General features: G+C 48.3%; 23 protein-coding genes, 2 long non-coding RNA genes and 1 other non-coding gene across 89 annotated transcripts; 14 read left to right on the plus strand and 12 right to left on the minus strand.

Annotated features, from left to right (window-relative positions):
• The first annotated feature begins 1720 nt into the window (after window positions 1–1720).
• On the plus strand, window positions 1721–20704 carry LOC107320773 (uncharacterized). Of its 15 annotated transcripts, none has more exons than XM_085513970.1 (21): window positions 6440–6469; window positions 6787–6853; window positions 6969–7076; window positions 7879–8008; window positions 8171–8264; window positions 9118–9268; window positions 9624–9786; window positions 10302–10427; window positions 10532–10594; window positions 11887–12009; window positions 12342–12497; window positions 13111–13164; window positions 13417–13634; window positions 14484–14560; window positions 15274–15384; window positions 15976–16059; window positions 16912–17019; window positions 17234–17355; window positions 18403–18525; window positions 19382–19424; window positions 19630–20704. In XM_085513970.1, exons 3-21 carry the CDS (start codon window positions 6974–6976, stop codon window positions 19705–19707), a joined length of 2127 nt encoding a protein of 708 aa, XP_085370096.1. In that variant the 5' UTR covers window positions 6440–6469; window positions 6787–6853; window positions 6969–6973; the 3' UTR covers window positions 19708–20704. The 15 variants fall into 15 exon arrangements, with proteins under 15 accessions (XP_085370093.1, XP_085370096.1, XP_085370097.1 ...); XM_085513971.1 differs by having other exon boundaries at window positions 6455–6547; XM_085513975.1 differs by having other exon boundaries at window positions 6455–6547; window positions 6787–6842.
• Window positions 20705–24200: 3496 nt separating this feature from the next.
• Window positions 24201–25989, plus strand: GNG13 (G protein subunit gamma 13). Of its 2 annotated transcripts, XM_015876710.3 has the most exons (4): window positions 24201–24306; window positions 25018–25114; window positions 25217–25335; window positions 25492–25989. In XM_015876710.3, exons 3-4 carry the CDS (start codon window positions 25238–25240, stop codon window positions 25595–25597), a joined length of 204 nt encoding a protein of 67 aa, XP_015732196.1. In that variant the 5' UTR covers window positions 24201–24306; window positions 25018–25114; window positions 25217–25237; the 3' UTR covers window positions 25598–25989. The 2 variants fall into 2 exon arrangements, with proteins under 2 accessions (XP_015732196.1, XP_015732195.1); XM_015876709.3 differs by lacking the exon at window positions 25018–25114.
• On the minus strand, window positions 25982–35485 carry CHTF18 (chromosome transmission fidelity factor 18). 4 transcript variants are annotated; one of them, XM_085513980.1, is made up of 22 exons: window positions 35356–35485; window positions 35018–35185; window positions 34784–34925; window positions 34486–34675; window positions 34318–34401; window positions 34171–34223; window positions 33876–34002; window positions 33494–33706; window positions 32837–32934; window positions 32643–32766; window positions 32081–32214; window positions 31757–31850; window positions 31583–31681; window positions 31003–31133; window positions 30615–30777; window positions 30270–30494; window positions 30030–30179; window positions 29757–29887; window positions 28352–28496; window positions 27200–27307; window positions 26460–26517; window positions 25982–26286 (listed from the first exon to the last, which is right to left on the minus strand). In XM_085513980.1, exons 1-22 carry the CDS (start codon window positions 35435–35437, stop codon window positions 26150–26152), a joined length of 2856 nt encoding a protein of 951 aa, XP_085370106.1. In that variant the 5' UTR covers window positions 35438–35485; the 3' UTR covers window positions 25982–26149. The 4 variants fall into 4 exon arrangements, with proteins under 4 accessions (XP_085370106.1, XP_015732166.2, XP_085370105.1 ...); XM_015876680.3 differs by having other exon boundaries at window positions 27200–27310; XM_085513979.1 differs by having other exon boundaries at window positions 34486–34678.
• Window positions 35486–35544: 59 nt separating this feature from the next.
• On the plus strand, window positions 35545–38953 carry RPUSD1 (RNA pseudouridine synthase domain containing 1). Of its 5 annotated transcripts, none has more exons than XM_085513992.1 (6): window positions 35545–35689; window positions 35847–35957; window positions 36039–36241; window positions 36770–36872; window positions 36942–37043; window positions 37250–38953. In XM_085513992.1, exons 1-6 carry the CDS (start codon window positions 35560–35562, stop codon window positions 37648–37650), a joined length of 1050 nt encoding a protein of 349 aa, XP_085370118.1. In that variant the 5' UTR covers window positions 35545–35559; the 3' UTR covers window positions 37651–38953. The 5 variants fall into 5 exon arrangements, with proteins under 5 accessions (XP_085370118.1, XP_085370120.1, XP_032303621.2 ...); XM_085513994.1 differs by having other exon boundaries at window positions 35605–35689; window positions 35847–36038; window positions 36118–36241; XM_032447730.2 differs by having other exon boundaries at window positions 35605–36038; window positions 36118–36241.
• A 1470-nt stretch (window positions 38954–40423) lies between these two features.
• LOC107320636 (mesothelin-like protein) lies at window positions 40424–46281 on the plus strand. Of its 3 annotated transcripts, XM_015876683.3 has the most exons (13): window positions 40424–40509; window positions 40797–40913; window positions 41212–41243; window positions 41546–41595; window positions 41990–42139; window positions 42208–42298; window positions 42393–42749; window positions 42848–43003; window positions 43185–43318; window positions 43535–43665; window positions 43816–43910; window positions 44195–45104; window positions 45588–46281. In XM_015876683.3, exons 2-13 carry the CDS (start codon window positions 40889–40891, stop codon window positions 45668–45670), a joined length of 2214 nt encoding a protein of 737 aa, XP_015732169.2. In that variant the 5' UTR covers window positions 40424–40509; window positions 40797–40888; the 3' UTR covers window positions 45671–46281. The 3 variants fall into 3 exon arrangements, with proteins under 3 accessions (XP_015732169.2, XP_015732168.2, XP_085370110.1); XM_015876682.3 differs by lacking the exon at window positions 40424–40509 and having other exon boundaries at window positions 40725–40913; XM_085513984.1 differs by lacking the exons at window positions 40424–40509; window positions 40797–40913; window positions 41212–41243 and adding an exon at window positions 41306–41329.
• Window positions 46282–46543: 262 nt separating this feature from the next.
• Window positions 46544–59524, minus strand: LOC107320553 (mesothelin-like). 3 transcript variants are annotated; one of them, XM_085513982.1, is made up of 23 exons: window positions 59425–59524; window positions 59024–59103; window positions 56628–56668; window positions 56057–56078; window positions 55932–55959; window positions 55200–55371; window positions 54683–54898; window positions 54405–54575; window positions 53836–53982; window positions 53644–53693; window positions 52734–52854; window positions 52355–52440; window positions 51935–52064; window positions 51614–51804; window positions 50841–50931; window positions 50537–50648; window positions 50105–50292; window positions 49210–49356; window positions 48853–48986; window positions 48625–48752; window positions 48189–48283; window positions 47840–48029; window positions 46544–47196 (listed from the first exon to the last, which is right to left on the minus strand). In XM_085513982.1, the coding sequence occupies exons 2-23, from the start codon at window positions 59058–59060 to the stop codon at window positions 47102–47104; spliced, it is 2592 nt and encodes an 863-aa protein (XP_085370108.1). In that variant the 5' UTR covers window positions 59061–59103; window positions 59425–59524; the 3' UTR covers window positions 46544–47101. The 3 variants fall into 3 exon arrangements, with proteins under 3 accessions (XP_085370108.1, XP_085370109.1, XP_085370107.1); XM_085513983.1 differs by lacking the exon at window positions 59425–59524 and having other exon boundaries at window positions 50105–50289; window positions 59024–59210; XM_085513981.1 differs by lacking the exon at window positions 59425–59524 and having other exon boundaries at window positions 59024–59197.
• A 798-nt stretch (window positions 59525–60322) lies between these two features.
• Window positions 60323–62939, minus strand: LOC146758692 (uncharacterized). Its single transcript, XR_014933832.1, has 3 exons — window positions 62826–62939; window positions 61997–62158; window positions 60323–61052 (listed from the first exon to the last, which is right to left on the minus strand). It is a non-coding gene; the product is annotated as an uncharacterized LOC146758692 (long non-coding RNA).
• Window positions 62940–65375: 2436 nt separating this feature from the next.
• On the plus strand, window positions 65376–77212 carry CIAO3 (cytosolic iron-sulfur assembly component 3). Of its 6 annotated transcripts, none has more exons than XM_085513985.1 (12): window positions 65810–65893; window positions 66500–66595; window positions 66885–67028; window positions 67129–67261; window positions 67570–67704; window positions 68081–68199; window positions 69245–69374; window positions 69594–69666; window positions 72357–72494; window positions 73515–73672; window positions 74717–75114; window positions 76166–77212. In XM_085513985.1, the coding sequence occupies exons 1-11, from the start codon at window positions 65828–65830 to the stop codon at window positions 74953–74955; spliced, it is 1431 nt and encodes a 476-aa protein (XP_085370111.1). In that variant the 5' UTR covers window positions 65810–65827; the 3' UTR covers window positions 74956–75114; window positions 76166–77212. The 6 variants fall into 6 exon arrangements, with proteins under 6 accessions (XP_085370114.1, XP_085370113.1, XP_085370111.1 ...); XM_015876685.2 differs by having other exon boundaries at window positions 74717–75777; window positions 76166–76502; XM_085513986.1 differs by lacking the exon at window positions 65810–65893 and adding an exon at window positions 66213–66350 and having other exon boundaries at window positions 74717–75777; window positions 76166–76502.
• Window positions 76457–79899, minus strand: LOC107320642 (hydroxyacylglutathione hydrolase-like protein). Of its 2 annotated transcripts, none has more exons than XM_015876707.3 (8): window positions 79662–79899; window positions 79227–79291; window positions 79027–79144; window positions 78830–78938; window positions 78634–78737; window positions 78402–78503; window positions 78245–78321; window positions 76457–77972 (listed from the first exon to the last, which is right to left on the minus strand). In XM_015876707.3, the coding sequence occupies exons 1-8, from the start codon at window positions 79764–79766 to the stop codon at window positions 77807–77809; spliced, it is 846 nt and encodes a 281-aa protein (XP_015732193.2). In that variant the 5' UTR covers window positions 79767–79899; the 3' UTR covers window positions 76457–77806. The 2 variants fall into 2 exon arrangements, with proteins under 2 accessions (XP_015732193.2, XP_015732192.2); XM_015876706.3 differs by having other exon boundaries at window positions 78245–78324; window positions 79662–79897.
• A 151-nt stretch (window positions 79900–80050) lies between these two features.
• On the minus strand, window positions 80051–88681 carry LOC107320639 (hydroxyacylglutathione hydrolase, mitochondrial). Of its 24 annotated transcripts, none has more exons than XM_085513999.1 (11): window positions 88543–88662; window positions 88205–88246; window positions 86718–86748; window positions 85403–85584; window positions 84863–84927; window positions 83840–83957; window positions 82760–82868; window positions 82471–82574; window positions 82137–82238; window positions 81584–81663; window positions 80051–81105 (listed from the first exon to the last, which is right to left on the minus strand). In XM_085513999.1, exons 4-11 carry the CDS (start codon window positions 85505–85507, stop codon window positions 81006–81008), a joined length of 783 nt encoding a protein of 260 aa, XP_085370125.1. In that variant the 5' UTR covers window positions 85508–85584; window positions 86718–86748; window positions 88205–88246; window positions 88543–88662; the 3' UTR covers window positions 80051–81005. The 24 variants fall into 24 exon arrangements, 23 of the variants coding, with proteins under 23 accessions (XP_085370125.1, XP_085370130.1, XP_015732186.1 ...); XM_085514004.1 differs by having other exon boundaries at window positions 88209–88246; window positions 88543–88648; XM_015876700.3 differs by having other exon boundaries at window positions 86718–86730; window positions 88543–88648.
• A 153-nt stretch (window positions 88682–88834) lies between these two features.
• On the plus strand, window positions 88835–90067 carry FAHD1 (FAH domain containing oxaloacetate decarboxylase 1). The gene has a single exon (XM_015876708.2). It carries the CDS (start codon window positions 88968–88970, stop codon window positions 89637–89639), a length of 672 nt encoding a protein of 223 aa, XP_015732194.2. The 5' UTR covers window positions 88835–88967; the 3' UTR covers window positions 89640–90067.
• On the minus strand, window positions 90022–101331 carry MEIOB (meiosis specific with OB-fold). Of its 3 annotated transcripts, XM_015876688.3 has the most exons (14): window positions 101219–101331; window positions 99967–100042; window positions 96698–96755; window positions 95487–95618; window positions 94653–94725; window positions 94162–94357; window positions 93777–93877; window positions 92635–92687; window positions 92438–92533; window positions 92219–92320; window positions 91695–91848; window positions 91347–91530; window positions 91005–91091; window positions 90022–90672 (listed from the first exon to the last, which is right to left on the minus strand). In XM_015876688.3, the coding sequence occupies exons 2-14, from the start codon at window positions 100033–100035 to the stop codon at window positions 90550–90552; spliced, it is 1428 nt and encodes a 475-aa protein (XP_015732174.2). In that variant the 5' UTR covers window positions 100036–100042; window positions 101219–101331; the 3' UTR covers window positions 90022–90549. The 3 variants fall into 3 exon arrangements, with proteins under 3 accessions (XP_015732174.2, XP_085370116.1, XP_085370117.1); XM_085513991.1 differs by lacking the exons at window positions 96698–96755; window positions 99967–100042; window positions 101219–101331 and adding an exon at window positions 97600–97768 and having other exon boundaries at window positions 90218–90672; XM_085513990.1 differs by lacking the exons at window positions 93777–93877; window positions 94162–94357; window positions 94653–94725; ... (2 more) ...; window positions 99967–100042; window positions 101219–101331 and adding an exon at window positions 92955–93076.
• Window positions 101332–115930: 14599 nt separating this feature from the next.
• Window positions 115931–135935, minus strand: HS3ST6 (heparan sulfate-glucosamine 3-sulfotransferase 6). Of its 3 annotated transcripts, none has more exons than XM_015877026.3 (2): window positions 135453–135935; window positions 115931–116729 (listed from the first exon to the last, which is right to left on the minus strand). In XM_015877026.3, exons 1-2 carry the CDS (start codon window positions 135818–135820, stop codon window positions 116111–116113), a joined length of 987 nt encoding a protein of 328 aa, XP_015732512.2. In that variant the 5' UTR covers window positions 135821–135935; the 3' UTR covers window positions 115931–116110. The 3 variants fall into 3 exon arrangements, with proteins under 3 accessions (XP_015732512.2, XP_085370138.1, XP_085370139.1); XM_085514012.1 differs by lacking the exon at window positions 135453–135935 and adding an exon at window positions 135277–135374; XM_085514013.1 differs by lacking the exon at window positions 135453–135935 and adding an exon at window positions 134408–134873.
• A 14567-nt stretch (window positions 135936–150502) lies between these two features.
• On the minus strand, window positions 150503–152815 carry MSRB1 (methionine sulfoxide reductase B1). The gene is made up of 4 exons (XM_015876939.2): window positions 152724–152815; window positions 152338–152480; window positions 152105–152219; window positions 150503–151585 (listed from the first exon to the last, which is right to left on the minus strand). Exons 1-4 carry the CDS (start codon window positions 152776–152778, stop codon window positions 151554–151556), a joined length of 345 nt encoding a protein of 114 aa, XP_015732425.2. The 5' UTR covers window positions 152779–152815; the 3' UTR covers window positions 150503–151553.
• Window positions 152816–153466: 651 nt separating this feature from the next.
• Window positions 153467–160630, plus strand: LOC107320748 (testis-expressed protein 2-like). Of its 2 annotated transcripts, XM_032447534.2 has the most exons (13): window positions 153467–153605; window positions 155297–155412; window positions 156032–156888; window positions 156963–157163; window positions 157235–157538; window positions 157807–158024; window positions 158213–158359; window positions 158472–158571; window positions 158725–158857; window positions 158966–159103; window positions 159230–159442; window positions 159776–159896; window positions 159998–160630. In XM_032447534.2, exons 3-13 carry the CDS (start codon window positions 156043–156045, stop codon window positions 160121–160123), a joined length of 2547 nt encoding a protein of 848 aa, XP_032303425.2. In that variant the 5' UTR covers window positions 153467–153605; window positions 155297–155412; window positions 156032–156042; the 3' UTR covers window positions 160124–160630. The 2 variants fall into 2 exon arrangements, with proteins under 2 accessions (XP_032303425.2, XP_085370140.1); XM_085514014.1 differs by lacking the exons at window positions 159230–159442; window positions 159776–159896; window positions 159998–160630 and having other exon boundaries at window positions 158995–159116.
• Window positions 160631–161076: 446 nt separating this feature from the next.
• On the minus strand, window positions 161077–167953 carry RPL3L (ribosomal protein L3 like). The gene is made up of 10 exons (XM_015876935.3): window positions 167717–167953; window positions 166933–167125; window positions 166154–166322; window positions 165166–165301; window positions 164313–164499; window positions 163625–163785; window positions 163275–163376; window positions 162890–162985; window positions 162280–162399; window positions 161077–161191 (listed from the first exon to the last, which is right to left on the minus strand). The coding sequence occupies exons 1-10, from the start codon at window positions 167717–167719 to the stop codon at window positions 161138–161140; spliced, it is 1221 nt and encodes a 406-aa protein (XP_015732421.2). The 5' UTR covers window positions 167720–167953; the 3' UTR covers window positions 161077–161137.
• Window positions 167954–168044: 91 nt separating this feature from the next.
• Window positions 168045–170073, plus strand: NDUFB10 (NADH:ubiquinone oxidoreductase subunit B10). The gene is made up of 4 exons (XM_015876938.2): window positions 168045–168256; window positions 168434–168572; window positions 169397–169536; window positions 169868–170073. The coding sequence occupies exons 1-4, from the start codon at window positions 168109–168111 to the stop codon at window positions 169966–169968; spliced, it is 528 nt and encodes a 175-aa protein (XP_015732424.2). The 5' UTR covers window positions 168045–168108; the 3' UTR covers window positions 169969–170073.
• A 436-nt stretch (window positions 170074–170509) lies between these two features.
• Window positions 170510–172468, minus strand: RPS2 (ribosomal protein S2). Its single transcript, XM_015876937.3, has 7 exons — window positions 172310–172468; window positions 172099–172188; window positions 171797–171904; window positions 171370–171543; window positions 171133–171292; window positions 170729–170820; window positions 170510–170634 (listed from the first exon to the last, which is right to left on the minus strand). The coding sequence occupies exons 1-7, from the start codon at window positions 172463–172465 to the stop codon at window positions 170554–170556; spliced, it is 861 nt and encodes a 286-aa protein (XP_015732423.1). The 5' UTR covers window positions 172466–172468; the 3' UTR covers window positions 170510–170553.
• A 411-nt stretch (window positions 172469–172879) lies between these two features.
• On the plus strand, window positions 172880–173649 carry LOC146758693 (uncharacterized). Its single transcript, XR_014933834.1, has 2 exons — window positions 172880–172928; window positions 173472–173649. It is a non-coding gene; the product is annotated as an uncharacterized LOC146758693 (long non-coding RNA).
• Window positions 173250–173378, plus strand: LOC116654096 (small nucleolar RNA ACA64). The gene has a single exon (XR_004309005.2). It is a non-coding gene; the product is annotated as a small nucleolar RNA ACA64 (small nucleolar RNA).
• A 258-nt stretch (window positions 173650–173907) lies between the features above and the next one.
• TBL3 (transducin beta like 3) lies at window positions 173908–182867 on the plus strand. Of its 2 annotated transcripts, none has more exons than XM_085514015.1 (22): window positions 173908–173969; window positions 174066–174117; window positions 174202–174297; window positions 174535–174582; window positions 175114–175255; window positions 175637–175721; window positions 175867–176053; window positions 176232–176307; window positions 176555–176651; window positions 176953–177158; window positions 177500–177641; window positions 177731–177789; window positions 178070–178173; window positions 178816–178966; window positions 179106–179336; window positions 179528–179598; window positions 180236–180392; window positions 180784–180842; window positions 181334–181437; window positions 181734–181805; window positions 181943–182101; window positions 182630–182867. In XM_085514015.1, coding segments are annotated over exons 6-22 (1989 nt in total). In that variant the 5' UTR covers window positions 173908–173969; window positions 174066–174117; window positions 174202–174297; window positions 174535–174582; window positions 175114–175255; window positions 175637–175720; the 3' UTR covers window positions 182743–182867. The 2 variants fall into 2 exon arrangements, with proteins under 2 accessions (XP_085370141.1, XP_015732401.2); XM_015876915.3 differs by having other exon boundaries at window positions 175883–176053.
• Window positions 182868–183146: 279 nt separating this feature from the next.
• On the minus strand, window positions 183147–187783 carry NOXO1 (NADPH oxidase organizer 1). The gene is made up of 8 exons (XM_015876916.3): window positions 187248–187783; window positions 186763–186843; window positions 186595–186670; window positions 186024–186204; window positions 185616–185812; window positions 185076–185189; window positions 184798–184915; window positions 183147–184669 (listed from the first exon to the last, which is right to left on the minus strand). The coding sequence occupies exons 1-8, from the start codon at window positions 187305–187307 to the stop codon at window positions 184039–184041; spliced, it is 1458 nt and encodes a 485-aa protein (XP_015732402.2). The 5' UTR covers window positions 187308–187783; the 3' UTR covers window positions 183147–184038.
• Window positions 187784–194734: 6951 nt separating this feature from the next.
• On the plus strand, window positions 194735–198792 carry GFER (growth factor, augmenter of liver regeneration). The gene is made up of 3 exons (XM_015876917.3): window positions 194735–194957; window positions 195117–195322; window positions 196197–198792. The coding sequence occupies exons 1-3, from the start codon at window positions 194754–194756 to the stop codon at window positions 196357–196359; spliced, it is 573 nt and encodes a 190-aa protein (XP_015732403.2). The 5' UTR covers window positions 194735–194753; the 3' UTR covers window positions 196360–198792.
• A 6640-nt stretch (window positions 198793–205432) lies between these two features.
• On the plus strand, window positions 205433–226225 carry SYNGR3 (synaptogyrin 3). Its single transcript, XM_015876843.2, has 4 exons — window positions 205433–205595; window positions 214350–214590; window positions 220070–220212; window positions 221740–226225. The coding sequence occupies exons 1-4, from the start codon at window positions 205497–205499 to the stop codon at window positions 221947–221949; spliced, it is 693 nt and encodes a 230-aa protein (XP_015732329.2). The 5' UTR covers window positions 205433–205496; the 3' UTR covers window positions 221950–226225.
• An 11-nt stretch (window positions 226226–226236) lies between these two features.
• Window positions 226237–239560, minus strand: ZNF598 (zinc finger protein 598, E3 ubiquitin ligase). Of its 3 annotated transcripts, none has more exons than XM_015876842.3 (12): window positions 239313–239560; window positions 236924–237036; window positions 235948–236077; window positions 234152–234363; window positions 233640–233857; window positions 233107–233224; window positions 231880–232061; window positions 230880–230949; window positions 229505–230265; window positions 229039–229174; window positions 228652–228796; window positions 226237–228450 (listed from the first exon to the last, which is right to left on the minus strand). In XM_015876842.3, exons 1-12 carry the CDS (start codon window positions 239499–239501, stop codon window positions 228103–228105), a joined length of 2622 nt encoding a protein of 873 aa, XP_015732328.2. In that variant the 5' UTR covers window positions 239502–239560; the 3' UTR covers window positions 226237–228102. The 3 variants fall into 3 exon arrangements, 2 of the variants coding, with proteins under 2 accessions (XP_015732328.2, XP_015732327.2); XM_015876841.3 differs by having other exon boundaries at window positions 230880–230952; XR_014933833.1 differs by lacking the exon at window positions 230880–230949.
• A 10187-nt stretch (window positions 239561–249747) lies between these two features.
• Window positions 249748–251573, plus strand: NPW (neuropeptide W). The gene is made up of 2 exons (XM_015876493.3): window positions 249748–250162; window positions 251167–251573. Exons 1-2 carry the CDS (start codon window positions 249782–249784, stop codon window positions 251200–251202), a joined length of 417 nt encoding a protein of 138 aa, XP_015731979.3. The 5' UTR covers window positions 249748–249781; the 3' UTR covers window positions 251203–251573.
• The last annotated feature ends 4277 nt before the right edge of the window (window positions 251574–255850 follow it).

Here is a 255850-nt window from a genome sequence, read left to right on the forward strand (position 1 = left end):
AAGAGTGGGGTGTGAAGCGGACAGCTCAGGGTTGGACGCTGAGTCCTCCCAGAGGCTCATCCCAGGGCTCTGCTCATGGGGTGCCAGGGCTGCTGGTGTGGGTTTCCCATTTACCACCTGCGCTGAGGCCCTCCAGGTTTGTATCCTGTCCTGCAACTCATTGTTTGTTATTTAAGATGTTCACTGTCCGGGAATCAGGAGTATCATGAGGAGCCCGCGGGGAAGGCAGACCATATGTAATCGTTACCAATCCTCTGCGCTTTACTTTTAATCAAAGCAGATCACGAGGCTGTTTCCAATACTTTTTAATGGGCCAAAAGGAGCTTCGATTATAAAGACAGTAACGGTGAATTATTTTAGGGCCTGGATGTACATCATGAATCAGTTTAATACCAAAGTCACTGCCAATTACTCAACGGGTTCAAAATGAGATTCCATCACAAAATGTTAAATCACAGGATAAATCTGTCCTAGGAAGGGCTTTAGTAATCAAAAGACTCTCAAAGCAGAAAAACCTTTTCTAAAAGCAGGGGGGGAAAAAAAGGGAAAAAAAAAAAAAAAAGGTTACATCTTAAGCCAGACATTATATAGTAATGCCAGATGTTAAACAGTTGACTTAAGTTATTGGCAGCTATCAAATGCAAGATACTAATACTACTGGTTGCAGAGCTATCCCACCAAGTTTGTAATCTGCGGAATGGGCTTAAATATTCCTTTAATTTTCTGCCTATGGATAACAGGCAATTTGGATTAGCTTCCGCAGAATAATAACCTCCTAATTCTAAGCAGATGAGTCTAAGCCTTCTGCAACATCAAAAAACCAAGGCCGTGCTTAATATGTAACCTTTAATGGTATACGTTTTTAAACTGTATGAGTCTCCTGGACCTGTGTAATTAAGCACAAGAAATGCTTAAAACCACTCTGCTTATGTCGCAGATGGGAGAAGGCACTCCCTGTTCCAGCAGATGGGAGATTGTCCCCTGCTCCCAAATGCAGAACCAAGCAAAAAGAACTGTCCATAGTTTGGAACTCAGGGGACAACACACATCTTCTGTACCTGAAATGAAAGCACGCTGCCATGGATCCCTGTGGCCAGGACAGCTTCCTGCCCATCCCACACCACGTCACCCATTGTGTTGCTGTTTGCTATCAGGGCATGGGGCCAATTCACCCATACAGCACTCATCCCAGCAGGGGTCCTGCAGCCCTCACTATGGCATCCCCTAGTGTCTGTGGCTGAAAGACTGCAAAACAGCCACCTCCAGTGGGGACAACCTTGTGTCTGTGCAGCTTGGGCTTGTGTCTTTATCCCACGTCCTGTTCTCACACAGTGCCAGGCTATGGGATGCATCAGAAATAAATGGGGCTGTTGCAGCTGGACCTCTGCTCCAGCTGTTTGCTCATTAATGTGTATTGCACAAGCTGCAAAATACCCAGTATGGCTGCCAGCCTACATATCATCTGAGCTTTTGTTTTGTTAACATTTATTAATAATAAACAATCTTATTAATTTATTTGCATATTTTATTTATTATGCATATTTGATTTATTTTTTTCCCTTTCCTTGATTAAAAGCTGCAAGGTTTTCCTTGATTAAAAGCTGTACTGGGCACGTTCCTGCTGCTACACCCCGGGAAGGTCCTTTCTTGGGGCTGGAAGATGGATGGGATGGTGGTAAGGAAAGGGTCAAAACATCCTCCTGGCTGCGAGGAAGGAGGAATGTTGGCAGAGGAAGCCTTGCCACAGGAATAAGAGGTTGTCCTGGCTGTTCGGATTACTCCACATGGGGTGAGTAAAACTGTCGGTCAGGCTGAAGCGTCTGATACACAAAGGGGAATAAAAACTCATTAAAGGTCTAAAAGGAAACCCTATTAAAATACCAAAAGTAAAATGGAGGACACTCGATCACCCCAGTGTTAGAGAAGTGTCGGAGTCTGAATGAACCTGACTTTTGTTTTTTTCCCTGAGAGCAGAGGAAATGTGTTTTGTCGAAAGCCAGGTGGGATGAGGGGCAGGTAGAGTGTCAAAGAGCACTGATAATATTTCAGGGTCTCGCTAGGAGCCTGAAATGCGAAAGGGATTTACTCGGCTTTCTGCAGGGAGGAGAGTGCTAGCAGATTTTTGAAGGCATTCCAAGGCGGTTCATATTCATCTGTTTCTTAAATCGCGAGCCGCTGACTGCCGCCATCCCGCAGCAGGGAGCATCTCCTCTGCTGTCTCCCACCCCAGTGTGGGCTGGCTCACGGCCGTCAGAGTCAGCGTGGGAGCATCCTTGCCATGCTCCTGTCCCGGTGTCCCCTTGAAAAGCCAACAGACTGCATTTACAGGGCCCAACCCTGAGAGCAGTCTCTCTTACAGCATCTTGTTTCTCCTTTATTTGGCCTTATGGAAAGAAAAGAAATTAGGAGGGGAAAGAGCTAAAAGAAACATTTTCTTGTGGCACAAGAGTTGCAACCAGGTGATTTTTAAGGTCCCTTCTGACCTAAGCCATTCTTATGAGTCTTTGATTCTGTAAGCATTACAAAGCCTCATCATCCTGTGAGTGCTGGATGCAAGGGTGCTCAGTTTCCAATGGACTCATGCATCGTGGTTGATGGATTTGTAAACCAAGTTTTACTAGGGCTGTCCCAGTCTGTAGGCACCAAAGCAGCCCGATGAACACCTCACCCATAGCAAATCCTCAGCAGACACCCCCAAATCCATTCCTCAGCTTCAGCTTGTTTCTCCTGCTTTGAGTCTCTGGTGGCTCATAGCATGAATGCTACTGAGGATGGGGAAACTTTGTCCCATCTCTTCCTGAAGCTGAAGTTTTTGGAGAGTGGTGAGGTGCTGGAACAGGCTGCCCAGAGAGGCTATGGATGCCCCATCCCTGGAGGTGTTCAAGGCCAGGTTGGATGGGGCCATGGGGTGACTGGTCTGATATTAAATGTGGAGGTTGGTGGCCCTGTATGTGGCAGGAGCTTGATGATCCTTGAGGTCCCTTCCAACCTGGGCCATTCTGTGATTCTGTGATTATGGCTGTTCAGGAAAGACATACACACACATGTCTCTTATCACCACACTTTCAGGAACTTGTTGCTTTTGGGACTTCTACCTCCTGTCCACTTGGTAGAAATTGGCATCAGAGTTCAGTAATGGCTGCACTCTTACATCAGCTGTCACCACGTATATCTCATCTCCTCACAAAACCAAGGTCCAAGGAAGAGCTTTTTCTGATTCCAACAGAGGCATAGAGCTATTATGCATTTTTTTCCTCACTCTGCTACCGTTCCTTTCCTCATTCACAGAAAGACCCTGCCTTTTGGATAACAAGGACAGTTTCCTCCCATCTCAATGGCTTCTGGGCCCCTCATTCACTCACACACACATTATAACCATGTAAACCTTGTTTCTGTATGAAACTTGAGCAGAGCTGCTTGCACACAGTGGACAACACTTCATCAGCTCATTGCGGTGCACTAGGAAGCACTTCAAAGACTAAAGTCACCATGGAAAGCTTGCCTGTTACAGAGGCAACAGCTCTGCAGAGACGCCAAAGGTAGCTAGAAATAAGCACAAGTCTTTTCCCAGCAGCTCAGTTAGGAGAATCTCTTTTACAGTTCCAGCACTGAGCAACCCTTTTTGGGCCAAACAAGTACAGGCTGGAGTCAGAGTGCCTGGATGGCTCTGCAGCACCTTGCTTGGGCTCAGCAGACTGGTGGATTAGCACCTGTCCACGTGGAATTGTAGATTTAAATCCTCTAAGCCTTTTCCAGTCAATTGATCTATCCCAAGCCTTTCATCGGACACAAATGGGCCTTTGACTTTCAACAAAATGAAGCAGTGATAAATATATATGGGACATGAATATATATATATACATACATATGTATATATATATATACATTATTTTTTTAATGGACATTTTAATGGTCTGTTTGCTCTACAGCTCTGCTGTTGCGGTCAGAGAGAAACTGCACCTCTGCTTCGGGAGCTGGTTGTAGAAACCCACTCCTCTGGACCCCACAGTTCATACAACAGAGCTGGAGTCTTCTGCATCTTTAGTTAATGCCCCAACTTGCTCCAGACTGCTCTTTGTTCACTTTACCACTGCAGAACTGCCATGGTTTTATGATTTTTGTTATTGGTATTGCACACTGTTGACAATGACATCACACATTCATTTTTAGTGTTTCACCTCCCAGCCTGCAGTTAATTACTGTCTTATTTTGAGGCTACCAGATTTCCCCAAATAAACCCTCATCTTCTTTACTCCCATTCCTGGCACCTGACAAACATAAGCCCCAGCAAACAGCAGAATAAGATTCCTAACGCTGACCCACAGGATGAAGACTATGAAGAAGGAGCTTGTGGTGTCAGACCTTTAGCTTTGCTGGGTCTGGGCATGAAACCTGGCATGGTAGAGTAGACTGAGCTCAGGCCATATGAAATATAACCACCATACTTTACATCCACACCACTAAAAATAAGCCGCCGATGTCGACTCTTCATCTGGAAGGAGGGGAAAGCCCAGCTTTGCTGTGTTTTGGCTGAAATGCAGCACCAACTCCTGACCATATTTGGCCATCAGCTCATCTCACAAGACTCGTGCATGAGAGTAGAGCTTTTCAATAAATGATTCTGGCCAAATGCCAGTTCTGCCTTTATTATTTCTCCCTGCTATCTCAATACTTCATTTCATCACCTAAATTGCTGTGTTGAGTTATTCTAGGCTGTTAAAACGCTGTCACGCTGCAGAGGCAACGGTGTGAAGGAAACGATGCCTCCACAGAAGGTGCTCCATGCAGCTGAAATCAGGCCACCTATTTAGGTGTCAAGTTTAAATCTTTCACTATAAGCACAGAAACATGAAACATTTTGCCCAAGTGTGTTGAAAGCTACCAAGACATTAAAGATTATTCATGGAATAAACATCCATTTGAAGGAAGGGATTTGTTTTCACGCATGAATATTTCAGGCAACACGTAGCAAAACACACATAGCATCATATTCCAAGTGATCAAGAAGGTGATCATATTCCAAGAGTTGTTTCAGTAATTCTTATTATTACCAATACCAGAAATGTATTTAAATCACATTTTAAACTCTTAGTGGCAGTTTCTGCCTGAACTAAAATAATTCCTAGGTTTTCTTCAAACTGGGAACTAATTACTAGCAATGAAAGATGCCTACTCCCTGAGTGTTAGCTTTCAAATACCAGCTCTTGTTTTACCTTCACCTTACTGATAAGTTTGAACCAAAATTACTGTATTACACTTGTCCTGAAAACCAGAAAAGTGTCCTTATTTTACTCATAATTCCCCTGCCTGCTTCTTCCCACAGAAGAGGCGACTGTTTTGCCAGCAGCTTATTAATATATTACAGCTTTACATCTTCAGCTTGCCATGTTTCAGAATTTCCATTTTTGGGGTATTTTCAGTCCAGATGGATGAGCGTGTCTGAGCCTCACTGTGGAGCTCTGGTACCATCTAGTGTTACTAAGAAATCCTGAACCATCTGCTGGATGTGGCTGATCTCCTGATGGGTTTGTGGTAGGAAAAGCCTGTTGTGATCGGTCTGGTGATTAGGGACAACAAAATGTAGTAAAACCCTCTTCTCTATGAACAGCTGCCATCTGGGTGATGGCCACAGCGGCCAGGCCTGGCTGTAATGAAAGCATTTAGGGTCACATTGCTGTGATTGAATGCAGATCATCACCTGTGATGTCTCGGAACTGCTGGCCATTTTTACTCAGAGTTGCAGTTATAACTTCCAGATGTACTGCTTATCTATGCTGCAATAAGGAAGTATTACTTCTCAGAAAGGGTAGTTAGGCATTGGAATGCACTGCCAAGGGAGGTGGTGGAGTCACCGACCATGGGAGTATTCAAGAAATGTCTGGATGTTGTGTTGATAAATATGATTTATCCAGGAATTATTGGTAATGGTTGGACTAGATGATCTTCTAGGTCTTTTCCAACCTTGATAATTCTGTGATTCTGTAATAAGAGCAATATCCTTCAATGTTGCCCATTTTGCCTAATTAAGGAGCTTGCTCTTATAGTTCTGCTTACAACTTCTAAATGGATTCCTTATATATATGATAAAACATCCTTCCTGACCACAAGGCTTCTATAAGATTAAACACCCTCGAAATAGCAGAGTGAGTCCAAAACAGTCACCAAGCAGTGGAAATGAGGTGGAAAAGAGGCATCCCCAGAAACCCTGTGTCCAAATAGGGCACATAGTGAGCATGGTAGGATGGGCTGAACATGAGGATCTCACACATCTTTTCATCCTCAGTCATGAGGAGGCTTAAGGCTTAGTAGGCTTAGAACCCCCTCCCGCCCTGCCATCATGGCGGCCTCCATATAACACCATCAAAGATGGCGGCTCCCCGTTTCCCTTTCAGCCACAGTCAGGGAGGAAGTAACGCAGGTAGCGTCATCTCCACAACCAGTTCCGGGTGGAGCCACTTAGGAAGTGATTGTTCGTTCAAAGAGTGGCGGGCTGGGGCGGCGGGTAGGAACGGTCCGTGTGGGGAAGGGGAACCCGGCGATCCTGGGGGTCTTTGGGGGCTTTATTTTATAGTTTCATAGTTTCGTGCGGGTTGGAAGGGACCTTAGAGATCATCGAGTCCAGCCCCCGGGATTCGAGCCTCTGTGTCTTTGGGGGGGGGGCGAAGCGGGTTGAGGGGGTTCTGTGAGGGGAAATAACCGCAGTTCAATACGGTGGGTCCGCCATTGGAATGCCAGGGCTCACTTTTTTCTTTCTCTTTTTTTTTGGTTTTTTTTTTTTTTTTTTAGGGTTCCTTCAGATCTGAGTGGAAAATACGATGTCGTTTGAGCTTCTGATTCAAGTGGTGTGTTGAAGGTTGCTATCTTTAGTGTAATGTACCCAGAGTTGGGGTTTGGAGGAGCCCTTTTCTACCTTTCCTGCTTTTTGGGGGCTGTTTTCTGCTAAATTGGGCTTTTCCTTTGGGGCTCAGTGACTATGGAGCCCTCTAAAGGAGAGAGAGAGCGAGATGTGATCCTGATCAGCGACGACGAAGATGAAGGCACACATGGGAATTCAGTCCTTATAGTAGATCCATTAGGTGAGTTCTGTGCTCTACTCAGCTGTGAGTTTCTGCCAATAAACTTCAGTAAGAAACTGAAGTAAAATATCAGATGTGACACCTTTGCAGCACAGGTTTCAAAAATAGATAAAAGCCAAAGGAGCTGCTGTTGCCTCATAACATCTATTATCTATCTGGAGAAGGGGAGGCTCAGGGGAGACTTTATTGCTCTCTATAACTTCCTGAAGGGAGGTTGTAGTGAGCTGGGGGTTGGCCTCTTTTCTCGTGTAATCGGTGATAGAACTAGAGGGAATGGTTTTAAGCTGCGCCAGGGGAGATTCAGGATACATTAGGAAGTATTACTTCTCGGAAAGGGTAGTCAGGCATTGAATGCACTGCCCAGGGAGGTGGTGGAGTCACCGACCATGGGAGTGTTCAAGAAACGTTTGGATGTTGTGTTGATGAATATGATTTATCCGGGAAGTATTGGGAATGGTTGGACTAGATGATCTTCTAAGCCTTTTCCAACCTTGATAATTCTGTGATTCTGTGATTCTATTTGCCATCACTGATTGTTTTAAAGTGTACTATTGTATAGCTTTAAAATAGCAGTGGTTTCTCTGAGCCATTTTCAGTGGTGAGCAGATCCTTTTTTATTTTTACCCCTCTTTTCATTGCTTAAGAATCTTGTGTTCCAAGCCAGTGTACCTTCCTTATTTGCACCAGATGAAATTATAAGAGAGCTCGTGCCTTAAAAGTGTTCTAAAGAATAAGCTGGTTGATTTTGTAATAAGATTGTAGACTTCTCATACTGAATCATACTTTTTTCTCTTTTCTACAGCAAAGACAGCCCTGGAAGAGAAGAAATGTGAAGAGGTTGTGGATGAGGAGTGTGAACTGGTGGTTACCTTCTGTAAACAAGCAAATGTGATGCCCCATGCAAGATATGACTGTACAATAAACTCATTTGAGTACGTTCAATGATGTGGAGGCTAGTATGGAGGTTTCCTTTCCCACATATAATCAGCCTTGTTATGTAGTGTTGTTAAAACGCTATCAGCTGAAAGTGTAAGTAGAGTTGGATGAGTGCACGGACTGCTTTGTAAATAATGTTCTGTTTTTCAATTCTGTAGACGAATGGAATGTGAAACTTGCTCACCCACTGGAAAAAATGCTGACTTTTGTAATCAGTGCTACTGCTACATTTGTGATAAGCTGGCTTCTGAGGTAAGGAAGGGCTGTAGTCAAGAAATGCTCCAATGTGAGTAAACTGAATCCTTTAACAGTCTATAGAAGAAATCACTCGTATGCACACTGTAAATTATATGTAGAGTTTGGTTATTTGAATAGTTCCTACTCTAAATGTTGCTATCCATCAGCTTCACAGTGTTAAATATGGTCACCATCCAGGTTTATTCCTAGTAGTCAAGTGATTTGTAGGAATGGATGTTCACTTGATATAAACACGTGTTCATCCCATTTTCCTGGGGCTTCGTGGAGTGTAACTTCCAAATCAGGCTGCTTCTCACTGCACCAGACAAATATCAGATTGTTTTCCTGACTCAATGTAGGGGATGGGTGAGGTGTGGGGGGTGATGTGTTAGAGTGGTGGGTTTTGGTTTTTGCTTTGAGGAGGAAGGGAAGATTGTTTCATTGTTTCATTGGAGGGTTGTTTTTTGGTTGTTTTTTTTAATTGTTGGTTTTTAGAATTCAGAAAACTTTGAACTGGGAGCAAAGTTGGGGTGAATGCTCAGAAACACTGCTTTGATACTTCATAGTAAATTCTATGAGGAAAGTGTCAACCTAACTGTCCCCATAAGATATTCAGGAATTAGAGTAAATTACTGGGGAGGGGAGGAGGAAGTGTCTTTTATTGTTGTTCTTTGTAATTTATGGTAGAAAGGCACTGCCACATTGTCCTCTTGCATCAACAGTCAAAATACAAAGCTAGGCAAAGCCACAGAAGTAAAGTATAAAATGAATTCTAGTCCTTCCCTTGTAAAGTGGAACTAACTTTTGATTCATTTAACTTAGGGGATAATAAAATGCTTTTCTCTGTCTTTTACTTATTGTGAAACAGTGCCAGAATTGGACAACTTCTTCCCTCTGTCACTGCAATGCTCATAACAAAAGCAAATTCTGGAAAGACCAACGTGATTTTGCCTTGGCCGGTGTTCTTGTAATGTTCAATTTGGAGCTCACAGATATTGATGCAGACCTTCGGCACGGTGGTAAGCACAGTGCTCTCATCCTGTCCTAGCAGACCTTTGGCTCACTGTGGCTACTCAGTCTGTGGCTCTACATGTAATCTACAAGGTCAGCTTGTCCGGACCACGACTGTTCTTGTAAAGATGTGGTGAATTATTTAGGTAGCAGCTCACTTCTGCTGTCCTCTCTCTGGGCCATACTTAGACCAGTAGGATCTGCAGTTCCAGATTTGTGTCCTGCTTTCTTCCCCTTGGAAGAAGCAATGAAGTATGCCCAGCTGTTAAGACTGGGTGCAAGTGATTTGTCAAATGTTTTACACAGGGTATTAATGTCTTTATTCTGGTTTTGAAATAATTTTTTACCTGTCTGTCCTCTTAGGAAACCTTCTAATACGTTTTATCCAGGAACTTTCTGTGGAATATAATAAGTATTTAATTGGAGAGAGAGTTTCTCCCACAGAGCATAAATGCTTATGTGTCTCAAAGCTGCCTCCTGGCCAGTGTGATATCTGCAGATCTCAGAACACAAAGATTGTATACAAGTAAGTGATAACAGAATTAGCAGTACATATCAGTCACTGCAAGTTTTCTTTCCTTAAGTAGGAAAAAACCTTAAGGTTTTCTTTTCTTAAGTAGTTTCATGGCACCGGAAATCGTAGCGACGTAACAGAGGGATCTTAATGGATCAGTGAACAATTGAATTGAATTTAACTTGGATGTATTTTAAGAATCCTCTTAAATGCATCTTAAAAGATAACTGTTGTGCTATGCTAAGACAGTTGGTAGTTTTCCAAGTTGTTATAACCAGGAATAGCATGAAACAAACCTCCATGTTTTTACTGCTTTGTTAGAATTAAGTTTGGCTTTTACTTTGATGGTGTGTTCTCTTAAAATACCGAAAGTAATACCTGTACAAATGCAGTGTTCCTGTTTCACAGATTCTTTTCAGGGAGAGGTGAATCAGTTTGCTTTCAAACTAGAATGGTCACAGTTAGCATTCATTTATGAAGTGTGTCACTGAAGATGCTTTATCTCACGGACTGCTTCACTTTCTTAGGTATTCTGGAGTTTTTGCGCTGGTAACAAGATTTTTGAATCAGGCTGAAAGAGAGAGTCCTAAAGCTGCTGCTGTCATGCTTCTGGGAGCAGCTCGAGAGATAACCCTTCATAAAGACCCTGCTTTGTGAGTATCCAGTTCTGTATCTAGCATATAATCTGTATTTGCTTCTCAAAAGGAAATAAAACTTACTGCTTTTCTTCCTCCTGCCTGCCCCCCCTCCCCTGCAGGAACTGGCAGAACCTTGGTCATACTGATTCACTAAAGCTTGCTGTCCCTTGCTTGTTGCAAAGGTAAGACTTGACTTGTTACATTATGGTGAGAGGTGGTTGCTTACGACTGCCCATGAAGCACACTTTAAAAGGCTTCTATTCAAAGGAAAAGAAAAAACAAATGTTTTAGCTCTTCAAATAAACTTGCAGAGCTCTAAAATAAGTGTATTTAGTACATTAGTTCTGTAGCATCAGGGAACAGGATCTTGATGTCCTCTATTAGGCTCTGTTTGAGGAGAGCAGGGAGAATCTGCCTGCGTGTGTAGGCTGTGGGTGGGTAAGGATAGACAAGGTTACAAACAACAGTGTGTACCAGTCAGCTTGGTAAGCAGAGACCTCAGCGAACTATCATATTCTATAGCTGTATGGTACAAATAGATTGTTTAGCAGCTCTGTTGCATATTACTTCCTTTCTGTGAAGGACAAGAGCTACGTCTGCCTTATTTTACAGCCACATAAGCACTCAACCCACCCACAGTGGGGAGGGAACTCAAAGTCAAGATGATGGAGTACTTTGAGTCTAGGAGCATTCTTTTATGCCAGACTAGAAGATGTTATTGGGTAGCTATTTGTGGTTAGTAACCCTAACAATAAATAGCGCCTGTTCAGGGTCAAAACAGTAGCCTTGTAAGTCCTCCACTGGGATGGAGTAGTCAGGGATGTAACATAGTGAAGTTCCCCCCAGAGGATAATGAATGAGGACATCCAGCTCAATTGGCTTAATTCATTTCTCATTTTAGCTTTTCACCTTTAACCTGAAATTCGCTTGCAACAGAAGGTTAATGAATTAAGAATTAACTTTTTTTTTTTAGGAGCACTCAAAAACAATTAATGTTCTCACCTCTGTGACAGGTATAACCTAAATCCTGTATCAGTTTTCATTTTAGATGACTGTTCTCAAATGTATTAATTTTTTACTTTAGAAGAATGATAATGGATTGGGTTTTTTATAGGTTTTTTTTTCCTTCTTCCCCCAGTTTTAAAAGCATTGAGCTCTTTACCTCAGTGTGTTCTCTCCAGTTTTCAGTCAAGACAAAAATGCTTTTACTGGCTTGGGTCAGTCAGCTTCCTTATTGAATTCACAGTGTGTTGCTTCAGTGATTCTCATGCACTTAGAGGGGATCTTCTTTAAAACCAGAGACCGCAGAATACACAGTTTCATTGCCTCTGTTATAATTTTTAACATCAATATCCGTGTTGGCTACAAATATTAAAGCACAAACTTGAAGATATACCCCAACACTCTGAAGCTTAACCAAAGAAATCTACATACAATCTCTGCTTTTCTTTTTACTTTTCTTTTTAAAACACAGGATCACAACGCGGCTTCAGAAGTTGCTGGTGTTGTATGACTTCCCAAAAAGTTTATATGAGAAGTTTATTCAGTTTTTTCAGTCCATCTCACTTCCGTGTCACTGTTTTGCCTTCTCAAATAGGTATGTTCTTTGTTTGCTTATAGAATCTATTTTATGCTGTTGGCTGGTTTGTAAACAGACATAGGGCATGGTTATTTCACTGATGATGCTGAAGGTGTGTTTTATTGGAGGGCTCCAGCATTCTCTACTTTATCTCTCCCATCCTTAGCACAGTGAGAAACTGATGTTATGGCTAAGCTCTTGTTCATATAAATCCTTTTATTTTCTTTCCCTGAAATTGAACTGTAAAGCTCATAGTGTTTTATTAATAAGTCTTTGTGTTGCTTTGATGAAATACATTGTGTCATACCAACAGAGTCCTTAACATTTCTTCATTTTTTTTATGCTTCCAGCTTGAATGTTGTGCCATGGGACCACGTCCTACTGACCACGGTTTTGAAAGGGCAGAACACCACAGGACAGAGAACACAGAAAGGAAAGAAAACGTTTCTGTGGGAATTGCTTCCTGTCATAGAGGCTCGAGTGGAGAAACTGGTAGAAAACATGAAGTACGACTGTTTATGCTATTAAGTGCCATACAGTGCTTTCCTAACATCCGCAAGAGTTTTGCGTTATGGGGAAATGTACAAAAGTTGGATATATTTGAAGCTGTTCGTTTCCATTACTTATTAGCAAGGCCAGTACTTTTTGAAGCTGTTAGAATCAGAACCAAGCCCTCTGAATGCTGCAGGGCCAGAAAAGGGTGTTCGAGTGGGTAATGTTTTGTTTCAATAATCTCAGTAGCTTTTGGAATTGGATGTTAAAAACAAAACCAGTTCATCGAATGTTGACTATTTGGAAGACAGTTTTTAAAATAGAAATGTAAATGATCTTTAGATGTCTGTATTCGAAAGAATAGTCCTCTTAGAGACTTGCCTTTTCTTAGCCTGCTTTTGTTTGTTCCTAGTGCACCGAGATAATCTGTGGATTAATTTAGATATCTGCTGTATTCAGAAGTGGCTTTTGAAGCTTTCAACAGCCTCTTTCTGCCAGTTGCACTATCCTGTTTTACAGTACTTTTATGTGAGAAGTACTACTGTTTTGCTTCATTAACTATAATAATTGGATTGACCTGTTGTATACAGCTTAACACTTCCTTTCTCTTTCACTCTTTCTCTCCAGCTATAAAGAAGTTGTTCGCTACCTGAGAGCTGTGAAATGCAGTGATACCAAAGGGTAAATAGCTTTCGTTTGTTTCATTGCACTCAAATTGTGTTCCAGTGTCTTTTTCTACATCTAATAAAACAGAATGAGAGGCAGTAGGATTCTGAAAGCTGTTTGCCAAGGGAAAGTAATACAGCACTGCAGCTCAGTTCTGCTTTATTAGATGTAATTTACTAGTTGTCATTCTTAATTAGATGTATGCATACATGTTGTAAAGCTTCCATGTGAACAGAAATCAGACACTTATTCATTTCTTCTTTCCAGGCTAAGAGACCTTCGAGATAAAATCCCATTCTATCTGTGTAAAACTGGAGAGTTCCTTGATGCTGCACATTCCCTGTTGTTTCCCATTAATAGCCTTGCGTGCTGCACTGTGTGCCGAATAACTCCTCTTCAGTTTGAGGTCTACCTGAAGATATTCAAAACAGGCAGTGTCCCTCTTGGAAAGGATATTCAAGACCCTGGGCCCTGGGTTACAGTTGGCAAGTGATTTTTTTCTTCTTTTGTGTTTAGGATCTTATTTAATTGCAGCTCTTTAAATTCAGAAGTGTTTGGAGGGACTCTGAATCCAGATATAAATTGTCTGGATTAAAGTATAGTGCAGAACACTAAGCAGCTGGACTGTCTTTATATTTGAGCATAAATGTGGGTAGTACACTTCACAGAGAACGTTACCCTTTGTCAGTTGTGAAGTTGTTTTGATGAAAGCGAATGATTAAAAGAAAATGAAAAGTTTCTTATTATATCATAGCATTATAAATGGCAGTATGTAACTGATGTATTGTATCTTGAAAATTAAAGTTTTCAGATGGAAGGGATCTTATGACCTGTATATAGCAATCATAGAATGGCTTGGGTTGGATGGGACCCCAAGGATCATCAAGTTCCAAATCCCCTGCCATGGGTAGGACCACCACCCTTCTCAATCTGGCTCAGCCAGCGATAACTGTGGTCATCAGTATTGATGTGTTCTACTTGTCCAAGTGTTCTCTGATTTGAAAGATTGGTTTTGGAGATGTTCAGTTATTAGACTTCTTAGAAGTATGGGATACTGTAGTCTGATTTACACAATAGGACTTTGTTATGGGTCACCTGCTGCAACGGCTTAGTCTAAACTGTATTTGTTTTTTTACAGCTTTCCAGAATAGCATTTTACAATTGATGGAGGTTCTGAATAGAAAAACTACCATCAAATATAGTAAAATAGATGTGGATGCTTTTTTTTTCCTCTAGGTTTCTATAGGAATCTCTTTAATAATACTTTAAGTTTTTTCATACTCTATGATTACTCAAGGAATGAAAGACACATCTTAATTTTGTTTTTCTCACAGGGTCTCCAATGAAAGATGGTGTTCTGATTAAGCAGGCATTCAAACTCCTTTACAGCAATCTGTTGCTGTACAGAAATGTGAGTCCGCATTAAAACTGTTCATATGGCCTGTTCAGTGGTTTTGTGCCTTACCTGCTTTGTCCAGTTGCTTATCTAATGAAAGGAATCCTGAGTAGCTCACATCTCTGTGAAACTTTTGTGTACTGGTGGATTTGTTTGGAGGCCTGATGGAAACCAACTTTTTTCTCAGCATTTTTGTGCTCTCACAAAACATGTCAAGTTGTAAGTGATCCATTGGCTCAGATGGACTTTTAAGGATAAAACTGTGACAAATATTGCTTGTATGCAGCTCTTGTAGCTTCAGTGAGTTTAGCAGCGTGCTATAGCAATGATGGAATGATGAGAAAATTTGCCATCTGTATGTTGAATGGCACCTTATTACTGCTCAGCTGTTTGGGAGATATTTCCTATATAAAGTTGTGACACTAAATTATTTCCAATTGTAATGATTACACCAGCAGCAGATGTGTTCACTTTGTTCATATCCTGTAGAATTAAAACGAGAGGAAAAAAGCCTCATCTTTACAGATGGGGTGAAGTGGCTGTTTCTCAGTGTGACAAATGAAACTGGGGAAACCCCAAACAGTAACTTGTAATTTGAGTGGATGTGTCTGGGAGTTCTGTTAAAGGGGGAAGAAGAAGGAGAGTGCATATCAAGGAGACTTATTTTATCATTAAAAGTTGCTTAACATATATTTGACCCTGTAAAACAATGTTCTGTTGTATTTCAGCCCAAATGCTGGGGTTCCTTCGTCATGATTATGGGTAGTAGCTGTTTCCTGGGAAGAAATGGGCACCTTTGTCCTCTGACAGTGAAAGAGCCCCCGATTGCATTCCAACAGGTAACTGGTCATGTGCTCTGAGATGGAAGAATATGTTGTGTTTTTACACATTGCTTCATTCCATGTGGATGTTGGCTTGTTCATTTAAATACTGAGGCAACTTTACATTATCTCATCAAAAATTCTTATGGTATGTGCCAATATAATACTTGACACAGAGTTATTTGTGAGTGGTAAATGCAGCAGTGCATAGATTAACTCTGCTTGCAGCTCAATGCCAGATACCTACTCTCTTGTTTAATACTGAGATGAATCATGTAACAGCAAAATACATAGGAAAGAAATCTAAATGTGTTAAAATAGCTCTAAGAGACGTGATAGCTCTAAGAGCATCTGGATATTATTTCGCAAGAACAGTGAGAAATGTCTGCTAAGCACAGTGGATTAAAATTAAGAGGTTACATGACATTGTTTAGTTAGTGAAAACTGAGATTCAGCTTCTCTGAGTATGATGAACAGTCAACCTCATTTGTAAAAACACTGAAAAATATGTAAAAACACACTTAAATAGTAGATTAAATGTTGGTTTTGATACATGTGGAATATCTGGGCATCCTTTCTCTTCCTCATAACTCATTACTTCTGTTGCAGGGAGTGCTGGCTGCCAGCGATGGTCTCTTCCAGGAACTGAAGGCAAAAATTAATGTTTCCTTCCCACCTGGTATTTTCTCCCAAGTAAGTGTGCACCTGTCAACAAGGGAATTGACCGTTTCTTTATTGCACTTGAAGACACTGCAGTATTGAAAACAACTGGATTATCATAAAGAGCTTCTGAGATAGGGTTTGAAGATTTGAGGGAAGTGGCATAGGACTGTTTGTAACAACTCTCCCTTTTAGATGGTGCTATCTGAACTGACTGCTTTTTATCTTCAGAACTGGCACTATCTGCAACCCATCCAAAAGTTTTAATTCATCACTGGCCAAATTTATGCATCTCATAAATTGGGACACTTAGTAATCAGTGATTCTGTATTAACTTCTCAGAGTAATCTTGTATTTGCTTCAAATAGGAGGCTGTCCTTTGAGACTGACAGTGTGTTTGTCTCAAAACTCAGAATAGCCTGGAATTTCTTGACTTGTTGTGAATGATGGTTTCAGGCGTAGTGGAGCATGTTTAAAGGTGTCTTGAAACAAACAGCTTGTTAAATATAATCACCCATCTAAGGAGAAATTTTATTCTTTTTCCTGATTCTTTTGCAGGCACTACTTTTAGCTTTACTTTCCAGTAGGTGACTTTTGGGCCAGGCATTTTGTCCCATTAATTCTTCTTCTGTCTGGTGAGAGACTTTGTGTTTCTAGGTGGACTTTAAGACATTAAGATGAAATGCTGTATAAGCAGAAGTATCTGTTCTACTCGCCCTTCCTTCAGTCTTCATAAGATTGTTCTGAATGTAGTGTCTGTCATCCAGCAGATGTGATTGGGGTGGTAGGAACTTCCTGCTGATTGGACTGGAGGCAATATGCAAGTAGTGGGAAAGGGGATTTGTATATTTAAATTTCTTATTTTTTTTATATCTCTTCCTGCAGTTGCCCCAGGAGGCTTGTCTTATTCTTGCAGTGCAAGCAGTACAACAGATGGTTATCTGTGAACTCCCATACTTAACTTCCTTCCTAGAGATATTCCTGGCATTTGGGGTGAGTCCTAGAGATTGACTTCTGTTTGAAGAGATTAAAGTGGATTATATTTAAAATGAATGTCATGCCAACTTGGAGATTTCTGCGTGCATTTAGCCTAGTTTTGTTCCTCTGAAGCTTTATTGGCCTTTAATTTCTTTTGTTATTTTTAGGGTTTTGTTTTGTTTAAGAAATAATTAACATGAATTTGTGGCCTTATTTTGTCTCTTCCTAGAAAAACTTCTGGGCTTTGAGGCTGTTACTGAATCAGCTTTCCTATGATGAGCACATTCTCCGTGGTGTTGTCAGTCTGGTTTTGAGAGATCTGAATCGTCAGAAAGAAACAATGCTGAAACTGTGAGTAAAGACTTCCTGAAATCTGTCTCTGTTTTTGGAAGCATTAACAGCAGGCTCACAGCAGGAACATTTAGCAAAGATACAATCTATAGCTCGTTGAAAATGACCATCCTGGTGCTTTGGATAATAATGTGAAGAAAATGCTGGAAATCAATAAGTAATAGAAAAGAAAAACAGGTGCATCGTTTCTGTACACATTCTAATTACTGTGTGTGATCCTGGTGGTTCTTCTTGAGGTATGGATTGATCTCTACAAGAGGAATTGGTTGTCAAGGTTTGGGCATCTGAGCCTGAGGCTATGGTAGTGGTCTGTAGAGTCATATGATGTGCTGATGGTAACCAGGGAGTAACTGTTCATGGTTTCCTCTTAAACAAGAGTCAGGAGTCTTAAGGGAAATCTAATGTGGCAAACCCAAGCTGGATTAAGGTTGGAGCTGTTAATTTTGTTGACAGGGGATGCTGTGAAAATGAAAGGTATATATAGATTGAAAAGCAGGCACGTTGCTGGAAGATTGTGAAGTACAGCTAGCATAAAAACAGCACTCCAGACCTGAGGAGGCTGAACAGCTCTTGAAGATGAGTGTATCTAGAAAATTTCCTTCAGATCTATGTGAGCTAACACTGTTCCTCAGCAACCATTCCATCAGACAGAGGGCATATAGGGCATCTCCCTTCATATGTCTGGTTTGCAGAAGGCTAAAACAAATACCATAGCTGTCAGAGCCAGGACACTAAACTGGATGGGGCCACTGATCTGACTTTGTTCTGTATTCAAATAACAGTAAGGCCTTAGTACTTCTTATGCAGCAGTTGGCCAGGTACATCTGAAATAACTGGTAATCTGAAGAATATGTGCTCCTGGCATTGCTATGTCTGTCTAATCAGAGGGTTTTAAGTGGAGACCATGAATCTGAATTCCTGTAATTAAATGCCCCTATTTTTAGAGCAGACTGGAGAATGAGAAAGTGGCGTCAGGAGAGAAGCAACATGGATATTGCTGTTTGTATTTGCTGCTGAACTGATGCTTTCTGGTTTTATATTGCTTAGATGGCAGAACCTTGGTCCCCAGTACGTGGGTGAATTTGTTTGCCTGTTCCTGACTTGTAGAAACAGGATACTGCAATCCGTTGGTGTGTTGACTCTGGATATAATTACAGAGAACTTGCACGTGTAAGTGTTAATCTTTATTGTAGCCAGATAGTCAATCATTATATGTTGCAATAATGCCATTAGTTTCTTCCTAATTAACAAGCTTCACTCGCAATTCATTCCTATTTCATGTACTTCCTTATTAACAATAGTTATGATACCAAACGTGATGGGTTGAGTAGATTTGCAATTGCTCTTTGTTTTTAGGTTGCCAGTGATAGTATCACACTGGTTGGATGATCATGGAGGTTATTTTCCAACCTCGGTGATTGTGATACGTCACTTCAGTGACTGCTGGCTGATCCAAAGCACAATCCTTGCTCCCTTCTCTTATAGGCTGTGAAGTATTATACACTGTGTAGTGATAGACACTAATGTATTGACATAATGGCTTTAAAATGCAGTGACTCAGGGATTATATACCAGAAGGCAGTAATTGCCTGCTCTGGCACTTTTAGTTCGCACGTAGCAGATGGCAGCAGAGAATTCACTTCTTAGTAACTGTCTTAAGTAGCAAACATGGACACGTGAGTTAACCTTCCTTGGAAAATGCTTCTCTCTCTCCAACCCTTGTTGTATGTATTGTATGTATTTCCAAAAGTAAAATTCCAGACCTCACTCAGCTCTATATGAGTTGAGTTCTACTGAACAAATTTGCAACTCTAATAAATGCTTTTTTTTTTTTATCTCTAGCAACATTCAAGGACAGGATCTGATTGGATCCTTTAGTTCTGTGATGTGTCTTTGTCTTTATGTATGTCTGATGCTAAATTCATCTGTATTTGGAAGCTGAATGGAGTAGTTGGGGTGGCTGAAACTGGGCGCGGGTTTGTCCCTATAAGAAAATGGACTGAGGACTGTCTGTGTCTATTTTTAGATGTCCGTGGGCAAAGCACCTTTGCAACTTCTTTCGCAACACAGTGAGTATCTCTGTATTCTGGAGCTAAGCAAAAAAGCATGTAGATGACAAATGCATCCATTTTGAGAAATTTATGAATATAAGATGGATTTGACAAGTGACGGTTACTTGATAAATATGTGAAATAATTATTTAGCAGTATTGTTTATTGTACAAATGACAAATCGCTGATGTATTATTGGTCTTTCTTTTCCTCCCCTGCTCAGGGGTTAATGGACCTCTCCCTTGGTGCCACAACTCATCACGAAGTCTCAAAGTTCATGGATCTTCTTGAAAAATTGTGATCTGGCCAAATTTTCAAGCATGTTTTTCAACTTGCCTCGAGCCGACACGTCTCATCCTGGAGCCTCCTGTGTTCTGTTTTGGTTGTCATCTCTTCCCTCACTTGAAAAGTTCACCTAAAAAACTGCCTTGAGGCAAAGTGAGATAATAAAATTTCAGATCTAGGTGGTGAACATCATCTGTATTCCGGTAGGTGTGTTCTGGAAGCTTCCTTTTTACAGGCACATGTATTAAGCTGTCATTTAAAGAGACAGGAGCTTCCATCTTAAGAAATGCTGATCTATAGAGAAATGCTCATCAGAGACAGCAAGAGGAATGAGGGGAGAGAACCAGAAGAAATGGAAAGCATCAAAAGTCTTTTGCTTATGAGTTGCGCAGGTGTTTTCTGAGTGAGAAGCCAGCAGAACTGATAAGAAAGCAGTTAGACAAGCTGCTTAAGTTAGGAAAACTGCCTCTCCAAAGGTGTACAGCGGTGTAAATTAGGATGCTATTTGCACTCGTTTTTATATAGTGTATAATTATAAAAATAAACCACTCGTCACTTAGTGTTACTTGGCCTCAAGCTTTCTTACTTGCTCAAAGAAATCCAAATCAAGACAACAGTATTTTGTTTGTATATTAAATATATATATATATGTTTTTCAAGGCATTCCAATTGTAGGAGTTTTCTTTTAGCATTCTACAATGGGTGACTTGAACTGGTGCTGAAGGCTCTTTTTTAATTGAAGCATTGTTATAATAGTAAGAGCTGATTTGTTTTAGAACTGTGGAGGTAGAGAAGTATTTCTTACCCAGTTGTGCTCTTCCTTGCCCTGCCATGATCCATGTGTGCTGTGCTTTGGCAGGCAGGGTAAGGCCTTGGAACATGTTGACATACTGTATTTTGTTATCCCAATTCAGTTAAGTTATTATTCAGCTTTTCTACAAAGAATGTACATGCATCTAAAATGTCAAAAGGTTTAATTAAAAAGGGTTTAATAAAACTTTGTAGGAATGCAATGATGTCTGTTGTGAGGTTTTACTATTGGGTTGGGTTTTCCATATTGAGCTGTGTGGATTCCTGGGTGCCCAACATGGAACTGGGAGCAATTGAGGGCACTGCACTCTGTTACCATTTGGTTTGGCTTTACCATCACGGGGAAATGCAAGAACTGCTTGTGTTGCAGTAAGTAAATAGCGTGTCTATTCATTATTTATCTGCTGCTGAATTTTAATGAATTATAGCAGCAACGAGCAAAGCCCTTACAGTGAGAATCATACTATAGATAGTGATGCGATCTTTTATGTATGAGAAAATGACTTTCTCAAAGCCAAGTGCTTAGTTTTAGTGATACCTGTCCCTGCCTACTCAGCCTCACGCTTCATCAACCACAGCAGAAAACATCATCCTGGTTGTCCTGAGGCTACACCGAGTGTAACCCCAAAGGTAAATTGAAGGTTGGTCTTTTCTATTACTTTTTATTTCCCTGCTTTGCTCCAAGTATAACAGAGAAGATCAGAACTCATTAAAAATTGAAGGATGGAGTTCCGAGTAGAAAATGTGCATCTCCAACTTTCTAATCCAGATATTGTATTTAGCAAACAGAACTCTGCTGGTTTTTGCAAGGGTTTGCCAAACAGTAAATAGAACATTTGAGAGTGGGTGCATGTATTGACAGTCAAATGGAAGCTGAAAGTGAGATTCCAACAGTGTGCAATGGGAATGCTGTTGTCCAACACAGGAAGGTGAGGTGCATGTGATAAGCAGACTGAGTTAGAGTATGTGCTTCATTATGAGGGTTCTGAGATGCACAGCTAATGAATGAATTGCTTGTGGGGACTTTTTGGGGTTGATATAGATGGGAAAAGGCAACCTGTTGTGTGTCACAAAGCTCTTTCAGCTCTGTTTAAGGTGTGTTGGTGCTGCCCATCCATCCCAGTGTGGCTGAGATTGTCCTGCAGCTGTGTAGATACGAGCTGTGCCTCCATCCTTTCAAGTGCAAAATGAGGACCTGCCCCTCAGCCACGCAGGCACAGGTGGGTTTTTATAGGAAAGCTTCCCAGCATCAATATTGCCCTGTAGGCTGGGACAAAGCTGATACCATTTCTGCCAAGGACACTAATTAACCTGCTAAATGAGTTTGTCCCTTTGGAATGTGTGCTGGAGAACTGAGTTATCTAAAATGCCATTCCACAGAGAGCTTTAATTAGCAGCTGTGCATCCAGGGGTGGGTGAGGGCTGCAGGTTGGTGCTTTTGGGGTCTCTCACCCTACAATGCCGTTCTTCGTGTACTTTACTGTGTGTATCTCATACTATCAGCTGATGCTGCCCATATGTGCCCCCACAGCAGCCATAAGAGCAGGACTCAGCTCACTGCTGGGCCTGGCCCCAAGGAGCAGCTCTCCCAGCTGCCCACCACACCAAAAATACCACGTTTTAATAACCGGGCTGAGCAAAGCACAACCCAGGCTTGTTTCTGGCTGCCAGATTAACAGATGGCTACAATCATTAATATTGCAAAACTTTGGGAGTTCATAATTCTTTAATCTAAAAAGCCAGGCGGGGTAACTAATGCGGCCCTGCAATCTGCTGTGTGTGTCCCCCACAGCTACTGTAGGGGTTTTAATGCACGTGGCACTGCCCAAATTCTACCTAGAAGAGCAGTGGGGCTGCTTTATCCATGGGAGGGTATAAGGAACTTGAGACACCATTGCTTTGGCTCTGAAATTTGCTGTGCTGGGTCCTGGTAGCTCTGCCCGGCCCCAGTGCAGTCAGATGGCAGAAAATCCTCAGAAATCCAATCAGCCCCTCTTCAGTGTCGTTTTATTGCTAAAGCTCAGCCTTTCCCATAATTGTTTGGAGGCAGCGCTGGGAGATTACGATTGATGTCAACAGCCAGATAAGCCGTGGGGCAGCGTTGCGGCATTGCTGGCCTCGTTAATAGGTGGCTGATGTCCTATGGGAGCATGTTCCAAAAAGAAACCGACCCCAATGGGCCTTTGCAGTGAGTTCCTGACACAACCTGTGGTGTCATTGCCTCTCAGTGAGGTGCTGCCAGCTCAGCATCCCCTCCCCAGGCAGCCCCATTGATCCCTGGCTGCATCCCAGCCCCGTGGCTCTTCCCAGGCAGGCAGAGGGCTGCAGGAGCCCATTATGGGCAGGGCAGTGCCATTGATTGGGGTGGAAGGCGCCCGCAGAGATGGGATGGGGGCAGTGTCTGTAATGGGTCGGTGTCTGTATAGACTGAGACACAGGTTTGATAGAGACATATAAATATAGATATCAGCAAAGAGTAAAGTCTTTGTAGTGAGGATTATGCTGTAGCTAATGGTGTAATCTTTGATGGATGAGAAAATGCCTTTCTCTGATGATCAGCTCTTGACTTTGCTATGCCCATCAAGCCTGTGCAAAAGCATCTCTAACATATCATATATCTTCTATATGTTATGCTCTATTGTTTATTGATTATATTTAAAATGTATATTTTACACCTTAGCTATAACATGCATAGAAGTTATATGCATATAATATAAACACGTTGCATTATATCAGGGGTTTATTATATTATATTATGAGTTAGCCTTAATAATCTATTCTTTCAATGCTGCAATAGATTATCTATGTTATTATTGCATATATAAAGCTTTTATTTCACCTTTTCACCAAGGGCACCATGGAGGATTCACTCCCTGAGCTCCAACCCATAAGGGGACGCCTTGATGTGGCAATACCGGGTTTGACTTTTTGGGTTAGAATGGAGCAAACCCAGCATTGCTGGGGATAGGGGTTAGTGCTGTGACGGGGAGCAGCTCAGCTCAGTGCTTGGAGCACCATATGGCAAAGTGTTTGTGGAGCAGTGTAGAGGGCAAATAGCCCAGTGTAGGTACAACACACTGCCCATGTGGGGGGGCTGGGGCAAGGCTTGCCCCCTGTATCCTCACCACATATTTAGTTCCCAGCCACTCAACTTTTGAAGTTGTCTGTCTTCTGTAAGTATCCCATCCACCCTATGAATAGCTGCAGCTCTGCCTTGTTTTTCAACAAGGAAATAGGGGCAGCATATGGGGGAAAGGTGAGGGGTGGAGGGGGGCAGTGGGTGGGAGGGGGATCCTTCTGATGGCACACAGGAAAGCATGGGCAGGGACATGAGCACAGATGCAGGCAGGGATGTAGCAGGGACACAATCAGCTCGAGGCAGGGTTGTGATTGCAGGAAGGGCTGTGGCAGGGATGCAGACATGAGCAGCCCCTCCTGGGCTGTTGTTGTGTCCCACCACTTTTCTCCACGCGTCCCCAAGGGACCCAACCCGCCCCTCAGCCCCATTTCAGCATCACGGCCTCCGCAGCCCCGGTACCGACACGCTGCCTCTCCATCCCCGCGGTGCTCACGTTCCAGCGGAGCCAAATCCCCCGGGAGCTGCGGAGGGGGGAGGACGCTCTCATTATCCGGCTCTTGCCGTGTCGGAGGCAGCTGGACTGGCCGTGCATTAATAGATTACACAGAGGATTTGGGCTCGCTGACAGCAGCGAGGGCAGCGCTAGCAGGAGGCGAGGCCAGCCCGGCTTGCTGAGCCGCGGGGACAGACGCAGCCCCGCGCCCTCTGCTACCTCTTCCAGCCAAGGTAAGTGGAGGGCTGAGCCGTGGGACTGGGATGGATGAAGCAGGGATGGAGATGGAGAGGTGTGGGGAGGCCGGAGAGCAGGGATGCTGCTGGGCACTGGGTTCATCCTCCTCCTCCCGGCTGTGTCGAGTGTTTCTCCCAGGGATGCTCTGCGGAGACACGGAGCTGCTGAGCTGTGCCCTGCGCGGGGCTGAGCTGGGATGGGGGATGGATGAGGGATGAACGGAAGGTCGGCCTTGGTTTGGTCACCGCTGGGGGCTGCCGGAGGGTGGAGAGGGCACAGCTGGGGTCATGGCTGGGAATGGGCAGGAGGAGCTGTCCCCTTGTGCCATGCATCCCTGCAGTGCTGGAGTCACAGCAGTGCTCACAGCTCATGCTGTGCCTCAGAATCCTCATCCCACTCCACCGTGGGCCAGTGTCTCTGGGTGCTGCAGCAGGATGTTCAGTGTTCATACCCCCACCAGCCCTCCCCACATCCATAGGGCCACCATCTCTGGGTGATGCTCAGTGCCTCCAGGAGTGAGGCTGGGACTTGGGAATCCCGCTGCGTCCCCATCTATCAGCCTGGGGGCTGCAAGGCATCCCCACCACACACCTATGGGGTTCCATTGGTGAGGGCTGAACGTGGCCAAAATCCATCCTGGCCCTCATTCAGGGATGTGGCAGGAGGACAAAGTTCCCCCACCTGGACAGCCTGTTTGTTATTTGCAGTCAAATTGCAGGCAAATCCAGCGCAGAGCTCAGGGCAGGGTTTGTGTGAGCCCAAAGGCTCCGTGTGACACCGGGCACTTGTCCCTGTGCCATCAAGGTAAGCACAGCCCTCACCTCCAACCAAGGCACCAAAGGAGCTCTCGTGGCCGTGGGTTTACCATTGGTGAAATAGGGAACATGGGGATGCTCTGTTTTCCAGCCCCTACTAAACCTCAGCGCTATGGATGAATGGGACCTGCCTCAGTGGAAGAAGGAGGTGGAGAGCCTGAAGTACCAGCTGGCCTACAAGAGGGAGATGTCCTCCAAGACGATACCTGAGTGAGTGGGTGCACAGCGGTGTTTGCAGGGGCTGAGATGGGCAGAGCTCTCCCACACACCAGGCTGAGCTCTGCCACTTCAGTGTGAGGCAAAGCCATGGAGGGAAGGGGGTGGGTGGCCAAGGAAGGCTGCATGATTGCTGTGCTCTCTCTGCAGGTTCGTGAAGTGGATAGAGGATGGCATCCCTGAGGACCCCTTCTTGAACCCGGAGCTGATGAAGAACAACCCTTGGGTGGAGAAAGGGAAGTGCAGCATCCTCTGAGGGCAGGTGCTGCGCATTAACTCTGAATGTACACTTTTTTTATTAGCTAGCTTCCTAATATGACTAACTGAAACACCCGACCCTCATCTCGTCTTATTATTGTAGTAGTAGAAATGTTTGGTTGTATAGAGGGCAGCTGGGGGTGAATGCATTGGAGATGGCAGCCGAAAAGGGTCCCGAAGGAAGGCAGGGCTGCCCCTTGTTCTGCTCCTTCTGTACCCATGAGCAAGTGCTGAACTCGTAAAGGGAGACAACTTTTATACAACGTTCTCAGTGCTTTTCACTACTCTTTTTGTATACCGTAGGCTCGACGCTTTTTGCAGCACAACAGGCAGAATATGACAGCGAAGGGTTTATAATTGAAATAAACATGACATATTGCTCTGCTTTTATCAACTTTTTATACTTTATTTTTTTTAACAAAACTAGTACAAAAATATATATACACATCTCAACACTACCAGCACCATCCCTCAGCCCATGTGAGGGCCAGGAAGCCAGCAGTCAGCTTATCCTTCCCTTCTGTCACCCACTGGCTCAGTCTCCTGGCTGCTACAGCAGGTCCCTGATGTAGAGGTTCCTCCTCACTGCATTGGACACCCCCTCATTGAAGCGGAACCACACGTCGCTGCGCCCCACAGCTTTGCCCATTTGGTTCTCGATGGCATCTTGCTCTGAGGGCTGAGCTTCTGCAGGGCAGGGGGACATGTGAACGTGAGTACAAAGGCCTTTCCCATTGCACTCTCATGCTGCTGCACCCACCCCTCACACACAGTTCCTCCTGCTATATGGGGCTCCCCCCACTGTCCCCAGGGGAGGGGTGCTTGGTATAAGGGGCCACCCCATCCCCTCTGCCTCCTACCTGGGGCTGGAGCTGATTGCTGCCGTAGGATCGGCCGCCCAAAGAAGTCAGTCTCAGGCTGTAAAAAGCAGAATAGATGACAGTGAGAGCAGCCTTTCATGGCCTGGGTGCAGAGCATGCATGGAAACAGGCAAAGAGAAATGACCAAGGTAGAGCTCAGCTGCAAGAGCCTCTCCTTGCCCACAGTGAGCCCTCAGTGTTCCTTGATCCATCCAAAATCCCATGGTGGGAGAAAGGCAGGGAGCAGAACCTGCATGCAAATCCTGCAGGAAGGTTTTGGTACAATGCAAACGACATTCAAAAATCAGAAGGTAAAGATAAAATGCAATGGGGCAGTGGCACAGAGCTTGGCTCCAGCAAAGCAATCTGCAACCTTCAAAGGGGTTGAGGGCATTGAAGGCACCCCAACTCCTCCTGGCTCTGCAGACATGGGCTGCACCAGGTGCCCACAGCTCCCTGCAGGACACCAGTGTCCCCAGGCATAGGACAGCTGCAGAGCACTCGTGGTGACAGCCCCCCTGCTGATGGGTAAAGGCCACTCCACCCTCGCTAACACTAAGTTCTCTCCGCAAGAAGTGTCCAACTGTCAGCTATTTTATAGCACTTCTATTAACAGAAACTAGGGAAAAAAAGCCCCACACCAACAGCAATAGAGAGAGCACATCTCCAGTAGGAAACAGCACGAGTTGGTAGGGAAGGAGGTGGGCCAGGATTGACCTGGGGGTGTCACAGCCTCTCACCTTGTCCTGCACCGCTGTCCTCCTCATGATGTGCTCCAGGCGCTGCTGGTGGTTGTGGGGCACTGCTGGTCCTCCAGCTCCTGTCTCCACATCCCCCATCTCTGCTGGCTCCTGCAGGAAGAAGAGCTCTGAACACAACCCCTGGGGTACCCAGGAAAGGGGAAAGCCCTCAGAATTGTGTGCATGTGTGATGGAGGGGGGGGGGGGGGGGATTATTATCCTACTGCACATAAATACCTGCTTGTTCCCACCTGTGAAACATAGGATTTCATGGTTTTGTTACAAATCAATGCTTTTTAGTGTGTGCTACAGACAAAAAGCCCACCATGGGTCTATTACTTGCCATCTATTTGGTTGACAGTACTTCAAGGAGCCAGGAAGGATCTGTTATCAGGCTCAAGGTAGCACCTGGGGCATCATGCATGGGGACCATGCATTGGCACTATGTAAACAAGAAACCCCATGAGAGGGTTCTGTGCCATGGATGTCCCCAGAGAAACTGCAAGAAGGGTCTCCCAGAGACCAATTACCCCCTGACTCCAAGCAGAGCAGGCAGAGCCACGTGGTTTGAGTTGGAAAGAACCTCTAAATACCACCTGGTTACACTCCCTGCACTGAACAGGGACATCCACAGCACCATCAGGTGCTCAGATCCCAGGCAACCCAGGGAAGGTGTGTACAAGCAGAAGTGAAATCTCCACCTTGTCACAGCACCAGTTCAGAAAGGTGAAGGTTTCTGAGCTTTAACTGACAGAATGGTCTTTTTGTCCTGCTTCTGGGTTAGCTGTGCTGCCCTGCAAGCCCCAAGCAGACACAAGGGGGAAGGGAGGAGGAATGAAGGGACTGGGGAGTTAATCCTGGATTTCCATGTGCACAAAGCTTGCAGCTGCACCTCTGCTGCCACCCGCAGGCAGAGGCACTGTGTAAGCCCACATGCCTTCCAGCTGTGATTGCCCCCAGGCTCCTCTAAGGGGGCCTCTGCTGCTTTTGATGGACCTCATCCACTCAGCAGGTCCTATGGCTGGACTCAATGATTCCAGAGGACTTTTCTAACCTTAACAATCCTATCTATGATCCCACTGCCTGCCTACACCCCAGGCCAGGACCTGCAGGTGTGTACCCCCCAGCAGCCCACCCCCTTCCCCTCCCCACCTCGTTGATGTTCCGTGCCTGCAGCACTGCCTCAGTCCTCCGCATCTTCTCCATCTCAATCTCATGGGCAATGAGCTGCTTGGCCTGGTAGGTGAGCTGCTTGCGGGCCGGCAGGTCAGGGAACCTGCACACATCCTCCACATTCCTGCAGCAAGGAGGAGAGAACATCAGTCCCTGGTGAGCAGAGAATCCACACTGAGCACAAACACACAGATCAAGCTCAGCAGGACTTGCTGCCCCATCCCTCTGCAGAGGGGTTTAACACAGCAAGATGTTACTTCCAGCCCTGTCCTCTCCCTGCCCCAGCATGGGGGAGATGCCTGTTTCCCCATCGCTGCCCTCTCCAGGTCAGCACAGTTAACATCAGTGTGCAAAGACACCCAGCAAACAGCACAGGATGAGCTGCGCTGCCCCACAGCTCAATGACAATCCCGAGGAGATTATGTGCTTTCCAGCTCCATTTTAGTGCAGGAACTGCAAATCACACAGTGCTCTGTGCTGAGCAGATTGCCACGGGAAAGCCAAAGTCACAGCACTGCAGCTCAGGCTCCGGCAGCAGCACAACCCTTCCCATGAGCTGCAGTCTCTGCTGAGCAGAGCGGTGCCAGCAGCTGGCTTTGCACTTGTGGAAGCTCAGAGCAAATAGAAGGTGTTGCTGCTAGAACAGCTCTGCTCAACAAGAGACACTAAGAAAGGACTTAAGGATGTCACAAGAACACGGGGCAGACACTGACATATATAGGGTAGGGCTGTGCAGCGTAGGGTGGGCAGCACAGGGAGGCCCCACCCCAGCTGTCCAGTGGAAAAAAAAAACCTAAAGCACTGCTCTGTAATTAGATACAGCTGCTTGATTTAACAGAGGCTAATTTTTGTAATTAACTTTGTAGCAGGAAGACATTAGCATTGCTCCCAGCTCCGGTTGGGTCTGTGTTATGTCACCAAAGACCCAGGAGTGTGTACAGCTCTGTAGGTCCAGCACAGCAGAGTTGAGCAGAGTAATGACGTGCTATGAACACACCAAGTCAGCAAATAAACCCCAAGGCTGCCACTCGTGTTCTCAACCCCCTGCAGCTCCCACCCCATGGACACCCAGCAGCAGGGCCAGCACCCACAGCACATCCAGCACCCTGCACACCCTATCCTTGCTAGGTGAGCACACAAGTGCTCCTGGCCTGGAATACATCTGAGTTCCTTGCTGTCAGCCCCTCCACTGTCCTTTCTCCCAACCTGATTAACAGCAGCACAGCCCTGCCTTGGCACCAGCCTGTCACTGACCCAGGGGACACACCATACCAGAAGCAGCCCTGGGGGCATAGGGCTTTTCCTTTTAAAAAGAAATAAGCCCGAATCCACCATCAAGGTTATTGATGGGCCCTAATACCCTCTCCCAGCCCTTAGGACTCACGGGTCAAGTTTGTAGACATACTGGCCCTCAGGCAGGCGCTCCTGGTGGTAGGTGAGGTTATAGGCCAGCATGGTGCTGATGAGAGCTGCCAGCTGCTGCTTCTCCTTCAGGCTGTAGAGCTGTGTGTTCACCTGTGGGGAGCAAGGCCAAGGGGGAAGAAGGGAGGAGAAGGGTGAGAGCACAACTCATCCTGAGCAGCATCCCAGCATGGCACAGCACAGGGACAAAACCCAGGGTGAGAGCCACTCACTGAGAGCACAGGGGAACACTCACCGGCCGCAGCTTGGGTGCAATGATGTCCAGCAGCAGGCACAGCACCTCCAGAACAAGGGACTGCTGCCCAGCACGGCTGCGGGCACTGGGTGTGATCCCTGACACCATGGACACCACAAGGTTCTGCATGTGGTTCAGCTTGGCCAGGGCCTGCAGTGGGGGATGGAAGAGATGGGATGGCACAGCCACATCGCCAGGAGGAATTAAATACCACCAGCACTGTGTGTTCCCAGTACTCACCTCATGGTGGCTGCTGGGGTAAGAGAGCCGGGGGATTCTGGTGGCTGCAAAGAGCAGGTGGAACGCCACGGGCAGGAAGGGCAGGTAGCGCATCAGCTGGAAGCTCTGCCCATGCAGAACAGCCCTGCTCAGCATGTCAGAGAAGCACAGCCACTCCAGGGCCAGGCACACCGAGTTGAAAGTGGAGTCCCTCAGCTTCATATTCAGGAAATTCTCATAGAGCCCCTGCAAGCAGCCACACAGTGGGATGAGGGATGGATCGATATCCTGCTAAACTCAGCCCCAGCACCTCATATCCCATCCTCAATCAGCAGGGGCAATAACTTGTACACCCAGCTTTCCAACCTGAGCAAGTTTCTCCTGCTCCCCTGAGGAGCTGGCGAGATGCAGGACACGGTGGAAGCGGTGAGAAGAGGCAGTGAGAGCAGTCCTCACCCCGAGGTGTGACACCTCATCCTCATCTGCCATCAGATGGTTGGGGAGTGAGGGATCCATCCCTATGCAGTGCCTGTGGAGAGCAGGAGGGACAGGGTGAGCACAGGCTGCCCATAGCTGTGGCTGTCCCATCCCCAGGGGTGCCCAAGGCCAGGCTGGATGCAGCCCTGGGCAGCCTGAGCTGGTACGGGGCAGTTGGCCATTAAGATTGGAAAAGCCCTTTAAGATGACCAAGTCTGACCACCAACCCACATCCCTCAGTGCCACATATCCACAGTTCTTGAGCACCTCCTCTTACCTCTGAATTCGTGGGAGCTGGAAGATCTCCTGCCAGATGGAGAAGAGTCCCTTGTTCTGGTCCTTCAGGCCAATCTTCATCGTCTGCACCATCCGCACATCCAACTCCTTCTGGCCTCGGCCGTGCAGGAACTGCAACACAAGACACAAAGAATACAACCATAGAACCACTGAGGTTGGGGAAGAGCCCTGAGATCCCCAAGTCCAATAACAACCCAACACACCCACTGACCACATCTCTCTGTGCCACATCTCCCACAGTTCTGGAGTTCCTGCAGGAACAGTGATCCCACCCTCTCCCTGGGCAGCAGAGCCAGTGCCCAATCACTCTTTTAGAAAAGAAATGTTTCCCAGTATCCAATCTGGACCTCCCCCAGCACTAAAGCCATTCCCTCTTCTCCTATTGCTGTTACCTGTGAAAAGAGGCCAACCTCCTCTTGCTACAACCTCCTTTTGGGTTGTCATAGAGAGCCATAAGGTCTCCCCTGACCCCCTCTTCTCCAGATTGAGCCATCCCAGGTCCTTCAGTCACTCCCTATAAGACTTATGCTGCCTCCCCCAGCCCCTGGCACTACACATACCTGCAGGGTGTTGATGCATGAGCGGATGTCATTCTCTGTCTTCTCACACAATGCCAGCAGCGCTCCTGTGTCTGCCTTCATGCCCTGCTGCTGGGCGATCTGTAGGAGAGGGGAACTGAGCACTGCTCCTGACCATGCAGCCATGCAGGAAGCGGTGCTGGGGCTGCTCCATACCTCCCCAAGGCGCTGAGCCAGCCGGGATGGGGCTGTCCTGGGGAAGCTGAGCAGGAATGCCTGCTGCCGCAGCGGTCGGAGCGCAGGGACATACCTGGCACAGGGACAGAGGGAGGTGAGGGGCTGGTACTGCTGCCCAGAGCTGGGGGTGCCCCATCCCTGGAGGTTCCCAAGGCCATAGATGGGCTCTGAGCAGCCTGAGCTGAGGCTGGGGGAGAAGAAGAGCCATTCTATGGCTCTCTATGATGCTTACAGTTCCTCCCAGCCCAATCACCCCATGATTCTACAGCCCCAGAGCCACCCTTAGGGCAGCGTGACACCCACTGGTCATTGCAGATACAGATGATGGGCCGCAGCAGCAGACCACCCTCTCGCCTTCTCCGTCGCCCTCCACTTGCTGCTGCCTCACCCTCAGGCTCCTTGCTGTTGATGATGTTCAGCAGCACAGTGATGGAGGCCTTGGAAGAGATGGAGGGACAGAAGAAGTGAGTGTTTACTGTTTAGAGTAATAATTAAGCAAATGGTGGCCAGATGCAAGCTTGAAAAGTGGGCCCATGTGAACCTAATGAGGTTCTACACAGCCAAGCACAGGTTGCTGCACTTAGGTAAGGGCAGTCCCAGAAAAAGAACTCAGAGTGAGCAGCCCTGCAGGGCAGGACTTGGGAGTTCAGTGGATGAGAAGCCAACCATGAGCCTGTGCCCTGGGCTGCATTAACAGAGGAGGCACAGGCTGCCCAATGCTGTGGGTACCACAGCCCACAGATGGACCCAGGGCAGCCTGAGCTGGTGGGGGGCACTCAGCCCATGGCAGAGGGGCTGGCAGGCTTTGAGATCCCTTCCAACCCAACCCAGTTTTGTGATTCAAAGACATAAGGTGAGGCCTCACAGTGGGAGCGCCATCAATCTCATCGATGATCAGACAGTTGGGTTTCTCCTCAGCACCCAGCACCGACTTCATCTGGGTGGCAGCTTCAATGCGTGTCTTAAAGGTCTCCGGGCTGCGATCATCACTGCGGGACACCAACTCAGCTTAGTGCCACCCCAGTGTGGCCACCCTCACAGGGCTGTGCTGGCACTCACCTGGCATTCATCTCCACCACATTGTACCCCGCGTGCTGTGCAATGACATGTGCCAGTGTTGTCTTCCCAAGGCCGGGTGGGCCACACAGCAGGGCCACCTGCAGGGAGAAGGGATGTGGGGAGGCACAGAGCAACCACAATGCCAGGGGGACAGCTCTGCCTTCAGCCCTGGTTGTGCTTGCAGAGTGGCAAAGACTTCAGCTACAGCAAAACAGAACAAGCCCAAACGCAGCAGCCACAGATACAGACATGAAGGAAAAGCACTGTTTACCTTTGGAAGGCCTCAGGTAGGCAGGGATCTCCAGCAAGAGATGCCCTCACCTCCACTACCAACCCTTAAATGAGGCTTTAGAAGAGGGTGGATCCTGGTTCCACCCCTTCCAGTCACTCAAGTGCACTGCATACACCTGAGCTCCCCTGGGTTGGCCCTGCCTTCCCACCATGTGTTCAATCAGTGCTTCAGGCCATGACTTAGCACACATGGTTAACATATTACTCAAATGAAATAAAAGATTAAACAAAAAACAATAATAAAACGCAGCAGGGTTCTCATCTCTAAATGAGAGATATGGAAGAGAAAGGACAGACACTGCTCCTCTCCAGTGCCGGGGTCTGGGGGATGCTACGTGGATGTGCTCTGCACCCTGTGCTGCTCACCTTGTATTTGGGTCTCTTGTGCTGGTCCAGCTCAGCCTCCAGGATCTCCTCTGTGAGCTGAGCTTTTGTTTTCCACTTGTTCTGCTGCTCCTTGGGCTGCTTGAATGGGGGGTGAGCCACAGCACCAGGATTTGGCTTCTTCACAGGCTTCTCCTTACCAAACACCACCGTGTCCCAGAGCTTCAGCCACTTTAGCAGGCAACGGTTTGTGTACTGAGCAGCAAACAAGAAGAAGAGCCATCACCAATGAACCCCACAAACATCCAGCCAAGGGCTGAGGAAGTTCTTTCTCTTCCATGGCAAAGCAACCCAACCACCCACAGCATTAAGCAAGTTATAAAGCAATACATCCACCCAGACCCCGCTGACCCTGGCAGCTCACATCATCGCTGAGCAGCTCAATATAGCGCCGGGGAGCAAATTTGTCCACCCAGAGGCAATGGAGAGTTGGCTCCTCCTCGCCCATGTCCCCAGGCTGCTCTGTGGCCTCATCACGAGTCTCTGAGACGCTAAAAGGAGTGAACACATGCCATGTGACAGAAGGAGGCAGAGCTGGGAGCTCACCCCATGCCTCCAGGGCTAAGAATGCTGCAGGCAGATATGAATCCCACATCCAGACCCACTGCAGCATCTCACAACTGAGACCGTGGTGAGGACAGGAGCTGCCCAGACCTCACCTGTTTATTATCTCCGCCAACTGCTGTGATGCTTCCATAGCTCTCCTCCGGTGCTGGGGTACAAACAGGGTGAGAGGGGTCAGGGGTGCCCCACCAACCCGTGATGATGGGTGAGTGGGGCCGGGGGCTGTCAGGAAGGTGCGGTACCTCCTCATACACTTGTTCCTTCAGGTAGGAGAAGGGAACCCCCAGCAGATGGAGTGGCCGGTTCCAGCCCACAGAATCACGGAGCTGTGAGGAACAGAGGACACGCTGATGTTCAGCACATGACCTGTGCACCATCAGAGCTCCTGAACTGCATGGAGGTCCCCTTACCTCCATCCCTATCTGGGAGGGATCGTCCTTCACTGCCATGAAGACCCTGGTGCCCTCACTGGATGTCACATTGATGTAGTCCCCCAGGACAGGCGGGCGCTTGAGGACACGCTTTGGGTTCTCGGTGGGCGGTGAGCTCTGCAGAGGTCCCAGACCACTCACCTCCAGCTCTGGGCTGGGAAATGCCAGGCTACTAAAGCAGAGGGAGAGAGAAGGAGCAATCAAACCCCATCCATGGAGATCCCGCAGCATCGGTGGGCAGATATAAAGCTCAGCGACACAAAGAGCCACGGCCAACCTGGCAGCAAGGGGACCACGGGGTGATGCTGAGCCAGGCACAAGAGTGACAGCATCCTGGAGGACATCTGGGCCCAGCTCATCATCCCCACCAAAGTTCAGCTTCTTCACAGCCTCCAGTCGCTGCCGCTTTGGCTTTGGAGCTGCACGAGACACAGAGGTGGAAGAAAGATGAGACACAGCACGGATCAAAGCCCAGAGCAGGCTGGGATGCAGCAGGGAGCTAAAACCTTACTGAGGATCGCAGGGGACTCTGCAGGAGGTGAATGCGGTGGGGACGCGTGCAGGGCACACTCCTGGCTCCTCTTCCTGCCGTTGGGACCCACAGCCGGGCCGGCCTCATCCTGCAGCTGCTTCCTGCTGCGGAACTGGGAGACTGTGGGGCCGGGAGGGGACGGGTAATCTGGAATGGAGTGCGGGGTGGTAGAGAGACATTAGACACTTAGAGACACGGGTGGGCTTCCCCGAGCCGCCTCCTCTCCCAGCCCGCCCCGTGGCTCCCCCCAGCAGCCGTGCATGACTCCAGTCCCGGCTGCCCCCAGCAGCTCCGAGCAGCCCCGTCCCCCCGCGCACCTTCCATCTCTGCCAGCACCTCCAGCTCGTCGGCGAACCGCTCATGGAAATCATCCTCCATCATCTCCCCGGGGCTCCCCATGGGCCGCGCCGCGCACAGGAGCCACCCCAAGAGCCCGAGCTTCCGCCCGCCGCGCCGATCGAAACGGACAAAACTGATTGGCTGCGGGGCGCGGCTCAGCTAGCTGCGTGCTCTCTGATTGGATGCGAAGAGAAGGTCAGCAAGCGGTGGGCGCACTGATTGGCTGCGGGGCGATCCGCGGCTGGCGCCGAGGTGACGCGTTGAGGTCGCTCCGCTCCGCCCGGCGGGGCCGGGATCGGGGCAGCGCCGCAGGTGGGAGCGGAGCGGGGCCGGGGGCTGCGGGATGCGGGATGCGGGGGGATGAGCGGGGCCGCAGGAGCGAGCGATGCGGGGGAGCCATGCGCGGTCAGACCCGACCCGCCCGGCCCCGGGCCCGGCCCCGACCCGAGCCCCGCCGCTGTCCCCGCAGGGCGCTCGCCATGGAGCCGGGCACCATCGACAACCTGTGCATCCTGTACCAGAGCCCCGACTTCATCGTGGTCAACAAACACTGGGACATCCGCATCGACAGCAAGATGTGGTACGAGACGCTGACCCTGCAGAGCCAGCTGAAGCACCGCTTCCCCGAGCTGGCTGACCCCGACACGTATTACGGTTTCAGGTGAGCCCCCAGCCCCGGGCGGGGTCTTGTATCGGTGGTCGAACCGCCGCGATGTTCCCGCACGTCCCTTCTGCTCCAGGTTCTGCCACCAGCTCGATTTCTCCACCAGCGGGGCCCTCTGCGTAGCGCTCAACAAAGCGGCAGCGGGAAGCGCCTACAAGTGCTTCAAGGACCGCCTGGTGACCAAAGCGTACCTGGCCCTGGTGAGCTCAGTGCTACCTCTATAGGCTGAGCGGGTGGAAGGGATGGAGCAGTTTTAGGGTGTATTGGTGGGTGGCAGCTGGAAAGCCAGCCATAACCTGGGCTGCACCCAGCACAGCATGGCCAGCAGGGTGAGTGAGGGATCCTGCCCCTCTGCTGTGTCCAGATGTGGAGCATTCAGTACAGGAGAGACATGGAGCTGTTGGAACACAGCTGAGGAATGGCACAGGGTGCACAGAGAGGTGGCACTTCCCCATCCCTGCAGACACCCACGGTCAGGCTGGATGGGGCTCTGAGCACTGATGGAGCTGTGGGTGTCCCTGCTCAGTGCAGGCAGTGGGACCACACGGCCTTTAGAGGTCCCTTCCAACTCAAACCATTCTATGGTGCTGTGATTCCAGCAGCTCCAGCTTATGGATGCCTCTCTTTGCTAACCTGCGGCTCAGCCTCTCCTTTCTCATCCCTGCACTGAGCAGCAGGTAATGGGCCTGGACTTGCTCCACAATCCAGTTTGTCTCCTGTCCCTATAGGTGAGGGGCCACGTTGACCAGACCCGAATGACGATCCGCTATGCCATCGGAAAGAACACAGTGGAGGGCATGACCCACATGATGTGCATCGAGGGGACAGAGGGTGAGCAGGACACACACCCTCCTTGAACCCAGGGATCTGGGCAGGGCTGACCCCTGGATTTCGTTGCAGGCTGTGAAAACCCCAAGCCGTGCCAGTCGGAGCTGATCGTGCTTGAGCACGGGTCCTACAGTGGAGATCCTGTGACCAAAGTACTGCTGCAGCCGCTGACAGGTGGGGCTCTGGGGGGGCTCACGTGGTGCATGTGTCTGTAGTGCAGGGTGGGAGCTCTGCTTGCAGCCCAGGGGTGGCTGACTGAAGCTGAGCTCATGGACCTGAGTTCTCCAACTGGAGGGACACCAATTATGGGCCACCATGGGGATGCCAAGGGGATGATTTGGTGACACCCTGTAGCCCCAGTTCCTTCTTCCCTCCCCCAGGGCGCACCCATCAGCTGCGGGTTCACTGCAGTGCCATCGGCCACCCCATCGTGGGGGACTTTACGTACAGCCACAAGAAGGACAGCGGTCCATACCGCATGATGCTGCACGCCTACTACCTGCGCATCCCCACCAGCAAGGAGCTCATCGAGGTCTGTGCACCCGACCCCTTCGTCACAGCTATGGATGGCAACTGGGTACCACAGCGCGTTGTGCATCACCTGGACGAGACCATCCAGGAGCTGAAGGACAAGGCAGTGCAGAAGGGGGACGTGGGGCAAAGCCAGCAAGCTGTGCCAGGGCACAAAGGAGAGGAAGCACTGAGCAAAGCCAAGAGCCTGGAGCTGGAGGAGCAGCGTGTGCAGTGTGAGCAGTGGTTGGCTGAGTGGGCCCTGGAGTGAGCACCGGCCATGACCATGCATTCCCAACCCTTTGCTCCATAGTCGTCTGATGGGTTCTGGCAGCCAACCCCCAGAGCCCAGCACCAACTCCACATCCACACTTTCCATAGGTTGTGGTTTCCTTCCCCTCTGGGTCTGGGATTAGGCAGATTTTAGCAGCAATTAGGATTGGTATCTTTTCTTACCATGCCCATCACCCAGCTGGCCACCAGCTGCCCCTTTCCTAATTGTGTGCCACAGCAGCAGTCCGTGTGCCACGCACCAGCTTAGAGTGACCCTGGAGCTTTGCTACCCTGCACTGGCGCAGCGTGGATGGATGCACCCACAGTCCCACAGTGCTCAGTGTGCCCTCTGTGTGCTCCGTGTCCACTGCTCCACCCCACTACAGTCTCCGGTGCAGGAGGTGGGATGTCCCTTGTACCTCCTTGCTTATTGCCCATGAGCTGGGACTACGGCACGGCCTCACCACCCACCTATGTGTTTTTAAAGGTTTGTTGAAGATGAACGAGTTGATACGAAGAGATTTTAAAGCTTTTATTTTTCAGATTTCTATGGAACGAATCTCGTCTTTTAGCAGTTCTGATGGTCCCAGAGATGCATGTATTTTCAGTACCTGCCTTGTATTAAAGCAGCCAGCATCCCCCTGCTTTTTCTAATAGATTCTCCTTTCTACTAGCACTCCCTTTTTTTCCTGGCTGTGGAGGCAGCTCCTGCTGAGATGGATTGGAGGACAGACAGGGGGTGGTGGGGGCTCTGGGGATCAGCAGGGCTGGCTCCTCCCCACCAGAGCCTATCCCCACCTCCAGGTGTGCCCAGGGAGGGCAGTGAGCTGCAGGCACTCCCGAAGCTGTAAATTAACAACAGCTTGCCAAAGAATTCATGTCAGGGACGTGCCCGGAAGGGCCAAAAGTTTACGGGTGACATTTGCTGCATCAGAGCTGGGTTGTGCCCAGCCGTGCAGGAACATCCCCATGCCAGTGGTGGCTGCAGCCACGCTATGGGGACGCTGTGCCATGGGGATGGTCATAGTCAGAGTATGGTGCCCCGCAATCCCGCACTGTGTTGCACTTTGATATGGCAGGAGCCAGCCCTGAAGCTATTGCCCAGTGGGCAGCGCTGCCCACATCACCTCCATGCGACGTTCACTGCGTTTTGTGTAGATCCACTTTGTGCACGTGAAGCATAGGGGGGTCACGTTTGGGTATATGTGTGTTTTGTGGTCTTCTGTAGCCCTGGTAACAACCCTTATTTATTGTGTATTTGTGGGCATTGCCACAGTATAAACCATCTCCTGATGCTCTTCCCCTGTGGTTCTTTCTTCACTGTGCTGCACCAGACCACCCTCAGCTACTTTAGGGCCAATGTGGTGCTATGTATTAGGGCTGGTAGGAATGAGCCCGGACCGGCCCAGCGGGACAGCCCCACACTCCAACCCAGCCAACCCAACCTGTTGTGTCATCATCACAACAATCCTTTTCCAGCTGAAACCCCACAACTGAAACCAGCAGGGTCATCCGCCCCACAGCCATCCCACTCAGTGACCTATGCTGGTAGTGAGGAGGGTTTGTGGGGCAGATGGCACAGTCCAGCCCTTTCCCAAACCTCGGTCACCTCTCACCTGCCCCATGCTGTGTCCCCATAGGGTTCATGGTCCTCTCTTGCGCAATTCTGCCCTGGGGACATTTTCCATCCCCATGACCCCGGTACCACCCCGTTCATATTTCCTTTGGCAACGGCATTGGTTGAGCCCCCAGGTCCCTGAGGTCATGGGGTGGGGGATGGTTGGGGCTTCAGGTGACACCCACTGTGTCCCCTCTGTGCTCACACCTTCAGGGGGTTCAGCCCCTCTCCTTCCTTGACAGCACTGCACCAAAGCTGCACCTCGGTGTCAGCCAGAGGGCAGTGACAGCGCCAGCGGCTGGGACTGTTCCAAAACAAAGCAGCAGAGGTGGAGGGAACAGTTCCTCCAAATTCCTGCAGAGTTCAGAGCTCTCGGATGAGGGACGAGAACAGGCAGGAGCAATGCAGCCCTGCACTGTGGCTGTAGGGACAAGCACCATTTCTTAATGTCATTTTAACACCATTGCTGAGGTTGGAACGGCTGGAAAAACAAAGAACAAAGGATTTGTGTGCATCCTTCAGGCTGTGAGGTTTCAGGGTTACACAGCAGATGCCCAGGAGCATCCCCATCTCACTGCCCACCAACATGAAAGGACCCCCAGAAAACACCAGGGGCCACCTCCAGGTATGGCCCTGAGGCAGTTTTGGGGCTGGGTTGTGAGCTCTGAGTAGGATACCCATGGCTCCCACCCCTCAGTGGCACCCCAAAACAAGGGTAAGGGGCTGGCAGAGCTCCCACATTGCTGTCCCCCAGCTCTCTTCTGCCAGGGCTCAGCATAAGGCACATAGCGTGCATTGGGTTCCCAGCATCGTCACCACCCTCCAGGTTTGCACTGCATCCCCTTGGCCTCACTTCCTTATTTTTAAAGCCTTTTTCTCCCAGTACGTGCTGGATGGCATCATGACAGGTGCTCACAGAACCATAAGTAAGGAAACAGATTGCCCATGAGATGCACTCCCAGGTAACTCAAAGGGCTCTCACTGTACGGGGGGGGGCACTTTGTCTCCACGAGGAGCCCAGGAGCTGCAGAACCAGCAGCTGTCATTCTCTGGTCTCTAAAATGATCCTATACATTGAAAGAGAAAAAAAAAAAATAAAAGAGAAGCTTGACAAAACAGAGTTGAGAAACTGCTTCCGTCACACCCCATCCTGCAGCCCCATCCCCACCCCACATAGATAAGGGCTGCGCCGCTCCTCTCCCTCTGCTCATACCCGGCTGTGGGCAGCTGCAGGTGCAGGTAGGTGACAAAGCTCTGGGTGGAGGGTGGCCAAGACTGGATGGGATGGTGGGATGGGATGGGATTTGCAGTGACCCCAATTGTTCTGTATGGTGCTGATGTGGGTTCCGGAGCAGGGATTTATTTTCTAGGAGGGTTTATAGTTGGAGGGGTTGGGGTGTAGGGGGTTGACCCCTGGTGGGACTGCTCACCGTTCTATTGGTGTTCATCTGAAGGGTTCCAGTGCCGAAAGAATAGAGCTCACATTGTCAATGGGCATGAAGTGAAGCCTGTCCTCTGCTCTGCAGGACTCAGCGCCCTGTGTGGGCAGCACCAGCCTCAGCTCCAGCCCCAGCAGCTCACGGAGGCACTCAGCACCAGGACCCCCGGCACAAGCAGAATGGTGTGGGCAGCCCCTGCCCCACGTGAGTCCCTTTGCCCCCAGCCCCGTTCCCAGCCCACAGCTGGCACTGTGCTGGGAATGGGCACATGCATTTCTCCCAGCTCAGGGGTATCACTGCTCTCCCTCTAAGCTCATCCCTGCAGTGCCCAGGTTGGGCTGCAGAGTAGTTAAGGGCTCTGCTCTCTGCATTCGCCAGCATTTACCAAACTTTATTCATTTGACAAAGAAAACTTCCTCAGGCTTAAAGCTGGAGCTGCTCCAGCACAGCCCCTGTGTGCACACTGCTGACCTTTTCACAATGCCATCTTATTTTCTTGCAGGATTTCCTGTTGCCCTCATGCAAGCAGCATCGGTGAGTCACAGTGCATTGATAAATGGCTCCAAACCAACAGGGCTTTAAGCAGAGCTTGGGGCTGATGTCCACCTGCCCTCCTCCAGGTGCATGTTAGGAACAGTTTCATCTCTAAAAGAGCAGCCAGACACCAGCACTCCTGCCCTGGGAAGTGGTGGGGTCACCATCCCTGGAGGTGCTCAAGAGATGTGGCACTGAGGGATGTGGGTTGGTGGGCATGATGGGATGAGTTGGGGTTGGGCTTAGGATGCAAGAGGTCTTTTCCAACCTGAATGATTCTGTGATTCCATGTTTCCCCCCAGGCCGCTCTCCTCCTCAGTGCCGTCCTCGCTGCCATGGAGCCACATGCTGAGTGAGTGTCGACCCCAGCACAGGGTGCAGAGGTGGTGTTTGCTTTGGGCGTTGTGTTTCTTCCCATGTGCATCATGATCCCTGTGACAGGCACTGGGCAGGGGAAGATTTAGAGCCTAGTGCATCCAGTTCTGGTGCCAGGTTGGGTTTCAGCCTTATCCTCTTTTGTTGTAGCACAAACAAAACAAAAATTCTCTTTTTATGGGGCTGGCACAGATACAACAGGGGATTCCCCTGAGTCAAAATCTGGGCTCCGCTGGCTTTTGTCTTACTCCAAGCCCAAGACATTTCCACTGCAGATGGAGCATTGCCTCTTCCCTAAGGCACACTCTGCCTGCGTTCTGCCATGCTTCCTTTGTCACCAATCTCTTTGTCATCCATCTCCCTTGTCACAGCCTTGGGGTGCTGGTGTGCACCATGGAGCCAGGCACCATCACTGCTTCGCACCCCAGAATCCTGGAGCACCTGAAGCTCTGCCCCATGCTGACGGGTGCCCAGCGGGATGCTGTCAATGCTGTGCTCCTCGGGGGCAGCACAGTGTATGGGTAAGGATCTCAGTTGTGGGCAGGAGGGGAGGTGTTCCTTCCAGGATGCTGAGCTGTGCTATTTGCAGACATCCTTCAGGCTGGGATTTGGAGACTCTGCAACGTTTGGGGCCACTCGCACTGACTTTGAACCAGACCACACTGAGCTTGGTGGATAAGGTGAGCCAACCCTAAATGGCCTATATGTCGGGCCAGCCCACAGACATGGGACCCAGCACCCCGAGGACTCAGCACCCTCTGCCTTCCCTGGCAGGCAGTGCGGGAGGCATTCGCCAGGAGCATCGCAGCCACCTACAGCACCCAGGGATGGGTGCAGAGGGAGCAGACCCTGGCCCTGCTGACAGCCATCGCAGCAGCATCTCACCCCCGGCTGAAGCGGAATGCAGACCATGAGATGCCAGCCTCAAATGCACCCTCCACACCTGCAGGCTGCACACGGGAGCCCATTACCTCCCATGTGCTCTCTGACAGCCTGCTCGCTGATTATGACAGCCCTGAACAGTTCTACCACTGCCTGAGCGACAGTGTTCTACAAACAGACCTGGAGCGTGTGCTGGAGCTGCCACTCACCACGGAGTATCTCTGGGTAATGAAAAAAAGGCTGCAGGAGGTAAGGGGTGAACTACATGGGACATGGAAGCCACCTCTTATTTTAATATAGACAACATGAGCATCCTTGCCTTCCCCATCCCTCTTTGCTGAGTGCAGGTGTACCCCATGGGGATCCCAGAAGACCAGCTCCAGAAGCTGAGGCGGCTGTCCCGCCTCTATAGTCCGCAGGAGATCAGCCAGTGGCAGGTGACCACAGCGGACACACTCTGCGCCCTGCTCAACCCCTCAGATGGCAAATGGAACAGCACCCAGGTACCTGAGGGGCACAGGGACAGATGCTGGAGAGCCCAAGCTGGAGTTACTCCACGCTCATGTCCATGCCCAGCTCCTGTGGGAGCTCACCCACACATCTCCTGGGGCTCAAGGCACAGGGGTTTTGCCAAATACATTTTCCTCCTCTCTAAGCACACAATGCATGTATCATGTTTTCCAGAAGCAGCAGCTGATCACAAGGTTCCTGGAGCTGGGAGGCAACCTAACGGGACCCTCGCTTCAGCTAATTGGTGGGACTTTCCTGTGTAACCTGAATGAGGAGCAGATTGAGAAAATACCTCCAGAAGCAATTGGGTAATACAGTCTATAGAGATGTCCATCCATCCTGCAAGATGCTTGGGGTCATGGGGAGAAAGCAGGGGGTGGCAGGTCCACCTGGCTCTGCAATGGCCATGTCCCACTCTGAGCCACCAGTGCCAGGGGTGGGGGATAAGTCACGCATCCATTTGACCATTGGAAGGGCTTTGGGTGGCACCCTCTGCTCTGACCCTCGAACCTCCCTTCCCTCAGGAGTGCTGGAAAACTGAACATTTCCTCCTGCTCTCAAAGCAAAAAGGATCAATTCTACAGCAAAGCCAAGCAGGCCTTTGCCAGCCAGGCTGGCACCAAGATGTATTACGTCCAGATGCGGCCATACCTGGGTAGGTGCTTCAGCTTTCACTTTCTGTAGAGGTGTCTTCCTTGGCTGGAAGGCTGACCATAGTTAAGACCCATCCAACAGTCACCAAAGCCCCCCTCTCAGTGTTGTAAGCGTTTGCATGAGCTCAGGTTCCCTGGGTGCTTTCTTCAAGGTGGAGCTCCAGCAGAAGACCTGAAGGACTTGGCTGAAATTGGCGTTGACATGGACATTGACACCTTTCTTGCCCTAAATCCCAATGAACTGCAGGTATGTTCCCTGCTGCGCTGTGTGCTGGTGTTATTCCCATGGCAGGGGAGTTGGAACTAGGTGATCTTTGTGGTCTCTTGCAACCCAAGCCATTCTAGCACTCTAAGTTGAGGGTTGAGTTGTGGGTTCAAGGCTTCAAGTGCCATCAGATCACCAAATCTCTACTTCTAACCTTTAAAAAATTTCTTCTGTAAGTTATTACTAGCTCTGCATTCCCTTTAGAAAAGTATTTCCAGGCAGTGCCAGCTCTGGGGCTGATCAAAGCTGTCGTATGTGTATTGCAGAAACTCAGTGTTCTGGATGTCAAAAATTTGCTGGGGACAAACCTCCAACAACTGAAGGAAGCTGAGAATGAGACTGCTGTGATGTGCTGGGTCAAGAAACAATTCCAACAAGAACTGGACCAAATCCTGGGAATCGGCCTGCAAGGGGGGATAGAGGAGCCCCCCACCACTATCCCCACAACCACCCCTCCCCCATTCACTACTGCTACCATCCCTATAACCACCAGCAGCCCCAAGACCCCTACCCCAAATGCTGCAAGCCCAGCCTTCCCACACACCACCCAGCCCAGCTCTGCTGTCACCACCATCACCTCCACCACAGCCTCTAGCTCCATCACCCCATGCTCCACCCACCAGCCCACCACCTCCAAGTCCCCTGCTGCCACCCTCCTCACCACCATCCTCACTGCTGTCAGCCCCAATGCCACCTCTCCCAGCTCTGCTCCATCCCCAGCTGTCACACACAGTGCCACCACCACCAGCACTGATGTTCCCAATCCCACAGGCACCATCCACAGCACTGGGACTCCACTGGTGTCCCCAGCACCAGGAGGTACCACCGGCCCAGCTCCTGCCCCCTGTAACAACACCACCCCGAGCTCCCCCTGTACCCTTGTCCCAAAGCCCACCTCTGTGCCCACTGCCACCACTACCACCACAGCCACAGAAATGAGCCCCCTCTCCCACAAGCCCACCATCCCACTTCCCAACACCACTGCCTCCACCCAAAGTACCAGCTCCTCGACGATCAAGACTACAACAATCATTTGCAAGACTGGCACCCCTCCAGCATCCCTCAGCCCCTCTTCCACCACTTCAAGCACAGAGATCACCAAGAAAGCACCAGTAGATGCACCAGAGACACCAAAACCCCCACCTGGTGGATACATCAATCTGAAGCCTGAGCCTGGTAAGTTTTATGTGTTGGGAACTGGGAAAGGCTTAGGAGCAAACATGGGGTCAAAAGTCTTCACCAATAAGCAGCAGCTGATCTGCCTTTTTCCTGGCCAGATTCAATACTGTTTTTCTCAAGGCAAGGACTTAAGAGTTCCATATTTCAGCTGCACATAGTGCTTTTGAATAGGCATTGCTGAGAAAGCCCTAGAGTCTGAAATCCTATATCCCATCAGAGCTATACCCATACCTTTACTGACTCAGGTTTACTTCTGCACTAGCAGAAACAAGAGCAGTCTCAGTTCTCCTGACTGTGATACAAGGTGATTTTTGTAGGTGCAGATCAGTGCCTGAAGGTGCAGGGTCTGGCCAATGTCACACACACAGACTGCCCCCCATCCCTCCAGGGTATCCAAACCCCAAAGCAACTCTCCTGCCCCAGCTGCACATGTGCTGTTTGTACAGATAACTCAATCCTTTCTCATCTTTCTCCATCCAGGATCAGGATCCAGGGTGTCCTCATGCTTACTCCACATATTGACCATAGCCTTGGGAATATCACTGCTGCAAGGGCTACACTGACACTGCACCTCCAGCACTGCACTGCCTGAATCCTTCCTCCCACATTCATCATCCTGCAAAACGATGCTGGCAAATTCTGGGCTGAAAAGCAGAAACTCAGGGAAGGAGAAGAGTTTGTCCTTTTGATTCCAGCAAGGAAAGCTCATTTTGTTTTGAATCTGGAAAATGAAATGAGGACAGATGATTTGCCATCCCAAAGCAGCCCAGCAGGTACTTCACTAGCTATACACAGCTCTATACAATTCTCAGTTAATACTGGCTGATCCAGCACTACTTCAATGCTGACAGTGGGCACAGTTCTGCCAGCTTTATTTACACTGAGTGTTATTTTGCTTCTAAGCAGTCCTACAGTTAAAAAGCAGTGGGAAAACTCAGGGACTCAAAGTGCTGGCCACTGCAAGAGAGGTGGAACACGGCCCAGAAATGCAGCCTGAAAACTCAGCCAGAAATCCACTAACCTGCATTTAATTTGCTTCACAAACTTAACAGAATTGTCATCAACATTTGTTCAAACTACGCTAAGCCTAGTCAGGAAGACAAATGTAAGGTAGTTTATCTTGATTACTGTTGCAGTTATATATAATAAAATAATCGACTATTTTTTTTCCTAATCAAGCATGTTCTTGGATATGTTTAAGTGCTTTGGAGTTTTTCTGACTAACAGATCCTGACAGATTCCCCTTCCTTTGCCCTGCCTTCCTTCCATCTTCTTCTCACATTGAGGCTTTTTTATGGACAGAAATCCACAACAAACAACAAAAAAATGTTGGAAATCCTATACAAAACTCTTATACTGTTCCCATGAGGAAGCTGAGAACAGCCTCAGCCCTTAGTTTGGAGTAGTCAGTACCAAAGAAAACCAGCAGACACGTCTGAGTTTCTTGGCCATTTAATTTGATCTAGTACCCACAGCCACTGCAGTGCAGACAGCGTGAATGAAGACAACAGCAGTTCCCATTTTGCTTCTGGCATTTTTACTTAGCTCCACAATTTCTTTAGAACCAGCTGGAAAGCTTTACTCCCACTCAGAGGTCCTGGCAGTGCCGAGAGATCAGGTTCTGAGAAATGCAATCAGTAACATGCAGAACAGCAGATTTGCTCACCCCTAAACCCACCACGGTTGCACGGTAAAATATTGAGAGCGGCTGCATTGCAGTAAAAGGGATGCGTGCTACATTGGCTTGGTTTGTACAAAAGGCTAAAAGAGATCCTGCTCTGAATTGTCCGAAAGCTTCAGTTCCAATAGAATAGAAACTAATCTTTTTTTCTATTGATTTGAAAGAGAAAAGTATCCAGCAATGAGCACAGAGCCACACAGCGGCTGCCTGCTCACACTGAGCACCCCTCACCCCATGGTCCAGCTGTCCCCAGCAGGCTCTGAGCAGGTCACACACTGGTCCACCTCATTGTGCTGTATCCAAGGGAAGATTTTCAAGACCAGATCGACATCATCAGGAAACTGAGAAGCAGAGCAGGCAGAAGGTGGAGCATCATGGCCACGGTACCAAGAGGGGCTGAGGATGGTGCTAGAGGAAAAAGAGAGCATTAGTGAAAAGAAACCAACAATTGAGCCATTCCTCTGAGGGGAAAAGATCCTTTTCTGCCCCATCCAGGGAAGATCTCTGGCATTTTGACTAGGGCTCTCTAACCAATACCCAGCCAACCCTAATCAAATCAAGTCAAAGACCAAATCCAACACACAGTAGAGCAGGGTGCTGTGGAAGTGCTCATTCAGTAGAGCTGCTCAGCTAACACGGATCCTTTCAGTGAGAATACAGGACTGTTCCTCATCTTGGACTTAAAAATTGCTGTAAGGCATAAGGTTCCTCTGCAGAATTGGATTTGCTGCCCCTCCATGCTGGTAGGTGAATGGTACAGGTGAGCACTACCCAATGCATTCTAGGGGGCTGGGTGGATAGGAAGTGGCAAACGCCAGTGAAAAAGACCTGCAATAGCCCAGACCAACAGTCTCTCCTCTCTCAGACACATAAGCAGGTAGCAGAACTTTCTAAGGCCTTGGCACAAGCATGGCTGAGAGCTTGGCGTGCTCAGTTCTATTTTACAGGCAACCTAAAGCACCTCACTTCCACAAGGCATTTATTCTCCTTACTGTAACCCAAAACTAAATACTTAAAGCACAACAGTCAGAAGCCCTAACACACTACATACGCTGAAACTTTGGCGGGACGACGTTCATATAGCCTTCTTGTGTTCCTCCTGTGAGTCCAACACCCAGTTTATCCAGTTCTGTTTGCTTTTGTCTTTGGGCCCATTCCTGGATGGGAGACCTGTTCCGCCAATTTGACAGACCAGGTAGATTTATTCCCAGCAAGTCCTTCACCTCAGTAGGTGTCAGGCTCTAGGAGAAATCAAACAAGACTCACAGATGTAAATGCAGGAATGACAATACCACCCCCCAGTCAAGGATCTGTTTTAAAACAACAGACAACATGACCAGAAACAACCACCTCGTGTGACACAAACACAAGGAGGTGATCGATGTCAACACTCAGCTTACCATCAAAGCATCTCTCCTCAAATTCACCAGTGTATCAACATTCATGTTCACATTGTCCTTGCTCAGAGATTTGATATCCACACCAGGAGCACCTCCTGTGACCATAAAGAGGAAGTTTTACTCAATGCATGCAGATCAGCCCTCACACAAATGATATAGTTCCTTTAGCTGCAAGGTTTAATGATGTTGGCCATCAAACCAATCTGCATCAATGGCCAGATGGAGTGGGTAAGAAGGGGTTCCCTGTGGCTGTGAATAAATTCATGGGTTAACAGGGAAAATCTATTTTGTGACATGGGGAATGGCTGTGAGATAAGCACTAAGCATTGGCAGCTGGATTTCTAAGGCACTCAGCAGATCTTACCCACCCCAGAAACCCAGATCTTAAGACAGTATTTGTTCCTCTTTCCCTGTGACATACTGTTATTTTACATACCCAGGTAAGGCTCAATAAGCGTATAGTAGGAACGTAAATAGTGCTGGTCTGAGAAAGCACGTTTTGCTTTAACATACAGGATGTTTTTTGTAAGCTGTGAACAGGCTGAAGGATCCAGGGATGCCAGCCTGCAATAAAAAAAAACAAAACCAAAAAGATGATGATGATGATTTAGGAAGATAAAAGTTCTTATTATTAAAGCTGAGAGCATTGCAATGTTTGACTCACTTCAGGCTGTTGGGGTCTATCATATTCAGCAAAGTCTCATTCAGAACGCACAAGTACTTCTTATTAATTGCATCCAGTGCCGTGGCATTCAAGGGATTTCCCAAGGCAACATATCGACTGATCACAGAAGCAGCCTAGAAACACAATTTGTTTCAAAAGTTAGTTTCATTCATGATTTCATCTTTAAAAGAAAAACAAATGTGATACTTACAAAAATAAAACTGAATTGTTTTAAATCTACTTGTTTGCACCTCAAGGATGGGCCAATTATCTTAAGAAGCCACTAAGCTGGTCCTAAAGCAGCAGCTCTCAAACCAGGAAGCAAATCTGGGCAGGAAAGCAAACTCAAATCCCCACCTGTTCATCTTGGAGGTCAAGCTCTAGCAAGGCAGCCAGCATGTCAGCTGAAGTTATCTTCCATTTGCTAATATCCTCCGCGGTGATTAAAGAAGCAAGGAGGCCCAGTCTGGGGAGCAGACTGTCAGGATATCCATCAGGATATGTCTGTGGAAAGACAGTTGGTATTGCTATGAACACCTGTTATCATGCCTGTGTTCTCTGCAAGATTAATGTGGAAAAGCCTTAAAAGTCTCTGCAAGGAATGAAAACAAAAGCCAGTGAGATTAAATGAGTGTATCTGTCATTTTTCTGCATGAAAGCTGAGGGAAGGAGGCTCCAGTGTGGGAAGAAAACCTACAGCAGTGTGAATTGATTCAGTGAGGATCTGGAGCAGCAGAATGATTGAGCATACACAGTCTGCAGGTCAAGGCAAGTGATTATTCCCCTCCATTTGGCTCCTGCAAGATCTCATCTACAAACAGCGTTGGGTTCCCTGATGAAATACTTTGCCAAAGTCTAACAAACACCAGGAAGTCTAGCAGCAGTCCATGCTGGTTGAAAGGCTGGAGGCACAACATAGGAAGTGAGGTAGAGGAGCTGAAGGAATTGGGTTTTTCAGTCTGACCAAAAGAAGGCTAGAAGAGGATTTTATTACTGTCTTTACCTTCTGGAAGACTAAGGGAGGATGGAGGCACACTCTTCTCAGAGATGCACAGCGAAAGGATAAAGGCCAAGATGCAAAGAAAATTCTGATTGGGTATTAAAATACATTTTCACATTAAAGTGGTTAAACGCCAGAAGAGGAACAGAGAGGTGGTGGAGTTTCAGTCCTTGGAGACACTGAAACTCAACTGAACAAGTCCCTGAGTAATCTCATCAGTAGATAATTTGGCATTCATCAGCCTGACATTACCTCATCCAGCTTCTCCTTCAGCACAGCCAATTGCTCATTACTGAAGGGATAGGTCAGGATATGAGGGAAGTCATTCTTCAGAGAGACGTTCTTCAGGCAAGCACGCAGCTCCTCAGGTGTATAATAAATAGGCATCAGATCATCATTAAGAACTTCCTCCGTTATCCTCAGGTCATCTGGGCAACCTGCTGAAGGAAGGATTAAATACACTAACACTATTGCCTAGAGTTAAATGCTTTTCCTTCAAGCTCTGAGTGCTCCATCTCTGGAGACAGACGAGTATTCAGTCATTGTTCCACCCTCCTCCTGGACATCCCATCACCAAGTGTTTCACAGCTTAATTTAGGCATATTCAAGGAAGCTCACAAGCACTAAGATCAATCCCAATACAAAAGGAATGTTGCCATTATGGACCAGAGAAAGCTCCCATACCAACATCACGCTTCTGCCTAGAAGGCAAGAGTTCTTCAACAATGGTGGCCAGCTGTGCTCTAGAGAGACGTGAATCACGTGCAAAGTTCTTCAGCCAAAGAGTCAGAACGTTCTGCAAAGAAAATAAATACTCCATCAGGGAGATTCTGCAGCATTAGGCAGATCATCAACATATTAGGTTGCAACTCACAGTGAAACTTCAGCACTGAAATACTATGGGCAGAAGACTTCTGCTATAAGCCTGGAGACCTCTCCTTGGTCAGACAAAGGCAGATTTCTGACTGCCTAAACTTGAGTAACCCACCTTAGGGACCTTCTGCCAGATGCTGTGATCCAATGCAGGAATCAACCCAGTGAGCTCATTCAAGGTAGACGCTGACCAGACTTGAGGAGGCCTGCAGACAGAAATTGACAGGGATCAGTTTCCAAAAAGATAGGAAAACAACATAAAAGATGGCAGCATTATGTCTATTATGTCCATGTAGCACAGCACGTTAAGAAAACTTCTCAATGTCTTTCTGTCACAGAAGACTTTATGCCAGTGGATCAGAAGCAACTGTTAGTAACACAAATCAAGGCAGCTATATGGGAAAATGGCATTTAACAATTTTCTAAGTGTGAAATAAACAGTTGCCAATTCAGTGCCTTGGAGCATTTGACACAAGGAAGTAAAACATTTTGCCCTTCTGGACAATGTCTCTTAGGTATAGGCAGGGATTTATCAAGCATCTGAAAGTCAGAGAGGTGGAAGCAGAATGTTTTCTGGAAGCCAGAATCTGATGAGCCCTTTTGTGTTCATCAGAAACATCTCAGAGAAGTTTGGATACTGAAAAACAGACCAGAGAAAAGGCTTCTGTAACTACAGCACGAGAGACAGAAATGACTGTGTATTTTTCAGTAGAATTCCAGCCAAACTTATGAGCTGAAAGACATTCAAATGAAACAACTTGAAATTCAAAAGCAGTGAATTATTCAAGTGTATGATCAGGCTGGTCAGCTGCAGTTCACTCAGGTCTCAACAGGACAAGGGTTTTTTTAGGTCAGAGTTTTCCCCTGAGCATCAGCAAAAATCCATACCCAAATGTAGTGTTGCCGCTGCTGATCACGCTCCTAATAGCCTCTTCTTGGTCAGGCAGGAATGATTCACACTGGCTTAATTCCTTCAACAAAGTCCCAGCAGAACTTCTAATGTATTCTTCACCCAGGTCACAGACCAGACGACCCAGAATCTTTGCATTTTCCTTGTTTACTTGTGTGCCTGGGATTTTCTGAAGTAACACAAGACAGAGAGATTAAGTAGAACTGGATACCACTGCACAAGAGCATTTTTCCTCCTTCTGACAGCTGAATCCCCAATCTCTCCCCAGCCTTGAGCAGAGTTGTCCCCTGCCCACATACCAAGCATGTTAAGGCTTCCAGCAGCAGTTGTTGGCGCTCTGATGACTCTCTTTGCAGAAGATCAAGATTTGCTTTCCCAACATTAGCAAAGTACTGCTTACAGCTTCCTGTTGCTGCATAGTCTGAAGGACTAGGAAGACAAATACTCTGTGAGTTCTGCTGAATGATACCAAACAGACAGTCAGGTTCAAGGCTCAACATATATTCTGTAGCAGCTTCATACTGTTTTACTAATACAAGAGCTAGTTAAATCTGAAAGGTATCAAAAGCTTTCTGCAATCTTTATTTTCCTGTAAGAATGCCTGATCAAATCAGAAATATATATCAACCATTAACTAGTCCTTACTAGCTGGCTTATAAAATAACGTCTCTTCTCATTAAGGACTAAAGCAACAACATGAAAAATGATGGCACGTTTACCTTAAAAATAGCAGCAGGTCTTTAGGATAACTGTCCAAGTCCTTGGGAATCCCACGCAGCGTCACCATCTTCACTAAGCAACTCAGCTGAAAGCACACCAGAGTTCATAGCAGAAAAGGAAAACAGCATAATAATATAGGGGGGAAAATAATGAAGATTTTACTGTGCTCCAAAGAAGGAAAGAAAGAGATAAATCAGACCTGAGAATCCTAACCAAAGGGGTTTTGACTTTGGAAAAATCCAAACCTGTGCACCTGAGACCAGGACCAGTTGCATTTGTTCCAGTCCCTTCAGCTGAAAACCTTTTGTTCTTGCTAAACAATTCTGATTAGTATCTCCACTGCAATACCAAAGGGCATTCTGGAATACAAGAACTGACCTGGTCTGCTCCTAACTTGACATTCTTCCTCTTCATGACTTTGGCCAGCTCCTGAGCTTTCTCTGGTTCCATTTCATTGGCAACTGCACATGTGAAGCCTCGAAGGACTGACTGGGAAAGCCTGAAGGTTTACAAAAAGCAAATCAGAGGGGGCACAGAGGATTTCAGTGATGATCATCAGTGATGATCCCCTGTGTATAACCATAAACCTCCCCACAGCTTAAGGCTCTCCAAACTTCATCCAGACAACATCGTTAGTCTTGACTTTAGTGGGAGATCAAGAAGCCATCACTGCTTACATAAACATAATCTAGAGATTGTGCTGGAAGTAGAACTGCAGGGCCAAATTCTCCACCCCAAGCGATACTGCTGCACTGAAGCACAAGATCAGATGTGCTTTCTGCATATGTCACATATCAAAACTGAAACAGAGCCATACAGATCCTCATCACAGCAGACAGTCTCATGACCTGGGAAAAACTGATGCTGTGAAAGCAGCATGACACATCAGATCTATTGCTCTTCCAGATACGTGTCAAGGCTTTCATCATTTTTCATCTCAGATACAAGAACTGACAAAAAGACATGTCAGTCCCACTAAATGTAATTCTTGGAATAGCACTACATAAGACTGACACGTTGTCTGATTAGAAATGCTTTGCCAAGAAGCAAGGTTCCCAACTGCAGTCTGAGCCAGCAGCATTGTTTTAGAAAGCAAGTCTGGCTCATAGGTGCATCTCACAGCTGACACTGTGGTAGACCTTGGCTCTACACGCTTGTTGTCTGCATGGTATTTTCCTGTCTTTTGTTATAGATTTAAAAAGATGGATCAGTCATATATGACAAAAGAAACAGAGAGAAAACAAGCCAAGCAAACATGGAAAATGGAAGGAGAGCAGACAAACGCTACCTGCTGAAGTCAGGCTCTGTCTTTATCACATCTCTGAAAAACATGGCAGCCTGTAGAGCAAAGGCAGATTGTCAGGAGTTTACTGTGCTCTTCCACAACACTCACATCTATTTGCAGGTAGATTTTCAGAGTGGACTCATAGCTCTGCAGTGTCCAAGAGTGACAGTGAGGGCTGAAACCTACAAATATTACCTGTTCTCGGGTCCACATTTTACTGTTGAGATCCTCAATGTTGAGCTTCTCGTCCTCAAAAATAAGCAATGATTTTGGAATGTAAGTGGCCAGAGCAGCAGGGGTAAGTTTAACCAGGTCAGCCGGATTGCCTACACTGGAGGAAATCTGAAAGAAACCACAACAAAATTAAATGCCTACTTGTAAAAAATCTAATGTTACAAATGATTACCCATTTGACATATACATCAAACACATTCTTATTTCAAACAATGGCAATAATATTTTCTTGGAAGCTTCGTATCAAGTCAGTGGTGACCAGAAAACTGTCTCTTCTGCCCCAGGCCCTAAGAGGCTCATCAGAGCACACTGGTTGGCAGCCAAGGACATCCACACTGGCACAGTGACAGGGATTGGGGATACCTGTCCTGTCTCATGCTCTGGTTAGCAATGACAAACAGCCCAGAGGGAATCTTGTCCTTGTGTGCAGGTATGTGTCAGTGCCTGCCCCCAGGTAACCAGCGTTCTTGGTTGTGAGTCACTGGAGCTTTGCTAATGTATGACATCCATAGAGAGAAAAACTATTTCACCTTTTCCACAAGTATCCTTTTTAGAGGAGAGGGCAGGGCCTCTATTTGCTGAACAAACTCAGGCAACTTAATGGCTTCCAAGATCACTTCTGGAGGCAGGCTTCGAAGCGTGCTGCTCCTGAGGCCAGACACCAAGCTCCCTAGCTTTGCCAGGCTCTGTCCAGAAGAAATCTGAAAGGTAATATGCACAGGCATGAGTATGTGAAAAGCAAAATAGCACTCGCTTGCAACTAGCTCTGCCAGGTCTAAGGTGCATTGGTGGATTTCATCTTTCATACCTGATAGCCAGAGCTGAGCAGTTTGTTGATAATAGCACTGGACTGGTCAGCATTCCAGCCACGAACTTTACCCAGGGTAGGAATGGATGCTCGAAGGTCTTCTCCACTGATCTTATTTTCAATGTCAGATACAGACAGCCCGACAGCAATCCGGCCCAACACTCTCAGCATTGGAGGAGTGAAATGGTCAACATTCCTCACCAAAGAAGATACAACCTGTAAAGATCCCACACATTCAGAAAAAGAAAGTCAGAAGAGTAATGATGTGGGCCTACTGGGTTCTACAGCCTTCGGGTGCCTTAAATGGCTGGATTTTCTCCCTCAAATTTGTGTGATTAAGCCTGTTTGTGGACTTTTTCCAATGAGACTTTGCCTATCAGAAAGCATGAGCCAGACAACACAAAATAAACCACAGCAAGATTCGTTCTAGGGCTGCACAAAAAAGGAGGCATGAGAACTAAACCCTCAGTCATCACAAACTTGAATGAAAACTGAGTCACAGGGCTGGGCAGATTACCTGCAGTTCCTCTGCTGTCAGGGAGGAGGCAGCTCCTTTCCCCTTTATTCTTCCAAGCGTTGTGTTCAAGGTGCAGCTCTTACTGATCTTCTGGTCCAAGCTCAAAGTATCATCCCTGCTCAGGTTACTCACTGTAGAGGGGCTCAGGTAGCAAATAAATCTGTCTGGGAGGCTGCAAGTGGGACACCAGGAGGAGAAGCTGACAATCTGATAGGCAGTGATTCTGATCTTCCCTCTTTTTCCAAAGGATGCTCACAGCTCACACAGCCCAAATAACAAATGCAGAAGGGCAAACAAACAACTCAAATGATGAGAATTATCTGCTGGCACAGGAAGAATGTACTTATAAACTGCTTACCCTTAGGTGGAAATCAAATGAATGCAAGGCTTGAAGCACTGTATGCATTTCAGGCCCCCATCACCAGCTAAGCCAGGCTCAGCACCAACACAAGGATCCCAGGAGCAGTAAATCCTGCCCATGTCAGGCTGGCTGGCTGACACACCAGGGATTTACCCCTTTCTTTGCACAGCACAGAGTCCCATTTTCCCTTCACTATTCAGCAGAGCAAAACCAGGACCCTCCCTGCCCACAGGCATCCCCGGACCTCTGCAGGGAGAGAGGTGCTACCTCTGGTTTCAGAGGCTGCCCACCACCCAAAGCAACGTCCCCAACAGAACAGCAGCACTTCCAAGGGAAACGTCACCAAAATCATTTGCTGATGGTTCACGTACCTTCTCACTGAAGCACACACAGCAGTTTCTGTTTTCCCAAAAAAGAGAGAGAAAAGAAGTGTGACAGGAATACGTATAAAGAGCCACCTTTGAATCTTAGGGAGATTACTGGGTAGGAGACTCACCATTGAGAGCGGGGCTGGAGCACTGAGCAAGGAGAGAGAGAGAAAAGAGAGAACCACATTCTGCAGTTACAATGGTAGTACAGTGTTATTTGTGATCATTTCATACAGAGAAGTATGGACGTACAACAAATTCATACTTGAATCTGGCTTGAAACACCCAAGTACCTACACCAAGGGCTTCTCCCCTGCTATGCTTGGGAACTTCCATCTGCAAAACTGAGATCAGTATTGGCTCTGTACTCCAACCAGCTGGAAAGTCACTCAGGTATTAGAACCAATGGGATGGACTGCTCCCAGGATCTGAGTGTGGTCAGTGGGTGTCACCCTCCTTGTACTGCCTGATGATGTGTGTGCACTGAAGTCCTGCAAAGACCTGGAGAAACCATCCCCACCCACTACACCCATCACTGAGGGACAAGGAAGGACAGTTAGCCCACCTCATAAAGTGCAGACATTGGTTTGTGGCAATTGATTTCCATCACTGCACTGCTACCAGGAGGAATCACACTGACGAGTAACCCAAACATACTTTGCAAGCAAAGACATATTTCAGACTCAGAGTTTGTCTTACCAGGTATGTCCCAGCAGGAGCTGCGCCAGCTCCCAGCCAACCTGAAAGACAATGTGATTTTTAGCAGCATATTCAGGACAGAGGTTCATTCTCACAATCCCCATCTGGCTTAGCAGATCCCAAACATCAGTCATCTCCCTATATCATTCTGTTAGTCGTTCTTGACACAGCATTTCACAGAATCAAATGTCAGACCTTCTCCTCATCCTGACTTTTGACAGCTGTCTGACAAGCAGACTTGAGGTACTACTCCTTTATCTGCTCAGAGCCTTTTTCCTCCCAAAGAAGGAAGGGCAGGGAAAGAGGCAGAAAACACTCTTGGAATGTTCCTTCTCTCCAGGACTTCTTTGTTCAGTATCTCTCATGTGTCATGACAGGATCAAGGTAAGTGATCAGCCCAGTGCTTACACATTCATGATGCTTCCAGCTTTGCTGCTTCTTCCTGCTTCTTACAGCATCGACATGGAAACATCAATTGTAGCCAAGCCTGCATTGTGTTTCACACATCTCCAGCTAAATCCTTGAATGGATTAAAACCATCCTATGCTGCAGAACTGCACACAATGCAGGCCATGCCACTGTATGACAGCCATCACTCCAGCCTCGTCTGAGAGCTTGGCAGGGATTTACTAAATGAAATCAGGCTGTTGCTGTTGGCTCTTGGCAGGTCCGTGCAGGTTCTCCACGGCTCTCTATACTTTATTTCTCAACTTTTGCACTCTTCTTAATGTCAACTTGTTGTTTGTTTTTTTTTCCAGCCGATACCAGGAAGTTGGAAATATGGTGAAATGCAGCTTAGGAAACCAAAACAGCATACACGGACTCAACTCTCCCTGGCACTACTATTGTAAAGAACAAGAAACCTGCCAAGCTCAGCATCTCTAGCACATAGAAAAGAAAGGGGGGTAGGGAGGGGAGGAGATCCCATATGACAGAGCAGATCGAGTAAATGCAACAAATGCTACATGAAATGAGAGGCAGGGAGAAGAAGACAATGATTCAGTGATTTGGGGCACCCGAGGAGATGCTGGCAGGCTGACAAGGTACAACTGAGGTAGTGTTTCTCTCATGGTGTGTCCAGATGTAAAATAGCTTGTAGGGGTGGATGAGAAGAGTCCCTAATTAGTATAACAGCTCTCTGGATTACTGCTGCTACACCTTTTCTAATTATTTAATTAATAGAGAACTGTCACTAACCAACAGGCAAAGAAATGATACCCATAGCTGGCCAAACACAGTGCTAGCCTCTAACCCTACCATATATTAGCTGTACTCTTAGGCAAAGTCCTGAAAGAGTTACCAGGAGCACAACCACAAGTCAAGAGCCATAGGCCATGCCTCCCTGCTTACAGACAAAGCCAAGACTGTTTCTACCCATAATAATCACTTCCTCTTCACCTCGGGTTTGGACCTCGGAAATACACATCCAAGCCCTTTGGTCCCAGTCTCGGTAAGTCCTGGCGTAGGTTTATCTTTAAGCATGGAAATAATCCCATTGAACTGGAAGAGCAGCGTTCAGAGATGTGGAAAAGGAGGAAGGTGGGGGCCTCTCTGATCCTGCAGCAGCTCAACTCACTATCACAACAATCCTCATTCTATGATAAAAAATGCTTCATCTCACCATTGCATTAAGAGACATGAAATCTTTCAGGCAACCTATGCAATTCTGTTGGACAAACTTCACTCCTTGTATAGGATACCAACATAAAATTGGAAAAACAGATTTTCATCAGTTTCCACAACACGCTGATCAGTTTTGAACAGCAACAACTGTGTAATTAATGAAATAAAGAAGAAAAAAAGCAATCTGTTAATTAGTTTTCCTTCCTTAAAACTGATAACCAAACCCACCACAGAGCAAATGAGAGCCTCTTTATGTAGCTGCTCCCCACCTGGCATCTCATTAGCTTGTTTGTAATGTTATAAGCCCATGTTTTATCATCACTGACACTCATTACAAAGGTGATCCCAAATCTGACAAGGAAGAGAGAACGAAGTGCTGACACTTTGGGAAAGTAATGAGTGCTTTGGAATCCCTCTGCACAAAGAATGGGAGGAGGGAGAGTAGGGGAATAAGTAGAGGAATACAAACAGAACCAGCTAAGGCTATCCTTGTAAATAAGTGCCTTCTGTATATTCAAACAGAAGGAGCAATGAGCAGACAGTTCTGCAATGACAGGAGGAAAATTGATTCCACTTCTGCCCTTCCACTCTGTTCATGACAGAAATGAATATATTTTGCCTCAAGGATTCAGTAATAAACTAGTGAACCAAAGGCTGAGGATTGCAAACAACCACCAAAGTAATGCTTGGTGGTATTTCAGCACAATCTTCCCTTTTGAGAGTTACCCCAACCGCAGCTTCCAGGACACCCTTCCCCACGCAGCAATACTCACTGAGCACAAGGAGGAAGCCAAGCTGCAAAGGTGGCATTTCTGCAGAGGTCTTCAGAGTGTCTGTGCCCACCAGGAATCACCTTTTATCAGCCAAAGAAAAAGCAGATATAGAGAACACTTAGTTGCAAAAAAAAAACCCTGAACCTGGATAGGAAAGGTGCTCATTCAAATAACTGCCTTGGCGAGTGAATTTACAGACATCGACAACCTTTATAAAGCCTGTCTGAAACTGGATCCGAAGCACGTGAAACTACTTGAGTGTATGCTCAGCCTAATCAAGCACAGAGAATTCAGTGTTAGTGAAGCTGGATTCACTGCTATCAATGCAGTTGGTGGGCTCTGCTTTGCAGAGGAGGACAGCAGCTTGCAAACCTGCTCGGATGGTTAAATGCGGCACTCACCTCCCAGCCACCTGTCACAGGGTCCTCAGTGTGCAGCTCCCTGATCATAGAGGGCTGCTTTTCACTGAGCAAACCAGGGTGTGTCTCTGGCTTCTGAAAATTACATCTAAAATTACAGGATGGATTTGGAGCACCGGACACACCTTTAAGTCCTTGAAGATGCAAACGTTTAACAGTGCAAATAGAAGTGTGGTTTTTTGTTAGTGCTTGGTATTCACTTGGATACCATTGGAAACACTGATCTCAAAGAGTGGCTGTTTGAAGTGAGCAGGACAAGAGCAGTGAATAAGTGCATTCCCCCCATGTCCCAAACTTGACTTGTTTGCCATTCACGGGACAGAACACAGCTCCAGGACTGTAATCCCTGAGATCACTATCTCCCTATTACCACAAACAGCCTTTCTCTCAGTAAATCTGCACAATTCCTAGAACATAACTTTATGGATTTCCCAGTACAATTAAAACATTGTTTACTTTTTGCAATTAAGACCTTGCATTTAGTTATAAGGGGTCTTTGCGCAGTAACTTCGTGCTGCAGGAGCTGAAGGGTCCTGATGGATCCTTAATGGATTTGACCTGCTCCTTAGGCTGAAAAACACATGGAATGGGTCCTCATTATCTCCCCAGAACTGTGTGTCAGCAGTCATGGGGACCAAATTAGTGTTCTCTCCAACTAACTCTAAGCCCAGAAGCACTTCAAGAACTTGCAAGCACAATCTGCAAGACTAAAAATGAGACCGGCTGCAGATTTTAACGAGAGAGGGATATTAAACTGCCTTCCATCTGGTTCAGACTTCTTTTCTCTGACCCTTGGATCTGAGACTTCAAAGCGATAAGAAACTGTCCAAAATAACTCAGTTTCTTTGCGTGCAACCGAATAATTCTGCATACTCAAATGTGAAAATCTGTCTTGGGTCCCTTTATTGATGTTTTCTCAAAAGAAGGTTCCCCATAAGCCATTTAAGTCCCAGGCTCAGGCTTGTCCCATCACACCCACCTACAACTCATGTGTTTGTGGCAATGCAGAGAAAAGCTGGTGTTGACTCACAGCACCACCACGTACCCAAACCCAGCTCCCTCCCTACTCCCGGTTTTCTTAGCACGCTTAATATGTTTATCAGCTATTTTGAAACTTGTACGAGATTACTGATTCATACTTATTGTTCCTCTGATCTAGAAGTCCAGAGGATGCCAAACATGAAAGCAACTCTTATCAGCTTCCATCTAAGCCATCCATTTCTATGTAAACTCAAAGCACATCATTTTATAAATAATCAAACTCATGGATTCCCAGTTCAAAGGAAAAAGCTGCTTCAGCAGTAAATCCAAATGAAGTCTCCTTGAGACAGATGGAAGATCCTTCAGTCAGGCTTCAAACACCACGGCTTTTGGTGTCTTGTGCCTTTCAGAAGGTCAGCACTGCAAGCAGGCAGCTCACAAAGGAAGGTCAGATAAGCCCATATTGCTGCTGAGCCCTGATCATGCTGCTGGAAGAACTGCAGGTCCAGCAAAGGGTCGATGAAGAAGGCAGCAAAGACCACATGGCACAGCATGGCTCTATATCTGCAGCCAGATCCACTGCTTCTCATGGGGGGTATCTGAAGGTGAAATGGAAGAACAGGATGGATCTGTAAAGCAGAAAAATCAACAGTGAGCCCCAGCCAATGATGAGGAAACTGGGGGGGGTGGAGGTCAGGATTTTCTGCTTGTGTTGGTCAGGTAATCATGCGCAGCTAAAGAGTGTGCCAAGCAACCCCCCCAATGAGGATAGAGTTCACAAACGCAAGAAGGAACTTTCATCTATAAACAAACTGTTATTTTTCTTAGCTCCATTCACAAAGTGGCTGAGCAGAAGCATCAAGTATTTGGCAACATCCTGACTATTACAGCGAATAAGGCTGGAGCTGATCTATGGCTTTGTATCTGCTCAAGTAAGCATAAGTAAGAGCTACAGCTTCCTGAAATAGGCTTCTATCTAGGGGATTTTTGGATGTGATGCCACGTTCAGACTGACCACTTTGTAGCACTGGCCGGGAACAGCAGTTTGGCCTCTTTCAGGTTTTCCTGCGCTTTCTACATGGCAGCCTGACCCAGCCTGGGGACACAGCCCCATCATCATAGGAGCATTAATCATGTGTGGCAGCACAGCTTTGAGATGAGGTTAAGATTTGCAGATGGATGGTCAGACAGGAGAACATCACAGCCTCTTACAAAGCGTCATCACTCTGGAAAAGTAGATTTTATGCCATAATTCAGTAATAACCCTCACGCTAACCAGAAAAGATGTGGAGCAGGTGCTTCATTCCTATTATCTGAATATCCTCAGCAACATGAAGCAATTCAGGCAGCAGCTATGACTAAGCCAGAATGAGATATTTGCAGCCCACACCAGGTGGACAAGTCTTTCAGGAGATGGAGCCTAGCACACCCTCAGATACCACCCCAGAAGCAGAGCTCTCCCTATCATTAACTACAGAGATTCCAGTCACCCCTTGCCCTGTGGTACCAGTGGATACAGAATTGCCTGCAGCCTGCCCTTGCATTGGCATGTGAGGGGGATTTTAGAGCTCACCTGTAAAAACAGTCACTTCTAGTTCAATGCCATTAATGAGGAGACCTCTCTCTGCCTCTCTTCCTTCTTGCATTCCTCCCTCCCTGCAAGCATCCCTCTCCTGAAACTGCAGGTAATCCAATGACTTTGTGTCACCTCCTCTTCTCAAATGCTCAAATTTCCCTGCAATAGCAAGTGGGGAATGAAGCCTGGTTTTGCATCACAATTTCATAGCACTCAACTGAAGGGTCACGGCAGGAGGGCAGTCAATGAAACCTGCAGAGGATGGGTAGAAGTGGGCCAGGTCTAAGATGCCATTTGTGCCATGGGAAAATGAGTCAGTGCATTCACAACCCTCTTCTCTCCCAACCTGACTGAGCCATCATGGGCGGCTCAGGTGTTCTTCAGCAACCCTAAATTGTACAATTGGTTGTCGATGTGTTCCTGCCATATTAAGCCAGGTGTGGCAACAGGCAGTAAATCCCTCCTGATTCCATCTCCACCACGCACACCACACACCCCGCTCAGCCCAGACTCACTGCGCTTCCCTATAGCTTCCATGCAGAACTACAGGGGCTTTGGGCTGTCCCTGAAAAGTCAGATCTTCCATTAGGTGGACAGAGAGCACACTGGGAAAGCAGAGCCAGACCAGTAGATACATGCTCACACCACAGACAAACCATCCATCCCAACATGTGCCCAAGAGCAAGCAAACTGCATGCATCACACATAGATACTAATAGAAAACTAAGGCATAAGCAGCTTCAAGACCACAAAGGCAGTGGTATGATACAGTCATCGCTTGTGCCCAGCTCTTATTTTATCCTCCCTGTATAGATCTCAGGCTTACCAGGACTTGGCACACAAAGGAAGACTCCCCCGCAGCTGAATTAAGCCTCTGTGAAACTTCTCCTCTCCTTATCTCGCTAAAAATGCAAACAAGGAAACACTACTAAATAAATATCCACACTTGAGAACTGTGATTTCATTGGCATCAGACCAATCACTGCACTATGGCTCAGTGTTTCCATTGCAGAACAGTCCTGCCCTCGCTCCGGCTGCTCTTGACTAAAAATGCTGCTGCCTACTTGTAGAAAAGAAAGGTAAGTTAGGTCAGGTAAGGTTATACATATTTCAGGGAAGGTAAACTGGGGCAGGAAAAGTTATATGATCTGTCTCATTGATGAGACACACATCACAGGATGGGATCTGAGTTCGAGGGGAGGTTTGCAAGCTGGGGAGTCTCAGGGCAGCAGAGAGGAGCTCTGAAAGCTGTCCTCCAGCATCCTTATTTTATATCCTTTTTACATGTGGTTTACCATGACGTGCAAGGAGGTTGAATGGTTACAAGCTGAGATATAGACAGGGGGTAAGAAAAGAACATGTCTTTGCAGAAAAACAGAGATATTTCTGATGGTTCCTTAAGATTTCATTTTGAGTTCCCAAAAACATGAGAGATTGTTCCTAGGTTAATCATCACACGGTTTATGCTCTCTGTGGTTTTGCCAAAGGTGGTATCTTCTCTTTTCCTTTGACAACTTCTGATCATAGCTCAGGGCCTTGACATGAGTACCAGGCCATGGGTTGTTGGGCATAGATGAAGCAAATGGAGTGACACAGGCATAGCTACTGCCTTATCCAACCTGGCAGTAGGGGCAGTTCTGGTTATCAACCAGAGGATGTCTGCTGGGCTTAAGCCCGGTCTTGCATGGCCTTCTTCAGCAGCCTGTGCTTGGGCCATACTCCACACTCAAAAGGTGTAGCAGTAAAAGTGGCCACTGGTTCAGAAAGCAAGTGAACAACACCCTCAGACTTACTATCAGTGCAAGCGTAGTTTCAAATTGACAGGGCTGACCCTTATCTCGGGCAGATCTTCAAAAGAATGTATTAGCAGGTCACATCCAGCTCTGTGACTGCAGAACAGTTGTTAAATGTCACCTGGAGAATTTCTTTTTATAAACAAGGCAGGACTTGGTTCCACACGCAAGTTATCTCACTTCTGCTTGCTTAAGCATTCGGTTACAAGTAGGGAACATGTGAAAATAAACATTATTGGCTTTTGAGATGGTACTGTGCCCACACCTACAAATTCCAGAGGGGTCAACAAGAACCCGACACTGAAGGTTTGTTTCTGACAGCTCATGCAAGACCATCAATGCTCACCTCCATGCACTAACAGGTCTTCACAAGACAAGAAAGCCAAAGGTCTCAGGGACCTGCCTACCTTCAGACAGCCCTTTCCTTGGTCACCCCAGGAAAAAAAACCCCAGTCCTGATTTGTCTTCTCCTGCAGTAACTCCACAGTAAACCCTGCTCTGAACACTCAGCACACTATTAAAAGAAGTACCATGGAGACAAATAAAAAGGCAGAGGAGATGATTAAGAGTGGGGACAAAAAGGCCAAAGAGTACCAAGTATCACTAGAAGCTAGAAGTAAAACTCAACCATCACATCACACCTTGCCAAAACTTTACATGAAATTCTACTTGCTATCTACCTCCTTCTCTATAATCATTTCTGAGTAGCACAAAGTCAAAAAACCACATGTACCTAACAGTCAAACCTCCTGAATTATAAGCTTAATAAAGCTGAAAAAGAAGTACCGTGAAGCCTGTATTTCCTCTCTCTTGGTAAGGTTTCTGTTCATGTTGGTAATGTGACTGGCTACACTGGAGCAGAAGTATTGTTTAACAATACCCTAATCCTGTTTAGCTGCCCATCAGGGTACAGAGGTCCTCCTGACACATGAGCAGCCAGGTTTAAGAAGCATGACCAGCTTTAAGTTAACTGACGTTGGAAAAGCAGAGTTCAGCAGCGAGGCTCAGAACTCACACGTGCTCCTGGGAGCCCAGCCCAGCCTTGAAAGACTGCTTAGAAAAAAAACAGGTTGTTACAACATTGGATCTTTGGCCATTAGTTCCGTCTGTACCATGAAACTCACACTGTTCAGAGCATTTGGCATCCAGCTGCTTGTGTCAGCTGCTGTGCCATGTTCTCAGTTCCCAGGTCTTTCGTGTGAACAGGTCCTCCCAAAGCACACACCTCCTACAGCACCAGGAATGAAAGGGTGAGGTGCTGTGGGTATCCAGCAATGCTTTTACTCCATCCTGCCCTGACATGAGTACCGTCAGCGCTTGGACATCTCTATTACGCACTCAAGTGCAGCAAAAAATAGCTATAATTGTCAGGCACTCCTTACTTTTGAGTACAAAGCAGCTTTGTATTTTAGAGCTTCAAGAGAATGGTCTCCTGTATGAGTCAGCTGCCTTCTAAAAAGCATGATGTGATTTCAGTAGCTTCCCCTTACAGTAAGGCCGACACCTTGCGATGTAACCAAGCAGTCTGACCTCCCTCTCTGCTCTGTGTATAGATAGACATGCATGGATGCATACACAGCCACCTACAGATGGTGATGTTACATGCAGACAAAATAGAGGAGAGGAAAATGCCTCAGGAGAGTTAGAGATCCAGGCTCATAAACTACCTCCATTTCTTATGTGACTGACCCTAAACCCCATTAAAGACCCCCAGCTTTTAAAGCACTTCCTCCCCACACCAGCACCTTGCTATTACCAGCAAGGGATGTGTTTAATGCATGGTAATGTCATGCCCCTTGCAGGCAGCGCTTAGTAAAGCAGGCTAGGGAAGCTTTAATCCCTTTGTGTCATGTGTGTGTCTTATGATAAGGATCTATCAAGCAAGGCTATCAATAAACCCAACGGAACGTCATTTTGCCTCTATCCTGAATATCACGACAGGGCGCCATATCACGACAGCAGTGTGGCTTTTACGACAGTGTCGCAGCTCCCGCCCCTCCCGCTGGCTGCCGCGCTTGACGGCGGCGGCGCTGTCATGGCGTCTCCCTTCAGCGGGGTGCTGCAGCTGACCGACCTGGATGATTACATCGGGCCCTCGCAGGTGGGTGTCCAAGGGGGCAAGGACCGCAGGGCCCGGCCTAGGAGAGCCATACCGGAGGGGAGACGAGGGGGTGGGGGGGGGAGGTGAGGAGACAGCACTGTGCGAGTCTAGCTGTGCAGATAGGGCAGTAAAAATGGCATAAAATGCTAAAAAAGCCCTTGGGGCTCCATGGTAGAGCAGCACAGAGATCAGGCAGCAGCTGTGCTGAGCTTGTCAGAGCCTTTCCGACATGACACGGAACCCCATTGGCAATAGCCGCCCGCTGGCTGTAGTGACCACGCCTCCATCCGTTCCAATTTGCAATGAGGGAATGCGAGATCGTCTGTGAGATCTAAGAGGGGATCAAGGCTCTGTGCTTGTCAAGGCTCCTTTTAACACAGCTCTGTTATTCGGAAGGGACACAGTCTCCTCTGGCTTTGGTGTGATGCTGAAAAGGTGCTCGTTCTGTAAGAAAGGGGTAAGGTTCTAAGGACCGTTTTCCCTTGGTGGATGTAGACACAGTCAGCAGATCTGGCATCATTTAAAGCAGAGTAATAGACATTCGCTCTATTGGGTTTGACCATTCGAGTCTTGTCTCTTCACTTCTGTGCTTTATTTCTCTTTTAGGAATGTATCAAACCTGTAAAGGTGGAAAAAAAGCCTGGGAAAGCAGCAGCTAAGATCAGAATTGAAGCCGATGGGAGCTATGTTCAGATCACTCAGGTATGCCTGACCTTTCTTTACTATTGTGTCAATTATCCAGACAATGCTGATGGTTAGTTATGTATTTAAATAAGGTACGGCTATTTAAGGACCAGGATCTGGGAATGCTGATGACAACAGCAAAATATATTACAAAATCCTTTTTTCCTCACCTTTATTCTTCCTTGTCTGCTCTTGATAAGCCAGGAGGGTAAAGAGGACAATATCCTTATTACTAAACATAGTAAAGATGAGAAACTGCCACCAAAGCTGTTGTGACCAAAACTGAGTCTTATCTGTTTCTTCCCAGGATGGAGAAGCACAGAAACTGGAGAAGGCTAAAATTACTCTGAATGACTGTTTAGCTTGTAGTGGCTGCATTACATCAGCAGAGAGTGTTTTAATCACTCAGCAGAGCCATGAGGAGTTCTCCAAAACTCTAGCTTTTAACAAGGTAAGTGATGAGACAGGGGCGGGTCAGCTGCAGAGTTAGTAGATGTGAGTATTAGTACTGTCTGAACAGCTTTCTTTTGTTGCTATTATTATTTTTAAAGGCTGCAGCTCCCAATGAACAGAAGCTGGTGGTGGTTTCTGTTTCACCACAATCCAGGGCTTCACTGGCTGCAAAATGTAAAATGAGCATTCTGGAAACAGCAAAGAAGTTGACTGCATTCTTAAAGAGTCAAGGCAAGTTGCTGCATTGCGTCCTGCCCATCACAGAGGGGACTGCTGGGCTATCCATCAGGCACAGCCTTTATGAGCACCTAAAGGTGATATGAATTAAGAAGTACAAACTTCAGTCACAAAATAAACCTGGAGTAATGGAGGAAAGGAGCTTTAAATTATCCGCATTCCTCCTATGACTTCTGCTCTTGTCCTGCTGTGCTAGAGCAAACAGTTCACTCTCAAATACAGATTGATAGCAGTAAATATGATGCGTAGCTTGCTGCTTGTATCTTCCTTGTGAATTCTAATGTGCATGTTGTACCACTTAGGTGTGCACTATGTATTTGATACAACTTTCTCACGAAACTTCAGCCTGCTGGAGAGCCAAAAGGAGTTTGTAAAACGCTTCCGAAGGCAATCAGAAGACAAAAAGGCTTTGCCAATGTTAGCTTCTGCCTGTCCAGGTACATTACAAAGTTGGTTACAGAAATAAGATGCCATTCTAATAATACACCTATACAAGAACTCAAAAAGCTAGTCAGAAAAGTTCATATTAATTTGCTTAAAGTATTACTCTTCACAAAGAGATCTTGGTGTTAATAGTGGTAATGGTCTGTAGAAATACCTTCTCACCTCTATAAATGGAATTGTTACACCTCTTTGCCTTTTGTGCTGAGGCTGAAAATGGTTATGAATGGGTGGTGAGCCTGGAGTTGTGGGCAGAGTGAAGGGGTGCTTGCTATTTATATGTGTATATATATATATATATATATATATATATATATAGTTATATAGTTATAGTTACTGATTGCAACTATTTGCTAATTATTCTCTCTTCAGGTTGGATCTGCTATGCAGAGAAAACCCATGGCAGTTTCATCATTCCTTACATCAGCACCACTAAGTCTCCACAGCAGATCATGGGCTCCTTGATAAAGGGCTATTTTGCAGAGCAGCAGGTAAGGTGCATCAAACACAAGCTGATACGTTTTCCTGTACTGTGTACATTAAGGATTGAAGATAATTGTTTTTATCTTGCAAATTGCCAGCAAAGGCATTGTCACTTCTGTGATATCTGTTGAGAAACTTGCAGCTGGGACAGCAGCACTAAGTTCACACTTTGTGGCTTGAAATCTCTATATATTATTCAGGAAGTCTAAGGAATCTGATTTGTCATTATTCTTGTGCTTATATCTCACTCGTCCTGTATGGTATTTTCCTGATGATCAAGGCTGGTGAATAAGGTAAAATAACCCAGGACAAAACCTCAGTCAGTGCATACGTGCAGATCATGCCTTGTCTAAAAATTGCTTGCTCTTTTCCAACTTCATGTTCTCTTTTAGTTTTTCTTAGTTCTGTTCCCAGTCCTTAACCTTTGGAATCTTTCCAAGTGTAAAGTTGGTGCTTACAGACTAGTATTATAGCCCAGAGTCGTCCAGCAGCAAACTTAAGCACCATGTCCGGTTGTATGATTTATTGTCCATTAATGAGCTCTGGCTTCACAGTTGCATTAAACAAATGCTGACACGTGCATACTTGTTACAAAAACTGGCAGCTGTTAAGAATATTTGGCACAAGATGTTGAAACAATAGCCTTGAGTCAATGACTTATTTCCTCAGTTTGAACTTATTTTGCTGGATGGCCGTGAGGATTTTGGCCAACTTCTGATCATTTCTTAGTCGCTGATGTAGGGTAGCATGGAAGAAACATGTCATCTCACTGAACACTTAGGATTTCTTCACCCATTGACTTTGGATCATTTGCACTAGGAAAAGCAGGAGAGGGTGGGGGGAAGACCATGGAAGAGCTTATGGTTGTTGTTTCCTACAGTCTAGAATTGGATTCTATGAGAGAAAAATATATTTTTTATCACGTTCAGTAATAAAGGAGAGTATTTCCCAATGCATGGCACTATTAGTTTCATCATTTTCATTTGTAATTGGAAAACACCTCCCACAAGACAGTTTTGAGATTGACCAATGCTACTGCTTGTCTTCTTCCAGCACTTAACACCTAATAAGATATACCACGTAACAGTAATGCCCTGCTATGACAAGAAGCTGGAGGCTTCAAGGCCAGACTTCTTCAACCAGGAGTACCAGACTCGCGATGTGGACTGTGTAATCACCACAGGTAAGCAGAGCCAGAAGCAGCCCAGATCATTTCTGGACTTGTTTCAATGATCCTTTGTCAATGGTGGATGTAGCACACAGATCTTGCTGTATAATTTATCTTCAGTGATGCCAGTCATGTCCTGGTAAAGACTTCATATGCAGGCTTAGATACCGATCTGTGGATTTTATTTTTCTTTATCTCCAAAATAAGCCTTTTGTACCTGTGGTTCTATTTTAGGAGAAGTGCTAAAGTTGTTGGAACAAGAAAGAGTATCTCTCTCAGATGTAGATCCTGCTCCTTTGGATACCATGTAAGAAATCTCATCTGCACCTTCAAGCATGTTCTTTTCCATCCAGTATCCATATCCAGTTCAGCAGAATTCACTTTCTACTACTGTTTTACTGTGCATAAGTCTGCAGGTGTTGGCATTTTGTGGGTATTTTTGTGTCAGTAATTTCAAATCAGTACAGCTGTGCATTAAGTCCTGTACCTACAGAATACAATGAACCTGTAACTACTTGCTAGGTCTTAGTAGTCCAAGGATTAACAAAAAAGCCTGTTGCAGTGCTGTACTCAGTTTGCTTATATCCCTTCGTTATCTGAGCTACTGTAAAGATTCTGATATTGAAACAAAATATTTAGGTCACTCAACTCATCTGAAAAATCTCTGTAAAAGCACAAGAACTTAAACATGTGCAAAACAGATGAGACTTCAATTGCATTAACTGAAAGCTGACATCTGGTTAAGTGATGACTGCAGAGATCTAAGAGACTGCAGAAATACTGAGATCAGATTTTAGCCCTCTGAACTGACATTCAGTAGTGGTTCCACACTGATCACTAAACCAAAGCATTCTCTTAATCCATTTATTATCATACAAAGAGAAAGGCTACATATGTAGCAACCTTTATATAGTATTAACAATGTGGTTCAAGTTGATTCAAGTCTACTGCTCAGAGTTTCTAGGAGGGATTTCAATAGCTCAGGTATGCAGCAGGTAGCACACACATAGGACGTGACTGTGGTCTACTGACAGCTGTATCCCTTTGCAGATGTGACACTGTGGCTTATTTCTAAATAGAGTTTAATTTTAGTTAAGAATTCCTCCAGTATTGTCTTCTAAAATGGTTTATGCTCAAATTCCTTTCACATCTAAAAGTTATCCTCTGCTGCAATAAAAGTCTGCACGGTTGCATCCCAAAAAGTCAACTTCAGCAGCTGCCCACATAAATAAGCATTTTGTTCTACCTGCTTTATTGTTATACCATTAAGCAGAAAAATCAAGGAGATATAAAAACATTCTGAAGCGTTTGGACTCAGTTAGGAAATAACATTATGGAAGTGTCAGTTATAACATAGAACAAAATGTCTAATTACTTGATAACAATCTCTGGCTAACTTCTTAGGAGTACATTGTGAGGGCAGTGCCTCACGCTCCCAGTGATAAAGCTCCTCTGTAACCTTTTGCTAGCTTTAACTTACTCAGTAAATTGACTGCTTATAAACAGCACGTATTCCTCAGAACTTGGAGCACTAACATAAGCAGCCCAATGGCTGTTATTCTGCTTTATCCTCCAGCACGTGGAAAAGCCCATTGAGAGGTTATTACATTTGGCAGCGAGAATGAGATGAAGTGCCAGAAACCCAGGACTTTTGCTGTTATAACCGTTTGCTCCAGGCCAGCACTGATTCTTACTGGCAGCCTCGTTTTAAGAGAGCTGCAGTACGTGAGGCCAGACACACTGAAGCATTTCATTAATGAAGCTCAGTTCCTGTAAACAAGATGAAATTAAAAATAGTTTCTGAATGCCATCACAGGGTAACGTGTTGCCTTCTGCAGTTTTTCTAAAGCTGAGATTTTATCTGCAAGAGGCAGCATCTTCCATTTGACTTGAAACTATTTGGCCTGCATTCAAGTGTTTTCCCTTCTGCAGCTGTTAGTAGGAAAACGCAAGTGTCACTGCCTGATGAGCGCTTAGAAGCTTATCCCTCATCTTATTATTCTCTCATTACAAAAGCTATTGTTGAAGCTTCCATCTGGTGAGCTGTTTTCAAGAAACACCATCTTGACCTCTGAATACTTGGTTGTGTTTTGGCAAATCAGTGAGATGGAATTATTTCTGCAGAACTTGAACGTGTAAGTGCTGTTATTACATGAATGTGGCTGTTCAACACCAACAGCGTGCTGGACTTGGAGCAGGGTCCTGCTGAGGACAGCCCTGCATAGGGCAGCCCCCTGCCATTGTGAGGCTTGTTCATCTGTACACTGTATAACTTACTTAACCACAGCAACAAAAGTTTCATTTCTGTGCTTGGAGTTGCAGGAGTGTTCTCTCCTGTCCTGGCAGCCACGTATAAGTACCTGGTTCAGGAATGAATTCAGCTTTTGTTGGTGCTGTGGAAAAGACTTGAGGACTGCTGAAATCTCTTTTGACTGAGATGGTTTCTCCCTGATTGTGTTTTCCAAGGGAAGCGTAGGCCACACAGATCCATACCATCAATGCTTCATCATTTCCAAGTATAACCTGTTTGTAGATCCACTGAACAGTACACTAACAAAAAAAATGTTGATTTGAGACTTCTCAGGCAATTGGCCTCTAACTCAAATATTTTTGGTGTGTGAAGATTAAGCTGGCAGCAGGGTCAGATCTGGTGAGGATGTTCCCACAGAGCTTGACCCAAAGAACATCAGACAGCATAGGGTTAAACCTGCAGAGCCTGAAACCATAAATAGTCTTTTCCCAGGAGAAAGGGAAAGGGTTGGAGCTCAAAGGGAGCTGGTGCCTGGCTTGTTTTGCTGCTTTTGAATTCCCTGGATGAACAATTCCACTATCAAAAGTCTCACAAGACTCACAACATCATGTTTTTATTAGCAACACTAAAACTATTTTGGCACTGAGCTAATGAAACTTCTGTTTGTTTGAAGGAGCAGTGGGCTTTGTGCTGTCTGTTCCATTGAATCAAACCACTAAAACCACTTCTTTCTTTCCTTTCCCCAGGTTTAGTAGTGCCACAGAGGAGGAACTCACTGGCCACTCAGGAGGTGGCTCTGGTGGCTATTTGGAGCACATATACAAGTATGCAGCCAAGGAGCTCTTTGACATTGAAGTGGATACAATTCAGTACAGACCTTTAAAGTATGAAGTTTAAAGCTTTTACAGCAAGTACTATTTTTTTTTTATTGCAGTTCTTTTTATGCTGCTCTCTTTCTGATGGGTTTCACTTTCTTTGCAAAGTTAAACGTTTTCCTTTGAGGCATGGGAATCAGCTTCTCCCTCCCACAGTTGCTGAGCCATAAATCAGCCTGCACTCCGTGCAGCCTGGCCTTTGGAGGCTCTGAGCCCCTTCACCACCCACACACTTCTATAGCCTGATGGATTTTCCCAGTATCAAGTTGCAGATGATTTTTAGAGCAATCTAGAAGGCAGAGCTCACAGGGATCTCAGCTGTTTCACCTGATCTCAGGCCGATAAAAGAGCTTTGTTACTAATCTCGCTATTACAGAACAGAAAAATCTCACATCAGGACTTGTGAGCATAACTCTGTTATGGTTAAGGCAGAAAGCCACCTAAGTTTGGGTACAGTGGCCAAAGAGCTGCAATTCCTGCTAGCTTCCCAGATCTTAACGTCCCATTTGTAATGAGTTGTATCCTTGGTCAGCATTATTAATAGTTAAAAACAACAGTCCCTCACAGCCTCCATACAAAATACTCAATAAAAGTCAAATTACTTTTATCAAGAACAGGCCTTCCCACTAATATTAGCAGTCTGGAAGTCTTCAGTGGTTGTTTGCTCCCTATTTTCATGATCCACAGCAATGTAAAAGCTTCCTTCGGTGGCCTCGCCGATGTATGAGTTGGCTGAAGCCAGCCCAGGCGGCCTGTCACAATAAAACCTTAGTTCAGGTCCTGTTTGCTTAGGTTTTAAGGATTTATTCGATGGTGTTCCTCAGCAAACTCAGTTCAGTGGGTGCTCAAACAGGAAAAGTCTGACAAGGATTTGTAAGCTGGTTCCTTCATCTCTTTTATTTGGGTGGCAAAGAACTAGGACGGCTTTCCTGAGTAAGAATACACAAAGAACTTTGTTTCAACGCAGGGTTCTTTGATGTTTAATATAGAACTCCATTTGGATAAGACATTTTCTCTCTTCTTCCTCAGAAACAAGGACTTCCAAGAGGTGACACTGGAGAAGGATGGAGTAGTTCTGCTCCACTTTGCTTTGGCATATGGGTTTCGAAACATACAGAACTTAGTGCAGAAGCTGAAGCGAGGGAAGTCGCCCTATCACTACATTGAAGTCATGGCCTGCCCCTCAGGTGAGACTGCATTGAGACTTCCCTGTTACAGCCTAGAGCTCTAGGAATCACGTGAAGTTATAACTACAAATTAAGAAATATTGACAGCTCCTCACATTCTTGATATTGTGGCAAAACCTTCAAACACCCTTTGGATGTGATAGTCACAGCATTAAAGTTCAAAGCAGAGTATGTGTTTTCCTACCTGGAAGCTAGCAATTCTTCAGGATTTCAGTAATTGCAATTAAATCCCACGTTGGAATATTACAGTGCTTGTTAGGATGCCCTCCGACTTCAAGCTCTATGGTACATAAAGACATTCATCCCCTAAAACTGCACAAGTGTTACACTTGCAGAGAATGCTCGTTGCAGCTGGTGGAAGAAGCCTTTCTTCTCTTCCCTAATCTGCTTCTTACAAGATCTCCATATTTGCCCTCCAGGGTCTTTTTCAATCCATAAACAGAGAGCACACTAAGCTCTAATCCAGCCTGAAGTGACACTGAGCTGCCACTCTTTGCTATCTACAAGCAACTGCCGTATTCCAGAGGGCCCATGTAACTTCCAGCCTAGAAGGCTGCACAGCACCAAAGAGCTGAGCACCGCTTAAGGCTTCCACACAGCACGCAGACCAACGTTTATATCACACCTACACCACAATAGCAAATTCAGAACACATCCTAAGGATGTTTATCTTACCTTCAGTTGAGGTTGTAGGGCTGTTCTCACTTAGCTGCCATTCTGGACTCTTTTTTCCTGGAAAGAGAATGAGCCAGCCCTCCCTACTTCTTATCTTCTCTCTCACTGGCACTTCCAGGATGCCCTGGAGCTTTCCATCACAGCTGGGCTGAATTAGCATTGCATCACCCCAGGCCAATGATCTCCTCTCTAGGGCCGTTACCAGCTGGTGTTCAGTTACTGGGGAATAAGCCACAATTACAGTGGTGTTTTCAGTTCTGTAACTGTTCACAGGTGGAAAAGCAGTTGTTAATTTGGTTATTTTTCTATTTTCCCCCTGCTAAGTAATTTGTAAAACTCAATGATGTTTTCCTGCTTTGTTGTCCTTAGGTTGTTTAAATGGAGGTGGCCAGATCAAAGTGGAAGGTGAATCTAGCAAGGACTGGCTCCAGCAAGTTGAGAAGCTGTACGAGTCTCTTAAGACTGAAGTTCCAGAGGAGAACCGGACTGTAACTGCCCTGTATGAGCAGTGGCTGGGTGGCACTGAGTCTGAAAAGACAGGGAAAGCTCTGCATACAGAATACCATGCAGTGGAGAAAGCAAACGCTGGATTTAACATCAAGTGGTGAAGGCTGATGCTGGAAGCAGACTGCAAAGCCCGGATATACTCAGTGCCTTTCAAGTCGATTGTATTTAAGATTCTCGAGAGGCAGCCAAAGTTCTGTGCCGTCATTTCTGTGCCGTCAATGGGGAATTGCAATTTCTCACTCTCAGTCAGAGAGGAGAAGGTAACGTGCATATAGGCAGGCAGTGGTAATTCTTCAAGCTTTATAATGACTGAAGTGATACAAATAAAAACGGAACAGTGATTAAAATTTGTTAAAAGAAGCACTAACGTATCTTAGGACTAAATCTGCACTCCCTTTGCAATCCTATTCCTACCAGAACTGATGGATTTAAGGTACTGAAGGACTTGGTTTGCAGCAGGCAAAATGAGCTGTGTGCTGCATGAGGACATCCCTCAGCCAGGCCTCACAGCACTGAGTTCATGGCTGTCTGTGTTAGGACGTTCTCCTATAGTTACAAATGGTCTCATTAGACCTTGGGCTCTGTGTTTCTGTGTCACTGCCCCTGACTGGATGCCCTTGAAGCACAGCTGCAGCATTTTTGCACTGTCAGAGGGTTGAACCCCAGCACCCTGCAGTCATGAGAGCAGCGTTATCTCCATATGCTGTATGGCCTGCTGAAATGGGACTTGAAATTAGGCTTAAGAAACAAACAGCCATCTGCATCTACCCTGGCCCCAAGTCAGTTACTGATTAATAATATCCTGACAGTCAGGGAAAACCATTCTTACATCCTATCAAGTGAGAATGGAACCTTTGGTGTCTCTGAAGGGTGTCAATGTATAAAAGTTAATGGAAGACTGAAGGATGTAAGCGTTGCTGCAGGTAATTACCAGAACTATCCAAGTGGTTGGCAGAAATATACCTGGTTTAATGCTGTGTGTTGTAATGCCTTGCCAGGTGATGTGTGAATGCAAATGATTCACTATGGAATGATGTCTCACTGTCTGTATTTCTATGTATGGGTATCTCCTGAACTATTTAGGAAAAGAAAAAGTGAATGAGTAACTGGTTTTGTCTACTTAATCTGAATGCCAGGTATCACAGAGTGGCACTGTGTATAGGAGGGGGGTGTGGGGGGAGGTTTGCAGCTGTACCTTAGTTCAGGGTGAAAGGATGGTGGCAGATGTGGAACCTACTTGTGTCTGCTGCAGCTGCAAGCGAATACCAGCTTAAAAATCCCATTCTCACTTGATATTTCTCCTTTTCCCAGTTACTGCTATGTGGGGAAGAACAACTGCAAGAAGTGGATGAAAACTGAGCACAAAGCAGCCACCCACTTTGCTTTGCTCTTTCAGGACATGGAGCTGGTTACTGCACATAGCTCAGACTCAAACCTTGGCCATGCCCTCTTCAGAGAGAACCCTCACTGTTACTGCAGACCTTGTGCTTAGGGCTGTCAAGAAGCAAAGCTGCCAGACCTTAACCTGCCTCATTTAACAGCTTCTCTGGCAGCCCTTCCCTGCGTCCTCCTCCAGTCTTCATTAAAAACAAGCCAACAATGTAAAAGACAATTGTAATGGTTTTAATTAAAGGCTTGACATCCTTCAGGTGTTGCTGATCAATCAGTGAATTCACAGTGTTTGTAAGGCAAAAATCTCCCTCTGCTCCCCCGTCCCTTCCCCACTCATTTTGCAAGCGGTGGTTGCACTGAATGCCCTTTTCCATGCATAGTTCTGTATCAGTGTTATGCTAAACCATAACATTGTCATCTACAGCAAGAGAGAGACGCCAGTGCCAATGCAAACTAAGTCCAATATGCTGAAGTGCTGAGTCCATAAACTTTGTACATCGGTGCAAAAGAAACACACTCTTGTTTCTGCTGAGAACATTCACATCCAGACAGAAGTGCACAGTTAAGAACAGCTGAATGAGCTGCAGGTTAAACAACCAAGGATCCGCATTTTGCCTTCTCCAGTGACCAGGATACTGAACGCACAGAACTGAAGCTGTCAGAGGACTCTGCCCGGAGCTCCCCATGCAGCTCTCACAGCTATTTGTTCTCATCACAGCATCAAGAATAGCTCAGATTTCACCTCTGAGCTGCACACACGAGCAAACAAACTGCTGGGCCAGGATCCCTCCCAGGCATCTCTGTGCTGCTCACAGCAAAGCACCCAGGCAGTGTCCAATGACAGCTGTACCCTTATAGCATCTCTGAAGCATCAGCACTGAGGCAACTGGTGCAGCAGGACGGATTCTTCCCCCTCCTGGAGGGAAGAGTGAATTTTAAACAACGTAACACTATATATATATATATTTAAAATAAAAAAGCAAAAAAAGAAAATCAAGTTTCTAGCAAAGGAAGAAATACCACAAACCAGGTTCGGTGCTATGGATGCTATTCACAGTCGATGCATGAAAGGTTCTGAAGCTGGTTCTATTCCAGCCATCAGCAGCTTTGTATCAGCACAGTCCAAATAGACACCGTACAGTGTATTATCCGGGGCCCATCTCCTCTATTTTCTCCACTGTTTGCATTTCAGCTGCACAAGCTGGGCCTAAGCTCAGCAGCAGCACCCTGTGCATTGCAGCACATTGCACAACTGAGGTAAAGATGAAGGCAGAACGATGGGCTGCACAGCAGCACCCAGCCCACACCACTGCATGGGGTTAATGCAGCCACACAGAGCCAGCAGCACGCCCTGTCTGCCTTCCAAAAAGCAAAAGGCATTGCTGTGTTTTGCAATGCAACACCCCAGCAAAAAGCTCCACGCTTCATACAACAGCTTTCCCGTGTTCTAACTTGAGGAAAAGAAATGGAATGGACGCAGAGAGGTGCAGTTCCTGGTCCCTGCCCTGTCCCAGCTGAGGGCTCAGGGACACCTGAATGGGGCCATCCATGTGCAGGGCTTCACTTCTTCTCCAGGAAAGGGGCAAAAAGGCCCCAGTCGAAGGCCAGCATGGCCTGGGGATGGGGCCGCTCCTTGGGCTTCTTGAAGTTGTCCTTCTCGGTGCGTAGAGCCCGCAGCACTTCCACCGGCTCCTTCCTACCTGTGAACTTCTGCACAGCCTCCTCCCTGCAGGGGTAACGGCAGCACTAAGACCGGGGTGTGATGGAGACAGATGGGGACAGGGCTCAGGGCTCAGCCCCAAGGATTGAGAAACTGAGGTTACCCTCCCTTCCCTCTGGGCTTGGTTTCCCCATTCATTCCAAAGCTACTGGGAGAAGAGGAGTGGATTGGGGGCAAAAGCAGCAGCATGGGGACAGAGCTGCTCCATCCCACCCCACCCAGTTCAGGGCCAACCCATAAGCATGCCCCCCCTGCACCCCTGCACTGATGCTGCTTACGTGACCCTGAGGAAGGGGTTGTAGAGGAACTCCTCCTGCAGCGTGGAGGGCACCGTGGGCAGATCCTCATCATCCCGCTGCTATGAGGAAGCAGATATGTCCAAACCCTGCTACCAACCGGCAGCCCCCCACCACCCCACATGGCACAGCTGCTTACTCTGGCCCAGGCGAGCTTCTTCTTCACTGCTTCATTCTCTGGTTCCACTTTCAGGGCAAACTTCAGGTTCCGGACGGTGCATTCGTGGCCACAAAACACCTTCTGTAAGAGCAGCATGGAGCACTCAGTGTTACGCACATCCCAACCCCACCATGTCCCACGTCTCCATCATTATTGTGGGGCCTCTCTAAGCTGGGGCTGAGCTTGGGGGTGTGGGGAGGGAAGCACTCACCGTCTCCTTTGGCAGATCCCCCAACACCTGGGTGAAGTTGGCGTACATCTGCTCTGCCGTCCCCTCCAGGAACTGCCCGCAGCCCCCCACAAACAGCGTGTCACCTGCAGGGAGAGGGTGAGACACTGTCCCCAAAGCTTGGGGGGGTTTCAAAGGATTCGGCCCACGGGATCGGTGGGTGGCTATCGGGAGATACCTGAGAACAGCGCCGGTGCATCCGGAGACCCATCCTCCCACATGAAGTAGCACATGTGGCCTGAAGTGTGGCACGGGGTGAAGAGGCACCGCACACGGATGGCCCCGAACTGCGGGGATGGAGATGAGCGCTGGGTACAGGATGGGCACAGAACCACCCCTCCCCATCCCACCCCCTGACCCCAGCGCCCCACACACCGTCAGCTCCTCGTTGGGGGCCACTCGGTGCGTTAGGGCCCCAATGCGCTCATCCGCACCGTACACCCGCAGCCCCGGGCACAGCCTGACCAGCTCCTCGTTGCCCCGCGCGTGGTCCCTATAGGGGCAGAGGGGCAATGGGCACCGGGTACCCCCCAACAACGGGGCACTGCCCGCCCCCTCCCGGTGCCGGCGCTTACCAGTGGTGATGCGTGCTGAGGATGGCACGGAGAACCACATCCTCCTTCCGGACGATCTCCAGCAGCTGTAAGGGACAAAAGCGGTGAATGAAGGGAGGAGGTGACAGCGCAGAGCCGGGTCCGTCCCACGGCAGAGGGCAGCGGGGACAGGGAGAGGAAAACATCGGGGCGGCTGGGATGGAGGAAGGAGCTGCACCAGCGCTCGGGGAGGGGCAGGAGGGGACGACGCACGGGGCGGGGACACTGTATGGCCGATGGCACTTTATGGCCGATGGCTCTTTATGGCCGATGGCACTTTATGGTCTATGGCACCTTATGGCCGCCGTTCCCGCAGCTCTGCCCGCCGCCTCCAAGCCGCAAAGCCCCCGGAGAGGAAGGAAACACGCAAACAGAAGCGATAACGCCGGCAGAGCGCGCAGCCCCGACGGTTCTCACCCGTTTGGGGACGGCGGCGTCCACCGCGATCGCGTCCCGGGTGCTCTCCTCGATCACCAGGTACATGTAATTGTCCTCCAGCACCGAGATCACCTTCACCTTCATGCTCCGCAACGGGGGATGACGCTGGGAACGCCGCCCCCACCTGCGGGCAGCGCCACCCGGCGCAGTGCGGGCAGCGGGGCGGAGCCGCGGAGCCTCCTCCTCCTCTTCCCCCCCCCAGTTATTTCGTTCCCTCCCTCCTTCTCACTGTCATTCCCTCTTTACTTTCTTCTGTTCCCTCCTTCCTTCCTTATTTTCTTCATCCCCTGCTATTTCCTCCTCTTCCTTCCATTCCTTCCCTCCACTCCCCGTGCGGTTCCACCTCCAACACCTTTTCCAGACTGCCACACTGTTCCAGCTGTGTTTATTGTCAAACAGCCACCAGTACAGTCACGCTTAGTTGTAGCAGCACAGCATTTCAGTCAGTAACATTTTAGGTACCTTTCTTTTTTCTTTTTTTTTTTTTTCCCTGAAATACATTAAAAATTATTATTTTAAACAAATAAAGAAGTGATGCTCCGCCACACTCTGCTCACGCAGCATCACTTTAGAACAGCAGAGCCGGGTCACAAGGTGGAATGAAGGTGGTAATGAGCTCAGCACAGCACTGGGGGTTAATCACAGCAGCACACACTGCATCTGCTCCCAACGGAACCTCCCAGCACACAAATAAATCCCTTCTTCCTTTCCGTGTATGGCTACAAGTACAGCACAGCTCAGGAGCACACAAGCAGGATTCAGCTAACAGAGCAAAGGGCAGAAGCAACAGTGCAACCTCCACCTGGAATAGTTCCTGCAGCTTTACACCACTGAGAAGCAGTTCAATGCAGCCAGAAGCGGCACTTGGAAGAAGCAGCGGCATGGAAGCAAAGTTGAAACCTTCAGCTGGCAACGCAGCTACTGCGTTTTATTCCTGTTTGAAATGGAGGCTGGTGAACGTGGCTTCAAACAGCCCCACAGTCTGCATCCACATCAGGTGCCCGCAACAAGAACAGGGGTTTGTTCTGGGCCTCAACATCCGACCCATCCCCACTCATCCAACACTTGTAAAATGAGCTGCATGGGACACGTGCAACAGCTTGAGAGCCAGAAATAGAGGGATAAATATTCTTCATCATAATATAAATACGCTGTCAAATATCTCAACAAGGGCAAAGTGCTTTTTGCTTTTTTTTTTTTTTTTCCCTTAATTAAAACAAACTAGAAACCTAAATAGGACTGTCAGAACCAAGACAGGCTCCTATAACATCTGAACAGTCTAAGTTACCATTAAATGACAATAAAGTGACACAGGCAGAGTGCTCAGTCCTTTGGGACACGGAAGTTGTCCTTCTCTTTCCTAATGGCTCCCATGGTGCGGATGGGGTCGGTCTCCCCAGCGTGCTCCTGAACTGTCTTCTCCCTGCCAGGAGGAAACACCGAGGATGGTAAATACAAAACCTGCAAGATAAAGTCTTGGCTATGAAGTCACTGCTACCACATTTTGCCTGCATCAAGGGGATGCGTTTCATTTAAGACCAAGGCTTTGGTGTAAGCTTATCAGCTCCTGCACCTTGAGCGGCATCATACCACACCCATATCATATACCAAGCCCCACGTGATGAAGGAATATCATCACACAGCAAGGGTTGTTCCAGCTCCTGGGTCAGAGATGCTCACCACAACCCCCCTATGTTTCACAGCTCCAAGCCTCTGCCAGGACAGCGAGTGTTTTACCCAACTTACTTTGGAATGCAAGTGTTTTAAGGAGGGTCTTGAGGGCATCAGAATAAGAACATGTGAATCAGGAGAGCAACTCACTTACGGCTCTTTCTCCTCATCTTTCCCTCATCCCCCCTCCAAACACAAGATTCAGAGGGGCCGTTCCCACACATCCATACCTCACACGCATGAAGGGGTTGAACGTAAACTCTTCTGCAATGGTGGAGGGTATGGTTGGCTCCCCACTGTCATATTTGGCCTAGAACAAGGGAAAGAGTTCTGTCTGATGAGGAATGTTTTGGAGAACAAGAAATGTCCTGCGTATGAGCTACAAAGTGCTCCATCTACCTGAACTGCTCCTTAGCCACGCCATCAAACAGGCAAGACCAAGGTACACACAGAGAAACCTGGGTCACAGGTCCTGAATCTTTCCTGGGACAAAGCTGATCCTCTTAGAGCGGGAGAAGATCAGCCACAGCCTGTAATGGTACCAAGGCATTCCCAAGGAGGGTCGCAGCTCCACAAGAAGCAAACTGTGCTCTCTATGCTGCTCACACCACCCTGTTCTCCAGCACATTGTTCCCCTGATTGCACAGCTGTACTGTCACCTCTCATTCTCAACTCCCTCTCTTCAGCCTTTCTTTTCCCTCCACATTGTCCCCTTTTTTGGTACCTCCTCAGAGAGCTTCTAGCAGCACCCAGCAGGTTGAGGGGAAGGATGAACAGACTTACCTTGGCCCAAGCAAGCTTTTCCTGGATGCTGACATTCTTGGGTTCAACGTGTCGAGCAAATTTGAGGTTGTTGATAGTGTATTCATGACCACAGTAAACTCTCTAGGAAGAAAAAGTCCCACATGGTAACTCAGAGTATGAATGGACTGCTGGGTTCCATCAGTGTTATCATACACAGCAGAACAGAACCAACCAGGACACACCAGATGCAGGCAGTCCTTCAGTGCACGAGAGATGCTCTCATCAAACAACAGCATTATTGGGAAGGCAGTTTCACTGAGGCCTGCAGTAGCTTCTGGCTGGTTAACTCACTACTAGCACAAAAGTTTCGTACCGTTTCAGGATCCAAACTGCCCAGAATCTCAATCAGTGCTCTGTACATTTCCTCAGGGGTTCCCTCGAAGAATTTCCCACAGCCAGCCACGAACAGAGTGTCACCTGCAAGTGAGGTGTGATGGCATCAGGGCATGGCACAGCTCCTCACACCCACACTGTGGAAGTAAGGCTAGCTGCACTAATAATAAGGAACGAATGCCCATCCAGAGCCAGGAGCACACAGGCAGAGGGGGAGCTTATTTCTCTGCAACACGGACTGCCAGTGATGTAACCTCCCAACTCCTCACCTGTAAAAACTGCAGGTGGCTCGGAGCTATTTGGCTTAGTCACATAATAACAGATGTGTCCAGAAGTGTGACACGGCGTACAGAGGCATTTCACATTAAGAGATCCCACCTGAGAAGAAGGCAGAAGACTAGAGCTTAGGCTGCTGTCTGGTAGCATTTGTACCATTAGAAAAGAATTGCAGCTATTACAATGGCCTGGCAGTCCTACAGGCAAATTCTCACATAGCTGGCCAGTAAACATCAGCTCTTTTCTTGGGAGAGTCCAGTACAAGAATTTTATGGTAGGGACTTGGAATGGTGCTGTTTCCTCCTAGCAGGTGTTGCTATAAAGAGAACTGCCAGATCCTTTCATTTGCATGCAGAGTGACTCAGTGTCTGGTTGGCAGCAGGAGCAAACGGATCCAGAGCAATGCAAAATCCTAAACAAACTTAATCAAGCGTAAAAAGCTCCAAACAAAAATGAAGCTGAGGGGTAGAAGTGGAAGAAGCTGAGGAAAATGGAGGAATTACACACATTCACGAGGATCTTTCCCTCACAGCCTTAATTTGCAAACCTTCCTATGTTTTCCTGCGCTCCCTTTTTTGTTGCTGACCCCCCCTAGAAAGATGCACCGCTGGACCAGCAGCGCCATTCACGCCAGCCTGCACATGTCACAGCAGTTTATGCAATTTGCCAGCTCATCTACAAACAAACAGCGACACTTCAGCAAGGTTTGCCACTGTAGCTCTGGAAAAGCAATGCAGGCAGCTCGCCCTGCTGGCCCACTTTCTTCTTCAGCTTGTATTTCAGCCTTCATTTAGAGAGGACTGCTTGCAATTCTTCTGTGTTAACCAGGCTGTAGGCAGAACACAAGCTCTGTGCTTTCACGCTGTGGCTCTGACCACCTTAGTTAAGGTAGCTATCCAAGGACAGACAGACACCCAGCATGTTGCAGGCTGTGCAGATGTCTGAGCAATACCAGTGCTACCATCAACCAGCTAGAAGGAGACAGAGGGGTTCATAGGGCTGGAAAAGGGGGAAAGATATAGTTAAGCCACCAATCACCTTCAAAAGACATTAAAAAGGTAAAAAACCTTTACCTTGAGTGACGTAAGGTGAGACACTTTCTGTGTCAATGCTCCAACTCTGCTGTCACCCCCATACACACGCAACCCCGTCTCCAGTTTTACAAGCTTCTCATTTCCTCCAGCATGGTCCCTGGAAGGGCAGAAAAATGGATTTTGGTATGGATGAAGACAAACTGATTGCAACTGCAATGGTAATGTCCTGATGATCATCCATCTCCCAGTATGCAGACACCTAACACTGTACTCAGAGTGCATGCTACAGCACTAGTAGAGACAGTTTCTTTAAGTGCCAGTAAGTGCTGGTGGCTGCAGAGCAGCAAGCTCAGGAAAGATTTAAACATAGGACTTGGTCACCATCTCCCCTCCATTTCACACCTAGTTGGGAAATATCAGATTTAAAGGATCACAGCCAACTATGCATTAACCACAACACTGAGAGAGCAAGCTAATTGGGATGTATGCAGTTCAGTGGCTTCTCTCCATCACTGCTCAGGTTCAACACTGCTAAACTGCTATAGCAAAGTTAATGTGCAAACCTGGTAATGCTCCCACAGTTGTTGACTGTGCTTTAGAGGCATGTCCTAGCAACTCACTGCAAGCGTGCACTCCACACACACACTTATTTCACTGACCGGCTGGAATAATTCATCATTTTAAAGCCTAAAGGCACTGACACAGAGAACTCACAGTCTACAGAATGTACCTGGTCACAGCAAAAGTTGCTCTTAAGGAAGTCTGGCTTGACTCCAAGCTTTCCCATCCTTGCTGTGCACTCAGCTATTTCATGCTGATTTCTCTGCACTTTACTTTCTGTTGTTCTTTGGAACAAGAAAGGATCAGACCATCCTTTCTCAGAGCTATTCAGTGACTGCAGACAAACAGCAGTTGGCAAAGCTTAAGCGTGCCCAGTCAAGCGCATGGACGTGTTATATGGAAGGTCTTGATAAAAGCAACTTCAAAGCGGCCCTCTGTGTCCACTCATGGACCCACGCACACTGCACAGACTCTGGAGATCCCAATACAGCAGATAGTTACCAGTGATGGTGTGTGGTCAGGACACTGGTGAGCTTCACACCGTGCTTTTTGACTGCATCCAAAACCTGCAGACACAGAGCACAGCAAGAACATTACAGCTCACATGGACTAGCTTAAACAACACACCTGGTGCCTGCTCTGTATGCAACTACTACAAGGTTTACGAGCCACACCTCCATGTAAACGTCCTGCTGACTTTGCAGAGAACTCATCCCTCACCCTGCAGCCATTACAGATCAGGACACAAGCTCTCTGATCCAGCTGCGCTGTGACTAAACCCTCAGTGCTATTTCCCCTCTTCTGCACATGAACAAACTAAGGGGAAAAAACAAAATCAGGTCAGTAACTCCTGAAGGCAAAGAGAACGTGTTTGAGCTCAGAAGCTCAGCGCCTGCAAAGCCTTGTTAGCGCATGGGAGAGGCTAATATTTCCTGACTTTCCTCCAAGCCTGAGTCACCCTGTGACTAATTCTCTTGTATATGTGGCAGCGTGGAGGTTTTCTAGCAGTGCACCCACTCCCAGGACAGCGGGCAGTGTTACCTTCTGTGGCTGCACAGGGTCCACTATTGCAGCCTCCTTCGTTTCCTCATCAATGAGGAGGTACATGTAGTTGTCAGTGAGCGCTGGAAGTATCTCCACCTTCATGTTGGTTTGTGTGACCGTCTTCGATTTCCTCTGCTCGTGCTCTGTGCACAGGAAGGCAGCTCGAAGCTGTGCTGGACCTGGAAACCAGAAACAAAATTCAGGTCATGGGAGGATCGTGGTGCTCTGCAGCTTCACAGAGAGGGATGGGACACTGCTTGATGGGGCGTGGACATGCAGGCAAAGTGCTGTACCTTGATCTGAGAGATTTCAAGGGGCAGGAAAACAGAACAGGGAGAGAGAGCTTGGACAAAGGTCAGCCTGGGGCAGTGACTTTGCAAAAGAAGCACAAAATGTCACGTAACAACCAAAAGGAATTTAAAAAGAAAAGAAAAAAGGGAAATACAGACACTGCTAGAACAGAACTATCTGGTTTGTTAACTGGGGAAATCACAGCTTACACTGTGCTGTGGTTAGAAGATGGGCTCCATGCAACAGCCAGACAGATATCAGGTGTGCACTGCAGGGAGCTTCCTTGCAATAGGCTGCCTTGATGCAACAGCAGTGCTTCCCTATTTGCTTTTCGTTAAATGTTTAATCGAATCCAAGGAGCAAATCTGATTCCAGGTGCAAACAACCTGGGCTCCGCATTTGCCCCATAGATACAAAGTTCTTAAAGAAACAATCCAGCCACAGGAAGCTCTGCCATAAAGAAGGGAACAATGGGGACGATGCCTTCAATGGCTGGGGACCACACAGCATTGGGTCTGTGCACATACAGGGAAAGAGGCAGCAGTCTATGACAGAAGTCACTTAACACCCAAGGCACAGCTCTGAAGGTGCCTGCAATGGGCTGGCTCAGCACCTGCCCTGTTTTGCACTGCTGACTCTAAGGTTCCAACACTTGGTGCTCAGCACCAAAGGGAGAGGTCAGCACACTTCTAATCAGCCTGGCCCACTCTCCAAATGCTCCCTGCCCACCTCTGATAAGAGAGACCCAACCAATACAGTGAGCTCAGAGCTCTGCAGGGACACAACCAAGGTGCTGCAAAGCTGACAGCACAGCTCTGAGCCACATGTGCAGCAGATGCATCAAGTCCCCTCTGATCCTGCCCAGAACATCCTTCCCTCCTGCATCCACCAGCTCACTTGTTCTATGGGAAGGTTAAATTAAACACAGCGCTGAAAAGAATCCCTAAGCACAACAACAGCATTAGCCATGCACTGGGGGTTTGACACAGTGGGCATGTAGTGCTGAAGGAAGCATCCATACCTGTCAAATGTTCCTTTGGAGCAGAAGAGTACTTCCAAATAATAATAATAAAAGACAGAAAAACAAACCCTTACTATTGTTTGATATGGAAAGAACCCAAACAATCACTCATCAGCTGCTCCCTAACTGAAAGCACTTTTGGACATGATGCCAGTTTGTGTAGCAGATGCAAACTAGAGAAAGAAAATTAAAACACAAGAAAGCAGAAACTTAACTTTGGATTGAAGGAATTACGCACATACTTCAAATGCCTTCTTCCTATAAACCATTTTCTAACCTTGGCCACAATCCTGAAGTCTCTCATCATGTTTAATTCACAACTCTGGCACAACAAACAGACAAACTACAGCACAGAAGGAAATGGTTTTCTCAAATGCAATTTAAAGAATGAGAAAGCATCTGTGCAGTAGGAAACCTATTCCCAAGTCCCATCTGCAGCTGAGCTGCGCCCTTCAGCCTGATCTAAAGCTCTCATGCACACCCAGCACTGCTCTAACAAGCAGCTCACACCCAGTTCTGCTCATGGCAGCTCCCCAGCAGTGCATAACCCCTGCACCTAACACAGAGCAAGGCAAGACCACATGCCCATCCAAAACGATAAGGTCCACTGGCTTCCAGTTCCAGATCCAGCCAGTTTTGCTCCATGTCCCCAGCAGTGCCCTTTGGATTGCACACCTCTGTTCAGGGCCTGACTCTTGGAGGGGCAGGGATTGCAGATGGGCAGTGTTAATGTTATCACAGCAATGCATGCATGCAGGAGGCTGAAGGCAGCAGGTTGCCTCGTGCATTTTGTCCACAGTACTTTGTTTTTCTCTGTTTTACTACAAAAGAATGGAAAATTCCTGCTCCAAATGAGGCTGTCACACACACTGACTGCACACACATCCCCACGTGTTTATCTCTGCATTGCCCCATAAGTAGAAACACCAAGTTTGCTTTCCATCCACTCCACAAGCAGATGCTTTTGGACACCAAGTGTCCTCTGCAGCACCCAGTGCAATGCATGTAGGGTGTGCACCCACCCTGCAGCCCGGGGACTCAGAGCTGCCTGCTCCTTGTGTCGGCACACTCAGGGACAAGGCAGCACCAGGGCTCCAATGCTGACAACGGCTGCAGTGAATTCTGGCTCATTAAGGCCAGGTTTTATAATTAGTAGCGATGCAAACAGCCACCGTAGGACTTACAGAGACACTGCTAAGCTAAAGGCTGAGCTCTGATTCAAAGATATGCCAGCAGAATTCAGGCCCCAGATGGAAATGTACAGCCTAGAATGTTTTTCCTTTTATTTATTATCATTACCAATTCAATTTCCCATCTAACCCACTTCAAATCCTACGCCTTATCCCCCAGCCCCCAATCCTCCAGCAGCACTCGGGCAGCTCAACAACCCTCCAGGATCCTCCCACATCATTTACCAGCGCAATAAAAAACCAACCCCCCCTAACCCCCCCCCACCAGCACGAGGCTGCAGCTAAACAGACACTGACCTACTTGGGGCTGTGAGTCAGCTTAAAACGCCCGGCGCACCCCTGAGCAGCGAAAGGAGAAGAGAAACCATCAGCAAACTGCGAAGCTTTTTGGCTATGGGGAGCGCCGCCAGCCCTCGGTCACCCCCCACCCCGGTCGCACCAAGTCCCCGCATCCCCTCCGTGTCCCCCCGCAGGAGCAGGTTGGGCGCCGGGCGAGGCGCTCCGCCCGCCCCACGTACCGGCTCGGAGCAGCAAGGCCCCGGCTCCCAGCGCAGCCAGGGCGGTACCGAGGCTCCGCCAGCCCCCGCCGAGCATGGTGCGCTCGGTAGCGGTACGCCCCGCCCGGCCCCGGTTACCTTCGCTCCCCGCCCAGCGGCCGGGCCCGGGGAGGGGGGAGGCGGGCGGTAGGTGGGCGGTAGGCGGATAGACCCGCTCGGCCCCGGCCCGGAGTGCAGCGGGGGGCGGTGCTGAGCTACTGCCCGCCCCTATCGGCACGCCCAGGCCTGGTGTGTATATATATATTTATATATATGTATTCATATTTTTAAATTAATTATTAATATATTTTGTTCTTTGCAGCCAAACGATTCGCTAACCCGGCTCAGAGGGGCTGGGTGAGGAGGCGCACGTCTGACCTGGGGGAGGGAGCGACAGGCAGCAGGAAGGAAGGAAGGAAGGAAGAGAGCGGGGCCGGAGGAGGAGCGCGGAGCTCGGCAGGGTTTGAGTCTCCGGTACAGCAAGGGCGGCCCAAGGGCACCCGGAGAAGGAGAACCGGGGGGTGATGGCTTCCTCCAGGCCTCTGACCCGCTTCTGGGAGTGGGGCAAGAATATCGTCTGCGTGGGGCGCAACTATGCCGAGCACGCCAAGGAGATGGGGAACGCGCTGCCCTCCGAGCCCCTCTTCTTCCTCAAGCCTTCTTCTGCTTACCTGCGGGAAGGCTCGCCCATCCTACGGCCCTACTACTGCACCGACCTGCACCACGAAGTGGAGCTGGGGGTGGTGATCGGGAAGAGAAGCCAGGCTGTGACCAAGGAGGCTGCTATGGAGCATGTGGCCGGCTATGCCCTGTGCCTGGATATGACTGCTAGGGACACGCAGAAAGAGTGCAAAAAGAAAGGTTTGCCATGGACATTGGCCAAGGGCTTCAGCACATCTTGCCCGGTTAGTGAATTTGTGCCCAAGGAGAAAATCCCAGACCCTCACAAGCTGAAGATCTGGCTCAAGGTGAATGGCCAGTTAAGGCAAGAAGGAGAAACCTCCTCTATGATCTTTTCTATCCCCCACCTGATCAGCTACATCAGTGAAATCGTCACCCTGGAAGAAGGAGATTTGATTCTGACGGGATCTCCCAGCGGAGTCGGGTCTGTGCAAGCAGATGATGAGATAGAGGCAGGGATAGGAGACATCCTGTCCATGAGGTTCAAGGTGGCCCAGCAAACGCGCCGGTCCTAACCAGCATCCAGGCTGGGACCTCTGTGTGTGTAGGAAGAGCCTTTTGGGGGAGCATCGAATGAATAAAGAGATGCAGCTCACCCACTGTTCTGTGTGTTAAATTCACATGGCTTAAGCATGTCCTGGTTATCAAAGCCATGTAGCTCATGAAGACCTGTGGCTAAAACAGCCCCATTTCCATGGAGCTTTGGCCTCCAGAGGGGCTGTAAAGCTGAGTTCAGTCCAGGAGTCCAACCCAGCCTGCGGTGGCAGATTAATACTTAAACTGTACCTTGGAACTTTGTATCCAGCTGTGCTGAGAAAATGGAAAACAGTAGGAAATACAGCAGTGGAACTGATATCACCGTGTGCTCTTCTGTTCTGCTCGTGCTTTGAGCTTTGCCAAATGTACTTGACTTAAAATAAACATAAGAAGTGAAGTATTAAAATGGTGATGTACATTGTGGTCTTGGTAAGGCCTGCAGCTGTCTGCGTGGTACTCCTCATTAGTGGGAAGGTCTTTGTTATTTCCATTCCACGCTGCTGCAGTTGCCAACAGCTTTGTGTTTGGACTCACCAACATACACCACAAATGCATCTGTATTTGAAAGTGGGCCTTTATTTACTATAAGCAACACAGAAGTTGCACAGCAGTTAAAAAGCAAAGTTTAAGAGATCTGTCTTGTACTAATTGCTATTTCTGATATTTCCCAAACAGTGAAGAAGGCTTCCACCTCCCTTCTGAAGGGCTGAATTCAGTAGAACTAACTTTTCTTAGGCTGTGGACCTATTACACCTTTCAAAGTATAATCACCTTAAAACATCACCACAGAAGCCCAATTACAACAAGTAGTAATGCATATCCCTTAGCAAAATATGATAATAACAACCTTCTACCTCTAAAATGCAGTGAAGAAGTGGTTTTTTGCTGTTACCAAGCCACGTGGTGCAGCTTTTTCCCCAGCAGGCTCTGACTTGCTTCTATAGGATTCGCTAGTTTGCATGAAAGTATATTTGCTTTCAGCCCAGATCTCCAGTTGGGTGACAGGGTAACCTGCAAAAATGAATGAAGGACTTTGTTTTTACTGCTGTATCAATGACCAGATATTACGCTATGTGTATGTTACTACCAAAGTAAAATGCTTTTCTGAAAGTAGAGTTGACTGAAGAGTAAGAACAGTTTTGCTAAGAAGGGAAAGTGTTAAACCAGGGAATCAGCTCAGAGTTATCCTAAAACAGGCAGTTCTATGAAGAAAAAAGGAATAAAAGTACAAAACCTGATGCTTCTTTTGAAAAATTCAGCAGAATTGACATGGAATTTTTCAGTATTAAACATGCTACCCAATAATGATTTAAAACAGCAGCTGTTTTCCACTAGATACCAACTTTAAAATAAATCTTGCTCCGTTCTAGAAGAAGTTGCCATTTCAGTGCAGTCCTCTTGTCTTCTGTTAGAGTGAGGAACTCGTGGACCTATGAATGACATGACATCACTGATCACTTCAGCACATAGCTGTAATATCTCTGCCATAAAATGGTGATGAAAAGAGGATTTATTCACTCTTATACTCAACATATTTCCTCTTATTAGCAGCCAATGACTTGTAAGTTTTTACCAACATGTATATGAAGAACATACGTACATATGAAGAACTGTTAGAGGTGTTTGTAAGTTTCATTTCATCTGAGCTATGGAGCATAAGAGCAACGTCATTTATTTCTACTTACGGTGCAGCCCAAGGTTTCCTCAGCTACGCAGTCAGAGAGGTAACAAGAATAAAGAGTGCCTGTATGATCTGTCAGATCAACGAGGATGTCAAAGCTCGCAAAGGTTGAATTTGAATCTGAAGAGATGTCACCACAGAAGGTGCACGTGTTTGACGTTTCGTTTATCACAAAACGGCACACTGCGCTGAAACACAGAAAGGTAATTAGAGCAAACATGTAAATCCTCCTTGCTTCAGCTTGTTCTTTAGGCTGAGATTTCCCAACTAAATACAGTCCTATCTTATTTGAGTCAGGGGAAGAAGAAAAAAACACTTTTAAAATACAAACTTAGAAGAAACGGTTTCTTACCATCTGTTGCGAATAACTTTAGATACATTATCATCAATGTCCAGCATGGAAATGTAGCCATAAATAATGCCAAAGACTGGTTCCGTTTTTCCATCACTCTGTAAAGCTTTTTCTTTCAGCTGCTTCACAGTATAAACATCAACTATAGTCTCCACTACAAATTTAAAAGACACGTGAGTCTAAGAAACAAACAGCACAGAAGAGCAGCGGAATGAAAAGGGCTTTAAGAAGAGATGATCTAATGCATCAGAAAAGCAGTGCACGTCTTCCTTTTGGAGAAGGCTCATCATTAAGAGGGGGAACCTGCAGTTTTCCTTACTTAAGGCAGAAAGAACATGTCAGGCCACACACTTGCTTAGTCACTAAATGTGAAGATACATAATTGATAATGTAAGGAGTAGCCTGTTAACAGTTCAGACTTGAAGCATGCAGCCAGGCTATAGCTTACTTTCTACAAAGAGTATGAACTGGAAAAACGACATTATCTAGTTTTCTAAAGTCAAAGGGTTTGGATCCACGCTTACAGTTAATGGGTTCTTTTGATTGTTCCTCCATTTTGTCATGGAAAGCTCCTGACTGTGCATTCTCTCTTATGAAGCTGAAGAGAACATTTGCTTCTGCAGTTTCTTGAAAAACAAAACCCAAAACATTCATTTTTAAGTGATGAATATATGTCATATACAGATAGATAAAAAATAGTATGGTGATTACTAATAGTAAAGCAATAATTCAACAGCTCTTACCTGGATTAGTTGTAATAATGGTCTTTGATATCACAGTTGCAGTCATGCAGTTCCTGAATTTGTCAAAATTTACTCTCACATCTGATGCAAATATTACTGGGCACAAAAGGATTAAAAAATCAGTTACTTTAGAATATTAGAATACAGATTGCATTAGGAACAGGGGGAAAAAAAACATCAAAACCAGAACATTATACCTGTTTCTCGTGGGATCCAACTCTGTGCAAGCTGGATAGATTCATTGTCCCAACTAAACCAAAAGAAGTTAATGTGTCAGTACATTTCTGAAATAGCACTAGTACTTTTAAGTACAAACCTATTAAATTAAACTAAATTGCTCAAAGGGAACGATTCCCTCATTACATGCCCATACAAACAAATGAAATACTGTGTTTATCCTTGTGCATTTAGTTCACACACAGCCAAGATGCTTTCAGTATAGTCCAATGCAGTCTCTACTTAATCCCATGACAAGTAAGATAAAAGGCTATTAGACTGTTCAAAATAAATATCACACCTGGAAAAACACTGCATGTATTTCAAAGTTGTGCATCAAGTAATTTCTAACTAAAGCAAATCAGAGAGAAAGTAGCTGCCTATCATCTGAGCTGTTTCTCCGAGAACAAGTTGTTTGCTGACATCAATAGACCAGATGTTCAGCCAGTTTTCCAACACTGGAATCCTTGTAAATTGTGAATCAGACTAGAGTGAGGTCAGTAGTAGCCCTCAACAATGACTATTTGATGGTTAGGTCCCTTAATAAAATCTCATGCAGTTCCTCTTAAGTTTGGATGGCAAAAATACTGCCAAAGCTCAGCTTTGTTCTGCTTTTAATTAATCCCTACAGAAAGATTTCAGCTCTTTACTTTTCGCCTGGCATTGCTCAGCCACCTCTTCACCGATGGCCTCTGAAATACCTTCACTATCATGTGATATCCTCTCCACTTCCCAGTCCTGTTTGGCTTTAGAAATGAAGGATATTCCTCTTTTTATTTATTTTATTTTTTTTCCCCCTCATTACTTTGTGGTAGAATTGAATGAACTTTGCAAATGTTTTTAAATGCCAGGTCCTGAATTAGAGCAAAATTCTCAATAAAGAAAAATAAAAGTATTTGGAACTAAGCATCATTTGTTAGTTGGCAGTCTGTCAGTAAGTCATAAAATTAGACATGTAAAGTTACTCTATGGAGACTTTTAAAAGTCTCTATTCAATGTGTATTGCTGCCTCATCACTGTTACCACACAAATAACAATGCACGTCAGACAGTATCATAAGCAGTATGCATTTAATTCTTTACCTGCTCTTGCATGAATTTTAGTAAATTAAAACATATTTTACCATATTATTGGGAAAGACATCTCTGTTTCATCATAGAGCTTTACTTCACACCTCTGACCTTTTCTTTTGTCTGTAGTTATAAAATACTTGGGCTCACCAACCTTTAAAAACACAGAGGATTAATCTGTAAGAAGTAATACAGTGTTTAGGAGTATAAAGTGACAACTTAGAGAACCGATGACTTTAATAGTGATAGGAGGGGGGAAATATACACAACTAAATAAAACCTATACACCCATAGGTATAGGTTGTTATAAAATTATACAGATTAACAGAAGTAATTTACTTCAAGATAAAGAGACACCTTTTATTTTATAAAAATCAGCAGTGAAAAACACTGGTCTCTTATGGCATCTTAACTTACTGACATTATAGCTTAACTTACTGACATTACAGCTGCAAGGACATTAAGAATTCTTCCATCAAGGCTCTGTCCATTTGCAGTGATATCACCCAGTGAATAATAATCCTGAGGGTCCTTCACAGGTAGGTGCAACAGAGAAAGTAGTTTGGTGTCCATTTCATAGCATGAAGAAGTTTTGACAACGGAATGATTTTCACTGATCAGTAATTTGTAGCAGCTAGATAATATGCACACATACACAAAAAAACATCAATTAACATTTCATTTAACCAACTCATTAACAATCCAGAACGTTGATTCAAATCAATTTCCTTAAAGCTGGATACATATTTCAACTTTTCAGTAATTTTAAAGTAACTTACATAAAAATAAAAATTCATGTAATTAAAAATATATTTTATTTTGAGATTGTTTGACCACTGCTTCTACCAATAGCACACTGCTGTGATGAGCTGGCAATGAAATGAATTAGTCTTTCTGGAAAGATCCACCAGTCTATACAACACATTTACCTTGGAGTTATAGGGTTGAATTTTTCTTCCTTTTCTCCTTCCTTTGACTGGACTAAAGGATTTTCAATTGTAACTACAATCAAACAGCAGCGAGTTAAGTTAGAACACTGAATATAAATGCATGTAAAGAGAAGGAGCTTTAAAAATGCAGTTGTTTCCCAGGTAGCATATGGAAAAGAACATATATGTGCAACAGCTTCTGTTAAATGCTTTCATTCTGAAAGCATTATCTGGCCATACAGCTCCCATTATAGCCAGAGTCCCACAGGAGTCCTCAAGACATTTAATGGAAACAAAATGACTATAAGTTGCTGTGTGCATAGTCTTCATAGTCACAGCTTTCATCCAAAAGCTGCATCGTGGGAAGCAGTCTTTTTATTAATGATATAAAAGCACAGACTGTAAATAAATAGAAGGTATTCCTTGTGTTTGTTTGTTGCTTTTTAATGAACAATCATATTAATACCTATAAGCAACAAAGGCAAAGAAAAACACTGAACTACTCTGCAGTTTATTTTTCATACTTTATAATAATGTAATGTAAAATTTAGATCCATTTAACTATAGGTGAGACGTGGGTGGCTGCGTTCAGTGGGTTTGTATCTGTTCTTTCTGTTGACATATTTACTGGTTTTAAATTTAAAACGTAGAGATCTTATTCCATTCCTCTTCATACTGAACGTAACTGAACAATTTGTTTCCAATTAAACTTTTTTCCATGTCCTCTGAGGAAAATATAGTAAAACCACAAATACATAACACTGATTTACTGGGGGGGGGGGGACACAAAAACACATTCATACAGAAACATGTTAAGAATAAACTCCTACTCACCACAGTCACCAACCCTAAAGCTTTCTGAAAGCGATCTGATATATTCTTCTCTGCCCCAAGAACTGACATTAATAAAATAAGTTGGTGAATCACGAATAGTGAAACCGAACGTGTATCTTTCAGACCCAATGTCTGCAAAAACAAACGCTACCGTTAGCATTTACTAGCACACCTTGGTTTCAACTAGGCTCGATTCTAGAATATACGTATAAAAACTATTGTTCCAGGGTTTTGCTGGATTCTGTCATAGAGAGCCGCTGCCTGCAATGAGAATACCACTAGAGGTCAGCAGACTTGTCGGCAAATAAGAGAACCTAATGGCTGTGGTTGCAAGCACCATCACAGCTGATTATTTGAAATGAATAAAAGAAATGCTTTCCAGCTCTATGGAAAGTTCATCATCAAGAGGGCATTCATGAGTCTCATAAACACTGCACTCTGTCTTCTCTTGCAGCAAAATAACAAGGTTTGTTGTGGATCATACACATCTGCAAGATGTCATTTTTCAATTACAGCACTGACTGTAGAGCAATCTGCAGGCTGTAGTTTTGTGGAGGCATCAGTATAAACCACCACAGTCTCCAACTACATGGAATTGTTTCTGATGAGGATGACTTCCCTCCAGAAACTCACTGCCAGAGCAGGCTCAGCACAGTGACAGTAAGGGGAAATAACTGAGTACTTTGCACAGAGCTGGAATAGCTGCAGCCAGATACTTCCAAGCAGTCTGTGTTGTCCCCAAGCTGTAGATGCATTGTTTCATTATCCAATTAACAGTGTATTAACAATGCATTATTCCATCTTTTTCTTTGTGAATATACAATAACATTAATTTGGCATTGCTCAGACCATAAATTACTTAAGGAAGCCCTTCAACATTTCTATGAGAGAATGAATAGGAACAAACCACAATGAGCACCAGCATTATGCGTGGTAGCAGTGTGTTCACACTGATACTGACTGTCTTCTTCAGACCCAGAAATACTTCCATGCTGGAATTTTTCAGTATGAATTCTATCTGATACTGTTTAGCCAAATTAATGCTGCTCTCTTTCTTCTTGCTTCCCACCCCCCACAATTTTGGGGGGCATTTCTATTCTATACACTTTAGACAAAGAGGTCTGTTTATCATTTAAATATCTATTTCAGTCGAGCATGCCAAAGTATACCACATAACAAAACGAAGTAAAAAAGGTTTTAAAAGACTCTACTTTTTCTGTCTGGAAAGCCTCTGACATCCGTTTTTCCAATAACCACACCGATTACATTCTGAAAAATAAAAAGATTATAGAATAAGAGTATTGAACACAGATGGATATGATGAATTAGATTTCATGGGCTTGCACTCTACTGATGATAATAATCATATTTCTGACTGGTAATCACTTTAATCTATTTATTCCACAGTACCACATGAACAAAGGACTAAAACATAAACATACAAGGTTACTTTAAAAAACATGATTAAAGATATTAAAAGAACTACATCTGTTTCTGTTTGTAAAGGCAGAGAGTGGACAAAAGTTCACCCAAAAACATTCATCATTTTGTCTGTTTATGCCACTATCTCCTCAGGTGGGCACCAATATTGTTGTTTCCTGCTTTGTGCACAGGCCTCAGATCTCCTTAAACCCGCTATGAAAAGGCTGGACAGAACTTAATTCACTGTTATCCCTGCTGTCACCACAGAGATGCACATTTGCACATCCACAGGGATGGCCATTTATGCCACCCTCGTCTTAACAGCATACATTTCTACAGGTGCTTTGTCTCTTCCAAATGACCACAATGAGACTTTAGGCAATAAACAATTTTGATTATGAAAATTAATCTTATTCTGCTTTGCTAAACTTTTGTTTATTATGATAGAGCAACGCTCCTCCTGGAAGAGGAGAATCTCATTAAAATGCAGCATAAAGAGAGAGGTGGAAACAAAAAAGGCCCTGAGGCTACAGAGCTTCTTCCACTTCTGACTTTCATAAAGCAGCATTACACATTTATTTCTCAGCAGATTATCCTAATTGCCATTAATTCCGAAAGGGATGAATGGAATGAAAGGAATGAAACCATTAAGTTGTACCGCATCTCTTTCACATCACACACACGAGCTTACCTGCTGTACTCCACAACTTCCTCGTCCCAGCAGGGGAACCACAGCAGTCAATTAGCATGGGGCAGTTCAGCAGTTTAATAAGCAACACGCACTGAGTTTTGCACCTATTCACAAAGCATTGCAATCTGACTGACCTCATGACAAATATACAATACCTAAATGCACTCAGAAGTCTAGCCTGGTGATCCCTCTTTACTTTGAATCACTAGATGGAGCAAGGTCACTGTGTTATCCCATCCTGATGGACACCAGCTCATTAGAAGGGTGGAGGCATTAACTGTATAACATCCTAGTTCTTCCGGCCTTTCTGTAAATGAATATTTTCTATCTATCTAGGAGATATGGTGATTTAGATTAGAATTTCATTTTTCTATTTTTGGATTTGCTTCTTAAAATATATATATACATATATATACATTTCAGTTAGATCTGACTACAGCACACACTCCATCACGCTGCCGGTCTGAAGAATTGATATTTAAGATGACTTTTCACACAAACTATGCTCATGTAAATCTGCTGTTTCCAAAAGAGGTCTCCACTGTATATAAATATATTCATTGTTCTCTTATTAGTACAAAGCCTGCCCAGCAAGCTGACAAATGGAAGTGATCTGGCTGAAAACTATTGGGGGAAGGGAGGGTGCAGGAGGGCATAACTTTCAGAGATCATTTCCTTGATCAACTTATTGTGCAAGCATACAAGCATTGCTTTTGCCAAAAGGGGAGGAGTGGAACATGCCTGGCACTAAGGAGCAGACCGTGCTGCCTTTTTTGGCAGAGCAGTGCTTGAGACGACTCGACCAAATCAAGACACTACAGCACTTTAACACTGCAAGTCTCTTACAGCTCTATTTTACTTTTAAAAAATAAACTGCAAAGTAAAAAATTATAGGATTTAGATACATGCTGATTAGTCTATCTTAAGATACTGGTGAGCTGTCTTACTAGAAATACTCTCCTGTACATTCACTAACTGCAACACTCAGTATTGGTCTTATTTGTACAAATTAAATCTTTTAACTGAGTCAGTGAATCCCTGTATTTGGGAGTACCAGTGAGTGAGAGACTAAATGAATTTAATTGGAGAATGGGAGTTTCTAAACAGTTGAAAAGAACACACAGTGCCACTGCGAGAGCATCTAAAACTCTCTTCCCTTGTTCATTTCTTTTCTGTGATATCTCTTTCGTTTGTCTAACTAAAACAACTGTTCTTCAAAGGAACAAAGGGCTAAATTGTCCCCCTCCAAATAAAAAGCTGTGGGAATAGGAAAACTTGTTTTCAGCTCTTCACAACACATCAGATCTTCTGTTGGACATACAGTTCTGTAGGCACACGTCTACTTCTTGCTGCATGGAGAGATGCAGCTGTAACGTGTAGAAGTGCAGCTTCCCTATTTTATTCTTCAGGCATTAAGTTCCTGCAGCATCAAACGCTCAACAGACATTATAACAGAGTGAAGGGTGGGAGACATTGCTCCCTCTGTAGCCTTTTCCCTCCTGTTTTAAAACATGATTGCACATAGAAGAGAATGAAAAAAACTGGGTCCCCAGACTTTCTAGTTATAATTCAACCATCTGAAATCCAAAAGAGAAAACGAATGAGTTACACAGCACACTCCTTTGTTCAACTCTTGCTGCTGGGAAGATTGTTCTCATTTGTGTCAGGAACAAACAAACAAAAGAAAATCATACAGACATTCAAACATCTGCATGAAACTACCAAGTACAAACCTCTGCTGTTTGCCAAGTTTACTTTTTGGTTCATCCTACACTTCTGTACTCCCACAAGCAAAGTTTTTAGCTCCTTTAATAGCCTGGCAACTGCAAAACCTGCTTTTTGTTCTAAAGAAACAGCCCTATCTGAGATGTAATTGTGAGATTTTTATCCCATTAAAACACCATACCATTCAACAAGAGTTTTGTGTGAATAACTAAGGACTACATTAGTTAGCTCAAAGGGACTGAGCACGCAAGTAAAAACTGCAGGACTGGGCCTTATGTTCATAGCTTGCAGTGAAAGACTATTGTAGGTTACAGATGTATTGTGACTGCATAATACTGACTCTGTACATGCTTTACTAATTCAGCATCCATTTAAAACGTTACAAAGAAGCCTCAGATTCTCTCAGACACCGAGTTGTCTAGTCAGTATCTATAGTTGTGGTACCCACACACTATGGACAACAACAGCATCAATTTTCATTTTCCTGGTTTATACACAAAGAAAGTAAGGTACTTTATATCTAACAATTATACTAATGCTATTAGTATCTAAATACACGTCAATTACATAATTTTGCAGTAATATAATACAGTCATATACAATTTCGCTTGAGAACAAAAGTACTATGTCACTGAGACTTACAGGACGAGCAAGATTTGGATGCAGATCTGAAAGGGCAACAAAGTCCCGTGTTGAACTGGAATAAGCCATTCTCTATCTGTAACATGAGAAAATTTATTTAGATTTTTTTTTAAAAAAAGATCTAAACAAATCATTTAAAACTATTCATAGGAGGAATAACAAGCAGATTTTGAACACAAACGTTTTGGCCTAAATAGCATGTCTTCAATAAAAAGTGTTTCAAGCTGTCTGAAGTAAGACAGTTCTTCATTGTTTGCATTTGGCTGAGGAATCGTTATAAATTGTACTGCTATCTGTGCTTCACACAAATGTATTTTTTTTTCCAAAGCATTAAATAATTCCATTAGCACAAACCTCTGAAAAACGTTTTCCCTCCTTCTCCTGTCTGGGAAGTTTAAGTGAACTTATTAAGGCAGCTCGTTATATAGAAGGGTATTTACATGGGAGGAACTGTAAGTGTTGCGCTGAAAACCACCTTCGGTTAGTTTTTTAATTTAACATTACTACTTTAAAACATTTTCAGACTGTCAGCTTAACGTTGCATTCCTGTGAGCTACTCGAGTCCTCTCCATTTATACCGAAGCTGGACTGTGGTTACTTGTTAGCCTGCCTGAATGCCTTTCATTATTTCAGTTCCATGGTTTGTTCAAAGACATTAATGATATTTACCCAACGGTTGTCAGATTCTACTTTTTTTTTATGTCAAAGGAACCATCAAGCCATCCAAATCTCAAAAACCTTTAATACTGGGGAACTGCTGACGTTCTCAGGGGACGTCTGTTCCAAACCTTGTAGCACAAGTCTTGAATGGATTTGGTATCTTTGCACCTGGCACCCTGTGTGAGAATTGCTAAGCACTGTGTCTGTCATTGGCACAACGATCTATCTGCTAGAAAAGCAGGCAGGCTCTATAGAATGTAAGCATTTCTCTGAGATCATGAAGTGGTTTCACTAAAAAAAGAATTTAAAACCAGACTTTCACAGAAAGTTACTTAAAATTTGCTTTATAAAAGCCACTCAGCAGTGTGTCACTCAAACCTATGCCTATTACATGGAAGAACTGATGTTCGCTAATGTAGTAAAGTCAACTATCCCTTCAAGGCATGTCAGCGTTCCCATCTCTAAAGCAGTTCAACATTGTTGAATGCTATACCTCACACCTCAAGTGAGTCAGCTGGGAATCACTGGGAGCATATGCATCAAAAGACAATCAGAGAGGCAATTAAAGATTTAAAACACCACAGGCCCTGACCAGGGGAGCGGCAGCGCCCTGTTGTACTGATTTATCCTCTCCTCAAAGGCAGGAGCTGAGCCCTGAGCTCAGCCAAGGGAACTGTCAGCACCTGCTCAGGATCAGATCTTCTGCTGAGAAAGAAAAAAAGACAAGATGGAATTCAGAATAAATTAAAAACACTGAAACTTTTGGCACCACCACCCGTCCCAAAATGGTGTCTGGCAGCAGAAGAGCTGGCACCCTCAGAGCTCGATGCTGCAGAGATTTTCCCTCACGTGGGCCCAGCATCGCCCTCCCTCCCTGCCCTGTTCTGAGCAACACATGGCTGCTGGCCCCACAGTTTAGGGTAGGGTAGATAGGCAGGAGGAGCACTGACATGGCCTCACCTGAGGTCTGTAGGTGTGGAAAGAGAAACAGAAACCCAAGAGTGGAACAGGCCACTCTGAGAGGAACAAGAGACAAAATGGCGGCGGGTGCCAAAGGCGGGAAAAAGCCAAGGCGGGCATGAGGGAACTACCGGGCCCTCCAGAAACAGCTGCCAAAACAAAGCCCAAAAACACTGAGAGTCTTGCGTTATAAAACTATATTTGTTAAAGTCGATGCTTTTCACTTCTGTATCATAAAATATTCTACTCATGATCAGCGATTTTACAGCCTCAAGGTCACAGCTATTGAAGTTTTTAGAGCAGCCAGACAGATTCTCTGGGTTCACTCTGTATTACGGGATCTTTCATTTCTTCAATTAAACAGCTGAAAATGGATACCACCTGTGCTCTCATATTTATCGCGTCACTAAAGTCCATGATAATTGCACAGTGCTGATGACAAACGCATGCCAGAGAACTGACAGCTTGGGTGCTGGGCTTTTTAGGACACGTTTTATACAGTAGGATCTATAGCTTTAACATCATTCTATATGTTTAAAGTCTCTAAAGAACAGGAAGAGATCACATCCGTGGCTCATTTTTCTGTTAATTCTCTTGTATTCAATATCTCAAGCTAACGAACAAAAAGCAGACAATGAATATGGTGATGTGACCCTAATCAAATAGGAAGAACATATGCTGGATAATGCTGCCGGAGGTAGAGGACTCATGCTTACCACCATGACTGCAAGGCAAACCACACACACACACACAAAGAAATACACTGAAATGAGATCTGCAGGGTCTGCACTGCTGCAGAGGGTGATCAAGGCAGGATCATGTCCCACGGGCTTGCAGGTGTTGGGTTTGGTAGGTTTTAGTGGGACACGAGGGCCTGCTTTGCTGAACAAAGTGGGAATCTGGTGCTGGTGCCCAACACAGGCATCGCTTTCCTTAGGCTTTGTCCCACTGAGCTATTTATCTCCCAGAGGCACAAAGGACAGGTGAAACCTGAGGCTACCAGCACTGAGTCTTTCATTGGACTCAGAGCCACCAGAACAAGGCTGCTGTTGTGCATTGCTCCTCAGGGTCCCCACAGCCTCAGCAGACATTTAGTAATTGCCCTGCGTTCTACTCCTGGTGCTCACTCCCATTTTGAGCACACCTACATTTTTAAACTGAGATGCATTTCATTTTCCCATAATAGCTTCTTTTAGGATATCATTCTCAAGTATGTCCAGATACAAGGAGCAGTACAAAGGGATGCACCCCTCCAGCCACAACACAAAGGCATCTCAGGGAGTGGACTGAGTGAGAACTGAGCATTTCCCTGGAAGACATGATTAGATGCCAGATTTCCAACTTACACGTATTGAGACATGAATGCATGTGACCAATGCACCTATCTCACAGCAATGCTCTGACTTCTGCCATTTGTCTGGCATATGGCACAGTGGGGGGCAGTCAGCAGTTTGGAATTCTATGGGTTACTGTAAGCTGCCAACATCTCTATAGGTGCTTATAATAAACAAATGTCTCCAACCAGAACTTCTCCCACTAATATGCAGTATAAACTGCTTCTCCAGGTTAGGTGTTTTTAACAGCAACACTGAAGAGAGCTTGCAAAAACAGAACTTGCTCAGCTTTACTAAAGCTTTTCTCCTCAATTAACCTCAAAGTGGTCATATAAAATAAATCAGCATAATTATCTCCGTTTGACAGCCAGAAAAACAGAGGCAAGAGAAAGACTGACTAGGAGCAGTTTCCCAAGGGCCAGGTTCCACACGAGTACCTTGGGTACATCCACCCAGCCCCATATAAGCACCAGTCCCTGTGGGAGGGCTGCAATAGAAGATCAATATTTTTCTGATCTAGTGCTTAATCCCTGAGAGGTCTGAGTGATTTCAGCTCTCCAGCACATCAGAAGCACTTAGCACTCTGTCGATTGAATCTGTGATTAGCAGAGACTTGCCGTGTACAGCTGCACACTGAATGGTCCCTGCTAATTAGGCCTTCGTGAATGGATTTATTTAAATTACACTCATTGGTATGGTCAAGGAGTGCAAATGCCATTTTGTAATTCACTTAGCAATTTGTTATGTGACAGTACCGTTTGCATGCCAGGGAAGCTATCCCTGTCTAGCAATAGGAGGGCCATTTCTGAAATCATCTTCAAAGGGATCTCCAGTGCTAAAGGAAATCAAAATATTTGCAAGTTTTACATTGAACACAGCTTTTACTTTAACATTTATACACTCCCAGGACCAAAAGAATCTGTGAAATGAAAAGGGCAGACCTCTAACAGTATGTAATTGGCTTGGCTGAATGCATTAAAAGCAGCACATTATTAAAGGTATTCCCTTTTCAGCAGCTTGGGCTGATACCTGAACTGGATAAGAATGAGGTGTGCTGATGAAGTAGTGATGGACATCTTTAGCAGAAGCAGTGCAGGTGCTGATGTCCCCAACAGGTGCTCAGCGTGCTGAGTGATATTTAATCTAAATTTCTCCCCATCACCTCAGCAAGTCTTTGTTAATCTCTTGCTTTGCCCTGCATCCCCCCCACCCCATCCTGATCTGCAGCTCTGAATAGAACATCCCGGTTCTATTCCAATAGGAGTTTTTCATTCTGTGTAACCTTCTAAAGCCCAGGAAGATGAAGCAGCCTGGAGTTCTATTTGAAAATGAGAAGGAGCATGAACCATGGCTGGTTTCAGCTGCTTTGGTCCAGGGAAAACATGAAGATCTGAGGCTGATGCATCTGCAAAGCAGCAGTGTGAGCACTTCTTGTGTGCATGCATGAGCCATGGGACCACACGTTGAGGGCTTGGGGTGGGGATACCAGTGTCTCTCCTTTGCCCTACTGCTGACGAAGAAGAAAAAAGGCCATCTTGAAGGTGAAAAGCTATTTAGGATGTGTAAGTGCTTCCCTTTCCAGCTGCTCAGGAAAGACAGTGCTCTGAAACAACAGCTGCACACAAGACAATGTCTCCCTGTTCCCTCTGATGAATTCACAGAAAACCTCTTAAAACCAGATCTGGCCTACCCCTTGGGCAGGGAGCTACAGCATCTGGGGGGCCTGAGAGCAGCGAGGTCCATGCTGGGGGATTGCAGCAAAGCTCACTCTGCATGGTTGGCCCTGGATGCCCACTCATCAGCAACCTCAGCTCATAATGAATTCAGAAGTAATTAATCCCTTCTGCTATGCTAACGCAATGACAGAGCAAGAACGTCACGTAAACTGGGCAAGCTCGGCGAGGAGAGCAAACCACCGGTGCCAAAACATGCTGCAAAACCTGCTCATTCTGGCCACTGCTGAATTTTAGCAACAAAAGAAACACCACAACTGAGATTCTCAAAACCAGGCTTTGACTGAGGACTGTAGGGAAATCAGTCTGATGGGTAACTCGCCTAAAGCTGCAGAGATTAAAAGTGCTCTTTTTCTTTTCTCTTTTTGAGGCTTCGAGCAGCATGAGAGCACCCAGGCTGTGGAGGATCATCTCTCCCCTATATAATTCCAAATAAACTTAAGTGAAGTCAGTGAAATCACTTGGATTTTCATCACTTTCCTCAAGCCCAGAACTTCCTCTCTCCTCTATGACCAAATAAATGATGAATGTTTTCCAACCAAGCCCCAGAAAATTAAAAAAAAAATACAACAATTAAAAATAGTTTTAGTGACAGCTCCCTGACACTAGGGAAGAATGCTTTAGGAGAAGAAGAATGATATTTAGCATTGGTTGGCCGCCATTCAAACATTTTCGGCTATTGAAATCAATGAAACCAAACCCAAATAAGTTATGTCTGGATTTCAGATTGATACATGTGATATTCAACAATACCAATTAGGCTGCATGGGATAGGAGCCCTCCAGCAACAGAAGTGAGGGAGAACCCTTCCAACCTTTAGTTGTTTTAGTTTTCAACCATGTCTAAAACTCAATCCCTTTTCACCACGCATGAGCGGATCCTAAGGAAGAAAATCTGGGATGTAAATCTCACAAGCAGATCGTGATGGCTGTAAGAGAATGCTGGAATCACAAAGTAAATAACATTTTCCCCCACCACAAAATTCAGTGAACAGAACATTAGAGAAATGGAAATGATCTGTCCAAGCTAAACTTTACTACAAAAATATAACTTTGATCTCCTGGCCGAGTGCTTGGCCCTGCAGCCAATGGCAAAGCTCCCATTGCCTCCGAGAGCCAAGACTGCTTCCAGCTCCTTCCTATAGGTAATGGCGTGTCAACATTTCCATGGTACGCCTGGCTGCCCGTCAGCCAGCTAGCTAGAAAATTCCTGCATACCAACACTGACATTTTCTGTTTTCATCTACTAGGAAAAAAACCACAAAACCTCTCCTCAAAGCCCATTCAGAGCGCACAGATATAAGACCTGATCAAAACAGAGCTACATCAAGCAATTTTCCCTAAAGAAAATGAACACTAGAGGTCAATCTAACAACTTGTCCCGGAAATATATATCCCTGAAATAAAATATTACAGACTTCTTCTGTATACTGTACACCTCTCTAACTACATCCAGATTCATTGGCTTGGCAAGGCACTTCGTATCTAACAAGAGTTTGTTCTATTCTTCTGAATTTGTTCTCGTCTTGCTGTGCATTAGTATTTCCTTTCCTGCAGCTTGCCTATATGATCACTGTTCTGATTGACATGGCTTGCTAATGTACTTAACTACCCATTTGTGAAACGAAAGGGGAAATTGGCACTTGTGTGTGTAAATACCAGAGGCTAAATGCATCCCTGCTGCAGCCCCAATGCAGAGGGTTGTGCTGGATTAGAGACAAGCATAAGGGAAAAGGGGCAGCCACTGCCACATGGCTAAAATCCCATCTAACCAGACCTGGATATACCAGTGGGTATACCCATGGCCTCAACAGTGACCCCATGGATGACGGGACGTGATGGGACACACAAGGCTGTGGCTTTCAGCATTCAGCTCCAGCTGCCATCTCCTAGGCATATGGATCAGTTCGTGCTCTATTCACCTCATCTTCTGCTCTTATGTTCTGTGGCTGGGAACTCTCACAGACTATGTTTAATACATGCAGAATTGTTTTCTCCTTTGTCATCCTTAGATGCCTTCCGATGTTGGTGAATTTCTTCCTGCCTTTTCCCTGCTCTTAGTAAGAGAACTACTGCACAGCATTACCAGCCTGCTTCAGCCTCTCCTTTACAGCCGTCCTTTGCAAATCCTCCATTGCCTTTTACAGGGTTCCATTCTTATCCAGACTCAATAAGGACATCAACATAGAGACTTCCTCCACCAGGAAAGCTAAGGGACATTCAAGGCACAGAAATCAAGTCCTGTGGAAGTGCATACCCAGCAAAGAGCATGTTTAAGCACATTTCTCCCATGGAGTCACCGGGACCATTCATGTGCTTTGCACTGAGCACATGTGTGAGTGCTTTGCTGAACCGCAGCCAAACACAGTTCTTCTTTATGACTGTGGGCCAGATCCTGTAGCAATGAGCAACGCTGATGAGTAACATTTATTCACACAAGCAGTCTCTGTGGAACAGGGCTGCCAAGTCTTGGCCCTCTATGATTTTCTCTTTAGCAAGCAGCCAGAGCTGAGCTCCATATGGCAGCGCCAGCTCCTCACTCAGCAGCTTGCCTGTTGCCAGCGCCTCGGTGCAAACAGCCCAGCGAGGCAGAAATGTTCCAGCCCAACCTTTGCATTACAATTACCCTTAAAAAACTGCCAGAAAAAAAGAATCCTTAAAATTCTTTCAGGGTGTTTCTTTGTGATGTGGCCCCATCCATGACCATGGCCAGTGACACTCACCTGGGCAGTCCTGAGATCTTCCCAGATGGGGGCATCTCTCAGGAATGTCCAGAGGGATCTGTCCCCAGGACCCAGCTTCCTGGTGACCTGGTGGATCCCAGGGCCACTGCAGGCATACCAGGCTGACAGGACAAGCCTCTTGCACTCCTGTTCAGTATGGCCCTCATATGGAGCTCAAACTGCTGGTGCATGGACAGCTCTTTTTGATGGTCCTTTCCAGTTACTGCGTGCAGAGGAGAGATTCAGGAGGGGTGTGAGAGTGACTGAGATTGTGATATAATCGACTCATAGAATGGTTAAGGTTGCAAAAGACCTGCAAGATCAAGTTCAACTGCCAAACCATGCCTACCATGCCCACTGAACATGTCCCCCGGTGCCACATATCCATGGTTCTTGAGCACCTCCAGGGATGGTGACTTCACCACCTCCCCATACAGCCTGTTCCAATGCCTCACCACCCTTTCTGAGAAGAAATGTTTCTTAATATTCAACCTGAAGCCCCCCCAGTGCAACTTAAGGCTTTCACCTCTCATCTTACTACTGGTTTCCTGGGAGAAGAGCCCAGTTCCCAAGTGGGCACCTTATACTCTCATGCAGTCCAGTCCTTGATCCAAGAAAGTCATAATGAAGCAGAGCTGAGTGGGAAACATCTTGCTATCAATCTCACCTGTGCTTGCCCCTAGAAGCTCTGTGTCTCTTGGCACCTCCTCTCTCAGTTTTCTTCTTTAAAATACACTGCACCAGCCATGAGGACCCTCCAGATGCTGTGGGCACCCTGCCCAAGCCCTCCTAGTATCATTCAGTCAATAGCAACTCTAGCCAGGAACCAGCACACATCTTGTGCTTTCTCCATCCTTCTCCACCTTGTTCCAAGAGGCTGGGCGTGCAACTACTAGTGAAGATCTTTAACAGGAGTTAACATTTTTCAGAGGTCTCTGAAGACACCAAGCAGAGCACTAAGGAAATGGCCCTACCTGATATGATTGTCAGAACAGAGCTCTTGCATCCCTCATCACCATGACCTCACCATCCTTCAGTGCCATCACCCTCCTTGTGGAAACCAAAAAGCACAACAGCACCAAGTGCACGGCAGAATTCACCCAGGCAGGGTTATGTCAGCCAAGCACTGGGCAGGATTAGGCCCCCACTGAAGCATGGGTTGGTTATGCTTATGGAACCAGTCTGCATCCCTGCACCCTTGGCCTCTCCATAGCATGTGTTATTACTGCCAAATCAATATGTGCATCTTCCTGGTAAATAATTGTGTCAGTGGGATGCTAATGGTGTGCAGTACTCATGGTGTCAAGACTTTTTTTTTTGTCAGCAAAGCTAAGTCATTCATTTTTCCCCCCCTTCCCCTCTTGCCAAGCCTTCCCAAGCGCACAAAATGGGCTCCAGACCCACCTCCTACAAGGAAATGAGAACCAGCCCCAGAGGATCACCCAGCAAGAAGCCTCTGTTCAGAGATCTGACGCCTCTTCAAAGCTGGGGGAGCAAATGTGCTCCTACCTCCACTGATTTATGGAGAACGTCTGCGTCACTGATGCAGGGGAAATGCTTAAACACTACCAGAGGGAAGGGGAACGAAGCACTCACCGCACGCGCTGAGAGCTGCACTGCATAACCCCACGCTATTTATTATACTTTGCTTTGATATAATTAGATCTATATTACATTCTGAAGGCAAACAAACAGCTCAGTGACGGTGCACATGGTGCCGGGTTAGATGTTCCCTAGCAAAATAAACTCTGGAGTGCGCCTCAGCTGGGACTATCCAATGGCAGTGGGACATGCTAAAAGCCACTATCAAACTGCACGTGGCTGCAGGCAGCCCAGGACTGTGTCCCCATGGTGTGGGAGGACTTGAGGAGAGCAGGTGGCCATCCCATGCCCCATATTGCCTGTGCCAGAGGCAGGGGAAGAGCCCTGCTGGGTGTAAAGGCAGAACCAGAAGGGTTTGGTTAAAGAGGGCAGAGCCCCGTGGCACCATGTGGAGCTGCTCCTCCTTCTTTCCCTGCCTCAGTGAGAGGTTTGGGGTATAAATTGTTCTATCTGTTTGGTTTTGATTTCTGCTGATGCCCCAGTATTATTTATGCTCTTGAAATACAGCAGCGTGCACAAGTATAGTGTTGTGCTCATGAAATACAGCCCACTGCCTATCCTGTTTATTGACTGGAGCAGTAAATAATAGCAGCAAGCACAACTCAACCAAAAGGGCAGTGGACATGGCTGAAAGGCTGCCCATATGCCAGGGCTGACAATACCGTACCAGCAACCCTGGGCCATGGAGCAGCTCCTGAAATGCTCTTTTTCATGCAAAGCAGAGCCAAAAGAGCCAGCACAGCCTGCAGGTGGGTGACGGTGACAGCTGTGCCCTGGGCTGGCACAAGGCTCCTAGTGCTACAGGAACATGCAAGGCAATGTGTGCCAACATGGGACACCCTGCAGTGCTCCCAGTTGGTGCCAGAAGGGAAGCAATAACCAAAAAGCAAAGGCCAGGCCCTATCCAAGGGACACACAAACACTGAGAAGTGGTTCCTGCAGCACCACACACTCCAGAGGAGCCCGGAGCCCATTGCTAGAAATGAAAACACACTACAGGGATTTTCTTTCAAGTTTGATTTGACCTCACTTGGGGAAGAAGAGGAAAGTAGTACATAACAGCCCTGTGTATAAAAGCAGTTGCTTTATTAGCATAGTTAATGCCTGTGGCATTTACTCAGTGTCAAAATTCTTGCACTTTTTCCAGGGGAAAAGCAACAAGAGAATCTGCATAATGCTGTCCATGCAGAACTGCATCTCTCAGCTGTCCCAAGCGTTTCCCTGGGAGTCCTCTCTGCCCTGAAGTAAGAAAAGGGACCCTAGGAAGCCAAGTGTTTGGCTGTGTAGATTGAGTGTTGCTATACTAGGAGTCATTTGTCTTGGCTCAAAGGTGGAGCAACACCATCCTCAAGGAAAAGAGCTTAACAACCTTGTAGGAAGATCTGAAACAGATCTGGACCTGGTCTCAATCATGCAGCTGCCATGAACCAAGTGGGGTTGATTTATGCCAGCAAGCAAGCAGTTCCCTAGGCTCAAATCCATGCCCACCCCTTCTGCTGCCAGAGCTGCCTGTCCTGTGCTGGGCAGAGCTTATTCTGTTGATGCCATCTCCCCCTGGAAGCCAGTACAGAGCTGAGTACAGAGAGAGATGGCAATGGGGACACTGCAATGCCATCTACTCTCTCTATCCTCATCCCAATTCATCTCAGGGCAGCATCTGCAAGCAGAGTGGCACAGCACAAAACAAGAAGCCGCTTTTATCAGCTCTGCTGACGCTCACCCTGGGATGAGCACAACTCCCAGGCAGCCTCTCAGCAGGGCTGGCTACTTCCTATTTATTTGGTTGCTGTCCCCAAAGGGGAAGCACCCAGCCCTCCACACCCAGCAGCATCACACCCTTTCAGTACCCAGCACTGCTCAATGCCACTGCATCCAGCCACATCCCTGCTTGGTGTATGAAGGCAGCAACACAAAAGCTCTTTGCATTCCTGGGGTCACCCCCAAAACGTCTCCTCTTGTTCCATGGACAGAGGCAGACAGCAGCAGACACACACTGACCCATTTCCCAAGCCATCCCCAAACACCATCTGCCCATTTCCACAGCTGAGAAACATTCCACAGCCCCAAGAAGCTGCAACAACTTCAACCCAAAACCCCCAGCCTGCTTCTAAGGCTGAGCCCAGCCTGGGGACATCCCTGTGCACCCACTGTGCTCCCCAGCCCTGCAGACAGCACTGGGAGCTGCTTCACCTTGGCTCCATCCCCACGCAAGAGCTGTTTGCCAAGCTCAGACTTGGAGCTAGTGATAGACTTTTGTGCTTTGGCTCAAAGATTCTGAAAACAAGAGCTTTAATCATTACTTGCTTTCATGCACCGAGAGCCAAAATTGTCTTGTTAAATACAGTAAGTGATCAGTGCTCACAGTAAAGAACATTTCAATGACGGCTTGTGTGGATAATTATTTCAGGCTTGCCTTTCTTCCCCTCTTGAGAAAAATTATGGAATGTGGAAATTATAGCACAGCCTCTCCGGACCCTGAGCCTGCTCTGCTGTTTGCAGGCACTCATCCTAGGGCAGCTGTAGCAATGTCTGTGCCTGGTTGGGTGCACGCCTACTTGCTGCAGCATTGCTGGGCACAGGAACCATCCCTGGGCAGCTGGCACCAATATTGCATCCCCTGCCATAAGAGCAGCCTTTGCCTCAGACAGGTCTAAACGATCCCAATTTCTGCAGAAGCTTCATTAAAGATATTTGCATGCCCCCAAAGCCCTTTCTACCCATGCACAGTCCTATTTTGCTGCCCCATTTGCAGGGATACATAGGGATGACAGGCACGGGGACACGTCACTGGAGCAAAGCCAGCAGGAAGGGAGTTGCTCCCAAGCAGCATTGCTTCTAAACCACTCCAATATGGCAAGGCAATGACAACCAGCTGGGAAAGCATTTTAAAGACCCTTAATTAAAGGCTGACTGTTGCACAAGCCCCTTTCCCATCCCCACCAGGAGTGTTTCCCAGTTCTCAGCCCCTCTATCCCTTGCACTTTCCCCCTGGTGTTTCCTGGCAGCGTGCTGGGGCTGCTCCTGGCAATCAGCCCTTGTGGGCAATGGAAGTTTGCAAGCACAGCAAAAAGGAGAAAAAGTGAAATATTCTCTGTTGATTGCACAGCATGGATGGAGGTAGGACCGGGTGCGTGTGCCAAGGTGAAGCACACATGGCTGCTCCAGCACCTGCCTGGGTACTGGGAGCAGCTCCTTAATCTCCTTGTTGCAGTCTGTACACCACTGCAATACACCAGGAGCAATGGGACTGCATCAGGCCCCCCAGCACCACTGCTTGCCTCTAACCCTGCAATCCTGCACTCAGCTGCAGGGCCACTTAGCGCCTGGGCACAAGGCAACTCTAATGGCTGCAGCTTCACACTCATGCAGCTTGCATTTTCAGAATGGCCCAAAGATAACTTCTTTTGCACCCAGAAATGCAAATAAACTCAATCAAGCAGCCCCACCACTGGCACAGCATTGATGCCAGCTCTACAGCAGCCTTCCCTGGCAGCAGGGCCAGACACTCATGGTGGGGACATGCCAGCAGCATGCCCCATCCCAGTCTGAACAGGAACAGTCCCAGCAGGTTGCTCCCAGATAAATCATTTGGTTAATTATTTCAGTAAGTAGCAACTTCCCTAAAAGCATCTCGCTGACTGTTCACAGGCTTCCAGAGGGGCCAAATACAAAGGATGCATTTGTCTCACCCTAATTCCAATTAAGGCAGTGAATAACCAAACCCACAATCAGGGCACAGGTTGAACCACAGCAGCCCAGCTTCCCTTGTGCTGGAAGTGAGTGCCATGTCCTCCATGTCCTGCACGCAGCCATGATGTTCTGCACCTGACACTGTTTATGCCCCACATGCAACCCAGCCCGTGCTCTGCGCTACTTGGAAGCCACCACCAGGCACGTGGTTGCAATTAGAGCAACCTCAGCGTGGGCATTTTCTCATCTATTGGGGAATATGGCATGAATTTATTTTATGTATTGAGATTACACCAGGATTGGAAGCAGAGAAGAGGCTGGGCGGGGGATGGCAACCCAGGGTGCTGTTGGGCTGAGCACTGCAAAGGGATGGATGTCTCCCCCAGGGGCTGCCCCCTGTGCCAGCTGGACACTGCAGTATGTCCTATGGTACACAGCATTGCAGCCCAATGCATCCCTGAGTGCAGGAGAAAGTAGAACTTGCTGCCCACTCCCACCATAGGAGAATAAATCCACCTCCACAAGGCATAGGCACCACCTGAGCCCTGCTAGCACAGCATAGCCCTTAAACCATACATTCAGCAAGTTGTCCCTGCCCTCCCTGCTTCACCTTCACTTGCCTTTGAGCCCCAGTGGATTCCAAACCCCATTACTCTCCCATCACACACCAGAGGTGCACCAGCAGCCCTAGGGCCGAGCACACCAAAGAAGCAGCAGCAGCACACTACAAGACAGGTCTCCTGGAGACTTCAGGCACCAATATGGAAGACTGGCTTGCTCTAAGCAATGTGAGATGTTCCCTAAACACCTCTGTGAGCAACCACACTGCCCCATTCCCAAACATTAGTAGGACTCTACCTTACAAACAGTGCAAAGGACAGCCAAAAGACAGCATCCCTGGCTGCAAATTCCTCCTTACCTGCCAGATCCTTCCACAATCCAGGACACCACCTACACAGCTACACCAGGTCCTGCAGCAAGGAGCCAGATCCCCAGAGCTCCTGCATTTATTACCTCCAGGTGCACCATGGCCCTGCAGCATGAGCCCCACCTGGGAACAGGGCATGGAAAAGGGAGGAAAGCAGCTGCTGACTTCCCTACACCTCACCCAGCCCAGTGCAGACACCCCAGCTTGGTTTCCACCAGTGACCACTAACTGCTCTGATAGCAAACATCACTCTGCACATCCCCAGCTTAGGGCTTAGGCTGTACACGTGTGGAGGGGCCACCATACAACGCACCGGGTGTTCATACTTGTTCTTGTGCCGGACCTGCAGCCTCAGTGTGTCTGCCAACATCTTGTGCCATGGATGACACCCACCTCCTGAGATTATGCTGCCTTAAAGTACATCATGGTGAGGAAACTACTTGATGGCCACATTGAATCCCAAGCACTCATTGAGGCTAATCCATCCCAGGCACCTTCTCCCTGCCCATCCAACGCTGCTTTTATGGTCCCGATGTAATGAAGTGCGGCTTCACCTGGGCAGACCCACAAGTGGCTCCTCTCGGAGGCAATGAATACAAATACTTGACCTCGTGAGCCGTGGGGCAGCAATTAGTTTAAGCAGGGGGTTTGTGTAACACTTCAAAAGTCTTAATCCGTGCGGTCAGCCCTGGCACGGTATTTGCCAGAACCTATTGAGTAGTCTTAATGAGTCTGCAAAGCAAGCTTTCAATACATTTTGGGTCGCTTCAGATGCTTTAAATGGCATAGTCTATATGGTATTGTGCGGCTTTAGAAAGGCCCGGGCTCTAAAAAAGTATGGTTCCCTTTCACAGGGCAGACAGACCCCATCCTTGGAGCCGGGACCCTGAGAGTTTTGCATATCAATACGGCTCGGGCTGAATGCAGTCACTCAGCTGGGAAATAGGATCACTATCAGCGTTTCCAGGCTTTCACAGGCACTTGGGAAACTTTAAAGCTCTTGGCGGAGAATAATTTGGTCGAATGTCGTGGCTGGAAACAAAACCTCAAGCAGTGGAGCACGGTCCATCGCGCAGCTCTGAGTGCCACCACAGCAGCACCAGCCTCATTTCATCTCCCCTTTCCAGCCCTCTAAAAAAGCCCTGATTCCTCCTATGGCCTTAAACCCGTAAGGCTCAAACATTGCACATAGGCATTCTTCAGCTCATAGATGCTCACAGACAGCCAGGACAGCCAGCAATGCATACATGAACAGGTAAATGTTGTGTTGAGCTCCCACATCGTGTTAGTCCTGCTCATGTCACTTGTCCCAGCATCAACTAGATGAGCCCGAGTGCCAACATGCCAACTGCCAGCCCCAGCTCCATGCACTGATACAGAACATGTGTCTCCTGGAAGGGACGCAGAGGAGATCTCAGCAGCCAGGACAGGGGAGTGGGGCAGAGAAAAAAGTGCTGGTGTAAAATAGTGAAGAAAGAATCCTCTGCCTCCTCTGCATTACAGGACAAATAATACCCACCAAATCCATCACCCTCAGGACAAGTGATACCCATCACATCCATCACCTCCAGGACAAGTGGTACCCACCCATCCATCACGCTGCATCAGTGGTGCTGAGCAGTTCGACAGCATGCGTGGTAGAATGGTCAGCGCTGGGATGCACTGTAATGGAAGCAACCACAGCCAAGGCATATTTGCAAACAATGTGATGCCCCAGGGCCCTTGAAAACACATAATTAGCTCATTAAAAAGACAAATGCAAGTCACTAATAAGATATTAAAGGTTAATTAAATGTTTCCCCATCTTTAATTAAGGGAAAAGTAGTTAATTCAGATTAAACTAATTTCTGCAGCCTCCCATGATGGCTCTCTATGGCTGCAGATGTGAGGATCTATTGAGATGACTGAACCCGAAGGTCAGAGATTGGGGCTTTTGTTTGCTCTGCTTGGGTGAATTTGGGGAAGCGGGGATTTCTATCCTAAGGGTGAGAAATGCCCTTGCTTCATCATCTGGGTTACTCAAAGAACACAGGAAGGTATGTGATATGCAGCCCTTTCTCCCTATCCCCAGATCTGGCACTTATTCCAAACCACCACCATCAATTGTTTTTTTCTTAATGAGGAAATTCCTTCAGACAATTCCCAGCCTGCACAAAACACCCCATGCTTTGGGTTTGCTGCCTGGCCAGCTGCAGCCAATGCCTGCCCCCAGTGCAGTCATTTGCCCAAATGCAGACCCAGCATTGGCATCACAGGGCCAGGCTGCCTCCCAGCACTCATGTTGGGTCGCACACAATCACACCCATTCACTTGTCACCAGCACGGCTACAGTTAATACAGATCAGCAAGATTTATATGGAAGAATATTTAATCTGGTAGGGGGAGGGAGGGGAGGGAGGAGTCATCTGTGGTTTTATTTCTTAAATATTTCTCTCTACTCCGGAAGGGTCCGTTTCTTGCCGGAAAAGGTCCAATATAAATTAGAACAGAGGGAGGAGGCTGCTGGCGGCCCCTTTCAGTCCCAGCCAAAGTCCTGCCCCGTCATCTGGTAAAACTTCATGTTGAAGGGTCTGTAGAACTCCTGCAGGCGCTGCACCACCTGCCCCTCGATCTTGGGGTGCGGCCGCCCCTTGGACTTGCCCAGGCAGCGGGGTTTGCTGCTACCCTCCGGCTTCTTTAGGCAGGGAAAGCCCTTTGTCTGGTTGAAATAGAAATGTTTGTCTGTCACCACCCTCTTGAGACCCAGGAAGTCCTGAACACGGCCCATCTCCCCAGCTGGGTCACTGACCAGCCTCTCCCCGCTGACAAAGAGGAATTTGGAGAGGGGGAAATACTGCAGCCAGTTGTCCAGGTGCTTGGCGTAGATCCCGATCCTGACTGCACTCCAGCTTGTGTCGATCAGTCCCGTGCTGATGTTTTTGAAGGCCAAGTCCTGGAAGCTGGGGATGGTGGGGTTTTTGGAGAGTGTCTGTGTGTAGTCTGAGATGGCGCGGGTGACGGGGTTGCGCACCACCACGATCAGCTTGGTGTCCCGTGACATGTTGTAGATGCGCCGCGGAGCCTCCTTGGTGACAAAGTAGCTGGGGGTCTTCTCCATGGTAATCTGCCCCTCTAATGTCCGTGGCATCAAGCTCCTGGGGAGAGAATGCAACACGGTCAGGGCTGGTGGATGTGACCTTATCCTTGCCTTGCCTTCTCAGAGCCTGGCACAGCCACAGTCCCCAGCCCTGGTCACAGGGACAGGAATCTCTCCCTTCAAACCCAACCCAACCACAATGCAGGTGCCCATTCAACCTCCTCTGCCTCCAGAGAGCTAGCAGTTAAGGCCAGAAAAAGAGTTTCCTTTAAAAAATAAATGGGCAGGAAACCTCTCAGCACCCAGGCATTATGCTGTGTAAAACTCACTACCAAGATTGTTCCCCTGTGTACTTTAATGAGGCATTAATTACTGGAGAAATTACCCAGGCATGTCACCCTTTGGGCTGAGAGAGCTGGGGTTGGGTTGGGAAGGGACTGGGACATGGTGCCCCACCATCCACAAGAACTATGTGTCCACCTACACACACAGACACAGGATCACAGTCATTTCTCCCACCCAGCATAATTCCTAGCAGAATGCAAACCCCGCAGGTGCGTGTTATTTTATAGATGGAAACCAACATGGTGTGCACTGTGTGGGTGCTGGCATGTCTCCAGCACATCCACATCCATGTCCTGACATTGAGCTACCCAGTCTTGAATACCAACCATGGCCAGGAGTCATGAGATGATGTCCTGTGGGCACACTGGGACCAGCACTGCCCTGAGGACACCAATGGCTCAGTCCTGGCCATGCTGTCGGCACGCCAGGGCTCTGCCCAGCAGCATCTGTTCCTTATGTAATGGGAAAAGGCTTGAGGTTTGGGGTTTTTTTCCTCTGGACGCAGGAAAGAACACTTTATTAAAAGCATTTGTGAGTAACACTGGGCCCCACATTACTCCATCCCCCTAATGAGAGGCAAAGCCACTTGTGGCTGCATTTTGTTGGCTTTGTTTGGACAGTGACAGCACTCACAGAGCCACTTCTTATCCCCAGCCTCATCAGCAGGGGCAGGCACAGCTGGCACAGCTGAACGGAGGGGTTCCTGGCAGCAAGTTGCCACATCTCTGGTCTTTCTAACCCCAAATGCATCCCAAAGCCAACGCCATGATGCCATTTCTCAGCTCGCCACACTTGCATGGAAGTATCATCCAAAAGCTGCTTTATCCCCTGTCTGTGGGGTGACTGACACCCAGAACTGCCAGAGCCCACACACATCCTGCCATCCATGGTTGCACGCATGCAGGAGCAGTCCCAGCTGCAATTAGAGCCAGCCACACTCTCTTATGTTTAACCAAAAATGTCATTAAAGTCAAATTTTAGTAAAGGTCCATGTTAAGGCAGCAACCAACAGCTGTGCAACACCCACCTTCCACTCAGTTCCATCCCACAGGTTCCCAGTTCCTCGCAAGACAATTGTTTTATTTTGCATTTCCATTAACTCCCAAAGACTTCCCCCTGAATTACTCCAGTTAATTACTGATAACTCCCTCTCCGCCTCCAGATCTGACTTAAACCAGAAAGAAAGAAACCTGTTATGCTCCACCTCAGCAAAAGCACTGGAAACTTTAATTGAATTTACAGTGAATTCTTACTGACCTTAAGAGAACACAGAGTATGCCAAGCACTGCCCACAGGTACACGTCATAGAATCACAGAATGATAAAGGTTGGATAAGATGTCTAAGGTCACCAAGTCCAACCCACCCCCATGATGCCCACTGATCATCTCCCCAGGTGCCACCATCCAGGGTTCCTGAGCACCTCAAATGACATTGTGACAAGGGAGCACCCAGCAGCTTTTGAGTAATTCATATTTCAAGAGGGACCACATGCCCAGAAGGTCGGATTTTAAGCTGATAAATTTCAGTTTTTGCTGAATTCTGCAATGACTGCCGCCTAAGAGGCATCAGCAATGGGATTTCCTACATGGGGATGATCAACACGTGGAACTGCTCACAGGTTGGCAGCAGCAGGAACACAGTGCAGAGAGGATGGAGAGCTGTGAGTATCCCCCATCCAGCCCAGCTCTCACTGCACCACATGAATGATCAGTTACTGAGGGTCTCCAGTCAGAACTGTGCCCTTGGAGCTGTGTCTGAGTGCAGCTGGCCCACCCTCCTATAGGCAGTGGGAAATGGCAGATTAAAGCTGTGCTCCCAGGGGCCCTCATGATGACTAATTACCTCCTCCATTGAGGTAGCGAGGCGCAATGAATTACAACCCCGATAAAAACGCAGAAAGCTGCTTTAAACACAGATTAACAGCCAGAGCGGGCAGGTAATCAGAGCAGACTTCAAAAAGCAGGGTTAATTGGTTCAGGATTCCTGGGCTTTGCAATGGGTTTGCTGGAGATGGAGGAGAATCCATCCCAGGGATGGGCTGAGTGTAACACAACGGATGCGCCTGCATGGCGATAAGGGAGGCTCCAGCCCAGAGCTCCCACGGGTGATGCCCTCCCAGGGCCCAGCCTGTGCCAGGAACATGCACAACAGCCCCGGACCTGATAATACACAGTGTTGGTGATGGGAGCAGAAAAACCAGGTTCTGTATTGTCACCTGCCACACCTGGAAAAGGGGTTAAAACAACCATGTTATAATTGTTATTAAAAAATGACATAAGCCAGGGAGAAAAGCAAGTGAAAGGCATGGGGATTTCTGACATGGCTGGGAGCTTGAAGCAGCACCAAAGATGCTTTCAAGACCCTCAGCCACAAAGGGGAATGGTGATTTCAGGACTAACCCAGCAAGACCCGCAGAATGGTGTCACATTCCCATCCCAGTGTGGGCACGGAGCTGCGTCCGGCACAGTGACACCAAATCTCCCTGATGGCACAGTGACAGCCCCAGGGCTCAATGGGGGCCAGGACCTTTTTGTGCAGATGTAAAACAGTTTGGAACCAGAGAAGGGAAAGGGCTGGGGCAGATCTCAGCAGATTTCTCTTCTCTGGTACCACCCGGATCTACATATGAATCGCACCAAGGCTTATCTCACCCCCGGGGACAAGGAGGCCTTTGTGGCAGCAGCAACAGCTATGAAGTTGTTAAACTGGAACCGGAGAGGAATACTTTCAGATAGCGGAGATAGCAGCACCTCTGCTAGGGAACGAGGCCAGAAGGCAGTGAAGGGATAGGACATTGGATACAGACCCAACCGTGTATCCCTGAGTGCAGAGCTGCAGCAGCACCATGGCTAAAGGCACGGATGGAGACAGACACTCTGTCCCCAAAGTGGGGTGGGGGACACAAGCAGAAAACCACAACCCCCGTCCCCTCCATCCCCTCCTCCTGGAGCATCTGTTGAACCCCATCAAACCGCCCGGGAGCAAATTAGGGCCGTGGTCTCTTTGGCTGCTCATTATTGTGCCATCCCCACGCCGTCCCCTTCGTCCCTCATCACCCTCAGTGCACACTGAGCCCCGCGGCGCTTTCCCTCCCTGCCCGCTCCATTATTTTTTGATTCTTTCACTGATTCAAAAATGTGCAAATGAGGCCACAGCTTCCCAATCAGACCCAGCCATGAGCTAATTGGCTTTAAGCAGGGAAACCTGAATATGGTAATGGAGGTGGTAACAAGGCCAGGATGTGCCTGGAAGGGGAGCCAAGCCCTCAGCTCAGCGACCAAAGCCATGTCAATTAACAACAAGGGAGATAATTTATTAATGCTCCTTTGCACCCTCACGCCCTTTGCACATAATTACAGTTTGATACATGAAGCAGCCTGGAGGTTTGCCCTGCTCCCAGCTGCAGGGAGCAGCCCCCAGCATCCGCAGTGCCTGCAGACCTCTCCCAGCCCTGGGATGAGGTCTCTGCAGGGGCTTCACCCCGGGCCAGGCACCATGAGGGGCTCAGTGCAGGGCCAGTAGCTGGGGAATGTAGGGTTTGGCTTCCCAACCTATTGAGCATCATATTCTAGGGGATGTGGAGTGATGGAAAGGGGAGAAGCTGGAGGCAATATTAGCATTTCTAATGAAGCGGCTGCTTTTACGCGTCACCCGACACCCGGTTATTCATCCCCGGTAAGAACCGTGCCATTTGGAAATCATTTTGGGAACCAAAGTCTTTCTTGTAGTCTACAGAGCCTCCCAGCCCTCTGTGTGCCCCAAATCCTAATGGCTAGCAAAGAAAAGGGATGCTCCCCATCACCACGGCACAGCTGCAGTCCCCGCATCATTTGCTTCAAGCCCACGCTCACATTTATGGCCAGAGATCTCAGTTATGGGCAGCTCAGGGTCCTGAAGGTTTGTGAGTGATTGTGGTGATCTTCCATGGTTATTCCAATGGGGTCATTAAGGCCAAAGGGTTACTGATGAATCCACCCAACTCATACCATTATGGAGGGCAGAAAGCAGAGCCAGTAGGAACACAGTGCTAGAGAAAGGGGCTGCTCAGTGCAGGGGTGCTGCATGGGTGCCCTGGAACACACACACCAGCCTGCACACACACATACAGAGGAGTAAGTCTGGAACTTCAAGAGCTTGCAGTGCTGTTGGCACAGTGTTTTATGTTCAATGAGCAAAGATGCCCTTTGATTGGACATTGGCATAAGAGCAGCTGAGCCCAGATTTACAGCTGAGAAAAGAAACTGTACCATGAATCCTCAAAAAAAGAAAGATCAGGCAGGTAGCACTGGTGCCAAGAAGGGTCTAAGCAGCCTGGGCAGGACACAGCTTTGCCATCCCTCTGTAATGAAGCACAGCAATTAGAGCCCTGCTTGGCTGCTGCTCCCCAGTGCCCCTTTGATTCCCAGCCCGGGGCGCAGGGACGGCCTGCAGCAGGTGTCCTGCCTGCCACGCGGGTCAGCCGAGGGCTCTGATCTCCAAATGACCCTTCCCACAGTGAATACATCCCCGCGCCCAAACAGCTTGCAGATGAAGGAGCAACAGACTGGAGATGATTTATTCAGGAATTAAAGGTTCAGTACCCCTTTTAAAGGCTGAGCCTCGCCGCTGTCAGCCTTCATTGCACACAATTAAAGGGGTTAGGCTGCCCGGCCCCGCCGCAGCCCTCCTCCATTGCAGGGGAATGAAATATAACAAAACCAACCCCTCCACGCGCCCCAGTTTGGGGCACGACTAAAGGCTCTGCAAACTCACTAACGGCACAAAATGATGCTCTCACTCAGTTTCCTTCCAAGGACGGGGAGCACAGAGCTCAGCTGTGGGCTTTCCCCCATCTTGCATGGTGTTATCCCAGCGCTGAGCTCAATGCAGCACCAATACCATCAGGTGCTCAGCACCAGACCTGAGCGTGGCCACATGCAAGCACTCACCAGGCTGAGATCAGCCTTGTGGGAAGAGATGGGGTAAAACAGGGCACTGCCTGCATTACTTTTTTCCCCTTGGAGTTCTGAGAGTGGGGAAGCACCACTTTGGGCACGAGCAGCAGGAGTTCAATGAAAAGCTTCCTTCCTTTGACAGCAGAGAAGGAAGAAACCTGCTGCCTGCAGCAGGGCTAGTAATCTTTGCACAGCAGTAAATCTTGCTGCCACCAGAGCAGAGGGTAATCCAGCAGATTGCTGCACCTTGCAGCAGAATCAGCTGCTTAAAAGTGCTCTCCCCAAACCATGTATCCCATCTTTTGTGGCCACAGAGGACGCCTGACATCTATGACTGCAAACAAAAAAGATACATCTATAGTATTTTTTTGACTAAACACCCTCTTGCAGCATTGAGCTGACCTTTCTTGGCTTCTCACACAGTATGAGAAGAACACGGGAAGTAAATACAAAAAACCCAAACCTTGTTTTTCTCAGCCTTAAGGTTGCAAGGCTCCTGTCTCCTACATGAAGCCTGCTCATACTCCAGCTCCTGCCAGGAAATCTCCAGCAGAAATGGGAATTTCTGCCAAAACGGGGCTCCTGAGCAGGTGAAAGGAAGCCCATAAAATCCATCCCACAGCATTGCAGGGACCTGGTCCCAGTGCTGCCACAGGTGTAGGAGTGCAGGAGGGAGGAAGAAAGGAAGAATTCACACGTGTGTGCCAGAGAGAGACCCCTCAAGTGGCTGCTGTGCCTCCAGCTGCTTGGTTTGATCCGCAGATGCTGACGAGGCACTGGGAAAAGTCCCCAGAGCTGTGAATCAATGCGCTTTGCCTTCATGTTTATTTGATCTCAGCATGGGGTTGCACAGCACCACACAGCCTCAGGTGGGCACTGAGAAGGATGGATAGAAGTAGGAGTTTATTCTAGGGGCAGTGAGGCCCTCAGGGTGCACAGAGAGGTGGTGGTGCCCCATCCCCACAGACACCCACAGCCAGGCTGGTCGAGGCTCTGAGCACTGATGGAGCTGTGGGTATCCCTGCTCAATGCAGGGAGTGGGACCAGACTTCCTTTAGAGGTCCTTTCCAACTCAAACTGTTCTCTGAAATCACCAAGTCAATGTTAGAACACAATGAACACATTTCAGACTGACTATGTGACCCTGTGGTCTGATACAGACGGAAACAGCCACTGCACCCCTGTTATCTGCCCCTGTTATCCACCCCTGCTACCTGCATCCCCTTAATCTGTATCCCCCCTTTATCTGCATCCCCCTTATCAGGGAGCAGTGAGGCAGCGCGGTCGGATGTTCTCTTCCTCATAGTGAAACCACTCTGTGAAACATGAGTGGGGTCCAGAGGTGGGATAGCTAATCTGGTGCAGAAAATCTGTCAGATTTGGCTAAGGGACAAAGCTGCCTTTATTTAGTTTATAACATAGAGGGTAGAGTGAGAAAGGCAAAAAAAACCAAAAAACTAAGCACTGCTCAAAGCTACAAGTTCAAGCTAACCATGAGCCCTTCTGAAATGCATCCAGAACTGTCTCCTTTCTACCTAAGAAAGCATCCATCAGTTCTCACCCATGGACTACAGCCAGACCTGAGAGCTGCAGCAGAGCCATTGGTATCCATCATGAAATTTCCCTGTGACAGCTTCCACCTCTCTTGGCCAGTGTCACAAAGGTATTTGGGAAGGTGATGCTCATTGACATTGCACCCAAATCCGTCTCCTCATCCCAGCTTGTCAGTGAACATCCCTGCACATGGGGACAGCGTGCCCCAAAACCATCTGCCACCAGACCCCATCTATGCTGCAGGGCCAGGGATGTGAGGGACAGGGATGTACGGGGACTGGGGTGTATAGGATGCAGAGGACAGCAGCCCCATGCCTGCGTGCCCCAGCAACGCTAATACCTCAAGCAATCACCTGTCAGCTGCATCCTCTCCATTCGTTACAAGGGCATCAGTGCTGCAGGCTGGAGCTTCTGACCCTGATTTTGGAGTTCAACAAGGGAAGATCAGAGCTCACCCCTCCCCACACAGCCATTGTCCCTGCACACAGCTGGACCCCAGCTCTGCAAAGCCCGTAACACCCGTGCTGGGCTTACAACAGCTCAGGCTGCGGGAGCTGCTTCCTTCCCTGCCTCAGTTAGTGACAAAACTCCAGCACAAGCAGCTCAGGGTTGTTCTCAGGCAGCACACTGTCACACTGCCATGGAAAAGCTCTTGTGGAGATGGAAAATGTATCCGATTTTCCAACCAAAAAAAATAAAAATAAAAAAAAAAATCCCCATCTGTGTCAAATTTGTAATACAGCCTGGGGGAAGATGGGAAACAAATTTAGCCCTTTTTTACTATCAGAAAAAGCCCTATTTCCTGGCACAGAGTGCAGGCAAGCTTCGTCCCTAAGTGCAGCAGTGACGTGGGGATGGCTCTGTGCCCCCCGTACCCACAGCACCCCATAGAACCCTGCAGCAAGAGCAACCTCATCTCCCCTGTGTGCTTACAACTGCTTCCTCCAGGGAGAAGCCTCAGAGACCCCCTTAGAGGCAGCTCGGGGTGGCTGCATTGGACACCCTCTCACCTGGCGCTCAGCTCCAGCTGCTCCCCAGCTGCAGGAAATCCTCTGTCGAGCAGCAGGACGTGGGCAGAGCACGCGCTTGGCTGCCAAGAGCTGTTTCTCTCACTCTAAAGGGACCATAATGATTTTGATCAGAGATAGGAGGGGTTATCCAGCTCTGCCCCTCATCCCCCCAAGCCTGGACCACCTGCAGCCCGATGGGCTGCCCCCAGGCTGGGATCTGGGGGCTCCATCAGCCCCACAGCAGCAGCCCTACGTCCTCCTGTCACTGGGAACCACTGGGAATTCTCCTACAAAGCATTTCTGCACTGGAAAAGCATCAGTTTGTGGCTACCAGAGCTGTTTGTGGGAAAGGACTGGATTTTTATTATTTTTAGCCTGGCTTCCTAAGGAAATGTGGCTTAAGCAATCACACGGTCTGTCTGCCTGCCCGCCCGGCTGTCTGCTGGGCTTCCCCCAGAACCCTCTGATCCCACCGCCCCATTCCAGCCAGACTGAATGGAGAACAAGGAGCAGACCCAGGAAGTTTGCACATCTCCATGACAAGAAGGGATGGAGCAGGACAGCCTCACCCCTGGGCATAGCATAAAGAAAGGCTTTTCTTCCCAACCCAGAAAGCTTTGGGAAGAAAGAAGCTCCAGTGCAGCAGGAATCCCAAGGCTGCATTCTCTGCTCCCATGTTATGACGTGCCATCATGCACACCCAAGACAGCCTTCAGGCTTTACCTCCTCACAGCTCTCAGGAACTCTGCCCCATGTCTGTGGTTATGCTGACCAAAGCACAGGACCTGGCAATTGCCTTTGTTGAAGCTCATCTCATTGGCCTCAGCCCACTGATACTACCCAGATCCATCTGTAGGGCCTCCCTGCCCTCAGGCTGATCAACACTTCCCCTCAATTTGGTGTCATCTGCACGCTTACTGAGAGTGCACTCAATCCCCTCATCTAGATCATCAATACAGATATTCCACAGGACCAGCCCCGGTACTGACCCCTGAGCCAGACCCTGCCATACCCAGGTGGTGGTGGGTGGGAGCCTGCAGCAAGATGAACAGCTCCATCCCTTCATCAGTGTGGGATGCACAGCCTGGGGCTGCGTAGAACCAAGGACACACAGAGCCAAAGCTCCACAAGGTTACAGAGAGTGGGATGGACAGAGGGACATGAACAGGAGGATGCTGCTGAAGGACAGGGGCAGCATCCCCATGCACAGAGCTGGGTTTGGGTGACCAGCACCAGGAGATGCCCAGCCCCGTGATGTCCTGAGGGCTCAGCATCAGGACCCATCCTGAACTTAGCACTGGGTAAAAGAAATACAAATCTGAAGAGTCAGCTTATACAGCGAACGGCTTTTCCCTGTGTGTCAGTAGCTCTAAAGGAAAACAAAACAGGACAAAACCTTCTTTAGGCATTTCAGCTCGGCTTTTCCCAGTTAGCATGAAAATTCAGACCGGAGAACACGTCGGGTAAAACACTCAATTCCCCACAGCCCAGAGAGCCCTCATCAAAAATCCATTTGAAGTGTTACTCTCAAATCCCTCACGGCAATGGGATATTTTAAGGTCAGTTAAACTTATTATTCACTCAAGATTTTCTTTCAGGTCCCTGCATATTTTAAACAGATTTTCCCTCCATCTCCAGTCCAACCGTGTTACAAAAAACCCCTTTCCTTTCTTTTCAAGAAAAGAAAAAGTTGTCAAAAGAAAAGATACTAATCAGAAACAGCTTCCGAAGTCCTACAGCCCGTTTGTACGCAGCACCAAAAAGCATCGCTGCTCTCTCCGGATCCCCAAATCCCCTGACTTCTAAATGCTGAATGGAGCTGTGCTCGGAGGGAAAGAATTAACTCAAATTTGTTCATTTTGAAGCAGACTTTATACACAATTTGTTTTCCTCCCTCCCATCGTGTGAGGAAAAAAGAAGCGATCCCAAACACTGCAGGTTTTACTCCTGCCTGCCTTTATCCGCATGGGATGCTACAACTTTACTGTTACTATTTTTAACACAGATCCCCCAAAGAAGCCAATTTTTCCCATCTGCAATGGGAGCAGCACAGTGCTGTTCTGGGGGGCTGAAATCAGTTTTCAGGTACAAAGTGAGCACGGCATTACGAGAAGGAACACCTTATGGGGATGCATTGAGTCCCCTCCTGTCCCCAGCACCACTCCCATCCCTGCACAGCTCCTTATTTCTGCTCCTGGGCTCAATGCTGCACACTCAGCATTTCCCATCTTATTATGGAACCTCACAGTCTTAGAATCATCGAATCCTTAGAGCTGGAAGGGAAATCTTAGGAGTCCTGGTTCTCTGAAGGTCACGAGCAATATGAAGAGCTCCGCGTGAAGCCAGAAGTAATGCAGCCAACACAGGAGGCAAATTGAGCCGAGAGGAAAAGATCGCAAGTGCCCGTAATCTTGCTCCAGAGAGCAAGGAGTTCAGAAACTATTAAATGGTTCTTCTCATTCCCAGCCATCTGGCCTGCATTTCTCCATTTATTCAATCAGACATGTGTTGCTTTTATCCCCACAGCCGCCAGCTCTCCCCTGCTCTCTGCAAACACATGCATCCTCCTTTCTGCCCCTTTGCAGCTTGCTAAGTTCCATACAGTACAGGCTCCCAACAAATGAACGTGCCCATTACAGCCACTTCCCCAATGGATTTCTCCCATTTGTACCTAAAATCAGCGTTTGCGCACAACAAGGCAGCCCCAGTGAGCTGAGGTGCCATTTTGAATTGGGAACCCCACTGATGGAAAGCAGCATCATCCTGACACCAGCAGTACTGCTGGTCTGGGAGCAGAGATCTCCCAGTAGGAAGGTACAGGACCAAAGTCTGTGAAGAAAGTCCCATCGTGTTCTCTTTCAGGTGACCCCAACACACTTGTGCCAAAGCAAGGATGCCCAGCAGCACAGGCTCCCATCACCAGAGGCAGGAGCACAGCACTGCAATTCCTCAGCCTTCAGAGGGCAACAGCAGACCCAGCAGCCCATCCAGGGCAGCAAAGCCATGCAGGCTGCTGGGACCCACAGTCATGGCTATTCCCTCTCCAGCAAAAAGATCACAGAACAATTGGGTTGGAAGGGACCCCCCCAGCACCCCCTGCTGTGGGCTGGGTGCCCTCCACCAGCACATCCTCAGGGGACACCCCACACCACCCTGGCTGCATATTCCCCTTCCACAAGGCTCCTCCAGAGACTGCCCTTCAGCAGGAACTGCGCTCCTCAAGTCCCCAGCAGGGCCAGGAGTAAATTATATTTAATTACACACTGTCCGGGGCCTTGGTTATCAGGCCAAGTGTTACCAGATGTGCAGAGATCTCTGTCAAAGCCATCTGCAAGCTTAAACGCCTGTTGGGATATTTAATATGTTGGTATCTGGGGTGTGAGGGTCAGCGCCGGGGGTTTCCATGCAGATGTTGCACTTCTTTTCTCCTCTTCCCATCACCTTTTAATAACACCATAAATCATCAGGCACTTCTCAGGTGACCATGCAATTGCTCATTTGTGCACGTGAATGAGCTTTATTTGGACCCTCCGGTGCCATACAGAGCTGCTGGGAGCCAGCTCCAGCCATGGGGTGTGCGTGCCCCACATCTCCTCCCAGCCATCTCCTGGCATATGTGCTTCAGATGCAGCGTGGCAGCGCGAGGAAGAGACACATAACTGATACGGGGAGATGAAAAAAGGTCAGATGGGTCTGTTCCTAATGTGAGCTGCAATGCTCACAGCCCTTTGATTGCCGCAGAAATAAAAGATGGAAATTCACTGGAGGCAAAGGAATTAATTAACAGGAGAATAAAGGAGCATCGGTCTGTTGGAGTCCTGGCATCAATTCCCAGACTGGTTTTGAAGTGGCAACAGTTTTCCTTGGCCTTTAAAGTTGTTCTGCTCAGTCCCTCATAACACTTTGGGGAACGCAGCATGTGAGACCCTCAGCCTTAAAGTCCTCCCCAAACCCCACAGAAAAGGAGAGACTGTACAAGTGCACAACTCTGCCCTGGTCCAGTCCATAAATGCATCAGGCTCTCACAGTTTGACACAGAGGAATATGAATGTTTAGTGCAGATAGGATTGGACCCAACAAAGCTGTCTTTCTCTCTCTGACTCGTAACTGGGCCGATGGGAACAGGGCAGCCCCGACAAAGCCCCATCCCACAGTCCTTCATCCAACATACTGCACGCACAACCAGATCCGCATTTCCAATGTCCTGCTGATGCAGGATGCTGCTTCTCAAACCTCTCTTCATACATTCCCTCAATAAAAAAAGGTTGAACCTCATCTGCAGACCCTAACAGAGCTCAGCACGGACCCAGAACAACCACCCAGCCAGTGGTGTTGGCTGCTCTGCACCACGCACACCCGCTTCTCAGCGGGTGCAGGTTGTCATGCTGGGGCTGTGACACCACAGGGGGGACATCCAGCCCTTCTCTGCCCCAAACAGGCTTTCACAGAGACAGACGATCCCTTCCCTCAACAAAACCTCAACTCCAAGCTCCAAATACTTGGCAGTGGCCCCTTGACATTATTTCTCATGGCTTAGGAACAAGACTTTCTACAATATAAAAGCAGCCCGTGCTCTCGGTGAAGAATAACCATGTCCCCCCCACTCCCAGCTGCTGCCAATCATGCAGCAGCCCCACAGAGCTGTCACTTGAGGGGTGGCACTGGTAGCACCCAGCTGCACTGCTGGGGTCTCAGCAGCCATCAACAAACACCAGCAGCAAGGGATGTGCTCCTGACCTCAGCACTCTGGGGTGCAGCCCAATGGGATGCACAGCATTTCAGCCTTGTCACACTGGTGCACAAAGCAGCAAGAAGGGGCACCTGGCATCACAGCAGCAGCACTGCCCTCAGTTAGAGCAAGGAAAGGGAACTGCCTCAGCTTCCAGCCAGCCACCGTCTTGCTGGGCTGTATTTTGCTTTAAAGGCTGCATTGGACCTGCACCAAGAGCGGTGGGTCCTGCTCCCCCGGGCCTGTGCTGTGGGATGCCAGCAGCTCTGGAGCAGCTGGGAGGTGTGCTGCCCCAGCACCACACACACAAGCAGAAGGCAGAGCCAAGCTCCAGCCCTGGGGACAGGACTCATCACATTCCCTGTGTGCTCCCATCCATCAGCGCCCGCTGCCTCCTGTGCAGTGCCCACTGATGGCAGCTGCCAATTCACCAGCTGGAACAGCCCAAAGGGTACAAGATCCCAAATTCTCCAACACAAACTCTCCTGGGCAGCCCTAAGTGCACAGTGGTGTCAGTGCAGACACACAGCCACACGCTGCTCAGGGGCCGAGCCATAAATCAGTGGCAGAGCAGTCAGCCCTTCCCCAGCAAGGACGCTCAGCAAGGTCACGTCCCTATGCTCCCCAGCCTAATGAACGGAGATTACTAATAAGACCTCACTGACAAGTGACTGTATTAATGTAATTCTCAGCTGCTTGTAATCAATGCGCGTGTTAAAACTTACAGCTCTTCCGATGGCCAACATCCCTCACGCTGCAATGCTATGGGAGCAGCACAGTTTGCTCCCTGATGGGCCCTTCCTTGGCCACAATGCTTCATGCAGGGCATGCTGCGATGGCAAAATCCCTCCACTAAGAGCCCAGCAGCAAGAGTTTTGTGCAATTGCTCACAAGAAGCCAACTCCAAACATTTTGCTCTGCATTTCAAGCATGGACAGCATTGGTCAGAGCATGTGATGAATGCGCTCTGTGGCTCTATAGCATCTCACAGGTGGCAGAGCCCAGGTTTCCAGCACAGCCATTACTCTGCAAACAGTGCCCTGTGGACTCAGACATGCACAGCCTTATGTGCACGCTCAGACTGGGCACGCTGCCTGTGCCCCAGTGACAGCAGCGGCCCTGATTGACTGCAATATTCACCATTTGCATTTCAAACAACTCTTCAGATCAAGAGCGACTCACTTAAGAGATGCATGAATAATTCTGAAGACACTTAGAGCCCTGTGATCTGCGAGCTGTCTCCACCAGCAGGGAGAAAGAGGCCAAATTAAATCAGCTGCTGTGATTTTTCTTTCTTTTTTGGTGAGGACCTGGACAAAACGTGAGCAACTGCTCATAGGACCATCACAGCATGGTTAGGTTGGATGGGACCTTAAAGCCCTTCTGGTTCCAACCTCTGCTGTGGGCTGGCTGCCTCCCCACCAGCTCAGGCTGCCCAGGCTCCCACCCATGGCACTGGGCACTGTACCCCATATAGCCCCGCTGCCCCCATCCAGCCCCCATTCCCACCCAGCCCTCACTGTGGGATCGGGAGCAGCAGCATCCGCAGCAGCTTTGTAAGCAGGCGGATTTCCAAAGCCCTTTGAAAAGCCATTTGGAGCTAAGTCCTGGTATTAGAGCTGGCCTTTCATTAGGCAGGTTTTCAATCTCGACCGGAGCCCGTGTCACTAAAAAGTTTTTTAAAAGGTCAGGAAGAAGCTTTTAAGCATATTTGCCAATTAACCATTGTAACTCCCTCCTCGACCCGATGCGAGCTGCCCACTTCCATCTCTGGGGACGGTAATTACTGTTTTATAAATAAGCTTTGAACACCTCTAAGTAATGGTCTCTCCTTGCATGAAAGCACCCTGAACCCATTGGCCTTTTCCACCTTCTGCTACTATCTTCATCTGAAAATAACCCCAGGCCAAAAAAATAGGACAGAATGCCTTTAAGAAGCACCCGTAGTGCTGAGCTGGTCTCAGTGCAACACAACACAAGGTGCTTGATGCTGAGCTCTGTTATTCAGTATCCAGACACCTGTTCCCTTTATCAGTGCCAGGGGAGGTTCAGGTTGTATATTAGATTCAATTTCTACTCTGAAAGAGCAGCCGGGCACTGGAACTGCTGCCCATGGAGGTGGTGGGGCCGCTGTCCCTGGAGGTGTTTGAGAACCACGGAGATGTGGCACTGAGGGATGTGGCTGGAGGCCATGGCGGGATGGGGTGAGGAACTGAGAGGGCTTTTGTGATTCTCTGTGTTCCTACACCTGAATTTCCAGTCCCCGAGGCTGCAAAAGAGGAACCAGGGAGCACAAGAAGGGCACGAATGGAGCACTTTCAATGGTACTGATTCATACAAGACTCATTTTTAAAGCAGCTCCAGGCTTTCTAGGTGTATTTATACAAGCAGTCTGGGACAGCAGCACCAACATACTTTCAACCCTTTAGAAACTCCTGTTACTTCTGCACACCCCACTGCACAGCAGGCAGATAACACCACCATTTAGTGAACAGAGACAGCGACAGAGAAAGAATTCCTCCATCGGGAGGAGCGGGGCCCGTTCTGCTCCACAGCTCACAGCCTCCATCCAAACACCACATCCAACACCTTTACAGCCCCAACATTCCCTCTGATCCAATCTGTGCAGCACCACGGGGACGTGGCAGCTGTAGCACTGCAAAGGGTCAGAACAGCACTTCAGCAGGCAGGGGAGCGGGGATGGGGACAGAGTGGCCAACACAGGGCAGCTCCCAGGTGCAACGCAGCCTCCCAGCAGCTCTAAGTGTTTTCAAATGTTGATTCCTCCTCATGGCCATAAAAACTATTTTTAATCCCACGTGAAGCAGCAGCCCCAGCTCTGTGTGTACCACGAGGAGTGCACACACACTGGGTTGAAACATTGCCCCAGCAGCATGCAAACACATTTTTCTGTCTGCTATCGCATTTAAAATAACACCCATACAATATAAAACTCAAATACTGTTAGAAGACAAATGCTTTTTCCTGTGTTTTTCCTCTGTACTTTTAAACACAAAGGGGAAGGTGATGCAGGAAGGTTCTATGCTGGTAACGAAAGCTACAGACGGAAATGAGAGATCGCTGAATCAGAGCAGCAAACCCAAGGAGAGCTGAGATGCACAGAGACAAACAAGGGCGGCTCTGAGCACTGAAATGCAGCACAGCACAGGGCAGACTGGCCGTGTCATAAAGGAGAAGTCATGTCCCCAAACCACTCTTCTGCATTGCTACCTGATTCCTAGCAAAGTCCCCTTGTCCCCCACCATCTATGGGCTTCTAAAAGGCATCTGGGAATGGCACAGCCCAGACAGGCTCTGAGCATGGAGCCAAAGTGATGTGCTTATGGTTGTACAGATGGATCAAGGCAGTCTATAGCATAACATGCACAAACACCCCCTCAAAACATCTCCTGAGCTCCACTTCTCAACTGCCAACAGCACTCACAGCAGAAGTCAAAGCAGTCGTGCTGGACCCACATCCCTTCACTGCAACCCAAAGGCTGTGAGGTCCTGAGATGAAGTCTGCCATGAGAAATCCCATTATCAGATTCAAGGGGCAAAGCATGGCCCATGGGTGCACACACACACGCACATACACTCCCAGCAGTGCAAACAAAGCACATGGAGGGGCCTCTCCCTCCACAGCATGCAGGCCCACAGCCCAGCAAGAGGCAGAACAGCACCGAACCCTGCAGCTCAGCCCCACAGTTTGGGCTCCAGGATGCTCCACAGCACCAATGATTGCTGTTCACATGAGACTGAGTGTTTGCCGACTGTTTGCAGCGCTCACATGGGTGGATTTATCACTTCTGCCTTCACTCACATTCCCACTCAGTGAAAGGACGGACGAGGGCTGCATGGAGCCGGCAGAAGAGCAGACACTGCCATCCCTTTCCCTTTCCATTGGGGTTCACCCACCCTAACAGCAGCACTGAGCACCAAGAAAAATTACATTGCATTTTGCTTTGGGATACAATTTCATGTCATGCTTGGATTATCCATTAGGTAATTTATGCTGCAGCCTGGAGAAGGTGTTTAACCTTCCTGTAATTAGTGAAACCTACAGCAACTCCAGGAATTCCATGGGATGTGCGTCGCTTTTACCAAAGGTTTCTTTGTAAGAGCAAAAAGAACTGCTTAAGAAAATGATTTTAAAGGAACGTTGAGCTATTTCAAATGAAAGTAAAATGCTCCGGTGAGAATAAATGGCTTAAATCAGCAGCCGACGTTATCGAAGCACTCAGTGCTCACTGAAGATGCTCCTTCCAGAGCAACTAAATCCCTACGGGATTAAACTGCCAAAGAAAAACAATCTCTAGTGATATTTGTGAGGGTTATTTTTCCCCCCCATTTTCTTCTCTCCTTGCACTGAGTTGAGACAAGCAAAGACCCACAGGTGCCTCCAGGCCAAATCTCTTGGCACGAGAAGCACTTGGTGTAATTTTGGTTTCCCAGCACATTCAAATATTTGAGAAATGTTTACACCACTTTGAGATACTCATCGGAAAAACCTGAGCTGCTGTCCAACTCCTATTTTCCTCCACCCAAACACACCCCGGCTTTCAGCACTGAGCTCTGTCTGGCTTTCAAGGGGGAAAAAAAACAACCCTCAGCAGAGCAAAAACTCGCAAGAAGACCAAACAAGAGAGGTGGGGGGAAGAGAAAACGACGAGAAATGGTTGTGATGTGATTGAAAACACTCGTGCTCTGTGTGGAGTTAAAGCAAAACATCTCATTTTCCCCCCCTCAGCCCCGACAGGAAGGATGCGACTTCTTCCCTGCTCCATTTATCCAAACTGCCCATAGCCAGACATAGAACCACACACACAACATTGTGGGCTCCTTGCAGGCAATCAGAGCACTGACTGCTGCAGCCTAAAACTGAGATGCAGCCTAAAACTGAGATGCAGCCATGCTGCTCTCCCTGCAGTCCACCCCACAGCCGTCTCACCGGCAATACAAGAGCGCTCCATCTTCCCCGCTTTAATTACACACTTGCAGTCATTAAGCTCCCATTCTGCCAAGAGAGCTCTATCTTGCAACCCCTGCCCCCCAAAAGATTCGTTATGGTCATAATCATTTCTAGAGATACGTTCGGAACAAGGAGGGAGCCAATAAACCACACTGATATTAATGCCACCATAAAAATAAGCGCGCTACTTACTGCGTTTGAAGGCGCGTTACGGCAAGAACTTTACAATCCAGATGTGGTCTCACAGAGCTGAAACTCTGCGGGTAAAATTCCCACTAAAAATCACACTTTCCGTTCAACACGCTGATTTTCACAGGTTCTGATGTTGGCTAAAGTCACCGAGCTGCCACCTCCTCCAGTACATAAAGAAACGTTAAGGAAAAGAGCTCCCGTGGGGTTTGGGGAGCCCACAACAGGGAGGACAGACAGGGAGAGCAGCTCCTTTTATTAATTGCAGATGGTTTGAGCCAACACCGCAGCGCTTTATAAATCTGTGAGTTTGGACTCCCTTCAAAACACCGGAGTGGATTTTTGCTGCCTTCGAGGGGCTCAGTGTGCGGGTTTGGCCCCGGCCACGGCGCAGTTGGCCACGATTTGGGCTGCTAATGGACAACACATGCACAGTAGCTGCTCTTCCGATCACTTTATCGCTCACAAAGCTCTGATCCATTGAAACCCTCAGAACTGAACGACTCCCCCCAGTCCATACAGTTCTGACCTCATGGCACAGCACATGGGGAACTCCACTGATGCTCCTTCTCTCTTTCCCTTCCTCTGCTGGTTCTCCTTTCTAAGGCCCAGCAAAAAACCCCATCAGAATTCTCCTGCAGGCTGTGGTCAGTGCTGTCGTTACTCACATAAGCCACCGAGAATAAAATAGATCCCCCAATATATCCCCCCTGACCGTATATTCCCTAAAGGAAGTTGAGAGGAGGAAATCTCGGTACAGCTGAGAACCAAATGTTAAAGGTTACAATCGCAAAACCTGAGCAATTAATAAAACAAAATCTGCATCCGGTCCTCTGTCACCTGCCCGCGGGGACATCGGGACCTGAAGATACCGGACAGCGGCTCCAGCGCAGCGCCCGGACCCGCAACCTGCGCCGTGCGGGGCTCGGAGACGATGCCGCCGCACCGGGGACATCGCTGTCCGCACCTCCCGTAGCTCTGCAGTTGGATACGGGAAAACCCCAGCATGACAAGTAACGAACCGCAACCGGCCGCTTCCCGGCGTTACCTGTACCAGCGCAGCCCCTTCTCGTAGCACCTGTCGAAGAAATGCGGCTCAGCGCCCACCGCGCGCACCCCGGGGTGAACCCGCAGGAACTCCAGCAGCGCCCGCGTCCCGCCCTTCTTCACGCCCACGATGATGGCTTGCGGGAATCGCCGGCTGCCGCCGCCCAACGCCGGGCTCGCGTCCCCCGCTGCCGTCGGAGCCGCGCCGTCGGGGAGCGCAGCGGGCGGCGGCAGCAGCAGGGCGGGAGGCAGCGGTTCGCAGGGCCCGGGCAGGCAGTAGAAGAAGTAGGTGAAGAACAGGATCATGGTGAGGAGCAGCGAGGCGCGCCGTCCCCCGACGGGTCCCAGCAGCCGCCCGCTACATCCCATCGGGGGCCGCTCCCCGCGCAGCCCCCCGCCGCCGCCCCGTCGGGCAGCGCATCCCGCCCGGCCCCAGCACCGGCCCCGCCGCCGAGCCCCGCTCCGCTCCGCACCCCCGGCCCGACCCCTCCCCGCGCCCCCCCGGCCCGGCCCGGCCCGGCCCTCCCTGCGCGCCGCCCCCGCTTCCACCCGCGGGCGGAGGGGGGCGGGCACGCGTGGGGCGAACCCTCCCGGGGACGGAGCTCACTCGTGGGGCGGCCCCGCGGCATCCCGGGGCACGGGACAGCCCCCTCGGGCGGGGGGAGCCCTGGGGGGAGCGTTGGTTCATCGGCCGCTATTTTATTTTTTTTCTTCTTTTTTATCCTTTCGAACATTTAGAACAGCGCAGCATTCGGAGGGGTGGGGGAGATGAGGGGGGTGGGGCGGTCCAGCCCTAAATAACCGGCAAGTCCCGTGCCACGCAGCCACGCAATTAGCAGCCGGCTGTGCTAATTAGGTTGAGCGGGCTCCTGGTGTGAGTGTGGAAACGTGGCTCATGTGTGTATTTCCCCTTTAGGGGTGGGATTCTCCTGCACCCTCCGAAATACACCGCCCCAAAGCGGCAGTTCGGGCACTGCACCTCCAAACGTGTGCCTGAAATGATCGGTGGGGGGGGGACCCAGCAACAGCCAAGCAAACCCCTACCCCAAAAGCAGCACAGCACCTGTCTGCATCAGGGAGCTGCATAAATCCCACTCGGTGCTGCAGCAGCCATGGTACAAAGGTCCCAACCCGGGGGTGCTCGTGGGGCTGTGTCCCATTGTCCTGAGGGCTCCGTAGGGATGCTCAGTGCATCCACATCGCCACACGATTTGAAACACTGAGGCTTCCTTCCAGCCCTATCTGAAATCAGCGGTGTCTTAATTAAACTATTAATATAATTAGCTCTTTCTTTAATTGAATTTGCTGAGTCTTCCAAGAGATGGAGCATTGTGGGGAGGGGGAGATGACAACCTGAGTGCAGAGATGTGCAAACGCCGCAGCACTGATGCTTCTGCATGGTGACACAGCTGTGTGGTGACACAGGTGACAGTGGCACAGTGGCACAGACACCTGAATGCACACTTTATTGATGGCACAGTTGCATGGCTGCATGATAGCACAATGACACAGTTGCAGGATGGCCTGGCTGCATTGTGGCACGGCTGCATGGTGACAATATTGCATGGTAATGAAGCTGCCCAGTGAGGTGGTGGCACTGCTGCACAGTGGCCTGGCTGCATGCTGACAGTGTTGAATGGTAACAGAGCTGCCCACTAACACAGGGGCACTGCTGTACAGTGGTATGGCTGCATGGTGTGGCACAGCTGCACGATGACGTGGCTGCATGTCAGCAGTGATGCACTGGATAGTGACTGTGGAGGCACTGCTACATAGTGGCACGGCTGCATGGTGACATGGTGACACGGCTGCAGGAGGGGCTTTGTGCCCTCTCGTGGCTGTGCACGCAGGAGGCTCATCCCATCCCATCCCATCCCATCCCATCCCATCCCATCCCATCCCATCCCATCCCATCCCATCCCATCCCATCCCATCCTGCACAGCCGCTTTTCAACACGAGGAAATAAAGACCAGAACGCAGCGGAGAACCATCCCGGTTCACAGCCCAAAGGTTCCCCGGGGAAAAACACGAAGGGAAGATGATGACGAGGAAGTGAATCTGTTATCGGGAGCAGTTTGATAAATAAAAACGCATCCAAAATCCACGCGGCACTTGCCAGCTCTTGTTGAGTTTACGCAAGTGATTAGAAAGAGGAACTGTTTCACTCCGGGCGAGAGCTGGTGGGAACAGTTCCAGGCCCGTGTTTGGGCTGGGGGGGGGGAAAGTTGTTGTTGTTGGAAAATGCCAATTTGTCAAAATGGGAACGTTTGGCAGGAATATATCCGTGCTGACAAACTTCTGTCTGCACACAGCCAGGGAGGCTCAGGAAAGGCAGCAGGGCGAGTGCATCACCCACACTCGTCATCCTCATGCCAGGAGGATCCCGTGGGGCTGGTGCTGCTTTGCAGGGCTGTATTTTGGGGCTGTATTTTGGGGCTGCCTCTTGGTGCTGCTGCCAAGCTCTGCCCTGTTTCTCACTGCAGCACGGGGCAGGATGAAAAGAGCGGTGGCAGGTTTGGGGGTCTTGTTGCCATCAGGAGTGGGTCTAGGGATCATAATTTCCACCTTCAGCCAAAAAAAATGCTGTTCTAAAATGGGCAGCTCTGATGTTCTGTGTTCAGTGCCCCCTGTACACCTTGAGTGGGGGCCTGCAGCTGTCCCCCAGGGGCTCGCAGGGTCCAGGAGCCTCAGAGCTGCCCTGGAGGAGGCAGATGAAAGTATCCAGGGCTGACACTGGTGTTATGGATGGGCTGCGGGGAGCGGCGTGCAGACGCTGTTGCGGATGTGGAAGGAGCCTCCGCTCTTCCGACCCTGATGGATGAGATGTGAGGGCCGACGCCGCGCTCACTGCATCATCACTGCTTCCACCTCTGCTTGGGGCAGAGGGTTTTAGAGTCCTGCAGATGGATGTCTGTGCTATGGGAAGGGGAAGCATTGCTCCCCAAGGCCAGGGGGACACAGGGTCTCGGGGAGGGGAGGGGCACTGCCATTGTGCAGGGGAAGATACGTGGCCAAAGGAGTTTTTAGCAGAAGTCCATCAGGAAGAAGTGCTCCTACCACATTGGTGATGCGCAGAACTAGAAGGTGGACAACAGAAAGGGAAAGCACCAGAGGGATCCCCCTCTGTGTTTGGGGGTGTTGGGCAGCCCCAGCCCATGGCAGCACCCAGAGGTAGCTCAGCCCTGGAGGGAGGAGGCACTGGGTTCCCCTGCAGAACCTCTCACCTCGTTTTCCCTTTATTACAACCTCTCTTGAAGCCCTTGGGCTCAAGCAGTTGAATTCCAACAAGGTCCACATAGAGAAACACCATCATGGTTCTGCATGAACTCACTGCTCCCCTCACCCATCCTTCTTTCCCATCCCAAATGCTCACCCCTGAGCAGGATAGGACTCAATAATGCCCTGAGCATTCCCCCAGCCCCTTTCCCAGAGCCCCCTTGGCTGTGCAGGACACAGGCATGAGCCGCCGTGGGTCTCCTGAAGTCTGTTATTACAAAGAAAGAAAGAAAATTGCTCAAGGGATCAGTGGGGATAAAAAACGCTTTAGCAACACAGGAGATCATTTAACAGGTCACCTCCGCCACGGAGTTCGCCCAGCTGATAAAGGCGAGTAAACTTATTAAAGAGCACACAGCTTGATTCGAAACGGCTGCTCCCAAACAGCCAATTACTCCGAGCCGTTCCAATCCAATTAGGAAGGCTGTTTCCCTGATTATGGCGGTGTGTTTTACAAATACGGCACAGCTCCTTGGGTTCAAAGAGCAAACCATGAAAGGGGGTTTGGAGAGGGGCGAGCCAGCACCCGCAGCCAGGGGAGGAGCAGGGAGGCAAATTCAAACCTGTATGCAGGGATGAAGGTCCCTATGTGCAGGGATGTAGGTCTCTATGCACAGGGATGTGGGTACCACTCTGTATGGGGATGGCTGAGTCCTGCAGGCAGCCATGCTCACTGGAGGAGCAGCCCAATGCTCAACCCTAAAGCTTTAAAGCCCTGTACAAGCCAGCCAAGGAGACAGAGTGCATCTCCTTGGGAGTACCCACCAGGGTCTCTGTCCCAGTCACCTCACCAGGGTCCCAGCAAAAACCACCCCATTGCAACCTCAAGGTAATAGCACGGAGGGATCTGCCCCCATCTTCACTGCAGGGAGAGGCAGTGCATAAAGGGAGAAACCTGAGGTGGCTCTTCCTGAGCTCAGAGCTTGCTGGGGCCAGGCTCTCTCTGCTTGGATGGATGTGAGTGTGAGGAAGAAGGAGGAAGAAAGAACTGTATCTCTTTCTAACCAGGACTGCAGGCGCTGCAGTGCAGCAAATGGATCCAATCCAAGAGTTGGAGTTTCCCATTGCATTGAAGGAGACACAGTGAGCCCATCACCATGGGCACTGAAATTAACCTGCGGGCTCCATCCTCATCCCAACAGTGCAGTGGGGTTTGGGAAGGGCTGCATGGCTGCATGGAGCCAGGAGTGGGGCTGGAGCTCCTCAGTGCCTTCACCACCATCCAAACCTTCACCGCAACCGCTCCAACGGGTTCGCTGGCACGCGGCCACCTCTGGGGTGTAGCACAGCCCCTGTTATTAAAATGTGTGACAGCAGCTCAAGATGGAAAGTGAAGTTGTACATTCTCCATCTGAAACTCCGGGAGGAATTTCAAGCAGGGGAATGCAATTTCCAGCCTGGAGGAGAGCCAGCAGCGCCAGGGCGAGATTTTTCTTAATATGGTTTTGCAAAACTTGAACACAGAAAATTGCCCGTAGCTATAGCAATAAGAGCGAGCTGCAGACAGCCCCGCACAGCATCCACACTGCACCAGCAGCCCCATGCCCCAGCTCCTGTGCCACGCTCTGTTCAGACCCTGTAGTTCCTAAATAGTCACAGCACCTTTTGTAGAAGGCAAATGCTGGTGCTCACAGTGTTCTCCAGGCAGGAGGATGTTTACCCTGAGCTCTCACTGCTTGCAACAGCCCAAGGTTCAGCTTGGTGCTCTTCTACTCCAAAATGGCACTGGGGCAGTGGTGGGGTAGGATATGGGGTCCCAGAAGGGCGGCCCTATCCCCAGCTCCCCGCTGCCTCTGTGGCCGCCCGCAGCAGCGTGGAGCTGCCTGGCATTGGGCCATTGCATTTACAGTGGGAGCCTGCCCCCTGGTTCTGCTTTTGATTTAAATAATCCCAATAAGGGGATAGAGCAGCCAAAACCCACTGATATTTTATTATTATTATTATTATTATTATTTTTAAGCTTCAATTTTAAAAAAGCAATATCTGTGAAATGTGCGATTTTTATTAGAGTAGGCAGAGCTGCAGGGTATCAGACACAGCCTGTCCCTGCCCATACCCCCATCCCCAGGACTCTGGCTATTAACTGTGCCATCCTCCACTCTGCTCCCCAGCTTTGGCTCTGCTTTCCTTCTCATTCTTTCATGCAAAAGCAAACTGGAGGCTGAGTGCAATTACTCCCTTATTGGTGCCCTCCTGAGCAAAATCTCAGCAGCAATAACAGCTTCACATCAGCCTGGAAGCAAAAAAAAAAACATGGGGAGTGGGAAGGCACAAAAACAAAGGCACGTTTTCTGTTGGTTTGCTGATAGCCAGCTTCTAGGCACAGGATTTTTCTATAGGATTTTTTAACCCTGTTGAGATATATGGGGTGCCATCCGGATGGAGCTGGCAGCTCACCAGAGGACAGTCAGGTTGCCCCCAGCCCAACAAAAACCATTTCCAGCTGAGAAAGTCACCCCTTGGAGAAGCCACCAAATATCACTGTGTTTGCAGGGGAAGAATTGCTGCAGCCAAAGCTGATGGAGCAGGAATGCAGCTGGCTGCAGCCTGGGGACCCCACCCTCATTAGCTGCCTCTCATTAGTGGCCCTTTGCCCCATGGTTGTTTCTGCCTGTCTGCCACGTCAGCTGGTGTGGTGTATGGTTGACTGACTGGCCAGTGGTATCTCAACAACTGCTTACCTGCTGCTTATGGGCGTAATAACTCAGTGGAACCATCATTATGTGTTCACTGCTGATCTCATTTGGAGTTAATTACATGCCAGATAGATGTATCTCTAATGTGCTTGGAAGCATCCCAATGAAGGCTCTGAGCAGCCATCGATGAACACGAACACCAGCGTTGGTGTTCATTTGCAGGTCTAAATCGATGGCATCCTCCAACTCAGCAAATGTGAGCTGCTCTAGGCAGCCCCACAGCCATTGCAGGGTGGGAAGGTTGGAGCACAGCTGGGCATCTCTGTGCCATACCACACCAGCAGAGCTTGTTGTCTTGGAGTGTGGAGCTGGGGTGACCCCCTCACCACTTGAATCCCCATGTGGGCACACAGAGCTGATCTCCATCCAGCACCATGTGCTCACACCAGGTTGCAGCCAGAGAGCTTCATGCTGCTGTGCCCAGCTTCTGCAGGAAGCACTTTGTTTCAAGCAAATCAGTTTACAAGTTTCCTCCTTTTTTTCACTGCAAAAAAAAAAAAAGCCACTTGTGGGCAGGGGGCTGCTTTGCTTGTTTGACTTCAAGCAAAACGTCACAAGGTGCAGATGGCCATGTTTACAAGCCTATGAAACACCAACATGCCCACCACTAACTCCTGGCTCAGGTTGGGGGCTGCTTTCGTTTGGCTTCAGTTCAACCACATTTCCAGTGGCCAAGTAGGGGTGGAAGTGTGGGATCCACAAGTGCAGGGAGTGAAGTGGAGCTCAGCCATAGTGGAACACGGAGTGAAGTTTTAGAGGAAGCATCTCAAATGCATCAAGGAGTAACAGCAGCATTTGGAAGATTCAGTTTGGAAAACCTAATCTTCAGGAGTTTGGCAGTAGCAAGAGAAGAACCCAGCTGCCACTTTGGGTCAGAAACATGACTTCCAACCCCCACAGAGTCCACTGCCCAAGAAGCCACACCAATGGTTTGAGCTATGCATGAAGCAACGTGTTCTCTTTGTCCCTTTTCATTGCTCCGGGCTTAACTCTATAAACCCCCCTATGACAGCAAAATATTTCCCCATTAAAGAACAACTAATGAACGTGTAACTAATCAGGTAATGAACACAATGAGCTCATGCTCCTGTTCCCCCAAGCTGCCACGTGCATTATGTGCACTCCGGAACTGCAGCGTGGAAATCAACACAGGGGCACTCACGGGTCATGAGCTGGGTGGGAAATATCCACATCATGGAGAGGTTTGGGGTGATAAGAAGCAAAGAGCAAAGCTCTCCGATCCCCATACATACCCCAAAGCTCTCCCACCCTATGGGTCCCCCAAATCTCTTCCATCCCCACCAGTCCCCATGGATCCCCATGCCATGCTCAGTGGTGAGGGTTGATCTCCCATCTCTCACCATCTGCAGAGCACGTGCTGGAGCACTCAGCAGGGGGCTGGAAAGTTCCGAATAGAGGCGGGCATGGGGTCCACCTGCCGGCTGCAATACCTTCACACCAATAAAGTGCAGGTGCTGGGGGGATTGTGTGCAGTTATTTGCATGCTTCAATAGCACTGAGATCGTGCTTCCTACTGCCTGACCCCCTCCTAGCTCACACGTGGTAGGAAGCAAGTTTGCAAAAGGCTGAGCTTAGAGACAAAAGCCTCTTGGTGAGAATCCCTTTTCCTGGTGACAGTAGGCATCTGGTTCCTATAGCATGGGCACCCCATGTGCTGCCTGACCCCATGGTGCAGACTAGTGCAGCCCCATTGGAAGGAGAGGGGCTGTGTCTGGAGCTGGGCTAATGACAGCAGCTTTCAGGCAGCTCAGCCAGCCCCTGGTGTGTCTGGGAGGGATGGAGCCAGGACCGGAGCTGCAGTAACCTGAGGCTGCTCACAGAGAGCAGCTCTGGGGGGAGCATTTGTCATTCCTTGCAGGAATATGGTACCCACCAGCATCCCACGGCGGGCCCCATAGCTTTGTCTGGATAACAGGAAGGCTCATGTTGAAGGGAGGTGGAGAGCATCACAGGTGTCCACAGTGCAGGGTGCCAGTGGTTGGAAATAACATGAGTGTATAAAATCTGAGATGCTGGCAATGGGTTTAGCAACACACCAAGGGGATGTCCATCCCACACCCTGCTCCCTCAGCCAGGACCTGGGTCGGTGTGTTGGTACCAGGAGGGGACAGGTGCTGCCCAGTGGTGGAAGTAGCACTTCCTTGTTCTGCATCACATCTGGCAAAGGGATGCTGAGCTGGGTGAGGCATCTGCTCCACTCCAATACCAGCTCTATGATCCCTATAATGGTCTCTGTCGAGTCAAGTAGGAGAAGGGGCCACCTCTAAAGCCATTCTGCAGAATCTCCCCCTCCATGCCCTACACAGGAGATGGACAAGATCTGGAGGTTACAGGTAGGCAGATCCTCAGTGATTCCCAAATCCTGGGGCACCACCCATAGCACCCACAGGAGCAGCACTGACCCTTCCGGGCTCATGAGACCTGCAGGCACCTCAGTGTGGGTCCCTCTCTCCCTCCCCACAGCCCACGGGAGCCCATGTGGATGCCCTCCGGTCCTTTTTAACCTCAGATCTTTGGTATTATTAACAACATCCATGTGGGGCTCGCTCACCCGATGGGATAACATCTGGGGGATATTCATCACGACCACCGCGGGCTGCAGCCGCCTGTGCTCCCCGGGGAGCGGGATGGGTCACATCTGAGCCCTGAGCCGCTTGATGTGGAGTCATTAGCATGCACAGACTTCCAGCCCAATTACTTGACAGATGAAATCAAGATCCGTTGGCCTTATTGCTTGCATCTGGAGGGCCACATCCGTGCGCACGCCTCCTTCCTCCGGCCCGGCCCAGCGCAAACGCTCGATTCATCTGGATGTCATTTAACACCGCTCTGCATATGGGAACTCATCGAATGCGCTGCCATACAATTAGCCCTACACAACAGCAATTATCCACAGCACCTTCAGAGAGGGAGAAACACCCCATGGCATGACCTGTTCTGCTCTGCCCATTGGGAGCAACCCGCGGATTTCCTTCCCGCTGCAGTTGGGGATCAGATCGTGCCCACCCGCAGCTCGAGCTGCTGCCATTCTGCTGATGGATTTTGCACAGAGGAACAATTACACCTCGTTTCTACCCATTAACGCAATCAGCAGCATTGAGTGTGCTGTAAGAGAAAAAAACCTTAATGTTCTATTTGAACTATCCGAAGCTCTGAAGGCAGCACATGGATACAGCCCAAGCAGAAAGCTCCAAATCCCAGCAATTATGGCTCAGAAATGCTGGTGTGGGGCTGGGGCTGCTGGCACTGCTTGAACCATACTTCAGTTGTGCCCATGGACCTCTCCCAGTGCTGTTAATTGAGCAAAAGAGGTTTCTTGTTGTCACATGCGTTCTCAGCACTTTGCTGAGCCCAAGGGCTGGTGCTTTGGGGGTGAGACCATGTGAGGGTGTAGAATGGGAGCCTGCAAGATAGGAACCTGCAGGATGATAAACTGTAAGATGGGATCCTGTGGGATGGGATCCTGTGGGATGGGATGCCGCAGGAGCCAATGTCCTCGGCACAGAGCCTGCCCAGCTGTGCAGCCAGCTCTGTCCTGCGTAGGGGACAAGTCGTGGTGAAGGAATTCAGGCTCCTTTTTTCCCCCTGCAACCCATCTGTGCTTAATTTCTTTGGGGGTTTCACTCCAAATTCTTCAGATTCTATGGCAAATGCTTTGCAGTGCTCAGTTCAGTTTGCCTCAACGGCTGCCCAGTTTAGGGCTGCCTACACTGACCTTCCAAATCCATCAACAACCAACATCCAACAAATATGTAACAAATATTCAACCAATATCCAACTGTTTTCACCAGCACAGAGGCTGCAACAGCCTCTGTGGGGCTGTGGCAGCAGGGGACAATGGGTTTGGTATCAGAGGACCATACTGTACATCGCTGCTCCTATTCATTCTCCATTCCTGCTTGCGGAGCTCCGTGCAGGGAGCAGAGCACCCAAACCCTTCTGCAGACCCCTGGAAGAGGCAGAGCATGCCCTGCCCAGGGATAAGGCACAGCCATGTCCCATCCCACAGACCAGAGCTGTGAACTGAGAGGCAAACAGAGGCAGAATTCAGCTTTGCAAGAGCTCTGATGAAGGTGTATCACTGTTCTGTTTGCTCCCCTCATTTGTAGCAACAAATCGCTTGTTTTGCCCTAATTTTGCAATTACCACATGATAGCTCTGGGCTACAAGCAAACACTTCAGCCTGGGGAGTCATGCTGCAGCAGTATCCTGCACCGGGTCATTGCTAATTAGCCACTAATTTTACAGGCTGCTTTATGGCTTTGCAGTCTCTCAGTCTTCCCCATGGGCTGCATGTCCTTGAGGACACATGCCTGCAGCATGGCAGAGGCTGAGCTCAGGGCTGCAGCTCCTATGGCACTGCCCTGGTAAGGGGAGGGGGGTCAGGAGTCTCTCAAGGTCCACTGACACATGGAGGAGAAACTCAGATCCTGCTTGATACCACAGTGATCTGCTCCAACTGAGAGCAGCCCACATCCATGCTCAGTATGGCCCCGTTTCAAAGATTTAAGTGGTGTCTCAGCTTGACGTGGGCTGTCTGCGGGAGTAAGTTTCCTCCCCAGAGCATACATCCAAAGCTCTGTTTTGATAAGCATCAAGATACCGTGCTGGCCTCAAATGGAGAAATTAAACGAATACCTTGCATATTTTGTTGGCTCACGCACATGAGCAGCTGTAATTGAAGACACGACCCGTCTCGTCCTGCAGCGTATATTGACAAACTGCAGCTTCTTTTTATTTCCCCCCATTTCACCTACACCCAGGCAGAGGTGGTCACCTAAACCCACCTGGAAGCATCACTGTGGATGGGTTGAGAGCACAGAGTTGGAGTTGGGCTTGGGGGTCTCAAAAGGCTTTTCCAACCTTGATGATCCTATGGTCTGTGTGGGGTGGGCAGATGGGATGATCCACAGCTGGGGTCACCTCAGTCAGGCAGATGAGTCTGTGGCAAAAATTCACTTTTGCCCATATTTTGCATGGAGTGCCTATATGGATGGACAGATGGACAGGGGCATTGCTGAGCACACCCTAAGTATTCTGTCCCCCACCAGAGCCCAAGTGCTTGGCCTGCCAGAGTCAACAGCTTAAATTAATTGGAGATTAATGGGTTTGATCCCTCACTTTGATTTTATGCCTGCGAGATTCTTAAAGCACAGAGAAGTTAATTTCCAGCAGAGCAGTCGTGCTGCTGGCAGGCACGAGCAGGGCCATAAAATACCATCCCAGCCTCAAGACATCAGAGGGGAACAAAGATAGACCACGATGCAGGCAAGATGCACGCATTTAAGATCATCTCCTAAAGATGCCATGCAGTCCCAAAGTTGCGTGTCCGCAGCTCTCTGCTGTGCTGATTGCTTCCTCCTCCAGCAGATCGCACCACCGATTCCTCCTGATGGTTTTCCAGCCTTGGTTTTGCACCTAACACTGCTGCAGCTTTGCAGCCTCAGTGCTTGGTGGGGTTCCTCCCCCCATGAGGGTGCCCACTCAGAGGTGGCCTCTGCACCCGCAGCCCCGGAGCCGCTGTGGGTTTGGAAAAAATTCCTGGCAGTCCTCCCACTGCTTCCCTTCTCCTGAAATTAAAGGATAGAGCCGAAGCAAGCTCTCCATCTAAATTAAAACGAGCTATATTTACTGTTCATCCTAATTGAATTATATGAACTCCAAGCTGGATGATAAGCAGAGCCGTCCCTTGCAGTTCCTGAGCTTAATATGTTTTGCATTCAAACGAATGTACGGCAGTGTGTCATCGAGTTCAAAGCGGAGGAATTTGGTCCTGGGCTATTTTCCTTCTGCTTTGACAAGGTTAACCATGAAACTCGTGGGGTGACACAGGTACAGGCAGCCATGCCCCAGTGCCACCCCTGTGCCCTGGTACCATCCCCATTGTACCTAACAGAGGTGACACACAGCCCATAAGGGAGGGATGCTGCTGTCCCCATCCCACAGTGAGACCCTGAAAGATGGGGTAGCAAAATGGACAGGGGTAGAGCAAAACAGAGCGATAGGACAGAGGTATCTGGAGGAATGGAGACATGCCATAGGCCCTTGTGCCATCAAGATGAACACAATTTGGAAAACTCATGCAGGAGGCTTCAATAAGACCACAGGGCTTTGCCAAGAGTCACACTCCCTATATTGCACTGTGTAAAAGCTAGACATGTAAGTCATGAAGAAAGCACTGTCAGGGTTGGCCAGTGCCAGCCAGCAAATATATAACAGTGGAAACATGAAATATTAATCACTGGTGCATAAAACAATAGGAAAAACCTGCCTCTTTGGGCAGCCATCAATCCTCACTCAGCAGGGAACATCAAGAGACGCTAATACCATACAGGTTCTGCTTAAATATTTGCCTTCCTTAATGCTCACGCAAGAAGCATTTGCTTTGAAGTTGAAAATAGACTGTAAATGTCTTTTGTGAGAGATGAAACATGATAAGACATGAAACTAGGAGGCTAAACTGTTAATCATGGTAGTTTTACAAGCAACAAATCATTACTGCAGACAGTGGTAGTGCAGCACCTAAAAGCACCACGTGGCTCATGGGACACCAGCACTGCTGTCCTGCTGTGTCTGCAGTGTCCCTGTGGCCACTGATGTCCAATGTACCCTGCAGAGCTGTGTGAGCATGAATGGCTCTTTTCACATTTTTAAGCAAAAGTTACATTTCTCAGTGGACCAATGTCATTTTGGGGGTGTGAGATCTGCTGCTGGCAACAGCAGTGGGGTTATGTTGGACCCTGCACCAAAGGGGGTTGCAGTGAGATACCCACAGAGCACTGCAATGGCACTGGGGCATCCCCAGCACCTTTAATAGAGTCATGGAATGGCTTTGGTTGGGAGGAACCTTAAAGATCATAGAACTGTGGTTGGAAGGGATCTTAGAGATTATCTAGTTCTAAAAGTCCTGCTTTTAAGCAGATCCATGCTGGGTTGTGGGATGCTCTTCCTTCCCCACACCAGGGGTGCTTCATCCCAGGCCCTGGGAGATCCAAGCAGGGAAAGCTGAAGAAACCAGGATGTGCTTAAGATGCAGATGAAGCCTTCAGCTCTTTGGGTGCTCTGTAGGGAAACAGGAGGATGTACAGGATGGGGCAGGATGAGTGCAGCTTCATCATCCCCAGGCCCAGCAGCACCCCAGGAACAGGCATTTCACACATCAGAAACACAGATTATGATTAGAAGCGATGTGCACTTGGGAGCAAGAGATAAGACCCCAAAGCAATCATGTAAGTATGACTGATTAACAAATAAACCCTCACTAATTGCCTTAAAAAGTCAGATCTCAGCATCCAGGGAAGAAAAAAAATAATTCTCTTTTCCTTGGGCTAAACATTTTTCTAGCAAGCTCAGACCTGCTCTGACGAGCTCCAGTCATTATCTCCCTAATTAACACACACCACAGACTGCAAGTGAATTTCTCCCTGTTATGGCTTGGGAAGGTTCCCTGTGATGGAGGAAACTTTGTGGATTAGGGCAATGAAAGTGAGTGGTGGCTGTAGGGTGGAGGCAGCCTGGCACTGAGATAGACCAGGTTATTATTGGTGAATGGAGTGAAATAAGCCCTTCATTCCCTCCAGCTGTTGGTGGATGTGTTCCATTAACAGGTGCGCTCCTCTCTGAGCCCTCCACCCCAGCTGAAACAAAATTGAGGACACACAGTAAAAGAAACCCTTGGCAGGCTGAGGGCTCCCCACCCAGCCAGCCTGCTTGAAGGAATAACAGTAATTAGAGCTTCCTAATGCCTGCAGGTCATTTTCTTTTTCCTTGCGTAACATAATTTCTATAGGGCTTGCTGGCTTTATTAAGAAAATTAATCTGGGGCTCACCGGGCTCTGGCTATTCGCCTTTCCACTGCCGGAGCTGTGCCAAGGAGGGTCAAAGAGGCAGCTCCGCCCCATGACATGCAAATAGGAAGAAAAAAAATAATTAAACAATTAAAAATGGAGGTCAGCCGGAGGCTACAGGGGAGGAAATTAATGATCTTTTAAACAACCGGGGAAGTTTACATAGGCCTGCTAAAGTAATTCGATTTCTGTCTTCGGAGCCCTTGATGGTATTAAAGCCACGTCGCCAATCTGGGGCCTCTTTTGCCCAACTAAGCAAAAGCTTCTCGTTAAAGCAGAACTGAGCACAGCTGATGGGGACCTGCGGGAGGCTGCAGCCTTACAAGGGGCTGGGAACGGCGCTGGCACCCTCCTGTGTCTGCAGCCGAGCACTGCAAGAGGCGCCGGAGCATTGCGGGGTGTCCCTGCTGTCCGCTCCCTGTGGCACTGCAGAGTTCTGATAGCCCAAATCCAACTTTTGGGGTGGGGGGAGCAGGATGGGGACGGAGCTGGGGATGAAGATGGGGCTAAGGATGTGGACAATCTCCCCTCCAACCTCTGGATCTTGATTGAGGTCACCAGGCCAGAGGTGAAGCAGCAGATCAAGGGATCAATGAGCCGGAAGCTGATTAGCAGTCAGTAACAGAGCCAGGAGAGGCTGAATTCACCCCAGGACAGCTGGGGACAAAGGCAGCATCGTGGGGATGTAAAGCCTGGCAGAACCAGCCCCAGCCAGGAGCTGGGAAGCTCACCGAGAACACACTGTGTTGTTTAGGTTGTTACCTAAACTCAGCTGTGGATGAGCTAAAACACGAATCTAAGGAACAATGAAATGGTGACCAAAGGCCTCTAAAGCATCAGCATCTCCCTTTTCAGACAGCAAAAGCCAGGGTAAAGATAATAAAGCCCCCACCAACTCCAAACCATTCAGGTTGCAGAGCCCCAATGCTGGGTGCTCTGCTGCTCCATATCTACTCTTCACATCTCAGGTCTGGAGGTCCAGAGACACAGAGGAAATCTGCTGGCAGGTCACTGGCTGGCACTTTGGGAAGGCAGAATGGATCCATATAGTAATGCCTTGAACAGGCCCTGCTCCTGCCTCCTGCAGGGCCTCACCGTGCTTCAACCACCACAAAAACCTGCAGAGAAGTGCCCCAGGGTGAACCCCCCCCCCCAGCACCATGGTGCCAGCAGAAATGCTTTTCAGAAGAAAAAACAACTATCTCTCCAATACAGTGAATCAGTGCTTTATTTTCAGTGTTTGGAGGTACCTGGCTAGCAGTGAGGAGCTGGCACAGTGCACTTCTAGGTGCCAGAGGGGTTTGAGGAGATGAAATGAATGCAGAGAGAAGCCTCTAAAGTGCCCTGAGTGCAGCCGAACCGTAGCATGCATTGAGCAGAGATGTAGTGCCAGACCTAAAGGTCAGACAAAGGAAAATCATTCTGCACTGATGTCAAAGAGGAGGATTTGGTTTCTGGGCAATGAACAAAGCAGGATGGTGAGGGAAGGCCACAAATCAGGCCCTGAATTAAGGAGGAATCAGTGCCAGAGCCCTTTTGAGTGTGGAGGGAATGCAAATGTGATTCGTAAAGCCTGAGTAGTGTGAGGTGCAGTCAGAGGGCTGGTTCTGGCCTCCCTGCAGCAGGGGGAACCGTTAACGTCACTGGGGTTACAACACAGTGACACAAATGGTGGGAGGCCGGAACCAAACCCCAAGGTCACAGTGAATCCAGAACAGCCTTTGCTATGTGCAAGATGGGCAAAGGGCTAAACACCTGGCTGCCATCCAGCAGGATCACAAAACATCACTGCCCTCACATCCCAGGGGGATTTACAGAGGACAATTCATACCATGATCCCAGCCCAGAATAGCACCAGAGATTAACCCGGATTCTGATCTCAGCTAATCCAGCAGGAGATGGCAGCAGAGCAGCTCTGGGTGGCAGTGGTGATGGGTCACAGCCCACCCTTCTTGGCCGTGATGGTGACAGACCTGGCACGTGCTGCTTGCCATGGGCAGAGGAAGGGATGCTTGGGAGGAGGGATGGTTGGGGAGGGGGAGAGGGCAGGTGAAACAAAGAGCTTGTGCCAAACAAGCCCTGCCAGCATGTGCAGCCCAGCAGCCCTTCTCCCCAACCCCAGCTCCCTCCCAGCACCCAGGACTGAGGTGACCTGGAGCAGGGAAGCAGACTGGGAAACCAGGGGCCCCATCACAGCCTCTGCCCCCAGACACCCTGGCTGTGAGAACAGCCCCTTGCATTGGCCATGTAGAGCAGCTCGCTTATTTCTCCTGTGGGTCTTTGTCTGATTTGCCTAAAAGAAGAGGAAGAAAGAAATCAGGGCCTGCATTCCTTGCTCCAGAGCCCCCAGCCCATTTAATGCAGTTACTTTGCCACACACAGCATTGCAGTCCAATACACAGAACAGTACAGCACAGCTGGGAGCTGCCCTGAACACAGATGCAGCCTCTGAAATTGCTTGTTATATTTTTTATGACACTATTATGCAAGAAGCACAGTAACCATACAGGAAGGAAGCACTGTCCTCCCTGCACTTCCTCCCTATGCACAAAGCAGAGGCAATACCCACACCTGCACATGACTGCTGTTGGGAAGGAAAAGCCCCATCCTCCAGCAGCCTCCTGTCCTGCTGTGCAGGATAGGGACCTGCAGCCACCTCCATCACCCTGCATTTAACTGAGCAAGGTCCCCATGGAGCCTGACCAAGCTGAGATGTTTGGGATTTGTTTAGCACTGGGAGCAGTGCATCCCCTTACAGCATGGCCAGGCTTCAGAGACTGCCCCCAGGCAGCCACCAAACCCCATCCCTCACCTTTAGGGACGAATTTGAGCGAGCTGCTGAATATTCAGAACCGGGACTGCCCTCGCTTGGGGCCGTCATTGAGGAACTCATGGCCCAGCCCGTTGCCGCACTTGCCACAGGACACCTGGCAATGTAAAGCGAGGGTTTAAGTGAAAACATGATGATGTGAACAAGTGAACAGGTGATGTTAAGAAAAGAGGATTTGGGGGTTTCTTTGGGGGGGGCTGTTTCATAGTCATCACCTTTAAGGCCCCCGGACGCTCCTTGCGCTTGGCCACGCTGTCCTCGTGGATGGTCTCGGTGAAGGCCGGCCAGGGGGATGAGTGCTCGTATTTGGCACGGCTGGAGAACAGCTCATAGCCACAGCGGGCACATACATACACACCTGGGGAGGACGGCACGAGGAGATGAGCCGCAGGGATCCCCGCTCGTCCCCAGCCGCCCCGCGCCCACGTCAACCACCACGGGACTAACACGTGTGCTGGACTTCAGCCACCACGGACAACCGCCAGCCCCAAAGAGCCGGCAGCGAGCGGGGCCGTGGGGGCCAGAATCCGCCATTCCTACACGGGATCCCCCACCACCAGCACCAGCACCAGCACCAGCACCAGCACCCGGCCCCGCTCACCCGGCTCGAAGTGGTCCTTGAACACTTCCCCTCCGAAAAACGAGCAGAACGACATGGCTCCGTCCGCTGCCGCCCGGCCCCGCCCCGGTACCACCCCCGGTACCAGCACCGCCCCCCGGTACCGGCACGGCCACGAGGCCGCGAGGTGGCGCCGTGACGCAGCCCCGGGGGGGTCCCGCGCCGGTGTCTGGGTTTCTGGGAGCTGTGAGCCCCGTCCGGGGCACCACGCGTGTCCGTGTGCCGCGTGGGGTCGACACGCGGCTCCTGAGCCCCTAACGGCGGGGCTACAGCCGGGCACGGGCGGCTTCTTCAGGATCAGGCAGGGATGGGGAGGAGGATTAGCTCCTGCAGGATCAGGGAGGGATGCGAAGGAGGATTGGCTGCTGACAGTAATTAACCCGCGGCAGCACCGGGACCGGCTTCAGGGCGGACTCAGAACTGCCGGCCCACACTGTCCCCTCCCGCGGGGCACTGAGCCGAACGAGCCGTGCTGGACCGGCCCCGGGGCGGAGCTCGGTGGTGCGGGGCGGAGCGGGGCCCGGCGCGGTCCTGCGGATGCTCCGGTACCGGCGGCTGGAAGGGGCAAAGCGCAGCCCGGCCACTGCTTATCCAGACCCCATCCCGAGACTGGGAGCGGGTCCGACCGCTCACCTCCAGCGCCGGCTCCGGCCCCGACTCCGACCTTCCCTGCCCAGCATCGACATCAGCCCTTTGATACCAGCAGCGGCTCAGGATCCTGTCCTCCTCCTCCAGAACCGGGACTGCCCCACACCTGCCCTTTCCCCCGACACCGTTCTCCACGGCAGCACCGGCATCGCTCGTCCTTCCACGGCACCGGGACCGACCCATCCCGGCGGCACCGAGCGCTGCCGTCCGGGACAGGTATGGGAGTGCAGAGTGGTGCTGTGTGCGATGTGCTGAGCTCAGGGCTCCAGGGGAAGGAGGTGGCAGCAGCCCGATGTGCTGCAAGGGAACAGCTCTGCTGTGAAGGTGAACTGCAGGCTGTGGGAGGCGATGAGCTGTGCGTCGCTTCCTTTTCCTTCTGATATACCTGGCACCACGAGCTGCTGGCTGTGTCTGAGTTATTACTGAATGATTCAGTCCATGGGCTCTCGCTGAGATTGCGCTTCCTTGCTGCAAGAGCGAAAACGCCAGGGCCTTTGGGACAAGTGCAGGTGAGTGTCCCAAGGAGCCACTGCTGCAGGAGCCCCAAGGCCTGGAGCAAAGTGCTTCTATGGGCTCTGATCCTTAATGACAACGGACACGGCCACATCTCTCAGTCAGGAGCAGAGCCGGGGGGTCGTCATGTGCAGACCCCAGCACTCCCTCTGGATGCTGCCGTTTCAAATTAGGTCAGGCGTGTGTCTCGGGCTCAAGCACGCTCCACTCGAGCCCCAGGGATTGATGGTTTGTGGCAGGCACGGGGCAGGGCTGGGGGAGCTGAGGACGCTCCTTGTGGCTGTGTGTTTTAGAAGGTGCCTCCTTTGTAATTCACTGACAGCAAACGAGAGGGAGGGGCAGGGAGTGCTCCAAACACTGCATGCACCTCTGGGCACAGGTTTCCAGCCTCATACAGCCAGAAAGTCTCTGATTCAGCAGCATCACCTGTCCAGCCCATCTTGTGCTAACTGGAGGCTTGTCAGGAGGGGAATCCATGCTTATGCTCAAAGCTGTCCGTTGTTGCTGAGGAGCAGACTGCACTTGTCAGATTTATGTCCTTAGCCTGCAGTGTGACTTCCATCAAAGTCCTTAATCATGGGATAATGCGGGGAGCTCTCCAGTTACAGCTCTAATAGCCTGGACAGTTTGATTCCTGCAGCCGTATATTGTGAAGATAATTAGAAGAGGGATTTCCAACTTGTTTGGCTGGCTGAAAGAAGCCTCAGAGATGAGGCAGAGCTCTGCCATATCCCCATGAGCAGTGCCAGCCCTGTTCCAGTGAGCAGCCATTGGCAGCTCTCATTAACAGGAGAAGGCTGCTGGAAATTAATTTGACAATTAACTCTCCTCAATTTTACAATAGAAGCAAACATTACTTTGGTAGTGGCCCGCCTGGGAGGGTGTGGGTGTCATTTGTTGGTGTGAGCCAATGCTGAGCAGTGAAGCACAGCAAAAGTGCTCAGTGCTGTGTGTGTCAGGGGAGCATTTTGGGGGGAGATGTTCAAAGGCACCTGGCAGGCACAGATTGCAGCTCGTGGTTGTTTGCACCAGGTTTCGCTCACAGCCTTGCATCTGAAGCAGAAACGGTCAGAAATTAGAAGGATGGGTCTGGCTCAGAGGCTTTCTGACCTTTGTAGCCATGGTCCAGTGGCACATGCCCCAAGCAAAGCTCCTTCAATAGGACATCCCATGCAGCACCACTGCAGTGGTTCCATTCCCACTGTTCCATACAGTCCTAGCCTCCCTCGCACCCCAGAGGTGGCTGCACTGCAGTGTGTATAGCCCCCGCTGTACTTGACGTCCCTGCCAGATGAAAACTCCCGTATAAACCCAAGCTATTATTATCTCAGTCTTCCACAGTACTAATGGTCTCTCAGGAAACAGTCATTTTCTTTTCCATTTTCTTTTTTAAGCTTTCTATAACCTCAAGAATTCTGGAGAGGCGGTAACCACAGCAGAGCTGGAGTGCCCCTGACCAGGCATAGGGAGCAACAGCCGGGCAGCTCCCTCCGAACACTGGGGATTTCTGGTAGGTATTGCTGAGGGCTGAGGAGGGCTGTGGGTGGCACTGAACCACCAGGCTGGTGCTACAGGCTGAATGGCACCTGCCCCAGAGCACAGGTGCTGGGTTCACTGAGTAAATGCAAGGAGAGCACTCTTGGGACTGGGCACGTCCTGCTGGAGTATGGCAGCAGAGCAGGGATGAATCTTGCACTGGATCCCATGGGCTGTTAGCTCCAGAAGCTGCAGTGTGCTCTCTCTGAACATCATGATTATTTGGGGTTAACAGTTGGCTCATGTAAATGAGGAGCAAAGTGAAAGCCACGAAGCATGAGATTATATAAACGGAGCTGAAGGCAGCTGCGACGCAGCCTGTAATTAATTCATGGTAGGAAAGTGCTTTGAAGATCTCAACGAAGCAGATCCCAGGCACGAGGCAGCCTCAGGCTCATCCCCGCTCCTGTTGTGGGGATGCTGCAAGCAGAGGGGCAGCGGTGGAGGTCAAGCACCCCAAAGAACCCGCTGGCAGTGGCAGCTCTGTGTCCCCAGAGGCATCCAGGCCATGGCAGCCTTGGGTTCTTGGGCAGCGATGTGCTGCACTTCAATGTGGCACTGAGCTGAGCTGCTCCCTCCTCTTCCCTTGGCAGCACCGCCGGCGATGCGAGCAATGGCAGACCAGGCTGCAGTGGCGGCGGAGGCTTCTCCAACCCTGGTACCATCCCCAGGCTCTCCTCGACACAGGGACATCAGTGGCACAAAGTCCCATCCCTCCAGCACCAGGGAGAATGGCAGTGGTGGAGAGGGCAGTGGGACCCTATTCCCCATGGAGGGGGACACGAAGCCCCTCTCCATGCTCCTGGCTGACGTCCCACGGGGTCCCCAACCACGGCTGGGCCCATCCAAGTCCCGCACAGCCCCATCCTCCCCCAGCGTGTCCCCATCAGAGAGCCGTGCCGCGCTGCTCCGGCTGCGGGAGGCCAGGCTGGAGGACACCAGGAGGCGGCTGTCGGAGGCCGTGCAGGAGCCCCTCAGCCGTCTGAGCCGCCTGATGGCCGAGGAGAGCAGCCCTGCAGGCCGGGCAAAGGCAGAGGGCAGCTTGGGGCGAGGGGAATCAGGGGGCAGAGGGGATGGGGGGCAGCGGGCGTGCGACTGGAGCCCCTGGGAACCCACCCTGAACTGCCGCTATGAGATCTGCTCCTACGGGGATGTCATCCAGGTGGTGGAGGTGGCACAGCACAAGGCCGAGCCCCCGGAGCAGCCACCGCCATCAGCCCTGCCAGGGGGCACAGTGCCAGGCCGGGCCTTGGCCTGTGTCGCACTGCTCACCTATGGTTACCTGGTGCTGCCGCTGCCGCCCTATGCTGCAGGCCTCTGCCTGGGCCTCACCTGCGGCGTGCTGCTGGGCCTGCTCGCTGTCCTGCTCCTCCTGCTTAAGCCGCCACCGCTGCCACGTCTGCGCCACGAGCTGCTCCCACACACCCCACGGGGAGCCCACGGCCTGCAGGTAGGAGAAGGGCAGCAGTGGGCATTGTGGGGTGGGTATGGAGAGCCCACAGCTGGCCGGCTCTATCCCTGCAGGGCTGGCTGAACCAGCTGCACAGCTATGATCCCGAGCTGTACCACCCGTCACTCACACACTCAGTGCTGGCCACGCTGGATGGAGCCACCCTCAAGCTGTCCTACCCCAAAAGCAACATCCCGCGTCAGGCCACCTTCGCAGAGGAGATCCTCGATGTCGCCTTCGTCAGCCATCGCTGCTACGATATGAGCGGTGCCAAGGTGCCCTGGGAGCAGGGATTGTCCCCTTGCATGGACCCTGCAGTGCCTCATGGCTCCTCTTGGTGTTGCAGGTCTCCCTCTGTCCCCCTGGCTTGGCCCGAAAGCGACTATGGAACAAGAAGTACCCCATCTGCATCCTCTTTCCAGAGCAGACAGACACAGAGCACGGCAGCAGCAATGAGCATGGCACAGAGCTTCCAGGGGATGAGGGGACGAGGAAGCCACAGGCACCTGGCCAGGATGTCCCAGGGGACTGTAGGGAAAGGTGCCTGTACCTCTTTGGGAGGACAGGAAGGGAGAAGGAGGAGTGGTACCATCATCTCCTGCGAGCCTGCCATGGGACCCCCAGCAGCAGCCGTGGTGAAGCTAAGCCAGGTAACATGTGGCCTCTGGGAGGGGTCCAGAGCCATGTGCCAGGAGGATGGGCTCTGGGTAGGCACCAGTGAATGGGGAGGGAGATAGAGGAGCAGGAACGGGGCTCACCTGCCCAGAGCCCTCCAGCCTGGAGGATTCCCTTTCTGCAGCATAAGGTGTGTGTGCATGGCAGCCATGCAGCACATCAGTGCAAGTGCATCACGGCACGTCATCCTGCACACATCACCTCTTGCTGCAGCCAGACCTGTGCATGTCCCCATGTCCCCAGGCAAAGAACCAGCTGCACAGAGCAGTGCCAGCAGCATTAGTGGGAGCACTGAGGACATCCCCTCTGCCATCAGATCCAAGGAACTGGTTGGAATTTTTCAGCAGAAGATTTTTCTGGATTACAGCACCTACATGGCCCAATTTGTACCAGCAGAGACAGGGAGCAGCCCAGAGCAAAGCCCCCCTCACAGCACACTGGGCAGCCCTGCAGCCACCAAGGTGAGACCTGAGAGCTGGATGCAAGCACTGAGGAGAGCCAATGAATCACATGCACTGTTGTCTCCCAGCCCTGGTGTTCATCTCCTCCCTCATGGAACAGCAGTTGGAGCAGCTGAGCTGCAGCACAGGGCCCCAACCCACTGGCTCCTAACTGACTCCAAGCACTTGTGGCTTCTCCCTGCTCACAGCTCAGTGAGGACACAGCTGGGTGCAGCGAGGGCTGCGTGGCCTGGGTGAATGCACTGGTAGGACGCATCTTCTGGGACTTCCTCCGGGAGCGATACTGGGCTGAGCAGGTATCCTGCAAGATCCAGAAAAAGTTGAGCAAGATCAAGGTGAGAAGCAGGAATGGTCACAGGAGACTGCAGCACCCATGGGAGCCCTGTCCTATCTCCTTCATGGGTGCCAGGCTGCAATGACCATCCCCATGTGGTTTCCCTCCTATAGCTCCCATATTTCATGAATGAGCTGAAGCTGACAGAGCTGGACATGGGCACATCCATCCCTTCCATCCTCAGCGCCTCCAAGCCCACCATCAATGACCGAGGTAAGAACCCTGCAGAGCAGCAGGAACACCAGGGCTGGCTCCATGGTGGCTGTTATCAAGGTGCCAGCCTGGATCCCAAGCAGAGAGGCTTTAGCAGGCACACAAGCAGCCACTGTAGCACTGATGGGGCCTCACTCCCTCTCTCCTTGGCAGGTCTCTGGGTGGATATGGAGGTCACCTACAGTGGCTCATTGCAGATGACCCTTGAGACAAAGATGAACCTTTGCAAGCTGGGGAAAGACAGTTCTGCAGAGGACAGTGGCCAGGTGGAGCCAAGCGGAGAAGGGTAAGATGCCCACACAGGGCTGGGTTTCACCCACATCCTTCTCTACCTGAGTGAGGTGAGAGGGTGCTGCTCCCATGGCATTGCACTGATGCGGCCATGGGCTCACAGGACCAAACCTCGGCTCATCCTGCTGGCAGACAGTGACGCAGAGTCATCCAGCGCCGGCTCCTCCGATGAGGAGGACATTGTCACTGCAGAATCTGCTGGAGCCCCAGGGGAGCGAGTCCTGCCACCCAGCACTGAAGGGTGAGGGGGAAATCCTGGGATTGAGATGCTGCGGGGTACAGGCGGGCACCCCACCACCTCATGGTGACCCCTGGGAAGGCACTCTTATCTCTGAGAGGTCTCATCATGCGGGTCCCCTCGTCTCAGCCATGTCAGCAGCAACAGCACGGGCCGGAAGATCCTGCGTTTCGTGGATAAGATTGCCAAGTCCAAGTACTTCCAGAAGGCCACAGAAAATGAGTTCATCAAAAAGAAGATTGAGGAAGTTTCCAACACACCACTGCTGCTGATGGTGGAGGTGCAGGAGCTGGCAGGCACCTTGACTGTGAACGTGCCACCACCGCCAACTGACCGTGTCTGGTACCAGCTCTCCTTCCTTCTGGGCCATGTTCATCCTCCTGCCATCTCCCCATCTCCCCATGGCTTGTCCAAGAAACCAGGGCTGGGGTGTGGGTTCATCTCGGGTCCCAGTTAGCCAGGGCTGCTCTCCCAAAGGGACCCTCAGACCATCCTGGTCTCCACCCAGGCCAAGCTGCAATACTGGGATGCATAGCTCCTACCACAGCCTGGCCACCTCCTCCTGGGACACAGGTCCCCAGAATCCAGCAGTGTGGCCTCTGGCAACCTGGTCATGTGGGCTGTGCCACATGTATGGGACATGATGCTTTCTGCCTCCATCCTCTTCCCTCACAGGTACAGCTTCCGTGTCCCACCCCAGCTGGAGTTGAAGGTGTGCCCAAAGCTGGGTGAGAGGGAGGTAACATTCGTACATGTCACTGAGTGGATTGAGAAGAAGCTGAAGCATGAATTTCAGGTGCCTGACCTCAAGGGCTGGGTTCACTAAAGGGCTGAGCAAACCCTGCCAGCTGTGGTACTCAAAATCAATTTCTTGTTATTCTGGATTCCTCTTCACAGAAAATTTTGGTGATGCCAAACATGGATGATCTCATCATTCCAATCATGCGTTCTGGCCTGAATTCTCAGCCACTCACTGGGGAGCTGCCCAGGGACGTACCAGCCAGGGGAGAGAAGAAGCTCTGAAGTGCAGCCCCGTGGGCAGGGTAGAGACACTGCAAATGGCTCAGGGACCTCAATGGGGCACAGCACAGTGGCCCGTGGTGACATCCAGTACTATGCTATGGGACCCGAGCATCTCAGTTCATCTCATCCTCAGCATCCTGCACTTTGTAGATGAGCCTGCTCTTCAAATATTGCAAGAAAAATTTCAGAGACAAAGCAGACCCAGGGGAAAGGGTTTGCTGAACAACCAAGAACTTCATGCACCTCCCACCAGCATCTCAGGATTCCTCCTAACCAAGTGGACAACTCCAGAGCAGCAGAGGGCTGGACTTTCCACTGTCTGATTCCCAAAGAGGGTGCAGGACACCCAGATGGGTTCTGCACTCAATGAGTCACAATCACCTTGGATCCAAGGCATCCCAACTCCAAGATGCACCACACTCCCCCACTAGCAGCTGGGCTGCAAGGAAAATGGGTGAGAAACTAATCCAAAATCCAAATAAATCCATCACTGGCCAGTCTTACCTATCAGCTGTGTTATTGTATGTGAGATCCTAGGGCTGCTGAGGGAGCCAGATGGGCCCAGGGGTCTTGTGCAGAGAGAATTCCATAGCTTGTGCTTCCAGCTCAACAAGAAGAGCTCGTAGATGGCAAAGGGACAGACTGTCAGTGAGGCTGGGCCTTCTACTCCCTGCTGGCACCTGCTCTGCTCTGGAAGAGAGGAAGGCGATTCCTTCACCGTGGTTTAAGTGAATACATGCAATGAAAAAATTCATTGGGCCATGGAAAGGGAGGATCCTGAGGGACAGAGTAGACACTTGGCTTCCCAGATAGCCCCCTCTCCATAAGAACCTGTTCCAGGTGCTACTTGTACCATCCCCAGTGGCTGAGGTGCCTTGAGGACACACTACTGCCCATAGTAAGCACACTGTACATGGGCAAGACACTCCTCCAGAGGGAAGACAGGCAGCAGGCACAGCTTGAAGACCCTTTATTGAAGTTTGTCCAATTAGGAAGCCTTGTGTATCTCATCCCTTACAGCTCTTGTGCACCTGGCTTCACTTTCACCAGGTGTTTTTTCTGAGGACCCTACAAGAGAGCAGTGAGGAGAGGTCTAAGTGTTAGCAGCACACAAACATGGTTTTCAAGGCTCTATATGAGCTGTGTGGAGGCTGCTGGCCTCTGTTTCCCGTCTGGTAGCCCTAGTCAAATGTAAAGTTTTGCCATGTTATTCATGGGGGAACCTCTCACCCCACAGTAGAAAATGGCAAATAAACAACTCACAACCAGGTAACACCATCCCCCGTCTCTGAGCTCCATGTCACAGCTAGACAGGACTTACAGTGACAGCAAGAGCAGAACACAAATATTCTCACTGCAGTACAAGCTCCTGATGCTGAGCTAAAGGAAAATGGCTTAACCTCTAAAAGACTTTTGCTAAGACTCTGCATAACCAACCCCCCTGCCCGAGGCTAAGGAGGCTTAGCGAGCTTCATGCAGGATTTCTAGCTGACAGACCACATCCAGACACAGTTTATGTCTGCCTGGTATGAAGCAGTTGTTTCTTTTTTTCCTGCTAGCTGCAGGCCTAGCTCACTAAACACTTCCTCAATTTTATATTCAGACATGGGCACCAGCCTGGTGTAGGTTGCAAAAGTATTCAAGAAGCTACGTTTGTTTTGGATTTATTTTGCCTTGGATTTAAGAAAAATATACTGCTTGGCCTTTCTGAAAGCTTCCTGACAGAAAAATCACAAATTTGTGGCTGAATTTGACCCAACCTTTTCCTCTTAAGAACATTAAAGTTTTAAATCACTCCAAACAAATCAAAGAAGTGCACAATTGCGAGTGAAAGGGACCATATGTCCAATACAGTGTTTGCCAAGTTAACTGCTTGTTTAAAACATCCCATGGTGAATGGAAACTGGTTGGCCATATGGTATATTATTTGCTAGTTGCATTGTCTTGGATCACTCACGCTATCATCATGTTCTTCCTTAGCATAATATCTGCTGTGTGAATTGAATTCATGTTTGTCTTTTATGCAAGACGGTCCCAATCACTCAATTGGCTGTTATTATGTCTAGAAGCAGATGCTTGGCTGGAGTCAGTCAGTTGCTTTAGTCCCAGCTGTGAGCACGGCCCAGCAGCTGGGGCTGGTGCAGGGTGTAACTCACCATGAATGCACGCTTCTCCTGAGCTGTCTGGAAGCAGCCGTGGCCAAACTTGGATGTGGTATCAATGAATTTGAGCTCAATGGCTTCATGAGCTCGGCGGCTTGTGTGCACCAGAAGGGACTGAAAGAGAAGAGTCACAGTGCGTCAGGCTTATCTTTACAGAAAATCTGGATGTCTGCTCTGATGTGTGCTCACGTGTCCTCAGTGCATCCATTAGACTATTAGCTCCATGCAAATCTGCTTTTGCAGAGCAATACTCTGGTGCTCAGATGGCAGGTGATACCTTTGCTTGCAGAGCAGCTCTGAAACAAGCCTGCTCTTTGCATTTCATTTCCTCACCATCTGTTTACGGCCAAGGTTTCCACTTGCAGCTCCCCCAGCCACACCCCCAAAGGTACATCTACATTCAGCTGCATACTGCCATAGCCAACCACTCTGCAAATGGTCTCACTGAGCACCATGCTCATGTGCCACACACTCTCTGCACACAGCACTGAGAGCCCAACCGGTCTCACTACCCAGCACTCACGGGCTTTATCATTCTGCATGTGGTGCATCTGTTAGTGGAGAGCTACAGTCAGTCCCTCCCCAGCACCAGCTGCACTCTCACCTTCCGCAGAGTGAGCACACGCTTCTTTGGGCCCACAACGCAGCCCTTCAGCATGAGGAAGTCATTGTTGACCTCCCCATAGTGAGGGAAGCCACCCTGGAGAAAGAGACAAAAAGGGTTGGCAGACAGACAGGAGTATCGGATGGGAACGCGACAAGCTGGTGACATTTTCCAGTAGAGGAAGGACCAACAATCCTTCAAGCTATCTAAGCTGCAAACCCTTCAGAACAGCCACCCAGTGTCACCAGAGTATTTCAGCCACAATGACTGTATTTCCTTCAGTGGAATTCAAATCATTTCCTATGCAGTTGTGTCCTGCCAAAGAATTACTTCTCTGACTCAGACTCCTGCAGCCAGGGCCAGTTTCAGCCCTGTTACTCCTTACCAGAGGTGTAATGGTCTTCTCTGTGACATCGTAGTTTGTTGAGGCATTGTTCTTCACCACTTTGCCATCTTCCACGTGGATCCCATGGCCAATGCGGAAAATCTGAGAAAAGGAAGGAAATGGCAATGGTGACTTCAGGGTCCTCGCACTGATAGATGTCACAGGGACAACAAACATGATTATCACTGAGATGTGCCCTGTGGTGCACCCTTAGAGCAGGCAACAAGCACCTGAAGAGACATGCAGAATGAGAGCCCTGCGCATCTCTAGGGTAACATAAAAGAAACTGCAGGGGAACTGCAAAGAACGAAGGTGATGTCATGGAAGGGAGGTGCAGTGCTGGGCCGTACCTTCTTGTTGAGCTCTGTGCGGTGGTGGTAGCCCTTCTGGCCAGCCCGAGCAACAGAGTAGCCAACCCGAGCTGGGTGCCAGGCTCCAATGCAGGCAACTTTGCGCAAGCCCTTGTGTGTCTTCCTGGGGAGCTTCTTGGAGTGCCAACGGCTTGTCACCCCTGCAAGCATGACCAGACCGGCATTGAACAGAACAATGGGGGGTAGGGGAGATTCAGGGCTGGTGTCTAAGTGCTGGAGGGAATGCAATGTGAGGAGAAAGTCACCGTGTTGGAAGGAGACCAAGAGCTGTCACTGCAGTGAGGGACCAGAGCACAGAACTGTTCACACTTCCCATGGATCTGATCAAACTGCGATATGTTCCTGTTAAGCATATCCACACATGCACAGAAACACCCACATCTCCACACATGTGGGGCTTACTAGAAGTGCAGTGCCTTTACACTCCTGGGCCTTCTGGGAAGACTCTGGGCATGGCAGACAACACTGACATAAAGGAAACCAGACTCTGCTAGAGTGGAAATGCACACTGTGGTTGAGATACACAGGCTCTTTGCTACTCTCTGTACAATAAATTGGTGGGTTCTCAGCACGGCTCACACTCTTCCCCCCATAGCATTACCTTATGGGCAGCATAAGGTGAGAAAGACAAAGCCAATCCCCTGGCAAGGGTCCTCCCGCTCTGTACCTTTCATCCCATGCCCCTTGGTCACACCAATGACATCAATCATCTCGTTCTGGCTGAAGACGCTGTGCACAGAGATCTGCTTCTCCAACCTCTCACGGACCCAGTCAACCTTCTCAGCCACTGTCCCACCATTCAGTTGAATCTCCATCACGTGGGCTTTCTTTTGCCTCAGTGGAAGCAGCTTCATCTGTGTTAAGACAGTGCATTAGGGGAAAATGTTGCCTGAACACGCAGACAGGGCTGCAACACCCATCACTAGTGAGAGGAACAGGGACTGAGCAGAGCCAGCTCCCTACCACCCTTCCCTACCACAGTGTCAACCCCTTCTATGACAGCCAGTGTCCCTCCCCATGCAAAGCCTCCATCCTCCCCGCTCCTGCCACAGTGTGACTTTTGCTGATGATCTGCACCAGCCACAAGTGAAGTTAAACCATCTTAGCTCTGCCACAGGCTTCAGTGCAGTTGCTGACCCCAGGGATCAGCACAGAAATGGGCCCTGTATATCCAGCAATCTGCATCTGGCAAAACTGTGTCTGCCTGTGGGTTATTTTTTCCCCAACACTCGACACCAGTTGCTAATTTGAGGTGATCATGGGGCCCGAAGTCTCTTGCTGACACAGGGCTCACCCTGTGTTGATATCCAGGCAGGGAGCTCTGCTGAGCCCGGCTCAGATGGACAGGATTGGTGTCAGGAGGTGGCTGGAAAGGGCAGCCAACACCTCCCACTGTCTGCATGCTCTTCCCCACAGCCTTTCATCTGCTTCCACAGGCTGTCTCCTCTGACCCCATCATGACACACCCTGTGCCAACCTCCCAGCCATAACCACCCTCTCAAGCTGAGGAAGACCCTGACCTGTGTGTGCATGATGACACGAATGACCTTGCAGTACTTTTTCATAGCTGCAAAGTCTTTCTCCAGCTGCTTCTTGCCATCCTCATCCTGCCATTTTTTGCAGTACTTGGTGAAAGCTTTCTTCTTGCTCTTGTGCCTACGACAGAAACATAAAACATCTATCAAGAGCTCAACAGTGAGTTGATTCTTCACTGCACCTTGCAGACTAAACAGCATGGGGGACAGAAGGTCCATGCACCTTCCTGGAGGCATAAAGTTCTTGTGGGTACCTGAATCATTCCTGGCTGCCAGGCTCATGAGAGGGGGCTCTGAGGTGGGAAGAAGAAAGCGAATAATGAGCTTCAAAAAGGACTGCTAATTCAGACCTTTCTGCATGAAGAATCCAGTTGTCTCCCACTGACTGGCTCAGTGCCATCAAAATACAAACACAAAATCAGAGTGAAGTGGAGAAAGGAGAACACAGCCTCCAACAAGGATTGGAAGCATGTGGTGGGTGGATCTGACGGCCAACAGGCACTTCTGCAGGAGACACGATTCCCATGGTTATGAAATTCATGTTTCCATTTTCCTCTCTGTTGGTGTGGGATTCGGGCTGTTACTGTTTACAAGGGCCAAGGGTCACATTCTGCATCAATATTCCCCCTGAAAAATCTATTTTTCCTCCCATGTTCACTTGGTGCCTAAGCTCAAACACCTCAGTTTAATGAGGAATAAACAGGCCCAACCTGCACTAATTAAAACGGACCTGCAGCATGCACTGGGTATGATACTGCAGAAAGCACTAACTCGGTTCAGCTATTAAAATAAATTTACATATGCATATGCTGATTCCCAGCATCAAGCTGCTTGCAGTATCTCTGTGTATGACTAAATAGCTACTTCATTCCACCCCAAAGCCAGCTGCTAGTAGCTGAGCCGTCTGCAACACCCAGGCAACATAGAGAGCTTGTGAGGGACCCCAGGGACCTCCACCCAGGGAGGCACGTACCAGTTCTTATAGAAACGTCGTCTGCACTCATCACTGATGTGCTCAGCAAAAACAGTCTTGAAATTCCTCAAGCCCTTTGGTGTGTCTATGTACCCCACAACTCCCACCACTACCATTGGTGGGGTCTCAATGATGGTCACAGCCTCTACCTCCTCCCTCTTGGAGGTCCCTGCAAGATAGCAAAGGGAAAAGAAATCAGATTCTTGCCTGGGAGCCGTTAGCAGTCTATGCATCTGGCCCACTAAGCAAGCAGTGTGCTGGAAGCAAGGTCATACACTATTCTCACTGCTAGATCTTCCAGCTCTTCCTTCATCCATAAGTCCTGCTGGACACTCATACAGGGTTTGACCTTCAGGCACAAAACAGGATAGATCCCATGGCCCAGCACACCTTAACCCAACTTCTGCATGTTGGAAAGAGCAATATTTGGGATACCCTGGAGTTTGGCTCCAATCCCATAGTCATCCCACAGGGTAACATTATAAAATTCCCCACCAGGATGTTTCACAGCGCCCAGCATTTGTCAGGGTGCTTCTGCCAGCAGGATCCAACAAACCACCAACCAACAGACTTGTGTGGCAACTTCCAGGAAATCCCCAGGCTTAACTCACATAGGCCATGTGATAGCCTTTGGCTATCAAATATCTGGACAGCATTACAGAACATAGCCAAGAAGGTATGTGCTCCACCACCCATTTCCATGAGCAGCCTTTCCCAACAACAAGCCTGTTCCCCCTCTTTCCTCCTGGATAAGACCTCCTCCTTTAGCCAATCCTTACTGAGTCCAGGCCTGTGCACCTCCCGCAGGGTATGTGTCATGCCAGCTTTGTAGCCCAGGAAAGCTGTCAGATGGATGGGTTTGGTGGGGTCATCCTTAGGCCACGTCTTCACCTTCCCTCGGTGGCGACGGCTTCTCTTGTGAGGAAGGAAGCCCAAGTGGCCATGACGAGGAGCAGAGAATTTGCGATGGGACTGTGGAAAAGAGAAACAAAAAGCATCACACTCACCATTGGGTCCCAGAAGATACTGAAAGGACTGAGCCCAGAGTACAAGGGAAAAGATCCCTTTTAATATCAGTGAATAGTGGAAGGATTCTGGGCTCTTTCTTATTTCCAACATGAGAGAAAGAACTTGTCACGGCACAGGCTTTTGTTTAAGGTTCTACCACACACACCAAAGAATTCAGCACATTTCTGGACAAATGGAAACCAGAAAGGATGCCTAAAGGAATCAGTAATAAGAACACGTGCAGATTAAATACGTACCTTGAAACCATATTATTAGAGCTAAACATACAACCCCCAATCCCAAGGTCAGGTTGTGGCAGGCAGAGAAAAAAGCAACAGCATTTTAGAGTTAGATCTATACCCACAACTCCCTCCTTGCAGACGAGTTGGAGGACGTGGCTTCTCCTTCCACCAAGCCTTCTTTCCAACCCAAGTGGAGTTACATTAGGTCCATATAATATATATATATAATGTATATATATGTATAATAACCAATATAACCCAGCCCTGCTGGCTGCCCCTGTCCATGCAATGCCAAGGGCCGAGCTGTACCAACCATGGGACGTCTTCAGCCCAAGTCGGCGGCAGGAAGAGGCAATTCACTACGCGCCTCTCCTGTTTAATACTTAAGACACAAATTTAGCCACTGGTTTCATTGGGTGCGATATTCATTTCAGGCTTAGCAAAGCTGCCAAGCTTTACTCTAACAGCTGGGATGTGGGAAAGGTCAACTGCTGGTGTCTCAGTTTACGGCTTACACTCCTCAACTCCAACACGAAGCCAGCCCTCCCCCGGCCGCCATTTTTGTTAGGCCGCAGGCAATTCAACTACAACTCCCAGCATGCACCGCGCTTTAAGGGAGCATGCGCAGAGCTGCGCCCTTTGGTGTTGTGTGGGGCGCCGCCATCTTGTCCTGGTCCCCGTCCTCCGCCGAGCTCCGCCGCCGCGATGCCGGACGAACCGGACTTGGAGGTGTATAAAACACCGCCGAGCCGCACTCCGGTACGGGAGAGCACTTCGACTGTGCCCAACCCGGTCACCTTCATCCAAACTGCCTTCTACTATATCATCGATGCGCCCGTTACCTTCGTACGAGGTACAGACGCAGCGGGCCGCGACCCCGTGTGGGGACGGGACGGGACGGGAAGGAGGAACCGGGACTGACACGGGGACACTGGGGGGCTCAGGTGCTGGGGTGGTGGCACACAGTGGGATAGAGCTGAGCACATCCCGGCTGTGAGGTGCCTGACCTGGTGCAACTCTGCTGTTACAGAGTGGATCGAGCGGCAACAAGCCAAGAACAAGAGCTATTACTATCACCAGAAGTTCCGCCGTGTGCCCGACCTGAGCGAGTGCAAGGAGGGGGATTATCTCTGCTTCTACGAGGCTGAAGCGCAGTGGAGGAGGGACAGGTACGGCTGGCACGGGGCTGCACCCACAGGGCACTCACACAGCGCTCCCATTCTTGTGCGAGTCGTCGGGTTGGCTTGAAATCATGTGGATTTTAGGGCATTGAATGGTTACCTCAGCCACTGTCCCTACACCCCTTTACACAACGCTGGTTGCTCTCCCCTCAAGCCTGCTTTGCTGGCATTAATATCATCCTGCACGGCCTGCTTCATGCAGCACTGTGTTTCTATATGTTATCACCCCCTTGGTTCTGCTCCTCCATAGTCCATGCACTGCAATTGTATTCCTACCCTCATCTGGAATACTGTGTCCAGTTCTGGGCTCCCCAGTACAAAAAAGACAGGGATCTCTTGGAAAGAGTCCAGCGAATGGCCACTAAGATGGTGAAGGGTCTGGAGCATCTCCCCTATGAGGAGAGACTTAGGGAACTGGGTCTGTTTAGCCTTGAGAAAAGAAGGCTGAGAGGGGACTTGATCCAGGTTTATAAATACCTGAGGTGTGGGAGCCATAGTGGTGAGGCTGGTCTCTTTTCAGTAGTGCATGGGGTCAGGACTAGGGCTAATGGGATGAAAGTACAGCATAGGAAGTTCTGCATGAATGTGTGCAAGAACTTCTTTACAGTGAGGGTGACGGAGCACTGGAACAGGCTGCACAGGGAGGTGGTGGAGTCTCCTTCTCTGGAGATATTTAAGACCCGCCTGGACGCCGAGCTGTGTGATGTGGTGTAGGGAGCCTGCTTTGGCAGGGGGTTGGACTCGATCATCTCCAGAGGTCCCTTCCAACCCCTACAATTCTGTGATTCTGTTGATTCCCGTCTCCCACACAGGTTGGTGGATCAGCAGATCGTGGAGATAATCCGGGAAAGGCTCGGTGCGTGCAAGCACAGGGAAGGACCAAACCAGTTTCAGAACTGCGCTAAGGAGGCGGAGCTGCTTGCACAGGTCACCAAAGCCTATCAGGAGAGATGTGAGTACAGCAGCCTTCACATCTACTATAGCTGTGACAGCACACGGGGAAAGAAGAGCTCAAAGATCTCATCTTTGTGCTAAAATTCCATCTTGGCAAACGCTGCAGATCTGGGCTCAGGGCTCAGATGTGCTGTACCCACTAAGCCTGGGCAATGACATGTCAATAAGCACAGTACAAAGGCATCTGATGCTCTGGCAGTACCCAAAGCTGAGTGCATTTCTCTCAGCACTGCAGCTTGCACTGCCCTAAGTGCAACCCTCAGATCTAGTTCCTCCTAGCAGCTGAATGTTACTTTTCAGACATTCCCCATGATTACTTTTCCTTTTAGATGGTGATCTTGGTGTCCATGGAAATGCCAGGAAGTGTCTGATGAAGCAGAAGCACAGGATGATAGAAGAAATGAAGGCAAAAGAAAACGCGTCTCAGTAGATCCGGTTATGGAATTAATTAGCACCTCCCTCATTGGTGCTTCTCTCAAATCCTTGTGTTACACCTGTGAACTGTGATGTTCTATAATAAACTTGCCAACCCAAACATCTGCCGTACCATCCATGAGCACAGACTCATTCTTTGCAGAGGTATGTAAAAGAAACTTAGAATTCTTCCTTTTCCAGCTCTGCATTCCAGTTGGCTGCTACCACCCTCTGAACAAAGTCAGCTCCAGGCACCCATATATATGAGCTGTGGAACCGTGGGGGTGTCCCTGCTGGATTTCTCCACTACCACAAATCATTAGGGAGCACCCTCAGAGTAAATGTGCTGTGAAAGGAGTATAAAGGCACATTATATTCCCCTCTTTTTAGTTACAAACCCCGCTCAGGATTTAATACCTGATTAACAAGGGTTAGTGTAAAACATTCTATTCCACCCAGCAGATGTTCAGGCTGCTTCCCACAGATCTGAGCCTACTCAGATCCCAAGCACAGATGTAACCGATCTGCCCAACGCACAAAGCATCCAATCAAACCAATTTCTTGTCCACTGTCCACTTTATTGTCTTGTACAAAAACCACTTTAAGTAGTTGCCACAGCAGCTGCCTGGGTTCTCTGCACTGAGACTCTGGTGTGGGTCTTAGCCAGATGATCAGTGAACTCCTGGATAGAAAGAAAAACAGCATTTCATTTATGTACACCACTGTCATAACCTTCTCAGCATCGTAACCCACTGAAGGAAGAGTTGCATGTTTACCTGGTAAGGAGATTTGGTGAATACAGTCTCTTTCCAGAGATCAGGAGTCAGGTAACTGTATGTCTTGGAGATGGCATCAAAGGTGGCCTTAGCTATGGAAACAAGTTAAACATTGCACATCACTGTTAGAGAAATGAGCTCCTGTACACACTTACACAGCTCCAGAAGTGTAGAATTTCAGAGGGAACAGAGAGACCAGAAGAGGATCCCTGTGTTATACTCTTAAAATTCAGTTTCCTTTCTCTCTCCATATACGACAGTTACACTACTTCATAAAAGTGCAACCGCGCAGATTGGGAGATGAGGAGCTCCCAATTTAACACAGGTTTAGGTTACTTCCCTTTCAGTAACGAAAACAGCAACACACACAGAGCTGAACTACAACGCAATAACCTCACACTTACCAAAGTTGCCCAGCGTGGCAGTGCAGCCCCTGGCTGATGTATAACAGTCATCAATTCCAGCCATCATCAGCAGCTTCTTAGGAACAGGGGCAGACACGATGCCTGTACCTCGAGGTGCTGGGATCAGACGCACCAGGACAGACCCACAGCGCCCAGTAACCTACAAACACAACAGGTTCCAGCTTCCACAGCACACACAGCGTGACTCACATGCAATGCACAGCGAGATGCTCTTACCTTGCAAGGCACAGTGTGAGGTTTGCCGATCTTGTTCCCCCAGTATCCTCGTCTCACCGGGACGATGGATAATTTAGCCAAAATGATGGCCCCGCGAATAGCTGTAGCAACTTCTTTAGAGCATTTAACACCCAGACCGACGTGGCCGTTGTAGTCTCCAATAGCAACAAAAGCCTAAAATCAAAGGGAAGCTTTCAACCGAGGCTTTGCCATGCGGGAGAGCTCTCTCAGCACAACAACTCAGCAGGATCTCATCACAGATAACCAGAAGCACATACTAATATTTAACAGCTACAGCACACTACAATGAAGCAGCTATTAAGTAGCTCCTACAACTTATGAAGTTGCAGAGTCTGGTAGGGTGTTGCAATGGGCTGCACAGAGAGGCTGTGGATGTCCCTGAAGAATAAAGACGTAACAAAATTACCTTAAACCTGGTACGTTGACCAGCACGAGTCTGTTTCTGGACAGGCATGATCTTCAACACCTCATCTTTTAGAGAAGACCCCAAGAAGAAATCGATGATCTCTGACTCCTGTAAGATTCAGCCATTGAATCACACAAAGCCACATTGTTAAGCTGCAATACCCAAATAACACAAAGAAAACACACAAATCTTGCTGCTCTTACCTATAAACCGAAGTAAAATCAATAGCAACGTGGCTCAACTTGTGCTTTGCAAGTAACAAACAGGGCAACTAATGCCAGCTTTACAGTTCAGCACCTCACCTTGATGGGAAGGGAGAAGAGATAGATCTCCTCCAGAGACTTGATCTTCATATCCTTCACCAGGCGACCAAGTTTGGTGACAGGAATCCACTACGGAAGCAAGCAGGAAATAACAAAAGGCTTTTACAGCAGCTCCTATGGGGTGGGGGGGCTGTATGGCAGCACTACAGGGCACAGCCCAACATAACCCTGCCCTGCTGCTTCCACTTACTTCCTTATCCTCCGCTTTGCCCCCTCGGGCTCCCCGTCCTCTCCCTCGGCCCCTTCCACGGCCTCGCCCGCGGCCCCTCAGCCCGGTCCCGAAGCCGCCCCTGAATCCCCCTCGGGCGGCTCCTGCTCCTCCCGCAGCACCGGCGTCGTCCGCCATTTGCTGGACAGAAAGAGAGGTGAATTAGTCAGAACATCGCCACCATCAGATCGAAATAACCACACGGCGAGGCCGCAAAGCCCAGCCGGGATCCATCCGGCGAGGTACGGCCGGCCCCGAGCCGCAGGAGGCGCCGATGGGCGCGGATGGAGCGGAGGCCGCACTCAGACGCCATTCCATCATCCGCCATACTTACGTGATTCAATAGTAGAAGGCCGCCACTTACCGCCGGTAGGTATTTATACTCAGAAAGTTCTCGCGAGAACACCTCTCCGAGGTGCCAGCCCGGCGCGCTGAATGCGGAATACACTACAGCGCGGGGGGAGCGCGATCCATTTACTTATACAGGGTGCGGGGCGGGAGGGACGAGCGGAAGCTGTGCGCATGCGCCGAGTTTACGCATGCGTAAGGCTCAGAATATAAAGCTGCGCACACGTGGAGCTGCGCTCTAATGAGTTCGGACGTAAGTGAGTTGGGTTGTTTGCGTGGGGGTGGGTGGGCGCAGCTCGTTCGCTTCTATTTGATTCTCTTGGCTTTTAGCGGCGTTTAGAGCTGTTCAGGCTTTGTTGAGGGCCTGGTTGTAGGCAGTGCTGGTTGCAACACCGGAGGCCCTGGGTTCGAATCCCCCTGTGGCGCAAGTGGTAGAAGTGCCGCTCTGCTACACAGGGGCTCGAATCCCGGGGGTTGGACTCGAGGATCTCTAAGGTCCCTTCCAACCCGCACGATACTGTGATACTATGATAGGGGGTGGGTACTGAATGAGGGCTGGGAAGGGGCCTTTGGCACGGTCTGAAAATCACCTTTGGTCTCCCGTGGCCTCCGGTGAGATAACGGTGCCGACAGCAAAGGGAGCAGCAGAGTGTATTGCCCACGGTGACGGTGTGTGGGCAGTGAAACCCGTGTTCCCATAACGGCAATGAGGGGCTGTGGGGGTGGCTGGGGCGGCATTGCAGGGTGATGTAGGCTGTGTGTGACCACCATGTGTGAGCTCTGAGTCTCCCTGCAGGTGGAACAGCCCGGCTGGGATCCTCCATGTGAAGATAGGACCCAAAGCACCTTCATGTGAAGGGCGGAGGATGATTTAGGGCTGGAATACTAAGAAGTTGTGCGGGATGTGGATAAAAGAACGCTCGTACCAACGGAGCTGAGTGCTTTCAATAAAGATTGACTCGTTTGAACGCTTATTCGAGTCCTGTTGTGCTTTCGTACAGTCCACGAGCCCTGTTTGGGGTCTGAAGGGTGTGGGACCGTGCTGTTAAACAGCCAGGACGGGCAGGAGGCTGCTCCATCCGCCGTCCATTCATTAACATCCATTCATTAACCGCAACACACACACAGAAGCAGTTCCGTACCACGTGACACGGAGGGGGCGCTTCCTTACTCTGCTCTTACGTCATCAGAGTGCGCCGGAAGTCCCGCCCTTTAAAACCCGGAAGTGGCCTGCACGCGGAGCGCGGGGTGTCATGGCGGCTGCGGCGGGCAGCGCGGTGCGATTCAAGAGCAAGTGAGCGGGGCTGGGGCTGGGGTGAGCGGCCGAGCTGCGCTGTCTTCGCTTTAACGATCTCATTTCCTTTCTATTTCTTTAATTTCCCCCTTTCAGTTATGCTGTGGCGAGGAAAATCGAGCCGTTCTACAAAGGAGGCCGGGTTCAGGTAATGGTCGCTTACAGCCGGGCTCTATAAGGGGCTGGGCCGCCCCCACGCTCCGCTCTCATCTCTCCGTCCTTTGATTCCTAGTTGAGCCGCGATGGGAAGTTCATGTTCTGCCCCTGCGGGACCAAGTTGAACGTGATCGATGTGGAAACGGGAGCTGTGCTGCACAGCCTCGAGCAGGTGAGGGAGCCACGGAGCCTTAAGCACAGCTCCATGGGATGCGGTTGTGACTGGGGTGTTTTGAAGCCCTCAGGAGTGGAAATAGAGGGGGCTGAGAGCTGCAGACCTGGCTGGTGTTTGTATTGTCTGTCATTGTGGGTCTGTGGGTTAGTAGGAGCTGTGGCAAAGGAAGGCTTGAGAGCACACCTAAGCAACACAGAGATGAGTAACTGTGGTTTTCTTTTATCATTTTTCAAGGATGACCAGGAGGACATCACTTCATTTGTACTCAGCACTGATGGTGAAGTACGTGTATGGCTGTGTTATACTGTGTGTTTTCCTTTCTTGGGCCTCCTGATAAAGCCAGTAAAGACTGAGGAGTGTCCTGCCTTGAAATGTCCCCAGGGAACTCTTGGAGTCTGTCATCTCTTCTGGCTTCAAGTCAGATATAGGAAGTACTGTTATCTTGTTTTACTGTCATTAACAACAAAGATGCATCTAGGGATATAAATCCATTTTAATCTATTCTATATACACGCAGAGAATGTATTAGTTGATGTTCCATTTAAATCCAGAGTTGGATTGCTGAAGCACTGCAGGTCAGAGCTTCTTAAAGAGGTTTCCTGTTGTTTCTGATGCTTGTCTCTCAGTTTTGAAGAGGTCTTTGTGATGACTCGTTAAGTGTCAGATGCATTTCCTAATATGTTTTGGGACAAGTGTCAGTCTTATGAATATCAAGATACTGAGAACATCATAGTAGTGAATATTCATGTTGTTTGTGTATGGACACTGAAGGAAATGGCTGATCTTGCTTTCCTTTGCCTTGTTTTTCCATAGATTCTTGTGACAGGAAGCCGAGCCCTGCTGTTGAAGCAGTGGAATTGGCGAGAGAACAAGTGTGTGCGCACATGGAAAGCAGTGCACATAGCACCAGTGGCTACCATGGTCTTTGACTCTACTTCAACGCTGTTAGCCACGGGTATGTTCCTATTTCAGCCTAGCTCAGTGCAGCAGGAGGTGTGAGCTCTCTATTCCATATATTCCATAGAATCATAAGCGGCTCTCTTTATGTAAAGTGACTTACTGACAAAGTTCTTCCACTATTCCGGAATATGCTGGTAAAGTGCTGATAATTACTGGGGATCTGCAAGACAGTGTGGCCTAGTAGATTTAAATGCACAATTAGGACTCCTTGAAGATGGAGGACAGGCATGAACCCTAATATGTACTCGTGAACTTCTCTTGGTGTGGATAGCTGTTCTGGATTCATTTTTCTTCTGCCATTGTTACTCATTAAATTTTTCAGCTGTTGCTGTATTGGAACTCCATTCTTCATTCTTGCATGCTCTTCTTTTCCAAGGTGGCTGTGACAGCACCATTAAGATCTGGGATATGATCAAGCAGTATTGCACACACAACCTGAAAGGATCTTCAGGAGTTGTACAGTAAGGATGAGCCCTGTTTCTCAGTCATTTAGTGTGATGCCTTGATGCTGTGAATTGTCAAATTCTTTGAGTAAAATGTATTTCTATTTAAATATTGGTCTAATGCAAAGAAGGTAACAGGCAGCTCATTCCTACTCCATTTAAGTGTATCTCCTCTCTAGCCTTGTTGAGTTCCATCCTGATACCTCCCGTCTGCAACTCTTCTCCTCTTCAATGGACTATAAAATCCGAATTTGGGATCTAAATTCCAGCAAGTGTATGGCTGTGCTGGATGGCCACTTCAGTGCTGTCACCTCCCTGGCATTCACTGCAGATGGAAACACTCTCATTAGGTAAGAAATGCAGAGGCTTAGATTTCTCATTAACCCTGGCTCTTGGCAGAGATTGGGTGCTTGAGCGAGGTTGGGGTGGGGTAGTTTGTTGTGTGGGGGTAATAACTGCTAGAAGTATTAAGTCTCAGCTTGATAATGCATTATGGACTTATTCATATCAATTCTTCTTATCTTGTAGTTCTGGCCGTGATAAAATCTGTATGGTGTGGAACCTGAAAACCAGAGAAAGTAAAAGAACCATCCCTATCTACGAGGTGAAATTGCATTTCTTTTATTCCTTTGAGATCTTTTGTAGGTCACAGTTTGGATGAACTGTGTTGAACTGTGTAGGAACGTTTGGATGTTGTGTTGAGGGATGTGGTTTATTGAGAACTATTGGTGATGGGTGGATGGTTGGACTGGATGATCTGTGGGTCTTTTCCAACCTTGGTGATTCTGTGCTTGCTGCAATGGGACTCTAACCCTTTGTGCTAAGCTGGTGTTTGGCCAACTCCTTTGTAGAGCGTGGAAGCTGCCATCCTGCTGCCTGAACAAGGAGATTTCTCTCAGCTGGGTGTGAAGAAACAAGGGTTGCATATTCTCACAGCTGGCAGCAAAGGTGAGTGTCCTGTCATGTAGCTGCTGGAGTTAGAGGTGGAGGAATGACTGTACTTAAGGAGCTACGTTGCTGTTATTCCTCAGATATGTGGTTTATGTGGCAGAAGTGTTGGGCTGAACTCTTGGGGGATGGAGAACAAAGCCTTCTTCTGATTTCCTCCAATGATAGCAGATGAGGAGGACTTTTCAGGCCTTAAAGCTGTGTGGCTCTTTCCAGTACACAGTGCCAAGATTCGTTTTATATTCCTTGAACAATCACTATCTGAAATAGCAACTCTGCCCTAATTTATGTTATTTACTAGGAGTCCTGAAAATCTGGGAAGTTGCTACAGCTGCTTGTGTGTACACCCAGCCTGTGCCCTTTGAGCCCGTGGAGTCAGAGGAGGATACCAGCAACCACAGCCTGACCCACTGCATGCTCGTGCCTGAGAGAAATGAGATTGTCACAGTGTCTGTGGAGCACAACATTGTTTTCTATGATGCTCAAACACTTCAGCTCAGGAAGCAGGTAACGACCCTCTGCCTCTCTTCTATCAGTGTTTTAGGCTCAGCTCTTCTTCTGGTGAAAGCTTTATTCTTGAAATAACAAGGTTTATTGCTGAAAGCTTATTCCTGATCTGTTCCTTGGTTACAAACCAGAAAGCCAGTTTCACTGTTGGAGTTGGAGGGGTATTGCACAAATAAAGTCAAATGGAAAGCAGAACAGGCCCAGACAAAAATCTTTTTTTGTATTCCAATAGGATTTTGGCCTGCAGAATTAAGTGAAAGAAAATGGGAATGTGGCCTCATTAGGAATGGTACCATTTGATGCTTCTCTCTGTTAAACTTCTTCTGTTCTGCCGTCCTCAGCTTGTGGGTTACAATGATGAGGTTCTGGATGTGAAGTTCCTTGGACCCAGTGATTCTCACATTGTTGTGGCTACCAACAGCCCTCAGCTGAAAGTGTTCGAGCTGTCAACATCACACTGCCAGATCCTCTATGGCCACACAGGTGTGTGTGTGTATGTGGTCAGCTCTGATATGGGTGGGTGGAAGATGCGGAAGTATTTCTTTATCCTTGTTTTTTTTTCCTCTGTTTAGAAACAATTCTTGCTTTGGATGTCTTCAGGAAAGGCCTGATGTTTGTAAGCTGTGCTAAGGTACGTAGGCATTCTTCATTGAATTAAACTCTTCATTGCTAGTGATCTTTGTAGACAGAGTTGTTAGATTCCTGTATGGCAGAAAGGGCTTCTGTTGAGATGGCATTTATGACTGCTACATCTCCAAAATACAAGAGTCTTCGATTGTTCCTTTTAAATGTTGCTCCCTTGTTTTGGTGAATGCAGGCAAAGATACAGGCTTAAAAGCCACTGAATACGGGCTTATGGATGTAGTGGATGTGCGGAGGGCTGATCACTTGTCTGTTCTTTCCCATTACAGGACAAAAGCATTCGAGTATGGCGGATGAATAAGGAAGGAAGGGTGGTCTGTGTGGCCCAAGGATTGGGTCATGCTCATGGGGTAGGCACTGTCTCTTGCTCAAGGTAATAAGAGTCAAACAAAGTTTTACCTTTGCAAGCATGAGTCATGGTTGCTTTGCTGGTTCTCAGTGAATGTTTTGGTGAATATCTGATTCTGAATAATACTGTTTGTCATGTTTGAATCCAGCTTGTCAAGGTGCTCTGAGTTAAAGGAAGAATGTTTGTGGTTTCCTTTCTTGGATGCACGTTTGTCCATAAGCTGTGAAGCTCTTCTTTATCAGTCTACCTCCTGTTTGGCTTAAAGAGCAGCAGCTGTTTAATTTGCCAGATAAAACTCAAGTAATTTGGACAGAATGACTGGGGAATGGAAGGGAGTGTGCCTATGAAGGTGCTTGCTTAAATAGTATATCTGTTTATCAGCTCTTCTTTCTTTATGCTGCCTAGCAGTGTGGAAGCCCAGCTTGTTCAGAAGCTGCCATATACCTTAGAAAGCTTACAGTGCTTTTGGCTAATGGCTGAATAGAGGGAGGTTATCCCAGGGACTTAAGTAAAATGAAAAACAACTTGAAGAAAGCACTCACACTGTGTAATGTCTCAGCAGAGTGACTGTGTAGATTCCAGCTGGGGAGAAAGCCTTTTCTCAGTGCAGTGAAAACCACTGTTTTGCTTTCTTTCACTTGGCATGTTTTTATTCTTTCCATTCAGGTTGAAAGAAAGCTTCATAGTGACCAGCAGCCAGGACTGCACAATAAAAGTGTGGAATATCCCAGAATCTCTCACTTCCAAAGCAAAAGCAGCCTTGATCTCCAGTCCAGAAACCCTTCATGCACAAGTGACTGAGAGAGGTCATGACAAGGTAAAGTTCCACCTGATGTGAGAGCATATTTTTAGTACTTAAGTGCTCTCCTGTTTTATACCCTGTGATTCCTAGCTGTATGACAGCAAAAGCAAAGACTTGAACTGCTTTACTCTCTCTATTTCTGTGACTTTTCTAGGACATAAACAGCGTGGCAGTTTCTCCCAATGACAAGCTCATTGCCACGGGCTCGCAGGATCGGCTGGCCAAGCTGTGGTCCTGTTCTGATTGCTCCTTGCTGGGTGTCTTCACTGGACATAAGCGTGGAATCTGGTGTGTGCAGTTCTCTCCGGTGGATCAGATTTTGGCCACCTCTTCAGCAGATGGAACCCTGAAGCTTTGGGGTCTTCAGGACTTCAGTTGTTTGAAGGTAACAACAGCTCAGACTGCCCCTTGCTCTTCTAGGCAACTCTTACATGCTATAGAGATTGATTATTATTATTGTTTTAAATAATTTACCTATCTGGGCTTTTGTAGTAAATATTATTCTCTTGGAGGAGAGATCTTCTTTGAAAACTTGGCAACAGCTTTAATACTTGGAGCTTCTCTCTTGTTTTCCAGACCTTTGAAGGTCACGATGCCTCTGTACTGAAGATCATTTTTGTAAGCCGAGGAACACAGCTGCTCAGTGGGTAAGTGCCTACACAAAAAGCCAGAATTAGTTAGAAAACATAACTGGTATGAGCAGCAAGATTGTGCAGTGGATGTAGGTTTAGAAAGACTGATAGGAAGGTGCCAATTTTATGTCACATGGCAGAGACATGGCTTGTTTTCCTCTGCAGTTACACCATGGTTTCCAGTTAGCTCCACTGACGTTGCTGGGTTAGTGACATACACCACAGGGCAGAGCTAAGGATGCATTCCACCCTAGTGCTTTCAGTGAGGCAAGAGCAGCCAGGGTTAAACTCTTACTGTTAGCTGCACAGGGCTTGTTCTCTAGCTAGAAGCAGGAAAGAATGCAGTTTATCTCCTGAATTGCCCTTTCTTATTGAAAGGTTGAAATGTAACAGACCAGAAACACCAACAGAGCATATGAAGAAGTGTAGGTAATAGGGTACTCCAAGATGGAATCACCTGAAGGGATGCTAGTACTACCAGGAACAAGTTGAGATTCTTTAGATCTCTTAAGATGTTTGGTTAATTCTGCTCAGATTTGATAGGTATTGGGATGAGCTTATTCAATATTTTGGGTGGGATAGAGCAAGAATGGGTCTATCCAGCGATTCTCTGAGCTTGTGGTTTTGTTTTGTTTCTTTCCTCTTCTAAAAGTGGTTCTGATGGTCTCTTAAAACTCTGGACAATTAAAACGAATGAGTGTGTAAAAACATTGGATGGCCATGAAGATAAAATTTGGGGTCTTCACTCTAACAAGCAGGATGACATGGTCGTGACAGCATCCAGTGACTCCTCTATCACACTATGGAAGGTACAGGGCTGGGTCTTTGTGTCTCTTCTCTGGGCTACTGATCAGAATGCATTTGTAGCATTCAGTATCTCAGTGATTTGTTCCTCACCATTCCAGCATGATACGTGTTGTCCTCATTTTACACACTTTGGCATTATTTGGTCTGGTTTGGGTTTTTTTGGCCACAATGCATTTCTCCAGTTGGTGCTTTAAAAGGAACAGGAGTTGGTTTTAAATGACCTTACCAGCACTGGTCTTCTAGAGGGGTTGGAGGGAATTGTGAGTTGGTGGATTTAAAATGTAAGTTACTTGACCCAGAGATCTTGCTGCGGAAGATGATTTTCCAATCACTTAGTGACTCTTTCATCTGAATTAAAGCAAGGTTTGACAAAGTTATATCCTGGTTTTATAGGATGTCACTGAAATTGAACAGGAAGAGGCAGAAGCTAAACGGGAGGAGCAGATTATGAAGTAAGTTGATTTTGGGTAGTAGTGGGCCATGAAGGGTGTGTTGTGTCTGGTTAAACTCTCCACACTTGGAGCCATCCAACTCCCCTTAATTTGAAGGCCGTCCTGTAGAGATTTAGATGCTGTGATGGCATGGTTAGGCTTTTCTGCTTCATAGAAGTTTAATTCCTGCAAATCCTTGCTATAATATTGTCATCTTGATAATGGATTGGTTTCATGTTTATATGCTATTAAGATAGGTCATGTCAAACCACTGAAACCTATTTTCATTTTGTTCCACTTCAGGCAGCATTAAGTAATTCAAGAATGCCTTGAACGTGCCGTGGGTAATTATCTCCACAATGTGGGCACTCAGCCATTCACTGGCATGCACTATTAACTTCATGACATTAAACCTTTCCGCACCATTGCTGCCAAATCAGCCACTTTCTGTACTGAATTCTGTTCCGCCAACCAGATGCTTGTCTCATACTCCTGACTGATCTGTTTTCCAGAGAACAAGAGCTTTCTAACCTGCTCCATGAGAAAAGGTACCTCAAAGCATTAGGTCTGGCAATCTCTCTGGATCGTCCACACACAGTGCTGACAGTTGTTAAAGGTGAGTTCGTGTTATACACCGAATGTTTATTTTCCACCCTCTCTGCTTTCCAGGGCATCTCTTCCAGATACTGAAGTCAGACACAAACTATAGTCTGAAGTCTTTAATAAACTAAAGTTAAAGTAAATTACTAAAGTCAAATTATCTGGAAGCCTCTATTTTACCCTTCTCCAATAACTCCTAAAGGTTTGGACCTGTCACAGGGGATGTTATTTTCTGTGTAAGAGGAATGCATGGCTCTTGTTCTTGAAATAGTTTTTTTTTCCTTTCCTTAACCCTTAATTTCTTCTTTTTAGCCATCCTCAAGGAAAGCGATGGGAGAAAGCGCTTGGAAGAGAACATTGCTCGGTTGCGGAAGGATCAGAAAGGTTTGTTACTGCACGGTTTTATAGCTAAAACCTTTCAGATCTGGGGCTTTTGTCTGAAGTGAAATTAATGCTGATCTCTGAGACAGAAGAGATGGCTTTTTGCACAGTCAATGTGCACAGATGTCCTTCTTCCCTAGAGGCGGTGTTAACATTCTTGGTGACATGGAATACAAACTCTAGAAACTGCCACGAGGCTCAAGCTGTCATTGAAACCCTCCTGAAGCACGAAGCACCAGACGACCTCCTGCAGTACTCAGGCATTAAATCTGCTGTGGAATCCCTGCTGCCTTACACCGGTGAGTGGTGCTGCAGGAACAGTTGGGCAGTGAGCAAGTTAATCCAGTCCAGATCTGTTGGGAGGTGCCTGCGGTGATGTGCTGTGGAACTTGATTTGTATGCAATCTCAGCTGCCCTCTCCTCATGTGAGATCTGAACTCTCTTCCTGTTTTGTGCTCTTTGTGCCCAGAGAGATTGTGGATCTTCCGTCTCTGGAAGGGTTGAGGGCTGGGTTGGTTGAGGCTTTGAGCAGTCTGGTCTGTGTCTGGAAGGTGTCCCTTACTGTGGCAGTGCTGTTGGAAGTAGATTAACTCTTAAAGTCCATTCCGGCTCATGTCTCTCTAAGATCCTGGTGTTTTAGTAGCGCCTCCTGGCCTCCTTTTATTGGCCTGGACAGAGTTTGTCCACAGTTTGTGCCTCTGTGAGGTCTCCTCTTATGTTATGAATGCTCCGCCTGCTCTCTTCTAAACAGAAGAGACGTTTTTTGTACCCATTTCTGATAAACCTCTCCCCTTGTGATACCAACCATCAGTTTTCTTTCTTTGCAGAGCGCCACTTTCAGAGGCTGAGCCGCTTGCTGCAGGCCTCCATGTTCATTGACTTCATGTGGCAGAACATGAAGCTTTCTGACGTGTCACATCAGGAAGATATGATTCTGTGACTCTTCCCTCATCAGCTGCTGTTTCATGACAGACGTCTGAACTGCTTTCCCACCAGATACAGCAACTGGAATACTCTGTATTTTTTAATAATTATTATTATTTTTTAATTGAATTTCTAAAACAAGACCGTTGTTCAGTCTCCTTGGGGTTTAATGAAAGGAAGGATTTGTTCCTTTGGGTAAGTTGTGGCTTCCCTTTGTATTTTCACAGCCCGGATAATAGGAGTGCTCAGCTGAAGTTTGGCTAGAAGGTTTGCATAGATCAGTGTTGTCTGAGCCTTGTACCTAGGCAAAATATAGGCTGGGCTGAGGCAGGTCTGCCACCTTTCCTGCCTCAAATGCAGCACTGGACAGGCACAGGGGTGTGATTTTAATTATCCAACAAGCAAGTCTTAGAAGTACAAAAACTACACAGTCCTTCTGCATATTTGTATGCATTTTATTTCAAAGACAAACGTATAAAACTTAGAACAATACAAACACCTGCAAGTTGGCTGAATTGCCTGATTAAAAACAACAAAAAAAAAAGACAGTCAGACATGGGAGGCTCACTAAAATTAAAGGCAGCAATCTATACAAAAGTAATGGATTTTCCTTTAATTTTTTTTTCTATCTCAGTTTTAGCAGATGAATTTAGAGCAGGAAGTACTGTAAGGTTCAATAACTATCAGACCCCCTCTTTATGTTTTGCTTGTAACTGTGAGCTCTGGCCTCAGCCACCCTACCCAGCCAGCAAACAAACTGTACTGCAGCCATTTTTATCTCTGTGTCTGCAGAATGACATTAAGGCAACGTAAGAGATGACATTCATAGGCACTACCGATGTTTTTTGTCCTCAGCCATTCAGAGGGTCCAGCCAATTCACCTTTGCCTGGCCAGTTTTCTACTACCCAAGTTCATGTAACATTAAAGTAAAAAATTAAATAGTACTTAAATATATATTTTCCAGGGATTAAGATAAATGCTGTTCACATGGCTGTAGCTGTGGGTTTCACTCCTCTGTTCTCCAGCACTGTCAGGTAGTCACAATATGAGGATTAATGCAAGAAAATTGTGATGCTTTGATAAATGGTGTTACAGGATAAAGACGTGCCCAAGGGAGTGAGCTAAGCCACTAAGCCATAAGTGACCTATGTTAAACAGGAGGTGCAGCATTCTACTACAGCTCTGCTAGTAACAGTAGTGTGCCCTCGTTAAAGCTCCCTGGCCATGGCGTGCATGCTACAGTATTAAGCCAGCAAAGCCATGTCTACAAGCCTTGAAAGCAGTGGTCCCTGCAATATGAGGCATGGGGTTCTAGTCAGCACTGGGCAGGGGAGGCAGGGCCTGGAGGGGTGGGCAGGCAGCTGACTGCTGCAGGGCCCGCTTGGTGACCGTGCTGCACCTCTGGAGGATCTCATGAGCTGAGGGGCGCGTGGGCACCTTGGGGGCACCGGTGGGCACCTCTGGGTCAGTGAGGGAGCTTAGGTCAGTAGCAGATGGCTCCACAAAGCCTGAGTCGTTCCTGTCCTTATAGGTGAGGCGTGGAGATTTGCTGCTGTGTGTGGCTGAGGTATGTCCAAGGACTGGGCTCGCTGCTTGCTCCACTTCAGGCAGGGACCTGGACAAGTCTGGCTTCCAGCTCAGCACACTTCTGGGCTCACTGCCTGAGCTGAGCGAGGAGCTGTCAGACTCCAGGTCTGGAGTGGAGATGACCCTAGGCAGAGATTGTGATCTGCTCCTTAAGCTCACATCTTCATCATTGCCGTCCCCTGAGGTGCAGTCCCGTGCTGTGCTGTTTCGCAGGGGCTGGGGAGTCGGAAAGGAGGAGCAGAGGTTGGGTGTGGAGATGTGGAGCCCGCTGTGCATGATGGTCTGCAGCCTGTGGTGGGGGTTCTTGTAGGCCTGGAGGCACATGGAGGGCATGTATCCTGTGCGCCCATTGTAACTGAGGAGGAAATGGGGAAAAGCAACACTGAAGGACTGTTCTGGCCTTGACAAAGGTGGGGGAGCACACAAGGCCATCAGGAAGGAGAAAGTATTCATCTCAAACCAGCTTTGGAAAAGTCTCCTTACCGGACAAGCCACCAGCCGTTGTCAGATCTCTTGACCACCTCCACCACCACGCCTTTGTTCAGAGAGAGCTCATCTGCTTTCTGCGACTCATAGGCCCGCATGACAAAGTACAGACTGCCTGGGGGGAGAAGGGAAGGCGACAGTTGTCTTAACAGGGAAAGCTGAGCAAGAATTCTGCCTAACTGCAGCCCCAGGCCTAGGGAGGCTTCAGAACATGATGGGTGAGCAAGGTGTGATCCTGAAACGAGAGCTGCTGCCTCAGACAGAAGCATACTCACCCTCCTCATCTGAGCTCCCAACATTCTGGATGTCCTTGTGAACACTGATCTGTTCCAGATACGAGGCTGGGAACCAGGCTATCTGCTTGTCTGCATTTTCCACAAGCCACCAGCCTGCAGCAAAAGAACAGAACAAAGTTTGTAAAGCCAGCAGAAAACAGAGAGATGATCAGTAATGTCCCAGTGTAGGGACACAGGCAGGAGCCGTAGGCAGATGTTCCACAGACCAGCACAGCGCTGGCACTTTGGCAGAGCTCTATCTAGACTAGGATGCACCGTGCAGGTGTGTTGGGCTCTGCAAAGCATTAAAAGCTTTCTGCTGGGAGTAAGGTCCTAGGTCTCAGCTCAGACTCATGCACCCCTCAATTAGAAAAGAGCAGATCACTTGTTTCCTCCTATCTAAATCCAGTTAAACACCCCACATGTACCAACGTCACCCATTTGCTTGCTGTTACAGCCTTAATGTTTTCCAAGCCTTAAATCAATCTAGAAATCTTTCAGCATCCACCCCTAAAATGGAAGGATCTTAATCAAACCTACCAGTCATGTCCTTCAGTAACACTTCAACAACGTCCTTCTTAGCGACTTTGAAAGTCTTGTTCTTTGTGTCTTTGGTTTCAAAGGTTTCAATGCAGCGGTAGCTCTCAGACACCTGAGGGTACGTAATGGAGAGCGGCTGCTGCTGCTGCACCTCTTTCTTCTTTTCCCCTCCAATTTCTGATGGCATGATTACAACACTGGAAAGCAAAGTTTGATGTTGGTTTACTGAAAGCTCAGTAAAATCGAGGTTATTCAGTAGACTAAGAGAGGTTTAGGTATCAAAACAGTAGCAAACCTCTGCTCTTCTGCTCCACAATGTAACTGGCATTTCTCTTCTATCTGTATTCTACAACATTTCTCTTTTATGCAGAGATACACAAACAAGAAAGTACAAATGGGGTTTCCCACCTGTCTTCAGGAAAGCAGGGGTCGAGGTCTTGAGTTTGTGCCTTGAAAAACTGAACCACATCTTCACCCTGGGAGATTTTTGCATCCACTTTCAGCAGTTCCTGTGAGTAAGTTTCCAGCAATTTCAGTCGCTCCAGGGACCTGTTTATCTTCCCACTCTTCTTCTGTTTCCCATTTATATCTTTAAAGTAACAAGAGCAAAGTTGATCCAAGACTATAGCGTACCTGAACCAGAGCAGCGTCTTCTGCCTGAGCATGGCAGTGCCCTGCATGTTGCACCCGCACCCAAAGCAGATACAGCTGCCTCTACCTCCTTGTTTCAAATATCTCTTGATAAAACCTTTGTATACCTAAGTTTGTCATAGTTCATGTGTAAATGTTACTAAGAGCTCTGAGCCAATAGAAGTGTAATACTCATCTACCAAGTGCTTTTATACCCCAAAACCAGTTGTTTCTGTGCTATTTTATGTCAATGATGTCCAGTGACTAAAGTCTATGTCATCCACAACAGCTGTTCCCAATGGCTGCGTTGTGTCTGTTGGTCCCTTACTCAGTGTGTTCTCCTCCTTACCTTTAAACCTGGGTATAGTGCGGTCAGATCTCTTGAGCGATCCGCTCTCAATGGGGAATTTCCTCTTCAGTTCTTTCTAGAAGCGAGACAAAGCAGTGAGTGGAGATGCTGGGCTCCTTCCTCCCTCCCAGGGACGTGGATGTTATTTTCAGGGAGTTATTCACTTACATGGAATCTCTTAAATTCTTCAAGCGTCCGGTAGATGAGAATGTTGTTTTGATCTGACCAGGACACGAACATCATGTACTTCTGAAAAAACAGAAGAGAAATAGAATGCATCCTTATCATAATGGTCAATATTGGATGTTTTCAAGCAATGAGCTTTTGACAGGAGCTCTGATTTAGTTTTTCCTTTGGGCTGCCAGATGGTCACAGTAAGAGATGAAATTAAACACTAAACCTATTAAAATATTTCCTTAATTTTAGGGTCCCAAATAAGCATTAAAAACAGGAAAAAAGAAGTCTGAAACAGCAGAGTTCAGGATAACCATTTTCTTATGAGACGGACAATTATAAACAAGTCTAAGGGACCCATGTCCTAGATAATAACACTTTAATAACACTGAAGGATATTGAGCATGCATATTGCTGAAATAACTAAAAATAGGTAATGTTTAAGGAGAAAAAAAACCCAACACATTAAGTTAAAATACCTTCTGCTTTCCGCACTGCATCAAGCCCACAGCCTTCACGTCCACTGGGAACCGGCTCATCCTCCCACACTGCCTGTCCTGCAACTGGAGGCTGAGCAGGGCACGGCCTCCTGCAGCTTAAATACACTGGGCTGGAGGGAGGGCACTGGCACTCAGAGCTACGCTCCTTCCCTGCTTCCTCCTCCGCCCAGCAGCTTGAGGAAAAACTCCATCGTTTTGCAATTATCGCATGCCTTTTCCCTGCTCCCCTGTCTTTAATGTGCAAATACTGAGCACAGATGGTGGGGCATAGGTCATGGAGCTGGAGAAAAGCGTCTTATCTTATCGCATCCTTTGGAGAATACTGCCAGTAAATGACCCATCCCTGCTGCCAGGGGGGTTTGTCATCCCTAGGTTCATCATTTCTGGGTTAATATCATCCCTGGGTTTCTATTATCATTGGCTTCATCATCCCTGGGTGTTAGCAGAGCTCTCTGGGCGGCAGCAGTAGCAGCTGCTGTTCTCAGACAGCACACTGCATTTCCTTCAATGGATGCATTTATGGCTCTGCTGTACCAGCACCTTTATGGGAGCCACCTGTGGCTGTAACAGCTTGGGCTGCAATCACAGCGTTCCCCTGAGCTGATCACAGACATGGTTGCAAATCGCAAATCAGCCAGGATTCCATGCGCAAAGCAGCTGCTACAGATCACTCTTCTTCACTAATTATTCTTACCTGTTTAGTAAAAGGAGCCCTGATAGCCCTATTCACATTCATGCATTCTCACAAAGAAATGGGAGATGTTGATGCTATCGTTGCCACAGCAAGGATGAATGAGTCCCAGGGGCTTACAGGAAGAAATCCCATAGATTTTCATGTGTAAATATGCACCTGAGGCACCCTGAGGTCCTGCCTCAGGCCTGGGAATCTACCTGCACTCAGTGTGATGGACAGGGAGGTGGAGAACACCTCCCAGGAGAGCCCTGAGGTCATGGCTCAGCTGCAGCAGCCAGCAGCACAGCCTGCCTGGTGGGAAAAGCCCAGCAAGAAGATGGATTTGCTTCACTGCAGAAATATGGCTCCTTGCTGCCCTCAAGGCATTGCCTGATTGGTAATTACAGCCCTGGATGGCCGTCCTCTCGCTGACCTGTGGCTGTGGCATGCCTCAGGTTATGGCTTGGTCTAGGGGCATCTGTGTGATCTGGCCGCTTGCCCTGCCTGCTCTCCCTTCTTTGATGAAGCCTTGAATCATTATCATTATTGGAGCTCAAACAGAAAGGCTCAGCCCTGCCTTCCCTTTCATTTTCCAATTACACCGAGCTTCTTAAATCCCTCAGCAACAGGTGCAGAGGACCTTTCATCTATCAGCAAAAAAGAAGAAAAAAAACCACAATCAAACGACACAGAATCCCATTGGGAAGCCAGACAAAATAACTTCTGGGCAGCTGGAAAATACACTAATTAGGGCTTTGGTCTCATGAAAACACGTGAGGCTGCCCCTGTCCTGCAAAGTGGTGGCTGTTGAGGGCAAAGGAGGTGTGTTGGTGAAGTCTGATCTATTGCTGCTGGATCCCTGTTCTCCTTTGTTAAGGAAAAGTTGTACAGCGAGCACCTCAGTCCCATGCACACATCTGGTGGGAAAATCCCTTCCGTGCCTTCTCCGGGCACTCCCTGGTTGACAGGATGACATAGGTACTGCTGTACAAGGCAGACTTGCTGCAACAAGGTCAGATCGCCCATCTCTGCTTGCAGCTGGTCCAGCAAAGTCACATGCTGTTAAACCTGGCTGGCTTTTGTGTCAAGAGAAGATCTTTGCATCCAGTGGGGTCGCTCTTTTGGCTGTTGGCATTTGCAAGCCACCAATGGAGGTGGCAGCTCTTCCAGCAGCAAAACTGTGCTTTGGGATGGAGTCATGCGTGCTGGTACCATTGCGTGGCCAACACCAAGCAGAACACGCTGTGTTGGTTTTCTGTCCCAGAGCAAACACAAAGCACAATGCATTTCCAAAAGTGTAAATGTTTAAAACTGTTTACCCTAAATGGGAGAAGCCAAAGAAAACCAAAGTCTTCAGACGTACCAGACCACTAAAGGAAGTTTAGATACCTTTCCATTCTGTGTCTGTAAATACTGTGATTGCCAGTAAAGCAAGAAGAGGAGGTAATGGCCTCGTTTTTGACAATTCCAGAAGCTTTGCCACATAGAAAGCATAATCCAGTGCCACAACAGAAGGGTGAGACTATGTAGAGGCTTGCGACCATCTGGGGCTCCACCACTGCATGGAGAGCTGATGTTCTGGGATAGACTGCATGGTGACAGGGATCTCAAAGCAAAGCATGAGCAAAACTAACACCCGTGGTACTAGAGCACCCTCAAACCACCCCAAAGCCATTGCAGCTCAGTGCCATGCCTGCAGGGATAGATGGAGAACAAACCAGAAGCATTTACTAACTCCACTTCTGTGTGGGCTCATTTGGGCACAAATCTCTTCAACAGTAAGTTGTGCCTACTACTACTACTATATGGCTCCTGCTATTTCTATATCATCCTGCACAGAATCTGTACCTACAGGTGTGTAACTATTAACTGCAGTCAGGAGTGACTGCCGGGAAGGATAGCATTCAACTCCAAGTATCAGGTGTTGTCATTGCATCATCAGTCTATATTTACACAGCTTCTGAGATACAGCAATTAATTTTTCTCTGATGGATTTACGGAGTACAAAGGAGATCATCAAATAGCAGGTAACGCATAGCAGGGGACTGTCCAGCTTTGAGAGGGCAGAGTGCAAACATAGATTTTTCTCCACAATTACTTCTTAGTGTTTTGAACTGGAGGGCAAACAGGAGTGAGACAATCATCTGAACCAATCCTACATCCACAAGAGCCACAACTCGAGCCTTGCAGCAGCTGCTTCCAAAGCCCAACAAGCAGCGATCATCTCAGAAATACACATGCATGAAAAAAAAGAAGACCCGTATTACAAACATTCTCTTCCACATACAGGATTAGGTCTGAGCTGCTCGTGGCTGTGGGTGTGTGAGACCTGAACTCATGCATTTATCTTTTTATGTTCTGCACAGGAACTGCTGGACCCAGTAATCCCCTGCAAAGTCACTAGGGAAAGGCAGAGAGGAAAAGTCCTCAAAGCACACGTAAGATCCTACAGCTGCAAGACAGAGAGAGCAAAAGGAAGGTTTGTGCCAAGGGTAAGGCAGAGGGGGGCCTTTGCTGTGAGTGATGCTGGTATGAGAGCTCAGACTTCTCCCCCATCACCTTCAGGATCAAAACCTGCCCTTCGCTGTTCTTGAAGGTCACTTGTGATAGCACATAACCTATCAGCACCTCTAATGAAAAGGCCAGCTGCTAAAAGCTGATTCTTAAGAGCACAAAGAGGTTTTAGACTTCCATTAAATAGAGAAACAGACACTGATTAAAGGGAAAAAAAAAATCAAACACCAGAGCTGACAATAATACCCTTCACCTCATAAACAGTAAGAAGTCCAACATTCACAAAGTCTGGAACAAGAGATTTTACAGTACTTTATCCAGAAGAAGGTATTTGATTTCCTCCTAATTCCTGCAGCTGCTGCATAGAATGAGGCATTTTTCAGTGTGCAGCTGAATCCAATTCAGGTCACAGTTATATCCACGGCTGAACTTCACCAGTGGCTCAGTCCCTCATGGAAGATTTCCTTAATGATAATCAGTGAGGGACTAAGCAGGAAGAGCTGTGATAATGACCTTATGTGTGTAATAGCTGGAGCCTGATGCAGTGGGGCTACGGGACCTCTCTGTCCATTCTGCAATACCTAGCAGTGGAGTCTTCATTTGGATCACAGCAAATTGCCCACAGTACAGGCTGATGTCCTGCCATGGGCACCCCCACTGTTGTCCCCATGCTCTGGGGTCTAGACCGGTCCCAGGTTACTGGCAGCACAATCCTAGACCCAGTTGGTAAAAACCCCAGACCTCACACCCACAGGGTGAAAGTACAGAGCAGATTTGTTGGTTTTCCCTTAAATGCCCTCGGAACACAACCGCCAAGGGCAGGGGAGAAAGCTGTCTTCCTCAACTGATATGCTCGTAACCCATAAAACACTAAAGGGACATTTACAAAGCACCTGTTGCAACTATTTCATAGCTCCTTTGTAAAAGTTGTGTGTTTTCCTAAGGTTATGCAAAGGGCAAAAATGTGATTCAAAAATAAAACTTCCAGGAAGGATAAAGATGAAACTTAAGCCTATGGCTTAAGTTTCCTAGCATTATTTCCTAGAACAAAGAAGCAAGAGGTGTTTGGGGAATGTTTTTTTACGGTAAGAGCACAGTGTGTATTTGCTGAGCCCCACTGCGAGGTGGGATGGAACCTCAGGAATTCTGTGGGGAACATCCTCAAGAACACAACCCAATGGAAACCAAGCAAGGATCGGCCACAGCAGAAATACTGTTTTTACAAGGCAAAAACTATTCTTCCTTCACACTAAGTATGGTAAAATCTGGTCACAGATAAAACCATTGTATTCCTTGTAGATTAGTCAGAGAGATGCTCATCATTCTGTTATCTTTTCCTCATTCCCCACCACCAAATAGAATATTCAAAGTGCCTTACTTATCTCCCTGGAGTTTCCTTCAGCACCGGGAGTCCAAGTTAAAAGCTCATCTTTATTTCAGAATGGAGGCGGCACCTTTTTGTTTCTATTCCCTTTCGTGAAGCAGGGAAAGCAGTGTTTAATCCTCACTTAACAATGTAGTGTAGAGAGAAGAGTCTAATGGAAACCAAACTGTTGATGATGTTAATCCCTAATGAGTCAATGCACTTTCATAGTAATTGTTATATGAGGAAAATCTCTTCCTCCTCCACCTGTTTAGATTTACTGCTGTCCATTTTGCTTTGATCTACTTCTGGAGAAAGGAATCGTGCAAAAGTCAGGGAGATCTGCAGAAGGGTGAGGAAAAAGATAGAACCCCCAGGAGCACTGGTCTTATACAGAGCACTGCTGAACAGATCTCAGTATCCCAGGACAGATGTGGTCAGGGTCTGATGTCTGTGGCAGTGAGGTGTGAGGCACAGCTGTGAGCTCCTTCCTGCTGACAGGAGACAGGTTCGTGTCTTATGAAACTCTGCAAGTGAGGTGTTTGTTGTGTACAAGCAAAGCTGTTCAATATATATGAATCATATGCCTAGAAATATACATCGTGTTTTTCAGCTGCTATTTCCTAGTTCACTGTGAGTTCTCAGCAAACCGCGTGACTAATTCTCAGTGTTGTCTTTCTAATTAGCTGGACCTGAGGCTCACATTCTTACCTGTGCACAGGTGTCAACTTCCTGGCAGGGCAACAGTTATATTCAACTGTAAGTATCTACGCAACCATCCCAAAAACACAGTGATAGTCCTGAGAGGTATAGGGGAAGTCCTGAGAGGCATGGGGATGCCCTGGGAGGTTGTGGGGTCTCCTTCTTGGAGAGGTCCAATCCCACCTGGATGTGATGCTGGGCATCTGCTCTGAAGCAGGGCGAGACCAGAGGGACCCAGAGATGCCTCCAGCCTCATCCAGTCTGGGATTCTGTGAAAATTCTCTAAAGCACTTAAAACACATTCATGAAAAGTCAGTGATGTTTAAGTTCCCAAGTGAAGCAAAAGCCTCTGCAAGTATCATTCCCTATTCTCAGCTCTAAATCTTGTAACAGACAAGTACATGCCAGCAGGCAGCCTGAACTATTACCTTTTGATATCGTTTGCATCCTAGAAAGTGGGTCATAAGGGCAGCAGCAAGAGCTGTGTCCTCTGTCTGTTAGTTGCACCAGTTAGTTGTGAAAATTAGCAGGTTTTCTGCCAACATAACCATGCCCAAATGCACACAGCTGGGGGCCCAACTGCACTGAGAAGAGCTGCTTGGCCTTCCTCAGAGTCTCCCTTCCTTAGTTCTCCCCTCCTACTTTGCTGCTGCTCTCAGCCCAGAGGGTGAGCAACAGAATGCGTGCTTGGCCTCACACACAGCTCAGCTCCTGCTTCTGCTTCCTTCCCTGTGTGCTCACTATCACCTGCCAGCTACTGAGCCAGTTTAGTGAATGCCAAGATAAGAGCAGAACATCAAACAGCAGTCTTCCACTCAGAAACACAAACACACCCTTTACTTTTTTTCTCCAGCACTGAGTTTACCAACACTTCCTGGTAATTAGCGTCATTACATCCCCTATTCCAGTCACTGAGAGACTGTACAGAAGATGTACCTGTCCAGTAGGCTTTGGTGAGCCCTGTCTTCCAGATATAATTACATCATACAAGATATGGGTGTGTTGTTAGCAGAGCCTGCTGCAGGTTATCGCATGCCTGGACTGGGGCTGAGGAAGCCTCACCTGGGCAGTACCAGGGTGCTTCATATCCACTGCAGGAGGTGGTCAGACTGCACTTAGAGACAGGAAAGTGTATTCCTCACTGTGATTTGGATAGGAGCATTGCAACATTTCTGCTCTTCTTGCTCTCTCTGACCAGAAAAGGGGCAGACGGAGCAACACTGGGCACAGATAGCATCTTAGGAGAGCAACACTGAGCACAGATAGCATCTTAGGTGACAGCTTTCTTTACGTTTATGAACTATTTGCCTTCAAATAAAAATTCATCTTGCTGATATTTTAACTGACTAAATAAATGGAAACACTAACAAGAAAGCAAACAGGCCGTTAACAGCCAATCAAGGACACCGCTTTGACTTATAAATGTCTCTGCAAAAACGTAATTGCCAGGAGGCAGAGCAATAAAGCACAGCAGGAAATTCCCCCATGTCTTTCCTAGATACCAACATACTCCTTACTTTAGAATTTAAAGCATCATTTAAATATTTACTGGTGAAAAGGAAAACAAATATAAAGAATATCTTTTCCTTTACTAGGTTGACCCTTTCATGCACGATATATCTTTGTATCTATAGTTGTCTATGACTTCAGACAAAGCCAGTAGCTGCAGTTGCTCGTGTTTCTTCTCCTTCCCACGTGAATAACTGCAGCAAAATGCCATTCCCACGCAGAGCACACTAAGTTTTGAAGTCTTATTTCTAAGGGCAGCTCTTTGAAGCGTTTTCTTTGCTGTGTTATCTACCAAAATTGTTTTAGCACGTTAAGTACATCACAATGTAAGAGCTGGAAATGAGCAGTATTTTCCCAGCCTCTTTCACACAAGTGGTGTCTCTACAGAAGCTGCAGCACTTAAATTAATGACTTAGACAAGACTCGAGGTGCATTTCAATTAGCTACAGAACATCCAGGAAGGATCGGCGTGTGGAGATGTGCGGCCATGTCTGCTTATGGAGGGCTCCTTCACCACAGCTGTTGGACAGGGGAGGACGGTGCTGACCTAATGGGAGCAGGGCTGAACCAAAGAGAAGGAAAAAAGAACAACTCTGTGATTTACATCCACAAAACCCCCCTTCAGCATCTCGAGGGGATAATTCCATGATTTTTAGACCCAAACCGCCCCCTCGCTGCCAAACGACACGGCCGCCCCTGGCCCACGGTGCACTGCGGCGCCAAGATGGCGGCGCCCAGTGAGGGCAGGCCCGGCCGCGGCGCCTCATCGTTCCCTGGCACTGAAGGCGGATCTTTCGCTTTTCCTTTCACCGTTCCGCCCGGAGTTGCCGGCTCCGGAGCTGAGGAACAACCCAAGAAGCCGTGTAGGGCCTGTACGGATTTCAAGAGCTGGCTCCGAGAGCAGAGGAAGCAGCAGGCGGGCGGCGTGGTAAGGCAGGCGGGCTGTGGGGCTGCACCCTCCCGCTTCCCATCCCTGGAGGTGCCAGGGGGGCTCCTATTTTATTCCCTTCATGCGTGTGGCACTGGGCGCTGTTGCTATCCCTGCGCCCTGCTGCCTTCTCCTATAGCTCTATCCCTCCCTCCTCAGGCCGCTGTGGAAGAGAAGGAGCCACCCCCTGATTGCCCCCTGGACAGCGAGCAGCTGGGCCGCAGCACCTGGGCCTTCCTTCACACCATGGCTGCATACTACCCCGAACGGCCCTCAAGAACCCAGCAACAGGAGATGAAGGATTTCATCCGCCTCTTCTCCAAGTTCTACCCGTGTGAGCACTGTGCTGAGGATCTGAGGGAAAGGTGAGTTGCCTCATCGGTTTCTTCTGTGTTTTTTTTATTTTTTGTTATTGCTGAAGGGGCCTGAAATGCTGCCCTGCTGTGGGTGTTTGCATATCTTTGCTCTTCCTGCTGTTGGGGTTTATAGGCACTTGAACTGGTTTCTTCCGTTGTATAGATCAAAGACTTATTCAGAAGACAAATACCTTGTCTAGTGCTGTTGGGTTAAGTGCTGCCTCCAAGGCCTCCCTGAGGCAGTTTATGGCTTTCTGGTTTAGACTGGACTTGCACACAACCAGAGAATAAACCAGCACTTGGAATGATTCAGTTTTTGGTAGGCAAGTGTGCTTATATCTCAGAAGAGCCACAACCTCCCACCATTGGAGGCAGACACTTGAAATGATCTGTGGTATCGGGTAATTTTCTACCTCTGTCGCTGTCAACACGTTTCTCAAAAATTTGAACTTTTTTTTTTTTTTTGCTTTTATTTTGGATAATGAACATGCAAAAAAGGCTTGAAACCGAATTATTAAGTATCACTTGGCAAAAGAACTGCTTAATGGTTTTCATTTATTGCTTTGGTAAAACCCTTTTAAAAAGTCAATGTATTGATAATTGCAAGTACTTTTTGCTGTTTATCACAGCTAAGCCTTTTGATTCCTCTGCTTTTTACGATTGACAAGACTAGGAACTGACTGAAACCAGGTCAGTTGTGATCACTGGCATTTTAGTGTGGATATTTGGCCTCTGATGATTAAGTGTGCTCTGTCTTGGGGTCCATTTGGAGTTCTCATGGTAATAGAAGTGGAGACTGGCTGTCTGCGTGCTATGTGCCTGCTTTGGGTATTGAAATTGGTGACTAAAGCAGTAACGTTTGTTTCCTCTTCCCTGTTTGCAGATTGCGAACAAATCAGCCTGATACTAGCAACAGAAATAACTTCTCCCAGTGGTTATGTCTTCTTCACAATGAAGTGAACAGGAAACTGGGCAAATCTGAATTTGACTGCTCTCGTGTGGATGAGCGCTGGCGAGATGGTTGGAAAGATGGTAGTTGTGATTAATCCATAGGGGACTGCTTTGGAAATCCAACAGATTCACTCTGCTGTTGAGTCACTGTGTAGAGATGTGCAAGTAAATATGTGTGAGCGTGTGTGTGCATGACTGAGATGACTTGTGGAAATAAAGGTGGAACCAACTCTGAAAACCAATTTGAAAATCTTATGCTCATAGCACCTGGATAAATGGTTGTATCAAATGCATTGTCTGAGGAACTGAGGCCTTACATGTGGCACAGGAATTGCCAGAAATATGTGAAACTGAGTTACTCAACAAAGCCGTGGATACTGTTTCATGACATTTCCTTATTTTAGGGGCATTTGCTTGTATCTTTGACTTGAATTCCTGTTCCTTGCACGCAGTTGTAGAGAGCTGCCCTGTGACATTTCATGTTTATTTGCAGTTACTATCCTGATGTGTTTGGAATTTCATTGTCATTTTCACTTCTTTTGTTCTGATAGGGCAAATTCCTGCTGTCTATATCCCTTAAGCTTTCTTAGAGATCTCTGATGCTTGTTGTTAGACTTGCTAAAAAGCAGGTACATTTAATTTAAATGCTAAAATCACAGAACCTTGATTTCTCATTTTATTTCTGTTTCAGTTTATCACATAAGAGTGTATCATAGAAAAGAGACTAGAACAGGACCAAAAGAACTATCAAGAAGTATCAGCTGGGTTAAATTCAGATGTTTTAAACTGATTCCTCTTTTTCTTTCAATCCAGAAGTAGTATGACAAGATCTACTGAGCTATTTGCTTTTAAAACTGACAACTTTTCATCTCTATGATTTCAATTGCAAAGACTGCTGTAACGATCTGAGACTGGTATCTGTAATGAAACATATTCAGATTTGTTTAGCATATTGTGTTTCTAAGGCATCATTTGTGTTTTGCAATTCGTGATTGTTACTTATTGATTTGGTTGATATTTTGGTTTTTTCACCTAGATAAAAATCTCTCTGGAACAAAAGGACTTTAAATACCTTTACGATATTTGAGTCTTCTATAAGACTGATGTCAGCTTTAGATAGAATTATTGTACAGAAGATTCAAAGGATTCCCTCTGTAGAAACTGGTTTGTTCTATTGGCATTTTCCTTACATCAGCTATATTGCATCAGTGTTACTGATGCATAAGTGTGAATTTCAGTTTCAAGTGAAATAGCAGCATAAATGATACAATGAATATAAATGCATTTCTCTACAAAGCCACACAAATAAGTCTTAATACTTTCAAACTCTTAAAATATACAGAGATATTTTGCCCTTATTGCATTTTTGTCTGGGAAAGTTTGCAGGAGTTTTCACAGATCATGATAATAGGGGCCTTTTCCTTCTGTACTTCCTGCAGAGCTTTTCCTTGCGTGTTTTAATAAGCTTCCTTGTTTCATGCGTTACAGTTGGTATGTAAATTTACTTTTGATGATAGAATGAGAGGTTCATGGTAATGGTACTTTTATAACAGTATCAGGGTGACGATAGCCTATATGTGAGAACTTTGATCTCCAAACCTTCACGTGTGGGACTCCTTACTGTTTAGAAAAGCAATTAGAACTTTGGAAATATATTTGAATGTTTTATGGTGTCCTAAAGCCTTTTCAAGTTGGCCTGTTAAAACAGTAAGACACAAATTTTTATGGACTGGTTATTCTTGGAAGTTTTGTTTGTCAGTGTTCCTAAACACAAAACCAACAGAAGTGCTGAGTGTTTTATGAAGTATATGCAATCTGACTTCCTACCTCATGGTGTTGTGTGAGCTATTAAAAGTGCTCAGAATGTTTCTCTCTTGCATGCAGGAGGGCTGCTGCTCTGTCCAGGTCTTAACAGTGTGGAGAGGTAAAAAAAAACCAAACAATTAAATTGTGCATCCCTCTCAAAATCAGTGAGAGTGGCCATGGCAACACAGAACCTTGGTCTCCTTGTGTTGTCCAAGGAGATGGTGGAGTTGTGTGCAAGGAAAAGCTCCTGCCAGCAGGTACTGTTTTGTTCTGACAGTGGTGCAGAGGAGGAAGAGCCTTCAAGCTGAAACCATCATTTTCAGTGAATGAGTCCATACGGTGAGGGCACAAGCACTGGCTGCCAGGATGTTATTAGGGCAGTTTGTAACTTTGCTAAATAGCCATTTGGTAAAAATTTATGCTTGCACTCTGTTCTCTCATATTTGTGGCTTTGCAGAGAGTTCTGACTTATTGCTTCTCAGACATAGCATCTCTGTGAATTGACTGTCCAAAGGAGGATATTTTGCTGCTCATTTATAACACATTTAAAGATTTAATTGTATGTATGGAATTTCTATGGAAGATTTGTGTACATAAAAAGAAAGGGGAATATGTGAATTCTCTCCTAAATGCACTTGATTATACCTAGTTTTAAAAATAACTGTATTCAAATTATATTTCCTGTCAATGTGAAAATAATAAAGCAACTGAGTTTATTCCTAGCTTCCCTGCTGCGTGAAGTCTTAGGAAGAGGTATCACAGCGTATTGGTATGTCTAACCTTCTGCTGTCTGTGTTTGACTGCTCTGCTGAAGCGTGATTCTGTGTGTATTGATTGGTTGAGGTGGGGCTGCAGTTCATTCTTTTCTGTTGTGCTTCTGAGTTGAGTCAATTCTCTTCAAAGCACAAAGCTGTAAGAAGCAGCAGTGATTTTGCAGACCAGGTCCTCGCCTGTTAGTTTAGAGATGTTTTATTTTTTTTTATCTGGGGACCGGTGGGACACTTTGTGATATGCTTCTAACAGCAGTGAAGGTAGCATTACAATTGTAATGGCTTAAATCGTGCTGCAGTTGAGCAGGATGGCAGTTGAGGGTGCCCTCCACTGGAGGGCAAAGTCTTTAACTGCAAACTCAATCCACAGCCATGCAGAGATAGTGAGGGGAAGCTGCTTCCTATCAGTACGAGGAACCCTTGCAAAAAAAAGTGCAGTCAGGAGCGGGTGGTGATTAAGAAGATGTTGTGAGACCTTCCTTGGTCACTGCTGCTGTGTGGTTGTCACCTAGGTAATCTTTCAGCTTCGCAAAGGACTTAATGTTTTCATGGACTGGTTTTCATTCATAACTGACTTCTCTTTCCTCCAAGAGCAAAGAGCAGGGAGCCACAAGGGGATTGTCTTCATGAATGGGAAGCAGATTTGCTTGAGCAAGTGGCAAGTGCAGATGTTGACAGAAGCAGCGCTATGCCTTTAATATTTTTTCAGGGATTAGCTGTTCCTTTGCAGTGTGTTGGGTCTATACAGTCTCCTACTTGCATTAAGATTCTCCAGAGTGGTTTTGAATGCAGGTCTCTGCAGCCTGCTACAGGTTGTGGGTGTTATTTCTTCATGTTGCAGTTTTACAGTCTTGGAGAGGGCGAGGGGCTTGCTCTCCTCCTTGCTCCCCTCTCCTATAGCGTTGTTTTGTTGATGTTGTTCTTTTTTCCCATCCTACAAATGGGTTTTTGTCTGAGTGATGGAGAGGAATTACTCAATATTTTGTATAGTCAGGAATAAGCTCTTCAGTAGAAACTGCCAATAGGGTTGTGTGAAGTCAACTCTGATTTTTTTAAGGCTAATAGGAGAATGGAGGTAAAAGAAGTAAAGCAAAACTTGTAGCACATAAGGTGGTCATCAGGTAGAGCAGACAAGACTGTCAGCGCTGGAGTCAGCTGGGACACTGGTCTGGGTTGGCACATGTTGGGAGGAAATGTATGTAACCACCGTTGCTACTTACTTGCCAGCTCGGGTGTTTGCATCAATGCACAATGAATTCATAGTCGAGGTTAGTGAAGGCTAATCCAGTCCTGAAAGTTGCCCTGATGGGCTCACAGCATCCAGCACTGTCTAGACAGTAGCTCTGGCATTCAAACCTGATAAGTTCTGCCTCTTTACTGTGACCTTGCTTCATTGCTTGCTGCTGAAAGGTGCCCTCTGTTTCTATGCTTTGTCCTTGTGCCGGCTGTTGGGTTTTCTTTAGAGCACTCCAAATGCAGAAGTCTCTTCCTAGCCCAAGATTTTTTTTTCTCCCAAGTATTGCATACCATCGTGCATCTTGGCTTCTGTCTTCTGTTACGGCAATGTTCTTCTCAGGTCTGTGTTAACTACTGAGAAAATTTGCTTTGCACATTAACCATGTGAACAGTAGGGGGCAACAAAGTGTGTATTTAGTTGACGTTCCATTTCTTCCACTTCTTTAGAACATCAAGCTGCTTCTGTCCCTTTTGTGGGTCTGTGGGTGGAGATTTTGGTGACTTCAGTTACTTTGCAATATGTGCAATACCTCTTCTCTAATTGCATGAGTTACAGGCATATGACTTCAGCTGTGGCAGCCCCCAGAGGTCCCTCAAGAAAGGGAACAGCTGAGTTGAATTACTGTCTTTCCCACAGCAGACACCAGGTAGCATTCTCATGCATTCTCTCAAAGCTTCTGTTATACCCAGAATGCCAAGCTTTAGTTATAACTTATGTCCTGGTGCTTGGTGTGGGCTTTCCTATATAACACAGTGTTTGGTCAGGGAAAGCCAGGCTTTCTCTGCTTCCTCTATCACTGACATCAATCTCACAGTAGTGTGAATAGTGGGTACTGAGACTGTGCTTCATGTGATGCTCCTTAGATGGGGTAAGAGGTATGTGAGATACATGAAACGAGGCCTATGTGGGCAGAGTGTGGCTGCAGATTCGAAAGTTGAATTCTTAACCACAAGCTTCTTGCTAGATTCCAGGTAAGTCTTTTGTAGCTACACTTCAGCTTCTGCAAAATGGGGATATAAATAGCAGTTTCACCAGTCTTGGCCTGTGTTTTGTATTTTGAAGGCAGACTCTTTGAGGGAGGCTATTCTGATGTGTTTGCACTGTGCAGTCCCAGATTGTTCACTGTAATAAAATCACTCATTTTAATCTGTCCCACAGATCTCTTTTATGTCAGGTTACATCTTTCTTTACAATCCAAGGACCCTGTTTGATATTTGTTGTGTTAAGCAAGAAGGCATTTCTTATTCTTGGTATGTCACTACTAGTACCATGTTCACTGTGCAAATGTTCTAGCTGTTATTTTGCTTAGAACTCACTCTATGGATGTTGCACTGCAGTGTAGCTCAGGCAGAAACAATAATGCAATATCTGAGCTGAGAGAGCTCTGTTGGACATAGAGATTAATGCAACTCAAATGAGAATTGCGGGAACTGTGCATGTCAGGGCATAGCTTGAGCTGTTCGGAGGCTGCCCCGTATCCTTGTAGCTGTCAGCTCTGCTCTCATTATCATACCTCCTTAGCTGTAACAGCACCATGCAGGTAGCAGAATACAAGCAATGAAGTCAACTTTTTGACCAGGACCTGCACAGTGTGACTACTTGTTGTGGTCCTAACAAAATCAGTTTGGAAAATAACTAGGGATCTTATTTCCCATCTCACCTCGCTCTTCCCAGTTTGTTTATATGCTGTCGCATAGCAGAGTTCAGCCCAGGTACTGAATCAGATTAGATTACTGATCTGCAGAAAGCCCCAAACTTTTTGTGTCATGAAAGATTTTGAGAAGAAGCGAAGAAGTTGAGCAGATAAGACATCAAGCCTGCAACTTCAACACTGAAAGCATTCGGAAACCTGGTTCGTTTTTTACACAAGTTCTGACATCTCTTCTAAACAAATGTTGTCTTGATTAATTGAATTCTGCTACCCAGATCTCCCCTTATTTTTTGCTTATATTTCCATGGTAAGTGCTGAATCCCACTTAAGAAATGGCCGCATTTCAGAAGCGGGTGAGTAACCATCTGATATGGGATCTTTCAGATATTTTTTGATCTCTTAGAGCGCATGGCAGGAAGTAGCTTTCTAGTGATGCAGTTCTAAGGTATTGATAATCAGGATGTCTGTTCTCTCTGTTACTGGATGCTGATTTTTCTAAGCACCTCTCATATATAATTCCATTGACTGTCCTGTTTTCTAAAGACTAATGGCCAGAAGCAGCATTAGCCGACCTCTGATGAATGTAAAGCAAAGTATTTCAGAGTAAGAAGTAAATGAACATATATCAAAAGGACTGCTTCAAGCATGCTATTCAAGCAATGTAAAGGGCAAGCTCTTTTACCACCTGCGCCTGTACAAAAGGCATCAGGCCTCATGGAACTGCTGAAATCAATGGGCTGCAAACCATGGCTGAAGCCTGCCTGTCTCCCTCAGGCCATGCTGCTGCTGCAGAGTGCTTGCTTTCAGCTCATCTGAATTGCTGGGCTGAAGCAGCTTCACTATAAATACATTGTCAAAGCAATTCTGAGGGCTGGGCAGTTTCACATCAGTATTTTTCTTTGGGGTTATTAAAGTAGTAATCGAGGCCAATGAGTTGTTTCATTTGCAGAAGCAGTGGGGCATTCCACTGCTCCCCTCTGCCACAGAGAAAATCTGATCTGTCTTGCTGGAAGAACTTGTGTTAACTCTTCCTGTCCATGGCCAGACTCCCTCTGACCAGATCCTGATCCCAGGAGTGGCAGCACTTACATTATGGAGCAGGATGCATTAACCTCAGCAGTATGCCAGGAAACTTCTCCAAATAATGTTCTGGATCATAGAATGATGCTGGCATGGCTTACGGTCCTGACTAGGTGACTAGGTGGCAAGCTGCCATACATTGTTTATGTTTAGATATATACCCTTGGACAAAGCATTGCCACTCATACCTTTGTGGAACTGACTGAAACCAGCCCTTGGCTGAGTGGGTAGAACTGATTTGAATGGGTTTGGAAGGAGGTGGCTCCTCATCTTGTTTCCTCAGGGTCACTGCATCTGGGTACTTACGCCCATGAAAACCAAACTCTGTGTGTGTGTTGGAGGCAAAGATTTGGGAGTCATTGTGGCTACAGGCAGCATGAGGCAATCCCTTGCTTTGCACCACTGAACTTGTATAAAATGGGCAGATCTCAGGGACCTGTCTGCTTGCAGCTCCATTTCCTCCTTGTCACTGAAATCTGGGGGGCACAGTAAATGCAGACGACTGTGAAAGCTGCATAAAAATGCTCTGGGAAGTGCATTTCCAAATGCTCTTCTTTTTCTCTATTTGATGAGGAAAGTGTTCAAGATCTTTGCCTATTGCTGCTGTTCCACTATATCTGGTGAGTAAGAGGAAGAGTAATAGAAATACAGTTTACATGCAGACTAGAGATGGCTACTAAACAGATTCAGGCAGTACCCTGGTCTTGTTGTTCTTCGGGTTGTCCAGAACATGCCCTGATGGCCCAGCTGGGCAGTGGAGCTGTGGCACTGAAAGCAGAGCTGCAACCATGGGCTAAGATGACTTTTTCTCAAAGCATTAAAATGTCTTTTGAGGTCACTGGAACAGCTGCGTGTAAACTTCTGAAGCTGTTTGAAAATCTCACTTGTGATAACCCTTTAGTTAGTAAAATGGGAATTGCACTGAGCTGGTGACACTGAGGAATGAAAGGCTGACTCATGCTTTTCCTGCTGAGAGTCAGAAATAAACCCTAATCCCACCTACCAGAAAGAACAGACACACAAAGGTGCAGAAGGCACCAGTGAGCTGGAGCTGTGGCCCAGCATTTGGCAATCCTTTGCTTTTTGCAGCCTTTTGCACAATGAGGGATTAGCACTCCTGCTCCACCCATACCCCATGTGATCCAACAGCAACAGCACAGGTCCCCCTACAGGGACAGCGAGCTGCATGGATCTGGGGGGAGGTGGTGATGGAGCACCTGCAGCCCCCAGCTTTGCCTGCAGGCCTGCTCAGTGCCAGCCGTGCATGCGTACTGCTCCCTGCGCCTTCCCTGCAGTTCCTGTCCGAAGCAGAGATGATGTCAGAGTTGTCATGGTATCGGTATCTATGGAACCAGGATCATCGTCACGGTGCTACGAAAGCTAAGGAGCCAGGTCCTGGAGCTGTGGGGGGAAACTCCCTTTGTAATAATTGAGGGTTTCCCTCTGCAGGCTTTCTGTCCTTTCTAGCCTTCATCTTTTCCCTGGGGAAGGGATGGGTATTGGCCTCATCCTGTCCCATGACTCTGGTTGTTTCCCTTCCCACTCAAGCAAAGTGGGAGCTCCATCTGTCTTTGCTTCCTACCACTTTGCACCAGGTCTTTGTGGTGATCTGGCCCCATTTGTGCTTGAAGTCACAGCACCTCTGCTCCAGCAGCATGGGTTGCCCTGGCTATACACCTCAATTTGGTGTGGTGACCGTAGCTGTAGTAAGGTGTCCCAGCTGCAGAGTGGTTGCTTCTGCAGGCTGGCCGTGTTCCGAGAGGTGACCTCAGCCACAGCACAGTGACTGCAGCTGCACCATGGGGACTCCAGCAGCAGCAGCACATGTTCCACAGCTATAGCACTGTTGCTCAGTAATGATGGTTGCAGCACAATGTCCCAAGTTACAGCATAGTGTCCCATTGTAGTGTTTTCATCATGGCTGTAGCACAGTGCCCATGGCTGCAGCATGGCCATTGCATGGTGTTCCTGGCTATAACATGGTGTTCACAGTCATTGCATAGCACTCGTGGTCATTGCATGGTATCCCTGGCTGTAGCATCACGCTTACAGTCATTGCATGGCGTCTCTTGACTGTGGTATGATGTTTTTGGTCACTGCATGGTGCCAATTGCTATTGCATGGTATCCCTGGCTGTATCATGATGCTCATGGCCATTGCATGTTGTCCCTGGCTGTATCATGATGCTCATGGCCATTGCATGTTGTCCCTGGCTGTATCATGATGCTCATGGCCATTGCGTGGTGTCAGTGTCTGTAGTATGATGCTCATGGCCATTGCATGCTGTCTCTGGCTGTATCATGATGCTCATGGCCATTGCATGATGTCCCTGTCTGTATCATGATGCCCATGGCCATCTCGTGCTGTCTGTGGTCATTGCACGGTGTTCCCGTTTGCAGCACGGTGTCCGTGACCATGGCACTCAGTGCCCGCACCGCGCAGTGATCTCGACCTCCCCCGATGTGAGGTGGTCTCGTTGCGGTTCGCATCACTCCGGTCTCGTTCACCTGCCGCTGCCCCCCCCACGCCGCGGGTGGTTCTTTCCTCTGCCCGCGCGCGGCGCTGCGGACGAACCCACGCGAAAGGCTCGCGGGGGGGTGGGCGGACAGGCGCGCGGCCGGCGCGGGGAGCGCGCACGGCTCGGCTCGGCTCGGAGCGGCGCTGGAGCGGAGCGGGCGGTGGGGGAAGATGGAAGGAGCGTCCTTCGGAGCGGGCCGGGCCGGCGGTGCCGTCGATCCTGTGGATTTCCTTAAGCAGCCTCAAACCATCCTCCGGGCGACGGCTTGGGTGGGTAAGGCGAGGCGGGCAGCGTGCGGTGACCGGGCACAGAGCGATGCCCGTGCGGTCTGCGGTGCCCGGGTATTGTGCACGCTTATGCGGTGTGCGGTAGCCGTGCGGTGTGCAGCCGGCAGCGCTTTGGTTGCTGGCTCCCGTGGGAAGTTCCGTGGGGACGGGCACGGTGCAGCGGGTGGATGATGCCGTAGCCCTGCAGTGGTTTTATCCCCGGTGCTTGAGTGTGAGTGAGCAGGGTGCAGCACAGAAGCAGAGGACATTTTCTTCCCATCCATACTCTCTGTGTGCATGTGTGAGAGAGAAGAAATCTTACAGCCAGCCCTGCCTGGCTCCCCCCTGTTCATCCAGATGGATGTCATGTTTGCTGGTCCTTTCTCATATGTGAGTTCTGCTGTGCAGTAAGGAACAAGAGGTGGGATCTGTGCTGCAGCCACTCGGTGAAGTCTTTGCCCGTTGCTGCTCTCATGAATAAGCAGCCAGAGAGCTGTGCTGCCAGGCTGCAGTGTCCAGCTCTCGCCTGCTACGATCAGCAAGCATGCATGGCCAAGGGAGCTCTGCAATGCCCCAAACCCCAAGCGTGGAGTCTCAACCCTGCTGCTGCAGGCTCTGGTTCTTAGAGCTGGGCCCAGGGGGGGCTCATCCTCACTTGTGCATGGGGACCATGGCTGCTGGCTCTGTGTCACCTTCAGCAGTGCCACATGCATGCAGGAAGGGGAGGTTTGAGGGAAGGGGCTGCCCCTCTAGCTGCTGTCAGGCAGTGTGCAGGGGGACCCTGGGGTGACTGAACAACATAACATGGGAACATGCACTTATCTTCAAGCACATGAGCAGTTCCAGCTGCAATCACATGCTCGAAGTTCAGCCACATGCTTAATTGTTTGGCTGGATTGGAGCCAGTGAACCTGCCAGGGCTTTCAGAAAGCCCTTAGCTCCATTAGTGAAGGAAAGTGAAGATTATGGATATGGAGCATCCAGGTGGGGGGCAGCATTTGTGAGGTTCCTGATGGCAGGCGTTTCCTAGAAGCATCATTTCAATCTGGAGGACTTGGTTGGGACCCAGTGGAATCCTCCACATGGCAAACCATTGGCAACATGTTGGTTTGGGCATGGTCAGATAAACCAGTGGCCAACAGGTGTTGAGTTGGATTCCCTTTAAAAAGATCTGCCAGCACCCAGCCAGAGAGCTCACCCTCCTTGGACTAGGGGACAATAGGAACAGCGTATGGGAGATGAACTAAAAATCCCAGCTTAGAAGATATTTGTTGGCTGTTCAGTAGAGAAGTCATTCATTTTGTGGGTCTGGGTTCAGAAAACTGGGCATGTACAACAACAGAATGGATCAATTCTAAGCAGGTGGAGGGGTCCATTGGCTTTCACGAACATGACATGCACAAGGTTTGCAGCGCACAGTCAGATTCAGTAAGGCCTAGAAAGTACATGCTGAAACCATGTGGATGTTTCCCTTGCCTCACATGTGCTGGAAGATGCTGCGGACCCACTCCCTTGCAGATGCAGCACAGGGTTGTGGAGTCCCCATGCTGTGATGCTGTGACCCAGCTGTTTGCCACTGGCTGCTCTCCAGCATGAGCAGGGATGTGGCTGGTGTGAGCTGGGCATTTGGGGCCAGTTTCCGTTCTGCCTGATGCATGGCCACTGTTCTTGCAGCTTTTGCAAAGCAAAGTGTGCCCAGGCTCTTTTTAGCTTTAGTGCTTGTGCCAGATCAAACCCACGGCCTGTTTTAAGATGGAGAGCTTGGACGGAGGCGGCAGGCGATGCACTACAAAGCAGCATCTGTCTAAGATCTTGCTGCCTTTCTGTTCCACCCTGATGCTTCCCTTTGCCAGGCTGGGATGTGCAGCACAGCCCCACAGCCACTTCAGCGCTCCATTACTTGCTTCGCAATGCCCACCTTTGCTGGCCTGCCCATAACCACAGCCTGTGGGCTTGTTCAGAAACCCCTTGAGCTGGGTGTAGGTGTTGGGGCATCTTTTTTCATGTGATTCCCCTTCCTGTTGCTTGTTGTCACATCTTTTTAAGCACATTTAACCTGTGTTGTAGGAGCAAACCTTGGAGGCTTAATCCTTGCTGCCATTTACAGAATCACAGAATGGTTGGGTTGGAAGGGACCTTAAAGCCACCCCAGCTTCTCCAAGCTGAACACCCCCAGCTTCACAGCCTGTCCTTGCAGCAGAGGTGCTCCAGCCCTCTAAGCATCCCCGTGCCCTTTCCTGGTCCTGCTCCAACAGCCCCACTTCTGTCTTGTGCTGGAGGCCACAGACATGGATGCAGAACTGATGGGGGCCTCAAGAGTTGCAGAGTGGAAGGGGACATTCCCCTCCCTGCCCCGCTGTCACTCCTCTGCTGCTGCAGCCAGGTTGGCCTTCTGGGCTGCAGGTGCACACTGCTGGCTCATGTCCATCTTCTTGTCTTCCAGGACCCCCCACCTAAGTCCTTCTCTGCAGGGCTACTCTAAATATGTTCTCCTGTCTGTACACAGAGCTGGGATTGCCCCAACCCAAGTTCAGTACTTCACACTGGGCCTTGTTGTACCTCATTCAGTTCTTGTGGGTCCGCATTTCAAACCTGTCCAGGTCTGTCTGAATGGACATTCCTTTGGAGGAGGGTGCTGCCTTGGTGGCCCTTTGGGATGTGCTGGTTCAAATGAGATGTGGTTGGTGGAGACCCTGTTTGGGCAGCCAGTCAACCCACTGCCTGCCAATGGGGTTTCACAACCTGTCATTGCCAAGCAGGACCCAGCTCTGTTCTGCGGCTCCAGCGGTTGCTCTGGGGCTGCAGGTTCAGCTCTGGTGCTGACAATCATCTGAGTGACCCATGAGTGAATGGTGACTTTAGGTTAGAAATTCCCAAACCTAGGTTTTGATGAAAGGGGATTCCTGATCCTACCTCATACCATGTCCTCTCCATACATAGCAATTCTGAAGATCTGAAAGGGAAAAAACCTCTCCTGGTATAAACTGTAAAACCAAAAGCTGGAAAGAACCATTTGACAGTTCCTCATTCATCTCTTCCCCCTCTGTCTGATGCAGTTTGTCAGGAGAAGATGTGATCATTCTTGTGGTTTCCTTTTTGGGCATTTTTTGCACAACAAAACAATTTCGATGCTCACCAAGGGCTGCCTGCAGAACTAAGAGCTCCCCTCTTTGTAGTGTCATGCCCGTCCGTGCTTCTAAGTAGCCGTGCAGCTTTTAAGGGGAATTGTTTGCTTAATGCAGCGTTAGATTTGACTTTTAAAAGCAGTTATGGCAAATAACTGCTTTTAAATAACTGAAGTAAATGTTTTTAGTAATCTGTCTGAATTGCAGTAAAAGCAACACTAAAAGCCTTTTTCCTTGACGTGTCAGCTTTCACCCCAAGAGTTGGCAGCCCAAGTATGTGTGCTTTGTGTGATTCTTCTGCCATGCTGGATCTCTGCAAGTCTCCTACAGCTTCAAGGGCTACTTCAGCATTTCCCTACGGTGACTTTGGTGTGACTCAGAGCTGCTCCACTGACCCAGGGTGTGTGCCATAGCACTGCACTGCCTGCGGCTGGCACCTGCCCTGCTCTGCCTGGAGCCTTTCAGGTTTCCTTGAGCTGAATGGGAGTGTAGTTCATCACCTGTTGGCTGAGAACTGTTCCTGTGCAGTACTAGCTCATTGAGCCCAGTATTTCGTTTAGGTTTTCCTTGCCTTTAAGAGCATAACCTTTATTAGAGAATGGGTCAGCAGCAGCCAAAACTGATTGCCTAGCCATGGACATAGCAGCGAGTGGAAATCCCCATAACCTTGGGTATGCAGTAGTGAATTTATTGGGGAAGAGGCTGCTTTGGCTCAGATCTGGGAGTAATCTTCATGTGCTGGCTTTTCAATGGGTTGTGTATTAGTCCATAATATGGCAAATCATTATCTTTCAGCGAGATGTGTGTACTTTGCAGAGGGATGAGTAGGGAAAGAGCTGGGTTGGATGTGTTATGTATAGGAGGTAGTTCTTGGAGGGGGCAGTGGGCCCTTTCTGCCCTCTTTCAGGTTCGTTTGGTTTCTCTGGGAGGGTGAAAGGTGCTGCTACCTGCCATGTGCTCACTGTAAAGGCTGTGTCTGTTATCATCAGGGAAAAAATAAATATCTCAGGAACAGAGGAGCCAAACAGCAGCAGAAGAGCAGGGTTCTGGGGTGGTCGCTGTGCTGCACCCTGGGCACAGCAGCCTTCATAAGGAACCTCTGCCCCAGCCTGGAGGGCATGTGGCTCTCAGAGAGGGGCTGCAGGGCTGGGCTGTGCCTCACGAGCCTGCAGCAACGCTCAGAGCTTGTGCTGTGATCTTGGCTGCCCTGGGCTTTGTCTAGTGCTGGCTGCTTTCAGTAAGGTCACCAGATTTCCATCTTAATTTCCTTTTTCCATGGGCAGTAGATTAAAGGCTGAACTTAAGTTTTACATTTTTGTTAATGAAATTATACAGAAGTTTCACCACATCTGAGCTTAAAATGCAGCTGAATTATCGTTTTCCTGTCATCACTGATTCCAAATGCTGTCCGTTTGATGTGTGCTCAGATTGTGCCACTAGACCAGGAACTTTGAATGGATGCTGTGTTTCAACCAACATCTTTTGCCGCATTAGAACAAGTAATTCAGTAAAAAGCAGTCATGTGGTCATCAACATGCATCCTTCACAGGCTGATTAGCCCATTAGACATGTCCATAACCCTATTAGGGTCGGCATCACGCTATCCGGTTCTGTGCCAGAAACTGCGTCAGGTCTTTCTTTTGTGGTCACATCCCCAGTCTTCATGGGAGATCTGGCAGTGCCTGGGGTGGTTCTTGGCCTTCATGCTCCCCTGTAAATTATGCAGCTGCGTGCTGAAAACTTTGCTGTTACTGATAGCTGTAAGGATGAAATGGGGAGGACAGGGACCAGATTTGGGTTGTGCTTATCACCATTGACTGAGAGCTACTGCAGAGTGAATTAGGGGTAGATCATTTTTCTCTGTGCATTACATTTCCTTGATGTTGACATTAGCAGTTGCTTGTGTGTGTAACCGAAGCAAGGTTCTGCATTCTCCTACAACCCCACACCTTCTGGCAGTGTTTTTTCATAGGCCCCCAATTGAAGCACAGTGCATCGACAGTGGAAACATCTCACCTTAAAATGGCTGACAGCTCACACGATTATGCTTTCAACTCATTCTCTCGCGTTTTTTGCTTTTTGTTTTCCTTGTGATGACCGTGCTTAAATTGCCAGGACTCCATATGCACATTTCAGGTGCCTGGGTGACAGAAGGCTGAAAGCACTATGGATAGAATACCTGCAAGTCTGGGGTCGTGCCATAGGAGGGAATGGAGATCTGTGAAGTGTGATGGCAGACCCAAGCCAGGGCAGCCTGGACAGCCACCTGTATCCAGATGGCAGAAACCTGGGATGAGCAAGCCCTGCAGCAGGCTGTTCCTTCTCTTCTTTAGGAGAAAGCTAGGTATCATTCAGCAGTGTGCTGCCCACCAGCTGGGCACTGTCACCTGCATGCCCCAGGGCCTCTGGGGTGCACTGCTGGAGCAATAGGTCATAGAGTGATGCATTTTCTCTCTCAGGTCTCTGATGAACTGGTTGAGAGCTTGAGCAAGTGAGAGCTGTGAAGGTAGATAGGGATTGACACTTGTTTTTCATCAACTTCAAAGAAAAAATCCTATGGGTTTTACTTTTTCCCCCATCTACCCCCATTTCCTCAACTTTCTTTTAACCCACACATAGCAAAAAACCAAATCTGTTCTCATTAAAATGAGAATTACCAGCACCGGTTGTTGGTTTGTTTTGCTTTTTGAAAGAAAATTAATATCAATCATGAGGAGAGGGGGAGAAAAAAACATGGAAAGACTTGTTCTCACTGAAAGCATGTTTTGACAGGCATCCTTCAGTCAGCACTGATGTTTTGAGTACCTCCATCCAACATGTGCGCTCACTGTTTGTTGCTGGGCTGGGCTGTTTATCCCGTGGGTGTCTCAGCTCTCAGCCCCACGCTCCTGCAAGGCCCCCAGCCAACCCCTTCCTGTGGGATCCCTTGGCTGCAAGATGGATGCAATTCTCTGCACTGAGTGGAGCAAAACTTACTGGAATTTAAAGCAAAGCAGTGAGACATCTACAGGTACCGTCTCTGGTGACTTTTTCATTGGTCCTAGGTGTGCTGTGTGCATTTCAGGAACCTTTAGGCTTTTGTGCTCCTCCACGATTGCTCGCTGGGCATCCTCCTTGAACAGACCTGTGTATTTGATCATGCATTCCAGCCATGATCCTGTTGGTGTGCTCTGCTCAGCACAGGTTTTGCCTTCCCCCAGGAACAGCACCAACACCGTTGGCAACCCTGGCACTGCATCACCCAGCCAGGCTGCGAGCACAGGAGGCTTCTGAAAGCACCAAGGAGTAAGGCAGGCTTCTAATCTTGGGAGGATTTAGTAAAACTCTTATCTGAGAAGCTAAGTGCAAGTTCACTGGCCTGCCAGAGAAATAATCCAGTGGAATCAGAGGTTCTCAATTATTCATGTTTTCCAGAATCACATTATTTATTCCAGGGCCTGTTTTATAAATGCTGCTGCTATTTCTGATAGTAAATAACAATTTTGCATTATTTATGAACAGATTTTTACTACTGCTGATATTACAGCTGCTGCCAAAGCTCTGGGAAAATTATTATTGCTGTTTGTTGTTGTTTGTTGCTTCCTTCGTACAATGCAGCCCTCTTGTTCTTTAGGTGATGATGTAGCCATCATGGTGAGAGAACGAGAAGCTGAGTGCAAATGCAAACGGTGACTCATGTTAGCAGGGAGCTTGTGGTGGTGCTTAGAGCTGAGAAGATTGGGGAAAGAACCTCAGGCCTTGGTTAAGATGAGGGGATGCTTGGAAGGAAAGCAGGATGTCAGGGTAGCACAGGGATGCCTGCTCAATTGACAGGCAGGTCCTAGAGCATCTCCATCACCCAACATGGCCCAGCAGTGAGGTAACTTGAATTGCAAGTGCAAGAGGAGTGAGCTCCTGGCTGATAGTTCAGAGGTGAACTCTGTCCCTGGTTGTCCTTGCTGGTGGGTTTGTGGAATGGGGATTGAGTATGGGGCAGGTGCTCTGCTAGCTGCCTGCATACCTAAGGCAGGATGTTCTCCAGAGACTGTACTGCATCCACTCAACATTCATTTCAGATGACGCTCCACAGAGAAAGAAAATACCCTTCAACAATTTGTCATATGTTTGCACTCTCGTAGATGTGCTTCTTTGTTGTTCCTTCCAATATGGAGGGGAGTTAGTGGAGAGGATCTAAGACAGGTTTGCTGATGGGACGCTTGCATTTGCAAGTACCTTCAGCTGGAACTGTCTCTGTCCCAGCTTCACCCCAGCTGGGAGGAATGTGAGGAGAGGAAAGAGGGTTGTCCATGCAGGGCAGCCAGGTGAGAGACATGTAGCCAGTGCTTATGCTGTCACAGCATTATACTGCAGTGTGCTGGAAGCTTTCTGAATGGTTTGTTTGTTGGTGGTTCTGCTGCCTCTACATACTGGGGAACAAGGTGAAGTGTTAGCAGGCACAGTGACTGCAAGGGCCATGGGCTGTAGGTAGCTGTGAGCCGCATCTGTCTGTTTCTTGTCTCGGTCTTTTGCTCTTACTACAGGGCTGTGACTGCAGAGGAAGCAGTGAGGAGCTGTGTGTGGTCTCTGCCTGCATATGTGGCCTCTGGCTGCATCCTGGGAGCCAGCAGGGCAAGGAGTCATGCAGGGATCCTGTGGTGCTGGTAGCAAGTGACAAGATCAAAGATGCACAGTGTGGTGCAAGGGTGTCCACAGGTCTTGCTGCTCTGAGCCCAGCAATGGAAGCAACAGCGCAGTGCTTCCCAGGCTGCAATGGAGTGAATGCAGCTGATCCTGTGGCTTCTGCTTGCTACCTTTGGTTTTGGAGGGACGAGGGACTTACCTAGGTATGCAGCACTGTGAATGGCGTTCATGGAAGCAGCCGCATGCTATGGCCCAGCTCCCTTCCTGCAGCCAGGATGTGAGGCAAAGCCCTGGGGAGCTGGAATTGAAGCTACTGTGGGGCAGCTGCTTTTCTCCATTGCTGTCTGCTGGGGCCTGGGGCTCTGCTGTTGGCTCTGCTGTGGGTCCCAACAGTCAGCAACAGGGGTGGCCACCAGCAAGCCCCTTCTCTACTGTCCCTTGCAGGGCTGGAACTGGGTCACTGCACAACAGATGCAGGCACTACCATCCTTCAGCCTCTTCTCTGTCGCCAAATTGCCCTATTGTTTGCATGTCAGCACAATCATAACCTCTGTCTCTTTCCCAAGACACCTAGGTGAGCTGTTCTCCATGTCCCCAAGCACCCCATCCACCCTCCAGTGTGCATTCAGCAGCTCCATTATCTGTAACTTCATTTCTCTCTGCTTTGCAGTTACACAAGGGGGTTTTTTGAGTGCAGCCTGATGGTGCAGAGCAGCACAAGCAGAAACACTGTGCAGAGACCTGGCCAATCTGTTTAGTTTTCCCTTCTCCCTCCCTATCTCTTAAAACATGCTGCAAGCCAAGCCACTGAAAACAAACAGGCTCACGTGACAGGAGACCTAGATGCCATCCGCCAGCCCATTGCATAGGGCCACCAGCCAGTTGAGTGTGGGAATCTAACACATGCCATGTTGCCGTGGAGCCTCACAAGACTGAATCCAATTATGTTGCTGTTGGAAAACAGAGTTTAATGTAAGCAGCTGCAAGTTGTGTTTTCTTCTTCCTTCTACAGATCTTTTCCATCGTGGTGTTTGGCTCCATTGTGAATGAGTGCTATGTGAACAAGGATGGCACAGACCCTGAGCTACACTGCATCTTCAACGAGAATGAGAGTGCTTGCAGCTATGCCATTGCCATTGGCATTATTGCCTTCTTTGGATGCATCTTCTTCCTTGTTGTGGACCTCCAGTTCCAGCAGATCAGTAGCGTGAAGGACCGCAAACGAGCTGTCCTACTGGACCTGGGCTTTTCAGGTACGACTTTGGCTTTGCTGTGCTTGTTATGGACATTGCTTGTTCCATGGGGTGTGCAGGGTCATTGTTGTGTCTGCAGCTCCATGCTTTAGTCCTGCTCTCTCCTCTCAGGGCATGGCACAACTCATGTCTTACGGAAAGGATGAGTGGGGAAGCTGGTTTGTGGTAGTTTGAGGTCAGTGGGGTGTCCTGCTCACCTGTGTTGCTTCTGAAGCTGGGATCACTGAGGTCACTCAGGGAAGCAAGGCTTGGTGGCCACGTCTCAGAGACCATACAAGACATTTTACCCTGTTTCTGCCTCTTAACAAAAGTCACATCAACAGTTACATCTGGATCTGCTTTCACTTAGTGCACGTGTTTCTGCACAAAGCAGAAGTGTGCTTCTACAGCAGGAGCTGAGACACCATTGCCATACCTCACTGCTTTCAGGGCTGGGGTTTGCAAGTAGCTGTGGATCTCCCAATGACTTGCATGAATTGTCTGCTGTCCCAAGCCCTTGGCTCAGCCACATGAACAGGAGCTAATGGGCTGTGCAGTGCTGGGAGACACTGTCCTCTGCTTGGCTGCTCTGGGAGTTTTCTGGCTGAGTTTGCAGCTGATGTTCTCAATTTCCAGGCTCTTGTGTTAGCAAAGTCTGAAGGTGATTTATCCAGCACGGACACAGCTGATGATTCTCTGGTCCCAAATGAAAACATCCGTCATCATCTGCCTATGCTTGCTTGTAGTTAAGGATGTCCTCTTGCTGGAAAGCTCATTTCTATGGTGCTAGAGCCCTTGTGAGCTGATATTTGCAGCCCCTTCTGTGGGGCTTGGTGCCTACAGCTCTTCATTTCAAGTGGGAGAAGAGCATCCACATCCATCTTCTGCCTGGGTGTGTGTCTCGGTGTAAGACTGTGATCTCCCCCTGCCTTTCACCTTGTAACAGCTGCAATCTCCCTTGCCAGGCTTGCATGAAATGGGGCCATCTCTGCCTTGTCCTCTGTTGTCCTTGTCACACATAGTGTGCACAGTCATGGGGCTCTGCAGCAAGCTGCAGAAGAAGGGCTTCTGCCCTGCAGAGCTTCTGTCCCACAGACATTGCTCTGCTCATGGGGATAGGCTTCAGTATCACACCAGGGCTCTGTCCTGGTAAATCCTCCTAAATCCTCCCTATCCACAAATTCCAAATACATCTGACCTGCCAGTGCTGACTTTATTGCTGGGACCAAGGGATGAATGTGCTACTCAAGTGTCTTGTGTCACCTGCATGGGTCCTTCCTCCTCTCTTGGTTCTTCCCCTCTGTGTGCTTTTTGGTAGAGAACGGGCAGACCACTTCCATGTTGCAAAGCAAACCACTTACAGGCAAGTTGTGCTGCCGGGAGGAGTGTGAGAATGGCAGCACACTTCTTACTCAGCTGGGTGCCAGTGTCTGCCATGTGTCTGACCTTCCCCTGTTGCTTGTGCTGACTTGAATTGAGGGTCTTGGCATGGGATGTGGGTATAGAAGGGACCTTCCAGCTCCTCGACTCCGACCCTTGTTTTGCATCATGTGCCTTTCTTCATACCTTAATCAAGCTCCTTCCTGGAGATCTCATTTGCTGATTGAGAGCCTCACTGCATGTCTCCTCACACCAGATGGACTCTCCGTTCCCTTCTGCATGCCTGCAGTTCTTACCTCAGCCTGGATTCATCTCTCTTGATCACGGGTGGCCAGAGCTGTGCATGTGGAGCTGTTACTAGTGTTCCTACAAAGGCACTCAGATCCCACTACTCCCTTAGATCAGTTCTAGAAACCACGAGTGACTGGTCTGTCATTCAGGAGGATCTGCACTCCCAAATCACGCCGTGATTCAGGCAGTGGCATCAGCTGTTGGTACACACAGTACTTGGTGTGCAAAACACCCTTCTGCTGCAGGTTTTCACATTTCAATGGATGATCTTAGGATGGATTTGTGCCCGCTGTATCTTATTCCATTCCTATTTCTGTGCCTTCAGTTTTCTATAGTTATAGCTGCCCCAGACCTTCTGTACTGCTGTAGCCTGTACACCCACTCACACAAAAACTCCAGGCAGTTGGTTGCTTCCAGAAGCTGATCTTGCAGCACAGATCGAATGCAGGGTTTTGCTGGCATGTGACCTCAAGCAGCCTGGCACATGCAGCCTGTGGGCTCTGTGTACTCAGAGCCAACCTGTACACATGTGTCAGAGTGCAAACTGTGAGTAATTTACATTGATTGCCTCTGTGTTTATCTCTAGGACTTTATCTGTGGGACTTCTATGCTGCACCCTTTCTCTTTTCCCCTTCGGTTCTTGAGTTCCTTCCACTTGTGACTGTTTCATCCTTTCTCTCTGCATGTGATCTCTGCATTGATGTGTGCTTTAATATAAAAGCTGAAAATGCATTTGGGATATAAGAGGGTGAGGAGCATCAAGCAGCGAGTGGGTGGGATGAGAGAGAAGAAGGTCACTCCTGTCCCTTTGCCTGGATTCCCCCAGCGCCTGGTGCTGGCTGCACGGAAGCAGAAGTGGCAGCTGCTGCCTATGAAGGGTAGGGTAGGAGTTGCTCAAATTGCAAACCTGCAGTTTCCTTTCACTTGAAGGAGGGAGGACTTGTACACCATCTCAGTGGTAGGTCAGAGAGCTCATACCATCAGCTTGCTGCTCCTATCCCAGCTGGACAAGGAGCATTGGCTGGCTGCATTACAGTCCTCACAGTGGGGATGCCCCACAGGGCACTGGGGGCTCTGCCTCTTGAAACCCCATAGTCCACAGGTAGGTGATGCTGGGTGCAAGCAGGACAGCCACAGTGCTATGTCAGTGGCACTTGCAACTTTATCCTCCATCTGCTCTTACAGCTGCTCCTGTAGATGTGCGTTGCTCAGATCTATGCTGTAATTAAAACTGTAATATATATTTCCTGGTGTTTGCACTCTGTTGTCTGCAAATCCTAAAACTATAATTATCTGCTGGCTCTTACAGCTATTCCTGGTATTTTCCTTCTCCCTGTTATGCTGGAGGGTACAGAGCTGCTCCGGTGCATGTTTCCACTGAGAATCAGGAGCGGTGCTTGTGGCCACAGCAACCTGATTTCAGCTCAGCTTTCCTTTCTTGGGGTCTTAAAATCCATAGGTATCAACCCACACCTCCCAAATACAAATTTCCACTCAATCCTAGAAATATACCAAAGCTATAGGACATGACAGAGAAACCATGGTACGGTGCCCAGCCTGGCACCAGGGCAGCCTGAACCCTGGGATGTGCAGATGAGAGGAGACAGCAGTGATCCCAGGCGTGATTCACAGTGTTGGGTACAGTCTCATCACACAGGAGTGCTAACAGAGGGTGAACATGATCACAAATGAAAATGGGTGCTGGTACAGATCAAAAATAGTTCCTCCTATTGCTCACTGGGAAGCCTGATCTCACACACAGGCATGTGTCAGCTTTCCAAATGGCATAAACACCGCCTGGTACTTTTGGAGGTGCTCTCAATACCTGACTCTGTCCACTGGCAGCAATACTGTCTTCTCTCTTTCCCAGGGCCTGCAGAGAACCAATTTTCTTCTTGGGAACTCAGCAGAGCTGTCCAGATGTCAGGACAACAGAGGCTTGTGTGCATCATAGAACCTCAGTGAGGTGCATGTGGGCAGCAGCAGGAGCAATACCATCCAGGCATTTCCTACTGTGGGTCTCAGAGCTTAGCAGTCAGCACTGGGCAGATCAAGCAGCTCCAGTATCTGTGTTCCAGAGGAAGTTGTTAGCTGCAGTTCCCAGCACAGCCGGTGCATGGTCAGAGATGTGGATGATGTCATTTTAAGTCCTGAAAGTACCTTGGAAGGTTCCACTGACAGATGGGGCTTAGAGCACTAGGTGAAGGGAAGTCTCTGTGTCATGGCCGTGGCACAGCATCAGCTTTGTGACACTGAGGTTCTTGCAAGCAATTCCACCCCCTGTAAATCAGCGATGAAGCCTAATTCTGCTGGAGGACCCTGCTGTTCCTTTGCTCCAGCCCTGGATGGCCCCACAGGATGCCCCTGAGCATCCACAACAATGCTGCAGATTAATCTGCTATGAATTGCTCTCCCATTTCATATCTGATTTTTCTTCTTCCCAACACTGCTGTGTCCAGAAATATGTAGATTTGAAGTAAGAAACTTCTTGAATTTTGCTCTGTGGGCATTGGAGGTCTTGTTTACCACTGAGGAGAAGTGGATCGTCCTGAGAATGAGAATGTGTATGCAGAAGTGGCTTTGATAGCAGGCAGTAGCCATCTTATGCAAAAAAAAGGGCTGTTTTGTGAGTCTGGGATTTCGAAGAGGAAAGTGTGTGTGATCCTGGCTGGAGGGTGTGTTGCTGTGAGAGCAGATTCAGAGTCTAGCATGGCTGGGCTGGCTCAAGTGTCCTCTCCAGGTCCAGCTGTATAAGAAAAGGAAACAAGGAGTGTATTGTCCTAAACTGCAGCTAGGCACAAATTTTGAATTAAAGGCAAGATGTATGCTAAGCCTTATAAATCTTGCACAGTGTTTGGATACAAGCATGCATTTTTTATCATGCATAAGAGCTGGTAAGATAAAGAGGGAAAAAAGAAGCTTCTTTCCTCTCCCTGCAGCCAGACTGTGCTATGCCCATGGGGCTGGCAGCGTGGCTGCTCACTCTGATGTGCTGATAATCCCTGGGAAGATGCTCGTTGCTCAGCATCCTGCTGCTGGGCCTGGATCTCTGCGTGCACTTTGGCAAATGCAGGGAGCTTTGTGCTGGGGATGCTCAGAAAGCTGGAGGCCCTTAAAACAGCATCATGGAAGACTCCAGGTTATGCAGCTTCTTTTCACAGCCGTGTGAAGTGTTACTGCTTATTACAGTGTGTGCTTATGGCTAGTTTTGTGACTGTTCTGAGCTCCCTGACATCAGGCACTGCTGTTGGTTGGTGATTGAATTAGAGGAGCTGCAGCCAGCCTTGGTTCCAGTAGGAAATAATCACCGAAGCCTTTTTGCTCGATCCCTGGGGTGCAGTTCGGCTGGGAGCAGGCACACAGCCCCCTCCACCTGCTGAGCAGCTGTGCAGTGCCCAGCCCTAAGGTTCTGAAAGCCACAGGTATCCAGGAAGCAAAAGGTGGGCACAGCAAGGTGCTGGGGAGTGAGCTGGCAGCACCTTGGTGCAGGCTGCAGTCCCAGCGAGTGCGAGAAGGACATGTGTAGAGGTTGTGCTGTCCCTGCAAGGGTTGAGATCAAAGGAAGGTTTAGGTGAGCTAAACTGAAGGTAGGCAACAGGCAGGATGGTGCTACAGGTTCCCTCTGGTTCAGTTTTATCAGCGACTGTAAATTCACCTCTTTCAAAATAGCTTTGTTTGGGTCATGCCACAGGACAAGGCACCCAGGACCACTATTGCTGTTTGAATATCTTGGTGGCAGTGTTTGTGCATTGGCACCCTGATCTCTGGGGTTCTTGCAGCGGAGGAGATGATGGCAGTATCAGGACTGACTATTTCTGTTCTCCTCCAGGTTTCTTGTCCTTCCTGTGGTTTGTAGCCTTCTGCTTCCTAGCAAACCAGTGGCAGCGGACAACGATGAGCAAAGGGGCTTCACAAGGAGCAGATGCTGCCCGGGCAGCAATCGCCTTCTCCTTCTTCTCCATCATTGTCTGGGTGAGTTCAGTTTCTGGACCTTTCAGGTGCTCTGCCCCTACTCCTGAGACCTGCAACTCTTTATGTAGGCATACAGCACTACACTCAGGGCATTATGGTACAAGTGCTGCCTGCCATTGTCACGGTGAGGGCCCAAACACCACCTGGGATAGATACCTATCCCCAGAGCTGAGCCTTGTGCTTGTGGATATCCACAAGGCACAGATTTAATGTTTACAGAAAAAAAATACCTAACTTAGAGCTAGACTGGGGAGAGAAGAAATGAAACCTACTATGGGCTCAGCACTGAGCTGAAGGAGGAATCTGGGGCCCAGTTTGGGGAAGTGAATCCTGGTGAGTGGTGAAGGGCTGTACTGAAGAAACCTGCAGTCCATCCTTCTCCTTCTGCAGGGAGCTGAACTGTGGTTTCTTACCCAGGAAGCCCCAGCTCCAGTCTCCTCTTCCTGGGAACTTCCAAACTTCTCCTTCTCCTGCAGCTGGCAAGTTGCATTTCCATCAAAAACATATTACTGCCCACGTGCTGCCCTCATTTCAGACCCCAGGGAGGAGTTTGGTTTGAAGCGAATGAGTCCCCAGGAGAAGTACACCATGATGAGCCTGTCCCATAGGGTTGTGGGGGATTTTGGCAGCCCCTAGGGGAAGCCAGGCTGACTTCTCTGCTGCTTTCCCCAGGAGAAGTGCAAAATGCTGCAGTATAAGGTCAATTGTTGACAGTTGCTAGACCCAACCTGTGCCCAGCAGTGCCTGCAGCTCTTGGGCATAGCACTGCCCTGGTGCCAGGGCCAGGGAAATAATGTTGGGTCAGGGGAAGTGCCAAGGATTCATGAGTGTAGAGCAGGGAAGCACCCATTGCCTTTAGGGATTACAGGGGGTGCTGAGGGTGTGCCAGTCTTGGTGACTGTGGGCATGGGTTTTTTTATCCCGAGTCTGTCATCCAAAAATTAATTGAATTGTTAATGAAACCTCCTGAAATAAAGGTAAGTGCAGGACTCTCACAGCTCTGCTGCTTCCATTTCCTACAATTTGTGACCTGAATACTTGCAACCTGGAAAAGGGTGAAGGAGTCTCTGCAGGACTGACCTATTTCACTGGCCTGGGACAGCTTCCACTCCTTGCAGTAATGGGTTTCAGGGTGCCAGCTCCTTGATGACAGCAGGAACCTGATCTGAACGCAGTGTGGGCTTTGGTTTTGCATGGGGGGAGCTCATAGATCTCCATGGAAAGTATTGCTTTGCAGCATGAATATGAGCAGTGTGAGGAGGCTGAAGGGCAAGCACCTCTGTGAGGCCTCTTCTGTGATTTGGGAGGCACAGAGGAAGGGAAAGGATGGCAGAGGGACAGAAGGAAGCACAGAGTGCTGATGCAAGGCAGTGAGGTGTGGCACAGAGGTGCACGGTGGTGTAGAACCATCGTGCCCTGCACACCTGGCTTCTCTTGGGCCAGTGGTTTCTATGGCTGTGGAGGAGCAGGAGGCAGCAGTCACCCACCATGCTTGGCACTCCCCCCAAATCTCTTCATCCCTTGCAGGTTGCACTGGCTCTGAAGGCGCTGCAGCGGTACCGCCTGGGCACCGACATGTCGCTCTTTGCCACCGACCAGTTTGCCACTGACCCTAATGCTGCATACCCTGGGTACCCCACTGGCAGTGGCATCGAGAGCAAAGAGACCTACCAGAGTCCCCCATTCACTGAGACCTCGGACGCCAACCCGAAAGGTTACCAAGTGCCAGCATACTGAGGGAGGAGGGCGTGCGGCTGTGTACAAATAGACCGAGTCCTATGGTGCAGTACAGTTAACCGGTTGATTGCAAATGTATTCAGTACCATTTCCTTAATGTGGCAAGTCAGTGCTGGGTTCCTTACTATTAGCTAGTTGTGCAGTGAATTCTGTACAGTGGTATTGGTTCTTGTCTTACCTGTCCAAGGGTTTTATAAAAGCAGTGTTCCCTCTAAGTCGGAAGAAAGAAGGTCGCTACTCCGTGTGGCAGAAGATAAGTCAGTACCTTCTCTGAGGCTTGTTTTAGCACCACTGGTCACTAGGTGCCACAGAGTGCCTGGGAAAGCCAAAAATACCTTTTCCTGCTAGAAAACGAGGTAGCTGATGAGTTGTTCATCTCGTTCTTCCAGAGCTAACACAGATGTGGCCTCATTGCAGTGTGGGGGGCTGCAGCTGGGGTGGTTGGCCCTGAGCTAGTCCCACTGCTGGTAGAACTTTCATGTACAGCACATAGAGCAGAGGCCGTGGAAAGTGCCAAATTTACAAAGAAATAAGTGGTGTCTGTGTTACTTTTATTTGTATATATTTATTGTACAAAAATCCATGACCAAACGGGTGTTTAAAACATAGTTCAGGGTGCAGGGAGGGTATGGGGGCACAGAAGCTTGGGTTTTATGTTGAATATCCCGACAGCTTCTGTGTTTCCACACAGTTCTGGTTGAGGATATAGAAAGCTGGGTTTGAAACTTGCTTTGGAAAAGAATTTAGCAATAGTTGTCTGCTAATTAGAAATAGGCTTTTATCAGTGGAAAATATGGTGTGTTTCGGTTCCACTTCATCGTGGAGTTGTTGAAGTTTGCAAATTCACAGATAGTTCTGATTGGCAACACTGAACTCTTGCTCACCTTCAGACCCAGAGCTGCCAACACAAAAGGTGTGGGTGCCTCAGTGACTCAAATTCTAAATCAATTAGGAAGCAGAATGTAGCTCGTGTTTTTCTACTGGGAGCAGCCACCATCTGTCGTAATTGCAGCAAAATCCTCAGGTGTAAATGTGTGTGTTGCACTGCAGTCCCTGGCGATGCAGAATTCAAAGCAAGCACTGAAAGGACTCGATGGGCTTTGAAGTCTGTTGTGGGGGTTGCATGTGGCACATGTTTGCCCATAGTGGGAGAATAGAGAATAGAGATAAACACCTGAGGAGGAGGCCAAGTTTGGTTTCCAACAGCAGAACTACAGCCTTGTTAATACCAAGTCAGTCTGAAAAGTGCAGCAGATGCTCAGCAGCAGCTGATGTGCTGGGTGTGCAGTGGCTGCGAGCAGAGCTGGGTGCTGCTGAGGACAGAGCATGGTGGCTGAGCAGTGGGCCTGTCTCTGGCTGAGTCCCCCCAGCTCACCTGGCTGCAGGGATCCTACGCTGCGCTGTTATTGCTGGCAGAGCTGTGTGTTGCCTTCTGACCTCGCAAGCAATAGATAAAGTACTGCCCCAGCTGTTCTTGTAGCAAAAAAATCCAGCAGTTTTTTGTCGTCATCGTTAGCACAGCTCATTTCTGCTGCTAAATTGCAAATAAATGCATTAATTAATAAGCAGCAAACCTCATCACAGGCAGTCATTATCAGTGACAAAATGCATAACTTGAATATTCCACTATTTAGGTCAGATTAAAACTTGCATTCACAATGAGCGCTGGCTTTCCTGGATCCAGATCTGCCTGGCAGCACCCAATGCTGATGGAGCTGTGCAGTCATTTCCCAGCTCAGATACTGCTGCAGAACCCAGTCCTTCATGTGTGGTGACACAGGGACCTGGCATCCCTTACAGCTTCCCCTTACAGTGACAGCTCCGCAGCTCAGCCCTGCTGCCAGCATAGCTGCTCCCTGCAGCAGCAGGAGGATGCTGCACTGCTGATGGAGGAGGCTCCTGGAGCTGATGCAAGAAGCAAGAAAGGTGCCCTGGGGGGTATCAGCTTGTGCTGGTTGAGGTAGGTGAGCAATGAGAAATTTGTGCATTGAATGGGGACACCCAAACCCCAGTAGAGTATAAGCCTAAGTTAATTCTCTAACCCTTGTGATTTTTCTAGAGCCAGTCTTGCTGAAAATAAAAGGGCAAAAGATTTTAATACAGGGTACAGTAGAACTGTAGCAATATTTTCCTTAGAGGGAACACTGAAATTTTAGCAGCACAAACAGTACTTGTGTTAATATTTTAGCAAAATTATAATCAATTTAAATGTTTAAATTGATTGTATGTGAGATAATGTTTGTTCGGTACATTGTATTTTTTCTAACTATATAACTGTTCCAGAGTTTCCTTGTAACCGTAAAGAACTAAAGTTCTGTCTGACTGCGAGAAGTGTCCTGATCAGTGGTGTAAACGTGCTGAATATTACGAATATTACAACATCTGAATGTACGCACCCCAGGCCTACACTGCATTTCTTTTCTTTCCACCCCCTCCCACCCCGTGGCTGTGGGACATGGACTCACCCTCATGCACCCCCATCACTGACCTAAGAGCAGCCACTATGGCACAGGGACAGCAGCACAACTGTGACTTCATCCCCAGGCTGGGCACCGTCGTTCTTCTCAAGGTCAGCTTCTTATTACAGTCATTGCTGCCCAGAATGCGTTATTATGTTTAAACTCTGCTCGGTGCTGTGCGTGTGTGAGGACCTGGATGTGCTGTACTCAGCAGGAGAGGAGGAGGAAGGGGATTTGGTGCCTGGGTTTCCTGGCAGGGGTGAGGCAGAGCAGGTGCTGCTCCGTGGCTGTGGTCTGGATATGCCAACGCTGCCTGAGAAACCTCCCCCTGCTCCAGGGGCTGCAGGAGCCAGCGAGCATCCCTCAGTTGGTGCAGGATTTGCAGGCAGCAGAGATGAGGTCACCACAGTCTGCATCAGGGTTGGGATAAAATGTAATTAAGGTGGCACTGCGACACCTGAGATACACATGCATTGGGAACAGCAGTTTTAGACACCTTGGAAGAGAAACATTTCCTGGTTTGTTGGCGACTGTTGCTCAGCTCCTGTGTAATTTCCCCATCCCCCAGGCTGGGAGCACAAGGCCCTGCTGAATTAAAACCTTAATTAAAGGAAGCGTGAGACATGGCCCTCTCCCTGGCTGTGATGACTCATACCTACCCCTCACACGGGGTCCTGTTTCCAAGCACTTTGTGAGGCTCTGCAGTGCTTCCTCTGTGCTCTGTTACCAGTGCTGTCTGTTAACTGTTGTAGCACCTCTGTGATGGGTCAGTCAGTGTGTGCAGGTATGGGCTGTAACAGCACAGACTTGTGGGCTCATGATAGGGGAACTATTGGATCCCTGCAGTGTCTCTTTTGAGGTTCAGACAATCATACCATCACTCTTCATGCTTCTTTCACTCGCTTTCTATTCTAGCAAGGTAGAAGCTTTGCTTAACCAATACTCAGTAAAAAATCTCCCCAACAATGTGCTTCACCATCTCCTGCAGTTTAACCATGTCCACGAGCAGTTGGATTTGAGTTGCTGCTTTGGTGAGGCACTTAGCAAGATGAGTTTCCCATTGGGCAAACTGCAGGTAGCTGCACAGAGCGCTGAGTTTGTGCTACAACAGTGACAGCTACAGCACTTCTCTGCTTTCTCCATCAGCTGCTCTTTCTTTACTGGGAGTCACCCATCCCCTTCACAGTACTGTCCCATTCCCCCCACCTGCTGCAGCCGTGAGAGCAGTTGAATAGAATTAAACCAACTGTGATCGTTGCCTATTCATTAGTAAAAGCATAGAATCAATATTCCTCTCTCTAAAAGCTGTGTATATTTGCAGACTTGCTTTCAGCCTTCTTTGTCTTCCTGGGGAGAGCAGACGAGTTCCACTCTGTTTTATTCACAATGCTTTTCTAGATCCCATTTAGAAGCTGTGTGCTGACCTCCCACCACCACAGGCTCAGACATGGCCTTCACTGTACCAACACGAAACCCAAGTTCAGCTGCCTGTATTTTGTTGCAATATGCGTTTAAACCTCAGATTCTTTTTAATAACAAACAGATACCAAAATGTGGTTTGCAAATTTCAGTTCTTTGGCAGATACCTCTGTATGAGCAGACCGCTTCCACGAGCTGCAGCTGTCACTAACCCTACGTGGATTGTCGTATACAGTGGACTGTGTATGGAAATAAGTTAAAAATGTTTACAACTTTTGTACATATTATATATATAAATATATATAAAAATATCTTTTGAGAGAGCGATCCGTGATGATGTATTTTCAGTGTCTGTGTAACCAACCGCAACTTATTTTCAATAAAGAGTTTAAAACGAATGGAAGCAGCCTGAACAAATTTGGTAATGCTTTATTTAATCAGGTGAGCACAGGGAGCAAGGAAACTGCATCGTCAAGCCAAAGAGAACAGAGCACCTCGAGGAAACTTACAGCAGCACCGTGAGTTCTCAACCTGCCAGCTGGGAACTTACGTATTTGCTAACACAGAAGAAAATAAACAGGAAAATAAAGGGAAGACATCAAAAACTCCCGCAGAAGATATATGCATTTTGTTTCCTCTGAGCTTTACAGACCCAAGGGGGTCTGTAATGATGTTATGTTGATGATGTGGATCTATTGCTGACTTGGGCAGCTGGCATCCAAACCGGAGCAGCCTCGCACCAGGAACACAGAAGCGTTACTACTCACAATGTATCCATGCGCTTTATCAACAGCCATGCAGCCTAACGCTCCTCCCTCCTCCTTTCAGGGCATGCAGTCTGGCCCCGGTGCTGAATACAACACGTTCAGGTATTCAGAACAGTCTGAATTACTTGGAAAAAGGAACCAAAAGCATTTTGGAGCCTGACAGCAAGCAAAATTAACAAGCATAATGTGAGGAAGAACTGCTGTAGCCAGAAGTAGCTCTTCAGTAAAGGTCTGAGCTCAATTTTATAGAAACGCTTATATAAAAGCAGTGTTTTGTCGCTTAAAAATTACATAAATTAACCTCAACATGTTAAAAGTAACTAAACCTGGTCTGCAAAGATGGGCAAGAATCAGATGCTTAATTATAGCCATGGAAGTGCACTGCAGGGAGGACGTGTTGCTCCGTCACATCATAGTTGCTGCTGGAGAAGTTATAGATTCAGCTCCTGTTTCCTAGAGGTGGAAGTTACAGATGGCAAACAACGTGAGCAAAGCTACTGCAGACCAACATCACCAAGGGAGATACAGGATGTAAACACTCCATAGTCTGAACAAATTATCCTCATTAGTGCAGACCACTGTAAACAGATAAATGCACTTAAAGGCACTGCAGATAAACATGGTCAGTGATCAGCAGCATTTAATGTCCCATTATGCCATTGGTTGGAGCTACCACCATTAATACATCCAAGAAATAGAAACGTGGCAATCATTAAATAAACTCACTGTGAAGTGTGCTTTACAGAAAGTAAAGCCTTAACATTATTGTTCTACATGCAGTGCTACAAAAGAAGTTTCTTTAAAGAACATGTTACATAAAAGGTCAGAGGCAACTTCAAACCTCAGGCTCAACTCATCACACAGATCAGTCCCAATTCTTCAAGTAGTAAAATTAATTCAGTTTTCAGACAGGAATATTCTTAGCTATATGAGCAGCCCAGCATTTACACACACACAACTGAAACGGCCCCATTCACCAGCGAGTAGGAGCAGCTCTGCATCTCTGCACCTCTGACTGCTTCCATTTCTGTGGTCACAGAAACAGCACAAAAATCAGAATATAAGGGAAGTCACTTCTATTCACTTCAGTGATTCAATATATCTCCCCCACCCTCCGCTCCCACCCTTCCCCCTAAGGAAAGAAACCCTCCCCCCAGGCCAGATGCATATTCCCCCTATTGTGTCCCCAGTCAGACTTCAGATCAGAAAGTATCTTCTCAGCTATTGCATGTTACAGGAGAAAGGTGGCCCCCTGCCTGCCCACCCTGCGATTTTGGCCTAATTCTACTCAGGCATTTCGGAAGCTCAGACTTTGGATGTTAATTAGCTACGGCGCAATCCAGTGATCCCTTTGCACAGTATTTATGAACAGCACTGAGGGCTCTCTAACAGTTACCTGCGTATCAGTACTCAACCGGCACCGGCTCTCAGCCACACTACACTGTCAAACCTCATTCCAAAAAGTGCATATTCATAGACAGAAGCTGCTTTATTGGTCTTCATAAGAGCTAACTGATGATTCTACTGATTGCTTGTAAGGAAGGGAACTCCTCATCCTCGATATGCAAAGCTTTATGAGTGGCAATGTCCTGCTGCGTTAGTACTTGCTTACACGTTGGGCAGATGCAGCAGTCGAGATCAGAGTTGGAGTCTGTTTGCCAAACATTCTTTTTGTTCTTTTTGGATTTGTTTGAACTTTGCTTTTCCTTGATTTTGAAATCATTGTGAGCAGAAAGCAGTTCCTGTTGTTTAACTGTGTCTGGTAACAGCACCAGCAACTCGTTAAAAATCTTCCTGAAATTCTCTCCAAGCAGCTCTCGGCAACTTTTGTAATAATGTGCTGCAGAAATCAGACCCTTGAGGGAAAAGAAAATTGGAATGATTAGGAACTTAAATAATAATGATATAAAAAGATTCATGCTCTGCCAGGCCACACCACGCTCACTTTGCCAATGCTACAGAGGAGCTACAGTGGAGCACCAAGTCCACTCATCAACCACAAGCAGGTGCTACACATGAATTGAGCAGAGGAGGATTTCAGGTTCTTGCCCACTCACCTGTCTGAACTGCCCAGAATGAGTTTTAAACTTATTGAACTTGGACTCATCGCTTTGGAGGAATTCTTTGATGGATTGTATTAGCTGGATGTTCCTCTGCTGAAAGTTTTCAGGTATTAAGTATGTCCCATGGCTGGATTTTGGCCTGCATTTGGGGGAAAAAAAAAAAGGAATTGGATACTGGTTCACATTATGGAAATATGCTGCAGACGTACATGACATGATTATTCTTTTCTCCCTTTCTCCACTCAGCTACATGTGCAATTTCTGTCAGCATCACATGGTTATGGTAACCCACTCAGCATTTTGTGCTCTGTTTGAATCTTCTTTGGCCTATCTTGAGATGCAACATGTAAAGTAACTTTAACCAAAAGGACTTTTACTTACTCTTTTAAAGATGTAGTGACAGGTTCAGAGATACTGGTGGATGGAATTACAGCAAAACCTGGTGGGGGTTTACTAACAGGCACTGACAGTCCCGGAGGCGGAGGAGGACTCTTTAATAGCACCACAGTGTTAAAGCCTAAATGAAAGCAGAAATGTGCAGGAAGTTAGAGCACATATCTGTGGCACCCACATACCAGCAAGTAAAATTAACACCAACAGTCTGATGTACTCTCCAGAAGCATTAAGAAGTAACAGTCAACAGTGCAGTCATCACTATTTCAGAAGAAACTTAAATATTAAAGAGGTGGAAATCTGTTGCCTTAACGTTCAGGTCAAGAAGTGCTTCATAGTGCCTGATATTTCTCTACAAAGAGCGGACTTTCAAGACTGTGTTACTGCCCTTTAACTTCAGCCACATTTCTCTAAGCTACAGCCATGAAAGCTGTTGCTGCCCTGCAATGCCTACCTGGTGGCGGTGGCATTCGAGCTGATCCTGAGCTCCCAAGAGCTGGGAAGTCTTCCTGAGGTAAAGGGCACTGGTTCGTCACTGTGGGCTTTTTAAGGCCAGGGGGCTCTTTGGGTGTACTACAGACTGCTAATGATTTTTCTGAATGACCATTCACGACAGCTGCAGATCTGTCAGAGGCATGAAGAGCAGAAGCAGTGTTTGATGTCCGCTCTGCTTCTGGCAGCTTTTCATTACATGACCTGGGCAATGATGTCTCCTGTAACAGGTGTGGGGATGACGGTCTCTGCTTCTCAACCCCCATCCTCTTTTTCTTGCTTACTTTTGTGAAAGTTTGTGAGGTAGAAGCTGCCAGCAAAGATGATACATCAAACATTGTTGGTGTGTTCCTTATCTCCTGGGTTGTCAAACCACTACTGCCGTCTTCATCATCTGACTGAGAGAGTTTATTGCTCTTCTTATTACCTTTAGTGCTATTCAAGGAGTATGATTTTTTGGGTATCTGATTTACACAAGGGGTGCTAATGGCTTTGACCACATTTTTACTGGAACCACTGTTCCACGCAGATGTGATGTTAGTTACTGTTTTATTGTTAGGCCTCATTTTAGACACCAGAGCTGGAAAATCCTCCTCTTGAAAAGCTGTTTTCTTTGCAGTCGCTGTATACGTCAAAGACATCCCAGAAGAGACAGCAGGTGCTGCAGAGGATGACAAGCTTGGGAAATCTTCTTTAAGCTTAACTGCTGCTAGCTGCGCAGAGCTGCAAGAAAGGAAATGCGCACCTAGTTACACCACCACTGCACAGACAGCAAAACTCCACCAAGCAAAAGAGGCTCCATGCCCAACAGCATTCTCCTTCAATCCATCACTTACAGTGGCACAGCTGGCATAACCATTAACAGGATGCAAATACACAAACCGTGTCTGGGTGAGTCCTCTTCAAAGCAGACTCACTAACCTTGCTGTCTTATGAGCACCTTACCTTGACCAGCAAGCCATACATGCAGGCTTCTAGTACATTTTAGCATCCATATCCTGCAAAGACTCCATAAATAGAGTTACCACCCATTTAACAAGATGATGAATTAAAAAAGCCCAACAGCATATGGCTCCCTTAAGACAAGCTACTGAGTTAAAAATGAGCAGAGTTACAGGGAACTTTTCAGTGTTCCTGACTGCAGTGCACACACTGAAGCAACAGCCCATGCTGTTCATGCAGCAGCTAACAAAGAAACGGGTCAAAGCAGACGGGAAACTGAGAGAGGGGAGCACCTGCAATTCAAGTGATCCATCAAACTAATTCTTCCAAAAACACACCGCCCAAGTAAGTTTCTAAATCAGCTTTCTCATTGCTGCAGTCTTGCACAGACTTACCCTTGTAGAGGTCCCACTGCAGAACCAATTGCTGGAAAGTCATCTTGGCTTAAAGCACCATTAGCAGCTGCTTCTTTTGGGGTATTGACAGAAAGAGCAAAAAAAATACATTCAACACAAATCCAGCAGTTTCAAAGTGAAAGCTATGAACGAATATGACAGCAGCATTAATAAGATCCATTTTCAGCAGCTGCTGATGTCATTAACCGACATTCCAAAAGGGCAGTAAGTCCATGTATCACCATTTCCTTCTGTTAACCACATTCACCATTATGACATCAGGCTCTAACATACAAGCAATTCACGGAACTTAATATGAGCAAACACTGGTTGATAAGACAGCCTCTAGAGGATTCCTTCACGACTAAGAAGCCAATGCCCCCAGCTGCCTGCTCTATGCTTCTCCCAGAGGCCAGCAATCAGCTTCCTGCACAAGGTTAGGATATTCTGACTCAGAATGCTGATTTGCCACTTGGATAGCTGCTCCTCTGAGCTGTTCAATACCTCTGCTGCACAGATGCCCACACTGCTAAACAATTAGCTCCTGGGCAGTCAGTTTTCATCAAAACATAAATCATTCCCAATTAGGCTTTGTCTTAAAACGCAGTGCTGTGGACTGCATCAGCTTAAGAACAGATTGATAACAGCTTTGACATGCATGCAGTAAAAGCTGGGCTAGCAGCAGGGCAAGATAGCCTTGCCTGTCATCCCCAGCTGAGCTGTACCCATTAGACAACCAAGCTCTCAGCAGCTCTCAGCTCATTATGGAAGCATATAAATTTTGAGCAGGAACCCTGTTGTAGGAGCAATAGTACAGTGGAAAATGGATTTGGAACAACGGTAATACCAAAACAACGCTTAAGACACTGCACAGCTCCCTCCTTATCCACTGGCTTTTGAAAACAATGTATGGCAATTCACACTTTGGCCAAGCTGATCTCAGGACCCATCACCACACCTCCATGCCTCCCTGCAGCTGCAGAACATGTTCAGCACTAACCTGTAGCTTCACTTGAAGACTTTGGCACACGTTTGGAGCTGGGTACTTCAGAATCTCTCAAGTCTTCCTTTTTGCCTCTACTGCTGCCGTCCTCTTTGTCTTCTCCCCGTTTCTTCTCTTCCTGCCGTTTAGCAGCTACAGATGCCCTGACTGCTGCTGCAACGTCTCTGTCTTCTTCTTCCCTACAGAACAGGGCAGATTTTCTTGGTAAAACAGCAAGGATTATGAAGCACTGTTGCCTCCCACTCCACCTCGCCCCTCTCTGCAGTAAGCTCTGATGTCCATCCCTGGCCTTATGCTGCCACCTGCTGAGAAGGCTGAAACAAACCCACTCTTCCAATACACCCTTAGTGAGGAAGGTGACATTTTAATCAGGGATCTGCAAGTTCTACATGTGGCGATAACAATCCAAGATAGAAGAAATCAAACTGGAGTGAACTGGGAGAGACAAGACCAACGATACTGACACTTTCTTCTCTTATTTTCAAATGTACAGAATTATTTGTAGACCAAAGTGATCCTTTGAAATGTGGCTCATAACAAACTCTCAAAGAATGCAAAATCTACATGCAACACCAAGATACGAAGGTGTTTAGAGATGGACTTCTTCCCCAGTGAAATTACCAGTAATGAACCAGCTGACCATCCAGTGAGAGTAAGAATTAAAATAGAGGTGCAGCACATAAAAAGCACTCAGGTCTTATATGCATGAAAAGAGAAATAAACGCAAACTTTCATTTCAATACTTAACCCTCTTCTTTTTCCAAAGCACTCAGTCTGGCCACACAGAGATCTGTTTGTTCAGTGAAAAAGCATGGGCCTTAGAATAGGAATTTCACAGTTACTCAGACCAAAAATTCCATTAAACCTCCAAGGATTTACCACTTACTTCACAAAAATCCTTCTAAAAAGAAGTTAGCACAACCATAGTTGCTGAAATTAAGAATTGTGATTTCAGTTAACCCATGTGTTGAAGATCAGTGTTTGCTTTCTTTGGCAAGTCCAGGAAGCTTAAACTTCACAGGGTAATTTCACTTTCACCAGGCACACAGCCAGCACACAAGCTTGCACTGAAAACTAGTTGTACTCTCAGTTAAGGATTCACTATGGAAGCTTCCAAATATTGTCCCTACTTCCTTCCAACCCGTTCACCAGAGCTCTGTTAATTGCAAATTGAGCAAGAGCACTAAGCAGCAACAGAAATCCACACAATGCTGTGCTACTCACCTCTTGTATCTCCAGCTGCCTCTTCTGTTCTGCTGACTTCCTCGGCCACCCAATCTGCCTGACCTCCCTTGCCTGTTGTACCTGTCAACTTCTTCATAGTCCTCTCCACCTATAACACCTGAACAGGAAGGACAGTTATTTCTCTAATCTGGGCACCATACTATGCCCAAAAATGAGCAAAAATACATTAGTACAAATAAATCTATCTTGATTTCCTTCTGATGATTAAGCAGTCTATCAAACTTCCAGGAATTGTAAAAGTCTGTATGTTCCACATGGAAGAAAAGTCTGCTCCATCTCCTCACCCAAAGCAAAGCCAGCTCTGAAATCACATTCATGATGCTGTGGCTCTGTCAACTTCTGGCTATTTCAAGAACAAACTCCCCAACCTCTCAGAGCCCTGGTTCCAGGGTTTCTCACCCTTCTGCAAAGAAACTTCCTAGCCAGAAAGTCTTCACCAGATGTTTCTGAATACCAAAGCAAAAAGAATGAATACATTCCTGGCCATCACAACGCCCCCCAGCCACACTCACCCTCGTTTCTCCTCTGGTGCCGAGGAGCATAGTTAAACTGAAGATCTATCTGCCGGTTCTGCCTGGCCTCGGCCCTGTTCTTGCTGTGACAGGCTGTTTTGTGTGCTTTGTAATCGATTTCAGTGCGGAAAGCATGGGTGAACTGCTCCGTACTGCACCGTCCCTCTTCACAAAGGAAATGCTTTTCACGGAAGTGTTCGCGAAGATATTCGTAATCACTGGAGAAAGAAAAGAGGCTGAGCTGCAATTCTCCAAACATATTTTACCAGTGGTATACAATTATCCTTCACCCTTATCTGCCAATGCTTAACATTAACACCAAAGAGGAAGACTTTAAAACACGAACTAAACAGAAAGTGGTTACTGCAGCTGTTGGTTTAAGGAGCAGGAGAGCCCATAGCCAACCTTCCTGCACCCTCTCTTCAAGCACTGCTTTCCAGAAAACTCACAGATCCAAACTATTCTTCTAAAGTTTCAGCTACAGAAAGAAAAATGAAATGGTTTCTGCAAACCTGTAATACTCCTGAGCACCGTCAGAGTCACAGAAGTGACAAAAGTAGTGATCTCGTCTCAGGTGTTTCAGCAGCTCATCGTTATCCAAATAACGCTCGTCACAGAATTTACACAGGGGATGCCCACGGTGAGAGGTGTCATCTGGATCTCCATGGATTCGATGGCGAGCAAGGTCCTTCCGAGTGTACCACTTCCTTTCATATGTAAAAATCTGAAGAAAAGAATGGAGTAAGGGAGGCTCTGCACAACTTACCTGCACCAGTCACAGATTTGCTTTAAAAAGATGCAATCCGACAACTCACAACTCAAATTTGCAGTGACTGGGAACCAAGATTTAGCTGATAAATCCAAACTTGCACCTCACTTACACTTCACTCACCCCAAACACTGGAAACAGATCAACTTCACCCTTTCTCCTTTCCTGAGAACAATTCTGTTCAGGGAACAAATTCTGCATTGTGTTGGGAGGGGCAGAAGATTGGCTCACAACACACAGGCTGTTTTGGTAGAAAGGGTTCTGAAGATGCCAGGAAGATCAGCATATCCTTGAGAACAGAACATCCTTTATTTCTTGTCTCTTTAACAAGGAATCTTAACTGTCTCTGGGAAAAGGTTCACTTGGCTTTGCTAGCACTGACTGACTGAAGCTTCTGTGAGTTTAAGAACTTATCTGCAGTGGGTATCAACACTACAGAAGCTTTCAAATCAGTTCAGTGAAAAATAACCCTGCAAAAAAGATGTGTTGGTCTTCATTCAAGTCAACCCTGACAACTCCTGGATCCTGCCCCTTTGGGCAACATCCTACAGTGTGACCTGCAGGAACCAACTGTGAATCAGAACATGTTCACAATGTAAATGCATTTCTCTGATTTGATCTTCAATTGGTTTCACAGAAAACAAATGCATGTGTAAAACTGCATGTAATGAGTTCTAAAAATACATGCTCATGCATTAAACTCCCTCCTACAACAATAAATAATGCTGACTACTATTAGACACAAAGAGTAGCAGCCCCAACATTCGTTTAACAACAACAGCTGATTTTGCCTGACACATCACTGAGAAATAAAAAGAAACCCAAACAAGAAAAGCCTGAGCTCCAGGGAAAGGTGGAATTCTGACTTTCAGGTTGAAAAAAGCATTGCCTGACTGATCAAACAGCAGCTGTTCTAAGCAAAATTCAAATGGGTTAAGAAACAAAAAAGGCCAGTGATGGCAGCAGTAAGATGAGTAGTTTTAAGGCTTGATACAGACATGCCACTTAGGATCGATTCTCATCCTGTACATGATTCAACTGTAAATGCTACAGTGACTCTGAGCTGAGAGAGAAATCCATCACTCTATGATGCACATTCCTTTCTGAACCACCACTTATATTTTCTCAGTTACAGATTTAGTTCATAAAGTCATCATAAGTCCTAATAGATATCTAAATCACTGCAGTTAGAGTTATAACAAAGCTTGTCTACAACACAGGATTATCTTCCTATCAGACAGATAGGGTTTGGTATTTACAGGCATTGTGGGGGAGGAGCTAACCTCAGAAGCTTATTAATGTGATTGGGTTTAATTTAAAACATAATCCATTTAGAACCTTCAGGTCTCTTTCATTAATCAGTTTATGGAAGAAGAAAGTCTCACTAGAAATCAACTGACCTGACTGCAGGCAGACAGGAGAAACCCAGGCAGCAGAGTGAGAAAGCATCTCCTTCTGCCCACCCCTGTAAGTACTGCTGCAGGTCACACAAGGAACCACCCTCTCCTTCCCTCACATTAAAGCATTGAACCAACTCACCTTTAAGTGTTTAACACAGAGTTTGCAACAGAAGAGTTCATGCTGCTTTCTCATGTGCTGTTCCAGATCTGCAAAGGTATTGAATGGCTTCAAATCTGGACATAAAAAGCATTCATGCTGCAGCAGCTTCCTAAGAGACAAAGAAAGATTTGCTAAAAGTTATTCAATTCCATTTCAGCAAATTGATATCCTTATTGAAAGATAAACATTCTGTCCTTGGAAGAATTCTGCATTCTTATTGCTACTTGTAACAAGGTCATCATTCTGTTTATTCCAAGAATACTTTGTCATCAGTCAGGAACAGAAGAGAAAGTTACATGGAGGCTTGAACTATAAGAGAGCTGAGCAATCACTGTGTAAGTAGCACAGCACCAGCACGCAGCTGCAGGTGGACAGAAACACGTCTGTGCAACACACTCCTGCCTTACCGAAGATTGAGCTGATGTGGGCTGCATTCACATCTGATTTAGTTATGACTTATACTGACAGTAACTGAAGTATATGATGGGGTGGGGAGATAAAAGCAAGCATGACGCCCAACAAGCACTGAAGGCAGAGCACTGGTCTCAGTGGGAACCCCCACTCACTCGCAATTCATTACTGTTCTGTGGGCAATCTCAGCAGCCCTCCAGAAATGGTATCATCAAAAGCAATTCCCAGGGCTGGTGTATAATTAATCAGAACACGTTTCCAACTGCTTCTGCTCACCAAAATCCAATGCCCGATCTCATGAAATGCAAATTATAGACAAGTTTTCCATTGGTAAAGAAGCAAAAAGCAACTCCTGGTGGGAAAGGCTCTGTACATCTAACAGAGGAGCTGCTCCCTTCCTACCTGTGACCAATGGACACTGCACTGAAGTCAGCATTTCCATAAAGCCACATTGTTCCATTAAGGAAGGCAATTCTGGCCACATAACATAGACAACAATGTGATGTTTTTAAAGACAAATTACAGAAACGATTCTCGTACTTACCTGTACAGCGCATAAACTTCTCCATCCATAAAGTAGATGTCATACTTCTTGTCATGCTGCAACTTGTTAAGTGCTATTGAGGAGAAAGATGTCAGCTTCCGCCCAAAGACGACCTGTGGGCAACACAGCACAGGGATCAGAGGCTGTGCAGTATTCAGGATGGCAGACAAACTCCACAGCACGAGCTTCATTTATTGGGATCTCACCACAGCCAATGGCTCAGATAACAGGGCCAGAGCTGTGTGTCACCACTGCTCGCTGTCCCTACAACCGTCAGCTGAACTATTACAACTGCTTATCAGCTTCCAGTAAGAGCAGCACACGGTGAGTTGGACTTGCCTGGTCTTTGGATTTTGAACTAGATTAGGTAAGTCCTTTATGATGTTTGACTACCACAACCACGCACTCAGGGTATAAATATCTCCAAGCAATGCAACCCACTCATTGCCTGGAGCCCTGTGCTCAGCTGCCTCCTGTCTCCCAGTAGGAGAGCACACAGACAGACCATCCTGCAAGGGAAAGTGACATGACTCAGGGTCTGATGGGGAGACCACTGCTTCCTCTTTCCTCATATATGAGTAGAGCGAGGGAAACTGCTACATCACTTCCCAAATTATTTGTACGGTGCATCCATTCTATAAGGATCTGGTTGCTCCCACTGCTGCCTACTGTTGGTCTGCTGGAGAACATGCTGAGCTTGGGCAGCGCTGGTGTAGTATATACATGTGTGTATATACACACACACATAAGCAAACACCTCTCTGAAATGTCAGGCTTAAAACAAAGTGACTACGAGTCTGATGGTCTGGGGATAAATATCAAACACATTATGTTTAAAACCATTTGTTTCCATGAAGTTCATTTCATTTCAACCTGAAGAAAGTTTCAGAAGGGAGGAACAAACAGCAGAAAAGCAGATTTTATCACTTCAGTCCATCACAGATTCCTGCAGCAGTTCCAAGGACAAACACACTCATGTCTAACAAACACGCTGACCAGTCCTCCAAGCCTGACCCAAGCACACATCGGGGTAACATCATAGATCAACAAGCAATCCTGCCTAACTCCAGCACAGCAATTACGCACCACTGAGAGCACACATTACCATAACAAGTATATCCTGCTTTCTCCTCCATCACACAGCGCAATGCCGGCCATCTTTAAAGTTACTTCCATTTCTTCTGGACATCACGTTGTGACACTTACATACACCAACCAGTGCAGCACCAGCTGAGATCAGGTGACCTAAATATGGCTCTTCTAACTCCACACGCTACTCAAAGGGAACAGATCCTGGCTTAGATCCTACATACGTGTTCAGCTCATTTGAGGGCACGTGATGTGACACATACTGGCCCATATCTCCTTCCTTGGGATGGACAGACAGAGCAGTGTTATAGAGGTACTCTTAAGTGGTCTTAAGTTGCACCAGGGGAAGCTCACTATGGCTACTGGGAAACTCTTCTTCAAAAGAGCAGTCGGGCATTGGCACTGCTGCCCAGGGCAGAGGATGGGGGTCACCATCCCTGGAGGTATTAAGAACCACAGAGATGTGGCACTGAGGGATGTGCTCAGTGGGATCTCAGAGGTTTTTTCCAACCTGGTCTTGAACACCTCCAAGGACGGGGCATCCACAACCTGCCTGGGCAGCCTGTTCCAGGGCCTAACCACTCTCCTAGTGAAGAACTTCCCCCTAACATCCAACCTCAATCTTCCCTCTTTTAACTTAAAACCATTTCTCCATGTCCTGCTATTGTCAGCCCTTTCCAAGAGTTTACTCCCCTCCTGGCAGTAAGTTCCCTTCAGGTATTGAAAGGCTGCAGTGAGGCCACCCCACAACCTTCTCTTCTCCAGGCTGAACAAACCCAACTCCCTCAGCCTGTCCTCATAGGGGAGGTGCTCCAGCCCCCTGATCATCTTCCTGTCCCTCCTCTGGACCCTTTCCAAAATCTCCATGTCTTTTTTGTACTGAGGGCTCCACACCTGGACACAGTACAACAGATGGGGCCTCACAAGAGCCGAGTAAAGAGGGACAATCACCTCCCTATCCCTGCTGACCACCCCTCTCCTGATGGAGCCCAGGATCCCATTTGCTTTCCGAGCTGCCAGAGCGCACTGCTGGTTCATGTTGAGTCTTCCCGTCCATCAGGATCACACCCTGTGCTCCATCACCCCCTGTGCTCCATCACTGCCGCGTGGCGACGCGCTGATGGCCCAAATCCCAACAGCAGATCGGGACGGCGGGGCAGCGCCTCGTCAACACCAACACAGCGACCGCCGCGATCCTCGTCCGCGTTTCGCCTCCTCCCTCCCCCTAAGGGCCGTTGTTCCTCCCGGCCCGGCCGAGGCTTCACTTCTCCCCTCTGTCCCTGTTCCCCCCAGGCCTCACCTGGCCCAGCTCCTCCCGGCACACGGCGCAGTACCGCACTCCGCACAGAGCCCGCATCCGCACGGAGCAGCGGTAGCAGATGGGATGATCGCAGCGGCCCAAGGCCACCACGTCCAGCTCCCCGCAGCACAGCACACACGGACCCTCCGCCGGCCCCGACGCCGCCACGCCCGAGGCCGAGGCGGCCATGGCGGCGCCGACCCGCCGCGGCCTAGGCCCCGCACCACCTAGCAACCGCCAGCACCATCGAGAGAAAGCCTAGAGCGCCGCCCTGGATAGACTCCGCGTAGCGACTTTCTGCTCGACCGCCGACCATAGAGAGCCGCACTGCACGGCGTGTCTCTGGGTTAACCATAGAGTTTTAGCCTAGAGCGCCGCCTCGCTCTGCCGCTTATCCTGCGATGACATCCGGTCCGCCACGCCTCCTGGCGTCACCCAGAGGGCGACCATAGAGAGCGCGGTCTAGGCCGCCCCCCGGCTCTTCCGGGCCGCCATCATGGAGGAGCGCCCCCTGCAGCACTTCCTTGCCGGGGCCCTGTATTGCTATGTGGGGTTTTAGGTCTAATTTTGAGTGTTTCTGGGCAAAGTTGTGCTCCGTGATCCTTATCCGTGCCTCCCAGCTCGGGATGTGCTGTGATTGTGTTGTGCTTTGGGCTCTGTTATGCCCCTATGGTGCAAACAGCCCCATGGTGGATGCTTATTAATGTCATAAAGGATCTCCATTATCCCCTTAACCCAACCCCAACCCATCCACACGGCTCCTGAACACCAGAAGGGGCTCATAGAGCTGTCTGATAAGCTGCGTGCGACTGATAAGACAAACCAACCCCAAAACATACACAAAAGATCAGAGAAAACAGAATATTGCACACAGTGAAACAATAGCACAAATATTTGTGTTAACGCATACGTTAGTTACACACACAGAATCACAGAGTCACAGAATGACCCGGGTTGGAAGGGACCTCAAGGATCATGTAGTTCCAACCCCCCTGCCTGGCAGGGCCACCAAACATACACCTTTACTAGATCAGGTTGCCCAGGAGACCCCATAGATCCCCATAGACCCCATAGATCCCCATAGAGACCCCATAGATCAGGTTGCCCATGGCCCCGTCCAACCTGGTCTTGAACACCTCCAAGGACGGGGCATCCACAACCTCCCTGGGCAGCCTGTTCCAGGGCCTAACCACTCTCCTAGTGAAGAACTTCCCCCTAACATCCAACCTAAATCTTCCCTCTTTTAACTTAAAACCATTTCCCCGTGTCCTGCTATTGTCAGCCCTTTCCAAGAGTTTACTCCCCTCCTGGCAGTAAGTTCCCGTCAGGTATTGAAAGGCTGCAATGAGGTCACCCCGCAACCTTCTATTCTCCAGGCTGAACAAACCCAACTCCCTCAGCCTGTCCTCATAGGGGAGGTAGAGCAAAAAACGATGTTGTTTGGGTACGTATTGCAGGCAGTGATTCATGCGTTTAATATCCGAGCACACGACGGCTGCCCGGTGCTTCAGGAACGAGGTAATGGAGCTCGAGTTGATCATCGCCACGTCAGGTTGTTGGCTGAGGAACCTGTGATCCCGCTCTTGCTTTGAGGGCTGAGCTCACGTCTGGAAGGTGCTGGTGTTGTATTGGTGCTCACAGAGCAGAGCTGCAGCCCCTCAGACAGAAGAGGGTGCTCCAGGAGCACTGAGAGCAAAGGCAACGCGGCTCAGCAGCCATGTTCCTCTGGAGGTGAAGATGGCGCAGAGATAGGCTCCAGCTGGGTTTTATTTCAGGTTTTTGTGACGTCCCATCTTTCTTTCTCCTGGATTCTCACAAAATATTCAGTGCAGAGCTCATTTCTATGGAAAATCAAGTGCTGATTCAATTCAAAGAAAGGAATGCTGCTGGATCTGTCAAAAAGTCCAAAGAAATGCCAAGGTCTTGGCACTGGGCACTTGTTCTACCACATCATCACGTGTGTCAGCAGATGAGCATCACAGCACCGCAATTAGCAAACATTCCTGGAGTCCCATCCCCTGAGTCAAGGCTGCCATCTGTCCTGGAAATGACACAGTGGTCCCATTTTCCATGTGTTTCTCCTATGAGTGGTGTTCGAGGGGCCTGAGGAGTGACCCCAGGACACTCAATGCCTCATTGAAGGAGCTACGTGGTAGACAGACACCCAGGTTACACTTGTTGGCACAACATGTTGACTTTGCGATAGAACACCTCAAAATGAAGTCACTTTTCTAGGAAGGGAAATGGTGACAAACCAAATTAAGTCACATATTATATGTGCAGTAAGTTCTTAGGATCTACTCTTGTTCATTATTGCTCTCTGGAAACCTGGATAAGCAGCACCTCCATCATTCAGACCTGCTTTCTTCTCACTGAATTCCTTGTCAGTTGTCTTAAAAGGGGGGTCTTCATTTCTCTGATGCATAAATGATCATTTAAAAAAACATATTGAGTCCATCACAGTGTGTCATGATGTTATCTTGTCCAACACAGCAGCACTGAGCAACTTCTGTGCTATAGAATAAATCAAGTAATATATGAGATGAGTATTTTGGAAAACAGATCAACTAAGTAATTCCACATTTTGGGTCATTGTGTACAGCAGGTAATATTTACTTCCTCCTAAAGAGACCCATTTATCACACTTCAAAGTAGAGAGCAGATAATCGACACCGAAGTGGGTTTGGACGGGGCTGTATTAAATAATTAGGAATGGCTGAGGATGTTGGCTGCAATTACTTCATGAAATGTAACCCCCCTCCTCCGAATTAATGATACTGTTGGAAATGTTTTTGTGCCCAAACTACATCACACCATTTTGGAGAGCAATTAGCATGAAATGAGATGGAGGCTGCCGACAGTAATGTGCTGTCTTAAGTGTCACTCGTCTGTGAAATTACGCAAGTACACCAGCGCCATGGCCAAGCCCAGGATAATAAATACACCTGCATAATTAGGCTTAAAAGTGATATTACTCATCGCATCGAACAGTGTGACAAAGCCACAGGGCACAACTGGAGTTTCTGCTTGGCAGATTCCAGCTCTGGGTCCTGTAGTAGGAATGGACCGCTGATGGTTTTGTGTCCATTTGCCAATAAGCTCAACTCCCATCAGCAATACAATATACAACAGCTCAGAGTGACTTTTCGTACTGGTTGCTGTTTGCAGTCTCAGTGAGTCCTTGGTTTTAAAGTGAATGCAGGAGTCATGGAACCAAAGCATCATAGGATAAGCTGGAAAAGACATACAACATCATCCAGTCCAACCTCCCACCAATAGGAAGTTTCTTTCTAATAGAGAGCTGTAAGGTGCAAGATGGGGGCCAGCTCCAGCCCTGCCTTCTACAAACACGATCCTAACAAACACAGTCCCCACACTTCTGGTTTCTGCAGCCTTCAGCAGAGCTCAGATCTGCTTTAATCCTGCTTCTGGTCCTCACTGCATGCTCTGTGGAAGAGCAGAAACCCTTTGGCAGCAGCCCTGCTGTGTGCTGGCCCTGTGCATGGCATGTAAAATTAAAGGAAAACCTCTGCGCCATCTCTGTGTCATTGCAGAAGATGCTCTTGCTTTCCTGACGTCTGGAACTCCAGCAAGAAGAATGAAGAATTGCTAAAAAGCCAATGCCCAGACTTTTCTTTCCAAAGCCGTTTGTCAGCTCGTCGTCACTGTGCAGAACCACACAACCAGCCTGTGTGACTCATGGGTGTGCAGTCATTTATTTCGCGGTGCAAAGAGGTTTTTATAATAGTCTTTCAGTGGATTGAATCATTCTTTGCTGATAGTTTAAGGATGTTGGTTTATTTCTCCCTGGACTGCAGATGGAGTCCGGATCTGAGCACTATGTGTGACCTAAAACCGTAAAGAGATGCAATCATATTCAATTAACTAAGCTTCAGTGTCTGTTGCAAACATCTTGGTTGGTACTTGGCTCTATGTGTTGTCAAGATGGTGGCGTTTTCCCCCCACATTTAAGGGTTCACACTGATGCCAATGGCAGTTAATTTCTGTGCTTATTCCCTAAATATCACACGATAATATCAGAAGAAAAAGGTACTCTTGGAGTCATTTAATCAGCAGTGAATATACTGCGGAATAATTGATAACCTGCAGATGAGCACAACAAATCCATTTCATTCAGAAGAGCAGCAGATCAAATATTTATGACTTAGCACTAAAATACTGTCAAAGTGCAGACCTAAAGGTTATGCCTAAGATTAATTTCAGCCTCGCAGCTTGAGGCAGATGCGGTTCATTTACAGTGAAGGCACTTAGAGCACAACACCGAGATACGCTTTCACTTGACAAATCTTATTTAAAAGCAAAAACTTCCTCATTTTTCCTACATTTCCAGCCCTTTTGCTGAGCTCTCCCTGTTGCTGAGCTCTTGCTGGTTGGCTGTGGCACACTGCAACCTGTTGCGTAGCATTTCAAGCTGCACAGTGTCAGCAGGTTTGCTCTTTTTTTCCTCCCCATTTGGGATCAAACATGCCAACAGTTGTATCTGTGGGACCAACTAACAGCTCTGTTAGTTTGATACCCCAGCCTGCAATGACTTTAAACAAGAGCTTGTTTTTGTTTCTAGGAGTTGGGTAGCAGAGAGGCGCACACACGCTTCTGCCCTCTGATTTGCCAGGAGGCACAATGTGCTTTGAACAATTTTGGATTTCACAAGGGAATTTTCCTCCAAAATCTATATTTGAGAACAAACATAGTTCGATAATACGAGCTTCTCTCTTCTAAAAAGCAGTGATTCCTTAAAGGGGGCGAGGAGCAGGGAGAGATCCATCCCTGCAGCACAAACAGAGGTACATGCTGGGAAGCAGAGGTGTATTTTAAGGCAGTGGTGGTAGGGTTTTCTTTAGCAACTGCTCTCTGGGGGATGAGAGCACAATAAGTGCAGCTAACGGAGGCACTGCGCCTCGACGGGAATTCAGAGAACAGCGGGGGGAAGAAGCAGCATTAAGCTTTCAAGGTGAAGAGCCAACGTGCAAATTCCCAGAACAGAATGAAGGCCCAGGGAGAGCTCAGCTCCCAACCAGCATTAAGGTAGCAAACATCAGCGGACAAAGCAAAGCAGCTTGGCCGCACCAGCCCCATGGTTGCTTGTGCCACTGTAGCTGCTATGGACAGCAGGATGTTGCTTCCTGTTACTGCAACACGTTTGTCACTCGTTCAGTTTTGCTCACACTGATAATTCACAAGGCTGCTATGTGCCTCCTTTCTGCTATCTCAAAGGGTTTCACTAATACAGCTCCTAACCCAGCACCACTCATGCCAAACTAAACACGCTCCAGGTGGAGCTTACAGGCAAATTTGGTTCTCAGCTCCATACTTTGCAGCTCTCTGCTCCAGTCACCTTCCATGCATATAGCTGCCTGTGCAATGTAGCCTCAGCTAATTAGACTTCAGAAAGAAAATAGGAGAACGCTTTGGGGTTGTGTGGGATTTGGTTAAGAGATCTCAGAGCTGTCAAAGAACGGATTCATTTCACAACTCTTCCCCCTTACAGTAAACATGCCTCCGACTGGAGCCAAATATACTCCGTGCATACACATCTGAGTATTAGCTCACTTTCGTTATTGAAAATTACTTCCAGGAGAAAGACTGAATCATGGAATGGAGGGGGCTGAGAAATCTGCTTCCCTTAGACACAACCATTTGAGAAAACCTTTTTCTTTTTTTTCCCCTGCTCTTCTGCCTGCTTTTCAGGTTTTTGTCTTTGCTGCTTCCTTACAGCTTTTGAAGGCAATGTCATGGCACAGCCTCGTGATTCTCCATCATGATTGTTGGTGTTGCTGTGCCATGTCCGTACTGCTCTTGGTGGTGCCATGGCAGTGAGTCACGTCAGAGCTGAGCTGTTCTGCAGAGCCGGGCCAGGCAGAACCCATGAGCCCAATGTGCCTCTGCCCAGGGTTTGTCTCCCACCACTGATTCAGTCAATCCCTCTCCATCCCTCGGTTCCAAAGCCACTGACTCAACTGGGTGCCACTGATTCAACTGGGTGCAATGGGGCTTAATTGCTCTCTATGCAGGGCTTTGAAATCTGCAGTGATCGAAGGGGCTGGGTGCAGTGGTGTGAGCTCAGCTGCACTGTTGGAGGGAACAAACACAGTTCCCTTGGCTCAGAGCCCCAAGTTCTATGGAACTATGTGAAAGGGCTGCGAGTCTGGGCTCTTTTTTTTTTGAGCTCAGTGCTAATGGATCCATTGTTTCATGTAAAGGTTTCTGCTGCTCTTGTAATAGTGTGTGTGACATTTGCAGCACGCTTTGTTCCATGAGCAAAGTAATTTGAGATAGTTTATTATCCTTTGGAGACTTTTGCTGCTCGCTGTTTAACTTCCATGTGACTGGACCCTGGAAAAAAATCTCTCAAAATAGTGCACAAGCCTAAAAATAGGGATGAATATGTTGTTTCTTAGGAATAAAATAATGAATGCAGGGCACTACGATGGGAAGAGCTGAAACATTAGGAAACACCATTTTCTGCTTCCGCTTTCTCCCCAGAGCCCCCAAAGCACACGGGGGGTCTCAGCATCGAGGTGCCGCTCTGCTCACAGTGCGATGCTGCAGTTTGTTTGGATCAGCTGTGGCTGCTCTGCTTCAGGGGAACAAAGAAACAGCATTTAATCAGCACGATCTGAATCACTGGCGAGAGGAATCACTTCTGAACCTGAATTTATTGCGTTGGGATGCAGAGGAGATGTGAGGAGTGGCAACTGTTATAACAGGATACTTGTGGGTCCCACTCGCTGCATGGCTCATTCTGCTGAGCAGAATGCATGGGATGATCCTATGGTGAGCTCTGCATTGGGAACCACCAGGGTTTGCTGAGCCACAGCTGTGGGAATTGTTTCTTCTTGCTGTTAAACTGCAGTCACACAGGGTTGAAATAATGCAGAAGCTGGTGAGGGGTGAGCAGCAGTGATTCGATGCGAGGAGATGGAGTGTGGTCCTGGGCAGCAGGGAACTGACCATGCTCACCTCCTCTGGTGGGATCTGTGCCTCTGGTTGTTTTGGTGCTGAGCTTCACACCCTGCCTGAAGTACAGCGCTTTGTGCAGCCTCAGGGAGTGTCACCATATGTGGAATAGAAGAACAGAACGGAATAGAAGGAAATAGGGTAGGATGGAATGGAATGAAACAGAACAGAACAGAATGGAACGGAATGGAACAGAACAGAACAGAATGGGATAGGGTAGGATAGGATAGGATAGGATAGGATAGGATAGGATAGGATAGGATAGGATAGGATAGGATAGGATAGGATAGGATAGGATAGGATAGGCTGGAATGGAATGGAATGGAATGGAATGGAATGGAATGGAATGGAATGGAATGGAATGGAGTGGAGTGGAGTGTAATAGGATAGGATAGGACAGCACAGCACAGAACAGGACAGGATGGGATGGAATGGAACAGAATAGAGTGGAACAGAACAGATCAGAATGGAATCTAATCAAGATGGGATGGGATAGGATGGGATGGGATGGGATAGGATAGGATAGGATAGGATAGGATAGGATAGGATAGGATAGGATAGGATAGGATAGGATAGGATAGGATAGGATAGGGTGGAGGGGATGGGATGGGATGGGATGGAGTGGGATGGAATTGAATAGAACAGAGCAGAGCAGGATTAGTCCAGTTGAAAAGGACCTTAGGAGTTAGAAGTGTAGCTCTGCAGAGTGCCCTGCAGCCAGAGGAGGACAGGTTCTCTTCTTGTGTACATCCAAAATGATGCCTCCATCCTCCCATCGAACACCCACAGTGAGATGCTGGAGAGCTCAAATGGCCAAAAAGTGTCATATACAGGAGGAGCAGTAATGACTGAGTGCGCCAGAGACCCCATCATAGGGCTGGCCTTTTAAATTGCCTTGTTTTCATGCTCGGATGAGTTGCTAACCTTCCAATAAACACCAGAGTCATTATAATAAAAATGTGGAAAATGCTACCATTAAACCACGCCGGTTTCTTTTTCAAGTGCCTCTTTCTGGGACATCAAATTCATTTAGATCATTCTCAAAAGCCACAAATCCTGAATGGGTGCAGTAATGTTTGTGGTGGGAGGCGAGAGCACAACGTGTGTTACATCGGGTGGCGGCAGGGCTCCGACAAGAGCTGGCTGGGTTTATTGCAGGAGTTAAGGCATGACGCTCAGGCTGCTCACCCCTCTTGCCCCCCAGTTTGGCAGACTGAAGCTCTGGTTCATGCTCTGGTGCTCGAGCCCTGCAGAGATGTGGAACCAAGCACTGAACCATGAGCAGGAGGAAACGGATCCTTCCCCTCACAAAAAGATGTTTTGGTCCAAAAATGAAGAAGAATCTTTCAGCAGCACAGCCAGGTGGTTAAATCCCAACCCTCTTCACTTCTACCTATTTGGAGTAACTTCACCAGTGGTTTGCCTGAGCTCTGGGGGAATGGAGCAGTCTTGCCCCAGCCCCCATGTTGTTGGTAAATGTGATGTTGGGGTTCACTGTGTTAATTGAGAACATAGAAGGGGGGTGTTTCAAGCAGGCTTGAGACTGGCTGGACTCTGCCTGGGTGTTACAGGAGTGACCTGAAAGGCTGAAATCATAATAGTGGGGGCCACCTTGGAGCAGCGCTGTAGGAAACCTGCTTGCACGGTGAGGGTGAGGAAAGAGTTCAGCTCAGTTCCCAGAGCTTGTCAGCATGACACGTTATTCAAGTTATGCCAAAAATATATAGAGGAGACACTCCAGGCAGATGTCTGGGAATGCAAAATCTTCTCTCTTGGTAGGAAGTTTAAGCCCACGTCTGCACACTGATGTAGCACAGCACAAGCTGCTGAGCTACCTGCTTGATCAGGAGCTGGGGCAGAGCAGGAGGCAAAACTCTGCCTATTCCAGACCTGACATCAGTTGCTTGGGGCTCCTGATCTCAGGGTGAGAGGAAGTATAATGACTTTTTATTGAGGAAAATAATGTGTGTCCCATCGTGAACCGAGGTTTGGCATCCAGGGCTGCGATGTGATTGTCTGTGTGCTGTACCGCTGCCATTCATTAATGTCTCTCTTGAAACATGGGAGCGATGGGGCCTTTCATCATCTCCAGAGCACTCAAAGTGTGACAAAAATAGCCTGTCCATCAGTGATCTGCTCGGGGAGGATGGAACCAGGCTCAGTCCTTGTTGTAAATCCGGGTGCTTCCAAGAAGTTACGCCATGGATAAGTTTGACTCTCTGATTCTAGATCAATAACAATTCCTGCTCTGCACACACGTGACTTCTTGTACTTAGCATGGGTGAAGGCCAGAACCCTTCTCTTAGCAGTAGGGAATTACACTCTCTTCTGGAGGGGCACAGAACCTGTGTGTGCTGAGCATAGTGGGCATAAGAAAGCTTTGCTCCCGAGGAACTTCTGCCCACCACAGGCTGGAAGGAAGAGGCTGGAAGCTGGGTAATGGGAGCCTGCCTGCATGGGAATGGGTTAAAATAACAGCAGAGAATGAAATAGGCACATGGGAGCATGCAAGATGCTGAGAGCAAAATGAATCAAGTTGCTGTTCCAAGAGATGGTTTAGACATAAATCAGCATAAGCCAACAGACTGAGTAATAAACAGAAGGAACTGGAATTGCTCTGATGAGCATAAATTTGACCTACTTGGTTCTATGAGGGAATCTAGAGGGGAAAAGTCACCTGAGGGAACTGGTGATGATAACTCATTTAAGAAGAACTGAGTTGCAGATGAGGAAGGGCAGCAGCACTCACGAACCCCACTGCAAACAGCTGTGAATGCAGCAGAAGTGCAATAGGTTTGGGGGAGAGGAACACAAGTTGGAAGGTGTCCCATGGGAATCAGGTGTTGCAATGGCTCCTCCAGGCCACGTCCCTGTGCCTTGCAGGTGGCCCTCACTGAGGCTGGTGGTGGGTGCAGATCCTCTCTGTGGTTCCTCACTTGCATTCAGTTTAAGATGTTTCTCTTCCTCCAGCAATAAATCCTGCTGCTGTCAGGCTTGCTCTGGGGGTAAGATCCAGAGCTGAAGAGATGTGCACAGGGATGTGGACAGAAGCTTGGGATTGTGCAGAAGATGCTCACGGCTGAAGAGGGGAAGCTAAGGGTTTGCATGGAAAACCCTTAGGGCTGTGAAGAGGACCATAGGGACCATGTATTGTATGTTTGGGGCTACAGAGAGATACTCACAGATAGGAGAGATGCTGGAAGCTGTAGGGGAGATGCTTGGGGATGTGAGGAGGATGCTCAAGGAGAGAATGATGCTCGGTGCTGCAGGGGATGTTCACAACGGACGCTCCGGGCTACAGGAGGGGGCGAGGAGGGGCAGGCGGCGGGGAGGAGGTCCGCGGGGCCGGGGCTGCCGGGGGGCGGTGGGGGGCTGCCGGGGCGGAGCCGCGGGGTGCCCCTCCCGGCTCCAGTATAAACCGGCGGGGCGCGGGCGTGGGGCTGCCTTCTCTGGGGTACCCGGGGCCGCACAGACGCCTCCTGCCCGCAGCCATGGCGAGGGGGCAGCTGTCGGGGGGCACTTGGGGGACTCTGGTGCTGTTGGGGCTGATGCTGCCGGCGGCACCGGCGGGAGCTTGGTACAAGCACGTCGCCAGCCCCCGGTACCACACGGTGGGACGCGCCTCGGGGCTGCTGATGGGCGTCCGCCGCTCCCCGTACCTCTGGCGCCGGGAGCTGCCGGCAGAACCTCCGCACCGCCCCGGCGGCACCGCGCCCGCTGCCGCCCCGCAGCCCCCGGGGAGCCCCGCGGGGGACCCTCCGCCGCCGCCGGGTCCCGGCCACCTCCTGCAGCGCCTGCTCCGCCGGGGCTGGGGTTGGGGGGGGCCGCGTCCTGCCCCCGCCCGGCCGCCGCCCTCCGCCCGTGAAGCTCAGGTAAAGCCGGGAACCGACGGGGAGAGCGGCCACCGGGGTGCTGGAGTGGGGCTTAGGGCGCGGGGTCGGTGTTCAGGAGCTTTAGCATAGATGGGTGCGAAGAGCTGCCCGCCAGCATCTCGCTGCCTGCAGCATCCAAGCACCGGCCGCTCTGAAGTGAAGGGACCCTGCGGGACAGCCCGGCAACTGTGGTGGTGGGTGGGGGTCCATCCCCGTCACCGGGTGGATGTGATAGTATGAGTTTGCATTTTGAAACATGGTCCACGAGGTCCCAGCACAGTGAGCTGGGATGGTCAGACCTGTTCAGAGAGGTTATGCTTGGATTTTAGGGTGAAATAAGGGGCTGGGTGATTTCCGTGCCCATCACAGGAGGGGAGACATGCCTGAACCCTGAGCTGTCTGTGCCACAGAGGGGTGTCTGTGGGGGTGAGCAGCTCCCAGCATCACCCCTCCCAGATACCCTCTCCCTGCCCTCTTTGCTTTGCTTAATTGCGTGGGACTGTTTGAGGGCTGTTTCCAAACATTAAATCTCTTTCCTCTTACGTCAGTAAGGATCCAACATCCAGCTGAAATCTGAGGATGCTTCAACATGTTGGATCAGCCCCAAAATTTGTAGCCACATCCCTCCCTCCCCTTCCTTTTTTTGGCCTTTATGGGAAAGCCCAGGCATATCAGCTCAGCCCTGTGCTATGTCTGTGCTGTCCTGGCTGGAAACCCGGCTGGAAACAGGGTCAGAGCTGGGCACCACGTCTGTGACCCAGAGCTGTGTGTAGGGTGAAGTGCTCTGATTTCATGGTAAAATCTCCTCTGGAGGCAGGGCCAAGCCTGTTGAGCTGTTAATAGGGGCGCTTGCAGCTGCAGAGCTCAGTCTGCATACATAGTGTATTACTGGGGCAGAATGGCTCTGTGATGACATCAGGTGAGCTCTGAGCCCACAGCAGGGAGCACGAAGCATGGGTGGTATTTAATAATCACATAACACTGGGTCCCTTTTCTCCTTGCAGCCTCGCCCCATTGAAGACCCCGCTGTGCTGCGCTGAAGGCTGGGCAGGGATGCTCCAGGAGCTGAGCAGTGCCGGCTGCCCACGGTGGGGACTATTCAGTGACTGCTGAGTTCCATCGGTGCTTCTCTGGCTGCTCTGACCTCTGAAAGCATACAGACAATTGCATTCAAAATAATAATAATAATATGATGTATATCAGATCTTTTTCTCACCCACTGCCCAGATGCGGTGGTAAATTCATCTTGTTTTCAGGTCAACTTAGTGCTATGAACTTGGGGAGAAATGAACAGGGAAGATATTTATTTATTTATTTTCGATTTCTGTACTAGCTTGTTTGCAATATGACACAAACACTGTTTGCTTCCTAGGATCCTGCCCTCATTAAACTGAGACTCAATCAAAGGAAACTTGTACCATTGTGCAATGTTCTTATCCTTTTAGCATAGGTTGGTGTGGCTCGGCCAGGGCAGGCACTGCAGCATTCTGGTCACTCCCAGATTTTTCTGACATGATTTAACTTCTCGACACAGTTTTTTTCCTGCAGTATTATAGTGAATGGCTTTCAGTGCCCGTGAGGGAGTTGCTGCCAGGCTGGTTGTCAGTTCAGATAGCAAAGATTGAGCCAGGGTTGAGGCTGACTCCTGTGCTGGGTTCCTACTGAGTCCCCTCTCAATCTCCCCAAGGTTTAAGAGTTTCTGTTCATCATCAGTACAGTATGGTACACAGATGGCACAAATGATGTGTGACTGCCCATTAGGGCACTTGAACAGGCTGTGTTTGTTGCACTGCCCATCAGGCACTGGAGCTGCCACAGATTGCTGCTCTTGTGGAGGTGACTGCAGAAGGTGGGAGATGCAAAGGTCAGTGTTCAACAGGGGATGCAGAGAGGGCGATGAAAGGAGCTGGGGTGGGTGATGTGGCTGCACTGTGCAGCAAAAATGCACTGCAGTGCTCCAATACTGGGGCAATCCCAGGGAGATGCTTGGTTAACCTCCAGCCTTCCACTACTCACCTCATAAAATCGTTCCTCCTGAAGCTGTGAAGCATGGGCTGGTTATTTCTCACCTGGGGTCACAAAGTGATTTCCTCTGTGCTCTGCAGAGATCTGGGCCCTCCCTGGGGGTCAGCAATCCCAGCCAACAGGAAGAAGCCTTCCCAAGGTGTTTAATTACTCCTCTCCCACAGGCATTGAAGCAATCCCTCCTTTATGACCAGACCCAGTAGAGCTCTGCCTCTTTCCTACCCACAGCCATATAGGTTGTGGATGGGATGTGGAACCCTGAAGCTGTCCCGTGGAGGCACTGAAATGAAGTGTAGCCTCAGGGGTTGTGGGGAGGCTGAGAGCAGGAGGTGCCAGGGGAGCGCAATGGCACCTGATGGCTTTGCCATGCCATCTTGTGGCCATGGGGTGCTGTGAAATGAGGGAGAGCAGGAAGGAGGCAGGAGAAACAGGTCTGTATCCTGACACCATGTCCCCACGCCACAGTCCCCATGGAGAGCACAGGGTCTGTTCTCTGCAGAGTCCTTATCAGAAACATGAGGCTGTACCGCTATGGTGAGGTTCACCCTGTAAGTGCCACAGGGATGGGGCTGTTCTGGGGCTCCTTGCATGCCATGCAGGGCTCTGTGTGCCCAGCCTGTCTCCAGTGGACACAGTGATGCTGGCACCCACCTCTCCATGCCAGTGGGCGCTTTGTGTTCCAGCCCAGCAGCAGGTGCACCCTGGGGGCTGCAGCAGGCAGGAAGACATCTCACCCCACCCAGTCCAAGCCTGGGGCGGCTCTGTTTCCTTCCTGGCTCCCAGCCTCTCCCAGGAGCCCAGCAGCATCGAGCAGGGCAGCGGGCTCAGCAGGGCCCAGGCTTGGCAGGAACCAGCAGCCCAGGAGGAACCGACGTGGGCTCCATGTACACAATGGCTGCAGGGCTCCATGTGCTCTGGAGGAAGAAAACTCCCTGAAGAATTTCCTCCCTTCTTGGATCTGTTCCTCACCCTGCTGGGCTGAGCCCTGCTATGGTGTGGGGATGGTGGGGATGGAGATCCCTGGGCAGGGCTGGTAGCCCCAGTGGCTTGGTGATGGACCTGGATGTCCCTGTGGTGTCAGGCTGTGTTGGGCCATACCAGGCTGTGCTGGGTCATACCAGCCCCTACCCCATTGGTCTGCAGCAGCTGCGGGGCTGGTCTGTGACCTGTCCACACCATCGCACTTTATGCTGCTTTGAGAAATTGAAAGGCCAGAGATAAGGGGTAAGAGATGTAGAGAGCAGGGAGATAACGTTATCTCTGTGCTTTCTGTGCTTTAGCCTATTCCAAAGTTGTCCAGAGTGCTGATAAGGATAGAGCAGCTCAGAGACACAGGCAGAGATCTCCTTCAGCTGAGCTTATGGAGTTAACCCGGTGTCCTGCGTCTGGATGGGCACCCCTGCTGCAAGGGGCAGGGCTGATTCCAGGACACCCTCAGCTCAGGCTGCTTCTGTTGCTCTTCCACATGGCTGACTTGGTCTGGATCCAGTCCAGCTCCTGTTGCTTGCGATGCAAGGAGGAAGCAGCTACAGTCGAGTGAAATGTGGATTAACACTGAATTTCTCTTCCAGGTCTGGCAGAGCCCTTGCAGGCACATTCCTGCCCTGGGAGTTCCCCTCTGCACTGTTGGTATTTCCGTGGACGTGGTCACCTGTGCTGCTCAGCTGCCAGCCTCGCCTGGGGTGGGTGCTCTGGGGATGGGTGCACCCAGGGGTGGGTGCCCATAGGGTGAGAGCTACAGCAATGGGTACACCCAGGAATGGGTGCCCCAGAGCCCACTGCAGGGTTCGGTGCTGCTCTCCTTTCTATTCATATCCAGTTCTGATTTACTGAGCTTGAAGCAAAGCAAGCAATTAGCACGGCCTGGCTATTTAATAAAACGAACGGGGCTAATTGCTTAGTAGCTGAGCCTATTGTTCTTGGTGCTGTGCCAAACCGAGCAGGGTTGTAATTGCAAGCATCTGCAGCATGGCTCGGAGAGGCACCGGGCATCCCTGTGGGCTCATTGAACCCAGGCACTGCTGTATGCCCGGGGCCCTTCCTGCTATGGCTTGCAGCACCACCTGAGGGCACCAGCAAAATTCATGGCCCTTTTAGTGCCCAGTTCTCCCTGATTATAGTGTGCTGGAATGATGCAGACAACAAGTCAGGAGAGTGCAGAATGCCTTCCTAGGAACTGCATTCGAGTATTTTCTGCCTTACACTGCAGATATCCAGGTACTCCTTGGATAGGGATGGATGGGGCTGGACTGACACCAGCCACATTTCTGCACAACACCAAGTGCAGTCAGTCCCTCTCTGGCACACAGCACTGATAACTCTCTTCTCTGCTTGCAAATCCCAAAGGACCTGGGCAGATTCCCATCTGCCAGCTTGTGAAAGAGGCATCTCCCAGCTCCCGGGAGCATCACTGAGCTGTCTGGACTTTCACAACTCTCAAAGCATGTTATTAATCCTCCTGATGATTAATCCTCCTTCCATCCCTATCAATCTCACCTGTTTACAGCTCAATAGTGCCACACACAGAAACCTTGTGAAAACAAGACTCTGCATTTCAGGAGGTTTCCTCTCACTCCCTGTTCCTCCTGCAGCATGAATACTTCACTGGGACTGCACTTACTAACGGCCAGGGATAATTACAGCAGTGACAATGGATTATCCACAACTGCCTGCGGGGGATGAGTGAACATTGTTGCTGACGCCGGACAGAGCAGGGGGAGGAAGAGAGTGCACAGAGGAAGAGCATCACCCTGGCAGCAGCTGCCAGTTCCAACTCCAGAGATGCAAACTGGTTCTGATGAGTGCTGCTTATGGAAGGAAGCACTGGGAGCCTTCATCACCCTCCTTCCACCTGCTGCAGCAGGACTAAAGGTGTGCAAAACCTGAATTGCATTGAAATTGCAGGCCATCGTCAGCCTGGACACACCAGCCTTCACCTCCAGCCCCGCTGCCCTTCCAACAGCCTCAAAGGCAGGGCTGCAGAGCAGAGATGTGCTGGACGTAGGCAGAGCTCTGAGCCATGAGACTGTCCTGCTCCTCCCATGCCGGTCTGCCCACATTGCTGCCCTGCTGCAACCTCTCGTCACGGTGTGTGTGTTTCACATGAGTTACACAACGTCGTCAGGCCGAGAGCAAACAGAGCTGTACACAGGTGTAGTTCTGTGCAACTCCTTCAAGCAGTGAGTGGGCTGTAAGCACATGTCAAATAGAAAGAGCTCCCAGCCCTCCCAGGCCCACGAGCATACAAGTTCCATCAATTTTGCCAGCAAAATTAGGATCCGGACATTGAGGTGAATCAAAACACCAAAATTTGAATGGAAAAAGAATGAATCTGTGCAATATGTGCTGAATATTGCCAGCAGCTCCTGGGGTCTTTGTGCCCTTTGCCAGCTCTGCCTTCAGCTCTGTATTTCTCCCCCTTCTTACCCTGTAAGCTACCAACACATCCTATAAAGCCATATTCAAAAGGGTTAAAACGTTCTGTCTGACCACCCAGAAGATTTTCTCCCTTCTGGTTTTTTATGGCACTGAATAGAAAGAAAAACTTCTTTTGGTTCAGATAAACTTGAAGCAATTCCTTCTCCTCTCTCCCTCCCTTCAGTGGTTTTTTTTTTTTTTGTTATTGTTGGTTTTGGTTTGGCCAGAGAGCGGAAAAATCAATTA

The sequence above is a fragment of the Coturnix japonica genome, chromosome 13, assembly GCF_054131305.1.
Source record: "Coturnix japonica strain WE chromosome 13, WE-NBRP24, whole genome shotgun sequence".
NCBI lineage: Eukaryota > Metazoa > Chordata > Aves > Galliformes > Phasianidae > Coturnix > Coturnix japonica.

Coding starts and splice junctions, on each gene's coding strand:
- LOC107320773 (XM_085513967.1), top strand. CDS start 6,974: ATGGAGCCCTCTAAAGGAGAGAGAGAGCGAGATGTGATCCTGATCAGC. Junction 10,428..10,531: donor CTTCATAAAGACCCTGCTTT/GTGAGTATCCAG, acceptor CCTCCCCTGCAG/GAACTGGCAGAACCTTGGTC. Junction 18,526..19,381: donor ATTACAGAGAACTTGCACGT/GTAAGTGTTAAT, acceptor GTCTATTTTTAG/ATGTCCGTGGGCAAAGCACC.
- GNG13 (XM_015876710.3), top strand. CDS start 25,238: ATGGATGAATGGGACCTGCCTCAGTGGAAGAAGGAGGTGGAGAGCCTG. Junction 25,336..25,491: donor TCCTCCAAGACGATACCTGA/GTGAGTGGGTGC, acceptor CTCTCTCTGCAG/GTTCGTGAAGTGGATAGAGG.
- CHTF18 (XM_015876679.3), bottom strand. CDS start 35,437: ATGGGGAGCCCCGGGGAGATGATGGAGGATGATTTCCATGAGCGGTTC. Junction 31,851..32,080: donor ATCTGTATCTGCAATGACCA/GTGGGTGTCACG, acceptor TCCCTGTGCCAG/GTATGTCCCTGCGCTCCGAC. Junction 27,311..28,351: donor AGGCACGGAACATCAACGAG/GTGGGGAGGGGA, acceptor TTCTTCCTGCAG/GAGCCAGCAGAGATGGGGGA.
- RPUSD1 (XM_085513992.1), top strand. CDS start 35,560: ATGCGAAGAGAAGGTCAGCAAGCGGTGGGCGCACTGATTGGCTGCGGG. Junction 35,690..35,846: donor GGATCGGGGCAGCGCCGCAG/GTGGGAGCGGAG, acceptor CTGTCCCCGCAG/GGCGCTCGCCATGGAGCCGG. Junction 36,873..36,941: donor GTGCATCGAGGGGACAGAGG/GTGAGCAGGACA, acceptor ATTTCGTTGCAG/GCTGTGAAAACCCCAAGCCG.
- LOC107320636 (XM_015876683.3), top strand. CDS start 40,889: ATGGTGTGGGCAGCCCCTGCCCCAC. Junction 40,914..41,211: donor GTGGGCAGCCCCTGCCCCAC/GTGAGTCCCTTT, acceptor ATTTTCTTGCAG/GATTTCCTGTTGCCCTCATG. Junction 41,596..41,989: donor GCCATGGAGCCACATGCTGA/GTGAGTGTCGAC, acceptor CCCTTGTCACAG/CCTTGGGGTGCTGGTGTGCA.
- LOC107320553 (XM_085513982.1), bottom strand. CDS start 59,060: ATGCCACCTTTGCAGCTTGGCTTCCTCCTTGTGCTCA. Junction 55,960..56,056: donor CTCCAGCCCCGCTCTCAATG/GTGAGTCTCCTA, acceptor TTGGGAAAACAG/AAACTGCTGTGTGTGCTTCA. Junction 53,983..54,404: donor AAAGGATACTTGTGGAAAAG/GTGAAATAGTTT, acceptor GGTTTCTTTCAG/ATTTCCTCCAGTGTAGGCAA.
- CIAO3 (XM_085513985.1), top strand. CDS start 65,828: ATGGCGTCTCCCTTCAGCGGGGTGCTGCAGCTGACCGACCTGGATGAT. Junction 67,029..67,128: donor AAACTCTAGCTTTTAACAAG/GTAAGTGATGAG, acceptor TTATTTTTAAAG/GCTGCAGCTCCCAATGAACA. Junction 73,673..74,716: donor AGTCATGGCCTGCCCCTCAG/GTGAGACTGCAT, acceptor TGTTGTCCTTAG/GTTGTTTAAATGGAGGTGGC.
- LOC107320642 (XM_015876706.3), bottom strand. CDS start 79,766: ATGAAGGTGAAGGTGATCTCGGTGCTGGAGGACAATTACATGTACCTG. Junction 79,292..79,661: donor ACGCCGCCGTCCCCAAACGG/GTGAGAACCGTC, acceptor TGTCCCTTACAG/CTGCTGGAGATCGTCCGGAA. Junction 78,325..78,401: donor AGAAGCTCGCCTGGGCCAGA/GTAAGCAGCTGT, acceptor GCTTCCTCATAG/CAGCGGGATGATGAGGATCT.
- LOC107320639 (XM_015876696.2), bottom strand. CDS start 88,501: ATGCTCGGCGGGGGCTGGCGGAGCCTCGGTACCGCCCTGGCTGCGCTG. Junction 85,585..88,425: donor GGCCTTGCTGCTCCGAGCCG/GTACGTGGGGCG, acceptor TCTGGTTTCCAG/GTCCAGCACAGCTTCGAGCT. Junction 81,106..81,583: donor AACCCCTTCATGCGTGTGAG/GTATGGATGTGT, acceptor TCCTCCTGGCAG/GGAGAAGACAGTTCAGGAGC.
- FAHD1 (XM_015876708.2), top strand. CDS start 88,968: ATGGCTTCCTCCAGGCCTCTGACCCGCTTCTGGGAGTGGGGCAAGAAT.
- MEIOB (XM_085513991.1), bottom strand. CDS start 97,738: ATGAGGTCAGTCAGATTGCAATGCTTTGTGAATAGGTGCAAAACTCAG. Junction 94,358..94,652: donor TTCAACCCTATAACTCCAAG/GTAAATGTGTTG, acceptor CATATTATCTAG/CTGCTACAAATTACTGATCA. Junction 90,673..91,004: donor GGAGCAAGATTTATTTTAAA/GTTGGTATCTAG, acceptor TCATTTTTGCAG/GTTACCCTGTCACCCAACTG.
- HS3ST6 (XM_015877026.3), bottom strand. CDS start 135,820: ATGGGATGTAGCGGGCGGCTGCTGGGACCCGTCGGGGGACGGCGCGCC. Junction 116,730..135,452: donor AAGGGGCTGCGCTGGTACAG/GTAACGCCGGGA, acceptor TTCTCTCCCCAG/GAGCTTGATGCCACGGACAT.
- LOC107320748 (XM_032447534.2), top strand. CDS start 156,043: ATGCGAGCAATGGCAGACCAGGCTGCAGTGGCGGCGGAGGCTTCTCCA. Junction 156,889..156,962: donor GGGGAGCCCACGGCCTGCAG/GTAGGAGAAGGG, acceptor CTATCCCTGCAG/GGCTGGCTGAACCAGCTGCA. Junction 158,572..158,724: donor GCCCACCATCAATGACCGAG/GTAAGAACCCTG, acceptor TCTCCTTGGCAG/GTCTCTGGGTGGATATGGAG.
- RPL3L (XM_015876935.3), bottom strand. Junction 163,786..164,312: donor CAAGGGGCATGGGATGAAAG/GTACAGAGCGGG, acceptor TCATGCTTGCAG/GGGTGACAAGCCGTTGGCAC. Junction 162,986..163,274: donor AGAAGACCATTACACCTCTG/GTAAGGAGTAAC, acceptor CTCTTTCTCCAG/GGTGGCTTCCCTCACTATGG.
- NDUFB10 (XM_015876938.2), top strand. CDS start 168,109: ATGCCGGACGAACCGGACTTGGAGGTGTATAAAACACCGCCGAGCCGC. Junction 168,257..168,433: donor GCCCGTTACCTTCGTACGAG/GTACAGACGCAG, acceptor CTGCTGTTACAG/AGTGGATCGAGCGGCAACAA. Junction 168,573..169,396: donor GCGCAGTGGAGGAGGGACAG/GTACGGCTGGCA, acceptor TCTCCCACACAG/GTTGGTGGATCAGCAGATCG.
- RPS2 (XM_015876937.3), bottom strand. CDS start 172,465: ATGGCGGACGACGCCGGTGCTGCGGGAGGAGCAGGAGCCGCCCGAGGG. Junction 171,905..172,098: donor TCTTCTCCCTTCCCATCAAG/GTGAGGTGCTGA, acceptor TGAATCTTACAG/GAGTCAGAGATCATCGATTT. Junction 171,544..171,796: donor GTCAACGTACCAGGTTTAAG/GTAATTTTGTTA, acceptor CTTTGATTTTAG/GCTTTTGTTGCTATTGGAGA.
- TBL3 (XM_015876915.3), top strand. CDS start 173,929: ATGGCGGCTGCGGCGGGCAGCGCGGTGCGATTCAAGAGCAA. Junction 176,652..176,952: donor TCTCACAGCTGGCAGCAAAG/GTGAGTGTCCTG, acceptor GTTATTTACTAG/GAGTCCTGAAAATCTGGGAA. Junction 178,967..179,105: donor CTGAGAGAGGTCATGACAAG/GTAAAGTTCCAC, acceptor TGACTTTTCTAG/GACATAAACAGCGTGGCAGT.
- NOXO1 (XM_015876916.3), bottom strand. CDS start 187,307: ATGAGCCGGTTCCCAGTGGACGTGAAGGCTGTGGGCTTGATGCAGTGC. Junction 184,916..185,075: donor TGGGAGCTCAGATGAGGAGG/GTGAGTATGCTT, acceptor TTCTCCCCCCAG/GCAGTCTGTACTTTGTCATG. Junction 184,670..184,797: donor AACGGCTGGTGGCTTGTCCG/GTAAGGAGACTT, acceptor TTTCCTCCTCAG/TTACAATGGGCGCACAGGAT.
- GFER (XM_015876917.3), top strand. CDS start 194,754: ATGGCGGCGCCCAGTGAGGGCAGGCCCGGCCGCGGCGCCTCATCGTTC. Junction 194,958..195,116: donor AGCAGCAGGCGGGCGGCGTG/GTAAGGCAGGCG, acceptor CTCCCTCCTCAG/GCCGCTGTGGAAGAGAAGGA. Junction 195,323..196,196: donor GCTGAGGATCTGAGGGAAAG/GTGAGTTGCCTC, acceptor CCCTGTTTGCAG/ATTGCGAACAAATCAGCCTG.
- SYNGR3 (XM_015876843.2), top strand. CDS start 205,497: ATGGAAGGAGCGTCCTTCGGAGCGGGCCGGGCCGGCGGTGCCGTCGAT. Junction 205,596..214,349: donor TCCTCCGGGCGACGGCTTGG/GTGGGTAAGGCG, acceptor TTCCTTCTACAG/ATCTTTTCCATCGTGGTGTT. Junction 220,213..221,739: donor TCTTCTCCATCATTGTCTGG/GTGAGTTCAGTT, acceptor CATCCCTTGCAG/GTTGCACTGGCTCTGAAGGC.
- ZNF598 (XM_015876841.3), bottom strand. CDS start 239,501: ATGGCCGCCTCGGCCTCGGGCGTGGCGGCGTCGGGGCCGGCGGAGGGT. Junction 233,858..234,151: donor GGTGCTCAGGAGTATTACAG/GTTTGCAGAAAC, acceptor TTCTTTCTCCAG/TGATTACGAATATCTTCGCG. Junction 230,266..230,879: donor GCAGTGGGACCTCTACAAGG/GTAAGTCTGTGC, acceptor CCTTTCTTGCAG/CTCTGCGCAGCTAGCAGCAG.
- NPW (XM_015876493.3), top strand. CDS start 249,782: ATGGCGAGGGGGCAGCTGTCGGGGGGCACTTGGGGGACTCTGGTGCTG. Junction 250,163..251,166: donor CCTCCGCCCGTGAAGCTCAG/GTAAAGCCGGGA, acceptor TTCTCCTTGCAG/CCTCGCCCCATTGAAGACCC.